The 234392-nt window shown below is 33.3% G+C and overlaps 16 protein-coding genes and 1 non-coding gene across 19 annotated transcripts; 7 read left to right on the top strand and 10 right to left on the bottom strand.

Annotated features, from left to right (window-relative positions):
- The first annotated feature begins 35518 nt into the window (after positions 1–35518).
- On the top strand, positions 35519–35591 carry Trnar-acg. Its single transcript has one exon. It is a non-coding gene; the product is annotated as a tRNA-Arg (tRNA).
- A 19528-nt stretch (positions 35592–55119) lies between these two features.
- LOC123700514 (required for meiotic nuclear division protein 1 homolog) lies at positions 55120–59849 on the bottom strand. The gene is made up of 7 exons (XM_045647747.1): positions 59428–59849; positions 58929–59081; positions 57891–57968; positions 57621–57698; positions 56853–56979; positions 56167–56322; positions 55120–55726 (listed from the first exon to the last, which is right to left on the bottom strand). The coding sequence occupies exons 1-7, from the start codon at positions 59796–59798 to the stop codon at positions 55541–55543; spliced, it is 1149 nt and encodes a 382-aa protein (XP_045503703.1). The 5' UTR covers positions 59799–59849; the 3' UTR covers positions 55120–55540.
- A 764-nt stretch (positions 59850–60613) lies between these two features.
- On the bottom strand, positions 60614–68118 carry LOC123700538 (crossover junction endonuclease EME1). Its single transcript, XM_045647784.1, has 10 exons — positions 67925–68118; positions 67421–67483; positions 66835–66938; positions 66423–66596; positions 65622–65794; positions 63473–63546; positions 62766–62871; positions 62256–62338; positions 61497–61609; positions 60614–60880 (listed from the first exon to the last, which is right to left on the bottom strand). Exons 1-10 carry the CDS (start codon positions 68001–68003, stop codon positions 60725–60727), a joined length of 1125 nt encoding a protein of 374 aa, XP_045503740.1. The 5' UTR covers positions 68004–68118; the 3' UTR covers positions 60614–60724.
- A 2204-nt stretch (positions 68119–70322) lies between these two features.
- LOC123700322 (nucleoredoxin-like) lies at positions 70323–108950 on the top strand. The gene is made up of 6 exons (XM_045647504.1): positions 70323–70938; positions 88879–89109; positions 89577–89686; positions 107186–107390; positions 107906–107996; positions 108488–108950. Exons 1-6 carry the CDS (start codon positions 70576–70578, stop codon positions 108904–108906), a joined length of 1419 nt encoding a protein of 472 aa, XP_045503460.1. The 5' UTR covers positions 70323–70575; the 3' UTR covers positions 108907–108950.
- A 2867-nt stretch (positions 108951–111817) lies between these two features.
- On the top strand, positions 111818–113408 carry LOC123700337 (ATP-dependent RNA helicase WM6). Its single transcript, XM_045647521.1, has one exon. The coding sequence runs from the start codon at positions 111947–111949 to the stop codon at positions 113222–113224; it is 1278 nt and encodes a 425-aa protein (XP_045503477.1). The 5' UTR covers positions 111818–111946; the 3' UTR covers positions 113225–113408.
- Positions 113409–113779: 371 nt separating this feature from the next.
- On the bottom strand, positions 113780–115389 carry LOC123700568 (venom serine carboxypeptidase). The gene has a single exon (XM_045647823.1). The coding sequence runs from the start codon at positions 115222–115224 to the stop codon at positions 113806–113808; it is 1419 nt and encodes a 472-aa protein (XP_045503779.1). The 5' UTR covers positions 115225–115389; the 3' UTR covers positions 113780–113805.
- A 468-nt stretch (positions 115390–115857) lies between these two features.
- On the top strand, positions 115858–117467 carry LOC123700569 (venom serine carboxypeptidase-like). Its single transcript, XM_045647824.1, has one exon. It carries the CDS (start codon positions 115963–115965, stop codon positions 117361–117363), a length of 1401 nt encoding a protein of 466 aa, XP_045503780.1. The 5' UTR covers positions 115858–115962; the 3' UTR covers positions 117364–117467.
- Positions 117468–117516: 49 nt separating this feature from the next.
- Positions 117517–125790, bottom strand: LOC123700567 (cell division control protein 45 homolog). The gene is made up of 10 exons (XM_045647822.1): positions 125551–125790; positions 125187–125477; positions 124920–124997; positions 124387–124521; positions 123745–123912; positions 122701–122858; positions 122047–122248; positions 120129–120323; positions 119324–119493; positions 117517–118302 (listed from the first exon to the last, which is right to left on the bottom strand). Exons 1-10 carry the CDS (start codon positions 125599–125601, stop codon positions 118161–118163), a joined length of 1590 nt encoding a protein of 529 aa, XP_045503778.1. The 5' UTR covers positions 125602–125790; the 3' UTR covers positions 117517–118160.
- Positions 125791–126620: 830 nt separating this feature from the next.
- Positions 126621–130510, bottom strand: LOC123700566 (RNA polymerase II-associated protein 1). Its single transcript, XM_045647821.1, has one exon. It carries the CDS (start codon positions 130262–130264, stop codon positions 126632–126634), a length of 3633 nt encoding a protein of 1210 aa, XP_045503777.1. The 5' UTR covers positions 130265–130510; the 3' UTR covers positions 126621–126631.
- Positions 130511–130648: 138 nt separating this feature from the next.
- Positions 130649–131280, top strand: LOC123700282 (translation machinery-associated protein 16 homolog). Its single transcript, XM_045647455.1, has one exon. It carries the CDS (start codon positions 130759–130761, stop codon positions 131242–131244), a length of 486 nt encoding a protein of 161 aa, XP_045503411.1. The 5' UTR covers positions 130649–130758; the 3' UTR covers positions 131245–131280.
- A 417-nt stretch (positions 131281–131697) lies between these two features.
- Positions 131698–135434, bottom strand: LOC123700281 (transmembrane protein 134). 2 transcript variants are annotated; one of them, XM_045647454.1, is made up of 3 exons: positions 135417–135434; positions 135140–135383; positions 131698–133891 (listed from the first exon to the last, which is right to left on the bottom strand). In XM_045647454.1, exons 2-3 carry the CDS (start codon positions 135292–135294, stop codon positions 133552–133554), a joined length of 495 nt encoding a protein of 164 aa, XP_045503410.1. In that variant the 5' UTR covers positions 135295–135383; positions 135417–135434; the 3' UTR covers positions 131698–133551. The 2 variants fall into 2 exon arrangements, with proteins under 2 accessions (XP_045503410.1, XP_045503409.1); XM_045647453.1 differs by having other exon boundaries at positions 131698–133894; positions 135417–135433.
- A 314-nt stretch (positions 135435–135748) lies between these two features.
- LOC123700506 (probable ATP-dependent RNA helicase DDX55 homolog) lies at positions 135749–140072 on the top strand. Its single transcript, XM_045647739.1, has 6 exons — positions 135749–136080; positions 136277–136471; positions 137142–137620; positions 137879–138119; positions 138532–138879; positions 139817–140072. Exons 1-6 carry the CDS (start codon positions 135784–135786, stop codon positions 140054–140056), a joined length of 1800 nt encoding a protein of 599 aa, XP_045503695.1. The 5' UTR covers positions 135749–135783; the 3' UTR covers positions 140057–140072.
- A 4673-nt stretch (positions 140073–144745) lies between these two features.
- On the bottom strand, positions 144746–168800 carry LOC123700094 (coronin-6). Of its 2 annotated transcripts, none has more exons than XM_045647216.1 (12): positions 168777–168800; positions 168477–168623; positions 167640–167837; positions 151618–151740; positions 150965–151239; positions 150424–150531; positions 149676–149850; positions 148749–148812; positions 148109–148197; positions 147515–147655; positions 145836–146039; positions 144746–145348 (listed from the first exon to the last, which is right to left on the bottom strand). In XM_045647216.1, exons 1-12 carry the CDS (start codon positions 168798–168800, stop codon positions 145124–145126), a joined length of 1773 nt encoding a protein of 590 aa, XP_045503172.1. In that variant the 3' UTR covers positions 144746–145123. The 2 variants fall into 2 exon arrangements, with proteins under 2 accessions (XP_045503172.1, XP_045503173.1); XM_045647217.1 differs by having other exon boundaries at positions 145836–146018; positions 168777–168799.
- A 588-nt stretch (positions 168801–169388) lies between these two features.
- On the top strand, positions 169389–196204 carry LOC123700060 (TLC domain-containing protein 3A). Its single transcript, XM_045647172.1, has 7 exons — positions 169389–169529; positions 170723–170823; positions 184506–184667; positions 185355–185517; positions 186534–186707; positions 188038–188268; positions 189268–196204. The coding sequence occupies exons 1-7, from the start codon at positions 169509–169511 to the stop codon at positions 189394–189396; spliced, it is 981 nt and encodes a 326-aa protein (XP_045503128.1). The 5' UTR covers positions 169389–169508; the 3' UTR covers positions 189397–196204.
- A 3989-nt stretch (positions 196205–200193) lies between these two features.
- Positions 200194–211314, bottom strand: LOC123700447 (collagenase-like). Its single transcript, XM_045647657.1, has 9 exons — positions 211153–211314; positions 206206–206343; positions 205768–205816; positions 203764–203923; positions 202180–202346; positions 201732–201833; positions 201185–201324; positions 200913–201018; positions 200194–200570 (listed from the first exon to the last, which is right to left on the bottom strand). Exons 1-9 carry the CDS (start codon positions 211312–211314, stop codon positions 200194–200196), a joined length of 1401 nt encoding a protein of 466 aa, XP_045503613.1.
- A 529-nt stretch (positions 211315–211843) lies between these two features.
- Positions 211844–220223, bottom strand: LOC123700357 (collagenase-like). Its single transcript, XM_045647551.1, has 8 exons — positions 220172–220223; positions 219453–219507; positions 217747–217909; positions 215245–215414; positions 214594–214695; positions 213737–213876; positions 212988–213105; positions 211844–212463 (listed from the first exon to the last, which is right to left on the bottom strand). The coding sequence occupies exons 1-8, from the start codon at positions 220211–220213 to the stop codon at positions 211892–211894; spliced, it is 1362 nt and encodes a 453-aa protein (XP_045503507.1). The 5' UTR covers positions 220214–220223; the 3' UTR covers positions 211844–211891.
- A 920-nt stretch (positions 220224–221143) lies between these two features.
- LOC123700446 (integumentary mucin A.1-like) lies at positions 221144–228147 on the bottom strand. The gene is made up of 3 exons (XM_045647656.1): positions 227981–228147; positions 224019–224073; positions 221144–221901 (listed from the first exon to the last, which is right to left on the bottom strand). Exons 1-3 carry the CDS (start codon positions 228020–228022, stop codon positions 221144–221146), a joined length of 855 nt encoding a protein of 284 aa, XP_045503612.1. The 5' UTR covers positions 228023–228147.
- Positions 228148–234392: the final 6245 nt, after the last annotated feature.

Below are 234392 nucleotides of genomic sequence, written 5' to 3'. Positions count from 1 at the left end.
TCTGGGATTTGTTATTTCGATTTATCATCATAGTTACCTCTATAACTGAGACAGCAAGTAAATTTTATATGCATAAACCTCTGTAACTGAGATAACATTGTTTGTTTACTCATTCTTATTCTACCCACAAATATCACACGTAATTTCAAGTACGTAAGTACAAATTTTGAGCATCAATTACCTTCAGTTTTAATTTCGCTTTACTATCATACAGGTGTTTTTTAAATGACCACACCTGTATAACTGAAATAACCTGTACCTATAGTGTATTCTCACCTCTATTAATGGAACCTAATGGAACCACCTCTGTAAATGAGACAGATATTTATTTATACCTGTATATCTGAGACACTGGGTAAGTGGAATACCTCTATAAGTGAAACGAAATTGCAGGTCCCTTAATGTCTCACTTAACCAGGTTTCACTGTATTTTGATAAGTTTAACGAATTGTTTTCATAGTCACGTGTGACCTTCAAATATCCCATGCAATTACATCATCTTCACAGAAAAATCAATTTAACACCATAACTTATACATTTGATTAGGTCATATTGTTAAATTAGTGTGACCAATACAATGATGTCAGGTTAAAAAAGGTGATAAAAAATAACATAAAAAACTTGTAATAAAAACTGTATTCAACTTAGTTTGATGTTGATTGATATTGACCTTTGTCCTTGGGAATTTTCTTTTAACTTTTAACCCATTGAGCCCCGAGCGGCCCGATCGGACCACGACACAATAAATTTTCTATTGTGTCTGTGATTCCGGGGGCTGAGTTATGTTAATATTGCACAGATATATAAACATTACTGTGTAATATTGCTACCATAATATTATTGCACAGTATTACAATATTTCCTAATAATTGTAATACTGTGATTATTGTTTATTACTTATAATTTAATAATTTTGCAAGTTTATTTAGTTATCTACTAAAAGAACATAAAAATATAGTTAATAGGTACCTATGCGAAATAATAACCTAAATTGTTTCACTGTTTTGTTAAAATAAAGATTTGATTTTTCATTTTCAATAATGTAAAAGTAATAATGTCTGTCCATCTAGGTATGAGATTATGTTCCATTATAAATTTTCACGAGGTGGGATTCGAACCCTATAGCGCCCGGCAAACTTCTTGGCCAAAAAGTAGCGTGGTGGGGGAAGCTTGCGCATATAAAAATGTACTAAAACTTGATGCGCAAACTTCCCGCACCACGCTACTTTTTGGCCAAGAAGTTTGCCGGGCGCTACACCATTTAAACATTTGAATTTGTTTGACTTTGTATAGGTACCTACAGATAATTTAAAATGTTGTAAGAAATATAGGTTATTTTTTGTCTAATCAACACTTTAATCTTTCAAACAGATTATTAACCCTTAGCTGGTATCGGGGGTCAAAAATCACCCCAGTGCAACGAAATTTTGGTCATAACTCTTTAGTGTTATAACTTATACTCTTGTTCATCTAGCTAATCTCATAACATCTCGGGCGTGAGATGGACGACATACAAGTGTTACTTTTCTGTTACAAGGAGCCGAGGTACGTACACTGCTGGGGTCAAAAATCACCCCCGATACCATTTGTGTAAGTTTGTCTGAATTTATTCTAAAATTATTTTCTTTATTTTTTGAGTTATAAACGATCATTATGGAGAGTTTTTTGACTGACGATCAAATAGCTGAATTATTAGATGACGAAATAGAAGAAAATGAACCGGAAACCTTCAACAGACCAGCTGCTTCTGTAAGTGATGATGAACAAATAAGTGATTGTTAGGAAGAAGAGTATGTTAGAAGCTGACTCCTCAACTTCAAGTTCTGATAGTAGCAGCGAAGGAGATGATGATGAAGAAGAAGCAGCTAGTCATACCTCTGGCGAACAGCGATCATATGTTCTAAATGTTAGAAATTTTACTAAGAATTTTGTTACTGGTTCATATAAGTTGTCATTTTTTTTGTTTAGACTGTATAAGAAAACTAAAGTTAGAATATTTTTATGTTAATTTTTAGTTTTTGTAGAATTTATGGATCTCAAAGTGAACATCACTAAAATTAAACCAAAAATAAGATATAATTTGATTTGAAAAATTAGTATGGTTCATTACTTTATAGAGCACTATATTGTCGTTAAATGCTTACTTTAAGAGTTACTTTATTAATAAAAGAGGATTAAAAAGTAAAAAAACCTGTTTTTATAACAATTATTTTTAATTTTCTCGTGGGGTCTTTTTTTACCCCCGATACCAGTTATGTTGGCCAAGTTTAGCGATACCAGCTAAGGGTTAATCTTCATATTACAAGGCTCAAAGTATACATGATCTGAGTCTACAAAAACCTAGTCCTAAATATTTAAAGTGCTATCAAATATCGCTGATGTATCTTTTTATACCAGAGGGGATCACCCCACAAAGACTGTGTTGTTCAAATTTGGTGGTCGTTGACTCTTATCTGTGAGATTGTCCCTGTAACCTATTTGTGATTTAAAGTATAAGGGGTGCTTGTTTTTATATATTTCTGGAGAATTCATCATATTTTTAGGTCGACTTTTACACACAACTACAATGACCTACATGACACAAGACTTTGTCCTGTTTCCGCGCGAATTGCCGATCCCGTGAAGTTTAATAATAATTGTTCGTTAAGTTATCTCATTTTTTAAGCGTAACTTTTTCTTTTATAACATCCTTCTACTCAAGATAAGGAATAGACCAAAAAAAGTATTATCAAAATCGGTGCAGTTGCGTTCAGTTTCCCGCGTGATGCCTTGACCAAAGGAAATTGAGAATCCTTTTTATTTATGTAGGGATTTATATTATGTATTATCCATAATTATCTATCTTAACTTTTAATCTCTCTATGATTCAAATATGTAGATATATTAAAAATGCACCCAAATTTCGAACACCCTGTACACAATTCACGCCGGATGTCATCCAGATTGAACGAAACGGGATCTGTATGAGGATGTCGATACTCATTCAGTTTCAATTAAAAATAACTACGTCAGTAATTGGTGAACTGTGCCCACTTAGCAATTACTTACAAGGGAACTATGTTTAGATGAGCTTCGTTGATCTTATTCTTATAAATATTTTTTTTACTCGATAGTTTAAACGTTGCTTTATTATTTACTAGATTTCTGCCCGTGGCTTCGCCCGCGTTTTCAATATTTCTTATTCTGGGTCTTCGACTACCTACATACGATTTTTCATTGTAATCGGTTCAGTAGTATTTGCGTGAAAGACTATCGAACATCCATCCAACTGTCGCATTTATAATATTAGTAGAATAACCTAATAATATAATGTATGCGTTACAGTCAAACTAACAAAATAATTATTATCGGAGAAACGGTCCGAAAGAAAACAACACAATTTAATATAAGAAACACATTTTTGAAAAGTATAAAATTATTATAAACAACCACAATGAACTAAATAAATAGAACATGTGCATAGCAGCGAATCAACGAATGTAAGATGACCTACCTATTTAATGAAAAACATAGTTTAGTGTAACGTAAGTTTTATATTTATGTTTATAATTACGAACAAAATATGGATTAGCTTTATAATTGTCGAGTATCATCAAAATCTGTTCAGCAATTTTCGCGTCAAAAGTAAGCAACCAACATCCATATTATATTCTTGCAAGTTTTCACGTTTATAATATAAGAAGGATATCTGCGTCAAATTAAACTAAACCCTTTCAGCATCAGTTTATAAATCAAATATCCTCAATACCTTTTGTTTTTAACATACTAACGAAAATTTTACTATCCAAGAGACTAGTAAAACTAGCTAAACTTACCTACTAGTAAAAATAGCTTAAAAATAAGCACAGTAATGTTCACATGTGAAAACAAAAAGCTTTATCATTAGATCGGTTAACGAGAGTCGCAGACGGCTCCGGTCACTAAACTGCGCCTAACTAAGTAGGCCGGGAGCTAGCTGCCGAATTGTGTGAAACATTTGACAATATAAAGTTATGGTTTTAAACTATATTATCATCTTTATGTATATCTATATGTATTATGTAATATGAATTATAAGTCATGATTGTCAGTCATAAATTTAATTTATGATATCCTTGTATTTACACAGTTAATGTGAATGAAAATATCTACTTAAAATAATGATTATGACAGTAAATATAATAAACGTTTTAATACAGACTTTAAAAAAATACTAAGTACGTTCATTATGTTACTTAGAAATGTATGAATGATAAGAGAAGTATACGAAATTGATTAAGCTGAAAGAAATTGTGTTGTTATTCTAAGTATCTTATCAAATAAAACTATTTCCTGATTACCTAATCTATAAAACATTATGTTGTAGAAGTATACCTGAAACAAAAAAGAAACATTTATTTATTTTAACAAGAATTTGATAAACTTTCAGTATATAATTTTATTTAGGTTAATATGAATAACGTTTTATAAGCGATAATATGTTAAAATGAATCGCTATATTATATACAGTTCGTTTAAATACAGTTTTTTTATATCAGAGCAGGCAAAAAATATGCGTGAGACGTCTACTGGTAAGAGACCACCACCCATCGACGCCTACGCCCGAACGATTAAAGAAGTAATATCTCCGCAAAAGCACAAATAAAAATGACAAGAAATAGATTTTTTAAGCCCATATACATATGCATTCCGATCAAATTACAATTTTAGAAACCCTTTCAACCTCCTGTACTACAAATAAAATTAGTGACAAACACTGGGGGAGACTGCACACGTGTTTGTAACTTAAACATCAATTGTTCACTTGCATCTCAAAAATAGACCCTAATACATAAAACTAAAGCTTAATATTCATAAGCAAGATGAGGGTAGTTAAGTTTTAATCACATTTTACTAGTACAAAGGGAAGCTTAGTTACAGAGTAAGCAAGTATCCATATGCTGCGCATTTAGTACAAGAATAATATTCTTATTATGGCTTTCTCGTTTGTGTAGTCGTTAGTAAGTTCGACTACAGAATATAAAGTCTAAGAAAAAAATGATTTATTTAAAGTTAGATCTGCCGGTTTATCTGAAATTCAGTCAGCAGGTCTTTTATATTATTAAAGATGAAAGAACAAACGACCTTCACTTTTATTTGAATGTTATTAACATACAACAGAGTTGCTCAAATACCATTAAGTTAATATTTAATTAATATCAATTAAAATAAATAATATTACTTATTAAATGAAAACTTACAGCATTCACGAGTGGCTGAGTTGGTGAGGCATCCGCCCCGGAATGGCGCGAAAGGATGCGGGTTCGAGTCCCGCCTCGTGATCGAATTTTTTCTATTCTTTATTAATTTATAACTTACAGCATATTATGCACCAGACTCCAGAGCTAGGTTACCTTCCTAAGCTTCATTTATAACTTAGAATTTCAACAATTTTTGATAGACAAGACCACTTACAATTGAACAACGGTAGGTACAATGCTACGACCAAGGCTACGACCATCCAATATGTCATCCAAATAGGTAATATAAATAAGACGTCAAAAATAAATTATAAACTCTACCTGCAACGAGTAAATGTTTACTAAAAAGCACTTTCCAATAACATTCAAATATTATAACTTCATGCATTTCATATATTATTCATAACACAATCATTTCATTTTCAAATATATTTCAGAGCACAATGCATTATTTGTTTATTGACTAAATTTGGAGCGGACCGCATGGGTCGTGTTTGGTTGGAAATAAAGTTTTACGGCTCTCCCCAATCGGTTTGATGGGCCACACGGGATTACGAGCTCAATATAACACTATGTATTCATCTTTGTACTTATTCAAATTGAGGGATGTTGCATGTTGATAAAATCTTCGAAAGCTTTTACGTGCATTATTATTTTTATTGACTTCTCCAAAATAACCATACTTGTACATCAAGAATTTTTTAAAAATGAATTAACAAAATCTGTTCAGCTGTTCTCGAAATTTGCGCTTATTACATACAAATTACAAATTTAGCGTTTCATTTTTGCACTATAGAAGATTCAGGATGAACTAACTTCATATTATCTATGTATATATTACACTTTGACGGATAAATTACTGACCCGATATTAATAGAATTTAAGTATAGTGGAGATGGATACACCTTGAGAAAATGTTCGTACACAAATTTGTCGAAATAAATTATTTCTTTTTTACAGGAACCAAAACTGGAGACAGCACGCAACGCATCTAAAAATAGCATTCCTTATCCAACCAATACAGACATATTACACATTCCACCAGGTCAACAAAGACGGAATTCAATTTATCATCATATTTACACAACTCATCATTGAATAATCTATTTTAAAACATTCATTCACAAACGGAGACAATTGGCCACTGTTCGAACAACGATGGTTGTGTGTCTTGGCGCCGTTCTGACCCCATCGGAAGGTTACTGCATGGAATGCAAGGAGAAACATTTTTTGCATTTATCCTGTACGTAAATCAAAGTATTTTTACTGTATCCTGGTGACCTTTCAACTACAGAAGTTTATAATTGTACCACGGTGGATAAGAGATCTGTTTAGTTAATGTTTACAAATTAAAGACTTTGAGGCGATTAATTTATTTATATTACTATCCCGCGTCCCGACGTTTTAAATCCTTACTGAATGAATACTTGCGTAAAATCAAACATAAGATAATCCTGTGTAGGTAATGTCCCAAGAATTGCCCTTATTTTGTTTCCCTCTATTTCTATTCGGGAAAAAGATTCAGCAAAATAATGAATTAATCATAATTAACCAGAAATGGGTATAATGTATTATCCACATAATATTGTCATTATAACATTTATAATTAGACATTTTTCAAATACATACTTAATTTGAATTTAAAAAATTAGTCTAACCGTTCTTAAATTTTTTAACCTTTTCTTTTTAAGATTAAACATCTGTTTCATATAGCACATCTTAACCAGGTGCAATTTGCAAGCTTAACTGGACCAAACGCGCAGTTAGTTTAATCGTCGATTAGGATAACTAAGGGTCAAGGAGTGACCTCCCTGCACTCGTTATCTGACCTCCGTGCCGCATTCCTGCGTCAAATGTTATACAATTATAATGTATAATTGTAATATGCAATTACTGTAATTATGGTAGTTTCATATACTTATGACGTTTGAGAAAGTGATTTATTTATTTATTTATATTTATTTGGCACACCAACAATACATTTGACATTCATACAATAAACATTATAAATTCATTAATATTAAGCATTTATCAATAACAGGTGTACGCAGCATTCACAACAGTTCTCGAAATTATATAGAATTACTTACGTAAATCAACAAATTATTTATGAAGTGGAAATAGATTAAATATGTCTGCGCATTTAAATGAAGTGAGCAAGCAAGCGTATGCGCATATGCTGGATCAGCTTTCGCTTAGCGTTTTCAAAGAATAACCCGATTTCCGGGATAAAACCTATCCTATGTGTTAATCCAAGTTACCCTCTATATGTCTTAGCTCCTCTTAGCTCTTAACCTTTAGTCCCTGTATATCTTTAGTCCTATAAACGAAGAAGTAAACCAGTATATGTATAATGACATATTACAAACATAGTAGCGTACATACGCAAAACAACGAATAATAAACGTTCACCAGCCCGTAAAATGTCATAACACGATCCCATGGTAGGGTACATACACGCAAAACTACGCGCGAAATAAATGACCTCCGTATACCGTATCAGGGTCACAGAGTTTCTTAGAAAAAACTAACGCGTATTCAAATAGAAACGGTTAAGAGATCAAGATAACGTAACAGTTGTTTCCGGGAATCAAACCAGAGACCGAACGTTGACCGGTGACTCATTTTATTGTGGCTTTTTGATAAGCTCGCAGTTTGTAGCATCTCGTCTTTATTGTAGACTAGCTGTGTCCCGCGGTTTTACCTACATTGCTCCTCTCCTATTGATCATAGCGCGATGATACAGCCTCCTCGATAAATGGGCTACCTAACACAGAAATAATTATTCAAATCTGACCCGTAGTTCCTGAGATAAGCGTGTTCAATCAAACAAACAAACTCTACAGTTTTATCATATTCGTGTAGATAGATAACTAGCTACTTCGTGACTTTACCCGCATAGTCATAGGAAATTCCCATGGGAATGATGTGTTTCACGGCGGAAAAAATAACCTACATCAGTCTCAAGCCTAATTATGTATTTTTGCTTGCTTTCTCAAGGAAATTCCAATGGGAATGAGATGAAGTAGCCTGAATCCTCCTCTTAGCTCTTAACCAGACACAAAAATCATGTTATAAAATCACTCCATTGCTACGTGAAAGAAGCAAAAAGAAGTAGTAAGGGTAAAAATTACACGATAGGTAATTACAGGCTCTTTATCAGACTCTTTTATTATCGTATTAATCAAAGAAAGTAAAACATAAAATGTATTATTGTCCCTTAAATCTGTCTGGCTTAAACTTCAAAAGGCTGTAATAATATATTCGAGGTGCATTCGCCTCAAGTCTATATTAAAAGGAAACATTCAAACAACAAAATAAACTCTTTAATTCATTTAATGTGCCTTATCATGAAGGTCGGGCCTCTTAAATTAAAAGATATTTTCATATAAGGCAGCTATAACCGCCTACAGCAGCACCTACTTCGAACTTTGAGGTAAAATGCAATATGTCCAGATCTCTTTGAGATACTGTACGTGTCCAAATTTCTAGATAATCTTACTATAATATCCTGGTTTAGTTTCATTGAAGTTTTTCAAATTCAGAATATGTTTCAAGGATATTTTGATTTTTGATTGGATCTAAAGTTAATTTTTTCGTTTTATTGGCGTAAAATAGAATTTTTCGCCAATAAAACGTAGTAAAAAAGTGGTAGATTTAGTGCACTGTTTAGGTTATCCCTCAATTCAAACTTTAAAGGAATTAATTCCTTTAGAGGTGTGGTTAGATTGAAGTAAATCTTTATTTGTGGAGAATTCATATTATAACGGTGCATTTACTGTTTACATCAAACGAACATAGAGCTAGAGCATTCTTTTGTGATCTTTTAGTGCAAACGTAAACTCGTATTCAGTGATGTTCAGTATTAGAACATTGCATAGAATCTTTTCGAACGCACTTATAACAACGAAAGAATACTCTATGCTTGTTTACACTAAAATAATTTGTCATAGTGTGGTTAGAATTCGCTTGTATGATGTGAATGCACCGTAAGACTCGTCGTTACATTTTAATGATACACATTTACTTAGCAAGGGAAATTTAAACTAAATAACAACAAAAATCTTTATACAAATGCGCATGTCCTGATAAAAGGTAAAAATCTCAGCTCATAAAATAACATATTTAGCGTTGTCATCAACAATTTAACGGGGCCGAGTCTGAATATCTCGCAAATGTAATCATTTGACCTCAGGTTGTTCCGCCATCTTAGTATGGGCATACACCATAGAGTATAGACCATTATCCAGTTATTATGTTTTTCTGTGCTGATGTCTATTGTTTTAAGGAAGTGAAATTCAAGTGTCCTACGTATGTTGTTTTTTTATTAGATGTGGTATTAAGATAGATGTAGGTATGGTCTATGATGTGAGATATAGGTCCAATTATTATTTTAAACTAGCTCTGCTCCGCTTCTGTTGGTCTTAGCTAGATTATATAAATGGGCAAACATATAAAGTAATATAAAATAAAATTCCTCGATAAATTGGGTTATCTAACACCGAAATAATTATTCAAATCGGACCAGTAGTTCCCGAGATTAGCGCGTTCCAACAAACAAACAAACTCTTCAGCTGTGATATAGCTTTTCTAGATTTTCATTGTTTGTTAGTAAATATTCCACAATAATGTATTCCTACTAAAATTACCCGCAGCTTATAGAACAGTGACTTATTTTTTTTTGTAGAAATCATGTGAAGTTAGGTTTTGATTGAGATATTTTATTACCCTCTCGAATACAATTAAGAATCTAGACAGTTTTTAAATTAGGTACTAGCTGTAAAAGTAGTTCACAAAATTAAAATACTATTGCAATCAAAGATAAGAAGTCACGACAGCTCCACGTCGTCGTCACGATAAATTATCGTTCATGACTTCGATTCGTTGTGATCGAATATTATTTTAATTAACAAATATTTTGATTTTGATATGACCTTTCAATCTGTATTAGGAAAGGTAGATCCTTAGAGAGCAGCTAAAGACTTGTGAATATAATGTTGTAAAATATTGAGTCATGGCTGACCGCTGTTTTGACCTTCAGGCCAAAAAAATATGAAGACTAGCTCTGCCCGGTGGTTTCACACGCGTAGAAAAGCTTCCTTGATAAAACAAGGAAAATTATATTTCAATTGGATTCTCGCATTCATTTGTAGGTACCTTAGAGATAAAGTTGTTCGTGCTTTGTACCAAGTAATATGATGTACCTACCTGTTATTTCTTCGATTTGGGAAATTCAATGGACCTTTTAAACAGAGTTTCTTGGTAGCTCTTTTTTATAGTCTAGCTATTTTCTATAGAGGCAAGCTAAAGCTTGCTTATTAAAGTCCAGTATGTTTTTAAAACAGAAGAATACATATTTTAATCATTGTTAAAACTAAAACACTAAAATAACAAAACTGCATTTATTTTACTCTACTATGCTCCTCGGCTTCATTCTTCATTTAATTCAAAAGAAAAGACTGATTTCTTGTTGGAATTGTCTTTCTTTTCATCCATAGTAGCTTAAGAGCTTTTTCTAACAATTGCAAAAATGAAACAAGCTTTTATAAGAACTTTCCGCCTGCAGCTTCGCATGTATGCGTCTCTATTTCATATACATCTATATTTTATAAAGAAATAAACATTTATATTTTAAACTACGTTTTATTTCTATCTATGAATCCTACTAATATAATAAATGCGAAAGTTTGTGACGGTGTGTGTCTGTGTGTGTGTGTGTGTTTGTTACTCTTTCACGCAAATACTACTGAACCCATTACAATGAAATTTAGCACACATATAGAGAGGTTTTATCCCGGAAATCCCAAGTGAACGTGAACTATGCGGGTTTTTCTTTGAAAACGCGGGTGAAACCGCGGCGGGAAGCAAGTTTTAATATAAATGTTAAAATAATAATAGCAATGAAACCGAAATGTCAAATAATATGTTTTTATCACATTTTTTACTGGCCAAAAAAATATATAACGACTACCTAGTCTACTTACTTACTTTAATACAAATCTATAAAAATATCAAAATTTTATATTATCATCCACATTAAGTTTTCCAAAAGGATTTTAAGTATTACTTGAATGCTTATTTAAGTAACATAAAGCCATAATAATTAAGTACGTGTATCCTTTATACGAATACCAAATATGTGTTGTGGAAACGTAGGTGTCTGTTTGTACGTGCGTACGTCAGGACTTATCGAGCACCCATCTTACTGTTTGCTTATTAGGCAAGTTTTAGGATAGTCAACCGAGTTTAAAGCTATACTATATCGTACTATAGAGATTTAAATTAATAATTTCTAAAAGTTTAAAAAATTCCAATTTCACTCAATACTTATCAATTATCACATTGTAGACTCTATTAGTTAATTATTTACTTATTGCCTATTTTTTTATTTGAAACAAAATTTTTGAATTAATATACGTATAACAAATTATATTTATATAGTATTCTACAGTCTTTCAATAAAATAATTATCTCTGAATCTTATGCACCACATAGAAAGTTTTTTCTCAGCTTGCTAAATCGTATTTCTTCATACATTTTTTTATTTGATACACAATTTCGTTTCCATAGCATAATTTCCACCAAACACCATCACCCTTACGGTCAAAATGTGTCTAACAATTGAGTAAAAATAATGAACCGTAACATCAAAGGAAAACAACCGTTATATTCTTACATATACAATCTACAATGGTGTAACATTGTCTGTTTGTTTTGCTCTACACTCCAAAACTATGAATGGTTCGCAAAAGTTGCTAAATGTATTGCAAAACTTCGCAAATCTTGTCCTATGAAATCAGTACATGTATGTAAATTTTAATGATTGTATTGATACAAGCTGTATCGTGTGGCGTTGCTTGCTTTTAATTAAATATTATGAAAAGTCTTTTGCATACTAGTAAGTTCTCCAATAATGTCAAAATAGGAGTACCTAAGTATAAGTAATTCTCTCTCATTTCATAAAAAAAATGATTAAGTATCCTTAATTCACGTAAAAAATAACAAACTGTCAAAACTGAATTTATTATACAGATAGCTTATGTGTTACAAAAATTAAAAAGTTTTAATTTTTTACAATAACAATAAATGTGTATTCACTTGTAATGTGTTTTTTTTTTATTTAAATTTAAAACCATAATAATTATATACCACGTAAAAAATATCGAATGTATTCTGATGAAAGGTCTTTATGACTATGTCATACATGTATGTATGACCTTCCATCCTAAATATGCTATGCCTTTTGCATTGCACCTCAAGAGAAGACGGGGTGAAAATTCGTAAAACATATAGGGCGCGCATTTTAATCCGCACTCAAGTGTGGCTCTTAACTTGAGAGCAGCTTAAAACTTGATGGATAAACGTTTGAAGCAGAATTTACGGAACCCTTAAATTTGGGGTGAGACCCTGAGGCACCCTCAACTATTGCATACTTTATAGTTTAGACAGATTTTTATTCGAAATTTTTGCTCTATGTCTTGATGTATGCTTATGTAGGTATTTATTATTAACTTGATTATTAGTATTTTGTTATATTAGGTGTTATGCGAGTACATTTAGAATTTTGATTTCTTAATTTGAACTCTATAATATATATATACTATATAGGCTACTTTAATTTCAAGATATTTTTTCATTTCAGGACATTTTTCACACAGGGCACGATCTTATCCCATAGGTACTTAGCTTTTCGCTAATGGAAACCAAATGGCTGATTTGATGAACAAAAATGTGATTGCGATGAAACATATAATTTCTATGGAAATTTACTTTTGATTACGTGGGTCACAGACGGAAAGCTCCATAATCCACGCTGGTCAAGTGCAGTTTGTAAAATGCCACATGCCATCAATCTCTTTAGTTCCATAACATATTGTGTTTACATTTCCATTTTTGCTGAGATAATCGTACAACGTTCAATTAAACAACTAATAGCTTAATTACATCAGGAAGATATACAAGCAATTTATTACCACCTACGCGTCACGCTGAAGCGGTCTGTTGTTGTTTTTTGCGTCTCTGGATAATATAGTATTAAATGGATATAGTACACTAGATATGGATATAAGAATCATGCATGACAAAATAATCTAATCAATACTTAATTTTCAATCAGTACCTCTCCACCATACACATGGCTAGAAAATCTATACTAATATTATAAAGCTGAAGAGTTTGTTTGTTTGTTTGAACGCGCTAATCTCAGGAACTACTAAATTTGAAAAATTATTTCGATGTCAGATAGTCCATTCATCTAGGAAGGCTATAGGCTATAATATTATATCATCACGCTAAGACCAACAGGAGCGGATGCCAGGAGCCACGCTGATACGAACAAACACGAAGCGCAGCTAGTGGCTAGTGAGTATATACTCAATAATAAGTATAAGTAAATTAAATAATAAGTATAAGTAAATTAAATAAAATTAAGTATAAGTAAATTTTGAGACGTCGTACGTGTTTTTATTATCTTTTAAAAAAGCTTGATACTTTTGTACTTTTGATTACTTTTATGAATTTAATCCAGAAAATAACTACTTTTACTAACGTATATATTTTATAATACATAAAATCAATTATAGTCTCATCCAGTAAACTTTACATCAGTACAGCAACCGTTTAGTCGTGAGTCTGTTATATTGACGACCATTAAAATAATTAGATTTAACTAAATTTAGATTACAATGACGAATATTTTATTTATTTATTACCTAAGCAAAATATTGAAAAAATATATTTACTACTTTTTATAAATATATTCACAGAGGATACTTCATAAATAAAAGAAACGTGTAGTACCTAAAACTTGTTTTTAGAATAGGTAAGTACCTAAACCAAAATAATACTTGGAATTAATTTAATGGCCAACATTTGGCGCCAAATTATATTATTATATATTTAAGTAACTATAATTACAAAATAATTCTCATCAGTTAGTTTCTTAAATATTTTCACGCTTTTTCTAAACATTTTATATACACTTTATGCAATTCTGACAATTTAATCAAGTCCGTGGAAATTTCCTCTGCATTAAAAGCTCGCTCAATAAAAGTAAATGAATTTATTCTCTCAATAATTCACCTTCGTTGATATTCATTCGTTAAAAGTTAATAAACTTGCAATTTGTCCGCCATTTTAATATCCGAGATAAATATGTATCAGTGTGACATATTAGTTTGGATAATCGATATATATTTACTTTTAAGTTTATTTTATATATTTTAAGTAAGCTTTTGCACTAAATTTTTTGAAGTGAAACTTTGTAAGGCGTATTGAGAGTAAAATTTGGAAAGTTCGCGTCATGGCAATACTGTCACGTCATGGAGAAACGCGACGATCTTGGTATCTTTGAATCTTGCCAAAAAAGTTTCACTTCTGACACGTAAATAATTTATAACAAACGCAACAATATGTTTAACAATATTCTTAACACGAGCAGTATCAAGATACCAAGCCAATATAAATTGAATGATTTCGTATTCAGGTAAATTGGCAACAATTTAGGGTCAGTTGACACATTAATTAGGAACAATCATATGCTTATAAATCCTAATTGCAACCAGTTGAATGCAATCCAACACTGCGATGATATAGATCAACGAATTCTGGAATGTTCTACGCATTTATATCCTACTAGCGGTCCGCCCCGGCTTCGCCCGTGGTATATATTTCGCAATAAAAGGTAGCCTAAAGCTACGGTGTAAAGATTGTCTGTGCCAAATTTCATCAAAATCGGTTGAGAAGTTTATACGTGAAAACCATACATATACGTATGTATGTTTTCCTTTTTATAATATTATAGTATAGACTAACTGTTACCTGTGACTTCTTCCGCGTAGTCTAAGAAAAACCCGCGTTCCTGCTCCCGTGGGATTTTCGGGATAAAAACTATCATATGTGTTAATCCAAGTTACCATCTATGTGTGTGCTAAATGCCTATGTTCCTATTAACTGGGTAGTTTTCACTTTCCTATTGAAAAAAGAATGTTTAAAATCGATAAAGTAGTTTTTGAGTAAAGTGTTAAAAATCTTTTAAAATAAAGTTTTTGAGTAAAATGTTAAAAATCTTTTAAAATAAAGTTCGCTTTAAACAAAAGATAAAAACATTTACTAACAGAGATGAAAAAGGACAAAACTGTACGACCCATAAACGTTTTGGTTTACCATATGTGTCCCAGATTCATGTTATAGTTATTTCATGTTGGTATCTGCTTACAAATAAAACATTTAATGGATATTTCCATACAACTTACTTAATAGATAGATCCTACTTGGTACAATGGGAAATCTAAAATCTATTGAAAATTTGACATTTAATTATCCCTGATTATGCAATATGCATATATCCATGCCACAGATCCATGCAGTCATATCCATACTTGTAATTGTTATGAAAATATGCGTTAAAAATAATTCACAGATTGCTAAACCATCCCATCCCAACATACGTCGATAGTCGTTATATCTCAAAAAAATAAGAGTGGGTGCCGAGCACACGTGTCAGAAGTGAAACTTCTTTGGAAAGATACCAAAATCGTAGCCTTACGTCGTGACGGTATTGCCATGACTTGCTCGTGATGAATTGCTCAACGCGCCTTAAGAAATTTCACTTCAAAAATATTGAGCAATTCTTGATAAAACTTTAAAGTTGAATAAACGAAAGCGGGAATGATAATTTCTTATCTGTGTGCTCTACATTTCTATAAATATGCGGTATTTAATGCATCTTGGTTATATTATGTTTGTTTAAGCCGGTTACTCACGTACCTGTAGCAGGGGCAATATTGGTATTGCATCCTTAATTGTGATGTGTATACGCAAGCAGGGGCAATTTAGAGAACAGCTGCAATTGCTCCAACCGCCGTACATCCGAGATTGTTCCAATATTGCCCCTGCGGAAGGCACGTGAGTAGCCGGCTTAAATATGTATGTATGTTTGTCAACATTGCTGTTGTTTTCTCATTCTCATTATTGTTATTTAAATATTTGCATTCTAGCGTTTCATAATAAATTTGTCTTATGTTTTAAATGAAAGAAATATTTTAATGAAATGCCGTGATATTAATAAGAATAACGGATTTAATAAATTAAATCCTTGACATTACTACATTAACAACATAGCAATGACTGTCAAATTAAAAAAAAACCGCCATCAGTTTGACGGAATTAAACCAGATATAAATGGGGCCACTTTCAAATAGAAAAGCATTATCAAAATCGATTCACCCAGTCAACAATTCTGAAGTAACAAAGCCAAAAAATACAGTCGAATTGGGAACATTGGGAGAAATTTGTAAAGAATAGAAAAAATTTAATTACGAGGCCAAAATTTATTAAGAGGTTGTTCCAAAGGTTACGAAATTGAATGAATTTTTCTCGATCAGTAGCATTTTCTTTTTACCAGGTATTTAGTATCAACTCAATTGCATCATACTTACTTGGATGCAATAATTTTAATCTGTGCATTATTATATTTTTAATCTAATTCGATAATGCACCAAGTATTTAGGGGCGTGGCGTGATAACTGTTATCTCAGGTGACCCCACTTCTGATTATTATTATGAAGAAATATTGTATGATATAGTACTTTACAAAGATCACACACACAAACATACACACAATGTAATTTTACTTCCTACTAAACACACGTGAAAGTTTGTATGTCTGCATGGTTAGGTATGTTTTTACTCTTTAACGAAAATACGACTGCTTGGATTTTTATAGTTTGGTAGAGAGATATAAGTACATTATCCTTGTTTCATTTCACATTTTCATACTGAAATATGTTTAAATTTTTCCTGATCCGATATGAGAGAAAATTACATGTACCGTCTCTATTTCTTTTTATTTCGCTGATATTTCTACATAAAATTTACACATTATGAATATTTCAGGTAAGTATGTGTAAAATTCTCTGATTTCGTTTGTATTTCGATGCATTTCTTAAACTTTATATCTACCTACGTTTAATTTTCCACGAGTTTGATGGGTTTTGGGCAGGAAAAAGCAAAGATTGTTAAATAAACTTAAGATTCTTTATTAGACGATGCGCGTAGTACGAAGGGTAAAGACGGAAGAGAGAAATTATAAGATGACACATAGGTATTTGACATACACATTTGTTTATACAAACTCTTTTCACCAACACTGGCCCTTAAACAAATGTGTAGGTACATAATTATTGTACAACATTAAACAAGTTTAGTTTTTGCAATTTAAGAATTTAACAAATTTATTGTAAACCTAAACACGTTACAAACTTATAATGCTTTTCTTTAGTAAGTGGTTTTGTTAAAATATCGGCAGTCATTTCAGAAGTACACAAATAATTCAAATTAACAATATTATCTTTTACAACTTCTCTTATAAAATGATGCCGCACATCTATATGTTTCGTACGAGCATGATACATAGGATTCTTACACAATTTTTGTGCTGATTGGTTATCATTAAAAATCGTAACAGAACAATGCCTACCTAACAATTCATACAACAGAGTTCTTATGAATAACGCTTCTTTACAAGAATCTGATAGAGCCATATATTCTGCTTCTGTGCTAGAAAGAGCGACTGTTCGCTGTTTTCTACTTTCCCACGATACAGAACAGTTCCCAATTTGAAACACAAACCCAGTGTACGACCTACGATCGACCTCACACGAAGCCCAGTCAGCATCAATATACCCATTGATGTCTAGACCACTTCTACTAAAAACAAGTTTGTAGTTTACAGTACCCTTTAAATACCGTAGTACGCGTTTCGCGGCCTTCCAATGACGCTGATCATAACAATCATTATACTGGCTCAGCATGCTTACCGCGTGCGCGATATCTGGCCTGGAGCTAACTGAAATATAATTTAAACAACCAATTAAATTTCTATATTCCAAATTCTCCTCCTTTTTATCAGCCTTTACAAGTTTCAATCCCGATTCCATTGGAGTTTGAGCTGGCTTACAGTCAGTCATATGAAAACGGTCTAAAACATTCTTTATGTAACTAGACTGATCAAGATAGATATTATCTTGGTTTCTTGTGATGCGCATACCAAGTATATGGCTGGCTGGCCCTAAATCCTTCATTTCGAATTCTTGCATGAGTTTCTTCTTTATTTCAACTTTCATTTGTGAATTTCTGGTTGAAAATAATAATATATCGTCCACATACAACCCAATGATGACTAATTCTTCACCATTTGATTTAAAATACACGCAGGGCTCTGAGGACAGTCTTCTGAAACAAAGTTTTGTAACCAACACATGGTTTATCTTTTCATACCAAGACTTCGAAGCTTGCTTTAGGCCATAAATTGCTTTATGCAATTTATATACTTTATGCTCACAGCCTTTTACTTTATAACCTTCCGGTTGTTCCATGAAAACTTTTTCTTGCAAATCTCCATTTAGAAAAGCAGTTCTTACATCCAAATGATCGATATCCATCTGCTTTTCAGCTGCTAAAGCCAATAATATGCGAATAGTGGAATATCGAACCACTGGAGAAAAAGTTTCCTCGTAATCAATTCCATAGCGCTGTGTAAAACCTTTAGCTACCAATCTGGCTTTATACTGCTTTAGATTTCCATCAAGATCTTTCTTTTTCTTAAAAACCCACTTGCACTTAATCGGTTTTTGATCTTTAGGTGGATCAGTTAATGTCCAACATTTATTTTTAATAAATGATTGATACTCATCAGCCATTGCTTTCTTCCAGTGAACAGCTTCAGCCCCTCCTAGAGCTTCTTGAACTGTCTCTGGTTCATCTCCAATGCAGGTCAGCATTGCAGTACACGCACTGTCATATTCCGATGTATCCATCGCATCTTCAAGTGTCGATTCACCTGGAATGTAAGTGACATCGGAAGGATCAACAGAACTACTGCTGTCAGAGTCATCTAACTCAAAAATACACTGTCTTCTGGGATTAGTTACAATCTCATTTTCTTCCCCTTTTTCTGGTGATAGTGAATTTTCAGACTGTGCCACTTCAACATGAGAATCATTTGAGTTTAAATTCTCAGTCTGTAAATTATTTATCATCATGAAAAAATCACCATTTTCACATTTTTCAGTGTTTTTTGTATAGAATTTGTTTTCAAAGAAAGCAACATCCCTTGATTTAATAATTTTGCTGAGATTCTCTGGATCAATCAATCTATAACCCTTACTATTTTCACAATATCCTACAAAAATGTAAGGTTTACATTTTGAATCTAATTTCTTACGATTCTGTGTCAAGGCATAAACCACACAACCAAATATACGTAAATGGCTAAGATTCACCTTCTCATTAGTCCATTTTTCCTCTGGCGTGCTACCGTAGACTGCTTTTGTAGGGGACCGGTTCTTCAAATAAACAGCGGTATTGACCGCTTCTGCCCAGAACTGCCCATCTAAGCCTGCGTCTCGTAACATGCTACGAGCCTTCTCGACGATTGTCCTGTTGGCCCGCTCAGCAACGCCGTTCTGCTGAGGCGAGTGCGGTATGGTAGTCTGGTGAATGATGCCGTTATCCTTCAAATATTCCTGGAATATAGAATTGACATATTCGCCTCCATTATCCGTCCTCAACAATTTTATTTTTCTATTGGTTTGGTTCTCCACCATTGCCTTGAAATGTTTGAAGTTATCGAAAACTTCACTCTTATTTTTCAGAAAATAAATCCATGTTTTCCTACTACAATCATCAATAAACGTGAGGAAGTAACTAGCACCACCGAAAGATTTCACTGGCATAGGCCCGCATAAATCACTGTGTACAACACCTAACAGTTCATTTGACCTACTTTGTGCCTTCTTAGGAAAAGGTAATTTGCTAAGCTTCCCCTTAACACAAGCTTCACATTGACTGAACTGTGATTTATCATAAGTAATACCACTAGCCATACCTTTCATTAACAAATGCATACTCCTCATATTGAGATGTCCTAGTCTCCTGTGCCATGTCTCCTGCGTAACAGAGTTAGCAGCCGCCTGGAAACTCAGCTCAGTTTCTTTCTTACAGCTCTCAGATGCTTTCTTCTGCACTAAATCTTGAGCTTCTGTATTTACCTTGGTAGTTGCAGATTCTACACTATTCCCTGAAAACATAGAACAGCCACCACATCCTACCACACACAGATCACGCTCTCTAACAGATTCTGCAGTTTCTAATTGATAAACACCATTTTTATGTACAGCTGTAGCTGCTAGCTTTTTACCATAGAATATATTACAACATTTTTCATTAAAAATAACTCTAAAACCCTTCCTAGTTAACGCACTGACTGACAACAAGTTTGTAGCTAAATTCGGTACATGATAAACTTCACTGATTGTTTTGATGCCTAATTTCAAATTTACTTTTACATCACCACGACCAGCAGTAAATAGTTTTTCACCATTAGCCACCTTGACTTCAGACACATAACCAGGAACAAAGTTATTTAGTATATTCCTGTCATGACACATATGACTACTCGCACCAGAGTCTATTAACCATATATCATTCTGCACACAAGCTGATAATGCTGTCAATAGTAACTGCCTTACTTACGTGCCGCCACCAACGCTGTTGAACTCGTGTCACCTTTTTCATCACGTCGCGGTCGATGCTTCTCCTGCATGAGCTTCGCTTTGACCACTTCACTCGACAGCTTGATATTAGAATTTTCAAGTGCCATTATGAGTGGATCAAAGTCTTGAGACAAGCCACTCAGTAAGAGAACTGCAACGAAATCGTCTTCCAGAGGTGAACCAATATCGTTCAGCTGTTGACTTAGGTCGCTAATCTTCGCAACGTAAGCTTCCATGCTTTCACATTCGCATAATTTTGTTGCAAACAAAAGACGAAGCAAACTCAGTCTCCTTGACAACCCCTTGTCTTCGTACGCCTTTTGCAAATTAATCCATGCATCCCGCGCCGTCTCTGCGTTCCTTACATGCGTAAAAACCGAGGGCTTTACTGACAAACAGATCTTAGCAAGAGCTTTCTGAGATCTCTTCATATGAGCCGCATCTTTGACATCTTCAGTTTTATCTTCCGAAACGACGTCCCATAAGTCCTCGTGAATGAGTAGCATTTTCAGTTGGAACTTCCAATTACTGTAGTTTTCTATGCCGCTCAACTTCTCCACAGGAGTTAAAGTCGAAACCGATGTTGATGTCGCCATTTTTACATGTATGGACGGGCGTTTTAGTTTATTTATAAAATTACTTTTATTCTGCCAAAACTCAAAAATAATTATATACAGAGCAAAGATAACGTCCTGGTCCCATAACCTGATGGGTTTTGGGCAGGAAAAAGCAAAGATTGTTAAATAAACTTAAGATTCTTTATTAGACGATGCGCGTAGTACGAAGGGTAAAGACGGAAGAGAGAAATTATAAGATGACACATAGGTATTTGACATACACATTTGTTTATACAAACTCTTTTCACCAACAGAGTTAACCTATAAATCTAGTACTTTACTGTTTAGACTATACTCTTATATGTCTAGGAATGCTAATGGCTAATCATATCTTGTTTATGTACCTTATCAGACCTGTCCAGTGACCCTAAAGATAGCATTATCTAATTTATCTAGACAAACACCTTGGTTAAGCAATGTTAAATAGGACACAAGCATTAATGAGACGAATAAGTTATAGTAAATAATAAACAAAATGTTATTTTGTTGTTTTGATAGCCAATTTCTACGTATTTTATATATAAAATATATGCTATGATTAAAAGTCGCCCAACACGGTAATGTATGCTAATTTTAACATTTTAATAGTATTATTTTTCGTATTTTTCACAATAAAAGCTATTTAGTTATTTATTCATTGTGTTGTAAAATTTAAAGAATTAAGTAGTATTTGTCATATAATTCTTGGATTTCAACAATGTAGATAAAATATTATAGTTTTAGAGGAAAGAAGACATAATATGTATGTCAATATAACATAAATAGATATCCTAACTTCTTTTAAATGCGAAAGTAGCTATGTCTATCTGGTCTGTCTGTCTTTTCTTCACGCCTCAACCACAGAACCGATTTGAATGAAATTTGGTAGTTTTGAAAATCTGATAGGAGCTCTTTCATTTCCTCTCATACTTACGCTAGCTCTTATGAGATAACATGGTTCTATGTGTGGACCTTTACCATTCATCAGAATATTCATGATTCATGGAGAACTTATTTATTAGTCGATAATCAATCGTGTTACAATTAAAATTGCACTTAATATTATCTCTATCAATTACTTTGAACGTAAGGTTAAATGTTAATTACATAAAATATACCAATGCCAATTGATAATCGTACTAAGTATTTATTATAAAATAAAATAAACATTTTTCAATCCGTCAAAAAGGGTATAACTTTTCTTAATGTAAGTTGATACCTACTCGTGTTAAATCCAATTACACCATATATTTTATATGTATTATGGTAGTCAAAATAAATTCATTATTCAATTTGCACATGTTATAACATCACCACTGCTCTAAACGGTGAAGGAAAACATCGTGAGGAAACCTACATATCGAAGAATCAAATAGGTGACATGCGCCAACCCGCACTGGGCCAGCGTGGTGGATTATGGTCATTGGTCAGTACCCTCATACGAGGCCCAGCAGTGGGAATGTAAATTGGCTGGTGATGATGATGAATTTCAGATACATGCACATATGAAAAAACAGGAAACATAAATCCTGCTAGTTTTATCTTACTTATAATTATTATAGTTTGTGCAGATAGATGTAATTATGTATGTTTATTTGCTTCTCTTTCATGCGAAAACCACTGAACGGATTATGATTGTACTTAGCAGTGATGTAACTTATCTACAAGATTACACAATGACTATAGAAATCCTTGTTTTTGCCTTACTTATATTGTAGTTCATTCACAGGTGAAACCGGGCAGCCCAGCTAGTAATTCTAAATAGGTATTAAAGCAATGCTAACCTACTACTTAGCTTTATATTATTATTTGTAGGTACTTATCTAGATACATAAATCTTTATAATTATATATACAGTACACAACCCTAGTAATTTTATTACAAAATATTAATAAAAAGCGACCCTTAGAGTAAACACTATAAAGATTACAATAAGGGTCCATTGTATAAGTTCATTGGCCATATGATTATCACAAGCTTGCCTCCCGGTTCCATCTATATTGGTGTACATCTGTTGCGTATATAGCGTAATTTGATATATGGATAGGGTTGTCACTTTTTATAATGGGAAGAGAAAATAACTGTTAAAGCATCGACGTGAAATAAAAAATAAAAATAAATAAGAGAGTCCTAGAATTTTTGAACATGTAGAGTATAGTGTGTGCACAAAATTTGACTAGATGGTTGCAAAACGTATAAATTTGTTGATAATTGAAAGACATATTTATAACCAAATTTAATAAAACTGAACTTCTGATAAAGGTAAGGCAGAAGAGAGTATATAGTTACAATAAATAATTTTGAATTTGACTTTGAGAGACAATTATTCATCGGGTAGAGCCGCTTACTACCTGTAAGCGGCTCTACCCGATGAATAAGGAAAGACATAGAAAAATACCTATGTAACGCAAAAAATGAGTTATTAAAAGGTGGTAAATGTTAAAATATGTAATGACGATTCAAAAATGCTTCTAAAAGAAGTCTAATTGAATAAATAAATGTTTGAGTTTGAATATTTTGTTTATTCCTCATCCTAAATAATATTATGTGACAACCCTGCGACCCACATCTGTCGGAACTGAGATGCCGAAAATGGCTCAAATAATGTTAATTAGTTATTTTTTTATTATTATCGCATTGAGACTGCTGCATTGTCCCAGAGTTAAAACCATGTTAAAAACATTTATCTTATATATTTTATAGATGGATAAATAGTTGTACCAAATATAGGCAAACACAGAATAAGTTTATTTTCAGAAATAAAGTTACGGGAGGCATCCGATTTTGGAATATATGCATTTAATATATTTCACTGTATTCAGATTTCATTTACGGATTATCTGCAAAGTTTTCACCAAAGAAATGAAAACATGAATTCCAAATATGTTCCTTTAATACACTTCAGTCCGCAGCTTTACCCGCGTCACCAATGTAACACCCGCTTTATTTCAGTTCCCGTGGGATTTTCAGTATAATATATACCTATTCTATGTGTTAATCCAAGTTATCCAAATTTCATAAAAATCGGTTCAGCAGTTTTTGCGTGAAGGAGTAACAAACAAACATACAAACTTTCGCATTTATAATATTAGTAGGATATTCTTGTATGCATTTTAAATTCCCTATATAAATCTCCGGGAACAAGGCGTACACCAAAAAAGTTCCGTCACATTTTATGCCTTTTAAACACACGCAAACAAGGAAGTTAAGCCCAAAATGGGATTACATAGGAAATGGGTTACGGACGTTAAAGTTTTATCGTAGTTTGGTTGCTACATGCAGACGTTAATAGTTTCTTCGTAATACGGACACATCTCTTTAGTTTTTATCTCAAAACTAGCTGTTACCAGCGTTGCTCCGCTCCTGTTGGTCTTAGCATGATGATATATTATAGCCTTCCTCGATAAGTGGGCTATCTAACACTGAAAGATTTTTTCAAATCGGCGCAGTACTTCCTGAGATTAGCGCGTTCAAACAAAACAAACAAATTCTTCAGCTTTATAATACCTACTATAAGTATAGATTTCCTTCCTGATATCTTATTGATAAAAACAAAATCAAAAAAAAAAGTTTTGTACATATTATTTTCATTAATAATAATTGATAGGAGTGGACATGTAAACCCTTTGAATTAAGGTATTGTTTTATCTGCCTAATCATAATGTTTGGATTTAATTCTTAGTTTTAAGAGATTTTCATACATTGTAGAGTTTGTAGAGCTACAAACATGACGTTTTAATCTACAATTATTTCAAATTTCTTTAAAATGTAAGAAAAGTCGCGGGAAAACTAGTATATAATTGGGACGGAAAGTGGAATATCAACGATACTATTCACGCAATCTACAGCTAATTCAAAATCATCAGGCTAAGATCTATTGGCTAGTCTTTGGGATGACACAAGCATTCAAATTATTCGTATGCATAATACATTATTACAAAGTATCCTTATTGATTCGTAATTTGTTAACCTGAATATCGATCCTTGATCAGTGTACAAAGTTAGAATTAAATCTGTCCGTTTAAGGGTGCTTTTCCACCAATTATATGCGAGGATGAGTAGCGAGGAATGTGTTTGTAAATAACCAATAGTATCGCTTCAAACGCTAAACGCTTCGAACTTTAAACGAAATGAAGCGATATGATTGGTTCTTATCTTGGTTCTTACAAACACATTCCTCGCTATACATCTTCGTACATTATTGGTGTAAAAGCAACCTAAAGTGGGTCAAAGTTGAGTTTAAAAAAGTCGGTTACAGACAAACATGCAAACACACAGGCGAAGCTAATAAAAGCGTGTTAAAAAGGACTTGTTACAAAATTGTTAATTTCACAGTCTTATTGTACATGTACAATCTGTGTCCATCATATTTGTGCAAGATACATTCGCAATATTGTGAGAGGTAACGAGTGGAGTGCTCTCATCCCTCATTGACATTCATTCAATAACAAGTAATTCAATTGTGTGTAATGTAATTGTGTTGACTTTAAGAAATCTTTAAATAAACACTCAGAAAAATGTTCTGAATAGGTATAAAGTTAAATAAAAATACGAAATTGTGGAGAGGTCGCCATTTTGTATTTAGTGTGACGTGACATAGGTGAATAAGAATTATGTGAACGACTGATATACATATTTAAGTTATTTAGGAGTATTTTTTCAGCTTTAAATAAAAGCATAAAGCAGCAAAAACATTAAAAGTACTTCTTAGATTCAGATAATCTATACTAATATAATAATATTATACAGCTGAAGAGTTTGTTTATAGGCTATAGGCTATAAAATATAAATCATTACCTACGCTAAGACTAACAGGAGCGGAGCCACACGGGTGAAACCGCGAAGCGCAGATAGTAAATAATAAGATTATATTTTAAACATGTGACCTAAGCATGGACTTTAAAAAGCTTCCACTGAGATTTGGGAAGAACTCGTGTATTTACTCATTTAAAACCATACATAAAATTAATAATTATTAACTAATAAGTAATTAACTTCCAACACTTTCACGTTTATATTTCCCCAGAAACACATCCCGCTTCACAATTCGTAAAAACTCACGAACTAGGAACTCCGCGATACGTCATGTATCTAAAATGGTGTCAACCGTTCCCACGCGTTTCCGTGTTTCTCACATTATTTAACACGGCACTTCAATTATCTTATGTACTGTTTATCATGAAGACATTGCATTAACAAAGCATTAACATACGGGTGATGTATTGTGGGAAATATCGACTTGAGGTGTGAAGGAAATCCATGTTATGTAACAAGTGTAGCAAGGAAGTAGGCTGAAAGTAATCTCGACGATTTTTCAATCGTAAAAAGTTTGCTGAAATTCACATAATATTGTTCTTAAACTTGCAATAAATGGCTACGATATTGGCTGAGATGCTCAGTCTAGTTGAAATAAGACCACAATTATAAGACATTCAAAAAGATATCGCCTGCTCAAGGTTAGCAAGGAGGCAATAAAATAAAATTATTAATGTTTTCAACTTCTGCAATATCTGTATTATGCTTATCCTCTGTCCCGATATATGAAGGACAACCAGCATTTCACATAAAATAACAATTTGTGCTAAATATACTGCTACCAATTCGCACTAGTGATGGATGACCTGAACTCTCATAGGAATAAACCCTGCAATAGGAAAAAATACGCTCAAGTTTTTAGTAAAATAATTTCAAAATAATGTTCTGTAAAATAAATAAGAACTGACCACACTTCATTTTATTTATCCCTTGCAAATCAATCAAAACATTCTTTATTTACCATATATATAAAATTACTTAACCTTCTTAAAATATGTCGACACTTGAGTGAAACAGAATATAATTTACATCAATTAAAGTTGATTAAAGCCGACTATGTGTCGACTTCCGATTTCCGGACGACCTTAAAGGCCGTAAGTTATCATATGCATTCCGGTGCATTGAACTATGTGTCACTCGATTTCTATAACGGGTTTAAAGTTTATTTTCGTAAAAATTAAGATTTGTTCGAAAATTAAAAGGATTACAAAGTTTACAATGTAACTACTACCTAAGCATAGTTGCTTCAAAGTTTTAGATTTATATAATAAGGACATACCATTATAAAATACTAGCATAGTCTAAAGCGTGGGCTTATGGCCTAAAGATTTTTTTTTAATCGGAACAGTTCCTAATATTAGCGCGTTCTAACAAACAAACTCTTCAGCTTAATATTAGTATAGATATAGAAAACTAATTTTTAGTTTCTGACGATTTTCACTTTTAACCGATATTTTGAGACATTTTCGCTCACTATAAATATTTACAGGCCGCCCGCGCCATTTTTAATTTAGCTAGACGTTGGTAAACTATAAAGTGTTTAAATCATAACCCTCCCCAATGCAGTCGGATAATAAAATGTGCCCTCTAGACCAGTAATATTAAAAATATATTTCTGAAGGTCTTTCTCAAGTAATAAAGAAGTAACATTATTTTTTGCGTCTAAATACCACCGCCAAGTATGGTGTTGCCCTTTATTTCCGCTACAACGATTTTATTTCTTCATTAGTCACATTTTAAATGTTCTTTAATTATTGTGTGGTTAAAAATAATAATGTCTGTTATTAATTAGGTACCTACAATATGTAGCATTACTTGACTGCCTACGTTGTAAAATATTTAAGGAAGAAATAACAAGTGATAACTGCGTTAAAAACAACCGACCTCAAACTTGCACTTGCAAAAATGCCCATAAAATAAAAACTATCCGAATAAAATTTTTATGGGACCAATTCGACACCATCCCGCATCAAACAAAAAAAGAATCACGTAAATCGGTTCAGAAGAGTAATCGGTGTAGGTACATACATAAAAAAAAATACCGCCGAATTGATAACCTCCACCTTTTTTTGAAGTCGGTTAATAATAGGTATCTATTTATAATTCTTATATTATGTAAATAACTTAAATTATCTCAATATGGCAATTTTTTTAACATTCGAAATCGCAAAAAAATGTTAAAAAACTAAAAAAAAAACGCGGTTTAAAATTTTGAAATTATTGTACAGATCCGTGATCTATAAAAAAAATGTGAGCGTGTACTAGTGTACACACGTAAGAAGTGAAACTTCTTTATGACTTTATTTTTCAAAAAATAATATACTATATATGCAACTTTACAGAAATACGTCGAATCACGCGTGGTAGGGATAAGAAAAAGATGGCGCGTAACGGAAAATGTCACGCGTAACGAAAAAATGTTACACTAAATTTTTTTCCAACCCCGATAAAGAAGTTTCACTTCAAAAATGATCCTTAAAAAGTGTAGCGTTTAAATTAAATCTCACCGTTTAAAGTGGGTCAAAATCTAAAGGAGTCGAATACAAATATACAGGTGAAGCTAATAAAAGCGTGTTATAAATAGCAACGGAATAACAGCAAATTATAGTATTGCTTGCGACAGATCCGCAAGAATTCGTCCGGTTTCAGCAGCCGTGTTGGGAGGCTGCATTAATTAGTTGAGACGGTCTCCAGTGGAAGCTAAGCTAAACATATATTGCTTTCTTCTTTTAAAGTTTGTGTTATTGGTTCTTGCGTGCTACAAAGAAAAGATTCCATAAGATAAAATATAGTCATGGACTATAATCATCAAATTCTAATATTACTTTAAATTTGATAATAATTGTTTCACTGTAGGCACCGCATAATTGTATTTGATACATTTATAAACTTTTCAGACAATTTCCGTTTTCTTTTGCAATTTTCACGTTGACGATTTCGTTTAATGAATCTATTTAAATGTTTTGTATCTTCATATTTTGAATTATTTACGTTTTATTATTTAACTTTATGTTTTTGAAATCAATTGTTAGATAATACTTTCACGATGGACAACAACCCTAACTATCCTTACAATAGAAATACCTGCGTTTCGAGTTGCAAAATTGCGTTACAAACAGACAGAAACATATTTTAACATTTGTTTATTATACAATAAGGAATGCTACATGAATGTCACCTTGGATTAGCTGGTTTGTCCCTTTGGTACAGTGCTTAGAGAGTAACTAACTAGGTATAACAATTCATTGAAAAAAGAGCACTCGAGATAGCAAATTTTGCTAGAAGGAAAGATTCCTTTATTTTTAAAGCGAAATATAACGGCATTCAAAGATTTTCGAAAATTCACTTGCTTTTGTCGATTTGAAGAATGAAATAACATTTTTTTTTTAATTTTTAATTAGTTCCAAGTTCCCGGTCGAAGCAAGTGAATTTTCGAAAATCTTTGAATGCAGTTTTATTTCGCATTAAAAATAAAGGAAATAGGAATGTTTCCTTCCAGCTATTTTTGCTATCTCGAGTATTTCGAGTAGGTGGGCCCATCGAAAATTTCCACAGTATATACCAGACAGAAGCAAAGGTAAGTACATTATAGTATTTTTCTTAATCCCAGCGAAGTAACTCTACTCTATAGAACTCTACGTACCTACAACTCTCTGTACAACTCTACAGAACTCTGTACAACTCTACAGAACTCTGTACAACTCTACAGAATCTGTAAGAAACTCTTTTAGTTGCGTAAGCTTTATTATATTTAACTGAATGAAAAAAATATACTCATATCTATTATATTATATTTAATCTTGAAAAAAATGATTTGGGGAGAGAGCAAAAAATTTTATCATCTGTTGAACCATTTGCTTCATTCAGAATATATTTAACTACATTATGTTTAACATTTACTTGTATCGATATCTATCAAACCCCATCAAAACCGTTCCATCAATTTAACTGTCAAAAAGCTGCGCTCGCGCATGGCGCAACGAAATTCTACGTTTAGAGGTGTCATACATTACTCTTGTTGCCTAATTGTATTCGAACCTGCTACCCACGGCTCATTGGGTAATTCGTGATGAATTAGTACTAGCTGAATTGATTAACATTTGCTATAAATAACTTTGTAGTGAAAGTATAGAACCGACTTCAAAAATAGGGTGCGATTTAAGTGTTTTGTTAAATGTAAGTGCTAAATATGAGTAACACAATATTTGATTACAGGATGATAATCGTAAAACGTTATCTTTAGGATTATCGCTTATATCTGTACCCGAAATAGTCTTTCTATTTTTAGACTAACGTAAAAATATATGATCCAATGTCATTAATGTAATAATATAATACAATCATCTTCAAATTAGCTGTCCCGGTAAATGTTGACCAACCGTACTCTATGGGTGAGAATTATAGTTCACCGATTCTCTGATCTTGCCAATAGGCATACAAAGTACAAACTTTGAAAAATCTCATGACAATCGGTCCAGCAGTTTCGCAGGAGTAGGTACCTATGGTAAGTAACATTGTAACCATCATAAAAAAAAAAATTATACTCTGTAGGCTGTAGTTTAACTATATCGTTGGTATAAACCGCATAGCAAACCATAATGCTATGTGACAATAAGCACGTAGACCAAAATGATAAAAAATCGTAAAAATATCAATTACACATAATATTGTTATCAACGACCGATAAGAGCAAATATTTCGCGACAGGAACTATAGATTAGCAGATAAGATTGCTTTAATTGGCGGTTTTGGCGCCAAAATGCTTAGCTTTTGTGCTAAATGCGAAAGTTTGTGTTTGTTACTCTTTCACGCGAATACTACTGAACCGATTACAATGAAATTTAGCACACATATAGAGGGTAACTTGGATTAACACATAGGGTAGGTTTTATCCCGTAAATCCAACGGGAAGGGGAACTATGTGGGTTTCTCTTTGAAAACGCGGGCGAAGCTGCGGGCGGAAATCTAGTTAGTCAATAATGAACTTTCGTGCTTCTGTGTTGTTGCTAATGTCATATCAATATTCATTTCATATAGATCAAGCTATTTTTGCTAATTATTGGGTTTTACAATTTCACATGTTACAAATTATGATAATACTTATGGCAGCAATAAATTTATTACTCAATTGCCATAAATAGCAAATTATCTTTTTATACGAATCCATTAAAGACGAAAGTGTTAACAAATGGGAAATTCTGTTTGTTCTGTGTTGCCATAGACGATAGACTTCATCAATTATTTTTTACGCGTGTGAACTGTCACTGATGTGAATTTTCCCGCCTTTGTGTGATTATTGATTATTTTCTTTTAAAATAATTGTATTCGCGTTTATAATGAGTATTGTTTTAATTGTATTTTTTGTATTACTGTGACACTAAAATATAAAATATATTTTTTACTGGTAAAAAAATTCACAAAATAACGAACCATACTAATAAAAATTTCATTCATTTTCACCCTTCCGAAAATAAAAAGAGTAGAATAGCATACAATGCAATACTCTTATATTTAGTACAATTGTGTTTCCCCTAAGCCTTATGTAGTTATGTGTATAGTCGTAAATTATATTTTATATGCCAACAACAAATAAACTTATTTTTTTTAATTTAAAGTATGTACATTGTACAATCTGGTTCCGTTTCTAATTCTTTATTCTGATGTATTACTTATATTATTGCTAGCTTTCCGCCCACAGCTTCGCCCGCTTTGTTTAAAACCTAATAAATTATAATATACACTAAAACCTTCCTCTTCAATCACTCTATCTAAAAAAACCGCATCTAAATCGGTTGCGTAGTTTTAAAGATTTAAGCATACAAAGGGACATAGGGACAGTTTAAGCGACTTTATTTATACTATGTGGTGATAAGGTTTCAGTTCAGTACTTTTTGAACCGATTCATTTCAAACATACTTCTTTCCTCTTTATTATGTTAATTTAGTATACATAATACATATAGTCGTAGTATCACCCAGGCTTTCAAAATAATTAATAGGTACCAATCTGTACCTTTCTTGTAACCTTTCTTTTCCAGTACCTACGTATCAGCTTTTAGGCGAAAATTTCTGCTTCAGTAAAAATCGAAGCGTAAATATTAGTTCATATTATTCTTCTCTACCAATTGTACAGAACCCTAATTGTTTTAGCCCTAACCAATAAAACCACTTGAAAGCAAGTACGCTTGACTCAATGGGTTGTTTATTGAAAAGTTATTGGTTAAATCGTCGATATCCCGACAATGACAGCTGACCCCAGCACTAATTCTGGTGCTCAATGGCCTGTTTCCGATAGTGATGTGCTGCAAATCGCAATTATCGATAGCTTATGATTGATCTTGTATGGATCTCCGTTTGCTCAATTATTGCGAAAATGACATTTCAATTTTCAGTAATATATTTGTAAATGTTTATATAGTTCATAGACGGCTCACGGCTATGTAGAATAATTAAAGATATGTTATTTGTTAAGTTAAAACAAAAAAAAAATATATAATTATTAACTAAGTCACCACAACCATGCTTATTAAATAATTTTGGTTATAAAACAAACAGTTACGGTAAACACAGATTTAATGACCAATGCGTTGCTTACAAACATAATCAAATACCCATTAATAAAATATGCAAGATTAACTAGGTACGTAAATACAAAAACCTGAGCATCTATTTACAATGCATCAAACATTAAATGCAACGAAAATAAAGTTATTTAACGTTATATATTCCGTTAAATATACAAATTGATGTAAATTGAAGCAGGCAGAAGGCGCTAGTGCGAAACTAAATAATCTCATTATTGAGCTTTTGCGTCACGCCAATGCCAAGGTCGGAAACGGCTAAACATAATTAGATCCTGCATCTAGACTCAGAATTTTACGATGCATAATTTCCTATTTTCAGGACACGGCGTTCAATTGTGAAAAAAATAATGCCATATAACACAGATAATTAAATCGATTTCGGATTTGAAAAATAAATTATTTAATGTGTGTAAATATTTATCTTATTGACAATAGAAATTATAGGATACATTATCGTCTTAAGGATGTAATACAATTTTTTGTCTGCAGTGGAAACGATCATGTTTGTGATAGTGACATATTGTTATTAAAACATCATTACAATTCTTATCGACTCTGGTACGTCACTAATAACTATAGCAAGGCGCAGCGGAAACGAATTTACGAGTGCAGGGCGTCTTGCAGTCACGGATGTTATTCACGCAAGTTTAAGATGTCGTATGTTTGTTTTAACCGACTGCGAAAATAGTGATGTCAAATTTAGCTTTTTGTTGTTCTTAAAAAATTCGAACCGACTCTAACAATAAATTTTACGAAATCTGTAATCAATAGTGTTATAAGAAATAATATTACATATTAAAACCAATTCAATCATTATCCATTCCATCTCTAAATGAAGAAAATATGTCATAGTAAATATTAAATACTTAGGTACCTACTGGTTTTAATATACTTGTAAAAAAACTTGATGCGTTTTTTTTAATACTTCTGTAACTATCAAAATAAAAAAAATTAGGTACGCTATTTTTCATACATGATAGACTGGTATTTTTTATGACAGGAACATTAAATGCCAATTAATTCAATGTTAGTTATAAGGTTAGTTATTATAGGTCTACCAGAATCTGATGGCATATTTATAATTAAGAAATAAAAGATTTTCATATGGCAATGTTATTTGACAACTATCAAATTGGTTGTCAAATAATTTGTCTTCTTTGGAATTGATGAATAATTTTTAGGATTTTGTCTAAAAAATCTTCGAAAATGTCGAAAAAGCCGCTGCAATCACAACAAGAGATGTTGTTTATAACGTGTATGGAAAAACATTCGATGAAGAAGGGTCAAACACATCACAATTTTCAATGTTGAATATTTTATTGGTAAATTGGACTTACCCGTTTTGATACTTAAAATTAAAAATACATATTATAAGTAGGTAACTATAATATTGTTTGTTGATTACAATATAATTTTATGAAAACTTATTACAAGAGTTTCCAATACGGCTATTCGTCAAGTCCAAGCTGTCCAAGTCAATTTGATATTGTGTGTATCTGTTAATACTTACGAAAATAAACATAGTTTTTATTTATTTTATAAAAAAATTATTAGCATTATCTAGTTTTGATCTGCATTATCATTACATCCATATTTTTACATGGCATAATGATAATGAATAATATACAAATATAGGTATGTGTAAATAATAATATGTATATCATAGATAAAAGCTTAGATAAAAGTTATATGTATAATACACATGTAAGTATGTACCTACATAATATTAAGTGGATATCTCATTATTAAGTACATTATTGTTCACTTATGTAATGTGACTAATGATGTTGAGGACAAAATAAAAAATAAGCCGTATCAAGATCGTTCAGTCCATTTTCCCTAGGGTTGCACACTCAAAATTTTGATTTCCCTAATTGCCATCAGATTCTGGTTTACCTATATAAGTATTGGCCACACAATATTTTAATAAACAATATATTTTGAAGTAATATAAAATACAAACTTACAACATGGAACTAAGCATGGAACTATATAGTTCCATGCTTTGCACACATTTTGACAAAAATAATGTTATGTCCACACGATCAATTTATGTGCTTTACCTACACCGTCTAGACGATTTATAACCTGTGTGCTATTAAAATGACAAGTAGCCATGCGTCATACGTAGCTAAAGCAATTTGCTAGAAAAGCTTGCGTGACCCCCACCCCCACCCCTATGTGAAAACCCCTGTGTGCATAACCACCCTGCTACCAGCTCATTTAAATACCTACAATATAGAATTTGATTAAAGGTTTATTTATTAATTAAAGAATAAAATGTAATGCAATTATTATACTAATTATATTTTAATATTGACAAAAGAATATTAATAAAAGAAAATATTTTTTTTTTGTTTCATTAATGTCCATCTGTATGACTCTTTGTTCTGTTTCAATTTTAAAAATGCTATCAAATGGTTTGAAAATTCAGTGGCAAATAGGTGACGTTCTATAATATAAAGTATAAACCATAGAGCTAACAAAATTGACGAGGAACTTGTTTGAAACCATTTTTTTTTTTAAACAAACATACCTAATAATATTCAATGTGTTTGTATAAAACCCCGTTTTCAAGGTAATTGCAACGAAGTTGGATGAATGTCAAAAGTAAAAAAAACTTATTTACATAATACTATGTAAATAAAAAATAAAGAAAATAAATTGAGTGTATACCGAGAAGAAAATAAAAGGATCAAGTCAAGTTTTGTATTTTAGAATACTACTGTTAAATTCGACATGAAGCATATCGGCCCTGTGGCGCAACGGATAACGCGTCTGACTACGGATCAGAAGATTCCAGGTTCGAATCCTGGCAGGGTCGTGGAAAAACTCTTTTTATTTTTTTTTAAAGAAAATCTTAATTATTTAATACTTTTTACAATACACAAAAACTTATATAATTTCTTTTTTGGTTGTTTACTGTAAAATTGTACAATCTGCAAGTTTTCAGTTAGATAAGCTTTTCTTAAATCTACACTAGATGTCGCTGATAACACTGATAACAAAAATTTATGTAATCAGATAACTCAATTTCAATAGTCCTACTGACATTGTAAATGCGAAAGTTTGTGAGGATGGATGTTTGTTTATTACTCTTTCACGCAAATACTACTAAACCGATTACAAAGAAATTTGGTATGTATGTAGATTGTAGCTGAAGACCTAGAATAAGACAGAGGCTACTTTTTATCCCGGAAATCTTACAGGGACGGGAAATATGCCGGTTTTTCTTTGAAACACGGGTGAAGCCGCGGATGGAAATCTAGTAATTTATAAACACTGGATTCTGGAATTAGAAGGAATAAAAAACATTTTTGCCACTAAATCATTATTACATAATATTATATTATAATATTATATAAATAGTACACAATAATATCCAACAATATAAATAGAAAATCGATCTTTCTATCTAGGCACGAACCTTGGTTTCAGCCTAACCCTAAAAATAGATTTTATCAAAACAAACTTAGTAGGTAGTTATTTAAAGAAATATCAAAAGGTATTAGGTAATGTGGTACCTATTTTTATATACCTACCTAATAAATAAATATATAACCCCATAAGTACCACATATTAATCAAAGTAATTTAAATGGAATAATATATGTAGCTAAAGAGTTTGTTTGAACGCGAAACAATTCAGGAACTGTTGGTCCGATTTGAAAAAATTTTTTCGGTGTTAGATAGCCCATTTATCTAGGCTATATATCATCACGTTACGACCTATAGGGGTGGAGCCACGGGGGTGAAACCGCGCGGAGCAGCTAGTCTATAATATAAAAATTAATCGCAAAATAGGTATGTTGGTAAGCGCATAACTAGAGAACGGCTGAACGGATTTCGTTCATTAATTTTTTATAATATTCCTTGATGTTCGAGGATAGTTCTTATGGAGAGTTAACGTAAACACGTACCACGGGCGAAGCCGGGGCGGACCGCTAGTATTACATAAAATAAGCATGCGAGGTTTGTCGTGTTTCTGCGTACTTAAACCCTGCCTCAACCCTGTCTCAAAGTTAAATAGAGCGTAAAGGATTAACCATTAATTCTACTTTATGGCCGGCGGTTTGCGGACATTAAACTTATAGCATTAACTATTGCCCCTATTTCTCTCGTCTATTTAATACTCAATGATTTATACTAGCTGTTTGCCCTGGCTTCACACGACTTGTGCCGAGATTGCTTACAAAAAATATAGAGCGCTTAGAAATAGCTTTTAGGTAATATTAATAAAAATAGGTTAAATTATCAGATAGATAATATTAGATTCTTATTAGAATTCAGATGGAATTTTATCAAGAAGAGTATTATATTTTACGAACAACTTACCATCATATATTTTTGTCAATATTATGCCAAAAAATGCTTAGTCAACTTAAAAATAAATCGAATCATTTTGCAATTATTATCAATTACAATTTATGTTTTGTAGAAATAAACCTAACGGACTCGTAAATTTATTCAGTAAAAATGCTACATTACAGATAGATGACATAGACACATGTAAAGCCTAGTAAAGTGGCTAGTATTACTGAAAAATAGAGTAAGATCCGAGAACCGTAAGACACAACTTATTTTCTAAAGCATATAAGTTTTGGTTCACAGTAGTCTCTAGTGTACTTTTTAATATCTGAATATTTGTGGAGCTCTACCGGTGACACCTTCGCCACCTGAGCCAAAACTTTTATCAGACGTTTTAAAGCTCTAATAATAATAAATGAACTTAATTTATTTTTAAAGGTCTGATTTTTGGATATGTTATTAAGATAACCATTACAATGTTATATTTAATCAGTCAGACAAATTGCAATCTTGGACTAAAAGATATTCTTAAAAAAATAAAACTATTAGCTATGAAATATCTTATCACAGTTTAACCCGATTTATCGAACGCTAAAAAACCCATTGTTTTCACACAAAGACGTTTTTCACGCGATGTGGGGTGACTACCTGGTGATGTTAAATGGCGTTTAAATATCTTAGGGTTCCGTATAAAATTTATTTAATTTTCATACACATATGCAAATGTGACTCAGAGTTCAAAGCATCCGACTGCAATCGAAATCAGTGGTTGGAAGATGGTCCAGACCTCAGAAAATACCTAATTTTCAAACCATTTTTCATATTCCCTACTAACATTGCTATACTGGAGAACTAAACTCTACGAGAGAAAAACTCTTGTGTATGCAGTATAATATAATCCTTATATGTATTAATTATTATATTTTATATATTAATATCTATATTACTTAGTCTCAGTTGAAATTAGCTTCTTCGTAAATTCGTTAAACTTTTGTAGCTTTTATTATAATAGTATATTATTTTTAATACGGAACCCAGAGTAAGCGAAAACTCGCACTTGACCGGATTTTTTATTTATAAACGTGCCTTTGTGGCAAAGATTCAGCTTAAAATGTAATAAAAACAAACCTTTAAACGATTCCTTTATAAATTAAAGATTTTTGTATCCTGCTTCTATCAAAGCATCTTAATTCGATACGATTGATTTAAATTAGGAAATATATACATTTATATTTATTTAGGTATACCCATTTATGAATTTATGATAAAGGTACCCTTTTACATTTAGCCTTTAGGTACTAGGAATCGAACCCAAGAACTGACTGTGCCTGTTTATAACCAAACTCATCTGAAACGGCTCTACCGATTTTTATGAAATTTTGTGAATATGCTGAGATGGTCGTGAACTGTTTTTATAAATCATAGAGGTGTCCTGTTGGCAAAACGTTCGCAGATACAGCTGAAAGACTATATCAAAGTAGGTATTATTTGTTAGTTAGCTCTTATCTATTACGTAGATATTAAAGATAAACCTAATAGCTTACGGAATTTTAATCGCATCGAATTAGATTTAGATACGTATCAATATTATGTAAACAAACTTTATTAAAAATAATATTCCAACATTCTTTAATGAACAAAAAAAGCTCTTTTAAAATGTGCCTTTTATTACACAATTATAATAAAAATTTTAACTATTTTTTATCTCTATATCTCTATAGTAATATTATATAGATGATAAATAAAAACAAGAAACAATAGGTACAATCTATTTCATACTTTTAATTCCTCAAAACTTTATTGTAGGAAATCAACTCTACCATGAAAGCTAAGAAGCTATTCACGTAGGTACAATAAGCATCAAACGTTATGGATCCGCTAAACCTACCTTCAAGGAACTTATAAATCACAACAGTCTACACAACGTGTTCAGACACTTCACTCACTTACACTTAAAACTAAACAACTCTGTATAATCTGTATTATTAATCTATAATTATTTATAATCTATGGCATTTTGTATCTATAGCTTTTATAAATGTTTCGATTATTTTTTTTAAATGAAACGCGAAATGCCGTCTATGTCGGACAGCTGACTGGCAGGAGGCGAGTCTAGGAGCGATTGGCGCATGCGGACAAAGCCTTTGGTATAGGGATGACAACCCTCCGAATTTTGTTGGAATTTATTGTAGGTATCGTGAAGAATTCAAGAAAATACGTAATCGCTGCAACACTATGTGCAGAGACGCTCAAAAACGCTACATACACGAATCTGTGCAGAATGGAGATTCGGCTAGAGTCTGGAAATTTTTGAAGACCCTTGGAGTTGGTAAATCTTCCTGTAAAACCGAAATTCCCAATAGCATTTCCATTAACGACCTTAATAAACACTTTTCCTCACCCTCCTTTGTATTCGATCCTCTTTGTAAACACAAGACACTTGATTCTCTTTCATCTAAACCTACTCCACCCTTTCCGCCTTTCCATATTAGCCAATTCTCTGTCGCCGACGTTAAAAAGAACATTTTGTCCATCACTTCTAAGGCTGTAGGCGTTGATTGCATTGGTCGTAATATGATCATCCCCATCCTTGATCTGATCGCTCCTGTTATAACCGATATCCTCAATTTTTCCATCTCTTCAAGTACTTTTCCTCATTCGTGGAAAAGCGCTAATATAATCCCTCTCCCCAAATCTAAAAATCCTTCTACCCTCTCCGATTTTCGTCCTATATCTATATTACCTTTCCTTTCGAAAGTCTTAGAGCGGTTAGTACAGCAGCAACTCTCAAGATTCCTTAACAAAAACAACCTTCTCAATCCTTTCCAGTCCGGTTTCCGTCCGGGTCATAGTACGGCCACTGCGTTAGTCAAGATCACAGACGATATTAGACTGAGTATGGACAAAAGGCAGCTCACAATACTTACACTACTTGACTTTAGTAACGCGTTTAACACAGTTGATCACGATGTTTTGTTGAGCTTGCTACGCGTTTCTTTTAACATGTCACCGGCAGTGATTAATTGGTTTAGCAGCTATCTCGGGGGCCGCCGGCAGCGCATTCTACTGGACGAGTGTTACTCATCCTGGTCTGATATTACTTCTGGCGTTCCTCAGGGTAGTGTGCTGTCTCCCCTTCTTTTTTCCTTATTTATCAACTCCATTGCTTCGAATATTTCCGGTCTCTACCATATGTACGCGGACGATTTGCAAATTTATTGTCATTCATCACTTGAAGACCTAAGTGGGAAAGTAGCACTCATGAATGATGATTTACGTACCATTAGTAATTGGAGCCGCGACCATGGTCTATGCATTAATCCGAAAAAATCGCAGGTGATTATTATTGGGAGTCAGTCGCTTATATCTAAAATTGATTGGTCCTCTATGCCTAAAGTTTGCATAAATAACACTGACATTCCATACAGCTCCACCGTTAAGAGTCTTGGTGTTTTTATTGACGAAACTCTTTCGTGGACAAATCAAATTAAAGAACTGAGGAAAAAAGTATTTGCAGCAGCTGGCTCTCTCAGACGACTCCGAAACTTTCTACCTATTCCCACTAAAATTGCTCTTGCTCAGTCCCTTCTCCTATCCCTGTTTGACTACGCAGATGTCTCCTATCCTGATCTCCTCCAATTCCAACTTGATAGTCTTGAGCGTCTCCAGAACTTCTGTGTGAGATTTATTTTTGGTCTACGTAAATATGATCACATTAGTGAATACCGCACAAGACTCAAGTGGCTCCCTGTCAGACTCCGCCGGGACTCTCATATCCTTAACCTTTTGTACTGCATCCTTTTCTGTCCAAACACGCCTTCCTACCTAAAAAGTAATTTCCAATTCTTGAGCTCCTCCACCCGTTCCCCACGATCCTTTAATAAACTCCTGTTGTATGTTCCTGTTCATAGATCTAATTTCTATGATAGCTCCTTTACGGTTCGTGCTATCAAGCTGTGGAACAGTCTGCCCGACAGTATCAGAAGAGCTGAGACACTGAATGAGTTCAAAAAGCAAGTATATAATTACTATTTATCTTTATGAAATGTATATTTGTGTGTATATGTATATTATTTTAATATGTAGTATACTCATTTATTTAACTATGTATAGTATATTCTTATGTGTATATATGTATAATTTTATTATAAATTGTGTTGTGCACCATCGACCTCAATATATTACGTAATTCTCATGATCCTTGACCTAAGGTTGCCTGGAAGAGATCGCTGTATTAGCGATAAGGCCGCCTTTTTGTACTTTTTTTCTATTTTCTGTGTTTTTTTGTTATTATTTTGTTACTGGTGCAAATAAAGTATTCATTCATTCATTCATTCATTCAGGTATTGTCTAGCGGTTCGGAATTGCTAAATGCTGTCGTGGCCCGTGGGTCCAATTTTAATTTAAAAACTTAATTTGGAGTTGAGAAACTTATAGAAAGTTATAATTTACTAGATTTCCGCCCGCGGCTTCGCCCGCGTTTGCAAAGGAAAACCGGCATAGTTCCCGTTCCCGTGGGAATTCCTGGATAAAAACTATGCTATGTGTTAATCCAAGTTACCCTCTATATGTGTGCTAAATTTCATTGTAATCGGTTCAGTAGTTTTTACGTGAAAGAGTAACAAACATCCATACATCCATACATCCATACTTACAAACTTTCGCCTTTATAATATATAGATAGATTGGCGATGAAGAAGTCAGATAAAGACGAAGAAAGTTACATACTTTGAAATTATGTAGTTTTAATTTAATGGATGCAATCATTTCTTATATATAGTTATAAAAAAATCGAAGTTATTCTTTCTCTTCCAGTTTTAAACAACTCTACATAAACAAATTCTGAAACAGTTTCATTTTTTATTCTTTCCAAACATTTGCTATAATATATATATACATAACTTTAGGATATAAATCTTTAAAATATAAACTAATATCTTCCGACAACCCTATAACAGATATTATTAATGGTCTTAAATGCTTAGATAATAAGCGATTAAAAATTTATTGAGACTTCCACAAGAAATATTTCAAGAATTTTTATAATTTCAACACGAACCAAAAACCTATTTAAAATTTTGTTTTATTCAAAATTATTCCCTGAAGTCATTCTTTAAATAAAATACACATTTATTTTAAAAAAAATTTCTCCCAAGAGCACTCTCATATCAAAAGTGTCGTGTGAAAAAATGTTTTTTCATAAAAATTCTTTACCCGATAGTGAAACGAATCCTGACAAATTAAAAATGTTCATTTGCACCGTTTCAACCGCAATGCGGCAGAGTTGAAATCAGTATATAAGTTTTATAGATTGCACTATTAATAACATACCATTTTAGATATTATAAACTAAAAAAAAATCCTACTAATATTATAAATGTGAAAGTTTGTGAGGATGTGTGTGTGTGTGTTTGTTACTCTTTCACGCAAATACTACTGAACCGATTACAATAAAATTTAGCACACATATAGAGGGTAACTTGGATTAACACATAGGGTATGTTTTATCCCGGAAATCCCACGGGAACGGGAACTATGCGGGTTTTTCTTTGAAAACGCGGACGAAGCCGCGGGCGGAAGGCTAGTCTTATTTTACATAAGGTTAAAAAAATCAAACATTTATTTATTCAATTAGACTTCTGAAGCACTTTTGAATCGTCATTACCTATTATTAACATTTACCACCTACCTACTTACATAAAACTCACATAATAAATAGCACCCAAATGTTTTATTTATTCAAAGCCAAACCTTTTTCGTGGCCTTTTTCTTACAAATAAATGATCAACCGGCTCTTAGAGCCTAACCGAGTTGTTATTTTTATTCGTCTTCAAGGGTAATATTAATAAGTACCTACTCTACATTTTAAAAAGAAAAGATTTTCAAGACTTTCGAAGCGACGGCAGATAATAAATACTATAGAACAATAGAAATAATGAAAAATCTACAATCATTTATAATAAATAAAATAGAGTAGAGTATAGAGACACCATTTATTACTCGAGAACGGCTGAACTGATTGTAATGTAACTCTGCCTGGATTAACCTAATAAATATTATAATAAAATAAATGAAAGCATGTGGCTAATACCTACCTAAGTTTTAAATATACTATACTACTATAATAATCCTAACTAATATTATAAATGCGAAAGTTAATGTGAGGATGTATGTGCATGTATGTTTGTTACTCTTTCACGTATATACTACTGAACCGATTACAATAAAATACACATTAGATAGATTTTGTCTCAGTACTCCCACGGGAACGGGAACTATGTGGGTTTTTCCATGAAAACGCGGGCGATGCCGCGGGCGGAAAGCTAGTAATAAATAAATTACTTATACGTATAAAAATACAATTTATCTTAAAATATACTGTGATTCACTTATCGGCCTAGGATTTTAATAATTACATTAACTGCTCTTATATGAATACTTAGAAATTCGCTACAAAATTCTATACATGTTTTAATGATCTATTAAGCTACTTAGAGCAAAAATAAATACTTTATTCAAACTATTAGGACACGAATATGAAAAAAAAAATATTTTTTTTTTTTAAAACAATACAATGGCTGTAGAACTATAGAAACACTGTTCTTATTCACACAAAAGTCACATGAGAAACAAAGTTAATTGCATTAATATTTCTTATTAAATTACACATTATCACCTGTTACATAATTTAAATTAAAGAAAATGAAACCAAAAAACGACACCATTTAAAAAAACACACAGTCAATGTATACGTAAAATTAAAAACTGTTGCTTTTTATATTTGACTGTGAAAACAGAGTCGATTTTCAGTATATAACATACATACGTAAAAGGATAAAGGTTCAATGATGCTTGTAAATAAAGTCAAACTCAAACGCTCTTCAGCGTAAAATAAATATTTCCTCTCTTTAAAATTGAGGCGTTTGTAAAATAAAATCATCGAGTTTTTGAGGTTCTTTATTACGGTCAAGTAGTCTGCCGCTTTATGTAATAATCTGTCGTTAGAAAATGTTTTATAATCCTACTAATATTATAAGTGCGAAAGTTTGTGAGGATGGATGGACGTATGTTACTGTTTCACGCAAACACTACTGAACTGTTTCCAATGAAATTTAGTGTGTAAGTAGCTGAAGACACAGAATAAAACATAGGCTACTTTTTATCCAGGAAATCCCACAGAAACTGGAACTATGCGGGTTTTTCTTTGATGACGCGTGCGAAGCCGCGGGTGGAAATCTAGTTCTGTTATAAGCCACTTAAAATAATGTTATGTACTAGGTTTTAGGCCCAGTTTCACCAAGCTCTGTTAGTTAGTTTAACACGTTGTTAACTCTTTTAACGGGACATCAATGTAAGAGAGTGTCCCACCATGACCTAATCGAGGTTTAGTTTCCTTAACACGGCATCATATTTAATTACTGGCATAGAGGCTCTTTAAATTTTTAACAAGCGATTACAAAAAATGATTTGATGTTTTCTTGCTGTCAAGATGGACTCTGCATACTATTTTATTTTTGAAAAAAAATAACATAATAATTAATATTTGTAACTGAGGTTAAAACTTGACATTCAATTAAGTCACGCGTGAATAATGGTGATGAAAAACATCGTGATGACAATAAGATAAGATGAAATGAAATAACTTTATTTTGTATTATAATTTATTAGTATCTAAAGACAGGACCTACACTAGGTACATTTTCTAAATAACTTAAAAGTAAGTAAAAATGTTTTGTGGTTTTATGAAACAACGGTAAAAGTGAAACTTTTTTTTCACACTACTTATAGACATTTAACTAAAAATTATCGTATTTGTACAATAATTATCGTACGTTTCGTGCGTCACGCGACATGCGCTACACAGACCAAAAAGTTTGAGACGATGTACCTAATAAAAGTTTCACTTTACAAAGCAAGATGATGAGCCTTTGTGTAAATTTGTAGCACTTATGTTTAAGTTAAAAATTGTTTATAACAAAATATTATATAGTTAGAGCAATATATTTTATTATTTTTATTTAAAATCACATAGAAATAACATCGCTATAACATCTAGGTAATAAATGTCAGATAACAGATTTATTAGGTCTGAAAATCGGCTTGACAATGGCTTCTCAGCCTTGGAGGGAATTAAGGCAATAACTGAATTAATAGCTTATATTCTTGTGTCTTGATTCTTCGAAAACTAAATTATATAATTTTTTAACGAAGCTTACGTATTGAAGTAAAGAAGACATAATGTTTAAAAAAAATACTTTACATTTTATACACAATGTTGCTTGGGAACATTAAGAGCATAATATTATAATAAGATTGTTCATAATAAGATTGCTTTGAAAAATGTGATATTAACATAGTACCTACATAATATTCGCCTTGTTTCGCGAATTTAAGGTACAAAAGTAGTATAAATTCCACCTCCAAAATTATTATTAAAAATGATGCATGACTTTCGGTATTTTTGTTAATTTCAGGCAACAGATAATAAATTTTACAGGCCCATATAATAATTTATTACATACCTTATAGATAGTAAACTAACATACGTATTTTATTATTATTTATAAGCCTACGCATAATAAATAGGCTTACAATTAGCATAAGCTGTTTAACACATTAGCAAAAGACCTTTTTATGTCTAGGTAAGAAGGCATTTAAACTGTTCTCTGTAGGTTACGTGCCTACACAACTGAAAAAAAATCAAAACATGGCCTAATATTTTCATATCTTTAACTAAGCCCCAATACATTTCCATGCATGAATTAATTTACAAATGAGTACAAGTGAAGCAATGGCGTGTAGAGTTAGCATACAATGGGACTTTCATAGGAACACACACGACTGACGACACGATACGTTTCCGGTCCCTGCGCTGACAATAGCGCGCTGTTACTGTCAGTAAAAGATCGTGTAGACCCGCCAGATTTTTTTCTATTTTAATTTTCATAAGCAAAGGAAAGGAGGCAACTTTCTAAATTGGATATTAAAGCTTGATAGATAATAAAAGTAAGATAGAAACGGGATGAAATAAATTATCTAATATTTGTGCTGGAAATACGTATGTTCCTGACTATGAAGTCCACAGAATGAGATTAGGTACTGTGCGAAGCTTTACCATACCATATTAAAAAATACATAGATAGATATAGAACATGGTTATTTGTGACGACAAAGATATTATATATTACGAATTAACCGTTAATTGACGTTATACGCTTTGGATACTGAATATTTGCAATCAAAAATACATGTATCATTCCAATTTCCAGCCGCAAGGAAACTTACGAAAAAGGACACTAAACAACAACAATACACTGTGTCACAGTTCGTGAGATGACGTCATGTTGTCGTGACGTCACGATGTGGGCACAGGCGTGTGCTAAATATAGCATAGGTTAGCTTATGAACCTGGCATCATTTTCTTAGCCTTTTTGGTCAACAGCATTGCATTGTAGTGGCTACGTAGAGGTATATGCACTCTATAAACTTAGCTTTATTATTAAGTACCGAACACAAATTTTAAGAATATATTACTTATGCACAAATTTTAAGAGTATATTGTGATAATAAGAGTAGGTATATTGTTATAAAATCTGCCTAAGACATCCCTTGTGGCCATGATAAGAAAAAGTGTAGATATGAGTTCGAATCCCGATCATGATCGCATTTTTGTATTAAAATGTTTCAAATATTGACTCATGATTGAAGCGATCTCTTATACTATATAACTCTTCGAAGCAACCCCTTATATAAGCAAATAATCGTCATCATTACAAGTATATTTTAATTTTTAATAACCAAATCAAAATACTTCGTAGCTCTACATTTTTTTTATCTGTAACGTGTCCTACGTGGAAACAGCTGAAACGGGGTTTTTCCCGCGTGAATTCCAATGACACATTAAATCAGGAATATAAGACGTGTAGTCTTTATTAAATCCTCTACGATCTTCATCTATGTAATAGTCATTGTTCGATTGCATTTAGTGTAGGTATTTGTTTACTAGCTGTGCCGCGCGGTTTCACCTGCAATTGAATAATTGGGTTAATCCAAGTATTTCTGTACTTAGCTCATGTGTCACCTCTATTACTGTAAAGTTTCATCAATATCCGTCCAGAAGCTTTTTTTGTGAATTAGAGATCCTCAAAAACTTCAAACGAACTTCATACATACTATACCAGGTTGCCTGGTAGAGATTACTGTTCAGCAATAAGACCGCCGATTGAACGCGCTAATATCAATTACTAGAAAAATAATGTCCGTGATTCAAGTATTCTATGCTACGAATAACAGTAGCATCCTTAACAACGGCCTTTTTCTATCCTTTTCATAAATCATTCATAATAAAACCTTTTTTCTCTTTTGCCAGTGTTTGTATTATCTATTCAGCCAATGAAAAGCTCTGCCGACATTTGTGACGTCTCTTTGACCCATTTTAACAGGGAAAAACTGTGTTGGGACTTTCAACGCTACTTTGTAGTGATTACGAAGTGTGGTTTTATGAACTGTAGTTATATTAAGGTTATATTATACTTGAATTGGTTTTGGTTACTTTTATTTTAATGTTTATTATATTATAATGCCACTTCATAATGCTAAAAATATGTTTCTCTGGTTATATTTATTTGTATTTCTTATTTATTTACTAATGAAATATCATTATTGTACTTAATTCTTATGTGTTTTTATGAAACAGCTTTTTATGGATTGCCTTAATGTATGTTTTTAATTTAGGCAATCATTTAGCCACTCGATTCTATTTTTTAATAAAAAAGTACGGACTAGTTAGCTACAATAAAAATCATACAAAATAAAATTATATTTATTGTTTTTCTATGCATGGATGCAATTTAGAAACCTGAAAAAAAGTGTATGAACCCAAAATTATATTTATAAAACAACAAAAATCCTTACAGATTTACACCCTCATAAATCGAACATACTTTACATTCAAAAGCAAATTAACTTGCATTTTCATTTGACATTTCACTTTCAGAACTTGCAATGACACCTCCATTCCCGTTATGGTCGGCACATCTGCGCTAAATTGTCTCAATAAAGTTTTTTACGAAACGCTCTTAGCCCTGAGCGACCATTGTTGACTCATTAACGGAAAGAGCGCGAATTAATTAAAAGTTATGACCCGTAATGAACGATTGTCCATCGCGATCGATATCTGTAAGAATGCCGCGAAATTTAACGTGTGGCCACACTTGCGGTTTCGTTATGTTCGCAAATTTATGCTTAGGAAAGAGAACTAAAATGTAAAATCAGAGGCAAAGCTTTTCAAAGAACTTTTAAGACTCTACAATGAATCATTTTGTAGGATATAAAACAATATATACTATCATGATTGGTACTAACGATTTTGCGACTGTTATTGACTGCATATAAAACTAATTTTCCGTTCCCGTTCCTGTGGGATTTCCGGGATAAAAAGTAACCTAATGTCTTATTCTGGGTCTTCAGCTACCTACGTACCAAATGTCAATGTAATCGGTTCAGTAGTATTTGCGTGTAAGAGTAACAAACATCCACCCATCCATCCTCACAAACTTTCGCAATATTAGTAGGATTTTATTCCGTCTTACAATCATTATTTTTAATCTGAGCTAGAAACAACCCTATACTTTTAATAACATCAATGCAAAATACCTTAGGGCGTATTCACAAAGAAAGCTGGAAAGTTATAAGCGCTTATCGGCGCTTGTCAGCGCTGGTTTGTTCTACACAAGTCACAAAGGAAGCAGGTTGAAGCAGACCAAAACAAATTTTATATGGCAGCGCCCAGCGCTGACCAGCGCTTGTTGAAGCTTGTCGGAACTTGCCGGCGCCGATCAGCGCTTATAGGCACGTGTTCATATATTTTCCTGCGCGGGTTACTAGCGCTGAAAGCGCCGGTAAGTTTCCAGCTTTCTTTCTGAAAACGTAGTGTAATATTGTAAATAATTTAATCAATTTAATTACATCAAGTGTGGCCATACACTAACCAATTTCATTTCACGCAACGATGCTATCACCAACGCGCATAAATAGCAGTGTTTACAGCTCAAAAAATCTCTGAATATTTATATGGAGAATTTAATTATTAAATCACTTACAAATAATGGTGACGGATGTATTGTTTATATTTTAGGTGTGGCTTTTCAACAGTTAATTGAAATAATGAGGGCGTTCATGCAATTAAACTGCGTGTTTAAAAATATCTTGGATTCTTTGTGTGTGTTGGATTATGGCAAGTTGCTTATTTAATTAGCTTATTACATGTGTTGAAGATTATTTTATTTATGGAAAGTGGTATTACACGCTGTACTATTACGTGATCAAGAATAAAAAATATTTTATTTGTATGTAATATCTAAGTAAGTAGTTAATAGTCCAAAATAACTCGGGGATTTTAATATAGATTTACTTACCACAGACACAAGTTCCACAAAATATGTACACGAAATCAAAGAAAATGGATACGAGATTTTAAATAAAATTAACAAATTATATTGCACGCGAGAAACCATCACTTCTAAAACCATTCTGGACCATATATGCACAAACATAAACAATCACTCATTTAACATATCCATAATAGAATCGAGTTTATCAGATCATAAACAAATCTACATCGAAATTGGATCCCTAACGCCATCCAAACCCAAGAAGATACAGTATAAGGCCCTTGACTATGAAAATTTATGCAAGAGTGCGTCATTAGCGACCTATAGTAATGAAGACAATGACTATTGCTACCTCGAGAATTTTATAAAAGAACAAATAAAAGATAACAAAATAGACAAAACAAAAATTTTGAATTTACCACAAAAAGATTGGATTAGCCGAGAAATAATAGAATCAATTAATTTACGGAATCAATTATGGCAACAAACTAAATCTCAACCAACTGATTATAACTTAAATGGAAAATTTTTAAAGCAACGTGAAAAAACTAAGGACCTTATTAAGACGAAAAAAGAGACCTATTATCTAAATTTATTTCAAAAGACCTCCAATCAACCAAAGAAAATGTGGGAATTAATAAACAACTTAGCTTTAAATAAAATTAAAGAATCGAGTGCTCCTCCAAAGCTGTTATCGGGTTCCAATTTAATAACGGATGGCGATTCTATATGTGAGTTATTTAATTCTTATTTTTCCGCAATAGGCACAGAATTAGCAAACAAAATACCAAGCAGATATCATACGAATGCTGACACTACACTTTATTGTACACAAATTTCACGTGAGGACAATCTAGAAGTACTAAAACCATGCACAACACTTGAAATAATTAAAATAATCGATAGCTTAAATAATAACACTAGCACTGGACTGGACGGTATAAGCACAAAAGCCATCAAATGCTTAAAGACCTCTATTGCTGATCGCTTAACTCATTGTATTAATAAATGTTTTACCATTGGTGTATTTCCCGATTCTCTAAAAGTGGCTAGAGTCAGTCCAATTTTCAAATCTGGAAGTAGAACTGACCCAAGTAACTATAGGCCGGTGTCAGTTCTACCCGTTATTTCAAAAATATTTGAAAAAATATTGCATAATCGACTCAATCAATACTTAACCGAGAAAAATATATTAATCAATCAACAGTACGGCTTTCGTCCAAAATCTAGTACTCTAACTGCCACCATAGATTTAGTAACAAAAATCAAAACTCAAATAGACCAAAAGAATTTCGGATTGGGCATTTTCATTGACTTAAAAAAAGCTTTTGACACCGTCAGCCACGAAAAGCTCCTTAAAAAATTAGAAAACCTAGGGGTGACTGGCAACGCCCACAAAATGTTTACATCATTTTTAGATAACAGAAGACAAGTCGTCAAAATTGATAAGTACACAAGCTCAGTTCAAAACATAACATATGGCTGTCCTCAAGGCTCGATTTTGAGCCCCTTGCTTTTTTTGATTTACATAAATGATATCGATAAAATTGGCCTTAAAGGATACTTGACACTATATGCAGACGACACGTGTCTCTTTTACTTCGATAAATCCCTAAATAACATTACATCGTTAGCGCAACAAGATTTAGACTTACTTTCTACATGGCTTAAATACAATCTTCTCACAATCAATACAAAAAAAACTTCATTCATGATATTTGCTGCAAAGAATAAACCCCTTCCAAACACTACCCCAATTCTTACTATAGATAAGGAAATCATCCAATACTCAAACTGTGAAAAATACCTAGGGCTGTGGTTAGATGATAAACTCACTTGGACGGTACCTACATATTAACCATATCAAAAGTAAACTAACATCACTACTAAGATCACTCCATAGAGTAACACAGTGTATTCCAAAAAAAGAACGTTTAATGATCTATAATTCTTTAGTAAAGCCTCATCTAGATTATTTAATTGAGATATGGGGATCAGCCTCCAAAACAAATTTAATTTCACTACAAAGAACTCAGAACAAAATTATAAAAACTCTTTTTAACTATCATTACCTTACTTCTACAAAAACACTATACTCAACAACTAAATTATTTACACTCTCACAAATTTACGCATATTCCACATGTATCCTTATCAAGAAAATAACAACAAATACAACAAAATCAAATCTACAAATACCTAAAAAATCAACAAAATATAACTTGAGAAATCAAAATGATTTGCAACCTATCTCGACTCGAACTAACTATGGAAAAAAAACTATACTCTTTGAAGGAGCACAGATGTTCAATAGACTGCCAAAAAAATTAAAAAATTGTAAGAGTCTTAATGTATTCAAAAAATTACTTAAAAATCATATACACTGTAATTTAGAATAGAAAAGTAGAATACAACTTAAGCTTGTTCTGTATAAAGTATAAAAATATGTAAAATTTGTACTGTATGAGTATTACCTTAAACTAGAGATAAGATTAATTTATATATAAGATAGCATGTAACTCATTTTAAGTGAACTATTGTTTTTATGAGTAATAAAGTCTTTAAACCTAAATAAATTAAAAAACGTACCCTTGAAAAAAGCAAGTATGTAGATACAGCTTATGTTAATCTGGTACATAAGCTATGCAACTGCAAGATATCATCAAAAACCGTTCAGTAGTTTTCAGTAACAAAAATAAAACAAAATAACCAACTTTCGCGTTTAGAGTTGAAAGTAAGCTACATTTTCTAATACTACTTATGGAAATAAAATAAACCATAGACAATTTATTATTTTATTCATGAAATAAACGCGGCTTGCGCATTTTCATGGACTTCGGTCTGAATGTTCCAATCGAAGGATCGATTCCAACCGCTTCGGAGACTGCTGTGAATTAAAAATATCTTAATTAAAATTGTAAATGTAGAAATTAAACATAAATATATAGAATTTCATACGGCTTGTTTGATACGCTATAGAAAAGTTTGGAAAACATTCAGAACATGTGGAAATGCTTTCTCTGTACATACTATCAAATTATTGGTATACAGGGTAACGTGTAAACCACCAGCAACCTCGCAGGACAAGATAGCTAACATCATACCTAAGTACTTAATAACATTTGTTAACGACTTTTGATAATTATTAATTTGTTCGATTTTATTTTCAAACAAAAATATTCATTTAATTTTCCGTTTGAATATTATAAACTCTACGCCTCCCAAAAATTGCGTAAACAAGAAGCGACCGACAGGGGGAAGGGGGCGTCGCGTCGTCCATCCGATAATGAATAGAACATAGACTTACAAATGTTAAGAGAGTACAATAAAAGTTTAAAAAATCATTTAAAAATAATTTATTGCGTTATGCTAATAGTCGTAGAACAAATGTTGTTACTTATGATGTTAGCTATCTTGTCCTGCGAGGTTGCTGGTGTTTTACAAGTAACCCTGTATAGATAGTATTACAAAACAAAATTTCATTCGTTTCTATAACTTTGGCGTTTTTTCTTAACGATAATTATTTCTGCACAAATTATTTAACTGTACATAATTAAATGAATGAATTATGAAACACTTGAAATTTTATATTGCAAAATATCATACAGAATCCTCAATTAAAATTCTAGAAAAAAAACTTAGAAGAGCGAACTTATTGCTCGCTAACAATCTCTATCAAGCAAGCCAGCAGAATACCAATAAACTATGAACAAAATTCTACATTTACAAGTTACTACTACAATATAAGGAATAAATAAATAAAACAACTATGTATTACCATAAAATATTTATTAACTAAACATTTGCATATATAGTATAAACTTCATTAATATATATATTTGTATTTACAATTTAACGGATTTAAATCATGATTTATTATTTACTATACGACTTAGAAAAATATGTTTTATGGAAATAAATCAAGTTATAAATCCGTTATTAAATGCAGAATAAAATAAATATAATAAAATAAAAATATATTACCTAAATATATATTTTTGTAACATGATTTCAATATGTATATGGAAAAAGCACAGTGTATACTTAACTGATAGATAAATACATAAAGAATCTGATTGACATTCGATACAAAATATCATAGAAATTATTGATCAAAAAACTAAACAAAGAATAAGACCAAATCACTACATAGTATACAACAAAGTCGCTTTCTCTGTCCCTATGTCCCTTTGTATGCTTAAATCTTTCAAACTACGCAACGGATTCTGATGCGGTTTTTTTTAATAGATAGTGATTAAAGAGGAAGGTTTTAGTATATAATTTATTAGGTTTTAGACAAAGCGGGCGAAGCCGCGGGCGGTAAGCTAATATTAAAAAAAAACTTGTGCGATGTCAAAGGACATCCGGATGGAACGAAGTGAGTTAGAGAGAGACAGACAGAGAACCACGCGCACGCCGCACAACTCTAGCAAAAAGTGTCGTGACAACTTTTCGTAAGAATTTTTTCCATCTAGCCCTTTCACAACGCGCGATAAGGAACTTCGTTCCAAAAATACTACCTACTTGATCAATCTAAGAGCAACTTTTGTCTCCGCAACTATTGAGTCTCTCCCATCAACTCTATGGGGAGTTGCGTCGCTTCGTGCGCGCACTTTCTTACTAGCCCATAGAGTTGATGGGAGAGACAAAATAGTTGCGGAGACAAAAGTTGCTCTTGCGCGCTAGCTCTTAAAACTAGGTTTTGTTTCGAACAAATCAATGAATAGTCATACAATAAAAAAATACACTATTTTATATTTTGTGGTTAAAAGCCAAGTTTTAACATAAATAACCAATATTACCAAACTTACGACTTATACATTTTCTAATATCATAACAACAACAAGACTTGATTTAGACATTTATGTACACAACCACTCTCATCTTGATATCTTTAATATTTGTGTCATAACTTATAACGAATCAAATTCGCCAATTATTTACAATAATAAATCACCTTTGGTCGATAAGTCTTTCAGTAAACAACACTAAAATGAACTACAAAATACGAAATAAAATCTACATACTAAAAACTAATCTAATTAACAAATACAATGATGCTTTCTCCCTCACACACTGTTTCATCTCACTCGCACTTATGATAAATATAATATTGTGGTCTATTGTGCCCAACCTTAAAATATAATCCTAAATAGCTAAAAAAAACAAAAACTGAAAAATATATAAATAATCACGATTTATACAGGATTGAATTAAGTAATACCACTTGTAGGAAAACTACTCTTAATACTGTAGATAGAAAATTTCTAAATAAATAAAAAAGTAAATTCCTATCTACAGTACCTATTAGGAGTATTTTTCGTTAACAAAATTCCATCCTGTATTCACTATTAGGCATATTTACAAAACTCTTTTTATTTATAGTCATTCCAATTGACTCATACTAACCACCTTCACAAGTAACTTATCAAATCATATAATTATCAAATGTAAATGCTATACAACACTTGAAGCTAACATGGCACCGCTATATTGTCTATCTATCGCATCAAATCCTAACTACCCACATTTATACCCCCTCTTAAATAACTGAATAATTTTTAGTTGTATCTGTGATTGCATGTATTTTCGCTGTCTTTAATTCTTTCCATGTTTCCGTCTTTTTGTCTGTCCGTCTGTCTATCTGTCTATCTCTATCTGTCTAACGGGACAGGAGGCCGGCTCACACTTGACCGTTTACCCTACCCCTCTAAAACCTCCCGCTCCCTAACAACATACCGCTCGAAGCAGTGCAGCAGCTCAAAGCACATTTCAGCCAGGATCAGCGCTATGACCATCCACTCGAGAAGAACGTGGTTTATCCATGAAGAAGAGGTAGACAGACAGAGTAATTTTTGCATTTATAATATTAGTAGGGATTCCCCCCCCCCCCCCCCCACTTGTTATATTATTCCTCGCATCTGTAGATTATTAGGGGTAAAAACCTTTTTTTTGTATAATATCCCCCATTTTTATAAGATAAGTTGGGATTAACCTCATTTTTTTTCTATTGTACCCCTCCAATATTAATCCTACACCTATTTTTTCGTTTTTTTTTGTTAATTTTATCCCTCCTACCCCTCCAAAGCCTCCCGCTCCCTAACAACATACCGCTCGAAGCAGTGCAGCAGCTCAAAGCACACTTCAGCCAGGATCAGCGCTATGACCATCCACTCTAGACGTACATGATGTCTGTCCGCTGCCCACGAGGACAGGAGCTCTAGTAGTTCCACACAGTGGGATAGACGATCGTTTAGTACCTGGGAAGATAAAAAAGAGTGTGTGTACTTATGTACACGCGTTAGAAGTTATACTTCTTTGGCGTATGGAAAAAAAAATACTAGAATATACTACTTGAGAATAATTATCAATTTTCATACCACCTAGAACTAACTTCATGCTGTTAAATTTAAGTGTCGGTGTGCGCGCGCATCGTAAAAATTCACTCTCATCATTTTTCTCCATCGCGCCAAAAGAAGTATAACTTCAAATTACGTTTAATAAATAAAACGATCAATCTATTAAAAGATGTAGAAAATGAACAATCTATCGATCCATGAAACAATCGGTCAATCAAACAAACAATCGGTTGATGAAATCATCAGTCAGATTGCTGACCAAGAGGAAAGAAGTTTCAGAAATTCGACAGTGAAAGTTATCCCCAAAACGAATTGAAAATAAAACCAAAGTTATAACATACCCTAGTCCGTCGGGGAATAGTAAAATACGCCACTGTGTTGGAATACAGCCGTTCCAACGTTTCTTCCTCCCAGTAGAAGTCCGGAGTGTCGAGTAGATCTGATTCTACAGTGAGACGATGCCTGAGAGAAAATAACTCGCCTAGTTTACGGACTACCTGCAAAATTAAAGTAAATAAGATGTTAATTAACATATTATTTTCTTGTGTTTTACGCAAGTATTGTACACTAACTGTGATCCGCGGTTTTACACGCCTGTTGATCTCCGCGAGATGATATATAGCCTATAACCTTCCTTGATAAATGGGCTATCTAACACCGAAAGAATTTTTCAAATCGGAACAGTAGTTCCCGATATTAGCGCGTTCAAACAAACTCTTCCGCTTTATAATATTAGTATAGATTTATAAATTAAAAAAAAGACTTTAATGGATAAAACAGCTTATCATTGCATATAATAAAATAAAGTCGTCCGCTGAACTCGAAAACTACTGAATCTGATATTCTCTTTTCACCAACGGATAGTTTTGTTATTGATGAAGAATTACATAAGAACTAATTATTTAAGTTTTAGGCAATGCAGCAGTTTTCTGTAAAATTAATGTCGATTTTCCTACTTATAACGGTGAACAGTAAAACATTTTCATTAATTCCCTATAATCTACACATGTAAGGGCGAAGCACCCACCTCCTTCTTGTCAACTCGGGCTGCGCCCTCTGTCTCCATGAGCACGGTGTGCGATCGGATAGACGCGGCTAGTGTTTCAAGTCGGGCTTCCCAAGCTCCTAGACGAGCTGATTGTGCCATTGCATGACTGGGAAATAACATGTTAATACAAAGTGATGTCCCATGTCCCCTAGTGGGGTAAGGGGCAGATGCATTATACATCTGTTTCACTGATCGCTTTTCTTTAGGGACAAGTGGGTGATCAGCCTTCTGCGTCCTGCCAGACCTAGACATTTTTTTTTCTTCGTCTCCACCGGGAATCGAACCCAGGACCCTTCGGTTCTACGCTCACGCGTTAACCACTGTACCGAGGAGGCGGTTAGATGTTAATATAAATAAGATAATATAGATTTATATTACAGATGTGCACTTTGATACATGCTATGCGGTTTCACCCACGTGGCTCCACTCCTGTTAGTCTTAGCGTAATGATATATAGCCTATAGCCTTCTTCGATAAATGGGCTATCTCACATCTAAAGAATTTTTCAAATCGGACCAGCCCCCCTAGCCAAGTGGTTTTCTGTTAGCGTAGCGTTCAATAGAATAGACTACGAATGTATGAGATTGACGTAAGCTGTAGATAATTATCTAGCTGTAGATAGATAATTATCAGAAGTTCTTGAGATTAACGCATTCAAACTAACAAACAAACTCCTGGAGAGTTTATAATATTAGAATAGATTAACTCTTATATGGTTATATAGTATGTTTAAAATTATTTTATTACCTGAATGTGTATATTTCCAATGAATTCTCTCCATTTGGCACTAGAGCGAAGCATGATTCTTGCAGGTGACACTTCTTTCTGAAATAAATTTAAATTAAGGGTCAAATAACAAGTAATAACATGTTCAGAGGTTGGTCTTATTGCTATAAGCGATTTCTACCAGAAAACACGAAATATTTTAGATTTCGGATTTTCGGATTTTATCAATATTTGTTATCATTATTTTTATATATTAACAATCCTAATATTTAAGAAAAAACAACAACTTACAAATTTGGCTGATAGAAATATGTCATGACTTCCCTTTCCTTATTCACCACCTCTCTGGGGTAACTTTCTGTTTCAAATCTGTAAATATAAAATAAAATTCTATAAAAATTTGTATTTTAAAAAAGCACTTAAAAATTTTATTTCAACCTTGAACCATCTTCACTACATAGTATAAAACAAAGTCGCTTTCTCGTCCCTATGTCCCTTTGTATCTTTAAAACTACACGATTAATACGGATTTTGATGCCGTTTTTTTTAAATAGATAGAGTGATTCAAGAGGAAGGTTAATAATAATATATAATTTATTAGGTTTTAGACAAAGCGGGCGAAGCCGCGGGCGGTAAGCTAGTGTTATAATAATTAGTAAATAATGTTTAAGATGATTTTTAGCTGCAATTGCTAGACTGCAGTGGCTGTAGGGCTGTATAGGTATGTAAGGTTTTTATACTATGTCTATTTTTATTTTTTTTATTGCAACCCCGGCAATGGAGCAGGCGACCCACTTGATGGTAGGTGCTGGTCGCCGCCCATATCAGTTCACAACATTAGGGAACGTATTGCCGGTTTTTAGGTGGAAGAAGGCTTTTGAGGTGGGTGTAGGCTTTTTTCTTGAAGGTTCCCATGTCATATTGGTTGGGGAACACGGAAGGTGGTAGTTTGTTCCACAAGAGTGTGGTTCTAGGCAAGAAATGCCGTGCAAAACGCACAGTTGTCGAACGCCATGCATCGAGATGGTGACAATGATATTTTTGTTTGTGCCGAGCAGTGCGGTGATGGAATTTAATGAATTGAATGTCGTGGCCATATCGTAGATTTTCTCATTTCATGAAATGATTGATCATATCACAAAACAGTCGCATTGATGGCCATGACATCTATATTTTCTAAAGAATCAATCTTTTTTATCTATAAATATTTTTTCAAGTTTAACATGATGATAAATAAAATTAACTTGTAATGCTATTTAAACAGCAATTAAGATACATTGTACTAAATACCAGAATATATTAACAACAAATCTTTAAACAAAAACTTACGGCCTAATAAAATCCAACACATTCTTCGCCTCAAGTTCAGTACAGTTCCAGAATACAACGGCTCCTTCTTTGAAGAATATAATCTGTCTCGGTTCATCTCCTATTGTATATACCGCATTTGCTACCATCACATCTCCTACTTCCGTTTTTAACCTGAAAACAGACATTATTTTATAAGTAAAAGTATAATATAGTTTTTTATAGGCCAACTTACTTCTGTTACAAAGATAGATGCTAAATACCTACCAATTTCAAAAAAATCTGTCCATGTGGGACAGTCATTACATTATTATTATGTACATTTTACTAGTAAATACTTTCTATACCTGTAATATTGTGTTAATGTTATTAGAATAAATTCAACTGAATCTATAAATTCAGTTACAACAAAAAATTCCAAAATTCTTGATATTTAATCCAAGAGTACCATAGTTAGAAATTGCAGAATATTACATCATCATTTTAATATTGATAATAAACAAAATAATGAAAACCTTACGTTCCAGGTTCGTACAGCTTCTGTTGTATGAGGGCCTCTTTAAGACCCTTTAAATCATAGGAATCAGCGGTCGCGTAGGCTAAAGTCAAGAAATGTCCCTCTTTTTGACTCACTTCTTCGAGCACGGCTTTCTTGTAAACAGTCTTCTTTTTTAACGGTATACTCGCATTATCTAACGCTAAAGGCGGTTGTATCGCATCCACTGAATAATTTCTCACAGTAAATCTTGGTAACGTACGAAATAAATCATTATTCTTAGAAAATAACTTATTTATAGTTGGCAAAAGTTCCGGCACCGAACGACACGTATAACTTTTATGCGCAGTACTCCGAATTACGTTTATAGCAATTCTTGATAAAAACGATGTCATATTTAATATTTAAAATAGTAATGTTATGTAAAAATCAAAAAGTTATTTCAGTTTTACTCATGTTTTACTGGACCAAAACATTTGAGGTTATTTTGCGTAAGTGGATTTGACATTGACATTCAACATTGACTTGAATATCAAAAATTGTTAAGATACGAGTCTTATTGACATTATTAACCGACTTTAAAAAAAGCATGAAGTTTTTAATTCGGCCAGTACATATACTTTTTTTTTTAGTTTTATATTCTTCAGCTACGGCGCGAGAGAATATTTACTTTTGTATTTACATCCATACACCTTCCAATACATTATTATTTTTTTATTACAAACAATAGTATAACGTCAAAATAAAACTCCTGGTAGAAAAAAAAAACATTTATTATAATTTAAGAACATTATGCGATATGCTTTTTTAGTCTAAATCTTACATAAATAATCACAAAAATTAATATCAGTCTTAGAAATACTTTAACAATACTATTATTACCAATAAGCTTCATAGCACGCTCCAAATGGTAATAAGACATTCGGGCAAATACCCGCCTTTCTTACTACCATTTTAAAGCCAACTTGAAAACATCTTAGTGCGGCCGCACACGGACCACTTCAAGCAGTTGAGACCGACGGCTTGAAGCCGCGACCGCGCGGTGAACTATACACATTCATTCACTGCCGTACACGGACTGCTCGAGTCGTCGCGACCGCTTCAAGCCGTCAACTGCACGGTTTGTAGCGACAGCTCGAGCAGTCAACGACCGACTGCTCGAGCAGTCCGTGTACGTCGCTCAGCCGTTAACTGCTCGAGCAGTCCGTGTAGGGCAGTGAATGAATGTCTTTAGTTCACCGCGCGGTCGCGGCTTCAAGTCATCGGCCTAAACTGCTTGAAGCGGTCCGTGTACGGCCGCCCTTAGTCTATAATGTTGCCATCACTCAACCAACACATTCCCGTCGTCAGCTGTGAACAAAATTTGTAATTTCCTCGCAAACTCATTGCCAACTCGTCTTGCTTTAGACCCGGGGACAGCTGATCTAGACACACCCAAATCCGCTAGCGTGTTTATACTGTTTGCTTGTTTTTGAGCCTGGAAGTAAATTTATTATGTTATTATAGAACTAATAGATAAAATATTGAACATAGTGTCAATATGTAAGCAGTATCAATATAAAAAAAAGACGTGTGGCACTCGGGGACTGCCGCGGTAAAGCTATTGCATGCTATGCCTTCAAGCCACACCTCCGCCCGTCGGAGTGGGGAGCGTGAGGTTTTTTCGTTACGGAATTTCTCGATTCGGTCCCCGCGCTCAAGGCCCGCGATAGAAGCTATACAATAGCTTAAAAAATTTAATACAGACAAATAGTAACTTCACACGGTCTGTCGCTATGTACCTATGCTTAGATCTTTAAAACTACACAACAGATCTCGTAGCAGTTTTTTTTTTAGTTCAAGATTGTTTCAGTATATAATTTATTAAGTTCTAATCATCATGGGCGAAGCCGCGAGTGCCGCTAGTGTCGATTTAAATTAAAAAACGCTTTATTCACAACAAGGCATATTCGTTCATAACGTTGGGAAAATAATATAATGAATAAATCGCGTTTAAAATCCGTTAAAAAGTCTTTAATTTGTAAAGGCATATTTTTTATGCTTTTTATCAAATACAGGTTATTTGGATACTAGCAAAAGATAATTAAACTGACCTCATACAAAGCCTTTGGCGTTTTGTATTTCCCGCAGATCGCTCTCGCAGTTTCTAGACTAGACATTGGCAACACTGCTAACATTTGTTGCCATAACGCGCCTACACCGTCACCTGGAAATAAATAATAATACATATATTGATAAAATTTATTCAATAATTATTTATTATTTTAAACATATTTGAAAAAGATCATGATTTAGAGCTAGCGCGCAAGAGCAACTTTTGTCTCCGCAACTATTTTGTCTCTCCCATCAACTGTATGGGGAGTTGCATCGCTACGTGCACGCACTTTCTTACTAGCCCATAGAGTTGATGGGAGAGACAAAATAGTTGCGGAGACAAAAGTTGCTCTTGTGCGCTAGCTCTTATCGTAATTTATATTTTGAATAAACATATATATAATAAACAGGAAACTTTCTCAAAAAATAAAAACTTACATAAGTCTAAGTATAAACATTATTTAAAATATAACATGCAGCTTTAATCTATATTCCATACTAATATTATAGAGCTGAAGAATTCGTTTATTGTTTGTTTGTTTGAACGTGCTAATCTCAGGAACTACTGGTCCGATTTGAAAAATTCTTTCGGTGTTAGATAGCCCATATATCGAGGATATCATAACGCTATGCTGGCCAACAGGAGCTGAGCCACGCGGGTGAAACCGCGGAGCCAACTAGTTAACAATAAAATTAATTCCTTCTAAATGAGATTCTACTTTAGCAATCAAATTTTGTATGTTGGTTTGGAAATTTACCTTGTTTAGAAACGGCCACGCATTTCTTATTATCTCCTCTCATGTAGAAATCTGCTTGTTCATCATATGCTCGTTTTGCTTTCCTGACAAATAAATATAAATATTTGTCAAATACTTAACGTAATATTGATATAAATTAATTTTAATCTATACTTCTATTATACTAATATTATAAAGAGGAAAGGTTTGTAATTATGTATGTATGGTTTTCACGCATAAACTACTGGACCGATTTCAAAAATTCTTTCACTATTAGAAAGCTGCATCTTCACTGAGCAACATAGACTAGGTTTTATCCTAGAAATGTGAACTATGTGGGTTTTTATTTGACAACGCGGCCGAGGCCGCAGGCGGAAAGTTATTTTTTTAATATTTACTGCAAGCTGCAGGTATCTCGCGATTGGTCTAAATTTAGTTTATTTGAAACTTAAATAATGTTGAAAATTATGGTTTTGTTAATTGGTTAACAAAAGTCACATACTGACAATAAGAAACATCATAAATACTTACTTATAAGGTGCTTCCGCTATAGCCTTAGTGAATTGTACCAATGTTAGAGCAAGTTCGTTTGGAGTGTTCACAGTTATTGTGTCACAGTTAGCTGTTACTAGTAGATCTGTAAAATTGTTAATTATTAATAAATAATCGTTCAATTTTATATAATTATAATCATAACTATTTTTTTATCTTTTTATTATTTTGTTTTATGAAATTAATGTGAAAAGAAAATAAATGACTATTTCGAAAATAATAAGTGTTTTATTTCTCCCATTTTTCAAACTACATAGCAACAAAAGTAACATTTGCAACTTTTTTGCAACAGTATCAAAGAAAGACTTATTTTTTGTGTGTATTGTTAAATATAATGTATAGTAATATTATAAAACTGAAGAGTTTGTTTGCTTGAATGCGCTAATCTCAGGAACTTCTGGTCCGAATTGAAAAATTATTTAGGTGTTAGATAGTCCATTTATCGAGGAAGGCTAAACCGCGGGGCACAGCTAGTAATTAATAAGTCTACATTTAGCTATACAATTTATACCTTACTAGCTATGCAGCACGGTTTCACCCGCACTCCTCCGCTCTTGTTGGTCCTCCTCCCTCGATAAATGGGCTATATAACACCGAAAGAATTTTTCAAATCGAACCAGTAGTCCGAGTTCCTGAGATGAGCGCGTTCGAACAAACAAACAAACTATATTTCATCTTACACTTACCAGTAAGAGCCATTTCTAAATGAATAGGTTCTATAATTTTCTTGTTACTGTTGTTCGTTTTACGTCCTTTGTTTCTGAAAATGGAATTGTTTCATTACATTGAGGTACTTTTGCATGTAGTAAACTACAAAATTTAATACATCTATATATATAAAAATGAAACCCGTTTTCCTTGGTCACGGCATCACGCGTGAACGGGTGGACCGATTTCGATAATTCTTTTCTTATTATATTCCTTGAAGTACGAGGATGATTCTTATGTAGAGAAAACGTAAATATGTCTCACGGGCGAAGCCGGGGCGGACCGCTAGTAGCTAAATAAATTTTGCATTAGAATGATGGCGTGTCTTTTGATAAGATCAATTGTAAACACAAACTTATAATACGAGTTCTTGATATTTTTTCTAATAAATTTATGATTGCTCAGAAAGCCATAAGACTTATTAACATCTACAAAACAAAAGTAAATGCTCTAAATATAAAAAAAACTACTTAAAATAATCCTTAACATTGAACAGCACAAGAGTCAGCTTGCAGCCAGCGAACCCAGCGGCAGACAGCATATGCTGAGAAAGCGTTTTTCCTATTATTTTAATATAGATTGATGATGCCAAATGATTTTAATAATGCTATAAGTTGCTTGAACGACGACCTTTCACGTATTGCAGACTGGGCTGACTCAAATGCTTTGGTCTTAAATCCTGATAAGACAAAGTATATGTTATTCGGTGCAAAAAAGCATATCACATCTATGCCACCTTTTGATGTTAAAATCGTAGGTAAGACAATCCAGAGAGTTTATGAGGCGCGCAATCTAGGTCTTTATGTAGATAGCTCACTAAGGTATGAGAAACATATTACTGATACGGTTAGTAATTGCTTTTTCCGTTTAAAAACTTTGTACAGAGTGCGTCCATACCTGTCAGAGGACCTTCGAGTGCGTTTGATAGAATCTTTGGTTCTATCTAAACTTAATTACGGTGATACTGTCTATGGTCCACGTCTCCTGGCCAGAACCGAACGGCTCATACAAAGAGTGCAGAATGCGTGTGCGCGCTACTGTTACACAATTCCGCCGCGTAGTCACGTTACGCCGTTTTTAAATAAGCATGGAATCCTCAAGCTTAAAGCAAGGCGCCAATTGCATCTGGCTTCTCTTATGTTTGGGATTATCAAGACTCGTACGCCCATATACCTTTACGAAAAGCTCAACTGGACAACGAGCAGTCGAGATGTTGCATGCAGAAGTTGCGCTCAGCCACTTATTATTCCTCAACATAGAACGACTACTTTTAGAGGCAGCTTCCGCTATGCAGCATCAAAAATATGGAACGACTTGCCCCCACCGATTAGGTTATTGGTTAATGTTAATACGTTTAAGAAACAACTTAGAAACTACTTAATCGATGAGCAGCGTAGAATAAGCTAGTGTCTAGTCTGTTTATTATGTGGTTTATTATTATATTTGACATTTATGGCATAGATAATTTTTTATTTTTTATTTATTTTTTTTTTTATTTAAGCCTGCGTGTAGTTATTATCAAGATGTATATTATAATATATATTATACGTATGTACTATTTTATTGTATTATTTTATAATTATTTATATATATAATTTTCACACACACTCATATGCATTTCATAATATAAACACTATTTTACCTATTACATACTATCACTGCGTCGTCTCACATCCGTGAGTCGGGTCTTATAGGGATCTTGTCGAAAACCAGCGCCAGGCATATGCCTGGCACATGCTGAACTCGATCCTTTTTGGCGATACGGGGGCACTTTTATCTAACATTGTTTTATTTTTTGTTTTTGTATTGTTCATTCATTTCTTTTTTGTAATTCTATTTTTAAGCTTTTACTGTATTGTGTCTCAATATTTTGCCAAATAAACATTTTTTCTTCTTTCTTCTTCTTCTTCTATTATATGGTCTTCTTTTTCTTGCTATTATATAAGTTCAATATACATATTATAGAAAACTAACTGAAAATAATCATTAACAGCGAATAACACAAGAGTCAGTTTGCAGCCAGCGAACCCAGCGGCAGACAGCATATGCTGAGAAAGCGTTTTTCCTATTATATGGTCTTCTATTTCCTGCTATTATATAAGTTCAATAAACATATAGAAAACTTACTTAAAATAATCTTTAACATTAAACAGCACAAGAGTCAGCTTGCAGCCAGCGAACCCAGCAGCGGACAGCATATGCTGAGAAAGCGTTTTTCCTATTATATGGTCTTCTATTTCTTGTAGAGGAGTTACGTAAAGACCATGGTTACAAGGCTCTTTTGTTGTTGTTAGACCCACCTGGAAAATAGATATTAAAATTAAAATAAAGTTTATATAAAATAAAATATGTAGTTTTTCTTCTTTTGTGAAAGCTTTTGTGTACTTTTGTGTGTTTTTACTTTCTGATTAAAACTACGTCTATTAATCTTTTGTAAAAAGAAAATGTTTGGCTATGATCTCACAACATATTCAGGTACATTATCTATCATATCACTGCCGAATATCATCAAAATTTTATCAATGGTTTTTCGCATGAGTAGCAAACATCCATCCATATTTAAAAAACTTTCACGTTTATAATATAAGTAGGCTAATGTGCTATGCAGCAAAATCATGTGACGTTGACATACTAACTTATGTAAAAGCTTTGTTTTTAGTAACAATTTCAAATTAAATAATAATTAATAGTGAAACTAATGTATAATATGTATATATGCGCTCTGCGGTTACCCGCGTGGGTCCGATCCTGTTGGTTTTAGCATGATAATATAAAGCGTATAGCCTTCCTCTATGAATGGGCTACCTGGCTATCTAACACTGAAAGAATTTTAAAAAATCAGACCAATAGTTCCTAAGATTAGCCTGTTCAAACAAACAAACAAACTCTTCAGCTTTATAATATTAGTGTAGATTAGTATGTTCTTACCACTCCCTCCGTACTAGCTAGCTTAGCTTCCCCGACTCTACTCCACAACACAAGTCTAACATCACACAGTGCAGCGTTGGTACGAACTTTCGCCCCCGTGGCGGATATCTCGCGAGATACATCTGCACAGTACCAAGCTTCTAGAAGGTTCGGGTGCATTTCTAGGAGCATGTGCTGAAATTAAATGTTTGTGAATGTATTAATAAAGATAATAACATAAATAATAGCAGGAAATATATAACCTAATAAATTATATACTAAAACCTTCATCTTGAATCACTCTATTTATTAGAAAAAACCTCATCAAAATCCATTGCATAGTTTTAAAGATTTAAGCATACAAAGGGACATAGGGACAGAGAAAGCGACTTTGTTTTATACTATGCAGTGATACCAAAAATATATGTTATACCTTCATACATTCTCCAGGTCTATATATTTTCTGTGCTTGTTTTGCTGATTGGCCATCTGTCGCTTTTCTCTTAACACCTTTTCTTTTTTGTGATGTTGGTTTATCTATAACAAATATAATTTTAGAATAATTAAAAAAGAAATGGACTTAGTGCCCTTACGCACTAGCGGTTAACAGCGCTTTCCCATTTTAATATGCAACCGCTTATGATTGTACGCACTAATCATAAAAGCGGTTGCATATTATAATGGTAAAGCGGCTAACCGCGCGGTTAGCCGCCCCCGCGGTTAACCGCTAGTGCGTAAGGGCACTAAACTGTACTAGGATAAGTTTGTTGGTTTATAATATTATCATTTCAATATAGTATTATTAACGATTGTTTAGTTTGTATGATAATATTCATTACATTATAACTGAATAATCAAAATCATATCACAATCTTTAAGACTTTGTTTCACATTTATTTTATTAAATGTTAATCTTGAAAGAAATCTACATAAAGTGTATTTTATTTTTAATTGAACAATCTACATAAATACAGTAGTTATGTATTTGATTTTATAATTGTAATAAATGCATTCAATACCTGATTTTGTTGAGCTCTGTGATGCAGAAGTAGTAGATTGAGATGGCCCTGATTGACTCTGTCCTAAAACAAAATAACCCATTGAGCCCTGAGCGGCCCGATCGGTCCACGGCACAATAGATTTTCTATTGTGCCTGTGATTCCGGGGCCTGAGTTAATAATAAAAACTGTATAGGAATGAAGTAAACAACAACTTATTACTTTACCAACTAAAACTTAGTGATTATCACCACTATTTTCAGTACTTGCTAATTGAACTTGATATAAGAGCATCATCTTTTAAAAAAATTATTACTATTTCTGTTCGATATCTTATATATAAAAATGAATCGCAAAATGTGTTGGTAAGCGCATAACTCGAGAACGGCTGAACCGATTTCGATAATTCTTTTTTTATGATATTTCTTGAAGTACGAGGATGGATCTTATGTAGAGAAAACGTAAACATGTACCACGGGCGAAGCCGGGGCGGACCGCTAGTTTTAAATGAAATTATAATCATACTTTTCGTAACAAGATTTAATTCTGGTAGTTCGTCTAAATCATCACTTTCATAGGACAAGTCTATCGTAAGAGCACTCATATTGTCATAAAAGGTCTATAAAGATATAAAATAATATTTTTAATCATTTAAAACTTGACTATTCAATTAAAATCACCAAAATTCAAATTATTTAAAAACCAAACCGGCTGCCGCGGCCGGCATGAAATGTCAAGTGTCAATTGTCAAAACCTCGAAACGCACGATGTTCACTTTATTGATAAACAGCGCGTTCACACTGCAATGAAGTAAAATAATTCTTACAATAACAACTTTAAAAAAACTTGAATTTTCAGTGCAAAAACCTTGCAAAACATTGAATAAAATGTGGTGTGGGCGATAAATAATAAAATAATCATAAATATCTATGAGCGCCCATATAAAGGCCTATTCAGACTAGAGGTCTGCGGTATCCGCTACGGTACCGATCCGATTAGAGCTTGATTAGAGTCTCTCTAAAATACTATGTAAGAGATTTAATCGCACATCCATCTGGATACTGCTACCCACGGTGGTAGTGGATACCGCTCTAGTTTGAATAGTCCTTAAAATTAATCAATGCTAATCAATGCTATTAGAGGCTATTAAACTGTTACTATAATTACGACATATTTTTAGAATAAGATGATTCCATTACGCATATTCTATTTTGTTACTACTAGTCTAGTATTATAATTTTTTATCTCCGATTTAAACCAAAAGAGAAGCTAAAATAATATTTACCTTTTAAAACTACAACACGGAAATCAATCCATTTACTGAAATTTTTTCCTATCGAGAAGGTCGAGGACACACATTTCGCACATCATCTTTCGAGTCTCAAAATGAGTACCTTTGTCACCAAATACCTAGTTTAAAAAAATTCACTTTTTCTATATTAGTATATTTAAAGTAAACCTTTACACGCAACGGATTTGGATGTGGTTTATTTGACTTTGCCAATCACTCGTCATTACTTTACCTCTCTGACTACAGCTATTGATACTAAAACAAATCAATCAATATAAAAGGTCTTTCACCAGCTTCAAACTGAACAAACACGTTTGATTCAAACCGTTTAGGGATACCCATGAGACCTATGCTAGTATGGTGTTAGTTTCCTCTGTGAATTCTGAGGTTCCAATCACGTAACTATGTAGTTATATGTACCAATATTATATTATGCTTATTATTGTTTATTATTTCATTCCTAATATAGCCCCGCAAATACTGTTATTTTAACAATAAGTTTCAATTTACATTACTTACAACCTTAGATCATTACTTATTGATCTAAGCTTACAACATTCACAATTTACATTATTTACAACATTCACAATAGTATTTTGATTGTAGCATGAAGTAAAAATATATCGTCTTTATAATCCATTTTCCCAGATTAAATTATTAAATAATCAAACTTACTTTCAATAGGATTGAGTGAAAAACGCTATATTTATAATTATTAAATCACTACATAAGTACATAGTAAAGCAAATTCGCTTCCCGCGCCTATCTGTATGCCACTTGCTCTGTGCTGTATGCTTAGATCTTTAAAAATACACAATGGATATTGATGCAGTTTTTTTTATAGACATTGTGATTCAAAAAATAGGTTTTATTATACAATTTATTTGGTTTTAGACAAAGCAGGCGTAACCGCGGGCGGAAAGTAACATAAATGTAAGCTACATTTAAAATATAAAAAATTGTCAGAAAAAATCCTTGCGATCTCTATCAATCTACCCACGCAGTACAAATGATATTATAATATATGCAAGTTTATTGCCCACATAACCGTCTACAAGACAAATTTAAAGGCTCGTACACAAAGAGCTTTATATCAGGCTGTATCGCTAGCAAGCGCGTGCCGAAGGTGAGAAAAAAAAAAGGAAATTTGCCCTTGTGTTGCCCGCACTAAGCGATTGTTTCGAAGCTTGCTGAATTCATTGAAACATTTGCAAGTTGAACTCTATACGTGTGATATGAGAAGGCGGCAAAGATTATTCATAATGCAGAACCTCTACGATTGAATTACTTATTTTGAAAATTAACAATTTTTGATGTTTTATAAAATAGTTATATTTGTATATCGTAGTTAAAGGTAAATAGATATAATTTGGAATGGTCTAGAAACCACTAAACCAGGGTCTTATAATATACTAATAAGGGAAGTATCTAATTTTATCACCCTAATTCGAATGAAGTATAAAAAATTTACTTTAGGTAAAGGTATAAATGTTTCAATAAACGCTTTTTTAAAAAGTGATTAAAAGTACTTACACAATATATGAAAAACCAAAAACTTTTTATCACATCTACGAAATTATTCTATGACGGAGGGTCGCTCATTTTCCCTCCTCCTCCAGTCTGTCTGTGTTTACGAGGGCGTTCGGCCGTTGCTCCGTACACTGGTCACGCACATTTTCGTTTATAAATAAAACTTATTTGATGCGCTCGATTATTTACGACTTGTTAAAATATTTACATTCGTAGGTGTATTTTTGATTAAAGTTTGCAAGGATTTATCGCAATTAAAAAAAGCAAATAAACAATATCCGAACATAGGTAAACAAAATGAGCGCATCCAATAAAAGTTGCCTTCGTCCAAAAAATTAAAAAAGTAAACAGAACTATGGATTGGCGCGAAAAACTTTTCGGGCGCGTGCTTGTGAAATGCGATTCGCCGGGCACTCAGAACGGTAAATTCGAAAACATACCAACTTTGGAAGCTTTATCCGACTGCGTTGAGGACGGGGAGGGTGCTGTTTGTGGGATATATTTTTCATTTGCGAACATAAGTGATGCAAGTGACGACTTCGGTGTGCGTTTGGAAGAAGTCTACAAAGTGGTTTTTCCCAAATTGAAAGTTGTTGAAGTAGTCTTGTGGGCTCATGTCGGTACCCCTGAAGGTCCAGTAGAGAGAGAAGCTGGATTCCGACGCACTTTGACGGGAAAACCGTGGTTTGCAGTACCATTTCACGATGTGGATACTAAGGTAAGAATTTTAACTTCTTTATCTATACTTACTTAATATTATAAAGCTGAAGAGTTTGTTTGTTTGTTTGTTTGAACGCGCTAATCTCAGGAGTTACTGGTCCGATTTGAAAAATTATTTCGGTGTAAGATAGCCCATTTATCGAGGAAGGCTATATCATTACGCTAAGACCAACAGGAGCGGAGCTACGTGAAACCGCGAAGCGGAGCTAGTATGTTATAAAAGTTATTATAAAATACGACAACCGTATTTAAATTGAATTTAATGAAAGCTGTCAAGTGTCACGCGCTTTCACGTATAATAAAGAAGTTTGGAATTTAAATTGGTTCATTCTTTCGGAACAATACAATTGTTTGCCAAATGGCCAATGGGGGAAGTTTTGGGGAGGTTTTCAATTCTATTGCGCAAAGCTTATGCCACCTGCGTAAAATCACTTTGAACCACAGAACTATATCGATAGTTCTGTGCTTTGAACCGTATTAATTTTTAAAGCTGCGTAGAGCTGTGTTAGTGTACATTGAAACTTAAAAGTAATGTGTCATAATTACATTTTATTTTTTATCTTATTTACGACTATGTTAGTCTACTATTATCTACCTTCAAATATAACTATATCAGCCCCACTCATACATTGAAATCGTCAATTGAATAAAATATTTAAAAAAAATATACCAAACCCAATTTTCACGTTAAAATACACTCAATTTAATTATGGAAACACACGCTTTTCAACAGAAACGGAATGAAATGGCGTACATAAACCTAAGAATTATTATCCACGCAATATAAAGCACCTTTTCCCCTCTATAATTATTCCTAAGAGGTAGGAGAGGAGGGTGTGCACCCTCCTTAGAGCCACAATCAACGCAACACTGTAAAACGAGTACCTAAACAACGATACGTGTTTCTTTACCTAGGGTTTTTTATCTGAAAATACACGATAAAAACTGTAATAAAAGAAGTTAAAATCTTAGCTGTAAAGTACCCGCCAATATCCGTAAGATATTTCTAGCAAATTCAATTGTTAATGTTAGACGCTTGTTAGACGAAACTATAAAATATGACATGTTTTAATTTTCAAATCTAATAAACATTTACGCGAACATATTTCTTCTCCATTCAAAAAAGCATCGCGCTAAACCCTCAGTATAAAATAAAAAAAAATTCACCACGCTAATTTAAAAGGCAATATTAAAATATCCGGGGAAATTCATAAAATGTGACGCGTTGTTCCTCAAGGGATATTTTACCCGGCTACTTTGAAAGACATGGAAGAGCCACTCGGAATTATTCCCGGGGAAGCCGGTAAATATAACATGTTTATTCTGGCTGGTGTAACAAATATTGGGTAATCTTACCCTTTTTACCCTTGTGTCGTTATTTGCTAATATTGCGTGCATGTTTATGGACAGAGTTTAATTAAAATATAATGTGTAACAATAATGTTTATGTAGACCGTACTACTTATTGACGTTAAATTTTCTATTCTTTGGTTTATTAAATCTTGGCCAATTTAAAAAATTTTCAACCAAATCTTGCTTTACTACTTTATCGATTCCAGCAATACTGCCATAAATTAAAATATTGAATGGAATTTATTCCGGCAATAATTAATTTTGTAGATAGACGTTTTTTAATTCAATAAATAGAGTCTTAATTATTTGTCGTAATAAATAAAAGTACCTATAATACTTAAATAGGAACTAGTATAATATTAATAGTAGGTACTTAGGTACTATATATTATTTTAGTTGCTTCAATTGTAATAAATCTGAGCTAGACAGTAGACTGTACAAATATCGAAACTAAACTAAATTTCAATGCAATAAAATATTAATGTTCTTCTCAATTGCTTGTTAGTTTGTACACAAAGCAATGTTTACATTACATTTTAAAATCGACACAGAATTGTAAATATTTTTTATGAAAGCTACGATTCTCATTGAAATGTAGCTAAGAATAATTATTATTAAACATATTTTTAACCGACTGCCAAAGAGGAGATGGCGCTATGATGCAGTGCATTTTTTTTTCTAACGAATGTTTTAAAAGTCTTACTGCTTCATTACTATTATTGTATTTCATATTAGAGTAAGTTCTGTCGCTAGTCAATTAAGTTTGAGTTTAAGTATGAATAGATAACATTCAAAAATTAATATCTAATTTACAATAGGCGGAATACAGCTACAAAACATAAAATTATCTCCTTTTTGAAATCAGTTAAAATGAAAACAACTGCAAATGATATCATTCTATTAGCTTTTATATCAATACGTTCTAATACAAAGCATCTAATTCAAACAAATGCATCAAACAAAGCGCTTATACAATGCATTCTACCTGACTCTACTCGACAAATACTTGACTTTATACGGTATATTTTTTAACGTAATTTTTAATAGATAATACGCGTTTTTAATTGAAAAGGATGAGCTCGACTGTAACAAACAATGTTATTATTTTTCAAATGTTCCATTATCATATATGTAATAACAGCTATGTTCTAAAATAATAAATAAGCAAAAATTTATAAGTATCTTTCAAGTTTAATGCAGGCTAACATGCATTTTAAACTATTCTCAATCTTCAAATCATAACTAATAATAATTGGGTATCATTTAAGCTATCACCAATTTAATTAGTTTTGTGTTTCTTAAATAATAGGGTTTGTCCTCAAAATAGTAGATCTGTCACCAAAATGTAGTCAGCAAACAATGCAAAATCAGTTCCACAATAAATCACCTAAAATCCTGAGATATAAGGTCTAGTACCATATAAATGTTTTTGTATGTATTATAATAGGTGTGTCCTAATAAGTATTTAAGCAAAATAATTTAAAGAGATCACCAATAAATCATATTATGTTACTAAAAGTTAAAATAATCAATATTTATTCTTAAAAATAATAACCACTGAATAATCAGCTCTGGTTTAATAGCTGACAAATGGTTAGCATAATTGTATATAAAACACTTAATTAAAGTTAAAATAATCAATATTTATTGTTAAAAAAACAATAATCACTGAATAATCAGCGCTGGTTTGGATTTCGAAGGGCGCCCCCTTTTTCTTTTCTAGCCGATAAGCACATTTTTTGCTTCTGGTGGGGGGTTGGCCAGCTTTAAGCGTATGGCTAATCCGTTAATATGTTTGCACATGTCAATTTTTAAAGCGCGCCAATTTGTCTCCGCCTCTTTGATCATTTTTTCATTAAAATTATAAATTGATGTATTAAATTGATAACGAACACTATTAATTTATTATCTGAACGAAATAAAATGTTACTACTGTATAGGTGACAAAATATCAAATAAAAAGGAATCGCAGTTAGGGATCGATAATCGATTGATTTGGTGACAGATCTACCATTCTGAGCACAGAGCTATTATTTAAGTAACAAAACTGTTATTATAAGAACGAAGTTTATATTCATGTAATGCAATATAATTTTATTGGTTATCGATCTCTTATTTTACACATATATTAACATTAATTTGATAATTCATACCTGGGAACAATTTTTGTTTATCTGAGAACGAAAATATTTCGTGGTGATAGATCTATTTATTAGGTGATACAACTTGATGACAAAAATAAATTTTGGTGATAGAAAATATAGTTCCATAATAATTGTGAGAGCATTTATTGACTTAAAACGCTTAAAAATAAAAAAAAACCTTCACTAATACTATCTACAAACACCATTTATGGATCTCTGTTCAGGCAAAAAATGATAAAATGTACAGATTACAGACAGACTGTAATTATATTAGGGTAGGTATCGATTTAACCAGCCGAGCGCTAACTGCTCAAAATAGAACGCAGCTTGGTAGACACGCAAGCATGGATCTCGTATTGCAACAATATGCGATAAAAGATCATCGTTTTAGTATTTTTGAACACTTAATTATTTCTTTTCCATTAATTAGCCCTTTAGGGTAGAGCAAAAAAATCAAATGAAATGTTTAGAAATTTTCAGAACAGCTAATAAGTAACATATCTTATACCTATAAGTAACTAAATAAGTAATCACTATTTTAAAAAAATGCGAATAGTTTACAGATTTTTGAACGTGATTTAACTCTGTTAAAACTTTAACTTTTAAATATAATACCCACGTAAAATCAAGCTCTACTAACACGAACTTTTTATTGTTAAAAAAGCTTAATTCGCAACACCATGTTACAGAGTATAGACCGTAGCAGGTACCTAGTAACTATTTAGTAACATATTCCATAGCTACTAGTACTAGCCTATTGAAAACATGCCACAAAGTACAAGCCATGCAGTAGCAAGGTGTAGAGCATTATATTCATGCCGCATATGCCGTTCCTTTGGCTGTAGCGACACTAGAAGTTATGCTTTATGGGAACTCATTAGCGGTGTGCCGCAGTCGGTCATGGTTTAAAAGTTTGTGCATCCTACATCCGATCGGGTGACCAAGTGTTAGACGTTTTGTGGCCTTTATTATGAAACTAGCTGTGCCCGCGACTTCGTCCGCGTGGAATAGCGACTGCATAGTAGGTAGTTACTACTTTACATACAATTATTTAGTAAACACGTACTACCATAAACAATTCATAGAATTGTCAATAGAATTTATTACTAATCTAAGCTAAAAAACTTACGTACTTTCCGGAATTGATTGCTGGATACTTGCCGGATTGGATTGCTGGATTGAAAATGCCCCCTGTAAAATATCTGGAAAATCCCCCGGAAAATGTGTGAAAATGTCCGGGAAATACCCGGAAAATATCCGGAAAATGCGTGAAAATGTTCGGGAAAAGCGTGGAAAATGCCTGAAAAATCTCCGGAAAATGCCAGGGAAATGTCTGGGAAATATCCGGAAAAAGCGTGGAAAATGCCTGGAAAATCCCCGGAAAATGCCTGAGAGATGCCCAGAAAATGCCCGGAAAATATTCAAGAAATGCGTGAAAATGTCCGGAAAAGGCGTGGAAAATGCCTGGAAATTTCCCGGAAAATGTCAGGAAATGTCTGGAAAATGCCTGGAAAATCCCCGGAAAATGCGTGAAAATGTCCGGAAAAAGCGTGGAAAATGCCTGGAAAATCTCCGGAAAATGTCAGGGAAATGTTCAGAAAATGCCTGGAAAATGCCTGGAATATATCTAGAAAATATCCGGAAAATGCGTGAAAATGTCCGGAAAAAGCGTGGAAAATGCCTGGAAATCCCCGGAAAAATGTCAGGGAATGTCCGGAAAATGCTTGGGAAATGCCTGGAAAATGCCTGGGAAATATCTGGAAAATATCCGGAAAAAGCGTGAAAAATGCCTGGAAAATCCCCGGAAATTTCCTGGGAATTACCCAGAAAATTCCCGGAAAAAATCTGGAAAACGCGTGAAAATGTCCGGAAAAGCGTGGAAAATGCCTGGATAATCTCCGGAAAATGTCAGGGAAATGTCAGGAAAATGCCTGGGAAATGCCTGGAAAATATCTGGAAAATATCCGCAAAATGCGTGAAATGGTCCGGAAAAGGCGTGGAAAATGCCTGGAAAATCCCCGGAAAATGCGTGAGGAATTGCCCGGAAAATGCGTGAAAATGTCCGGAAAAAGCGTGGAAAATGCCACTTCAAATTTGCGAAGTAATTAAAGCAGACAACCAAAAAAAGAAAAAGAAAGCTAAAATCTTTCATATTAAATGTATATGGGATATTCATATTTCATATTATGTACTTAATGTATGGGAGGGTTTAAAGATATTTTTTTTATATTTCTCGATTTATTTAAAAAAAATGATTACGGCCATTATTAGGTTTAGTACTTTCGATATCAGTTTAAAGTTTTTTGTTATCTGTAATACTTACAAAAAAAAATCGCCTGTGCATACTGAACGATTACACCTTGTACATGAATGCCTTAGCAAATGTTCGCCGTGATTATTTAAATGATCATATTTTTTTTTATTAATGAACCAATTGACATGAATTAAACACTAAATGACAAAAAAAATTAACTACAGTTTTGGGTTCGGGATCAATTTAATAATTACACCTGCTAATATTTTTTTACATATTTTCATTGTATAAAATCGTAACATAATTTCCTTTATGTATTGTTCTATTAACACATAGATAATATCTTCCCAAGGTACTAAATTTTAATAAAAAAGTTGTTTTTGTTATTTATATCTAAAAAAGAGTATTTATATTAGACAGAAATAAACATAAAATTTTTATAAGTTTTATGGAAGCTGAATGTAATGCAAATGGGCAAATATAAAAGTAAAATTAGGTATTTAAAATAAATAAATGAAACAACTACCAATTACAGAAAAACTTCTTTTTCGGTTGAAAATTGCTGGATCATGAGTATAATTCTTTATCTCTTACCTTGGGCAGTCTGGAAGAGATCGCTAGTAAGCGATAAGACCGCCTTATGTACATACCGTGTTAATCCATTTGGTATGATTGTAAATATTTTACTTGGTGTGGTACGTATATTACCACACCAATTGATAAATAATATGTACTCTGATCCCAGTACGATTTGTACCGCGATAGCCATAACGATAATAAAACAATCAGATGACAGTAAAGCACGATTAAAAATCATACTTGTACAGTAGTTGTGAGTGCAATATTTACGTTTCAAAATAACATTTTTTTTGGTACTAAAACGTAGGTAGATTCTCACGCACGCACGCTGATACGTAGTTGGCTGCCCCTTTTCTCATTCCCGAAAAATATCCTCTAAAATTACCCAAGATTCTTCCAATGATTGTACCATATGTTGCAAATTAACTTCAGTCAACAATTGACCACGCGCCAGGATACTTATTTCTACTACATCCTCATGCAAATCGTTAATTTTTATGAACATTGAATCTGTAAATAAAATAAAAGAAAAGATTACTTTACCTAATTTTATTAAAAAGCTACTAACAAATAAAATTCTATCAAGAACTAAAGTGACCTTCTTTGGGCGTTTAATATAGTCTTGTAAAAGTTATACATAAAAATAAAATTTCATCATTTTCTTATTTTGTCGTAACTTCAATTCTAATTAAAAACATGAGTCTAACTATATAATTAATTAATAAAGAATAAATATAAAAGCTACAACTTACCTTTTGTGGGGACGCAAGAAGGATTTTTTAAAATGTCACAATTAACTGTTAATAGTGTCTTGTTTGACATCAAATAATAAACATCTACCCTCACTTGTAAAATTTTATTTAGTATATTCACATAAAATATAAGCACCTGAAGTGGACTCTGGGAAGACATGGGTTAAAAAGTTAAATAAATAAGTACAATTAAAAACCCCACCAACATCATATTATTTAATTTTTAATTATAAATTTGCAAGAAGCGTTAAACATGTAAATTGATTTGATTTTAATGAAGTCTCATAGATGGCGCTGTTTCAAATTTGTCTTTATACTACTAAGATTCATTAAACTGTTTCTCTGCCAAAATTACGTAAATGACGTAGTTTTTATAGTGTAAAGCTAGATAATAGCGTGGCTTACCAAAAAACAACATTTAAACATGAGTCTTTAGATTGTACGCTGTGTAATACACGGAATACGTTAGAAAAATAAAGGTTCACAGCTCCTCCCCCGGAGGTGATAGCATGATAATGTGTATATAAAAGCCTCACCCGACCTGTTAGTAATATTCATGCAAATTTTGAAGTCAATCTATGCGGTACTTTTCGAGATTAGCTCGGACAAATATACAGACAAACAGACAAACAGACAAACCGACAAACAGACAAACAGACAAAAATTCTAAAAAATATGTTTTTGGCTTCTATATCGATTATAGATCATGGATTATGTATTCTTTTAAAAAAATATTCAATGTACAGTTTTGACTTTCCTACGATTTTATTATATGTATAGATTATTATGTATTCTTTTAAAAAAATATTCAATGTACAGTTTTGACTTTCCTACGATTTTATTATATGTATAGATACTAGATGGCTATCCGCCCGCTATGATATGTAAGGGTAATAGATTGGCCCGCTTTGTAGAAAACTTAACAAATTATTAACTTAAACCTTCCACTTGTATCACTCTATATCTATAAAAAACCATTTCAAAATCCGTTGCGTACTTTTAAAGATTAAAGCATACAAAGGGACGGACAGACAGCGACAGCGATTTTGTTTATTATGTAGTAATAGCGGCTAAAATATATGTAACTTCATCGGTCTGAGTATAATATGCAGTCGAATTATAGCTATACTAGATAGCAGTCTGCTTTAAGAATTGTATAAAATGGTAGTTGAGACTAATAACTTGAGTTAGTATCGAATTAAGAAATAAATTAATTAACTTAGTTTCGATAGAAATTAATAAAATTACTTTGTAGCAGTTTTATTCGTAAGTGTCCACGTAATAGATCTCTATTAGAATCGGAAAGGACCATAGACAAAAAAAGAAGAATATAAGTATCGTATACAACGTTTCGAAAACATACCAACAATAGTACACCGTTGAGCGATGCGGATAGAAGCATACTGCGGAACAATAACTTCCTGTGCTGTTCTGTGTACACTTTTTTACACACACACGCATGCACACAGTCACATGGTTGGGTGTCCATGTTTGCGTGCTTACCGGGATATTATATTGTATTCGTGTACCTACATGGATTTTGCCTGGGGTAGAATTTTGTAAGCTGTTAATAAATTTTAACAGAACTATGTTTCTCTTTTTTACGGTGTCGAGTTTTTTTTATTATTTTTAATCTCTATTGGTTCACATAAAAAAGGAAAAAATATTTTTATATTTGTATGTTTGTAATGAAACAACAAAAATTCACATTGAATATTATTTGATTTGTCTTGTAGGCAAAAGTTCTAATTTAAATCGTAATTGTAACGTATTTAACAGGCTTAAATTCTAGATCTTTCTATATTTATTCGGTATAAATAAAGGTTCTGTATAAAATTTAATAAAAAGCAAAGTACTGTACACATTCTTATTAAACTTAGCTTCACAGTAAACGGAATGTTCAATGAAGACTTTCAAAGAAACGACAATGCAATACAATATTGTTAGAAGCCAACGGTTTTTCTTTGTAAACGGAATATTTCTTCAAGTAATAGAGACGGGAAAATAATATTACTTTTGCTCTCGTTAAAAATATTTTCTTCAGCGGTCACGATTTTATACTGTCTGTCTCCTTAATGCTAGATGGGACAAACGTTATGTATTTCGCGGAACCATTGGAATTGATAAGCTATATGTTGTGGTATACGAATACATTTATATTTTAATCTTTCAATTCAATAAGCACATCTTTCATATAAAAATGGAGTACCTTAAAAAATGTGTAAAATAAAGTACCTTATTCATATATTACGGCACTTTCTTTGAAGCACTCTAATAAATAGACAAGAAGGCGATTAAACACAAAGCTTGAAGCTCATATTTAAAATTATTTTTCCATTTTTACATTATATTGAGGGTAGTATAATTTTATCCGAATATAAACGGAGATATAGTCACTTCGAGACGACCTTACCCTCAGCATTGTATTATCTCATTGAATTTGATTTCGTCCTCTATAAATAAACATAATAATTGTCAGACAAAATCTCTCGGGACCCTAGCTCTTTTATTTACACGATTTATCTTTACTAATATTATAAAGCTGAAGAGTTTGTTCGTTTGTTTGAACGCGCTAATCACAGGAACTACTGGTCTGATTAGAAAAATTATATCGGTGTTAGATAGCCCATTTATCGAGGAAGGCTATAATTATATATCTTCACGCTAAGACCAACAGGAGTGGAGCACTGCAGGTAAAACCGCTGGGCACAGCTAGTCATTAATAATTAATTTATGGGTAATATGATTGAACGAATATGATTCTTTGTTATTCGTATTTCAAAAATGCTAACAGTATCAAACGTTGACTTTAATTAATTTAATTACAATTTTAATTAGTCAAAGTCATATGTGACTTTCTCTAAATCTCCCACTAAAATGATCCAATTTTACTTGACTTTACGACTCTCTTATTATACACGTCGCATCTCAACTTTATAAGCCTTTTCGTATGCTCAGCACGTTTATGGAAGGATAAAGATTGCGAAGGTAATATGATAGAAAGGTGTTATGGTAGGATATAGGATACATTGTGTGGAATATAAACTCAGTGCATTTTGTAGAATATAGGTGGGTATGTTATCGAAATGTAATTTAGTATAAGGGCGCTTGCACACACTCTTTTTGTAACTAAATAATTTAGCTGATAAACATTTTATAAGAGAGAAGAGGGAGGGTCAGGTAACAGGTTTATAATGTAACCTGATCTGTATTAGTGTGATTCTTAGAAAAGCGTTATTGGCTTTTTTTGTCATTTTTTTAATTACATCTCTTGGAATTATTAATTACGCTTATCTTGGTAGTCCCTAGACTACCTCTAATAATTCTTGTAGCAATGTGATATTTTCAGAAATACCTAGACAGTTTTCGATTTATAAATCAATATTATACCCATTTGCGAAGTCCATCACATGCACTTACTTGTATGTTTATATAAATCAATAACCACAAATAAAATACAACGACAAAATTCTTCCCAGAATTTTGCAACCAAACTGGACTTATAGGTATATCTCAAACTTAGTCAGATCAGCATTCCTTAGTCCTGCGTGTTGTGACGTCATACCATTGTATAGGTTACCTCATTTTTGTTTAAAGCTTACGTCACAAGTACTTACTTGCTATTTTTGGCATGGAACTTGAGGTAAAGTGATTTAGTATCTGTCTGTTTTATCAGAATGATACAGCGAATTTATGGTCCTTTGAATTGGCAGATTGAATGATCCTGGGTTTAATTTATGGTCACAATATTGAGACATGAACAATCTGGTATAAACGGAAAGAAATATTTAACATTTCTGTACCTATTATCATTTCTTATTTATTTTTTGTATGTAATCATGGACCATTATAAGAGTTTATTGGTCCATGATGTAATGCATGCATCTATTTTTACTTCCTGCATACAAATATCCTGCATGAATTGGAATTAACCTTTGTAGATCCGAATATCAGGATATTTGTTCCTTTAAATAATGACTCAAGGACACTGTATCTATCTATTAAATATATCAAAATAAAAGATAAATCCTACCATCATTTTGAATACACGGTACACCTAAGGCATTTCTTTTTCACCAGAACTAAACTACAGCACATACATCTATCTATATACATATGTACTATGTAGGTAGTTTCTTATTGTCACTTTAAAACAAACCATACAAAATAAATAGGCTATAACTAACGTCTATACAAGAAAACCCGCGGGCCCGAGTCATTCATAAAATTACCCAGCAAGCTCCTTTTGTGGTGCACCAAGGGTTGACGTCTTGACAAGAGCCCTCGTCTTTCATACAGCCTGCGACACTTTCATACTTGAGGGACTTAACCGTATGGTAAGAAATATATACTGTAATTAAGACGTTGAGAATATCTCATTTACAGGTGCATAATTTGTATCCTGTAGGATAACAGAGAAAAAGTTACTTACAAGGAAATCTCGATTAATTTTATGAATTAATAATTTTAGAGCTTTCACACTATTTTATCGGTTGAAATTTTCAGACCTAGACCGGCTCGTTAAACTGGTATTGGTCCCATAGATACAAAATTCACCTATAAAAAACTTCATTTAAAATGGTTATGTCTTTAATCTATATAATTTCAACTGTCTATAATCTATATGATTTCAACATATTACTCAAAACCTTATAATAAATCGATCGTGTCGAATCGTCTGTGTTCTACGATAATTTTTCAACTTGAAGAAAATATAAAATTCTTGTGAATTATGCAGAAGTAATCCTTCTAAGAATATTTAATCAATATCGTGTAACTTGAGACATCCAATGCGGTTCTGTAGCACGTGTAATAGTCATCTTTTTATATTCATACTTCTTATACCTTCATAATGAAATAAAACAACTTATTTAACGTTTATGTATACTTTCTTGGAAATCAGTGTCTGCTGGTAGCAAATGACAATTCATAAATTATTGTTGAGTTTAAAATTCATATAAAGTTAAATAAAAACCAAGTTTAATAAAAACTTATAATAAATACCTATCCTACCTACTACAATAACAGGCATCTACAAGACGAGTATCTACTGCTTTCCTCCAACCATTTGTCCCATCTTATACTATCTCCTAGGCTAAAAGGACCCCAAACAGACAACAGTTTACAGACAACAGTTTACAAACAATTGACTCAATGAAATACAATCAGATACAGGTCTATAGATAGGGTTGAAGTAATCACAGTTATGTAGTGGGGACTAGGGTGAGCAGGGACCCGTTATAATTATATTGCTAGTGATGTTATATAACATGGGGTAATTAAGGCTTATAATTGATCGGTAGATAAAATCTAATCGTTAAAAATAAGTGGCGTAATTATTCCCAATTTCTGTCTGAGAAGCATATTTCTAATCTATTGTTTTATATATAAAAGTGACTTTAGATAAAATCGTTACTAATTTTATTTATATCCCAGATAATAAAAGTAAGTCGGAACTAAAAATTATAATCGTTTGCCTTAGAACACTTATGCATTTAAAAGCAACTTTCCTTCTTTATATTGTAGTCCAAAACTGAGAAATGTTAAAAATTCGAGCATAATAATATTATGTCCAAGCGAATATGAAAATTTCAACATTCCATGCTATCCAAAAATTCGATGATAACAAAACAATTTCAAATACGCGTCTTTATCACAGAAATTAATATATTTTAATCACCACTAAATTCAATTAAAATTAACAACCACTTTACATCCTACATAGCTATATTACACGTGTGTATAGCCTTCTAAATTGAATGACGTTCCCTCCACCCTAAAGGTAACACAAATGGGTAGCTCAGCCGTGCTAACTATCATAAATACAATAAAAATAAAACAATTAGAAATATGCAACTTTATTACATACGAAGAATACCGAAAATTGCCATAAAATTTAAAGAATACCAGAAATAGCAACGAACAACAATTAAATTCAATTAAAATTTACAACCTACATATAGTTATATTACTCATGTATGTATTTATAGCCTCCTAAATTCAATGACGTTCCCTCTTCCCTAAAGGTACTACACAAATGGGCACTCGGCCGTGCTAACTACCGGCTAGGGGACTCTTAATCTTGCTCGTTTTGTTCTAATTCTCTATTGTGCTCCCAATTGATTTCCTGGAGTCCTATTGTTAACTGGCTGAATGCCTAGAGATGCTTTATGTGTGTAAAATTGTGAGATTAATTCTTTGCTATTCAAAGTTACTATAGAAGTGGTTTTAAAAGAATACAAGACAGATTCCCAGTTTATCCACAATTGTTTTATTCGTCAAGTATTCACAATTAAATTTTTGGTCACAGAATTTTTTTTTTATTATTATCATTTACGTCTATTTAAACATATTTCTATGCCCTATTAATATAGGTATCAGTCGATTTTAACTATTAAAGTAAACAATGTCGTTCCAAAATCGATTGCTTTTTGTATTTCTTTTATAATAGTCGAATACTAGAAATAGCAACCAACGACCCTTAAATTCAATTAAAATTTACAACCTACATATAGTTATATTACTCATGTATGTATGTATATGTTTTTGTTCTTACTTTTTTTCTGTTTCTGTGCGGCTTGTATACTTTGTTGTCAATAAATGTTTCATTCATTCATTCATTCAATAGTCATATAAACGTTTCAAAAAATCTATATTATCATTACCCTATATTCCCAATCGATACCAGTTAATTTTCTCTTTAAATTCAAGTTACATAAGCTCGGCAATTTTTCATGCCCCTGAGAGGGTGAACCCCTCTCGTCTGAAGCTCATTTCCCTCATAATGAGCCTGGCTAGCTTCGCACAGATGGGGCACCGTAATACAATACAAAATATTGGTATAAACTGGGTAGTTTAGCTCATTTGTCCTTGGGAAACTTTAAGTTGAATATATTGATTAGAAAGTTCTAGAATGCAGGCTGTTTGACTTCGACTCTATGTCTGCAATTTCAATTTAAACTTTGGACAATATCCTAACATAGCAATACTATTATCGATCTACTTTTATATGTCCTCGGTTAATCTGATATTCACTCAACAAAAAAAAGGAATACCTACTATAGCCTATGAAAATGATGTTTAATTTTAGGAACTACGTATAAACGTGTGGTAAAAATAACAAATACTAAAGCAATGCCATAAACGGTATTCATTTCAACCTCACAAAGCCATATACATTTCAAGAAGAGCACTGAAACATGATCTATTTGAGCCTTGCCTTCACAACGCAACAAAGGCCTTTGCAGGAAATACCACAATAACAATCGTCAATCCCCTTGATGAGTAACTATGCGAGTACTAAGGAATGTAGGTCACACGACCTCTTGCTCCTGCAAGCTTTCAGATCACTCTGGAGATTAAAATGATGAGAGGTTCCTGGTAGTGGCTTGTTCTATTGTAGTTGCAATATAAACCCGTATACATAGCAAAACTCGTACATGATGAAGGAAAACAAAAAACGGTCAGGAGGTCGTAGAAAAATTTGCTAATACCCGTAATTAAACATGTTCTTTTTTTTGCAATTTGCGCTACCATTCTGTTTTTTATTAGTTTCTTTAGTTTCTAGATTCACACGTTTCGATAGCGTTAGTTAATTCTGCGGTATCGAGTAAGGGCTACATAGTACACATTTCATATTTTTCCTTCATGTTATGCTCTTTCTTCGTATACTCTTTGACTGCATATATTAAAACTAGCTGCTCCGCGCGGTTCCACCCGCGTGGCTCCACTCCTATTGGTCGTAGCGTGATGATATAAAGCCTTCCTTGATATCATCACGCATAACCTTCCTTCCTTGATAAATGGGCTATCTAACACTGAAAGAATTTTTCAAATCGGACCAGTAGGTCCCGAGATTAGCGCGTTCAAACAAACAAACTCTTAGGCTTTATAATATTACTATAGATTATTACTATAATAGCCTACATACATTTTTCTTTAACTTTATATACAATCCTATTCCCAATACATATTATTTCAACTTTCAGCTAACATAAATCGAATTTTCATCTATTATACAAAACCGGACCGCATTATATACTCATACATTATTTATATTTCAATTACGAGTTCAAATAAAATGTATTCCAATATATAGGTAATCCTGTCCGTTAGCAGTTATATTTGGAGTTCAAATAAATGCGGTTTCCGGTGGCTCCCTATTTATACACGGTAATGATGAACAAACACGACGCTCGTCTGTATTTGTAATTTCCTTTATGTCTTCATTAGGAATTGAATTTTATAATTTGTTAAATCAACATAACACTTTGTTTAATATGGACTTAAAGAATAGTGGTAAAAAGGTCAACAAAGAGACTGATTTCTCGCATTGTTATAGGTTAACGATCGCTGATATCAATTATTTAATCAGATGTTATTTACTTATTTTCAGTCTAATTTCACACCTTTTATAAGTACATTTTTTTGTATATAGTTTTAAGTATCTGTTCTTCACACTTAAATTAGTCATCCAAAAAGTTTTCATAACTTACCGGATACTTCGCAAACAATCCACGAAGATATAATACCTCACACATTGTCTGACCAAACAAATCAGTAATAAATATTCATGTAACATCGCATTTGCAAATCACACGTACATACACCAAACATATAAAAATAAACACCCGCAAAGAATCGTCTAATTTACACCATGTAAAAGGAATTAAAAACTTGCGTCATACAGATTTCAGAGCCTCGTCTTTTGAGTTCCATTTGGAATAGACTCGTGAAACAAAACATTTCCAATCGACTGAAACGCACTGTTGAAGCCTTGTTCTACCCTTGAGAGCGTCGGCTTTTAGTTGATTACATCACGGGAAAAAATCCACGAATAATGAACGAATAATGCAAATAATAGTGATCTTTTTCGCTGAAACCCCGTGATGGATCGCGATTTTTAATCCCAGATATTGGTTTCTATTTTCGAGTAGGAAATGAAACAAAGAGCCATTTTAATTTTGCTTCTTCTGCGTGTTTAATTACGTTCATGTTCAATTATTATATTTTCGCAAATAGAGTCAGAGCTTAATCGAATAAAGTACCCGTTGCATGTTCATTATCAGTGTTATTATTTACTGGACAACGAAATTGCTATCGTGCAAACACGGCAGCTGCATTGTTTGCAATGTAAAACATTATATTATATGTTATCTGTTATTACTATTACTTTTTATATCCTGTGTTATTGCTGATACTCTTAATTTTAAGATTGGAAATTACTAATGAGAAAGTTAAATAATATCGGATCACACAATGTCTTAAAACACCATGTGCTGTCTTACGTAAATATTAGATTCATTAAAAATGAAAATGTAGGTAATGCTTGTATTCAAATCATAACTACATGCTCATTAATTAATATGCGTGCAACATTGTAAAATCCACATACCGAAGGAAGTTAAAATAAATGTTATGTATTTAATTTTATTTTAAAGAATATAATGTGATTTGGACTCTATATAAAATCCGAGTATATAATAACTTCACAAAAACCTCATATCTATGACTACTCTAGCTTCACATAACGTAAACACTCATTTGTACTGAATGACGTACAAAGGGACATGGCTAAACCATTTCATAAAAGACCATCTCACGTCTCCCGGATTGCCATCGACAGGCGGATTACCTGCATTGCCTTTGATTGCTTTCGAGGTAATTGGCGTTGCATGGATGATGGAATTAATATGACATTTTAAAATGATTATTACCTATTTTGTAACTACATAAATTAGGTAATCAATCTCTGCGACATCCAACATTCGTGTTCAATGTCCACATATTGCACCCATAAACATTCGATGGACAAGTACCTACTATAGCTAGCTACTAGTTATTATTCTGTGCTACTATTCAAATAGTTAGCTCTAGAAGAATATCATTTCTTCTTTCACAATCATGCTGAGACTGTTAATCCTACCTAATTCAGGAATAAAGACTTCTGCAAGTGTAAAACATACTTAATAACGACCACAACCTGACTGTAGTAAGGTGGATTTTATAATGCTTTTCCCACCGAACTAAACAATGACATGGCATATTTCCCATAAATTCACGCTTCAGTAATAACTGAAGAAAATTATAGAGACATTATCAAAACTAACGATCGGACATCCAGTATCCATGCAATTGAAATGGTCACACGGTCACGGTTTGTGGTCGAGCTACCCGAATAAACGAAATGTATCCTACCGTGACTCCTCTTCTCTTTCGAGCCATGTCTCGTTCACAAAATTACAGCATGAACTTCAAATAAATTACATGATGTTATGTATCGTATCGGAACTTTTACGTTTTCTTTACAACGATGTATAACAAAATTATGGTACTGCCTATGTAAAATGTATGAACATTATTGAATAAAGTCTCATACAGGGAGAATACGTGTAATTTTCTTCTGTTTGATTATTTTAGGGCTGATTTTTCAATCCTTAGTCACAACTTATTCGTCGTCAATACGTTATTACGTATTAAACTACCATTTCAAAAATGTATTCTAATTGTCGGTATAATATGAAAGTTTACAGGTGACATTTTAAAATGTTCATGTAATACTTTATTGGACGGATAAATTTTAACCAAGGATAGAAAAATCGGCCCTTACATTTATTACAATATTATATTATATTACATAATTATATGGTGCTAACCATATAAACATACAACCTGCGGAATAATTGGTGGACGACCTCACAAAAATGTTTGTATTACCGTACAAGCGTTCAAAATTTCAAATCGTTGGGATCAATAGTATAATGAATAAATCGTTTTTTTAATCCGCTAATAATTGGAAAAAGTCTTTAATTTCTATACAATATGTACTTTAACAATTCCATAACCTCTCTTTACAGCGTCGCCTCACCCAAAAATACAGTATCGCAGTGGGCATACCCACCCTAGTCATCCGCGGCAGAGCAGTCCGGGATGCCCTCCTCAGTGACCCGAAAGGGGAACGGTTCCCCTGGCCAGCTCCACCGCTGAACGAAGTGCTGCGAGGTGTGGATCTGATAGGGGATGAGAACAAGCGCTATGAAGATCTGCCTGCTGATGCTGTGAGGGTGTTTTATTTTGCTGCTCATTGGGTATGTGCATTTGTTTTGATATAGAGTTAATTAATTTTATTTAAAACCTTATATAACTAAGCTGAACATAATAATACTTATGATATTTAAATTTATGTATGTATATTAAGTTCAAGACAATTTCTTAAATAAGTATATCAATTTCACGTACGTAATTTTAAAGTGAAACTTCTTTAGGCGCGTTGAGAGTAAAATTTCAAGGTCGCGTCATGGCAATACCGAAACGTCATGCAGTATGGCGACGATTTCGGTATCTTTGATTCTTCTTGATTCTTGCCAAAGAAATTTCATTTTTCAATTTCCAAAAAGTTGTTTATTTTTGTATTTTTCGTGATTCTCCTTCTAATATCAACCAAATTAAATTAACTAAACTTCAACAATATTTTTCATACGTTCAATATTCTACTGTACTAAAATAAAAATATTCCAGTAATTTCAGTGAAATTTGACATAAGTTCATATTCTAGTGTCCGCCATGTCGTTCCTTCGCGCCAAGTCTCTGCACAACACTCAACGCGGTGCGCAAACGCAGAGCCAAGTACGCGAACACGCAGCTAATACTCGTATCTAGTGATAGGTAAGTGTTGTTTAAATAAATTCTAATAAAATTGTTGGTTTAACGTTGAACAAATTTAGGTAAGTATATCTGAAAAAAACAGGTAAATGTCATCGCGTCTTAAGAATAACAAATGAATTGGTAATTTTGGTTAAGCATATATGCTATTTTTTGTTAGTATAAACTTGAATAAACTTCGTGTGCGGTTCAAGTATATCTGTAGCGAAAAGTTATTACTTTTACGAAATGAAACAGATTGAAATAACCAATCTTAAAAGAATATACCGAAAATCATTACATGCGTATTTCAATTATTGTGTCAAAAATCAAAACAAATGCAAACAAAGCCGCGGTACGAACTGAGTTATGGAATTAAAACAATTAAATTAGGTACAGTCTGCGGGAGTGGCTCAAACAATATTAACAGACTCAATTCAGCGTTGAAAGCCAAATTAATTAAATTCTTCACTTGGAAACTTCTAGGTAATTTGCTTTTAACGTTCGTTTACTTGTTACGAAAATATGGACAAATAAACGTAGGAAAGTTATTACGTTTCGAAATTTTCTTCGTTATATCAATTTCGTAGAAGCCAAGTTCATTGGGAATTATTGAAAACGTCTGTTAAGCTAGAAAGGTCAAGTCAGCAGAATCACTCGTATTATATCTCAAAATTTAGTGCTCATTTAGTGCTAATTTAGTGCTGATAACAGATATTTGGTGCTGTGATAGGAGGACTAAAAATGAGAACACTGCTAACTTTTCATTAAGCTAGCAGTGCACCATTCGTGACTGCGCTATGATACAGTTGGAGCGAGGGGCACATCTGCTAATAATTTAGTGCTCAATTAGTGCTGCCTGTACAAGCAAACAGATATTTCAAAAAAAAATTACCAGTTTTTAAAATGAGAACACTGCTAACTTTTCATTAAGCTAGCAGTGCACCATTCGTGACCGCGCTATGATACGGTTGGAGCGAGGGGCACATCTGCTAATAATTTAGTGCTCAATTAGTGCTGCCTGTACAAGCAAACAGATTTAAAAAAAAAAATTTCAGTTTTTTTAGTATACATAACTGCGAACATAACGATACGAGCAATCATAGAGCTGAAAGATCACTTTAGAATCGGTAGTGGTGAAATTGATTAGGGTTACTAATTAGTGCTCAATTAATGCTACCGGTAAACCCAGAAAAATTACAAAAAAAAAATCATTTTTTAACTGCTCGCTAAAAAAATCGAAGATTTTCAAAAATCGGCAGCAAACAGATTTTTCAAAAAAAAAATGAAAAATCTGTTTGCTGTACAGGCAGCACTACTTGAGCACTAAATTATTAGCAGATGTGCCCCTCGCTCCAACTGTATCATAGCGCGGTCACAAATGGTACACTGCTAGCTTAATGAAAAGTTAGCAGTGTTCTCATTTTTAGTCCCTCTATCACAGCACCAAATAACTGTTATCAGCGTTAAATTTTGAGATATCTGCAACCCAGAATAATAACCTATAACTTTTCGACTTTTGAAAATCTTCGATTTTCTTAGCGGGCAGATGAAAAATGATTTTTTTGTTTTTTGTAATTTTTCTGGGTTTACCGGTAGCATTAATTGAGCACTAATTAGTAACTCTAATCAATTTCACCACTACCGATTCTAAAGTGATCTTTCAGCTCTATGATTGCTCGTATCGTTATGTCCGCAGTTATGTATACTTAAAAACTGTTTTTTTTTAATCTGTTTGCTTGTACAGGCAGCACTAATTGAGCACTAAATTATTAGCAGATGTGCCCCTCGCTCCAACCGTATCATAGCGGGGTCACAAATGGTACACTGCTAGCTTAATGAAAAGTTAGCAGTGTTCTCATTTTTAGTCCTGCTATCACAGCACCAAATATCTGTTATCAGCACTTAATTAGCACTAAATGAGCACTAAATTTTGAGATATAATACGAGTGATTCTGCTGACTTGACCTTTCTAGCTTAACAGACGTTTATTGAAAATGTTTATAATTATTTTTCTACCTAATAAAAGATCTTACATTTATTGCTTCGAAATTAAAATCTGGATTCTAAAAGTAATTAAATAATAATGCGTCAATGTTTTGTTTTGGTTTTGTATTTCCATTTATTCTCTCAAATTAGATATGAATAATCAAAGCACAATAATCAACAACATTATGTCGTCTAAGTAAAAAAAATCGTACATTAATCGAAATTCGAGAATATTCAAGGGCATCGTTTATTAAGAAACAATACATAAATTCAAAACAATTTGGACATGACGATCGCCTCAATTAGGATAAAGGATTATACCTGCTAGCACAGCTGCTAGTGACAATAACTAGGTAGATGTTTAGTAAAAAATCGTGTCTACCCCCAAACTATTATCACCACAAGACCTGTAAGCACATGAATATAAACAACCTACCTATACCCACTTCATATCATTCAGCAAGCGCGTCCATTTCAAAAATAATTACAAGCTACCCTCACGTAGATGTAATCTAAAACATGGGGGACGGAACGCACTTGAAAACCATCCCTATTCCAATAGAACAAGATATATTATCCCCTGAATGTTTCAAGAGGTGGTGTCAAGTGATAGGAACCACTCAAGGATTGCCTGGAATGGCTGGAAAAGATAACCTGTCGAATATGTCTTTCAGTTTTGAAAGCGTTCATATTTTTGTGCATTCGAATATTTCTAAAGTTTGTATGGAGCTATGAAATTTTCTGAAATAGATTGAAGGATTGGAATATTTTGCACGTATTTCAGTGCTAACAAACAATGCTGATAATGCGTCATTTTTTTATTATACTTGATAGAATAAACGAATGCAACTAGGGCGACTTTAAGGTTTTTTATGGCCACCATACATTTGGATAAATTAAATTTGTATTGTTAAACTCATTTATACAAAAGCATAAAAATCACCGTTAATAATTATAATATCTTATGTGAATTAATTTAATTTAGACTGTAAAATATAGCTGATGATAGGTAAACGTTGTAGAAACTCATTATTGTAATAAATTCCCTTAATGCTTCCATTGCTTTAATTAAGCTTTACAAAGTCCTTTCAATTCTTTTGAATATAAATTACATAACTAATAAACTCTTTGGCAGTAACGTAATATATTAATCCATACTAATCCATACTAATATTATATAAATGCGAATGTAACTCTGTCTGTCTGTCTGTTACTCAATCACGCCTCAACTACTGAACCAATTGGTATAGAGATATTTTGATACCCGAGAAAGGACATAGGATAGGTTTTATCCCGGAAATCCTACGGGAACGGGTTTTCTTTGAAAACGTGGGCAAAGCCGAGGGCGGAAAGCTAGTTTTGTTATAAATTGAATTTCTAAAATATAAATACCTCACACAAGCTATAGTCCGTTGGTTGTGAATCCACGTCTAACATATTTTTAATCTCCATTAAAACTTCAGGCTATTCATGTTTTTTTAAACTTGACTAACTCAATAAGATCCATTCAAAGATCCTTACAAAGTCCTGGATGTCTACAACTTATTTAATTAATTAAATTTGTAAAGTTTTGACATTTTATGTAAAAGCTTTTAAAACAAAATTGATGCTATGCTTTCATATTAATAACGTTAATAACCTCATTTGTCTAAAAAGGGCTCTTTTATTAACAGTATCATTCATATTTAAAAAATTAGAATTAATGTTGCCAGCTTGTTCAAAAATAATAGGTTGTTACAACCTTTCAACTAACACATACTTAAATAATAATCTTGAAGAAATCCTCAAGAAAATTATAACCACATTAAAAAACAGTTTAAATTGCAAAGCACATGCATGTGATTTTATTTGAGACGGCAGTATAATCGCAAAGCATAAAACACGAAATTATGCAACGTTTAAAACGTACTACAGAACGCACCCATTAAGAAATGGCGGGTGAAATGCGCGCGAAACACCGACGGAAAAACATGGCTGCTTGGCGGTCACGGGTAGGGTTACCATCGTACTTATGTGAACATCGTGATAAGACTGGAAATTTTAATACCCATGAGAGCCATGTGCGTGCGTATTTTTATAGGTACAAGATGAAATTGGCATGAATATTATATGTTCCGAATTCCGTTAAAATCCGAATTGCCTTATCGGATCTTGACCGTTCTGAGAACAAAATATATAATATGAAGTAAGTTTTAGGAATATAATTCACAATTGTATTTGTTACTATTTTATCTTCGAGTTTTTATACACAATAATAATACGACGACACGATAACAACAAAGTCCTAAATATATTTTTGTATCCGCCTTGATCACTGAGAAGAATATTAATGAATGAAATAAATTGAAATATTTTAGTGCAGTGCAACAAGAAAATATTATACCTAATCGTTTTATGGGTGTAATTTGGTACATAAATCTGCGAAAGCTTAAAACAAAACCAAGTAACTATGAAGACAAGATGAACTTGAAAAAAATAAAAAATTGGTATACATTTTCTATTAATGTAGGTACACATAAGTGATCAATTAATGATAATCGTGATAAAATTAATTAAGAAAAAATAATATGCGATATCTACGAACCTTCACTTGGCCATTGCGCTAATATTTACCAGCAATAAGAGGTCGAATCTCTTAAGAAAATCTTTAGTAATGGACATATAAGTATAGTTATCACACATCATTTCTAGCAAATTTTTCCACACCTGAAATTGTGTCACAAAGACGTCCCTATCTTCACGTTTACCCTTACCAGCGTTTTACCACCAAAATACTGTACTGTTTTACTATCAACCGCCAAGTCACGTTGTCACATGTCCATCTCAATTAAAACTGCTCGTAACCCTACTCAGAGCCTTTTCATTGCTACATCGTTATCGCCTTAATTTCATTGCTACAACCCCTAGCGATATAAATGCATCTCTGACGCTTTTCTTTGGTAATTTGTAAGCACGTTACGTTTTTACGCTTAATTTTGTTCTACTAAATCCCGAAAAGATTTCGAAATTAGATTGTCTGGGTATGTTTCTTCGTAAAGATTTAAAATGCTTAAATTACTTAGAATGACTGTAATTTCTTACTATAATTTTCTTGTTAGCTTGTAGTCATTCTAATTCTGTGATCATTTTGTTATAAGTATAACTGGATTTTCTAAAATTTAAAGAGAATATAGCAGTTTTAAACATAGGCAATTTATCCGGGTATCACAAACAAAACTGCTGACTGCAGTATTCCATAGAATAGCGACACCTCTATCTAGGCACATATCAAGTTTCGCAAACTCAAAGCAGTATGAGCCCTCGGCATTTCAAAACAACGAATGCAGGTACTAAACAGACCATCGTTCATGTAGTTTTATAGGTAGACATGTTTCAAACTGCCTTTTCATGATACTTACCTAGAATAGTAGTAGGTTAAACTCTACCCCATGTGGAGGAAAATAATAAGCACTAGGTATATTGTAATAAATTAATTAGCCACTTGTTTTTGCAAATACAAATCGTCAAATCTTTCCTCCTTGCAATATTTGTGGAAAAGTATTTGCCTGGCAAAGATGGCTGCTAAGCGATAAGGTCGCCTAACACGGTGAAAGTTTATTTCCCTTTTATTTTGTATTCTGTATGTATGCGCGTGTTAAATAAAGTGTATTTTAGTATGTTGATACTTATAGAACGCCATCTATAACCTATACAAAGCCGATTCACTAATTAAGCGGATATCACTAACAATATTATGCAATGTGTAATCGGGTATTGTCCCCACATAAATAGGATAACAATCACGATCCCTGATTGGATTAAGAGTTCTTTAGTAATGCTCAGACATGACTACTGGTCACTAACCTTGCTCTACGTAGAGTACAGTGGAAGTTGGAACATAATATAATATCTAGGCATATAAATACATCTACGTATTATAATAAAATTAAGCTATGTACAGGAAGTGGTATTTTTTCGATAACATACTTAACTACAAATACTCTTATATAGAATGGTTAATAACTTGTGCCTTTCTTCCTTCTTATAAAGCTATTACTTAAAAATTTATTAAAATGTCTTAATTATGTACCTAGTCTTTGAGCCTTATAAGGTTTTTTGTCGTGTAAATTTCAATTATACTTTTGTATGAACTTTGTAAAATTTTGCTCTACTATTTTCTAACAAATAAGAATTCGCAATACGAGAGTGTAAACCTATCAGACTGATATACAAAAAGGAAGCACAAAAATGAATGAAACCGGAATAAAAGTCCCCGGTTGAAAAATGTATTTTGTGAACAAATACATTTTTTATGGTGTCCTTTTTTAGACTCTGTATACGTCCGTCAAAATAAATATGGTCTATATAAGCATTATATTTCAAATAGTAGTCTTTTGAGTTTTTTACAATACTTTAATTGAGAAAACCAACAACAGATATTTCTTCCTATAATTCCATCTTCTCTTTGCGCTTGTGGGAAAATCATGAATCTCCCATAAACATAAGGTACCTCAAAACTTTATACTTTTACAGTCACCTATAATAAAGGATAGCTTTATAATTTTTCTGTCTGAAGATAGGAGGCTAGGAATCTTATACCCATGACAATTTCCTTTTGACCACGTGAAAAGTCACAGATAATAAACTAGTATACTAAAAACCTTGCTAAAACACACCACAGTACATTCAAATACAGCGGTAAATACGGATCGATTGTCTGCTGAATTTTAACTAAGCACAAATTGTGTTCGCAAAGCCATAATGAATATTACATATTATATAGCAATGAGTAGGTAGATTTTTTGTGGCAAAATAAACATGAATCAAGTACTCTCAAGAGATAATATTATGTCATTGTTTATGTAGTAGTATGATGCGTGTTGTCGTATGTATGTATTTTAGGTGCTGGATAATCGTACAAAAACTTATTGAATCGAATATTTGGAATAGAATCACGTTCTTGAATTAGAGATGATCGTTGTCAGAATATAAAGTACCTTTAACATTATTCGAAGTAAATCTTTACAAAAGTGTGGTATTTATTTATATTTACTAGCTGCAGTGCATCGCGGTTTCACCCGCGTGGCTCCACTCCTGTTGGTCTTAGCATAATGATGTACAGCCTTCCTCGATAAATGGGCTATCTAATACTGAAAGAATTTTTCAAATCGGAAGTAGTTAATATAAAGTATAGATTTATTTTATTTCATAACGAATGTATTAAAAACTAGAATAAACAAATATGAGATTAATAATACTTTAAAATATTTTAACTTATAAAAATTACTAACCTACCGTACCTACCTTTTCAAAACAACCAAAGCATAACATATAAAGAATTGCATGCCTGCATCTTTTCATAGTAAAATTAATTTTGTTTAAATTAATCTAAATATAAAATTTCCAAGCGCATAAAATACGCAAATAAAAATAAGTGCATCGTTAAAATGACAAACGGGTAATACTTAAAATGTCTGAAGCATAATTAATTTGACGTTGATATAAAATATTTTAATCGTGAGCACTATTCATAGCTCCATGCTTTTCCTGCTTGAGGTAACTGTTTAATTGGGATTTTAACAAATTGCCACTTGTAAATCTTTCTTTGTGTATGTCACTTGTAATGTTTGGTATTGATTATTATTTTTAATAGTTAATTGGTGGTTACACTTTTTACATTGCAGAAACTTATCTAAAATAGTATCTAGTTTCATTTTTCAAAAAGCTGCAGAAAATAAAGTTTAAATTAAACTTTTGGATTTCACAGTTTTAATTATAGTTCAACAACAATTAACTCAAACTATAGGTATCTATCATACCCAAGATCATACCTATTAATCATCCAATAACATCAGATAAAAATTATGCAAAAAGAACTGCTTTCATTTTTCGTATTTCTTAATGATGATCGCAAAATGTATCAAGTCAAAAGACACATTCTTAGCTTAAGACGGAGGACCACAATAACTTAAAACTCCGTTTCCAGCACGAAATCCAAGAGATATAAAATCACAAGCATTTCAAACGTCACATTAATCACAGGACGTTGAAGCATAGCTCCTATCTTGTATATTTATACAAACAAAACAATCCTTGGCTTATAGAGCATATTTTTGAAAATTAAAACCTTTTTCCGTGAATAAATTGTGGTCGCAAACAATGCGGACTGTATGTGCTTTCAGTATTATAATAATGAAAGTCAGAATGGAAGTTAGTTTCTGCTTTAGATGATAAAGGCTATTGAAATGGCTGTATGGTAATCTTCCTCTGTATTTTCAAAGTCATTTTTATATAAAACGTCTAGTTTTTCTACTTTATAGGGATACGGGTTTCTATTCTAAGTGGAGCTTCATAGGACCTTTCCTATTTCTCATTTATTATTTCCTATTGTTCCCCTTGAGTGTTTCCTTCCTATTGTGTCTCTAACAATCTATAAACAAGGACTATAGAAAAAGTCTTTTGCAACAATATAAACTGCTCGACTCTAGACAGATAGTCGATCTGTCCACCTAACTTTGTCATTCTGTATGTCTTGTAGCAAATCATACATCGTACTAATTTTATAAATGCGAAAGTTTGGGAGGATGGATGATTGTTACTCTTTTACGCAAATATTGCTGAACCGATTACAATGAAATTTGGTATGAAGGTAGCTGAACATCCAGAATAAGACATAGGTTACTTTTTATCGCGGCAATCTCACAGGAACGGGAACTATCTAGGTTGTTCCTTGAAAACGCTGGCAGAAATCTAGTTTTGAATAAATCACAACTAGCTGGAATCGAAGCTATCAGTACAAAAGTATTTTTGTGTGCATCAGCGCAATTTGCCCCTCTCCATTAACCCTACCTACCTGTCGGCTGTCGGGCGGCGCGACAGTGACGTCACCGGTCTATGTTTGCGTTTGTGGCTATAGTTACCGCGTTTGTTTTTATTATATTAACTTAAAACAATTTGGTAATAGCAAAAATTCTCCTTTAAATGAATGTATGAGATTTTTCTTCTTTGTATGTTGGCAGGAGGAATGATTTAGTTATGCTGCCAATAGCAATAAATTATACTTATTAATTTTGAAAAAAGATAAGTAATAAGTAGTTATGCTTTTTAAATTTTAATTTCTGTATTATTTCTATATGACAATAAAGATTTTGTTTCATAAAATCCAGAAACAACTTCTATATTATTTACCTATAAACTTATTGAAAACAGAAATAAAAGACAAAATTTCGCATCCCGCGCTATGTACACAACCACATCAGAATTCAGAAACTGTTTTCTTTGTAAGCCATACAATTTAAGTACCTGGCTGATAGCCTAGTCGTAGCCATTCATACGTCTGAGATTAAAACCTTTGTGCTATTCTGATTGAAATACTCCATGCCGAAACAATTTGTGTAAAGACGTTAACTTCGTGCAATGTTTTATACGTTTTACGAATGAGAAAACTTCAGCAGTATTCCAAAGTCTAAATTATGTTCTGTATGTTTTCCTTGTTAAAACAATTATATGGTCCCGTTTTTAGTATTAATTATTCTTATATGGTGTTATACCTATATGATATCTAAGTCACATTTGATGCTGTATCGTATATTATTTCTGTAGAGAATAGAGATCTAAGGAAGCATCTGGTTGATTTATTATTTACTAGCTTTCCGCTGGCGGCTTCGTCCACTTTGTCTAAAACCTATTAAATTATAGACTAAAACTTTCCTCTTGAATCACCACTATTTTAAAACATTGCATCAAAATCCGTTGAGTAATTTTAAAAATTTAAGCATACATGGACTTAGGGACAGATACAACGACTGTTTTATACTATGTAGTGATAAAAAATTAGTCACCAACGCAAGTTTTCAGATGGTTAATTTTCAAATGTTTATATAAATTATATGAAAATGATATCAGGTTCACATCACCATTCCCCTTTCTCCATTCTATCCCGTTTGGGGTTAGCCACGTACCCGTATTTGGACGTTTGTCGCTTATCATGTGATATTATGTGAGCACGTCTGGACAATACCCACATAAAGATAGCTAGAAATTATATTTCATGGCTGTACATTATACAGTCTAATATTTCATTGTAATTTAATATTTTAGATGTAATAATACGTGCAGACGATAGATCTGCATCAAGATTCCTTATGAATTCCAAATTATCTTTTTGAAAGTTTATCTGTATAAATCATTATTTTTAACGAAAATAACACGTTTAACAACAATAAATGGGTAAGGTAGATCATGTAAACAGACAATTTAAATTTTAAATAGTAAACAGACAGTAATTTTTCTGTTAAGTATACCTCAATTCATAGAGAAGGTATCTCTACCCATCTCTACATCTCTACCCGCAATATTTTAAAATAAATCCAATTCTACCTTTTCACTTTATTTTATGCAGATAAAGTTAAGCACTGATTAACGACTGTAGGCCTCTGAACTGTCAAGCGTCTGATTAAACCCGTTGATTGCAGTACCTTTACCCAAAAAAGGTTTTACGAACTGAATCCCCGGATTTCGTGTTTTTGCTTCAAACATTACCTACTCAGTTTATTGCTTTTAAAAAGTAAGCTATGCTCTTGTATCAGTTTACGACCTTACTTAAGCCACACCCCGGACACTCCATACAAAATTATAGTTTTGACAGTCACACTGTAGAGACTGCAAATGTGTGTGTAAACTCTTTATGGTTGGCACATTTGTGACTAGCGTAAAAAAAAATTCGCGTTTTTCTGATGAAATACATCCGTAAACAGCACAATATCTAACCATTTTCTACGAAAAACGATAATCACAAATCCAAAATAATAAAATTGCTTTAAGTCAATTTGATTAATGTTGTCAATCTTCGTTGCGTTTCGTCTAAAGACGTCGTTGGTATCGTCCTTGCGGGGAAATGGGTACCATAACATGTCTGAACGTGCGGGGTGAGGTAAGTGTTTAATTTTGGCGGGAGGCGGAGAGTGTCCGTTCTGTAGCGTTTAGCTACTATTATGTATTCTGTGCTTAAGCTTTCTAGATGTCGCAATTCTTTTTGAGAAAATAAATACGCCTTTTATCCGTATAAATTTAAGATTATAAGATAGATCGAATGTAATTTGGTAAAAAGTATAAAAATATTAAAATTAGTCCCCATAGTTTTGAATAAGGCAAATTTTCCATTTCTATGAAGCATAAAGTACCTTATATAATTAATGTAACAAATGAGCATGTTTGAAATATGAAGTTTTATAAGTAAACCTTGTTATAGTAGGTAAGCTATAGTCAATGTTGTTCCGACGTCATGTAATTTCTTCATAACCTAACTTTCAATGCCCATTGCCTCACACCAATGATAATAAATAATACAAAAAGAGATAGAAGTAATGAACATATAAAAAAGACAATAATCTTGCATCGTTAAAGCTGTCTAGAGTGCTATAACTTTGACCGTAAAATTATCCTGCAGTATCCACATAAAACTTTCGTTGCTTGAAAATTTTAATGGTTTTCTAGCTATTGTAGATATGAAAGATTATTAGAAAGATTCCTACAATTTCACACTAACTCACTCAAAAATAAAAGCTAATTTGATTTAAAAAACAACGACGAAGTGACAATTATGAGAAAAAGGATAAAGGAACAAAACATAATATATCTACATATATCCCAATTTCCATATCTTATAAATATTTTATGAAGGAATCTTTTCTGAAGGTAAGTTTTATAATAAACTGTACAAGAAAATTACAACAAAAGCTCTTGTATTCGTCATAACATCTAGTAACTTTTCAAACTCAAACTCAAACTCAAACATTCATTTATTCAATTAGACTACTATTTAGTAGCACTTTCGAATCGTCATTACATAATTATTTTAACATTTACCACCGATTCGGAAAGCAGTGATCTATGGAGAAGAATCGGTAAGAAACTCCATAGTTGCTCTTTTAAAATCATGTCGATATTACATAATATGTAAATTATATCTAAATACATAATATATCATAATATACAAAGAACTGTCCTGTGGTTTTTACGCGACAACCCTCCATGGGTTTTTATCGTCCATATATTCCTGAATACTGTAGTACGCTCTCTGAACTAGTACATTTTTTATATAAGTTTTAAATTTAGAACTACTAAACTCTCTAATATTATGAGGAATTCTATTGTAAAAGCGTATACCTTGACCCATAAATGAATTTTTAACTTTAGCTAATCGGAAAAATGGCATTTCAATTCTATTTCTGTTCCTTGTGCCATAACAGTGTCTATCTCCTACTCTTGTGTGTAAGTCGGCGTTTTTGTGTACATGCAAAATATTATTAAATATATACTGTGATGGTAGAGTAAGTATACCAGTATTCTTAAAGAGATCTCTTAGTGAGTCCCGAGCACGTAAATTATATATAGAGCGAATGGCTCTTTTCTGTAAGATAAATATAGTTTCTATATCTGCTGCCCTGCCCCATAGTAGAATTCCATAGGACATAATACTATGAAAGTAGCTGAAATATACCAATCTAGCTGTATCTTCATCGGTGAGATGCCTTACCTTTCGGACTGCATATGCTGCTGAACTGAGCTTACCTGCAGCGGTGTTGACATGGGCTCCCCACTGTAGTTTCTCGTCCAATGTTAACCCAAGAAATACAGTCGATTCTGTAGGGTGTAATACCTCCCCGTTCAAGGTAATATTTCTGCTCAACTTTTTAACGTTAGGTAGTAAAAATTCAACACAAGTTGTTTTTTTGGCATTTAATAATAAATTATTAGCAGTAAACCAGTCGGATATGTGTAAAAGAGTACTGTTCACTTCGTCAACATTTGGGTCATGCCTATCCACATTGAATATTAATGAGGTATCATCTGCAAACAGAACTATTTCACACCTATCCTGTAAATAATAAGGTAGATCATTGATATATACCAAGAACAAGAAGGGTCCTAAAATAGATCCTTGTGGAACACCAATGTTAATTGACGCACCGCTAGAACGTTCTCCATTAACAACTACAGTTTGTATCCTATCATGAAGGTATGAGGCTATGAGGTTCTGAGTTTGTCCTTTAATCCCATAGTGATTAAGTTTGCGCAATAAAGTACAATGTTCAACGCAGTCAAATGCCTTGGAGAGGTCACAAAATATCCCCAAAGCATTTTTTGAGTTTTCCCATGCCTTATATATATGTGTTAGTAGTGCAACTCCAGCATCTGTGGTTGAGCGCCCCTTTGTGAAACCAAACTGTTTGGTGTGCAGCAAATTATTAGAAGCAAAGTGACTAGTCAATTGGTTTAATATTAACTTTTCGAAAACTTTACTTAATGTTGGTAAAATCGAGATAGGTCTATAGTTGTTACAGTCTTCTTGATCACCTTTTTTAAATAGAGGTATAACTTTACTAAGCTTTAGTAAATTAGGAAATGTACCATAGTCACAACACCTATTAAATATGAAAGCTAAATTGTTTGCAATATTTTCTATTATATTATTAACTAAATTTACGGACATTCCCCAAAGATCACAAGTATTTTTTAAATTAAGTGTCTTAAATGCTGTAACAATATCATTAGCAGTTACGTGACGCAATTCAAATAATGTACTGCACCCCGCAACATGGTCCCTCAAAAAGGTCTCTGCAAGTATTGAAGACGAATTTAAATTATTAGTAATGCTAGCAGGGACACTACTAAAGAAATCTTCAAAAGCAAGCGCAACATCAGCATTTTTGTCAATAACCATGCCATTATTTACAAGTTTTATGGTATTACTTGATTTGCTTTTACCCATTTCACCATTAATAATAGACCAAACTGTTTTAACTTTATTATCCGAGTCGCGTATTTTATCCCTGATATACAAACGCTTCGCAGTAAAACAAACAATTTTAAAAGTTTTTGAGTAATTTCTAACATAACTAAGAAAAGATGGATCTTTATTATATTGCTTCATACCATATAACTCATAAAGAACAATCCTACACCTATGTATGCTAGGTGTCGCCCATTTACTAAATGGTAAATCCTTGGTAATATTTAAAGATTTAACTTTAAATATTTTTTCAAATTCACTATGAATTAAATTAAAAAGATTTTTAAACATTTCACAAGGATTATTATGACAGGATTGATCATTCAGTACGGGCAGGTTTTTATTAATATTATCTCTAAATTTATTAATGCCTTTTTTAGTTATAGGCCTAACATTAGTTCTTTTAAATTCAGGTAAGCAATCCCATTCAAAAACTAATTTTATTCAGAAACAACAGACAGAATGCTTTCAGAAATCCATAAGCCCACGTACACAATATCTTACTGATCTAAATAGAACCTACTGACCATTAATATATATATTTTTTTTTTTTTTTTTTTTCTATTCTTTATAAATTTATATTTATAAAGCATTTGAATGCCTTAAAAACCAAAAAATATAAATTCAAGAAAAGGTCGTGTTCCATCGTTACAATATTGTATTCACTGAAAAGTGCTTCATATTGGTTGAGATGGTTGTTAAATCATCTCAATAGATGGCGCGCGGTGTGTCCCTTAAGACACATAAAACTGAAAGGATAGAATAAATTCGATTGCTCAGGCGGGTCACGAGTGGCTGAGTTGGTTAGGCATCCGCCCCGGAATGGCGCGAAGGATGCGGGTTCAAGTCCCGCCTCGTGATCGAATTTTTTCTATTCTTTATAAATTTATATTTATAAAGCATTTGAATGCCTTAAAAACCAAAAAATATAAATTCAAGAAAAGGTCGTGTTCCATCGTTACAATATTGTATTCACTGAAAAGTGCTTCATATTGGTTGAGATGGTTGTTAAATCATCTCAATAGATGGCGCGCGGTGTGTCCCTTAAGACACATAAAACTGAAAGGATAGAATAAATTCGATTGCTCAGGCGGGTCACGAGTGGCTGAGTTGGTTAGGCATCCGCCCCGGAATGGCGCGAAGGATGCGGGTTCAAGTCCCGCCTCGTGATCGAATTTTTTCTATTCTTTATAAATTTATATTTATAAAGCATTTGAATGCCTTAAAAACCAAAAAATATAAATTCATATATTTTTCCTTCTAGATACTTAATCATCTGTAATTTACGAAACGAATAAAAGCATTTTTACAAATTACACCAACCCTTAATGGATTAATAAGGAAAAATAGCGCAGAAATTCTTAAACTCAGCCATTCTTTACAATTTGCAAAGTTTCAGTCTTTCATAAAAGGGGTCGTACATTACCAGGGCAAGGTCCCAATAACCCCGGCTATATCTTCTTTATAGCCTTATTTACTCGATAGCTCGATTGTGCCGGATTGAGCCACTTTCCTGAAAACACGAACCCTACGATCAAGATTTAACTTGATTTATCGTGCACTATATGCTGGAATTTCTCAAAGTTTAAGAGAACTGAGAAGAAAATCTTTTCAGATAGTTTTCTATAGGTATTATTTTGTACGTAAATCGAATATGAACTCATTACCTAATTAGGTATAGTAGTTTATTGAAAGAAATATATATACCACATTCGTAAGAAAAACAACATAGAGTAATGAAAATGAAAATATTTATTTAAAAGGTAAATATTTAGGTAAAAGGGTAGGAACCGAAAAGAAAATCGAATATATCCAATTTCATTTTTTGTCACAGAAAAATATATTGAAAAAGTTTCCTAACAAAACTTATATCTTTATGATTTTCTTGTTATAAGCTTATCAGTCGTTCACAGCACCCTCGCTTCAGAGTGTAATGGCGCGGGATTTATGGCGGGAAACGTGTCCGCCATGACACATACCGAAGATTTGCCGCGTAAATTATATGATGCTATGAAATGCTGAATCTTTTGTTCTCTTTATTTGGAAGGAAAGATTGGTTATTTTATTTATTTATACGAAATACTTATATATACCGCTGTGAATTATCGTATGAATTCTTAATACCTTCATACTTACATAAAAGTATTAGGGAAGATGACAGAAAAATTACACTGTTAATGTTTATTAACCCAATAAGTTGTAAACTACAACTGTAAACTGAGCTCTACCTGTAGTTAAAGTGAGCACTCCTCGCAGCATTTCACACAAAATGTTATTGTATTTACTCTATATTTTACGATACTTCGATAATTCACTCCAAAGGCATAAAACAATACGCATTATTTACATCGACTGTCAAACCTCAACAAACAGCTCTCAATCTCGCAAGCTAATTACGTAGGCCCGAAACAAACTACTTATATAGCGATTATAAAGTTTTCATTACAAATCACAAACGAGCCAAACTTCAGCCATTATAACTTAAATAGAAGAATTATGTTCAAGAGCCTCGACGTTTTCTACGATAAAAGAAATTAAACGGCAATTTACTTGCTTACGCATAAAACGAATACCAAAGCAATAGTATATTTTCGCCGATTTGGATAAAAGTTTGCTGTTTGCAGAATATATCTATGAGATTGATAGATTCGTAAACAACTTTAAGAGAAAAACAACAAATTTTAATGTCATTACCCAAATCACCCCAAATTCATTTTTTTTTTATCGTCGCAGATTCCTAGATAATAGTCGATAAAATAAAATTCCATTATAAAAGAATACCTAAATATTGTGGCTGAACCAAAACTAAAAATCAAATTGGACTGATACATCTAAATCAAGCAAGGCATACATTATCGAAAGTTGAAATAACTTATTTATATTCTAGTTGTTTGAAAACATAAAATCAGTTGAATCTACTTCCGACATCATGTCTACACAGTCAAGTTGTATTCAGATACTGGCGTCTACTCAAATGAATGGAAAAATAGTTTTTACTCAACTTTTCCCATTACGTCCTATCATCTCAATGCTTTAGTTCACAAACTAAGCAGACAGAGAGGGGACGAATTATACACAATTAGACTTGTTTCCTACTTTCCCGTAATGCGTTTTTATAATTGCGCGGGAACCCATTGAATAAACTATCTTTTAACTTTTAAGCTATTGCATAGCTTCTATCGCGGGCCTTGAGCGCGGGGACCGAATCGAGAAATTCCGTAACGAAAAAATCTCACGCTCCCCACTCCGACGGGCGGAGGTGTACCGCGGCAGTCCCCGAGTGCCACACGTCGTTCTCTAATTAAACTTTCGAACACATCAGTGTGGTCATAAACAGATTTTTCGTTCCTTACTTACGATATATTCAATTTTTGTTTGGTGTTGTGAAAGTAGCAACTTTGGTTTTAATGCAGAAATCTGTGTTACGTATGATAGGTATAATTTGCAAAAATTATAACTTTTATACACCTTTCGTACATAATATTAATTCCATAACATTAATTGCTACAGCATTATCAGTACTGTATGTGGTCAGCAAGTGAACTTACTGCGCTTTGGAATGACCATTTTCAACCACATACAGTTAGAACCCTCCCTAGAACTGACTTCCATATTTTAAGGCTGTCTATGTTATTCTCTATTACTTATATTAATTACAGACCCCTGGTCAACCCACTGCGCTGACTGACCTCTATACAAACTACGTCGTACATAACATGGTTCCTATTATCATTTTCAACTATAATTTTATTTGCACACAGATCAGAACAATCCTACAAACGGACAGTTGCCTCCGTATCTTCCGCGGGCGCGCTATCAGTCCCCTGGTCAGCGAGTGAGGTCCGTACAGCTTTACCCACTGCGCTTGGAGTCGCGGGTATACCAGCGCTCGTGATCACCAATGGGGAGGGGAAAGTGCTAACTTCGAATGGACGACAGCATCTCGCTGCTGATCCTGTTGGCTTGGTGAGTGTTTATGAAACTGTTCAAGAAATAAATGTTGTCTGTCTACAAGATTTAATCTATACTTATAACTTAATATTATAAAGCTGAAGAGTTTGTTTGAACGCGCTAATTTCAGGAACTACTGGTACGATTTGAAAAATTCTTAGCCCTTCTCTTCTTTAACCCATTTATCGAGGCTACAGGCTATTATGTCATCACGCTAAGACCAACAGGAGCGGAGCAATGCGGGTAAAATCGCAGGGCACAGCTAGTGTCAAATAAACGGTTTTTCTTTATTTCTTTCTATTGGTTTGATGAATGATGATAATAACACAATACGAAACTGTTATCCTTTCATTATGTTCCAACGTGGTTATTTGTTAAAGGCATCGTTACAAACAATATTTCAAATCCCGATCCATATAAAAAATCCATTTTTCATTTTAAAAATTGTATCTTTATTTATCAAGTTCAAAAACAACAGCAATAGACAGCATGTTGCCTTATAAAAATAAAATATTAATTGTTATTCGCAGAACTTCCCGTGGGGTCAGCGGCCCGTTTCTGTGTTGACTGAACAAGCTCTCTTGAAGATGGCCCGTCATCCCGCTGTTGTACTGTTTATTGGTGAGAACTAATAAATGCATTAGAACAAATAAAATATTATTCAATGTATTAAAAGCAATTTTTCATTTAAGCAAATTTCATAATTTATAGTAGCAATACATTGGATAAGCTCTTATGTGACAATCACATCACGTCTAATCGAAATCGCTTTTTACAAAAAAAGCGATTTCGATTAGACGATCTAAGCGTTTTTAACTGAGATGACAAGTAAGTCAAAATTGTACCATCGTGCTATGCTATTAACTAAGACTGAGATTCTTAAGATTATTAAATTCGTTTAAATTAACACTATGATGTCACAAAATGGCGGTCAATCAATCCTATTCTTAGTTGAATCACATAGCCTTCACATAGCAATTTCAAGCACTACTAAATCGATTTTTAAATCCTTCACAAATAGAAAGAGACTTAAAAATAAAAACATCTCACAAAAAAACTAAATAAGCGTCTAACAAATAAAACACTCATTAATAATTTTCTAATAATTCCAGATGACGAAGACGCGGAAATGGAATTCGCGGAATCAGTCCTAACACCTTCCGCGGAATCATACTACGAGGAATGCAGTATACAATACCCCGGTTTCTGCCCCTACCAAAACTCATCAGACGACGAAACTATGGACTTCGATTATTCCACAACAAAAACTTCGCGAATAAAAAAGAAATTCAAACACGTCATGTTTTTCATTGGAATAGACGGAACGGATAGCGCTGATATGATTCGTGAACATATTGGTTTAGATGACGCTGTACCGTTATTAACCGCCATTGATTTTCCAAAACAGAAATTAGTTACAATGAAATATGGCGACGAAATTACCACAGACTCTGTGCAGAATTTTGTGGATGCGTTCTTGAGCGGAAACGCTGACTTCAAACCGTTGAAGCCGTACAGTGACAAGTGTTAGTGGCCGGCTTTATAAAGCGCGCCATTCAAAATGTGTATGTGTAAGGCCCCGTTTCCACCTGCAAGTAAACTTCTGCGAGAACTGTCCGACAGTCTGTCTGACAGCAACTTGCACGTCTACTTGCAGGTGGAAACGCGGAATTAGACTTGCAAGTTGCTGTCAGACAGACTGTCGAACATTTCTCGCGGAAGTTTTCTTGCAGGTGGAAACGGGGCCTTAATGTATAATTTACCAGGCACGTATTAATATTTATTGTTATTCAATGTAAACATTACCTGTCTTACCACATAAAACTTTAGACAGGGTTTATCTTTAAGCGCGGGTTCTCTTTAATCTGGTTTTGTCGTATTTCACATAAAAAACTATTAAAGTGACAGATCCCTGGTTTATTGTTTAAAGTTAGACTGTGTTTAAATTGTTTTGTGGTAAATATCATACATTTTTGAACATAAATTGAATTGTTTCAACTAATTAGTTGTAAAGTAAAAGTGTAACATATAGACTGAAAGATTTTTGCATTTATAACGATGATACTGTAAACTTTTGCAACTGTTGTAAACCGCCGCCTTGGTATAGTAGAACCAAATCCGAGTCCTGGGATCGATTCCCGGTGGAGTCGATGAAAAAATGCCTCTTTCTAACAGAACACAGTAGTTTTACTTCTCCCTAAAGAAAATCGATCAGCAAATGCATCTGCGACACACTTTCGTGAACTACATAATAAGATACCTATTGCGTTTATTAAATCAGAAGTTTTCAATAAACGCAAGCAATATCTTATTTTTAAATTAAAGGCGAAATCAATATTCGTGTTGTAAAAACTGAAAAAGTCTCTAAAATGTTATGTTAATAATATTATGACCTTTTTCATATTCTATTTTGAACTAGTCATTAGTCACCTTTTAAGGCGAAAAATGAAAATAAACTGAAAATGTATGTTAAGGATTATCTTTTAAGGTTTTCTATTATGATATAAATAATGATGCCTTAGATTAATTTAGTTTTGTCAATTTATTACAGTAATTTATTCATAAGCATAGCATTTCTGTCTAGATCCTAGATTCAATAAGTATTCTCAAATAAGTCAGGTCTGATGCTTTTTTTTGTTATTATATATTTATTTTTAAATAATTAACGGTTTTTGAAAATACCTTCGAATTTTCGTTTTTTTTTTCAAAATAAATACATAGTTAAGTATTTCTGTTAAAAATATCTTATTTTATTCATGTTAAAAATCAATAAATATTTTGTTTTAAGAGCAACAGACCCGACTTATTTCCAGTTTTTAATGTTTGAATTTTTTCTATGTACGGACAATGAACATGTAGTGTTTTTTACAGTTTAGAGTTTGTAGTCTGTGTAGCGATTTAGATTTATAATTTTATATCTGTGATCAGTTCATGTATTAATAATAATTAAAATATTCAAATAGTGTTTTTTAAGAGATTAATACTATAATGTTGTTTTATTTTACACTTCCATTATCCCCACAACCCCTTCAAATATATAAAATTACTAGTGGTCCGACCCGGCTTCGCCCGTGCTCCGTGGTACATATTTCGCAATAAAAAGTATCCTATGTCCTTTCTCGGGTATCAAAATATCTCCCTACCAAATTTCATGCAAATTGGTTCAGTAGTTTAGGCGTGATTGAGTAACAGACAGACAGACAGAGTTACTTTCGCATTTATAAAATTAGTATGGATTTTATACATCAAGTACCGCAGACAAAATATTAAAAAAAAATATATTTGAAACATTTTTTATCCAAGAAAGCTGTTATGACAATAAATGTAGTGAACGAACCTTCGAACCCTTACAGGGTGGGAAATAGAAATTATACCTTTATAACATCTTTCTAATTGATAATTGGATAATCTACCATCTATTACCACTATCAATATATTAAAACTAAAATTTTAGTCTTGTTATAGACCTAAATATAATATATTATAAATATAATATATTTAGGTCCAAAAGAATAGGCTATCCGTTCATAATATGGAGTGGCATACTGTATTTTCACAAATACAGGTTTAAAAGGAAATATGCATGTAGTTAATGAATGTAGAAATATTTTTTAAAATTTTGTAGAAATTAAAGAGAAATTAGAAAAATAAGAAGTAATACATAACTACCTACCTGTTTTCTTTTTTTTTATTTCGATAAATTTAACTTTTAATTATTCAGCATAAGTTTAAAACACAAAATTTACAACGTAGTATAATCTGTGCTAAAGCACGAACAGACTTGCTGTATTCTATAAACTAGCTAATGAATTTTTTTAATTAACTATATCATTATAAATTTATAAATCTATAAAGGATAGAAAAAATTCAATCACGAGGCGGGACTCAAACCCACATCCTTTCACGCCAATCCGGGGCGGATGCTTGACCAATGCGCTCTATAAATTTATATATTTTAAGCTTTTGAAATTTTGAATGCCATAAAACCAAAAATATCAAATTCAACTATAGCATTAGACCGCTAATATTAACTTAAATTTTTATGTTCAGCGTTCTATACTAGTTATTAGATAATTAATAGGTAAATACACGTGCGTATTGCTTACTAAATTTAAACTACTAAGCAAAGAGTAAAGTAATATGCTACTAAGTAAATGCTTAAGTTGTGCAGAGGCAAAAAATTATCATTCAATTTTTTTAGATCGCAAATCGTGCATGAGAAAAACTTTTTAAAAATCTGACAATTTATTTAATTAATGTTTTAAATAAAAAAATAAGCATTTTATATTATATAATATATCAAATTGAAATGAATATTATTCATTTCAATTTGAAATGAATATTATTCATTTCAATTTGATTGTGTGTGCAAAACCTAATGGCAATATATACTCTGTGGAAGACGCTTCAATATCTTTGTTTTTAATTATTAATCTGTGGAATACCGCTTTTGGCTTTCTTGACTCAACCGACGCCATTATTGTGAAACAAAATTTTTATTCGTTAATTCACGTGCTAAAAGCTAGTCCTGAATTCTGTTGATTTTGATTTACATCATAAAAACAACAAACATGGCAGACAATGACGATCTTCTCGACTACGAAGACGAAGAGCAGGCAGATCAGCAGACCGCTGACGGAGCAACCGAAGCGGCGCCAAAAAAAGAGGTTAAGGGATCCTATGTATCTATTCACAGTTCCGGCTTCAGAGATTTTCTGCTCAAACCCGAGATTTTACGAGCTATAGTCGATTGTGGTTTCGAGCATCCGTCTGAAGTACAACACGAATGTATACCACAAGCGGTACTGGGTATGGATATCTTGTGCCAAGCTAAGTCGGGTATGGGAAAAACAGCTGTGTTTGTATTAGCGACGTTGCAACAGCTCGAGCCTTCTGAGAACCACGTCTACGTTCTAGTCATGTGTCATACCAGAGAGTTGGCCTTCCAAATCAGCAAGGAGTACGAGCGGTTCTCGAAGTACATGGCCGGAGTTAAAGTGTCAGTATTCTTTGGAGGTATGCCGATTCAAAAGGATGAAGAGGTTCTCAAGACTTCGTGTCCACACATCGTCGTCGGTACCCCGGGACGTATTCTAGCTCTAGTTAATAGCAAGAAGCTGAATCTGAAGCACTTGAAACATTTCATTCTTGATGAATGTGATAAAATGTTAGAATCTCTGGACATGAGACGAGATGTACAGGAAATATTTAGAAATACACCCCATGGAAAGCAAGTAATGATGTTCTCGGCCACACTGAGCAAGGAAATTCGACCGGTATGCAAGAAGTTCATGCAGGACCCTATGGAAGTGTATGTAGACGATGAAGCCAAGCTGACATTGCACGGATTGCAACAACATTATCTTAAGTTGAAGGAAAATGAGAAGAATAAGAAACTGTTTGAATTACTAGATATACTAGAGTTTAATCAAGTTGTAATATTTGTGAAGTCAGTACAAAGATGCATTGCATTAGCTCAATTGCTCACAGACCAGAACTTCCCGGCCATTGGAATTCACCGCAACATGTCTCAAGATGAACGTCTGTCCCGCTACCAGCAGTTCAAAGATTTCCAGAAGAGAATATTAGTTGCCACAAACTTGTTTGGAAGAGGAATGGATATTGAACGAGTCAACATTGTCTTCAATTATGATATGCCAGAAGATTCCGACACCTACCTGCACAGAGTGGCCCGTGCAGGTCGTTTTGGTACCAAAGGGTTAGCCATCACCATGGTATCTGATGAAGGTGATGCCAAGATCCTCAACGAAGTCCAAGATCGTTTCGACGTCAACATAACTGAGTTACCGGAGGTTGTAGAGTTGTCTACTTACATTGAAGGGCGATAGATATCCATTCCGTTTGACCTGGTTACTTACTAAGCTGTTCAATTAATTTTGTTACTAAGTAATTGTAAGATTAGTTTATAAAAACATTAAATTGTGTAATTTAATGTATAACCGTATGAAAGGCACAGTCCGATTGAAAGTAAATTAGAATTAAGTAATGATTAAAGTGACATTTGGTATTGTATTTCATGGTTTTCTTTATCAGCCCTCTATTGAGTTTATAAATATTAAAGTCTACTATGAAAAATATACATAGTATCCAAAATTGAAAAAAAAAATCTTTAAATTATTATCAATATGTAAACAAGAGTATCAGAACATGATTACTTAATTTAGTTTTATTTAATTTCAATAAAAATTAATGATAAACAGAATTTAAAATGATAAGGCTTAACTAAAGATACTAGTCACACTATACTGGTTTTTCATTATCTGTAAAATAATAATTATTTCTGGAAATATTCAATATTCATATTTTTACTTGAAAGCTCAAAACACAGCAAAGTCGAAAAGAACACAAATAAAAGACACATTTAAAATATCCTCCTTTATTAAACAAAAACATACAAAATGCTTATTACTTAAAATCTCCTGTATTTCTTATGAGTAAAAGTTTTTTCATGTGTAAGTCTAGTGATCATATCAAGAGCCCACTTAGGCTGGTCTCCAGGCACCATGTGACCTGCATCTCGAACCATAATTTCTACCAACTTGCCTCCTTGCTTCACATAACCAGCCAATTCATTATCTACTAACCAGTGATACCTTTTAGCAGACCTATATTCATCTGCTCCAGTAAAATTGAGATTTCTCAAGTAATTAAGGGTTAACGGATAGGCAACGATAATATCAATCTGCCCATTATAAACAAGAACATAGTAGTGATCCAGAAGTTCAGATATCCATGGAGCCACCGATTGCATTACATCTTGTTTGAGATGATTCTCAACTTCTTTACCATCATTGAATTTAAGATTACCAACATGTATTGCCTTTCTGACTGCAGATTTCTGAATCATGGGACCAAAATCTTCCTTTACAAAGTAATCTTTTGTGTGCAGGAAGTTGAAATAAAATTCGAATCCTGTCATGTTGTAAAATATGCTTTTGCCTTCAATTAGATCACCATTTAATAATGTGTCAAAGGCTTCAAAAGCAGGAATCCATTGTTTCTGCTTAATTAAATCGGTTACTTTATTTTCATATTCTTCAAACACCTTTACCTGATTCCAATCTATCAATCCAATTTGGTACAAATATTGACTGTACAGCACCTGATGTTCAGGGTCACTCAAGCCATTGCCAATAGCTAAAGCTTTTAAATTAATCTTTATTTTAGCTGAAGGATTTTTCTTATGGATAGTGTAAGCCAATGCTGGTACATATTTTCCAGCATAAGACTCGCCGGTTATGAAGAACTTATTCTTCTGAAGTTCAGGAAATAGTTGGAAAAATTGAATAAGCGTCGAATATAAATCTTCACCGACTTGTGTTTGATTTGTGCAGTAGCCTTTGGGATTCTTCACGAAACTAAAACCTGTGCCGACAGGATTATCGATATAAATAACATGGTGGCCCAGCGCCCAGTTATATTTACGCTTTTCGAATTTACCGTCTCTCACTCTAATAGGACCATTTTCTGTGAAGAGACCGAAAAGAGACGTTGCCCCGGGACCACCTTGTAACCACACAATAACAGGTGCGTCTTGGTTCTTTGGTACCATTGCTGGGAAGTACCAGAAAAATTGATTTGAGCCATATTCTTTATTGACCGTAAAAAATCCAGAATAACTTTTCACACCTAAGGTTTCAGTAAAAGATACTCTAGCAAGTCGCCGGCCTTCAGTAATATTACCGCTTTCTACGTATGGCGTTAGAAATAAAGGAGTTCCGGCATCTCCACCATCTGGTTCACCAATATTTAGTTTAGGATATCGATGAATAAAACACTGAACTGTTACTAATATTTGCAAAAGAAATAAAATCCACAAAGAAGACATGATACCCGTGCGTGATGTGGCACGCACCGTAACTCATTAAAAACAACTGCCCACAATTATCATTTAACGGCAGCAAATAGCCGGCTTCAGTAATCAATATTATCACCTACATTCCGCGACCGCATAGCAAAGGTTAGGAATTTATGTAAACAATGTTAGATATTGTGAATACTGAATACAAAAATCAATAACCATATTGGAGTTTAAAAATTTAAACATAAAAAACATTTTGCATCGACCTCATTGTATAAAAAATTATTGTATCCATGTAGCCCACATGCAGCCGTATATGTATTTTAATTAATTTATTCAGATTTCATAATTCATGCATTCAAAATAGTGAATAGAAACGAGAATTGCGCGCGCTTAAAATTCTTGGAAATTGCAGGTGTTATCACCTGCAATTTAAGTCATATATATGCTAATGTTTAGGAAGAATAATATTATATTTTATATATACCTAGGGCTAGATAATATTTTATCGATTTCATAAATTCACTCAGACGTAAGGTCATTCAACTTCCTATTATTATTCTATTTTCCAATTTTTCCGTATGACTGAAATAAAAATACTAGGCGCTGATTGGACAATAGTCTTTTACAGCTGTTTCTTGATGTTTTGACGTTTTTACGTAGTTAATTCGTACATTTGTAAATACAGTTTAATTGCTCTTTCTTGAAAAAATGCATTGAAGATTTCTCATATAAACAATTCGAAAGAAAATTTACCTATTGAAAATGATAACGAATATTAAGATAATCCTTGTGACTTGTATATCTGTTTTATCTGCAGTAAAAGGTTCATTGTTTCCTTTTGTTTATCCACGTATCAATCTTGAAGCAAAATATAATGAAATTTCAGGTGATCCATTAATACTTACACCATACCTTGAGAAACGCGAAATAAATTTAGCACGGAATCTCTCTCGTGTCAGTTTTACTGAGAAAATTGGGTTTTCTAGTTATGCCGGTTTCTTCACAGTAGATAAAAAATATGATTCAAACCTATATTTTTGGTATTTTCCTGCATTCAATAAGAATAAGGCCGCACCTGTTGTGTTGTGGCTCCAAGGAGGACCAGGTGGGAGCTCACTGTTCGGTTTATTCACTGAAAATGGACCATTGATAGCAAAGAAAAATGGATTCGCAGTAAGAAAATATCACTGGGCTATCGAAAACAATCTCATCTTTATTGATAATCCAGTGGGGACTGGATTTAGTTTCACAAAGGATAAGGATGGATACTGCAAAGATGAAACATGCGTAGGGAAAGGACTGTACTCATGTTTGCATCAATTTTTCACATTGTTTCCTAACTTGCGAAACAATGATTTTTACATCACTGGCGAATCATACGCTGGCAAGTACATACCAGCCTTGGGAATGCAAATTCACAATCAGAATATGATTTCTAAAAACAAAATTAATTTAAAAGCCATGGCGTTAGGTAATGCTTATTGTGATCCAATAAATCAACTAGATTATGGAAATTATTTATACCAGCATGGTTTAATAGATTTCAACCAACAGAAATTGTTTTTGAAAATGCAAGCAGAGATCACAAATGAATTGAAACAACAAAATTGGGTAGAAGCTGGTATACTTATGGACAGACTAATGGATGGTGATCTCACAAACTTCTCATATTTTAAAAACTACACAGGTTTTAGTAATTACTACAATTTTTTGGAGGATAAAGATCTGACGGATACATCTGTGTTTATAAAACTTTTGAATAATGATAAAATAAGGAACAGTGTGCATGTTGGTGGGTTACCATTTAATGATGGTAGAGACGTTCAAATAAACTTAAGTGCAGATATACTACAGTCAGTGGCCCCTTATGTGTCAGAATTGTTATCTCATTATCGATTAATGTTTTATAATGGACAGTTGGATATAATCGTAGCATATCCATTAACAGAGAACTTTCTCCGTAACTTAAATTTTTCGTCTTCTGAAGAATATAAAGTTGCACAACGTAAAATATGGAGGCTCGGTGATAATATTGCAGGATATTATAAGAAAGCTGGTAATTTAACTGAGGTTTTGGTGCGGAATGCTGGCCACATGGTACCGCATGATCAGCCTAAGTGGGCTTTTGATCTCATTCACAGATTTATATTGAATAAACTATAAATATTTCGTTGGTATTTACTTAAGTAACTGATCGATCAATATTCTGAAATATTTTTTTTTCTATTATTATTTTTGGGTTGCGGGAAATAAAACCTTTAATAAGCGATTTGTTTATCTATTATAGTTTTTTCCCTATTAAATAAAACACACAAAATCAGTAAATTCCTTTATTTCACTTAAATCGTAATCATTTAAAAATAAATAACATTTAATTGTACTCGCTTATATTTAATCAACAAACATTCAGACATTAAGATCGCACACATATTTACAATTCACTGGAATTACATTAAATTTTAACGATTAAAATTATAAAATTAAATTTAAGATTAAAAATCATAAATCAATTACATAAAATGAAGATCTAACTAAATTCTATAGATGAGCTTTAATTTTATTGTCAACAAATTGGTTAAGATATTAATAATTATTGTTTATAGAAGAATGTGATGTTATTTGTCTATTTCATAATGTTTCTAGCAAAAATAGTACATATCAAATAGTATTATAGTAATAGTTTATTGTAATTACGAAAAAAATCAATTTCGATTCGAATTTTTAATTTTTTACAAGAATTTTCGTCATATTTTCACTGTTTAGTCTGTACATTTTCATTTTTCACCATTTCAAAAAATAAAAAATTAATTTAAAAAAAAAACCTGTATTTTTATTTTACCCGATTTTACCTAAGTGATACACAAAACCTAACACATGCTTTTTTTCCTGCTTTTCCTATACTTTTTCTATTAATTTGATATGTACCGTCATTATTTACTTATTTTACATAAGAGGTGGGTTTAAGCCAATAGAGCTGTTAATGCATCAAGAAATTGCGTTCTCTGTGAAGTCGGTAGAACTATAACTGAAGTATCCACATAGTCTAGTATCACACTCGCTCCACTTTTCTGTGCGGCTTGCTCGAAGGCTGCTCCGAATAAACTGGAAAAACATATTTTAAATTGTTAATATAAATTTTTAATGAAAAAAAAAAATTCGATCACGAAGCGGGATTCGAACCCGCGTCTTTCTACCAATCCGAGGCGGACGCCTGACCAATTCGGCCACCCGTGAGCAATCTACTTTTTCAGTTTTTTTTTTTTAAACGAAATGAATTTTTATGAGTCTAAGGGCCGATTTTTCAATCCTTGGTTAAAATTTATTCGTTGTGTGCGCGATGACAGCGCCCCTAGTGGCCGCAACTATTCAGGACTTGTCATCTGTAAAATCATTTCAACTGATGTCAACTAGATGATAAGATATTTTTGTGATATTGATTTTCGACTAGTTTTTCAACGAAATTAAAAAAAAATGGTGTAAAAAGTGAGCGTGTATATTATACCAAGCAATCTTCTTCCTGGTGAAATATAATTTTTTCTCTTCACAGCAGCTATCCATTTTTGTCTTTGCTGTAATATCCACTTTGATGTTGGAAACGAATTAAACTTGCAGGAGCTGTTTTTCCCATTGTTTTTACAATTTACGACACAGCATGTACTATGACCCATATCGCTAATTTTTATGTTTTTACTAAAATTATAAAGGAAGTTATGAAAATAAAGCAATTTGACACATGACAGCCCAGAATTAATTCACATTTCTGCCACGTCGTGCGCTACGGTCGATTTGCCGTTCCTTACCACCCACTTCGCACATAGCCAATAGTCCAATAAAGTTTTACATGAACATTTTAAAAAGTCACCCGTAATATGTCAAATACGGACAATTAGAATACATTTTTGAAATGGTAGTTTAATACGTTATTCGATGAATAAGTTTTAATCAACGTTTGAAAAATCAGCCCTAAGGGACTCACTGAAATGGCGGAAACACGCGGGTTCGAATCCCGCTTCAAGATCGTTTTAAAAAAAGAGCTTGTGTGCTGAGCACACGTGTCAGAAGTGATACTTCTTTGGCAAGCTTGATTGATTGATATATTGATTGATATAAAAAAAAAACGTACTTGCGCGGCTCCTGATCATATCTAGGTGGTACTCCGAGCAGCAAGCACTGTCCGTTGGGCAGCGGGGAGCTGGCCAGAAGCGGCCTGGAGCCCCCGGTAGCGGAGGCCACCCAGCGGGCTGCTTCTGCGAGCCACAGGGGACCTCGCACTGATGCGGATTCCGTTGTGCCCTGGAATTATTATAAGAATGATGATTACTTGGTAAATAGGTTAATATATATTAATAGTTTACATTTTTAAAGAAACACAATCTATACTAATATTATAAATGCGAAAGTAACTCTGTCTGTCTGTCTGTTACTCAATCACGCCTAAACTAAACCAATTTTCATGAAATTTGGTATGGAGATATTTTGATAGCCGAGAAAGGACATAGGCTACTTTTTATCCCGGGAAAATGACGCATTCCCGGAAATCCCACGGGAACGGGAACGATGCGGGTTTTTCTGTGACTGCGCGGGCGAAGCCGCGGGCGGAAACCTAGTACACTATAAATAAGAAAAATCGAAACAAACTAAATAGGAGTCGAATTAGTGAATTGTGTGTTTCTTTAAAATCAAAACAATTAATTGATATTAACTAAACTGTATTTTGTGTATGCATGCACTTACAAATATTTTAATGAACAAATTCATTGTGTATGTCTATGTGTTATTTACCTCATTCATGAAATTCCTGTAAGCTTGTAAAAGTAGCAAAATTTGGATAAGAACTTGAAAAACATTTTGATAATAATTTTCAGAATAGTTTAGTAGCTTAAAATTTATATCGTAACAAACAGAAAAACAATCAAATACTTATTTACCTCTTGAACTATAAAATAATTAAACGGTCCGGCCAGCAACAGTCCCCTGGAAGCCAATATACCCTGGGCCAATCGTGCCACGGCTTCCAAACTTCTGCGAGCTGATGTGACTCCAAGTTTCAGGGCTTCATTCTCTCCGCACACTTCTAACGCTGCTAGGGCCTTTTGGAAGCCTTCCGCTTTTGGTATTGTGTCCTGGAATGTAGTAATTTGTTTATTTATTTCTTACTAGCTTCCGTCCGCGCGGATGTCGGTCTTCGCGTGGATGGTTTATTTCTCCATTTTGAACTGGGTATACGTTTCTCACTAAATTAATATTAGACAATCAGTCTCGCTCGCCACACTGGACACGTCCGCTGGCATCACAAGTGATAACTGCGTTAAAAACAACCGACTTCAAACTTGCACTTGCAACATTTAAAAATACAAACAAAAATGCTCATAAAATAAAAACTACTGGGCCTATTAGAATAAAATTTTTATGGGACCAATTCGACACCATCCCGCATCGAACAAAAGAATCACGTAAATCGGTTCAGAAACCTCGGAGTAATCGGTGTACATACATAAAAAAAACATACCGGCCGAATTGATAACCTCCTTTTTTTTTGGAATTCGGTTAAAAATTCATAAATTATATCGCGCGGAACGCCGTCGTTATATAGGAGTGGGGGAGGCGTGACGTGCGGACCGCGTGTGCCGCAAACGGTTCAAGCCAAATCCGACTTAGGATAAAAAGTATCCTATATTATGCCCAGGATAATAAGGTATAATTATACCAAGTTTCATTGAAATCGAACCGTTAGTTTTCATGTGATGTCTGCATATACAGACAGACAGACAAAAATTATTTTAATCACATATTTGGGTTTGCTTTTTATTTTTTCAATATTTTCAATGTACAGAATTGACCCTTCTACAGATTTATTATATGTAGTATAGATATGGGTTTTCAAAAAAATAAACTAAACACTAGTCAGAATTTAATAACATGCACCACCTATGACTTATGCCAGAGGACTGACTTTTTTGCAATTTGTCTTACGAGGACCATCAGGGCAAACTACAGATATTTATGAGTTTTAGCCTCTTTTAAAGCTACATACATGTTCAATAAGCGCCATAACTGCATAAACTGTACCTTACGCAGCTAACGGGTGTAAAGGTGGTGTTTGCAACAAAATTGCTGCTCGAGTAGGTGCAGTTAGTTAGATTGTGTTTTGGACCTGCTGTCTCTATATACTTACTCAAAGTTTCGGACCAACTATATCTGTTTATAGTTAGTTATAATATCCCACGCATACGCTGAAAAAAGTACAAATTATGACTCATGCCAGGGGAATGACATATTTTTTTCTATCGAGATTTGTCTTACGACGTTTTTAGAGGGATAACCATACTTTTTCTACAATTTAAGTATGATTACAGACATACTTACATGTTCAATAAGCGCCATAACCGCATATACAGTATCTAAAGCAGCCAAAGGATGTGAATGTGGTCTTTGCAACAAAAACGCGGCTCGAGTAGGCGCGGTTAACTTGTGTCTTGCCGCTGACTCTATTTACTTACTGCTTAACGTTTTAGAACTACTATACTTGTTTATAGCTGACTAGCTGCTCCGCGCGGTATCACCCCCGTGGCTCCACCCCTGTTGGTCCTAGCGTAATGACACATAGCCTATAACCTTCCTCGATAAATGGGCTATATAACAGCGAAAGAATTTTTCAAATCGGACAAACAAACAAACATACTCTTCAGCTTTATAATATTAGTATAGATAACTACCGATTGTATCGTACTATAAATACTTTATTTGACTTCTTCCAGGGGACTGACATTTTTTGGTCGAAATTTGTCTTATAGTCGTCATTTTATTAAGGAAAATGCACTTATTTTACAATTTAAGCATACTCACATGTTCAATAAGCGCCATAACCGCATATACAGTATCTAAAGCAGCCAAAGGATGTGAATGTGGCCTTTGCAACAGAAACGCAGCTCTAGTAGGAGCAGTTAACTTATGTTTTGGGGCCGCTGTCTCTAGCGCTGTGAGGAGACTTCTGCGGAGTTCCACGTCCATGGAGCGGTAGGACTGACGAGCTTGTTGCAGGGGAAATCTGTGGAAAATTGTACATACACATATAAATACATTGTTTGGGAAATATAGGTATGTACATATAAGAATATAGCTGCATATACCTAAATGTGTCTACGAAGGAGTTTATATTATATTATGTAGGGCGTAGGCACATGTTTTAGCACAAACTCGTGATAAAAAATGTGCCTATCCTATCTCGCTAGAGTAAAGAAACTAATTAATACAAAATTTACAGTTATCCTTAAAACTAGCAAATAGCAAAGAACAAAAATATAACAATGACTAGAATTTAAATTAAAGATTTTTGTATTCTTCAAAAGTTTACTATTAAATAAAGTAAATATGTATATCACAATCGCCCCAACAACTAAACTTATTTTAGAGACACAAAGGTACATTACATTTTTTTACTAAATTTTAATTTTTTTATACATTTTTCATTACTTGATGAAAAAATATATTTCCACTTACCCCATATCAGCAAGCAACTGCCTCAATCTCGTAGCCCCAGAACTATTGTGCAAGCGAAGCCGCGGGGCAAGGCCTGCTGCGTGACGTAATGCACCTTCTACAGACCACCATCGGTAGAGAGGCAGCCATGCGTCTTTTGCTACTATCACGTGGGCTGACTGGGAATTAATATTATTAAAAGAAATTAAATTATTTTTGAAGTAAAACTTCTTTAGGCGCGTTGGGAGTAAAACTTCATGCTCCCGTCATGGCAATTCCGTCACGTCATGGTAAGGCGACAGTTTTGGTATCTTTGAATATTGCCAAACAAGTTTCACTTCTGACACGTGTGCTCAGCAGACAGGTTCTTTAATATCATAATTATTATGTTACCAATTGCAAATTAATTGTGCAAGGAAAGACCCTGCTGCATGACGTAATGCATCTTCTACTGACCACCAGCACGGCGGTCTTTCGATACTATCATGTGAACTGACTGGTAATTATTATAGATTAATCTTACTAAGTTTGAATGGTTGTTTGTTACTCCTTCACGCAAAAAAAACTGAATTGAAGCCCTGATCTTCTGAGTTGCAGACCCAGATAGGACATAGGCTACTTTTTATCACGGAAATTCCGAGGGCGGGCGAGGGAATTGATAAAAAATTTACAAGAAATAAAACAAGATCAAATCACAATCCAGTGAGAGTCAAAATTGTGATACTAAGTTTAGCATTTTTATTATTTGTCGTTATAGTAGCAACATTCATTTCTACGGTCTATCTATCACGGTTCATATCTATTTTCTAATATTGTAAAGCTGAAGAGTTTGTTTGTTTGAACGCGCTAATCTCGGGAACTACTGGTCCGATTTGAAAAATTCTTTCGGTGTTGGATAGCCTATTTATTGAGAAAGGCTATAGGCTATAAATCATCACGGTAAGACCAACAGAAGCGGAGCCACGCAGGTGAAACCGCGGGGAGCAGCTAGTCGCTAATAATTTCTACTATCTACCTAACACAGTTCATAAGATACAGCGTGGTGACAAACGAATAGACACTCACTGTACTATGCGCAAGGCAGCGCTGCAGTGGCTCTGCGTCCAGCAGGCAGCGAGCTGGTGGTCGAAGGTAAAGCGCTGCATGTGCTGTACAGCCCACAGCCCCGCACCAGAGCACTGCAGCACTGCAGCGGGACACTCGCACTGCTAGCTCTAGCGCTACACATGCACTCTGAAAGAGATAGTATTTGTTGTAGGGCGCCCAATTGAGCATGTGTTATAGTTATTTATTTATAATATTTTTATGTAGTTGTATTTGTTACAGTATGATTCAAACTTAATGGCGGCTCGGAACATAGAATTATCTGATGCGCAGAAACAATTATAGATATTACTGGAACGTTACGGGTCGAATATCTGCGCGCTCATGCATTCGCAGCTAACATCCGAATCGTCATTAAGTTTGAATCGAACTGTAATTTTTGTGTAACAATTCACAAACTGTTTTCAGGTCTGTGATATTAGGGATTTTAATTACTATTACAATAAATGTTAAAATTTGTATATTTACAGTATTTAATGTAAAATAAAAAAAAGATTCTAAATTATCGAAATAAAACTGTAGTAAATTATCAAATTAGATTTGCCAAATACTATTATCTCCATATGTATAGTGAATCTGTTATGTAATTTTAGTAATACTTACTGGCTTCCCATAATAGGAGAACTGTGTATAATTAAACATGAGTGTGTGCCGTCGCTCCTCCCATGCCTTCCGAGCCCTACGACGTTCCACCACAGCCTCCAGCCTGTCTGCACCTTGTAATTCATCGTCATTCTCCTGGAATATTATAATGAATGGTACATAAGTCTATGTATCTGGACAACTTTTTACAAAATATACATAACAAAGGATCGGCCTTTTATGCTTTGTGTAGTTTGGGTTTGAAAATTAATAAGTTCCTAGTTAAAAGATGGGATTTTAGAATAACAGGGATTATAATAATCTCAGATCACATAAACGGAATCTGATCTATGAATATTATAAGGACCTTGTTTTATATATAGATATTAAATTTGATTCCTTTTTATTTTCAAATAAGTGATTATAATTACTATCAGTTATCAATCCATGACGATTCTAATATAGTAGTGTTAGAAAAAGCTTTATAAATCTACTAAAATCTACAAATTGTAGTTAATGCTATATTTTATTTACAAAACCAAATAAAAGCTTACCTCTTCTTCTTCATCATCTCTAAATATATCATCAAAGTTTGGAATGTTCTCCTCATCATCCTTATACACTAAGCGAACCTGAAATTTTAATAGAACATATTGTAGTGTGTAATGTATGTTATGTATGTGTGCGTCATACTATACAGTCCTGTGGTTGTGCAGTTCAATACAAGCTTACAGTCGAGTCAAGTGTTTCTTTACCACCAATCATTGCAATATTTCCTTACCACAAAGAATAATCCAAATTTTACGATAGATATTACCAACCTGCCCATCACTATACACATTGCAAATGTCTGTGGGCTTGTGTGAATCCAAAACAAAGAAAACTACATCCTCCTCAGGCTGCAATATATCGACTAGATCTATGGTCCCGCCACAGTTCACAAGTACAACGTATTTTATCTCTTCATTATTCTCTTCGTAAGCCGTTTTCAACTCGGATACACCCCCCACAGGCACCAAAGTATACGATATGTTGTCGCATTTAAACAAATCCTGAAGTATTTTACACGCACACACTGCATCCACATCATAATGAACGATCAAGAGGACCCTCTGTAATAAATTCAAAGTATTTACTTAACACATGATAGGAAAAAGAATGTAAACAACTCGTTGCAACACTAACATTGCCTAGAAGAACGTTGTAGAAATCATTTTTAATGTCCTCCACGAACATTTTCTATCCTCCTCAAATGTGGATGCTGCGAAATATCATGAAACCATTTTTCATCCTAACGTGCACTAAGAAAAACTTCGAAACACCTGCTGATTTTTGTGAACAATTGACAAATGCAACTGACAAAGGGACAATGACATTGAATGAAACTTTTCGCGCCAAAACAAACTTGTTACCCAGATGCACCGTTTAACGTTTAACGGAACATCTGATTATGTGATTATTTATCTAGATAAAATCTGAAGGGATATTAATTTTTTTAACAGTTAATAATAACTAACTTACGTTCTGTATTTTTATGTTAATACTTGTTAATATGATAAACAATACATTGCCGTGTAATTTGAGGGTAATGCCTTTCTGCCTTTAGCCCTATCTGATTCTAGTCCACTAAAAAAAGTTACTTTTTATACTTTCTTCACCATTATTATTCTATTTACAAACATTATTTGTAAAATATAGAATAAAAAAGTGGAATATGTGATTTATAATATTTTATTTTATTTATTTATTTGACTATAATTGATATTCATATTATTTAATAGCAAGTGCTACTAATATGAAAAGTTATTTGTAAAAATTAATTGGAATATTCAGCGTGTTTTATTTTCGAGTTTTTTATATAATACATTTTTGAAGGTAGGAAGAAATGACGTAATAAAATATATTTCTAGTGACTCTGTCCCCAACCATGGACAGCTCCGGATATAGAGTTAAAGCGGTAAATTTGAAAATGGAAGAACTCTGAAAAAGTGTGAAAAGTTTTTATCAACGGTTAAAATGAACTTTGCATCATTTATTAGTTTTGTTAGTGAAACATTCATTACATATCATGAAAAGCGTCATATAAAAAGCAATTAATTTATCATGTCAGTGTTACAGAACAGTTCAAGCCTTACCTTCTTTTACATAAAAGTTACGTGCATGGATGCTTTATGAGAAACGCGTTTGCTTGTGATGAAGAGAGCCTTCAATTTTATAAGAACGATACCAAATAAATGAGAAATAAAACTAACAGGTATGTAGCAAATCATTTATTTATCTCTTTTCTTTTCTTATAACATTCTACATGATGATGTGCAATTTTATACGCGATCGTACCGGTTCGTAACAAGCTGCTAGATAAAGCTCTAAAGTACGACTTAATCACTGATTCATCAGTTTCTTCAGGGTAAAGATAGGCATCTATACCATAACAAAGCATTTTGTCGGGGCAGTCGAGTGCCCTCAAACAACCAGCATATTCTGACCATAAAAGTTTTCTCCATTTCACATTATGCTGCTGCGCTAGTGGGACTAGCACACAAGCAGCAAATGTGTGATCACCATAGCTCACAGACTGAAACTGTTCCAAGAATTGGGTATAAAAATCTTGAAAATTATTCAACCCCATCAGTTCCTTATCAAAATTAAACTTTGAACCCTTTTTGAACAGTATCTGTGTACATTTTGTTAGCAATAATTTGATTTTCGCGTCTAAAAATAATGAATTATCGCATAAAAATACACACATTAGACGGCAGAATCTGTCGGTCAGATCTATGTCATTTAATAGATCAGGGAAGCACAATTCATTGAAGAGTATCCATTCTAGACTGCTTCTGATGATAATCTCTTTTTCTGTGGCTATTTTTTGTGCAACCTTCTTCGCATGTTCACCAACAACTGTAGGCTCAGGCTTTTCTTGACTCTTACTATACAGAGAAAGTATGGGCAGATATATCCAATCACGCGGGAGTATAGGTTCTTGCCACTTTCTAAACACAACAAATGGACCTGTGTCTACATAGTTTATATTACACACTTTACTATAACAAGATTTAATATCTTCTATATTTGTTAACGCTTTTGAAAATCCATCTGCTTCAGATAATGATACAAGATTAAACAAGCGCTCAGCAGTAAACCATTTCTCATTAAAAATAATATTGTTAAACAGAAATTCTAATTCATATCTCTTATCTATTCTTAATATGTAGCACAATTTGCTAGCTACAGAATAGACCAAGTCCTTAAGAGATTCAGGAATGTCTGTCTGTATTGCAAGAGTAACCAAACTAAACACAAAATCTGTTTCCATCCTTGTGAACCAATTGTTTATTAAACTTGGTGCTTTTTCTGACAGTTTTCTTAAATAAGGTAGAGTATGCTCCAAAAATAATATAGATACTTGCTTATCATTTATCACAACTAATAATTTAAATAATGATGATAAACAAGGTATTGGAGATGCCACATTCAATATGGGAAGTACTTTTTGATGCGAATCAATCACAGATGTGCCCAAAGATGTTAAATTCTTAGTCAAATGTATATCTTTATCTTCAATTCCAGATAATAAGTTAGAACTTGTGATCAAATTGTTTATCATAATCTTAAAGCCTTCAGATTTGCTTAATTTTAAAAGTGTATCATTCAATATTTGAATGGTAATATTTTCATGAATGATAACAGTCTCAAAACAGTTCAAAATGGAGCATATTAATCTCAAATGGCCACAAGTATAGTTGTCTAAATGAGACATTTGGGAGAGCCATTTTTGCATTCCTTCTTTCAGTAGGGGATATATCTGTGCCTTATAATCCAAATTTACACCACACCTTATTAAGCCATCAATAAACTGTAAAACTACAGCAGCATGTGAAGCTGATAAAACTGAAGAATTCATATAGATACTAGTGCCTTGAACATGTTTGTACAATGTTGTGATTATAACAGGAAATAATGATATAGCATTTTCTATGCCCAGTTTAAATTTAAGTAAATTGGACAGTATACAATAAGCTTCTATTTGAACTTTGAGTCCATATGTCCCATCTACTCCTGAACTGACATATTCAGACATAAATGAACATATATCATACTTTGATACAAGTCTGTCTCCAACATCTCTTGATGTTAATGAAAGAACCCTTAATAATTTTAGTGCAGCAAGTATAGGTTTTCCATGATACACTATAGATGGATCAAACATAAAGTTTATACTTGTTCTTGGTACAAAATATTTAAATATTGCATCCATTAAATGATCCATATTCACAATTTTTCTTGCTGTGTCCACAGAATCTCTGGCTAATCTTGTCAAAATTTGCAATGAATATTGTACACAACTAAATGATGGTTTAATATGCTCCAATATGTAGTATATTCTCTGTAAAATTTCTGTTCTTAACACAGCAGCAATTATATCTATTTCAGCCAGATGAAAATCTTTTAATTCTGATTCTTTTGATTCAATTTCTTCTATTTCTGACCGATCATGTTCTAGACATGGTTGGTAGGTTCCTTCTCTGAAGCCGATCAAAGCATCCAAGGATGCCTCATCTATTCTGTTGAAAAGTAAATTCCTCATTGCTTTTAAAGCTGGCTCCAAGATGATAACTTTGTTTTCATCCATGGCTATTCTTATGACAAAGAACAATTTGCTTAGGGGTAATTCAATTACATTTTTATAGATTCCTGCATTATAATATTCTAGAATACCAGCAATGGTATTGAGGGCTACCACTCTTTGTTGTGTTATACTAGACCGTGATAGTTCAAGCAATTCAGTTATAGAATATCCTGGTCTATGTGGCTCTTCACCATGATGAAATAATGTTTTTGTTTTCTCAGTATATTCTATTGTGTAGGGCAACAAATAGCCTCTAAAATCAAACCTTGCTTCATATGGTTCATCTGTTTTTAACTTACTTTCTTCTATGCCTTTAATCCATTCTAATTTGTCTTTTTCCAAGCTATCAAAGTGTAACCATTTTTCTACATGTGGGTGAGAGAGTACATCATTTTCCCACAAACTATCATTGTCAACTTTGGGTTCTGTCATTTCCATACATTCCATTGTCTCTTCTTTCTTTACTTCTGTAGCTGGTGTTTCAGACATTTTATTATCATTTAAAGGTTCCTTATTCCTTTTCTTCCTTATAAATTCAATAATTTTGGGATCCAAACTGGCCATTAATTTCTCCCTTTCTTCTAAAATTTCCTTTTCAGACATTTTGTTTAGAATATTTACATTCTCACTATGAATACTATCTGCATCTTGATTATTTAGTATATAGCTTTGATTTGGAAGATTTAATCCTTGATTACTAAGTGCACTTGAAGAACAACTCAAATCTGTTTCCATTTCTTCAATTTTATTCTGTTTACTTTTTTCAATACTGAGTGTGTGTATGCTCTTTTTATTAGGTTTAATAGAAGGATCACGTTTAGTAACGACAGGAAAACCTTGTGATGGCATGGGCCTGAAATCTAAATCAACAGGCACATCAATATTTTTCTCTAGAATATCACCTAACACTGAAGGTATGAGTTTGGGATAGTATACTTTATCATCGTCATATTCTGACTCTTTATTGGGTGTTGCATCAGTAACATTCTTTTCTAGAATATCACCAAGCACACTTGCACCGGTATCTTCGATGCGTGCACGTTTTTCTGTATTATTCGTAAGGCCTTTCGATTGTGCGTATTTCGACGGCTTCCTAACCCCAAATGGACCTGCATTACTCCGTTTTGTGGTCTGGTGTTCAGTACGACGCAAATTAACAAACTGTGCTGAAGGTTGAAGGCTTTGATTCTTACTTTTCTCCTTTAGAAATTCCTCTTGCATTCGGAGAATGTCTTCTTCGTCGTCACCTCGTTTGGATCGCCGTATCATCTTCGAAAATTTATATATAACTTAATACTTATCGGAACACAATTATCAGAATCTAGATATTCATTAAAATTTAAAACACAATGTTTTAGTTTTTTTACTTTTGAGAATTGAGATTTGACGGATGACAAAATATGACAACGCGGCTTTGACAAAAGAATAATTTTATTTGGTAACATGCGTTCATATTCTTCTAATCTTGGGTACGAGCGAACCAAAATAAAATTCAATTAAAAATCACCATTATAGTACCTAGCAAAAATGGTGCCTAAACTCAAGTTAGTTTTTTATCATCAGATATATCCAATTTGATTCTCATTTATAACGTTTAATTATTTTTCATAGTTTGTTTTGTCAATGTCAAGCTGAGCATAGGGTCAGCCCGCAGCCGTCAACTTCAGTTGTCATTTTTGATAACGTCAATAACACGTGTTTTGCTATTTTATTTATTTTAAAAATAAATCTTAAATATTCAAAAGCAAATATATTCAACAAAAATGCCGAAAGTTAAGAATTTGGAGAAACTCAAGCATCCTAACAGCAGAAAAATGATGTCTCTAGCAAAGAAAATGAGTAAAGAAGAGAAGAAAAATAACAACAAACTTGGAACTCATATAAAACAGAATTTGATCGGAGAAAAGATCCTTTGGTTTAAAGAGAGGATTCCAGAAGGCTGTGTAATATTGAGCAAGGAGCAAACACTAGAACTGATCGAAACTTATTTAGCGCGGTTCGACGAAGAATTGGAGCAAATAGCTTTAAAAAATTCGGTTGGTCAACGAAAAAACCGTCAACATGCGAGCAGAGAAGACGTTATTAACATAACGAAGAAACGGGAAAACGATGAATTCGAGACCTGTGGTCTGGAAATGCCGGATCTAATGGATGCGAATCAGATGGAAGTTTTACGTAATTGGAATGGGGAGCTGAGGTTTTTGCAGCATTTCAAGTTAAAAAGAATAGCAAGGAAGCACTTGACATAGATTTTAACATGTAATATAAATATTGTAAATAATCAACATTTTTTTTTTTTTTGTAAACTTTCTCCTCTAAACTAATTTGATATAATCTTTCATATACGAAGTTAAAATAATAATAATAGTTGCATGATATTATACAAATAACCACATAAATTTTTTACACCATATAGCAAAGCAATATTAAAATTTAAATATATGATATGGCATATCAAGACACATAGGTATTTCAGATAAATAATGTAGCTGCTAGTTTATGCAAAATTTCTAAATAATTATTCATTAGCATATTATCTATATTCAAAAATTTCCTGTTTGAACATCTAATATATTAACGGGAAAAGAGCAATATTTAAATTCAAGCTAGATATTATATAATATGTACTATAATTAATATAATGTATACTTATTTCTAGCCCAAATTATTTTAAAAGGATATTTATTAATAAAACACAATAATTTGAACATATTTATATATATTTACAATTTAACCTAGCTCAATACAAAGAATTACATGAAAAACCGAGCATAAAATCAACTATACATTTGAAGATGTGGTTTATACTCAATTTAGGATATGTTACAATAATTAAAAATTTCATTAGTCAATATCACAATATATTCACACAGGTAACTGGGATACTACATTGATATTGTTATTATTGCTTAAAACATATTTTAATGATGATTAGGTATAAATATAGATGTTTGAAAAAATTGATGTAGATTGAAGTATAAAAAGGGAGAAACCATTTATATATTGTATATATCCACTTAGTCACATATTTTTCTGTATGAAAAATTGCAGTTTTAATTTGATCTAAATTATTTGTAGTAAAAAACTTCATAATAGTTTCTTCTATACTTAAGTAACAAAGGAAAGTAAGAAGAATCTCGGTAATTAATTTTTGAGATACAGTACAAAAAATTAACACTTCCTGCAATTATCGGTCAAATCTCGTATTATTAATATGTCAGATGATTCATAATTGTTTAGAAAAACTAATAATAGCTACAAACAAGTCTTAATCTATCTACCTACATTCCCTTTAAAGAAATTATTCACAATATGTAATGAAAAACAATATTTTTATAATTATACTGTTTAATACTATAATAAATAATAATGCCATATTTTCAACATTATAATAAATTAATTATTATTGCTGCCATTCATATACAATTTCCAATAAGTCTGATATAATGTCATAAATAAGTTCAAAATATTTAATTAATATTCAACAAAACATATTCCAATAAATTCATTACATTAAATCTGATTTCTGTAAGTATAAAAACAAAATTTTGTTTATTTTAACATTAAAATAATACAATTACATTACAAACTGCGACTAACAATATTAGCTACACTACAAGGCTTCTTTTATATACAATGCTGACGTCAATAATGTTACATTAAGTTTACATGTATTTATAAAGTCCTTATATAATCGAAAATTTCATCATAAACTACATGTGAAAAAATACAACTTTTTGCATTATGCATTCTTTATCATTTCATCTGTTATTATATTAGAAAAAAAATACAAGTAAATATATAAAGGAACACAAAATTACGACTAGCGTAGCAAAAGGGATCAAAGCGATTTTTCTTGTGAATACAACTTTCAAGTTACTTCAAACTACATAATATAAAATCTTTTAAAATATAATCAAAATCACACAAATGATAAAGGATATGGCCAAATTGATTAATCATACATAATAGATACATAAAAAAAATTGCCTTCCTTATCAGCAGTATAAACAATTAATGCAGTTTTATTTCAAATCACATTTTAGTTTCAGAATACAAACTGCTGATGGTCTGAGATTCATTCACGGCCATCAAATACCATTGAAACATAGATAATGTACTAAATATTGGAGATCAATTAATTTAGGACTACAATAATGCATTTGCAATATTTTTGAGATGTCTCTTATATTAAATATGAAAGAAAGGGTACAAAAAATCACAACACATTTAGATAAAAAGCAGTTCAGCTATTTACAATAAATTATAACACTAACTAGGCACTTTTAGTAAGTGTAAAGTGTATAAATATTCCCTTTTTTACACAAATATAGAATTTTTTATTCAATTAATCATGCTCTTTAGGTGTCGTATTTTCAATAAATGCAATATACATCTTAATTCATTTTTTTTCATATTTTTGCAATAGAAAACCTGTATATTCCATTAAAAGAAACATGCTAGTCATGCTATAGGCAAAGAGTAGAGAGCAAATCACATACATCAGTCATTCTTCTCATTCGAAATTTAAGATTTTACATCTTCATAAATTTTATTCAAGTAAATAATGGTAAGTGGTAGAAATCGTAGCCCCTTTGTCCTCGAGCTGCTAGCCATATGTAGACTACGTGATACGCACCAGGTACAAAGCAAATCATTCCGGCTACGAAGAATACCGCACCTTGGAGACCATTTTCGGGTTCTGCTACGGCAAATGCACCCATGCCGAGAAGGCCTACTCCCACTACAAGGAGTATGACAGCAGCGAACACTGTTTTCCAGTTCTCTCTGACTTTGGGGTGGTTCCAGCAATAGACGGATTGAGAAGCTTCCACATATTCGTGTATGAGTGAGTCTGAGTCACGGGATGTGGTGTCGTCCGCACATTTGTAGGTCCTGCTGTGGAAAAATCGTTAATTTAGTTGTTTGGTAGGTAAAGGTAAAATGTAAATATTAACAATATTTTTTAGTTTGTTGATTCTATGATCTATACATGTATTAACGTAATAAATAAGATTAGTTTTATATTAATTTAGATTGTGTAGATATATATAAATAAGTGAATGTTTAACTTTTTTACACTATTTTCAATAAAGGTTATACTTGTAAAATTAACCCTGTCAGATTATGTAAAAACGTACCTTAAATATGATACAAAACTAGTAAGCTTTTGTACATTTGTATATATCATTTTCCACAGAGCAAACATAAAATTGTAACCTATACAATACTTCTTCTCAGCAAATAGAAATTAACAATGTGGCCGGTTTGGAATGAAAAAGGTTTTTAAACTATTATAGTGTTGACTATGATAATCGTTTTATAATCTTTTAATCAATATTAGCTCTATATCTTACTTTGATAAGTAATTTTCATCAGACAAAATTGCAATATGATGTAAGCACTAAGCATACCATGTTTGAATCAGTTGTATAATTTATACAAGCTTAATCATGCATTCCATATAAAGAACCATGTTTATTATTCATTGCCATACATTTTCATTGAATGAATGTTCTAAAGGAAGTAGTAAATATAGACTATTTTATACTACATGTTATAAAAAATGTTTGACTTGTGTTAAATAATATAATTATAACTAGCTTACCGCCCGCGGCTTCGCCCGCTTTGTCTAAAACCTTCCTCTTGAATCACTATCTATTAAAAAAACCGCATCAAAATCCGTTGCGTAGTTTTAAAAATTTAAGCATGCAAAGGGACATAGGGACCAGAAAGCGACTTTGTTTTTTTTATACTATGTAGGTAGTGATAGTGATTTTAAAGGTGTTGCAATATAAATTAAAATTTTTTGGGTTTCAAGGTTAATGTTTATTTACATTCACTGATAAGATACCAGGCTAATTATTGTCCTGTAAACTGTACAGTTATAGGTTTACAACCTCATAGTCATTAGCAAATCCTGAACGTAATTAGAGCAATAGTGACGTGTAAATTAGTTAAACGGAACTCGAATAACGGCTAATGTATTCTAGTTCATACGCCTTTGCCCCACTATAGGAAAATGACTCACAAAAGGTCATGATCACAAAGATTCAAAATGAAAAATAAAAGTTGATGTCCACTTTTATGTATTAAAATTGTTTTAATGATGCGAGAAAATTAATTTTATGGGATTGACGTTACCTGGATATGCCTGAATCGCCTCCATTCTTAAATTTGTTTTGTATGGGAGATCTATCAACCGTCGAACCGTACACTTTAATGGCTTCATCAGTCTCTTCTTCGAACGCGTCGTCGATTGAAAAACGCTTTTCACTGTTACCGAATGGTCTCGTCATGTTTGCTTATTTCTAATTTATTGGAGATGTAAAATAAACATCATACAATTTTGCGTTACGTTTCGCTTCAGACAAAACGAAAACACAGCAGACTGCAGACAGCTGCAAAAAATATACACAGCTGTCAGATTGTCATATCAACATGCGCCATATTGATTAGTGATTTATATCGATGCACATTCCGATGTACGTAATAAATTACAACTACAACTTCAAATGCTTTAATATTTTAGATACATAATGGCTAAACTGTGTGGATAAATGTTCAAATAGAGATACATAATACTATTATATACATATTCAAGATAGTCGTTACCATTGAATTATTCGTGAGTTCGATTTGTCACAGATAATATTCTTACACGATTATCCGAACATTTATAATCATGACATATTATGTCAAAAGCACATGGGGTATGTGATAAACTTGTCAGTGTCAAATGAAGAGATGGTGTATTGTTTACAAAAAAAGTAATAGTATAATACAAAATGGTTAATAAAGATTGGGAAAAGGTTTCACCGCCATTGTCGGTGCCTGTTCTAAACTGTATTAAAAAGCAGGGCTTCAAATGTATGACTCCGATACAAGCTGCTGTAATTCCTTTACTTTTGTCTTGCAAAGATGTAGTCGCGGAGGCAGTCACTGGATCAGGAAAAACTTTAGCTTTTGTAGTACCCATGTTGGAAATGTTGATAAAGAAAGAGAAAGAAAGCCCGCTCAGGAAAGATTTCGTTTATGCCATTATAATATCTCCGACGCGAGAATTAGCAACTCAAATCTTCGAGGTAAGGTTATGATGATGAAATACAACTGTGTAAAATACAAACTATTTAAGTTAATTTCATTACTATTAATTTTAAGCTTCTTGACGCTCCATGGCCACGCTTGAAGTTTCGACGAGATTTGTTTATAAATTCGAAAGCAAAATTTCTCAATATTTGGTTAACATTTTATTAAATTCCATTAAAAAAATTATTACAGGTTATCAAACAATTTCTCCAAGAGCCTGAACTATCGCATATAATTCCATGCTGTCTAGTCGGCGGCAGGCCGGTAGAAACAGACATAGACAGTGTACAAAAGGGGGCGCAGATAGTAGTGTGCACTCCGGGAAGGTTGCAGGATTTATTGGCGGAGAGAAAGAACCTTAATCTGCCTGGAAGGGTTAGGGATTTGGTAAGTTTTATGTAAAATATGTAGAAAATTGGTTAAAATCAATATTTATTAATTATTACTGTTTAACCGACTTCAAAAAAAGGAGGAGGTTATCAATTCGGCCGGTATATTTTTAATTTTTATTACCTACTAGCTTCCGCCCGCGACTCCGTCCGCGCGGAAAAATTAAGATTTGTTTTTCTACGTATTTTTCCGGGATAAAAAGTATCCTATTTCATGCCCAGGATAATAAGGTATAATTATACCAAGTTTCATCGAAATCAAACCGTTAGTTTTCACGTGATGCCTTCACATACAGACAGACAGACAGAAAGACAGACAGACAGACAAAAATTTTTTTAATCACATATTTGGGTTTGGTATCGATCCAGTAACACCCCCTGCTATTTATTTTTTCAATATTTTCAATGTACAGAATTGACCCTTCTACAGATTTATTATATGTATAGATTCATTTTGACGATCCTAAGAATAAGTGTTTGTTATGTATAGCTTCGTCGTAGGTTTAATTATTATTAGCCTAGTAATATTTAGCCATACAATCAAATGTTTAAAAAAATATGAACAGCATTTTTCCTGATTTGTGAACTGCATTTTTCTGCATTTTTATCCCTTACTCAACAGCCAGAATGTTTTTTTCTATTGTTCTTAAACTATATTTTCATTTCAGGAGTTATTAGTATTGGATGAGGCAGATCGTCTCTTAGACCTTGGTTTCCATGCAACCCTTACCACAATACTGCAATATATGCCACGTCAACGTCGCACCGGTTTATTCTCCGCGACACAAACAAAAGAACTGCAGGATTTAGTTAGAGCTGGTCTCAGAAACCCAGTACTTATAAGTGTCAAAGAAAAATCGACTATCAGCACACCTATTTTGTTAGAAAATTACTATGTTATAGTTGAACCGCAGGATAAATTTCTGTTCTTGTTAAATTTTATTAGGAATAGGAAATTTATGAAGGGTTTATTCTTTTTGCCGACGTGTGCATGTGTGGACTACTGGGCGAGTGTGTTGCCAGTTTTTTTGCCCGACTTAAAGGTATTAGCTATACACGGCAAAATGAAACTGAAGAGGGCTAAAATTCTGGATAAGTTTCGACAGGCTGAGAGCACTATTTTGCTGTGCACGGATTTAATGGCTAGGTATGTAACTGGTTGCTTGCAAGTTGCAGTATTCTATGCTAGTCATATTATACAGTAGAAAGATTTTTCTGATTGTTTGTTTATTTATATTGAACTGGCTTCTAAATTACTGGACAAATATTAATCACCTCAAATAATCTAAAACTCAGTTCTATATATTATGTTTACCTTGGTCGTGTTGATTCATTTGGCTTACAATGTTCTTCCATTTATCCAAGCCAAGTGGTAAAATAATAAGTTATAAATCTCCAATTCTAGGGGTTTAGACATCCCCGAGGTAGAATGGGTGCTCCAATGGGAGCCTCCCACACACCCAGCGGCCATCGTCCACAGGGCCGGTAGGGCTGCTAGAGGAGGGGCCTCCGGGTGCTCCCTATTACCTTTATTGGCTACGGAGGATGCTTATGTAGGCTTTATAAAGGCTAATCAGAAAGTTGAGATGAAAGATTGGAGACAGTCGGGCGATGAAATCAAGATCGGTGATAAGTTACGGGAAAAGGTAGGTGTTTATGGTAGATTTTTTAACATGCTCATGTTAGCTTAACCCGTATGTTTGTATGTAACAATTAGAGTAGATTTTGGTCCACTTTATACAGACAGATTTATGTTAAAGTTCAAACTTTGTACAATTATCTATCAAGTTTTTCTTAACTGTATTTATTTAATCGTAAGAATGAAAATGGATGTTTTGTGTATTAGTGCGTGAGATATGAAATTTAATTATTTTGTAAAATGTACGTAAGTTTTTACGAGTATTTCTTAATGTTGTAAAACGTCACAATTAAAAAAAATTCGTTAAAAATATTGGAGAATATTACGTATTCCTATGTATTATGTACTTTCATAACTGTTAAACTTTCATAACTTTCATAACTTTAAAAGTTATAAAAATTTATAATTACAAATTTCAGGTGCTCACAATTCTTCACGAACAACAAAGAAAAGATCGCGCCATTTTAGACAAGGGGCAGAGAGCTTTCGTCTCTCATATAAGAGCGTATTCAAAACACGAGTGCAATATATTATTACAATTAAAAGAATTGCCCCTAGGGCACATAGCAACTAGCTATGGTCTTCTAAAACTGCCCCTAATGCCTGAAATAAAGGAAGAACATAAGAAACAGTTTGTAGGCCCCAAGGAGAAGATAGATTTTAATAGCATCCCATATAGGGATAAACAGAAGGAAACCAGCAGGCTGCAGAAGTTAGAAGAATTTAAGAAGACTGGGATTTGGCCGTCGAAGAAGAAAAAGAAGATGGTAATAATTTTGTTAGAATAATTGTATGTTTGATTCGCTTTCCGTCCGCGGCTTCGCCCGCGTGGAATTCGATTATATCGCGCAACATGGTTGCACGGTGCACCAACTCATCTCTTATTATTTATTCGATACATGATCATTGATCAATCTTACATGATTTTATGATTGACAACTTCCATACAAACGTTCATCCCATATTTCAACCCCGTCTACCCTTTTTTTCGCCATAACATGTAACCTATGTCATTCCAAAGTTCAGTCCTATCTTCATACCAAATTTTATCAAGATCGGTTCAGTGGTTTAGTCGTGAAAGCGTAACAGACAGACAGACAGAGATTCACATTTATAATATTAACTAGGTTTCCGCCCGCGGCATAGCCCGGATTTTCAAAGAAAATGCCCGCGTAGTTCCCGTTCCTGCGGGATTTTCAGCATAGAAAGTATCTTATTTCTTATTCTGGATCTTCAGCTACCTACATACTAAATTTCATTATAATCGGTTCAGTAGTATTTGCGTGAAAGAGTAACATATCCATACATCCATCCTCACAAACTTTCGCATTTATAATATTAGTAGTAGGCTGTAGGATATACACAAAGTACGCATATATATACGCAAGTAAGGATAAAAGTCTTTTTCAAAAGTTAACGATCATCGATTATGTAAACGAAGTCGTTTTGTAACGACTGCAATTTCATAAAACATTTACATTTTGTTACTGTTTCAGAACAGACATAAATTTAAAGATGTCAAACTTTATAAATAAACAAATTTATAAATATAAATTTATAAAGATTAGAAAAAAAAACGATCACGAGGCGGGACTCGAACCCGCATCCTTTCACGCCAATCCAGGGCGGACGCTTGACCAACTCAGCCAACCCGCAAATAATAATTAGGTACGATAATGTCTAAAACTTTTTATTATTTGGCAGACGAAAACACAGCCTTGGGAGCAAGCAAAACAGAACAAAGAAGAGAAGAAAGAAAAGCGCAAAAAGAGAAAAGAAACCAAACAGAAGATGATCGCAGAAGGAAAGAAGACTAAAAAGAGGAAAACAGTGACTCAAGAAGAGTTGGACGAATTAGCTGCTGACGTGGCGTTAATAAAGAAGCTAAAAAAACGGAAAATTTCTAACGACCAGTTTGATAAAGCGTTTGAAGTTGATAAATAAATATATAATTACATAATTTTGTGTTTTATTCGTTCCTTACCATCCTTTAATTGTTGTTAGAACTCATACTTACTGAAATCAATCATAGGGTGACTTCACCATATTATGGTATAATCAATTATCATGCTGTAGTTCTTTATTGCGTAGATTAATGTGATACGATTTTAATTTAGTTTTGATGAAAGTATTAGGAGCAATTTCCTTAGATCCTTTAAAACGTCTTGTAGATCTCAAGCATAAATTCTGTAATAACAAAGTGTTGTTTTGCATCACCTCTTAACCCATGTCTTGGTTCTACCATTGTTACGATTAATGTCAAATTTAACAGTAACTGCAAACTGGTTTGCATCAACGTATTTTTTACCATAGTTAGTTATCAAAGTTTCAAGTCAAATGGTCCGGGAGCCAGAAGCAGATTTTATGACCAAGTTCCTCTCAAGCCGTAATTAGTAAAATGCATCAAAATATAGTTTTATGAAGCCTCGTGAACGTCAGCTGGAGCTCGGTTGGGGGGGTGAGCGGTTGTAGCCTCCCACGCACGTAAGACAAAAAAGTATATTCATTCATTTCCTCTCAGCTAAAAATTTGTCAAATTGTAGCTAACCCAATATCTCAACGAAAAATAATAATCAGCTGGTTACAGCATGGTGTATTATACGTCAGCTGGTGTCTCGAACATGAAAAAAATAAAATTATTTTCCGTGATTTCCTCTCAAACAAAAATTTACCTGATGATAGCTTAAATATATAACTGTGGATATATATATAGGTCAGCTGGTCATAATACACCATGTTGTAACCAGCTGATTATTTTTTTTCGTTGAGATATTGGGTTAGCTACAATTTGACAAATTTTTAGCTGAGAGGAAATGAATGAATGTATTTTTTTTTCCTACGTGCGTGGGAGGCTACAACCGCTCACCCCCCCAACCGAGCGCCAGCTGACGTTCACGAGGCTTTATAATACTATACTCTGATGCGTCTGACGAATTATCTCTTGAGAGGAAATAATTAACCAAATTTGCACCTGGCTCCCTAACCAAAATGGCATCTCATTTTGTATTTGACGCTTCCGAGTTATTTAAGGTTAACGTTAACAATAACCTTAACCATATGAGCGAGCGGTTATAGTAAGTGTTAAATTATCGCTATAATATTTTCAAATGGTCAAAATATTTTCCCTAACCGTTACTTTAACATGTTTGTTATTGCTAAAGTAACATGGTGCAACACAGACTTAAAAATTACATTCTATGTCGACAAAAAGGTATTCAAGTCTATTTTTAAAGTATAACCAACTAGTCAGTATCTGGTTAAGTATGTTGCCATTCAAAAAGCATTAAATTTTTACGTTAAGCGTTCTTCTAGTAGGCTACGGCGATTTAGAGGTAGTACCTATGTACCTTTCCTTTATGCTATAGCCTATAGCAAATTCAGCCCGAATTGATTACCACAGCCACAGTCAGAAATATTAATAGGAATCTTGTGTAATTCTTTTCTATTATGATTTTTTAGGATTACGTTGGTGGTAAAGTGTGCGTAGTTTAATCGATACATAATTATATAGCAAAATTGTGACAAAACATGCTCAAAAGATATAAATTGCAGTCGTATATGGTTTGTCGAGTAAAAAAAATTCGATCATGAGGCGGGATTCGAACCAGCCGACCTGACTTTCGCCACGTCTAGGCGACGACTTTCTTTTTTTGATTTCTCATTTATTACATTTGAATGCTATAAAACTAAACATCAAAAAGAGATTATGTTTATAAGGTTATAAGGAAACAGGAGGGTTAGAAAATAATACCACCAGTGAAAATAGTAAAATAGACATTTATTTCAGCTCAACTTTCATAATTGCAACATTTTGAGTATTTATCTAACACAACAAGGCACTTAATTCCAACTACTCTTGATAATTTCCAACATTTGTAAATTTATTTTTAACGTCATTGGCAAATCACATTTATATACTGGCAACACGACTGTTAAAATTACGATAGAAAATCTCAGAAATAGAATAATAATTAATTAAAATCAGGGAAACCAATGACATTAAAAAATACTGGTTTGTCAATAAGCACCAATGTGTTGCCATTTAACAAACTTAACATTCTGTACAATTTTAACTGTCAACGATTTTACCGCCAAAATGTGTCAGAGGAACAAACCTTATTTTTCATTTTACAATCGTTAATTTATTTTGGAGCGTGGTGAAACTTGATAATAGTTACTCCTTTTTCGAGGAATTACACCTTTCTTCCTTCATAGTAATAAAATATCTAACTTTACGCATAATAAGCTTTACAAACACACACTTATCTTGATTAAGCGAATGTTAACAATGTTTAAAGCGAATATAACTGTTAGTGGTCCACATTTTAGCACAATACATAACAAATACTATAAAAGAAAAAAAGTATTGAGAATACCTAGGTTATACCTATTTGTTTGACATTTCATCTACTTATATTAACGAGGAAATATATAAAAAAAAAACTATTGCATCTTAATTATAAATAACATTTAGTATAAAGAGAATCAAAATGAGCATAGGGTTTATTTACATACATTAAAATTCAATAAGAAATCACGTTGGGGAAGACGTCATTACAAACAGGGTATTTTTATTAATTGCAACATTAGAACCATATTGGCACCTTACAGGATATAACATACAGAATAAACTTATTGTGCGTTGTATTTTACTATTTTCATTTTAAAACTTATTATTTTCTAAAAATTGGAGCGCTATATACACTTTTTCCGTCAGCACAAACAGACAGTCAAATAATTTATATTTATAAAGAGAAAGCAGCAAGCCCCGTTAATATTTATAATAAGCATTTAATCATTTGGCACGATTCAATTATACGGAATATTCTTTAATTAAAATTATTATAGAGTAAAAAACGCGCGTGAATATTAAAAGGAAGCTTTAAAATATATCCGTCTCGCTCTAACGCAAGGATAACAGCTAAGTGCGAGTGTTTCTGTCCCGCATCCACACGCGTGCGGTAATATATAGCATTAAAAAGAAATCTATACATTCAACTTGCAACTAATACCGCAAATATAAACTTTACAATAAGTACAAATAGCTCGATATTTCCTGCGTTTACACGATAAATGTTAGCTACCAAAACAAAATAATACAAAAAAAAAAAAAAAAATAATAATAACTGAAGCTTCACATACGATGTACGACAAATAATTTACACAAATATCCTTAAAATTATACAAGCATTTCATACAATCTACACCATACATTGCCTTGTCATGATCTTAAAAAAACATCTAAAATTACGCCATCTTAAAATTACAAAAAAATAATAATAATCATCATCATCGTAATAATACTATTTAATTTAGACTATAATACTATGCTGTCAAATAGTGACAACACATGCCAGGGCGACATTATACCACTTGCGTATTATATTGATAAAATTAATAAAATAACATTGATAAAAATTTGCTTATGACTTCATAAAAATTGTATTTGAAATAGATTTTACCGAAATCGAGAAAGTCAAAGTTACACAAACGGTCTATAAAATTGACATTAATATGAAACTTCATATGTCAAGTTTCCTTTCCCCGCGATAAAAAAAAAGTAAAAAAAAGTGGCAAATGTCACCCCTTATCTGTCAGATGTCAAAATGACATGACTAGCTGTCAAACCACCGTGTTACGGTCAAATGGCCAAAATATAGTCAATACACACGCTACCGTGCCGCGTCTGTTACAATAGCACTAAAGCTGAGATACAAAATCGAAATAAATTACTTATGTTAATAATTGAGACTTCATACAATTTCTTGGCAACACTAACTATAATATGTTAATCGGCTTTTAAATTAGTATTGCTTGCTCGTCGCCAATTCAATAATTTTAATACTAGATAAAATATATTAATTATTGATGATCGTGTCGATTTAATTAATACAATTTTCTATGGTTCTAAAGTATACCATTTTTAAATTAAATTTGCTAACACATTGGCAACACTGACTTTTATATTTAAAAATAGTATTTGTCAATAAAAAATCTCATTGGCCCATTTGAAGTTTGACATTTTCAAACGTACGCTAAATGCAATGATATTAATCACCAATTGTATTTATTGAAATTTTTGTGACTAATGAAAATTGAAGGCACATTTCTCAATCTGTATTTTAGCTTATTATCTAGAATATAAATAAATACATACATTTTATTTAATATAAAGCCGTTTATATTTCTATAATAGCATCATTAAGGATGAATTTTTCAATGTCCAAATATTTTTTTTTGTCTATGTCCTTCTCTATGTTTCTTATAGCACATTAAAAATTCCATCCTATATATAAATAATAATAATTATATTGTAGTAGCTAGTCGCTGTTAGAGCAACTACTAAGGGAGGGGGTATAGTCAAGTGCGATCTTTTATTTTTACAAAATAAAAATATATTGTACCACCCCCTCTAAATCCGAACTATAGAGTCGGTTAATTTCATAGTTACTATATGAGATAAAGACCAATGGAACTGTCAATAATAGTTAAAAATGAAAAAGAGTTTTATTTAAGATTCAGAAACTTTACATCAAATCTTTAACATGCAATGAAAAGAAACACTCAGTATTTTTACGTGTATTTTATAGTATTTCAGAAGTGAGAAACATTAAAAAAGGTTTTTACTTTTTTTGTTTATCCGTCAGTTCCATCGGTATAGAATATAGATAATACAGAAAAGAATTAAAATATCAAAGCTATACGAATTCCTTACACTATTTAAAAAAATCAGGTCGATATAGTCGTCTTGTATAGATTTTGTCTGTATAAAGAATCTAATGGTAAAAAAGGCACACAATTATTATTTTACATATATTTTTAGGCACTTTTTAATCTAGTACCCTGCTTAGATCGTTACAAATCTTACTTTTTTTTTTCGATTCATCAACTGTATCTATAATTCAAAATTGACACTGACATTAAAAACACATTAATACATAAAAAAAATGATTTTACAAAATTCCAATTACGCAGCCGTCACTTCTATCTATACAAGACTCACTTGCGCGTTCAAACTTCATCGGGGGCCATGGCATCATCGTCGTGGTCGTGGTCATTGTCGGGCGTGGGCGCGGGCGTGGTCGCGGCCGTGGTCACGGGCGTCACGGGCGTGGGCGTGGGCGGTGGGAGTACCGCTTTCACGGTCGCTTCTAGCGCTCGGATTCGGTTCTCTTGTTTCACTATGACGGACTTCAGTTTGCGTATCTCGTCCACGAGATCGGACATTTGTTTCTCCTGTAATTTTAGTGTGGTTTTCTTAGAAAATAGTTACGGTGTATTATCAGGTTATGTATATTCACAAAATGTGAAATATTCGAGCTATTTTAAAGAATTTGGGTTTTCAAACGGTGAAAAAATAACTGAATAATGGTAATGCTAACTGGAAGTTTTTAAAATAATTACCCATTGCTGTTAAAAGTTAGCAAATACTGCGTCGCACTACTTATAAATCCCATAAACTAATGACTTATGACGCTGGTGTACCCAGCAATAAAAAATTACGTCACACCTCCCCCCATTTAAATTACCTATATATTAGTAAGATTCGCTTTATCTACATGCCTCACTAAGCGTGACGTCACACGCTACATTGCGAGACGTCACATCACCACCCCTTTTACTCACCAATAGTGCGTTAACAGCGTCACAGGCGACCTAGCCTCACTATATCTGCATGCCACACTAAGCGTGACGTCACATCTCCCCCCCTCCCCCTACTTACCAACAAAGCACTGACAGCTGGCGGCGGAGTAGCGGACGCTGGAGTCCCAGCCTGACTATCCCTCGGCGTGGGAGATCTCTCCGGCTTCTCTTCGTCATCTCTCTTTCTCTCCTTTCCCGTGGCAAGGGCGTTGGTCTTCTTGGTGACGGTGAGTGTCTGCGCGCGGCCGCTCACGTAGCCGCCCTGCACCACGAGCGCGCGCTCCTGCATTTGGTTCCGTGTGGCGTGTGCTTTAGTGTCCTATCGGCTTTTTTCCACTTTTCGAGGATAGTTTTGGAACTTTCGATTGAATTTTTCAACATTTTGAGGGTATTTTTGCGCTTGAAAACACGCGTTCTTGTGTATGTTTTGGTGGATTGGGTGAACTTTTTAACTGGGCTATGAAATCTACAGTATACAGGGTTATCTTTTGATTGAATTTAAATATAAAATCGTTATTTTAAGTTAAATAGCATTCATTTGCTTTATAAACGATAATAAATTGACAATCCTTAATAAAATATCATAAAAAGTGAACTATTTGACTATAATAAAACCACTTTCAAATAATTGAAAAAAAAAAATTGACACAAAAACTACGAGAAAGGATATAAAAAGTCTCTGTTTAGTTCGATAAGAACATATTTTTAATGAAAAGAATAAGAGATAAACCCAAAAAAGGCAAAAAGATGGATAATTTCACGATAAAGCATTTTTCAAAACAGTAGTTATTGTAAAGCCCATTAGTTAGTAACACAACATATTATAATTAGTCCACACAACACACTTGACGGTTACAAGCCGAGAGGATAGTCGCCACACGCTCAGTCAACCAAATGCAGGACGCTTGAATGGTGACCATTTTAGGTTATGTTTTGTTATTTATTAAAAGCAAAAACTATCTTCTATAAATTAAAAATTGTCTATTTTTTAATGTTATATTCAGGCATGAATACTTTTAAAAACGATTCAAAACAAGGTCTATTCATAAAACTGGTGAAATGTAAAATGATTGAATCAGCTTGTAATATTTTTATTTTGCCAAAAAATTCCCAAAAAATAAATTGTTCAATTTAGAATTTATAAGCAGAAATGATGATATTAATTTGATGATGTTTAAAGTAGTAAATATATTTTAGTTATGTATGTTAATGTTTAAAAGTTTTAAATTCATAAAATGGTCACCGTAAATAGTTAGGAAAATAATTGCGATAGAAAAACGCAACAATTATTATAAACAATATTATTCATAAAACTTAATACACAAATAACAGTTCTCAATAACACCAATGAAATACACAAGTTTTTATCAATAACGAAAATCTGTTAAAAATTACTTTATAAGATGTATGATTTCTAAATTTTATTGGTGTATTTGATAACATAAAACAACAACAAGCAAGTAAAATGTACCCGATATTCTCGGTCACGGGTATATTACAGTCAAAGGTCTGAAAACCCGACAGAAATCAATACAATATATAAAAAATCCTTTTACTTTTTACTTTTGAATTTTTCAACATCCCCGTCACGTCATCATCCCCAGCCATCTCTAGTCATCCCCGTCACGTCCCCAGTCATCCTCGTCACGCCCCCAGTCATCCTCATCATATCCCCAGTCATCCCCGTCACGTTCCCAGTCATCCCCACAACATCCCCGTCACGTCCCCAGTCATCCTCAACACATCCCCGTCACTAACCTTGAGCGACATAGTGCAAGGCTCCGCGTCTTCGCCCGCGAGCCACTCGTCCGCGGTGAGGCTCGCTTCATCAGACAGCGTGTCCGGGTACAGATCCTCTTGGAACAGCTCCGATTTCCGGGGTACTGTCATGGATACCACCTGGAGAAATTAAGTGTAAGATTCGATTAAATCGTCACAAATGGTTTTTTGGTCATTTGAAGTAAAAAAAAAAAATAAAATTCTATGTAGTTATAATGATTGCAAAAATATATCTATACTAATATTATAAAGCAAAAAAGTTTGTTTGTTTGTTTGAACGCGCTAATCTCAAGAACTACTGGTCCGATTTGAAAAATTATTTCAAAACAGATCTTTGTTTTGACCTAAATTATGTTTTTGCAATTAGTAGAATGCACGAACGAACGAAAAATGTTGTGTGTAAGTACGTGTTGAAACTCGAAATGAATCTATTAGAATTTAGAACACTCATGAATTGGGCGGGAAAAAATTGATCATAAGTGTAAATCTTAAATTTTTAGGCGTATCAAAAATAATAAAATATAATTTTTTATTGCTTCATATGACAATCCTTAGCACGAAATAACAATTTACCTGACACAATCCAGAGTTGTTGAGTCGGTAGAATTTGGCAATTTCACATGTGGCCACGTCGCAACCGCGCTTCGGCATCATACCGATACCTGTTGTCAAAATGGAAAAACTATATTGTATAAATAAATAAATAAATATTTCAGTACAATTTTCACACACGGCACGATCTGATCCCATACTAAGCTTTCGCTTGTGTTATGGAAACCAGATGGCTGATAAACATACATATATAATTTTAAATAAATACTTATATAGATAATCAACACCCAGACACAGAGCAAACATCTATGTTCATCACACAAACATTTGCCCCGGGTGGGAATCGAACCCACGACCTCTGGCTTGGAAGGCAGGGTCACTACCAACCAAGCCATCCGGTCAGTCGAATATGTCATCATCATCATTATCATCATCAGCCCACATATGTTCCCACTGCTGGGACAAGGGCCTCCTATGAGGGTACAGGCCATATTGTATGTAAATTTTGTTAAAACTGGGTTTGGTGTAACTTAGGCTTACAAATTTATTTTTTCCTTATCATTTTCAAATTGTTGTGGGTACATTATTATCTTGTCTTGTCATTATGAGCCTGTTATGAACGGGAGAGGAACAAAAAATGCTTTCATAAAAATATTGTTACCTCTCTGTGGATCGGGCGTCTGGAAGGTGTTGATGTAGTGCACGAACGGTGGCTCTGGTGTCACCTGGAAAATAATTATTTTACAATATTTTATGATTCTTGTTTAGGAGTTGTTAGAGGAATATTCAGTCAGTAAAGTATCAATGAATTTTTCTTATGTTCATTGAATTACTTGGGGAGGTGCGGATTATAATCACCTGTGTAATGTGAATTATATTAAAGCTTTCACGTGACATGTCAAATAACTGCCTCTCGCGACTAGTAGTTCGAGATCCCACCGCAGGATTAGTGCGTTCATAGTTTTTAACTAACAAAAACATTTTAATAACAAGTGAAGGAAATGTTTTCCGCAAAATCGATTAGAAAAAAATTTAATTAAAAATGCTTGCGGCCAAATTTTTACTGGCAACCTAGTCGATATATATTCTCCTAATTATATGTAAATATATATAAAATTTTGGTTTTAGCAAAAAAACTATGAACGCACTATTCCTGCTGTGGGATCTTAGACTATAGCATCATGTCAAAAGTAACTGGTGCTATGCCAAATCACCTCTGTCATGCCAAGTCACTTCTGCCATGTCAAGTCACTTCTGTCATGCCATGTCACTTCTGTCATTCTAACTAGTAGATATAAGGTATAACTTACATAATAATATTATGTATTTAATTGTAATATTGACATGATTTTAAAAGAGCAACTATGGAGTTTCTTGCCTGTTCTTCGCCATAGATACTGCCTTCCGAATCGGTGGTTAATGTTAAAAATATATAATGACGATTCGAAACTGCTTTTAAAAGAAGTCTTATTGAATAAATAAATGTTTGAGTTTGAATTTAAGTCACTTCTGTCACGCCAAGTCACTTCTGTCATGCCAAGTCATTTCTGTCATGCCAAGTCACTTCTGTCACGTCATTCCAACTCACCTCGAAGTATCGTATCACCGAGTCGCCCTTGCCGCACAGGTATATCATGTTCGTGTCCGGGTCGTACAGCGGGAACATGACGCCGTTGCTCGTGTCTATCTCCACCGTGACTATCGGTTCCCCGAGCGCGTCCGGGGTGCGGAGCGAGTATTGCCGCTCAGACATTCGGCTGAAACTGTAGCATACAATTTATAATTTATATGAACTTTCAACGAAAAGACACACGGAGAAAGAAAGAGAGACATAAGACGAAAACGAAAACACAAGTCATACGGGCGTCTGCGGTGCGGCAACGTCGCGTAAGCTGCTATTCATGCGTTGTTCGCGCTTGGACAATGTTTTGATTCTTTCAAATCGTTGTTGCTATCATCAAGTGGCGATAGCGTGCTTATTACGTGAACAATAAGCCTACGACTTGAGCATGACAAAAAGGGTTCTGAACAAATAAGTTATTTTTTTTAAATGACCCCTTTTCATCGCAAAATTATGGTATTTATTATATTTTAATTTTTTTTTTGTGTTCGTTAAGAAGTTTGTATTTTTATATAAACACGAATATTAAATTAAATATATTATCATCATTCAAAAATAGATGTCGCTGTTGCAATATCGCAGAGATATAATAATGTCGCTAGTATAGTACTTAGTTAATTATAAAGAATATTTTTTTATTAGATTATGAGTATAAAAAAAGCACATACTACACTATAAACTGTGATACTTATAAAATAGATATAATATCACTTACCCGGTAGTAAAAACGAGTCCATGCTTCAAGAATATTGCTCTGGAAGCCTTGCTGCCCTCGTGCGCGATCGCTTCTGACTCTACTTCGCCCTTGCGCGGGTCTATTATTCTGAAAAAGGAAAAATTTATAAAAAAAAATATTAAGGCAAGGTAATGAGATTATGAATTCTTAATCCTACTGATGATATAAATTTTTATTTACTTTGTTGCTTGTCTTTCACGAAAAAAGTACAGAACGGATTTTTTTTAATACAGGTTTAGAAATACTAGATTTTGTCCGCGGGAGAAAGGCCAATAATTATATAAAAAAAACTATGCAACTATCTTTCATGCAACGAATATTTAAAAATCTTAATATTGACACAAAATATTCAGTTCAAAATAAAATTATATAAATATTCATCTTGCTGTTGATGCTTATTAAACAACCTTTGACAGTTCAAGACGCATTTTTTAACGTATTGAAAGTTCTCTAAAGGAAAAAAAAATACAAATCAGAAAAAAAAATTAATTAGCCCCTCTTAATTACGACTACAACCCACCTGATCTTCTTATCCCGGCACGTGGTCAACAATTTAGTTCCTGTCCAGTTCCAACACGCCGAGTATATCAGATCCGGGTGACAGTCCAGACTGATCAACACTTCTCCCGTGCCCACGTTCCATATCGCGATCTGGTTGTCAGACCCGGCGGTCAGCAGAACGTTCTGGGCGGTCGGGTGCCAGAGCACCAGACCGACGCGGCGCTGGTGGTACACGAGGTCCACTACGGGTTCGGTCAGCGTGCGGGACAGACCGCCGTCTGGTATCTGCCAGACCTGTTGCGTGGGAAAGAAATGCGGTGGAAAAATTGTAAAAATAATTGGTTTAGAGCTATTTCGGCTATAACTATTTAAATTTAAATATTCTAGTAGTAAATGAGCTATTACAAGGTAGAAGGACAAATTCGCTTGATTTCCTGCGAAGAATTATTCAAAAATATAATATTTACAGTGTGTATTTTGATGTTTTATTGATACATAAATACGGACATATAAATTAAATTAAAAACGATCCCGTAACATTTCAGTCTTCAGCTAACTACGAGTAGCTTCTATGATAATCGTGCTGGGAAATTCTATAAGATCTTATTCAAAGGGAATATCCGGATGAATTATAACAAACTTACTAGGAATACATAAGAATTTCCAGGTTACCTTAACAACACAGTCCTCCGAGCCACTGGCTATAACATTGTCATTATGCGGACACCACGCGATGTCGAGCACCGGCCCCTTGTGGCCGCCGACCAGCGGGTGATCGGCCGGGATTCTGCCCACCTGCAAATTGGAATCTTACATAAATTCCCTGGATATTTTATGTAGTATAACTGAAAAGAGTAAGTAACGAAACCAACTGAAGAGTTTAATGATTGTAATGGTGTAGATTGTAGAGTGTAGACAATAAAAAAAGTGCGTGGGTGCCGAGCACACGTGACAGAAGTGAAAGTTCTTTGGCAAGATTCAAAGATACCAAAATCGTCGCATAACTCCATGACGTGACGGTATTGCCATGACGCAACCTTGAAACTTTACTCTCAATGCGCCTAAAGAAGTTTCACTCAAAAAACTGACTATAATATTCGATAGAGACGCACTTATGCATCTGTGCACTTAGTTGATAGCGAAAACTTAAAAAATTGACGGAGTTATTATGCCTAGTGTAATATGCCTAATGTATTTAATAAGATGTTTACTTTTGCCTAATCTCTATTAGTGACAAAACAGTATTGCACCTGCACTTTACTAAATATATTGTCACTCCGAGAAATATGTAAGCATGGTCATTTATCAAAGACTCGCAAGATTGATCTATGTGACAGGGCTAGCTCATGAACGGAAGTTTTACTAGTCTTCTACTATAATATGCCCTTTCATTCCAAATTTTTATACATAATTACATTTAAAATAATCTTCAAAAGCTTTTTATAATATTGTGTCATATAAAAATTTCAAATGCCGGAATATAAAATAATTTGACCGAATCAATAAAAAGGAGCATTCTACATGAAATGAATGTTTGTGGTTTCTGTCTTTGTGATAAAGAAAAGTCACAACGAAAATACTTTGTATATTTATAAACTTTCGCACACAACGCTCGTGCAATACATGAAAACAAACAGAATATAAAAAAAACTATTTTTGCAAAGTTCAGTAAACACACAGCATAAATTTAAATTGGCGTCGTAAAAAATATCCAAATTAATAAAAAAAAAATATGTGCGTGTACTTGTATACAATGTACATACGTAAGAAGTGAAACTTCTTTATGACCTTATTTAAAAAAAAATTACTATACATATATGCAATTTACAGAAATACGTCGAATCACGCGTGGAAAAAGATGGCAGGTAACGGAAAAATGTCACGCGTAACGAAAAAATGTTACACAAAATTTTTTTCTAACCCCGATAAAGAAGTTTCACTTCAAAAATTGCACCGAACGCAATGAGCGTTCTATACAGAATCAAAATAGCAAACTGAATTTACCGCTATGCGTCTAATTTATATGTGAATTATGTTTATTATTGTTCCAGAAATAGCACTCGAAACGTACACGGCATCTCGTTGAGAATAGAGACTAAAATTACCGAAGGTGTCTAAAATTATCCCGCGTAATCGTATCTTAATAATAGCGATATGACAGCATCTACGAATCGTATATCGATTTCGTTTTGAATGACAGGTGGTTTGATAAGCAGTATTAATCCAGTGTGGAAAAAGGATAGAGCTATATAATAGATCGTCTAGCGCCATCACTTTCACACATCATGGTAACAGAAATTGACAGGATTTGATTGACGCTTGCACCTGAATATTGTCTAGTACGAACTAAAGAAGTAGTAAGTACCAGTAGCCTTAGTTCCAGTAGGGTAGGGATATTATCTAATGCAGGTGCGGTCTGCGGAACCAATTCATTCTTGAAGAAACACTCTATTCAAAGATTAACATGACATAGGCAAATTTTTTGAAAAATAAAGCTTCAAATATTGGAACAAAATGTATTAAAATTGCGTAGTTAAGAAGTTAGCAGAGAAACATCACGACGACACACACGACTTTGTTTTAGACTATTTACAGATTCTGTATGACCTATTTTAAATACTCTTTCTCTTCTTGCCCTAAATTTCATTCGGATATTATATCCGTCAACTGCGAAATGTTACGTTGAAACGTAGTCGGTGTGAATCATATATTATTATAAGTGGGCATTGAAAATTGAATCTAAAATCTGGACGTATAAGATTTTATATTTGATACTACATTTTTTAGTTTCGTAGCGATGATTTGGAGAAGATCCAAACGTAATTAACGAATATTAAATTAATGCTAGCTGTTATAATATGTTGTTTTTTCTTTTCTAACAAGATTTGTAAGTACCTAAATCATTATTTTTTGGTGCTAGTTGGAATAAAATAAGTGCTCTCGTCAAAATAAAATTATATTTTAATAGCACGTTACAAATTTAACTATACTTTACTTAGCAATAAAATATATATTACCTTTATATTTTTTTTGGTTTTTATGGCATTCAAATAATAAATATAAATTTATAAAGAATAGAAAAAATTCGATCACGAGTCCCGCCTCGTGATCGAATTTTTTCTATTCTTTATAAATTTATATATATTACCTTTTCAATAATAAGGCTTATTCTATACTATCTTATATTGAGGTACAATCACGGTACAATATACTGAATGAATACGATAAAGATCTACTCATATCCCAATGTCAATGATCGTAGCAAACCGCTTCACAAAAACGTGCAAATTAAAACGAACAAAAAACCAAACAATTCAACAGACAAACATACCATTCAGTACATTTTTTCATTAGCGAACGCAGACGAACAATAGACAATGTTCCTACCCACAATGCTATAGTTAAAGCCTCGTATTCATGGTATTAGATTAGCAACAATATTGACAACATGTTGTAATTGTTGTCAATACGTTGCTGATAACGCTACGTGATAATTGCAGAGTTGATAGTGACGTCCCGTGTCCACTTGTTAGGCATGGGGTCACAATTGGTTCACTGGTCGATTTTTTTACCGACAAGTAGGTGATCAGATGTCTTTGTCCGCTTTGCAGAGTTAGTATTGAAGTCCCACGTCCCCACGTAGGAGATTCATTATACATCTGTTTCACTGATCGATTTTGTTTTCGGACAAATAGGTGATTATCTGTGTCCTACCTGACCGAGACATTTTTTCGCGAGACTTCACCGGGATTATAACTTAGGACAACTTCGATTCTATGCTGTACGAATGAGGCGGACGCAGAGTTGAAAATGCATGTTAATGCAATAAAGTTTGCAGCATCATTATCGATGAACTGTTGCTCTTTCAAATGCACTTATTGTGAAGGTATATTCAATAGCAGGTATGATTCAAAAGGACCTTTTACCAAAACATTCCTTGATCTTTTATTCTGGTCTTTAGTTAAGTAGATTTTAAGTTTCATCTATCTCAAAATTACTTAGGCAAAACATTATTTATTTCTTTCTTTAAAACTAATTGGCAGTTACAAAACAAACGTTTACTAATGGTAACAAATACATGAATACAAGGCTTAACCAGCGGTCGCCAGGCAGTCTGATCATACCACTGCAGTATCGAATGATGCCTTTGTACCCCCGCCCACGGCGTTATGAAATGACACAGCTAAATACAAACTGGGCCGGCATAAATAAAGCACTCGAGCGGTTTGATCATACTGCTCCAGATATGTGGATGATGCGATTCTGATTCGCTTTGTTTGGCGATTTTTATTTCGTAATGAGCGCTATTTCGAGATACCTGATAATCTTGGTTTAGTTCAGGGGCGTAGTTACCGCCGTATCTGCCGTATCGATTATACGGGACCCACCCAACGTGCGCTTTTGTGAGAAATCTTTACCCTTCCTAAGGCCCCCCAAACAAATTTTTATACGGGGCCCCACCAAGGCACGCTACGCTTCTGGTTTACTTATTGAAAATTGCGAATGCATTTTTTTTTCTTTTTCATCCTTACTATCATCGATATATTTTTATATTACCACTGCATGGACAGCCTCTTTAGTTCCTTATGAATTGTCCTTCATGGATTAAATGATATCCACTGTGCTAGGGTTCATTAACTTGACCTCTAACAAAGTATTGTCCAATAAGATTGTGCCTTATGAATTATAGATAAAAAAAATATGGATCTACTTCAATAAGCTAAAGTAGAAGTCTTTCTGCCTTTTTATTCGAACCTTTAACGTAGTTTAGGTAACTGCGTCTTCATCCACGTGGCCCGAAATATAAATTCAACAAATTGTAATGCAAACATAGCGCTATACTAATATTATAGAGATTAAAGCTGGAGAGTTTGTTTGTTTGTTTGAACGCGCTAATCTCAGGAACTACTGTTGAACTGTTCCGATTTAAAAAATTCTTTCGGTGTTAAATAGCCCATTTATCGAGGAAGGCTATAGGCTATATTATATCATCACACTAAGACCAACAGGAGCGGAGCAATGCGGGTAACAACCTAGGGTACAGCTAGTACCATATAAATACCAAAATACCAACAATCGTAGAGAGAATATTCTAAGGCAACCCTACAATATATGAAATCAATCACAAGCAATACGTTTAAACAGACACCTTGACGGTCCATTACACGTATCAACTGTCAGATCATCTAACCGTGATGTTTGTATACATGTCCGTAACCGCAACCGATGGTCGCGGTCATGGTTATAGGTACGAAGTATAAGTTCTAGATGATTATATAGCTTAAATAGGAATGTAATTAGCTGATGAAAAGTATTATTTAAGACATGTATAATATAGAATTTTTGTCTGTCTTTTCGAGGTAAAATCGGGCATTAGCCTCTTTTATCTCGGAAATAAATTAACATCAAAGAAACATATTGTGTGTTTGATTGCGTATCTTATTCCGTAAATCCGATTTTAATAAAATCTTCATGCCGTTATATACCTACCACAATTCTTACGGTGCATAAAACGACCATACAGCTAGAGCTAGCTGCTAGAGCAAGAGCACTCTTTGGGATCTTTTAGTGTAAATGAAAACTCGTATTCAGTGTTGTTCAGTATTAGAACATTGCATAGAATCTTTCGGAACGCACTAAGAACAACGACAGAATGTTCTACGCCTGTTTACACTAAAATAATTTGACATGGAAGGGTTAGAATGAGCATTCGCTCGTTTGATGTTAATGCACCGTTATCAAATTTAACGAGGTACAATGTCTTAAATAATGTTAAATTCGAAATTCAAATATTTACGAGTAGCCAGCTGTAAAAAAGATTTATACTTTTTTCTTTGTAAAATTCGTGACGTCACTAGTTCACTACGGTCAAACGAAGGACATGAATGTGACCGTTAAACAATTTTCTTCGTGTTTTTATTTAAATATTTGGAGCTTTCATTCAATATTATTGCTGTTGCCAGCTATTTCGGCCACGTGGATATAATGTTTTTATTGTAGACTAATTCGAATGATATAAAAACTACATTTTATGTGAATATTACAACAAAACATGCTTGTAAACACACCGCGCAAACATATAATAATCTATATATTATATGAAAATGAAAACCGTTTTCTGTGGTCCGACCGATTTCGATAATTCTTTTTTTATTATATTCCTTGAAGTACGAGGATGGCTCTTATGTAGAGAAAACGTAAATAATTACCAGGCGAAGCCGGAGGGACTGCTAGTGAGTAGTGATAGAAAAAAATGTGTGCGTGTATAACTGTACACACGTAAGAATCACTAAGAAGTGAAATTTCTTTATGACTTTATTTTTCAAAAAATAATTTACTATATGCAACTTTACAGAAATACGTCGAATCACGCGTGGTAGGGATAAGAAAAAGATGGCGCGTAACGGAAAAATGTCACGCGTAACGGAAAAATGTTACACAAAATTTTTTTCCAACCCCGATAAAGAAGTTTCACTTCAATAAATTCGGAATATTGTGTATGTGTAGAGGACAAATTTGTTTGTTTGTTTGTAACGATTTATCTGAAAAGTGTCATGGGATCTATTAAAAAAAAATTATCTTTGGAAAGTTTATGCTACATTTTATTCGGTTTAGTTGTTGTTTGATTATTTACTAGCTTTCCGCCCGCGGCTTCGCCCGCTTTGTCTAAAACCTAATAAATTATATACTAAAACCTTCCTCTTGAATCACTCTATCTATAAAAAAACCGCATCAAAATCCGTTGCGTAGTTTTATAGTATAGATTTAAGCATACATAGGGACAGAGAAAGCGACATTGTTTTATACTATGTAGTTAGTGATATTGTCATATATTTTAATTAAACTTAGGGCTGATTTTTCAATCCTTGGTTAAAAGTTATTCGTTGAATAAATAATTAAATGTATTTGACAGTTTATAGGCGACATTTTAATATTATCGTGTAATACTTTATTGGACGGATAAGTTTTAACAAAGGATTAAAACTTATCCGTCCATTAAAGGAAAAATCAGCCCTTATAGATAAAAATACTGTACACAAACAAAGTAACATACACCACACTATATTGGCAGGCGATAATGTATGAATCATACTCGGTTTTGGCGTAATGACACGTACTTGACGTGCGTGACTCTACTTGCAACTCCTGCGCATGATAACTGTATTTAAATAACTAATAGTGTTTGTTACAAATTGGTGACCAATGTATTGAACTGGACTTTGTAGTTTATTACATACTAGCTGTGCCCCGCGGTTTTACCTGCATTGCTCCGCTCCTGTTGGTCTCAGCGAGATGATATATTTTACCCTTTTGATAAATGGGCTATCTAACACCGAAACAATTTTTCAAACCGGACCAGTAGTTCCCGAGATAAGCGCGTTCAAACAAACTCTTCAGCTTAATAATAACTATTAAGTAGGTATAGATATTAGTATAAATTACTTTATTCCAGTTCATTCTTTATTTAATTAGTTTTCGATTAGCTTGTATGTCTAATACAAGATATATCGAAAACTGGGAGATACTTTTGACGAGAGAAGTGATCGATCTCCCTATTTTTAATTACCATAGTCCATGGTTCAGGGTAGCTTTTAGATTTATAATTAAAGTCAATATATCGTTAATTACCTACATGTTATTTTCCATAATGCCTTCCGTCGACTGTAGAGTGTAGACGCGCAAATCTCGGGAACTACAGGTCCGGTTTGAAAAATTGTTTCGGTGTTAGGCTCATATATCCAGAAAGACTATATTCAAAGTATAGGCAGATAAAAAAATATTGACATAAGCAGCGTCTAGTTAAATTTTTGTCACTTTCACACTATTTACGTACGAAAAACAAAAAAACGTTGGCCCAAAATATTTCGTATTGCTATTAAAAACTTTTGATTGCTTGAACAAATCGTGGTTTTCCTTCCACTCGTGTAGGCAGAGCATTAGACGATTATCTAGGTGATGGAATCATAACAGTAGGTAATAGTATTAGCTATAAATAACTGCTAATGACTTACTTTCAGTTTCTTACAATCTTATTCTCATATTATAAAGCTGAATAGTTTGTTTGTTTGAACGCGGTAAGCTCAGGAACAGTGGTCTGATATGAAAAATTCTTTCGGTGTTAGATAGTACCTACATTTATCGAGGAAGGCTATAAGCTATATATACCTATATCATCACGCTAAGACCAACAGGAGCGGAGTACTGCGGATAAAACCGTGGGGTACAGCTAGTTATGAAAAATTGTTCCTATTGATGCGCGCGAAGCTAAATTTTTTATATATAATAGTTACTTATTATTTTCGAAATGAATGTTATATATGTTTGATATAAATATTATAGTGATAATAATTCGCATTCTTCTGTTTCAATTTCAGTGTATTATTGTTTATTTTGTAAGTTTAGTGCAAAATAGTTTTTATTTTATACTAAACTTTCAATATGCTTATAAACTTTTTTTTTTTTTTGAGTGGGGAAATCTTGCATAGATACCCACGGCCTCCGGGGGAAAGGGCCGCAGGTTATGTCGGATTCCTACCGACCAAAACCCCACTGTGTTCCGTCAAGCCACATAAACGACGGGGCCACGGGTATAGGCAGTGCCGGATTAAGCCAGTGCGGGGCCTGTAGCAAATTCTGTCAAGAGGCCCTTCATTTGCTATAGTTTCTCAAGTTAAAGGGTATTAAAAAAAACAAAACTATTACAAATAAACTTTTCTGCATTTAATATGGGCAAATTTAGAGATAACACTTTCACTTTCACATTAGAATAGCATTGTAAATTATGAATAATAGGTAATAGAAAACATAAATTTATGTATGGTTGCTTGCGCTAAAAAAGGAAGCCACTCAGGATACCTGAGGCATAATACCTTAACACTGATTTTCAGTGACACCTTACGACATCCACATTGTCAGCTCCTTTACTGGATAATAAATAAATATAATTCCTGAATAATAATAATTTTGTCATATCCATCACGGAGTTCAAATGAATTGAATCGCGGGCGAAAACGACTCTGACGTTTTTAAGCTATATAAAAGTATTATGCTTATTAAAATTATCTTATAATGATCATGAACCTTTATTGCACTATACAAATAATCACATTCACGATCGAAAAATCCAACAGCACTACCTCGAAGATCTTTTAATCATTTTACCGTTTTACCCACAGAACAGTAAGAACATTTTTACCCATAAAAATGGCAAATTCATTTTCAAAATACTGGCAGCATACGTTGAAGTTTTGTATTCCTTCGTTATTCGTATATGTAAAATTATTATTTGTATACAAAATTAAGTAAGCCAAATAATCTACAGAGAACCTGTAAAACGATGTTTTATCTTTTTGTTTGTTTTCGGGAACAAATTTTACAGCGTTTTAATATCACAAGACAGCATTTTTTTACTAAAATAGCAAACCCCTTTTGACGTATTGCATGACACTATAATCGCTATAGCACTGGCGGAGGTTCGTATTCGTTTTTGATTTCCTATTTCTTTGACAAGGGCGATGGATGATTGTCATGCTCCATCTGCCTTTTATTTTGTAATCTAAGGTTTGATAGTCGATAGAATCCTATTTTATTTGATCGGGTTGTTACGACTAGCTCGTTCGATGACAATATCAGGGGATTCCCCTGTTTGCCGTGCTAACAACTTGCGTGTAGCGCAGTGCAAGCAGTACAACACAACTTTTGGTGTAGCCAGCACTCAATTGTAGAAACGTGGTAAAATTTTAAATTATTGTTGTAGATTTTGATACCAACGTTTCTCGTGGTAGGTATGTGTATTTTTTTTTACGGTACGTGTATTATAAATTGATATTTTTTTACGGTCAGACAGGTATTAGACCGCGGGGCCCCCCGAGTCGCGGGGCCCGTAGCATTTGCTACTCTTGCTACGTGGCTAATCCGGCACTGGGTATAGGTAGAATTCGTCCGTGACATGCTTATAAACTTATCTTTTTACAACGTTAGTTACTAAATAATTAAACATTAAAAACATGTAAAGACTAAAGTTGACTGCACACTATCTACACACATAGTAAAGACACACATACCTACGCAACACTATAATCTGCAACAATCCGTATCACGAGCATTAATAATGCCGTGACATTTTCAGGAATTCCACCTGACCCGTTTACAGTTTTCACACCGGCCAAATAGCGGAATCCATAATTTAGAGTTAGTGCACACGCCCCGCGCGTGGGCGGACCGTCTACGTATTGCCTAATAGCATTAAAATAAGACTGGGCGATTTTTGTTTTTGAGATATTATTTGCAAAAAGAGAAATTAAAAATACAGGGTCAGGGTCTGATCTAAACTAATATTATAAATGGGAAACATTTGTGTTTTATATGTATGTTTGCAATGTTTTCACCGTTTTCGCAATTAGATCTGCGTTTTCAAGAGGCGTTTTCATATAGCTAGGCAAAATTTTTTATTTTGTTTTTGAAGTGAAACTTCTTTAGATGTGTTGAGAGTGATATTTCAAGGCCATGGCAATACCATCACGTCATGGAGTAAGGCGACGATTTTGCTGTTTCTATTTGTTGTTTTCGCGAACTAACTAACTTCAATATGGGGGTCTTCAAGCGTAGAGTGAACAGGTACCTTCTAGGGAAGCGCGCTCCATCTTAGACCACATCTCAGCTTAACATCAGGCGAGATTGTGGTCAAGCGCTTCCCTATAACCAATAAAAAAAAAAAAAAACTAACCACTACCAAGCAAGAAATCCACCTAAAATCCAACATAGTAAGAGTAGAGTACTACCAATACTATTCTAATACTTTCATTGAAAGTTCAACACATCAACATGAATGATTACAACATAAGATATTAGATAACGATACATTGATATCATTGAACAAGAAACAAGCGTAAGGTATCTCGAGCGAATCCATTATCACGCAACAGAATCCGTGTTGTATGAATGAATGATAAACAAACAGAAGCGAACGTATCTAAAGCTTACGTCAATCTCATACATTCGTAGTCTATTCTATTGAACGCTACGCTAACAGAAAGCCACTTGGCTAGGGGGGCAGGTGTTTTGTACACGCAATACTTGTACAGTTTACAAATCGCGTATAATACGATGGGCCTTCTTCACGATCGAGAGCGTTGGCCACACATGTTGGCCCAACAAGTGTTCGTCGATGTTTGCCGCCATTACGGGGGTTAAGAATGATGAATTAAGAAGAAGGGGTAATGAATAAATGCCGCCATTACGGGGGTTAAGAATGATGAATTAAGAAGAAGGGATAATGAATAAATGCCGCCATTACGGGGGTTAAGAATGATGAATTAAGAAGAAGGGGTAATGAATAAACATCAGCAATGACGGCCCATCACAGATATTTAGGCCTATTGTGATTGCCTCTACTCGCCCAATACAATGCTAACTACATAATCCCTACTAATATTATAAATGCGAAAGTAACTCTGTCTGTCTGTTACGCTTTCCCGCTTAAACCTCTCAACCGATTTTGATCAAATTTGGCACAGACAATCTTTAGACCCTGAGAAACAACATAGGCTACCTATGTACCACGGGCGAAAATATACATACATACAATATCATACCACCACATTCATGGAGATTTTTACAAAGAATATTTTATTCAGTTTTAACATTTACGCACCCTCTTTAATAATTTTATGAGTTGCTTATATACTCATCACCGTAAACACGTATCAAATAATTATTTCTGTCTCATGATACCTACATTCTCTAAAGTCTAAACACATTCGTAGGCGAGCCATCCGCGGTTATTATGATATATTGAACTGCAAATGAACTTGACACACTTGATATAGCTTCCTCTGCGACTCATCACTCAAGGTCGTCTCGGATTACGCCGGAGGGATACATGTAACATATTTGTATATATTTTTTGATACATATAGCATTTTAAGTCTTTGTATGTAATTTTGGTAAGTATAAAGTGAAATGTCCCTTAACAAGGTATGAGGTAGATGCAGTGTGCATCTGATTCACTGATCGATGTACGAAAACTAAGTGAAGATACTCTTCTGAATTTTTTGACAATAGTGTGAATATTGATATAATTGTGGACGTTTTAAAACTTTTACTTTCAATGTTACTTTCTGTATAGTTTGTAATGGGGAAAGACTGTAATTAGTTTTTAAAGTAGATATTAAGAAGACATACTCTGTTACTAAAAGATGTAATATAGAAATAATTTAATGCGCACATCATTATTAATGTGTTTATTTGCATATTGATATCCGGTTGAAACTTAATACAAAAAACTGCTGAATTTCAAACTATTCCATATACTTAATTAAACATGTTTGGTTTAAATAAATAGTGTTTTAACTTTTTGATGCCTAAACTAATAGTTATTAGTTATATTATTAGTTTTTAATGTGTAGAAATTGATAATTAAGACCTTATAAGTCAATTCACTTTTGTATCTCTATATTATTTTACAAGTTATGAATTTTTTTCCAAAAAAAATACTTTTAATTGGCTCTCCTGGGGGGTTAGACAAGTAGATAAATGTATCGACAGCTTACGTCAATCTCATACATTCATAATCTATTCTATCAAACGTTACGCTAATAGAAAGCCACTTGTCTAGGGGGGCTGTAAAGTTAAAAAAATGTCGCTTAAACCACTAAGCCTTTCACCCATCGATATAGAGGAAAGATTTGAATATCTATTCAATAAAACAATAAATTATTGATATCCTAAACAATTATATGAAAACTAGTCCTTGTAGTGAAAAAGTAATAATGTTTTAATTCTGACAAAGTAATATGGCGATTTTAAATCTATAATCATTTTTGCGAGGCGAGATACTTGCCCGCAAAATTAATAATGTCAATGAATTGCACAGATTATGCATAAATAAAATTTGACACAAATCCCACACAAACCGCATATACTCTGTAAAACATAAAAAAAACGCATAATTCTCTCACATTTACAAGCATTGTGTCATCTATTGTCCCATAACAGTTGCACAATACAGGAACAATGAGCATTCAAAAATTCCATTAGATATGTGAAAGGTGCACGGGAATTTGACCTTTATTCCAAAGGATGATAGATCATATTTGTTTTTATTTATATTGCCATGATAAGACATGTAGGTCCTTCCTATGTAGATATGGGACTGACCTCTGTATTTTGTATAGATATCCTTAATAATTTTTCCAGATTAATTCTCCTTATTATAATTTGTTTTTTATTATTCCATTGAGTGCTACATCCAATGTAATGTAATATATTGTATACTTGTAGGAAGAAATTTTGGGATGTTTTTACTACCTAACGGTACATTCACACAGTCTCGATATAGTTCTGTGCACACAGTGTCGAGTGTTTCTCTACCATATCGGTTTCTGCAGATTTGTTTTAGTGGTTGCTGAAGTTGACATCTGATTTCGCGACTACAAACCGATACGGGCTACGGCATTGCGCATTCAATACATGAGTTTACACACACGCGCTCTTGCTAAAAAAGAGCCGGACGGTGTTTACAGACGAGATCCCGATACGAGGATACGACAATAACTACAAGATTTGCTGCGTGAATACAACATTCGGTTTTTCTAGATCCGATGAAAATAAGATTTGGCAAATTATGGCTCCGTGTGAACGTAACATAAAAACAATCCATACTAATATTATAAATGCAAAAGTAACTCTGTCTGTCTGTCTGTTACTCAATCATGCCTAAACTCCTGAACCAATTTGCATGAAATTTGGTATGGAGATATTTTGATACCCGAGAAAGGACATAGGCTACCTTTTATTGCGAAATATGTACCACGGGCGAAGCCGGGGCGGACCTCTAGTAATCTATAAATTGGACATCTTCAACAATTTACAAAATTAAGTTAATTAATAGTAGTTAACCATTTACAAATTATAAGTGAATTTAGTCAGTACTCAATAAGATTTTACGAAATTCCAGAATTATCACTTCATCAAAAACTGATTACAAAATGACAATCGTAATAAAAATAAAGCTGAGTATTACATGTTATAATGATTAATGAGTAATCAATGACGTTAGATGCAATAATAAATTGAGAACATTATTAAAATATGCCGAGTTTGGGAAATGTGCCAACATTTGTTTTTACACCTGCATATTGTAATACTTTCACTACCTATCTATTGTCATATTTACAAGCACTTTATCAACATAACTAGCGGTCCGCCCCGGCTTCGCCCGTGGTACATATTTCGCAATAAAAAGTAGCCTATGTCCTTTCTCGGGTATCAAAATATCTCCATACCAAATTTCATGCAAATTGGTTCAGTAGTTTAGGCGTGATTTAGTAACAGACAGACAGACAGACAGAGTTACTTTCGCATTTATAATATTAGTATGGATGTACAATATATCTCAGTTACATGTATATTTTGTCCCTTTTTAGAGGATTTCCCTAATTTAATAAGATTTTAAAGCTTTTGTAAAGTATGTAATTCATACTTCTATAATTCACAACAATAATTGGTTGACACACAAAAAAAAATCATCAAATTCCCTTACTGTAGTAATTGATAGTTGATACATTCTTTTACAATTAGAGAAGTCATTTCTTAACAATACAATATATAGTTTTTACTATTAGAGGAGTCATTGCTTGACAACACATTAAAAATATGCTTTAGCTTATGAAATGATCATGAATGATCATTTAGTTACCAATTCTTGATAAGTGAAGGAAGTTTGAATTAAACCTGTCTGTATAAAAAGTATTTGACTGTTTAAAGTGGCTCAAAATTGAGTCTAAAAGAGTCAGTAACATACAAACATACAGGTGAAGCTAATATAAGCATTAAAAATGAAAACCTGTAAACTAACATGTAGGACTGCCAATATGACGCATAATTATTAATCAATATATGCACCTAGATAACATTTATCACTAACAATTTTTCCATATCTTTGTTATATACAAATAAATAAGGATTATATCACAATTGTGAATATTCCACGTAACACAGTAGCTATATACTTGATTATGATTATATCTCTCTATCTGATTTGGTTATTTTCCATATTCTTTTTTGTATATCTACACTCATTATAAAGAGAAAAACTTTGTTTGTTTGATTGTAATGAATAGGCTCATAAACAACTGGACCGATTTTAAAAATTCTTTCACCATTCGAAAGCTACATTATCCACGAGTAACATAGGCTAGGTTTTATCCCGGAAATCCCACGGGAACGGGAACTATGCGGGTTTTTCTTTGAAAACGTAGGCGAAGCCGCAGGCGGAAAGCTAGTAAAGTAATATAGGGTAAACTTGGATTACTAAAATGCTTGAAATTAAGGTTTCTCTATTTCAGGAGAATAAATTCTAAAAATCTTTAAACTAAATTTAAATTTATATCTTTAAACTAGTCTAGTTATAATAAGAAATGAATTACCTATTAATATAAATGATTAATAAGAGCTACATAAGAAAGGAAATGTGATGATGTTATTGTTCATCATCATGTCATATTTTTATTTATTCATCCTACAAATCATTTCAACATTTAACCCATTGAGCCCCAAGCGGCCCGATCGGTCCCTGACACAATAGATTTTCTATTGTGTCTGTGGTTCTGGGGCCTGAGTTATTAATTTCTACTAAGAATAAAATACATTGATTATCATAGTTTTCCTATGATTTTTTATTTGCATTTTTTGAATATCTGTAAGACTACAGGAATATATCGATTAGGTATTAAAAATATGTATTTTAACTTATATACATACATAACTAAATAGACATCAATATTGTGAAATTAAATAAATTTAGCATTAATTAAATAAGTCAAATCCATACATAAAATACCGTGTGTAAAATGACACACACACTCCAAAACCATTCCGTTCTTCAAAATAAATGTTACCCGAAATGAGATAAGACAATGTCTCCTATGGTGTTTAGATAAATAGAGTGTAATATAATTGGTAAGATTATCGCTATATCAACTATGTAAATATAAATTGTAAACAACTTGAAGTATTTAAACTAGCTAATAAGGAAATTTGGTACTATTGTTGTTGTTTAAAGATTTACGTCATTTAGGCCGATTTTTCAATCCTTGGTTAAAATTTATCCATCCAATTAAGTGTTACATGAACATATTAAAATGTCACCTATGAACTATCAAATACAGACAATTAGAATACATTTTTGAAATGGTAGTTTAATATGTTATTCAACGAATAAGTTTTAATCAAGAATTGAAAAATTAGCCCTTAATCTGCAAATAGTAATGATACATAATGGCAAAATCTATACAAATTATCCTTATAGAATACAAAGATAAAGAGAAGATGATGTATCCAAAAGATTTGTTGAAATGCTTCAAATGTTAAGCTATTAAGCAGAGCCGGACATTAGACATTTTTTTACATAAATATAAATATTATCTGAAATGTTTGTAATCTTGAATGAATCATTCATTACTATGAGTTTTTAGATAAGTTTATTCTATAAGATATCTTCTGAAAAAGAATATAATATAAGAGGATAGTCTTAAATATAAAAATTATATTGAATCAATAATTTAAGTATTGTATGAGGCATGCATTATACTAATTAGTGGAAAATATTGAAACAATCACAAAAAATCGCAGTGATAAACTGTGCTCATTATCGCGGGAAGTTATTTTCCGTATATTAACTGCATTAATCTTACCTTATTGTGAGGCAGGACTATGAAAGCACCGCCGCCGGCGGATTCTACGATGATAGCCAGAAACTTTGGGTTCACAGCACAAAACGTAGAGTCCCATGAACTCTTCGAAACTCTTATGTTATCATAACACTGTTCCCTTTTTAGTGCCTGGCCATAAACGTGGCGGAATTTTGAACTACGTACCACCCTAAACGACATCTGCAAACCAAAATACGCACCTTACCACGATATTCACACAATTATTAAATTATTTCAATAATTTCACGTAAAACATAACCTATATGCCACTGCTATGACCTATTTTGACATTACTTATTTTTAATATTGAATCACACTCACGTTTAAGAAATTTTATTTTATACACTAGATAACACTATGAATTCATTTGAATAATTCCTGAATGTTTTATAGAAATTAAAATTGAGAGCTGCTAAGGTTCGAAGGGAGGACGGTTGGGAAAACGAGCGAACTCCATATTTGGTAATGCTTACAGCCACTACAAATAATGTTTTTAAAATGGAAATAAACAAAACGTAGAGGCTTAATTAAGAATCTGAGTAAAGAGATAGACTTTTTAATAATATTATTACATAAACACAATTATTATAAGTTAAATATAGTATTTTGAATTTAAAATTAGTTGAAGTATATGTTGATTTCTGAACGTATATTGTATATGTCAAAACGTTTATCTATATATTTTTCGCTTGCGTTCATAAAAATTGGTTCTGAATCGTTTTTTGAGTGCTGGTATTTTGTTTTAATTTTTTAATTTCTATCAAAATTTCTATTTTTAAGTTCGGGAAAATGGTAGGTACTTAGCTAAAATATACTTACTTTTGGTGGATCAATAGGAGTAGGTAATACTTTATTACTTTTAGAGCTCTCAGCGTGAAAACTATGACAACGTTCCCTTCCAACATTTTTGAGTAGTTGAGCTCGTCTTGAATTTCGATTTGATAAACTGTTATGCCTCTTTATTTCCTATTGGAGAAAGTAAATTAAATAAAAATTAACAAACGTAAGAATTGAATAACTTCCGTTTATAATATTAACAATTTCAAAGAATAAGAACTGAAAGCATAATTTTTGCTTGATGAAACTTGTTTCTAAAATCTTGTCTTGAATCTTACATACCTTTACTTCAACATCGATATCCATGGACATTCTTGTTTTTTCTCGTTTTTTTATAAATATGTTACTGATACTGAAATAGGTAAATAAGAATAAAAAATACGTTGTATAGATTTTTAATTCTTTCGCGTAGTTCTTTCGGGTTGAATAATAAATTGTGAGGGTAGAGCGAGAATATATTTATAGATAAACAATTCAAAATTTATGGATAACGAATACCGATACAAAGCTATAATATTATGTAACATTCATTAAATATCGTGATAATTTTTAAATAAATGCATATTTGAATACATGGTAAAAGTTAATAAAGAAAAATGAAACTTATCTATAATGTATACTTAATATATTATTAATTATACCAAACATTTTATTTTGTGAAGACGACTCTCATCTACATAATATACTACATAGCGGTTTTTACTAACGGTCTAAATCACAGTTTTATATAGGTAATAATTTATTACTCTCAATTTAAAAGAATCAGGAACAAAAATTAGGAAGGCTGTTTTGCGACGCTCTTTTCATAACTGGCAATTTATAAGTTGACAGTTGTATGCAGTTTGACAGTTGACACTTGATACTTGTCAGTTTCAAATTGACATTAGGTATCCATTGGCTGTACTGCGGATTTTCTATTGCCGAAAAATTACTAAATATTTTTTTACAAATGCATTTAAAAATGTTTTGATCGTATCTTATTTAGTAGTAGTGGCTAAAGGATTATAAATAATAATGGAAGTTGCAACGTCTAAGGTAAAAAGTACATTTATTTTTATAATTATTAAAACTTAATTTGTTTTCAATTAATTGAGAAGAGATCTTAATTATTAACAATACTATTTCTTCTTCTATTGAAAACTTTTTAAATATTCAGAATAATGTACTTCCTAAAAATATTATTATAAATTATTTGCATGATGAAATAATCACTTTGGTTGTTTATATTTTGTTTATTGCCTATTTAAAAAAAGTGGGTGAAGTTTTTGCGCAATATTTTAAATGTAATAATTTTTTTAGCGAAAGTTAAAAAAGATAAATATGAATAAAGTAAAATGTGTACTTAAAATAATGAGTAATAAAACAAATCCTTTTTCTATGATTTGAAGCATATTATATATTATATAGATAAGTATGTGTTTGTTGTTTATTGAAAAATAGTATTTTAACTGTGACATCATCACTAAGATGTCATAATATGTACCAGAAACTAGTTAGAGACAAGTATTGTCTGTAATTATTGTTAATTGCTATGGATTAAGGCAAAATACATATTTTATTTATACCTTAATCTATGGACTGATTTTAATTATTTTATTGGTTGCTTATATAATACATCAGTATTCATAAGCTTTAACTTTCCTTATATTATTAGAAGGCTTTATTTTTTGTGGCTTTATTTTTGTACTTACAATGCCCATATGATTTCCTGCTTACTTACTTACTTACTCCTGTGGCGCAACCCCGAAGTGAGTCTTGGCCTCCGAGACGAGAACTCTCCACCTTCCCCGGTCCTGAGCGGTCACTTGCCAATTGTCATTGTATTTCCTGCTACTTTCGGAAAATACCAGTGATATAATGTACTTTATGAGGGCTCCATATTAATTTTGTTGGGACCCCATTAGGTCCATATTTATTATTTACTAGCTGCGCTCCGCCGTTTCACCCACGTGGCTCTGTTCCTATTGGTCTTAGCGTGATGATATATAGCCTTCCTGGATGAATGCGCTATTTAATACCGAAAGAATTTTTCAAATCAGACTAGTAGTTCCTGAGATTAGCGCGTTCAAACCAACAAACAAACTATAGATTAATATCCAAAATATTCTAATAATGAGAGTACTATCTAATTGATTCTAAATAAAAAAAAATCTAAATAAAACATTATTACCAACATTTAACTTCACAAATTATTAATATTTTTTATTCATATTTCTTATTTGCTGCAGGCTCAACACCATGGAGTGGTGTTGGGATTCCTTGGTGCATGCAACGCAGCTTCTTTATTTGCAGCTCTGCAGCTCGTCTGCCATCTTGATCCAGAAGACAGGTATGTTAAATTAGTAGCTATATTAATCCTACTAATATTATAAATGCGAAAGTTTGTGAGGATGTGTGTGTATTTGTTACTCTTTCACGCAAATACTACTGAACCGATTATAATGAAATTTAGCACACATATAGAGGGTAACTTGGATTAACACATAGGATAGTTTTTATCCCGGAAATCCCACGGGAACGGGAACTATGCGGGTTTTCCTTTGCAAACAAGGGCGAAGCCGCGGGCGGAAATCTAGTATTATAAATGCGAAAGTTTGTGAGGATGTGTGTGTGTTTGTTACTCTTTCACGCAAATACTTCTGAACCGATTATAGGGGATACAGCTTGAAATAATAATAATAGTTTAAAAAAACTAAAAAACACGCTTTTTATAGAAAACCGAACTAAAAAATAGAAAATTTTATCAAATTAGTGTATTGTCATCGGTCCTCAATAAATCTACAAAGTTTGAACGAAATCTGGCCGTTTAAAGTGGGTCAAAATCGCGCCCAAAGAAGTCGGTTACAAACATACAGGTGAAGCTAATATAAAGCGTGTAAAAATTATGGCTTAGAAAGGATTTTCGAGTAAGGTTATATCATTATGCTAAGACCAATATTATCGGAGCAATGCGGGTAAAACCGCAGGGCTGTTCTTTAGAGCTAGCGCGCAAGAGCAACTTTTGTCTCCGCAACTATTTTGTCTCTCCCATCAACTCTATGGGCTAGTAAGAAAGTGCGCGCACGTAGCGACGCAACTTGATACATGTCTGTGCAACTCCCCATAGGTAGAGTTGATGAAGAGACAAAATAGTTGCGGAGACAAAAGTTGCTCTTGCGCGCTACCTCTTACTGACTACTGTAACATAATAATATAATATTATCAATATTATAAATACGGAAGAGTATTTGTTTGTCTGTCCTCCTCTCACAACGCAATAGAGATACTTTAATCTATGTTGGCGAAGCCATGGGCAAAAAGCTAGTTGCCTATACATACTATATCTATATTTTTCCCTTTTGGCATCGGTAAATCCTATTATAATAATATTTTTCCTGTCATATAATATGGTAAATCAAACAAAAAAATTTAAGGTAAACATTTGAATTTGTATGAATAATGTCTGAATAATACTTTATGCTAATGTTATTTTTTGTGATACTATTTGAATAATAATTTATTTCTTTGTTAATAGGTATTACTTTGTTTATTAATTGCCTTTGCTTAACATTTTCTTTTCAAGTATTCTTCTCGATGATACATAATTTATCTTAATGTCTACAATGATGTTGCGTTTTATATTATATTTTATTGTCGAAGTTATTATCGACGTAATTTTTTCAATATCTTCTGTACAAGCTAACCTTCTATTGTATTTAGATTAATTTTAGTCGGTAGGAATCCGTCGGTAGGCTCCCGGGGAAGCCGTGTTTATCTGATGTAAAATTTCCCCACTTAAAAAAAAGGAATTCAATATATTATGACGATTCAAAAGTGCTACAAGAAGAAGTATCTATACATATAATAAAATCGTAGGAAAGTCAAAACTGTACATTGAATATTTTTTTAAAAGAATACCTGGGCCGTGATCTATAATCGATATAGAAGCCAAAAACATAGTTTTTAGAATTTTTGTCTGTTTGTCTGTTTGTCTGTTTGTCTGTTTGTCTGTTTGTCTGTATGTTTGTCCGAGCTAATCTCGAAAAGTACTGCATAGATTGACTTCAAATTTTGCATGAATATTACTAACAGGTCGGGTGAGGCTATAGGCTACATATTATCAAGCTATCACCTACGGGGGAGGAGCTGTGAACCTTTATTTTTCTTACGTATTCCGTGTATTACGACAGCGTACAATCTAAAGACTCATGTTTAAATGTTGGTTTCGAGTAAGCCATGCTATTATCTAGCTTTACAAAATAAAAAACTATGTCATTTACGTAATTTGGGCAGAGAAACAGTTTAATGAATTTAGTAGTATAAAGACAAATTAGAAACAGCGCCATCTATTAAATGTTATAAAAATCAAATCAATTTACACGTTAACTATTGGAAATTAATAATCAAATGACGCATATATAAATGTTGTTTGACAATATCTATATTGACACTATAAAAATTATGCCATTTAAGTAACTTGGGAAGAGAAACATAGCTTAAAGAATGTAAGTTGTATAATGTTAATTTTGTAACAGCGCCATCTATGAGATTTCGTAAAAATCAAATCAATTTACATGTTAACACTACTGAACACAATGTTAAAAATTAATAATTTAAATATAATTATGTTATTTATTTATTTAACTCTTTAACCCATATCTTCCGTTCCCTATAAGATATATTTCGTGTAAATAATAAACTACATTTTTTTAAAGTGAGGGTAGATGTTTATTATTTTAAGTAAAAATAGACACCATTATCTACAGTTAATCTAATGATTGTGTTCCAAAGAGTATAATAATATATTGTTGTGTTCATTAGTTACAATTTTAAAAATCTTCGTGTTTTATAAATTTACTAGCTTACCGCCCGCGGCTTCGTCCGCTTTGTCTAAAACCTAATAAATTATGTACTAAAACCTTCCTCTTGAATCAGTCTATCTATTAAAAAAACCGCATCAAAATCTGTTGCGAAGTTTTAAAGATTTAAGCATACAAAGGGACATAGGGACATAGGGACACAGAAAGCGACTTTTTTCATACTATGTAGTGATATTTATAAAGCAATTGAATGCCATAAAACCAAAAATATCAAATGCAATCTTCGTGTTTTGTGAATTTTCACCATCATGCGTTCCCACAAAAGGTAAGTTGTTACTTACAGGTATTAATTATTGAAATGAAATGAAATGAAATGAAATGAAATGAAATGAATGATTCTTTTATTATTTTGAGGTGCATTGGGAACAGAAGTTTTTGATAAAATTTTATTTGTAAGTAGTTTTTTTATAGATTTACAGTTAACTTTTGATTTTTTTATTTACAGATTCAATGCTAATAAAATTATATCGCCTTTGGAAGACGATTTCTGCTGATATTTTTACTACACCACTTGAAAATTGATGATTTGATGATAAAGACAGTAGCAGCGAGGATTAAGTGGAAATTAGTAATCATCCGCTTCGTCAATTTTTGACTGAAGTTAATGTCCAACGTCCAATGGTTCAATCATTGGAAGTATCTCGGGAAATTTTGGAGGATATTTTTCAGGAAGGAGAGGAGGGGCAGCCAACCACATATCAAACTACTACGTTTTAGTACCGAAAAAATTTTTATTGCCAAATGAAACGTAAATTTTGCACTCACAACTTTACAAGTAATGTTTTTATTTTGACTTTGCGTTTATCTGATTATAATATTTATCGTTATGGCTATCGACGTACCGACCGTACTGGGATCAGAGTAGGTACATGATATACAGTTCATCATCCAGGATTGCTTAGAGCATTTTCACACTGAAAAAGATGTTTTCTTTGAATCGTAGTTGCTTCATTTATTTATTTTTAATCATTTTACATAATATGTTTTATATTTTATAAATATATCATTTTCATTATTTAAGTAGATAAAATAAATTATGTAACGGTTTTATAAGAAAACACATTATAGTTAGGCGACGGTGATTTCTTCCAGGCAAAAGATATTCATCAGCTCAATAAAATTGAACAGTATGTTAGTTATTCTTTAGATTCACAATTGTAATGAGCATTTCCGCATGCAAGTTGTATCGTAGTTTAGATATATCATAGTTTTTACGTATTAAAGTTCCAACAAAACCCTCAAATTTTTTAGTAGAGTTGAGCAAGATAATTTGAAAAATGTGCCGTGTTAAGTATTATAGAAAAGGTTAGTTCGTTGGTAATTATTATTTCTTCTTCATTTACATGTTGTTAGTAAAAATAAACTTTAACTAACAGTCAAAGTAGTCAAAGTATATTGTAACATTCATTCATCATTTTTTGTATAGGCGATATTAACGTAGTATGTTCTTTTTGTAATGCTTTATAGTGTAGTAAGGCGAGTCGGCTTTCGTTTTAAGATACACCGGAACCTTTCACAAAATCACTACTTTTAGAGGAACATACTGTGCAATTAGCGTTTAGCTACTATTATGTATTCTGTGGTGCAATGTAAACTGTTATTAGACAATATTCGCTCTTATAGTAGTGCGTTTCAAATGATCCTTTGGTGCTCAATAATTATCAGAAGATCCGTTCATGCTTACTTTTAAGATACAAGGTCAAGTTTACCATTTGATAGGATCCCTTTTGCCTGAAGGCCAAGCTAAGTTTGTTTAAATATATTTTGTATTCGACTACAACGAATAGTGGAATACAAGAAATCAATATTTCTCAAATTTAAAACTGAACTCATTTCACAATTTTAAAACAGGTTAATTCGTATGTATGCAGTTTTAAATCGACATTAGAAGCTTTTCCTCAAGATGGTGATATCGGCACTCAGGAACTCCCTGGACGTGTTATAACGCCCAGGCCACAGTATTACAATTTTTCCTACAGTAGGGCGACGAATGTATTTTCGCATAGCAACGGAGGGGAACTCGCGGGGGGTCAAGTGACGCGGGCCACGTACCACAAACATGCTTAGTTTGTGGTATCGAGCGCGAAAGATAGTCATCGTGTTTTTAGTAAAGTTACTATGTAAACTAACGTAATTTAATACTTAGGTACATATTCTATAATGGTTTGCTCAAACTGTTAATCTACATTTAATTTAGATTATTATTTGATACTAAGTAATGTAGAATTTAAACCACATTCATGTTTTCTTCAGATTTTAAGATTTTCTTATCAGAGTGTTCAATTTTAATGTAGTTAAATTTTATAAGAGACAATAATTAAGAAAATTTTAAAATAAAGTGTCACGTATTTTTTTTAAACGACGAATGACGAAATACGACCTAATCGCGGACGAAGTCGCGGGCAACAGCTAGTAATTGAATAAATAAATTTGTTGAGTAAATTAACAATAAACGTGTTGGGTTAAACAATAACAAAAAGATTATGGATATATGCGACTACGCTCATTGCCATATGTTTCATAATTTAACGTAATACGTAACATAAGTATTGTGTAAAGTAAATAAAAACGTGAAATAATTAATGCGCTGTGAGCTCGCGCGGCCTTGTGCCGTATTAGGGAAATTAAAATGCCGTTAACTTTAGAGAAATTTGGCAAATCATACTACATATAACAACTGCTAAATTTTGTGAGCATGTATGTATGGATGTTTGTTACTCATTCACGAAAATACTGTTGAGCCGATTATAATGAAAGGCACACACATACACATAGAGGGTAGTTTGGATCAACACGTAGGATAGATTTTTCACGGAACACAGAAATTCCACAGGAACGGGTAGTATACGGGTTTTTCTTCGATACGCGGGTGAAGCCGCGGGCGGAAAGCTAGTCATTTTTTATGTCTATAAAGATAATCTGCTGTTACGTCGTTAGTTTGGAGCTCTATTATGTAATGTGTTTAGGGATATGTTAAGTATGAGTTTGAGCAACTAATGAGGAAACTAATTGTTATATTTTGTAAAGCTGAAGATTAACTGATTAATTCCTGAGATTATCTCGTTTAGACAAACATATGCATACAAGAATAGAGGAATAGATATCTCCCAGAGATAAGCATACAAGCTATTGCCGTATACTTTCGATACTATAAAGTTTATGCGCTAATTATCATAAAATTTCTTATTCTTCGCTCAACCGACATTACCAAATCCATTTGTTATTTTTTCGTTCCACTAGCAAATGTTACCTCCTTTTATTGAATTGCACTTTATAAAATTTTTCGAGCGTCCGTAGCCTTTAATATATTCTGATCTGCAAAAATCATTTTAAGCTGCAATAAGTATTCTGCTTGCCAATTTTTACGGCTCGATTAAAAATTCTAAGATTTTCATCTCATCTTATGAGTTTTTTCATACCCTCTTATTGCGGCCTGCTTCAAAATCTTCTGCTGACGTTAGCGTATAAACTTTCCCCTTCAAATTTGTAAGTAATAATTTCAGTATCAAATTTGATGTAAAGTAAACTTGTTTACAACATTTTTTGTTTACTCAGCGAAAATCCTATGGATTTCTTTATACATATTTCTATACTCAAATATCTTCTCGGTTCAGTGTGGATGTGGATCTCGGAAAACCTCTAAAGTATAATGTCGTTTTTTTGAAGTTATACTTCTTTTGGCGCGATGGAGAAAAATGATGAGAGAGAATTTTTACGATGCGCGCGCACACCGACACCTAAATTTAACAGCATGAAGTTAGTTCTAGGTGGTATGAAAGTTGATAACTATGTTCAAGTTGTATATTCTAGTATTTTTTCCATACGCCAAAGAAGTATAACTTCTAACGCGTGTACATAAGTACACACACTTTTTTTTTCGTTCTAAATCAATCTAAAAGTGTGAGGTTGTCCGTAGGAGAGAATGAAAACCCAAACAAAAAAAGAATAGTTTCACAATCTTTTAAAAAATCCCTACTTACATATATCTTTAGCAATCTATAAGTACGTACATATTCAGATGTGTTAACGTTCACCCTCTACAAATAATATAAAAAACAACAAATAAAACGATATTTTTAACTCTAATCTTGCGAATAACAGAGTATGATGCGCCTCTCTCAACTCTCAAGGTTGGTGATAAAAATTGACACTGTTACGTTTTTTGTAAATTAATCGATATCTGTAAACTCATTTGTTTTTATAGTGTTATATTTTTTTAGCGTAAAACGGCTTAGGCCGGGAGATACTGACACAACATTTTGGGTCATTTGTTAAAGGATGGCGGTTCTACAGGGTTCTTAGTACGCAATGACAAATAGAAAAATGATGGTCAGACCCCTGTAGAACCGCCATCCTGTTACAAATGACACAAAATTTTGTGTCAGTATCTCCCGGGCTATCTATACACATTACACATCTAGTATTGGTAGCTTAGTATTAAGAATGGAAAAGTTTATAATATGTACGTTTCGTTATTATGGCCTAAGTTGAAGCAATTTTTTTTAAATTAGGTGTTCATATAATCGGTATCTTATGTACATATTTCTGAAAAAATATTTTCAAGTTAGTCGTCGAATGAAAAAAAAACAATGATAAAAATAATTTTATTTGCGCCATAAAACAAAACAGATAATTATTGGATAGGTCAATATAATATAACGATAAAAACAAATTATCTGCATAAAAAAAATCATTCGCAGATATAATATAAGTAACCTCATGTTCAATATCTAAAAACATTTTTATAATCATGTTTACTTAGTAGTTATTTAAACAGATTGGTAGTTTTTATTTAAATGTAAACAAAAATTGTAACTTATCACTAGATATACATAGTATAAAACAAAGTCGCTTTCTCTGCCCCTATGTCCCTATGTCCTTTTGTGTGCTTAAATCTTTAAAACTACGTAACGGATTTTGATGTGGTTTTTTTAATAGATAGAGTGATTCAAGACGAAGGTTTTAGTATATAATTGACTAGCTGCTCCGCGCGGTTTCACCCCCGTGGCTCCACTCCTGTTGGCCGTAGCGTGATGATATATAGCCAGCCTTCCTCGATAAATGAGCTATCTAACACCGAAAGAATTTTTCAAATCGGACCAGTAGTTCCCGAGATTAGCGCGTTCAAACAAACAAACAAATTCTTCAGCTTTATAATATTAGTATAGATTAGGTTTTAGACAAAGCGGGCGAAGCCGCGGGTGGTAAGCTAGTCTAATAGTATAATTAAAATTTTAATTACATTTTAGCCCACGGAATTAAAACAAATGTAGGTAAAAATAGAAAGTAGGTAACTGCGTAGTACATTTTGTGAAATGAATTTAGGTCAAAATTACTCGCGTACTCATATTGTGAACAAGAGAGTTTATGTGGAAGGATGGAAATAGCTGGTCAGAATTGCGTGCAGTTTTGCGCAGAGATAGATTCGAATCTGGATTAGCAGTAGATGTTTCTTTTCTATTTTTAATTGTGTCTTGTAATTTAACTCCTCCTATATGATATATTTATAGTCGCCTGGAAGAGATTGCTAAAGCAATAAGGCCGCTGACCACTTGTCATGTGTACATTTTAATTGTGTTATTTTATCTATTCTTATTTCTGGTATTGTATAATAAAATGTCCTATAAATATTTACGTTTGTAATTTAGGATTCTATCTACTACAGTAATAATTCCCGAGCGAAGCCAGGATGGATGTCTAGTATGCGTAGCTCGTAGGCGGCTGAACTCAAGTCCTCAATTACAAACAAGTCCTCAATCTATACATATTATAATAAATCTGTAGAAGGGTCAATTCTGTACATTGAAAATATTGAAAAAATAAATAGCAGGGGGTGTTACTGGATCGATACCAAACCCAAATATGTAATTAAAAAAATTTTTGTCTGTCTGTCTGTCTGTCTGTATGTGAAGGCATCACGTGAAAACTAGCAGTTCGATTTCGATGAAACTTGGTATAATTATACCTTATTATCCTGGGCGTAAAATAGGATACTTTTTATCCTGGAAAAATACGTAGAAAAAAATTAATCTTAATTTTTCAGTTTTATCCATAGACGTTGTTCCGTAGAACCGCGAAACACATGTTGCGTATTATTATAGGCCTAGCCGTATTTGGGAATTGGGTCCAATATATAAGATTTTATTGTCAGAGGTACCTACTCAAAATGGAGAAATAAACCATCCACGCGAAGACCGACATCCGCGCGGACGGAGTCGCGGGCGGAAGCTAGTTACAAATAAATGTTGATAGTATAAAATAACAAGTGTTGATAATTATTAAAAAAACAAAATACCCGACTGCACACTAAAAAAAGAGTAAAAATCCTATATTAATTACTCCCGTGATTGAAATGAATCTAATGATACCGCATACATATTTTTTTAAAGGGAAATTTAGAAAAAATATTATTATGTCTTTATCCCGTGGGACTTTTAGGATAAAATGTATCCTATGACACTCCCGTAATCAAGACAAATCTAACGATACCTCATACATCAAAATCCATCAAGCCGTTTAGGCTACAGGTGGTCACAAAGGAAAAGACATACATACATACTTACATACACTCGAAAAACATTACCCTCCTTCTTTGGCAGTCGGGTAAAAATTCAGTATAATTATTGGGTTATTAAATAGCCATCAAGAGTTCTGATAGCCACTGTGGTATTGAAAAACAATTTAGTTTAATATCCATTTTCATGTTTTCAGAGTTTTAGTTGTGTTTGTTATAATTTTATTTTATTTTGTATGTGTGCCTTACACTTATTATATAATAAAATTTTACAATATAACTGATACAATTGAATTTTATGAGTTTCTCTATATATTCTGCTTGTGTTGTTGCACATTTATTGCATGAAATTGTCAAATAAGAAAGAAGAAAACTGTTAAATAAACCCACGTAAAAGCATTAATATGTTAGGTAAGGTCATCTCAGGCATATAATATTGAAGAGTAGAAATCTTAATATGTATATGTATATAAATCTCGTGTCACAATGTTTGTCCTGAATGGACTCCTAAACCACTTAACCGATTATAATAAAATTCGCACACTATGTGCAGTTCGATCCAACTTGAGAGATAGGATAGATTTTATCCCGGAAATCTCTCGGGAACGGGAACTATGCGGGTTTTTCTTTGAAAACGCGGGCGAAGCCGCGGGCGGAAAGCTAGTATTAATATAAAAACGTTATCACTTACTTAGTGATATATCTTATATGCAACCAGGGCAAAAGGTTACCGAAATAAAATCAAAATGATAGGCCGAAAAAGTAAACAAAAGCAAGATAATATTTTAATAACAATGATAAAAAAGATCGTGTCTGCCGAGCACATGTGTCCGAAGTGAAACTTCTTTGGCAAGATTCAAAGATACCAAAATCGTCGCCTTACTCCATGACGTCCCTTACGCCATGACGCGACCTTACTCTCAACTCGCCTAAAGAAGTTTCACTTTAAAAGTGCAAGTGGCATTCATTTAAACATTCAGGGACCGTATTAGGATCTCTTATTTCCAGACAGTTTACGCCGTGAATTGAACTGACTAGGACTGGTAAATTCATATTATAAACGTAATAACCAGTCATGGATAATTATGATTATTTATGAAATAAATCGGATTATTCATAATATACATCGTACATACATCTTTACTAATATTATAAAGATGAAGAGTTTATTTGTTTTTTTGAACGCACTAATCTCGGGAAATACTGGTCCGATTTGAAAAATTCTTGGTTGTCAGATAGCCCATTTATCGAGGAAGGCTACAGGCTATAATATCATCACGCTAAGACCAACAGGAGCGGAGCACTACTGGTAAAACCGCGGAATTCAGCTAGTAGTTGAATGTCTCATTCGGTATGCAAATTGATATTTGTAAACAAAATGATGAAGTAAAGATGGTATCGCAGACAAGTTGTGAAAATGCCTTACATCGGACTGTATTTAAATAGAAAATAGACAGCGTGCATCAAATTTTGAATAAACATATAATTTAAGAATTATTTAAAGACAATCGATGTGTGCAAAAACTTTATAAACGTGAAAATATACTATATATCTTCTTTTGCGTGCACAATAATTATATTCATAATCTTTTCCTCAAAATAATGCGGGTGAACAGTGAAACCGCGACGCATAACTAGTATACTTATGTGAAATCATTATTCAATCACAGGAAAACAAAGACAGAAAATCAAGAAGTAATGTTATGGTTTTCCTCTAATGCCTCTAAAACTGATTTAAATATAATAATTTAACCAATAAGTAGCAAATTTCAGAATAAGGATAAAGAAATAGCTACGCTATCATGTTATTTAATGGACTAAGAAATTATTTTTAAAAACATAGGCCGGGAGATGCGGACACAAAATTTCGGGTCATTTGTAACAGGATGGCGGTTCTACAGGGGTCTTAGTACGCAATAAAAAAATGATAAATGATGGTCAGAACCCTGGTACCGGGGGACTTTTCAATTACTCCATTGATTTTTGCCTTGAAGTGTCAAATAGGTAGTTAGAGATAGATATTTCCCTTTAAAATAATATTGTTACTTCCAGTTTCATAATACCTGATATTGTGGATTATAGATTACAGTACAAGTGTCAGATGATCATACGTTTACTTGAATAACATTATGCAACATAGGGAAACAGTTTCACTTAGTATCCATAAATTCAGTACCGAATTAACAAGTTCGAAGCTGGGTGTATTAAGATGAGCACGCTCGACTTTTCCGAGCTTCAAGTGTCCTCTAGTTGACGTTACCGTGATAGGTTATTACACGGAGTTTGTTACAATATCTCTGTTAAAATTCTGGGTTATTTTGACGTAAATGGTAACTTTAAATTGTTACCTTTAAGGCTTATTTAAGAGATGATGGAACGTTCTATGGGGTAGAATTAAGAAAATGGAATCTAGAAGTAGTAGACATTTAAAATTTCTAACTTAAACATTAATTTATTCACATAGACCTCTTCTAGTTACACTTTTGAATCGTCATAACAGATTACCACCGGTTTGGAAATCATTTTTTACAGAGAAGAGCCGGTAATTAGAATAAGGCTTATGATAAGCCATATATTGGGGTATTCCCTTTTGAGATATCTAATCTACAATACTTGTTATTACCTAATCGTAGAATGAGATGTTATTGCCGTGTATATATTTGTTTACAATTATGTTTTTAGATGCTTAACAAAAGAGAAGGAAGAATGAACATTACTACATAGTATAAAACAAAGTCGCTTTCTCTGTCCCTATGTCCCTTTGTATGCTTAAATCTTTAAAACTACTTAACGGATGTTGATGCGGTTTTTTTAATAGATAGAGTGATTCAATAGGAAGGTTTTAGTATATAATTTATTAGGTTTTAGACAAAGCGGTCGAAGCCGCGTGCGGTAAGCTAGTTTTATATAAATGATCTACTTATTTTCTTGGTAGACAATATTCAACAGCATATTTATTGCAACTATTTTCCAGCGTTTTTATTCAAAATTTCGATTGCCAAATAAAATAGCGATGTATGAAGACTTTGTTGTTTAGAAAAGGTAAAAATAAGACTATTATCATTGACCCTGACGTGGCATCTGGCGTTAATCTGCAAACAGTCTACGATGTTTACGGTGATAAGTGTCTGATAAGTTGCTATGTTGAAGCTTGAGATATACTTAGATCTGGGTTTGCGTTTTTGGGAGGCTCCGTTTTTGCGAAGTGCTCACAGTCTCACGGACAAGGACTCACAGTCCTTTTTAAGAGGAGAGTAGTGGTGGTTGACGTAACTTTATATTCCTTAATGTAAAAATAAATTTATTAAAATAGGAATCTTTTATCCAAAAATTTTTTAGAAATCAAAATAAAAAAATCCATTTTTTTTCCCACTATCACATGGCGGGTTTTGTGTGTTGGAACACTAAAAATAACGCTAATATCAATCAACTTCCGGTTCTAATAGAAAAGATATTCCATTTAGCGCTGAAGATTTTAGGCTATAATACAGACATCATGCTATGATCAATAGGAGCGGAGCATCCATGAAAAATAGAGCAAACGACGTGCGTGGGTTAGCCAGATCTTGAATACAACTAATAGATCAATTAGGTATTAAAAAAAGAGCGTGTTTGCCAAGCACACGTGTCACCATAATCGTCGCCTTACTCCATGACGTGATGTTATTTCCATGACGGGACCTTGAAATTTTACTCTCAACGCGCCTAAGAAGTTTCACTTCAAAATATGGCTTCTTGGCTCAGCATAGATTTATAATTTTTTGATAGTTCTATACAAAATATAAAATAAATCTCTTGTAAGAATCGAGAGGAAATCTTATTGTATAAGATTTATGGTTTGAGATTAACATAATATATTCCCTTCATTTTAAATATAGTTTCTCCTGCCAAGTCGTTTTGTGCCGTCGATTCGCAAGAAAAAGCAAAATTTACGTAATAATTAGACGTACTGCGGACTTCTTACGATGCTTTGACCAAGAGCAGACAAAAGATAATGTACTTTATAGCCATATTTGCATCTTTCAATGCAGTGGAAATAATGCAGATCTTTTGGGTAAAGAAATTGTATTGAAGGAATGCTAGTACAGTTATGATTGTATTGTATTTGTATATGGATTGGCTGGATTTTACAATTTAACCTATTTTTATTTTAATGATGTAGGTATAGAATATAGAAATAAATATGATTCGACAAATGTGCTAAACGCAAAGCTCGAGCATGCTTTGTTTAGTCACAAGGAAGACTTATTAGGGTAAAACGTAAAAATTTACGAGGAAAATAATCTAAATAAATATCCCTACGACCTACGTCAATCAAAGCAAAACATATGCGCGGTTGGATAATCTTGAATTAGAAAACGAAAATAAATTTAATTTTAATTAATATTTTAATTGCATTTCATTAATTTTAATTTTATTTATTTGTTTTTTTATTAAATTTTGACTCCATCTTTCTAATTATTAACACGCTTTTATTAGCTTCACATGTATGTTTGAAAGTAACGGACTCCTTTCGATCTTGACCCACTTTAAACGGATGGATTTAATTCACATTATTTTTCAATGTCTTGGTACCCAGAATATCACACTGTTTAATTATTTTTTAAACCTTTAATCATTGCTTCATTTTCTTTACAGTATATCAAAGACGCGCGGTGGTGCACTTACCCTCTTGGGCTTCGTGTATTTCATGACGCTGTTCGAGCTGTTCAACGTGGCGGCTCTGTTCACGGGACTAGGGGAACGGTTCCGGAACAAGTATAGATTGAGTTCAGGAGACGTACTAGATATTACTAATAAGTGAGTATGCTTTTCTGTGCTGTGCATTGGGTTGGATTATGTGCAAGTTCTGTGGGTAGTGGAAGGATGTGGGTAGGATCATGGAGATTTGTGGGTAGTAGTAGGATGTGGCCAGGATGAGTAGAATCAATTTCTGCTTCTCTGTTTCGTCATGACGCTCTTCGAGTTTTCGGAACAAGTATAGATTGAGCTCGGGAGATGTTATCGATATTACAAATAAGTGAGTGTTTTTGCTTTAGATTGGGCTCGGTAATTAGGTGTGGGTAGTAGTGGGCAGTATGAGTAGAATTAGTTTCTACTTCTCCGTATTTCTTTTTATCTTCTATAGTTTTAATAAAAATTGATTTTTTGGCTTAGCAATAAGAAACGCCAGAGATTGAATTCAACCATTACTGTGATAATATACAATGTATGATGAACATTATGTTTGAGTTGTATTCAGTTTTGGTTTTGTTCGTTGTGTGTTTCTATATGATAAACAGTAATTGATGTTCTAGTAACATTTCCAAAAGATTATGCTTAATTTATCTTTATTTTTATTTATTTATTCATGCCTTATTGCTCTAGATAAATTACAATTTGAGACTTATCCTAGGATACATTGTAACAAACGGCGGTCTTATCGCTAAATGGCGATTTCTTTCAGACAACCGGTCATGGAATAAATGGTCAATTTTCTAATTCCAGGCTAGTCTCAGCAGTGCAAGCAGCATTCTGTTGCGCTGCGGGTGCAGTGGTGTGCCTCTGGTCGTGTACACGGGACCTGGTTCGAACCTCGCACTATATATCCGAGGCGTACGCCTGGTTCGGGGCAGCTTACTTCTTTTATGACATATGGTCTATGTATATGGTGAGTTGGGGAGTTTTGGATGGATGTTTGAGGAGGCTTGGTTGTGGTTGAATTTTTTTTTGGGTTAGATCAGTTCCAAGTCACAAGATTATGACTTAATTAGTCACTAAGGAGCAGCAAATTTTATTTTATTTATTTATTTACTCTTCAATCTTCAAATTTTGTTTTTTTTTTTCTGTGTCGATTTCACCTTGCTACTTCATCATGAGCTTTGCACTACTCCATCTGTAACTCAAGTTTTATTTATATCCGTGCAAATTAAATTTAAAATCGGTTCAATAGTTTTGGAGTCCATCGCGGACAAAGTGACACGTACTTTTTATACACATAAAGACTAGCTGTTGCCCGCAACTTCGCCTGCGTGAAAAAGATAAATTTTCATGGTACAAACTTTCATCCCCGATTTTATACCCTAGGGGGTAGAATTAATCAAAATCCTTTCTTAGCGGATGTCTACGTCTACGTCTACGCTACTGCATGCCAAATTTTAGCCCGATCCGTCCAATGGTTCGGGTTGTGCGTTGATAGATCACTGTGTCAGACAGCCAGTCACCTTTGAGTTTTTTTTTATTATTCTAGATAGGGAAGCGCTTGACCACAATCTCGTCTTATTGAAAGCTAAGATGCGGTCTAAGATGGTACGCGCTTCCCTAGTAGGTACCGGTTTGCTCTTCGCTTGAAGGCCCCCATATTGTACTCGTCGGGGAACACAGATACAGGAAGCGCGTTCGGATGAAGAATGTGGAATCGAACCGCTTAGTCCGTGTACATGGAATGTCCACCATATGAGTTTATTACAAACTTTCATCCCCGAGTTTATACCCTAGGCCCTAGGGGGTAGAATTAATCAAAATCCTTTCTTAGCGGATGTCTACGTCTACGTCTACGCTACTGCATGCCAAATTTCAGCCCGATCCGTCCAGCGGTTTGGGTTGTGCGTTGATAGATCACTATGTCAGACCTTTGAGTTTATTTAGATTAGGTACTTTTACTTATTTACACCCTTATTTCCTTAGGTATACGTGCACATGACGACCAACATAGGCTACCACTGGCGTCTGACCAAGGACCGGTCCCTTGCAGCGGGCGACTCGCCCTCCAAGCCCTCCTTCCTCACGTACTGCAGACACGAGCCCGTTATATTGATGCACCATCTGTTTATTGGCAGCTTCGGCTTTTTGGTTATTGTGGTGAGTATTTATTTTTATATTTAAAAACCATAATATGTTTGTACGCAGTTACATTTTTGGATTTATGTTGCACGTTTTACACATATTTGGCTTGATAGATGGATAGAAGAATAAGTTTGGCTCAAAACATGTATAAAATTTTCAATTTATCAAGTGCAAAGTTAGAAGAAATAATTACCTCAAGACAATTTTAAAGTGAAACTTCTTGAGGCGCGTTGAGAGAATAATTTCAATGTCGCGTCGAGGTAATACCGTCACGTCATGAAGTAAGGCGACGATTTTAGTATCTTTGAATCTTCCCAAAGAAGTTCCACTTCTGACACGGGTGTTCGGCACACACGCTCTTTTTTATTTATTATTTTACTTTCAATTCTTGAAATGCCATTTTTATCTGACTACGAAAGTGTGATGTGATGTTTGAGAAATAAATGGTAGAATTATATTCATAAAACAAAAGTGCTAGAAGAATTCTAATGGCATAAATAAATGCCAATGTTGAGTTTGAGTTTGAAAAAAAACGATTGCGGCTTCTTCTGCTCCCGCTTATGACTAAAAATGATCTTTTATATTGGTTCACTAGATTCAGAGATTATCTCCTACAACGTTACAATCTCACGAATTCGTAGAGATATTGGTATAGGTAGATAGTAAGGTGCCTATCTATATAACCTAACTAGGTATTTACCTATCTAGGAAGGTTGATAGGAATCATCATAGGGCTGGGTTTTTGTGAATTGAATCAGTAGATCAAGAGATTGACCCCTACAACATTACAAACTTACAAAATTGTATAAATAGATGAAAACGAGTGTGTGTACTTATGAACACGCGTCAGAAGTTATACTTCTTTGGCGTATGGTAAAAATAAAAGAATATACAACTTGAACATAGTTATCAATTTTCATACCACCTAGAACTAACTTCATGATGTTAAATTTATGTGTCGGTGTGCGCGCGCATCGTAAAAATTCATTCTCATCATTTTTCTCCATCGCGCCAAAAGTAGATAGGTCTTTCTAACATATTTAGGTAACTACCTATTTATCTACCTATTTATGTAAGTAAGTAAGTGAAGTCCCATGTCCCCGTAGTCGGGTAAGGGGCAGATGCATTATGCATACATCTGTTTCACTGATCGATTTTTCTTTAGGGACAAGTAGGTGATCAGCCTTCTGTGTCCTACCAGACCGAGACATTTTTTTTTTTCTTCGTCTCCACCGCTCACGCGTCAACCACTGTACCGAGGAGGCGGTCCTATTTATGTAGGCAGATTTATATTTAAATTGATTTAATATACTTCACAAAAATAACTTTTATTGCCCTTTCGCAGTACTTCCGCGGAGGTCTAGGTGACTGCATATTCGGTTTCGTATACCTCATGGAGCTATCCACCCCGTTCGTGTCTCTGCGGGGCATTTTGTCCCGACTTCGACTGAAGAAAACAAGGCTATACGTGTTCAACGGCCTGGCGATGCTTGCGTCGTTCTTGCTGTGCAGAGTTCTGAGTCTTCCCTACGTGTTCCTTTTGTATAGCCGCGCGAAGGGTGTCACGTATTTGGAGGTTAGTATAAAATGATTTTTACTGCAGAAAAAAAGGCATAAAACTAGCAAAAGACTAGGTAGCAATCTCTACCAAACAGTAAAAGAAAAGGGAAAGAAAGGGTTGAGCGAAAACAAGGCACTAAAAAACAAGGAATATTAAATAAACTATTCAATAATATAGTGTATAATGTTTATTTAGATATACAAAACAAATGCCAAAAAAAATAGTGCTCTCTTTTGACACATACAACGTTTATTTCAGCATGGAAATCATATCATGAACTAGCTTCCGCCCACGACTTTGTACGTGCATCCCCGTTTTTCCCCGTTCCCGCAAGAATTTCGGGAAATCCTTTCTTAGGGGACGCCTACGTTATGACATCTACCTGCATGCCAAATTTCAGCCCGATACCTCCAGTGGTTTGGGCTGTGCGTTGATAGATCACTATATCAGTCACCTTTGAGTTTTATATATATAGATGAAAATGTTTCATGTATGAAAGACAAATGTGCATTTGAAACATTTCACCTCTTTAAAATCTGATAGATGTCGCTATATCAAAAACGTCACGTAAAACAATTTTATTTGACCACGCGAACGAGACAACGGGCAAAAGCTAGTTAGTAAAGATTCAAAAGAATAGATAAAAATTTATGCATATAATATATATAAAAAAGAGCAGTGGTGGCTCAGTGGTGAGACCTCGGACTTCGAATCGATAAGTCCGGGGTTCGAGACCAGGCGAGCGCGCAGGAAATAAATTGATTTTTCAATTTATCTGCGCATGTTGTTACATCACCACTGCTCGAACGGTGAAGGAAAACATCGTGAGGAAACCGACATGTCGAAGAATTAAAAAAGTTCGACGACATGTGTCATCCGCCAACCCGCACTTGGCCAGCGTGGTGGATTATGGCCTGTACCCTCATAGGAGGCCCGTGTCCCAGCAGTGGGAACGTATATGGGCTGATGATGATGATGATGATGATGATGCATATAATTACTATCTTTCCACAGGCAATAAGCTCTCTACCAACAGGTTGCAAGGTGTCCATATGCATCCTGCTCCTACCTCAACTATACTGGTTCTGCCTCATGGCGTCGGGCGCTTTGAAACTGTTCACCGGCAAAGCTAAGCAGAGTTGATGGATGTATGTTTGTATGTGTGGTCCTTCGAGTCTTGTGTGTGGCTATGATTTTGTTACATTGACGTACAACTAATATCTAAACCAAAATGTCGTTAAATATTGACGTAATAGACTCAATCAAAAGGTCATAAATGTTCGAGTGGCTTGGTAATTGAGACCTTATTTCATGCTAGTAAAGTTCAAAGTATGTTTATTTCCTTTGCTTTCTTTAATAAGTAATTAACCTTATTTCCTATCGGTAAAGTTCAAATTGTACTGTATTAATCGCGGCGTTGTTTGAAACATAAATTGTAATTTAGACCTTATGCGATGACAGTAAAGTTCAAATTCTATTGTATGCATCGTCCGTGGTGTTGTATGAAACATTCATTGTGATATACTTTATTTCATGGCAGTAAAGTTGAAAGTCTATTTATTTACTCTTCTTTCTGTCTCTAATGTATCGCCCTTTGAGTCGTATAAAACTGTTATTGTAATTTACGCCTTATTTCGTAGAAATAAGGTTGAAAATTCTATAATCTATCCCGCGGTGTTGTATAAAACATTCATTGTAATTGATACCTTATTTCATGGCAGTAAAGTTCATAGTCTATATATTTTTTCTTTTCTTTCTTTATTGTATCGCCCACCGCGTTGTATAAAAGGTATTGTAATTTACACCTTATTTCCCAGGAAATAAAGTTCAAATTCTTTTGTACAGCCTGCGATGTTGTTTTAAAATATGCATTGTAATTTACACCTTATTTCGTTGCAGTAATGTTCAAAGTATATTGTATCGCTATTGAGTTTAGTTGTTTTTTGTACGTCAATGTTATGGTTTTTGACAGCTGTATTGGTGTATGTAATAATTATTTTTTATCTGTTACAATCTATATTGTGTTTTTTTTATTGAAAACTTATGGCTAATCTTGTGACTATCTTCAATATTTGTGCGGTTTTCTTGTATAATTTAGAGACTTTGAAATGTTTAATTTCTTTGCACTTTATTAGAAAAAGTACTGTTTATTTTGTTATTTTTTTTCATCGACAAATATTTGTTTATAGAAATTGTTCTTAAATGGTTGAATGACATTGTCAAATTGATATCCATGATATTTGGAAATATTCTTCTGTTAAGGTTTTCAAACTTCTTACATATTATATTATCTTTATTCATGACCTAAGATTATCCTCATTAATATGTATAGACAACAGAGTAATCAGTTTTTTTGTGACCTTAAAGAGAAAAACATAATGTTAAAAAAAATTTTTTTTCACCAACGATTGACCATCGTCCACATTATGACATTTATGTGTTTTATTTTATTTAAAAGCACAAATCTATATTATCAAAATAGATACATCTGAAAATTATATACCAGTTGGTTATTCTAGTGTTCAATTTAAGGCCTGTTCCAACTACAGCGATTTACGGCACGCGATTAAATCTCTTACGTAGTATATTATAGAGACTATAATGGCGTACCGAGTTTGAACAGGTCTATAGTGGACATACATTTAGGACACATCACGAGTTATAGATCTATTTAATATGTTAAGGGTCCGTTCACACAGACCGGCTCGGAGAGCATCGGCGCGCATTTTTATTTTCACACTTAATGTCAAAAGCAGTGCACACGCAAAAATAAACCTTACTAAAAACTCTGTTTTCATCATGATAAGAATCTGCTCTCCTCTCCGAGCCGGTCGGTGTAAACGGACCCTAAAGCTCCGTTTAAAGGCGGTTTTTTATATTGCTAGTTTATAGAAGTAAAATACTTATTTGGGTTACCATATGCATCTTTCCTCCCTCAAATAAAGTTCTCATTTGATGTATTAATAATATATTTTAATCGAGCTTGAATATAATCCCGAAAAGTTAGACTATTTATGAATATGTGTTTCTATTTCTATACACCTTCAAGAGATTTCTTTACGATGTAATGTCCTTACATTGTCTTTACTAATATTTCCTAGGTTTGCAACTATAATATAAACTGGCAATGTAAAAATGTGATTCTAAACGGAGCTACATAACCCATGTTCGAATGTTAACGGCCTTAAAATGTGTGAGAGAGATAGTAGATATAATTAAGCAATATGTAACTATATTCCAGATTCAAAATAACTACTAAAAAGGGGAAGAATTATACCGAAATTTTTAGGCCTATTTCCATAATCCAGGATAATTGAGGAAAAGTATGCATAATCTTTCGAAATTCAAAATTTCTTCAATTTAATGGTTTAAACAAGGTCTACTATCTCGCTCGCACATTTTGAGTGCCACCTAGCATAGTTTATTTTATATTTTAGTGTTTAATATTTATTGTTGTTACATGATGAGCTTACGTATCACTCGTTTGAGCTTATGCGAAGTCATTAAATTATCCTAGTATTTTAAGTTCATAGAACAGTTAGGGTAGCTATTCAATGTACCACAGACTAAAGATTGATTGAAACTAGCTATCTACCATAGATATCAATGTACCATAGACTAAAGATGGATTGAAACTAACTATGTAGCATAGATATCAATGTACCATAGACTTGTAAATAATAGAAACAGTAGGTGTGGGGGAGGGAGAGGGATATACAGTAAAGAGGGAACGAGACAAGACAACACAACATAGTAAGATTTTCTATAGACTAAAGATTGATTGAAACTATTGATGAAGGGAGGGAGAGGGATATATTATAACAGTAAAGATGGAAAGAGACAGGACAACTCGATACAGTCAGGCATATGACAACATAGTATGAATAAAATAAATATAACTAAAAAACTAAACGGAGTATATAATATTGAACTATGATACGGATGAAAAAGTAGTTACAGGATTTTTGGATCTATGGTACGTTGTTGATCAACAAGTCCTGATAGAGAAGTTGTTAGGAATCTGATCCTTCTATAGTACGATTAAGGTTCAGTTTCGTGTGACGTTTAAAATTTGCTTGTGCTATACATCGCTTCGTATAAGTTTATTCTTTTCTACTGCGTTGGGATAACCATTTTTTAGAATAAGGAATATAATAACAGACGAAAGTTATCCCTCTCGCTCTAGTAAATGGCTATTTTCAGTGGCAGAAAGAGATAAATAATCGAGCTGTGACATAATATTATGATTAAACAAAATTGAATCTTAATAATCTAAGCAGATGGATCAGATTCCTAAAATCGATAGCGATATCCAGTGAAATTTTTATATAAACAGAGTGAATTTAAACTCACAGCAGAGAATTTTGTGTGTTTAACATGCATTATTATATGTATATAGTGCAAAACTATCCAGAATTAACCAATAAGATGAAAGGATTATGACGTCAAAGATGAATAAACCAATAGGAATGCTTATCTCATTGACGAATATTATTGAATTTACCAGTCTTATAAAAGGCCTATATTTACAACGCTCTTATTATAAGTAGTACAAAGTTGAAATTTGTGTCATATTGTGAGGATCGCGTACACTAGTCAAATATAAAAAATACCTAATTTTTTGAGCTAATAATGATTTTTAAAGGGTAGTAATTTTCAATAAATTAATACCTTAAAGTTTTGGACTAAATGATTTTTAAAGGCAAAATGTAGTAGAAAGCTAAATACATAATATTAATCGAACCTGTGTCCTTAGCTTTAAGTTGTTTCTGTTATTTTGCGATTTTTTGAGAGTAGATACAAAATAGTGATGTTTTCTCTATATATTTGGCTAGTGTGCGAATCTCATATTATATTATCAAGTATTATATAAATATATCGAATATTATAATATATTTCGTATTATAGATAAACAATATAGAATGCCATAATTATGCTTTGATGTTATAATTATTTATTAATTAGTATTGAAAGCGTCTTTTTCATTCTTTTCGCTATTTCATCCCACTTTTCTTTTACACTTTTAAAAAAGTATGTGATTTAATTTGGACGTATAATATCTTTTGTCCTCTTTTACGGTAATAGAGACAGAGATAGCAATAGCATTGCTACTCTACTCATTTAAATTGGCATAAACAAGGACATAGAATATTGAACCTTATTATGTATCAGTAATAAGGCTTATATTAAATTAGGAGCTTTATGTTATTTTTCGAACCTCATATTAACCGTTGCATTTCTTCTGGTATTTTTTTACTGAATGACTGAAAATTTGACCTCTTTATTATTTAATTTCTATCACGCATTTGTATGTTTTTAATTTTAATGGAAAAAAGGAACATGCTGTATACTGAAGTAAAATCGTATAAAAAACATTAAGGTCGAGGGAAAGGTTTTTGGATGAGGGTAGTTCGATACGGTTGCTGATTTGACCACGATAATATTATTTACCTTAATATATGGTTCACGGTATGTTTGGTGTTAAAATAAGTGACGTAAGCAATGTTTGCTGTTTTGACTTTCGAATTTTTATTGCTAAATGTTCAGTCTTGCTCCAGACGTCGGAGAGACAAGACGTATGCAAGCTTCCGTTTGTAAACATTCTTTAAGTATTATTTTCTTAGTACTGATCTAACGATTATCTTGAATATGTATAGAAATCTCAATAATTTACCATATGATGTGATATTATTTTAATGAATGCTTCCAACGCACAACCATTTTAAATTAAATTGTATGTATATTATAGATTCAGTATTGTTATTAATAAATATGTCTTCATAATTAATAAGTAACCCTTCCGACCACCAAATTCTATAGATGTCATATTTCAAATTGTTATTATAGGCCGTGGGTCAAAATTTATTAGAAACGTATAGCGTATAAGTTTGGATTTTAATGAATGTAAAGGCGTTTACACACTATCGAATAAAATGCACTTTACTGAGTAACCAAATTGCTTTAAAATTTCACTAATTCTTGTTGTATTTTAAATTCTTAGGTGATAGTGTGTGATCCGCTTAAGGACCGGCACCAAAATATTACGTTTTTTGTGTTTTTTAAACCATATTTGTGATACACACTGAATACGTTTAACGTTATTTGTATTTCTCCTATATTTTAATTTCTACTTTTTATGTTATCGAAATATTTTATTTTAATAAATTATATAATTTCTCAAAGACATTTTATTTTTCTTTTGAATTTCACATCACCAATTTAATTTAGTTTTTGTTTCATAAGGTGCCGGCTTTTAGTGAATTTAGTGAATGTCTAGAATGGTGCTTTTTTCGGTGTTGTAGTTGTAATGTTGGATTGAATATTGACATGGGTGACGGCTCAGAATACATGTTATAAACTGACTAGCTTTCCGCCCGCCGCTTCGCCCGCGTTTTCAAAGAAAAACCCGCATAGTTCCTGTTCCCGTAGGTTTTCCGGGACGAAACCTATCCTTTGTGTTAATCCTAATTATTCTCTATATGTGTGCTAAATTTCATTATAATCGGTTGAGTAGTAATTGCGTGAAAGAACAAAACGTACACTTATAATATTAGTAGAACGTAGAAGCGGTCTATGCGAACAAACTAGAAGTTCCAGCCGTACCGCATTATCTATATGAACATTATACACACACAAACATAGTAACGTATACATTCACGTATTCCGTAGTGAGACAAAGTTAGAATATACATTTAAACCATTAGCCGAAAAGAGAGCAACGTGACAGACTAAATGCAACCAAGCTAAATTAGCCGACTTCAAAACATGTTTTTACGCGTATGCCGCAGTTCAGTTTATATATGTATTCTAAGGGTGAAGGTAGTTGACGAAAATGTATCGTACATTATAAAGTACACTGTACACGGTTTAAAAATGATCTTATTGTACAATATTTTGAGCTTGGAAGTTTTTTGTTTCATTTATTTTTATGTAGGTATTTAGATTGCAAGATAACTCATGTCAATAGAAGTAGCAAGATTTAAAATAGAGTTTTGTCTAATAGATTACGTAATTAGAAATATATTTTTAGGAAGAAAAATGTAGGATCGAAAATTGGTCAACTGTATTTGTCTGTAAAGACTGAAGATATTGAAATATCAAATAATAATATGTTATTGACTATAACATTGTGCGCAGGAATAAGGTCTTATGATATTGATGTCAATTATTTTCATTAATTAGCTTATTAAGTCCATTTGGTTATTTGTTATGCTTACGACAACCTTAATAGGGGATTGTTTCTCTAGTAGAAATTGGAAAAACGAATTGTTGTATGACGATACTAACGATTTATACGTAGTAACTCCATCCGATTTTATAATTCAAAGTGTACATTCAAATGTACACGTGATGATAATTATTTTATTGCATCAAATACATCTGACATTAACGTGAAAATCTATTAGACAAGCTCTATTTGAAAATGTTTGATCTGTTGCCGTTTTAGTCAGAACACGATTCTTCCGTTTTTAACCGACTTCCAAAAAACGAGGAGCTATGTTCCACTGTATTTTTTCTTGTATTTTCTTTTTTGATACTTTTTATCTGTTTACGCATTCCGTTCTGTATTTTTATTTATTATTGTTTCAAATATTGCAGCTTTTTTGCCTGAACGAAGTCCATTTTGTTAATAATTATGGTAAATATTAGTTAAAATATTCACAATAAAGGAATATTTTGTTGTAAATTTTACTTTTTTCAGGCAAGATTAATTCGTGTAATTTAAAAATGTTAAAGAAACTCATAAATATGTTTTATTTTTCATATATTCGTTGTAAAATTGGCCTAATCTATGATAAGCTACGCATATGCAATTCGTGGAATTGTATAAAAAGAAGTATTGTTTTCTTTTAATCCGTTAATATTTACCTCTTTCATGTTAATAATATAGATAAATGCAATGCTTTATTATTTATTTTTGTGGATGTTTTAATAAATACTATTATAATAATACTGGAGTTTTATTTTTTGTTCACAATCCGAAACACTGACTGGATTTTTTATTTGTCACAAATTCTATGAATGTTATTGGTGTGCCCCAAGGTAACATTTTAGGTCCAAATATTTACCTATTATATGTTAATGGCTTTGTAAGATAAAACGCGTTCTTAGCGCGTTTTGTTTACATTTCTTGGTCTTAATAATATGCGAAGTAACATAGGTTAATAGAAATTTATATCTAAACTTAAAAACAATTCATTTTTTAAAGGCAATTTCAAGGCACGTGTCTTTTAGATAACATGTTATCGTAATAAATTCAAATTGATTAATAAACTAGACATTCTTGGAAAGTTTCAGACTTTTTAACAAACAATAATATTTGCACACGTGTCAGAAGTGAAACATCTTTGGCAAGATTTAAATATACGAAAATCGTCGACATACTTCATCACATGATGGTATTGTATGACGTGACCTTGAAATTTTACTCTCAACGCGCCTAAATAAATTTCACTTCAATATACTGAAAAGGAGAAGAGTTTTTTAACAATGGCTCTTCAAATTTCATTCAAATTAGAGCTGTAATAAGCAGTTAAAGCCAATTTAGACAAACAGATTTGTATATTTTATGATGTTAGTACTTATTACACTTAAGTATGAATGATCAGAAACATTATCTATACTTATATTATAAAGAGGAAAGGTTTGTAATTATGTACCTATGTATGTATGGTTTTCACGCATAAACTACTGGACCGATTTCAAAAATTCTTTCACCATTAAAAAGCTGCATCTTCGCTGAGCAACATAGGCTAAGTTTTATCATGGAAATCCCACGGGAACGGGAACTATGCGGGCTTTTCTTTGAAAACGCGGGCGACGACGCAGGCGGAAAGCTAGTATTTGATAAGAAAAATATTGCTGTCATCCGGTAAGCCGTAAATCGTAATAGCCGTAATAGTTATAGGTACATATATTCATTTGTAATCCTGTTTATTACAATATATCATTTTTGCTTTTAATATAATCCACTAAATAATAAAACGTCATAAGAATGGTTATTAAAGCCTATCCGATTAATCCTTATCTCTATGAAATAAATAACATGTGATGGGATTAGATGATAATATTATATTGACGTAAATTGATTGAAATCGATGTTTCCAGCGATTATCGTTTATCGTTTATTTTTAATTCAAGTAGCATTACATACAAATCAGCGATGGTTTTGTGCAGCATTTTGCCATTTGTCCATTAGTCTCAATTAATTTTTAGATAAATTTTGTATTACATAACTACCTAAGTATGTATTTACATATTTTTAATTAAATTTTTAATGTTTTTATCTTAGGTTTTTATAATTTATTTTCTTTCGTACTTTCTTTTCTTAACATGCCACTGTAGCCTGTAGGTTGAACTGAATAGTTCGCTTCGTTGAAATGAAATTGAAATGAATTTATTCTCAAGAAAAGTGGTTAAATATTGGTCGACTAATCTTCTACTATATAAAAATAAGTCGGGTTTTCCTTCCTGACGCTATAACTCCAGAATGCACGAACCGATTTCCACGGTTTTGCATTAATTGGAAAGGTCTCGGGCTCCGTGAGGTTTATAGCAAAGAAAAGGTGTCTCCGGTGTCGAAACGGAGTTCGCCCGGTTTGCTAGTTGTTTATAGTTTTTGTTTAGGCACAACCGCACAAGGAAGATTTATTTATTTATTTATTATTTTATTTATTAATTCTTTATTGCACTTAAAGAGAATAAAAAAGAAATACAGACACTTAAATATAGCTTAAACTAAGTACAAATGGCGGTCTTATCGCTTTAGAGCGATTTCTTCCAGACAACCTTCGGTACAGTAGAGGAAAATGTATAAAATAAAATAAATGGGTAGTGCAATAATTAATAATAATAGTAGGGAAAACATACACATACATATTTATATTGTTATTGATAATAAATAGTGAAAGGGAAAGAGAAATACAAAATACCATAATATGACATAATACATAATAATTAATAATAAGTATATAATATAAGTAAATATTATGTTTGGCTATGACTAAGGAAATGAGCTTTAACCATAGTTTTAAAACTTTTTAAGGATTGAGCATTTTTAATAGAATCTGGCAGGGAATTCCATAGTTTAGTAGCGTGCACAGTGAAAGATTCATCATAAAAATGAGTGCAATGTGGAGGCATTATTATCCTCAACCTTTCAGTTGAACGAACCTCGCTACAATGGCCTCTAAACTCAAATCTTTCCTTGAGGTACGTTGGTGTTTTAGGATCGAATAAAATTCGATACAGTAGTTGAAGAGCATGTGCATCCCTCCGCAAACGAATCGGCAACCATTTGAGCTTACTTCGGAACTCCGAAACGTGATCATATTTACGGAGCCCAAATATAAAGCGTATGCAGAAGTTCTGCAGGCGTTCGAGAATATTTAACTGTTCCATTGTTAAGTTGACATAGCTTACATCGGCATAGTCTAGTATAGGGAGAAGGAGATTATTAGGTATGAATATGAGTCGGGGTAAAACCTGACGGATTTTAGACGAATTGAAATAATCTAGCAAAAGCCCGATTTTCTCAGCACTAGTTCAAGATTTACTACTTAAAACTGCTATAAATGACAATTCATTTATCATCGCTTTGCTCTACAATAAGTTTATTCTTATAAACTCAACAGTTTCTGATTTTAAGGCGTTTAAAAACAACACTTACTTTTTTTATGACTATGGTAAAAAAGTACTCTTCAGGGTAAGTTCGGACATGCTTTTAAATGCACTTCTATTGAATATAGCATAAGGTCGATAAAAAAAATATATCCGATCTTTTACGCTCTAAAATGATTTTTTGACGATTTTTTTTGAAACCCACTTTACAGGCGCGCGGCTCGTCGGAGCCACGCCCAGAACCTGAAGGTCTATGCAAAACAAAATGAAGTCGTACAGAATTTTGCCCCCGTAAATAAATATGCTCATATTCGCCGAATTTTTTATGTTTACGTTCTTACCCCATGTCCGGACTTACCCGTACTCACTATATTTAAGTGTTTAATGGTATTCAAATAGTTCAAATGCTTTATAAATACTTATAAATTTTTAAAGAATAGAAAAAATTCGATCACCAGGTGGGATTCGAAATTGAATAGATGTTTGGCTTGGTGGCCGAGAGGCCGAGGAATCGTGATCGCATTTTTTATTTATTTTTATTTATTTATAAAGTTATTATGGAAAGAAAACGCAAAAGGGGGCAATAGGGCAGAACAACGCCGGGCGGAGCAGCAGTTATGTAGGTAATAAATAATCAAGCTGACATTGCATGACGGCCAGTTATTAGCTGAAGATGTTTGAATAAGTTTTTAATGTTCTTTCTTTCGTGGAAGGCATAGTTCTGAGCCTAGCTAGTTTAGAGGTTTATCTTTTAATTAGGGCTTATATCTAGATAGAATTCTGATTTGGGCGGTAAGTTTGGGTAATCTAACTAGTTATTGATAACTAACTCATCAGCGAAACAGTAGGTAATATGCGTAAGTTGTAGTATACTGTACTTATACAGTAACTGTCGACTTATTTGCCGAAGGTATTATTATTTTGAAAGTAAAGCTATCAACATAATATATTTGTTAAAATTGGTATCTTCACATTACTTATATCAATTCAATTATAAATGACCGTCATCTGTAACGATTAGAATTTAGATTGTATAGAACAAACAGGTTTCTAATCTTCTTATATATAAAAATGAATCGCAAAATGTGTTGGTAAGCGCATAACTCGAGAACGGCTGAACCGATTTCGATAATTCTTTTTTTATTATATTTCTTGAAGTACGAGGATGGATCTTATGTAGAGAAAACGTAAACATGTACCACGGGCGAAGCCGGGGCGGACCGCTAGTTGATTCATAAATAAGTAAAAAGTTCGAATTCAGTTTTTTAGGTTTTTATTAAAAATACATTTCTTTGGTCGAATAAGAATTTGTACTTAAAATTATTCCTCTTCTTCGGGATTCTCGGGCTCTTCGGGTTCTTCAGGGTTCTCTGGTTCTTCGGGCTCTTCAGGGTTTTCAGGTTCTTCAGGCTCTTCAGGGTTTTCAGGCTCTTCGGGGCTCTCAGGCTCTTCTGGGTTCTCGGGTTCTTCAGGGCTTTCTTCTTCAGAATCTTCTTCATCTGACTCGCTGGACTCTTCGCTGGATTCCTCGCTGGATTCCTCGCTGGACTCCTCGCTGGATTCCTCACTGGATTCCTCGCTCTCTTCCTCTTCGCTTTCTGGCTCTGGTGTTACCTCAGGCACTTCTTCATCTGAATCGAATTCGATGCCTGTGACTTCAGTGAACCAGGCGTGGAAAGCTGCCACACGGATGAAACCTGAAGGAATAATATGAATTACATTAATTAATATAAGATACTAAAAGGTTTGCTTTGTTGTTGGAATGAATTGTTTGTTTTCTTTTCTTATAGACTGTATTTTTTTTAAATCATGCAATTCAATCATTTTTGTTTCAAATATGTATAATACTAAGGATTTTTATGGCACAGCAAGCAAAGGTGCAGGTAGACCACATATTATATTGTACATTGACTACAATTACGACATAATATTGAGATTCATTTCTGATGAATTTCCTTGTCCTAATTCAAGTAAAGTATCCGTACGTAGCTGATAGAAATTTAAATTAGGCATATGTATGTGTAGTTTCTAGAACTTACCAGTGGGCAAGCCGTTGTGGCAACCAGCAGCAGCAACGAAGGAACCAATACCAGCAAGAACTTCTTCATCTTCGTTCTTTTCAACGAGAGGACCACCGGTGTCACCCTGTATATAAACAAGTTTAACTTTAGATACTATCATGTAAAGAAAAAAAAAATCTTTATTGCTTAAAGATAAGGTCAGTCTTTAAATTTTTAAACTTTGTCTAAGAAGTACCCAAATATATTGTATTTTAGTAATAGAACAATGCATAAACGTTATTGAAACTTACCTGGCAGATGGACTGAGTAACTTCGTCGTAGTACTGCGCGCAGAGGGTGGCGTCAGTGACAATCCATGAGTACAATCTACGGCACTCCTGGTTGCTGATACCGCGGAGGTTTACCCATTTAAGTGTGTCAGACATAGATCCTAAGGGAAGAAAAAATTTAAGCACTTATTAGAAATTTTCTTCTGTTATGTTAAGGCGATCATCACGAATCTTAGTACCAACACAATCTAAATCTATTTGTTACGGAATTTACTATTTGAAGCTTAGTCGTATAATACCGATAATACCGTTCCGAATATCTACAAAAAAGCATTTATTGTAACTTAGACAGCTACAGGTCAATTTCCACTAGTTTAAAAGTTCAAACTTGAATAGTTATGTTAAAATCTTGCCGGTTCTTCTCTGTAGAAACAGATTTCCGAACCAATGCTAAATTATTATTTTTCTATACTTTGATTCAATATCGCTTCTAAACGAATTCTATTTGAATAAATAAATGTTTGAGTTTGAATAATGCCGTCAGGATGGTCTGATATTTCAAATTTACCATCAGTCCAAAGTCTTCCGAAGCCGCTGGCGTACAGTTTGACACCATCGTAGTTCTTTTCGGCGTTAGCAGATGATTCCAGTTGGATCTTGTTCACGTTGTCTGTAACATAATAATTAAGATAGTTTCGTAAGGTTTTCTGGTAGTAACAAGTTATTTTTTTTTATTTCAAATCACTGACAACTATGACTATCTAACAAAACAAGTAAGTTCTAGAAGAAGTTGTAATTGTTTATTTCACATCTATTTTCTTGAATCTGTGTATGAAATTAAACACCAATTCAGGACGTTTCTTGAGAGCATACATAGTCAGTAGAGACGAAAGCTTCTGTTATGAACCATTTGTTACTGTATAAGATACTGCTGCTAAGATAATGTTTATGTTGATGAACCAAAAAAACAATAAATAGATAAACAATCCGTTGTGATATTTCTTCATATATCTTACCTGAAAAAGTGAGGGGTGACGGCAACTTGATCAAAGCGATGTCGTTGACCTGTGGCGCGTTGGGTGCCTCAGGGTTGTAGGTTGGGTGGTTGTACCACTCGCTGCTCTCGACGGCAACTTCGGGGTCGTTAATGTTGACGCCAGCAATGATCACGACGGACGCGTAGCTGAAAATTTTATAAATACCGATTAGTTTGCTGTACTAGTATTATAAAAACTGAAGAGCGCTAATCTCAGGAACGACTGGTTTGATTTGAAAAATTATTTCGGTGTTAGATAGCCCAATTATCGAGAAAGGCTATAATATATCATCACGCTAAAACCGCAGCTAACGCTCCGCAAGGTGCGGAGCAACGCGGGTGAAACCGCGGGGCGCAGCTAGTTATTATATCATGTATTGATGTTTATGCAAATGAGCTTCTATCTACTTTACTCAAAAAGACGATATATAAGACCTTAATATTTATTTCAATCAAATAATTATATCTTACATAACAAAATTATAAGAACTTTATTGTAGGCATATGGTAGTGGTGAGTATATGGATTATTTTATACTAGCTTTCCGCCCGCGGCTTCACCCGCGTTTTCAAAGAAAAAACCTATGTCCTTTCTCGGGTATCAAAATATCTCTTTAGCAAATTTCATGCAAATTGGTTCAGTAGTTAAGGCGTGATTGAGTAACAGACCGACAGACAGACAGAGTTACTTTCGCATTTATATTAGTATGGATTAATCCAATAAAAAGATTCCAGAGCTTATCAGTATATTATTAATATTAAAGAACGTCACAAGAATCATGTGGTTTTAATCCGAAATTAAATGCTTTATATTTAAAAATGTCTTATCAGATTGTGTATATGTGTTAATGGTATTGAATTTTTATCGTATGTTCTGGAATATCATTATCAGTGTAATTATTAAATAAAATGTTTATCTTGGAGGCAAGAGTATTGAAATATATTGTGTCATCTTATAAGCTTTTTACAAAATAGAAAATGTACTGTTTATTTTTTTTTGGTTTTATGGCATTCAAATGCTTTATGCGTTACGAGGCATGCGCCCCGGAATGGCGCGAAAGGATGCGGGTTCGAGTCCCGCCTCGTGATCGAATTTTTTCTATTCTTTATAAATTTATAAATATACTGTTTGTTGATTCTTACGGTGCATTTACTTCAAATGAACATAGAGCAAGAGCATTCTTTCGTGATCTTTTAGTGTTTACAAAAATCGTATTCAGTGTTGTTTAGAATCTTAGAATCTTTTCGCACGCACTAAGAACAACGAAAGAATGCTCTACGCCTGTTTACACTAAAATAATTTGACATAGTGGGGTTAGAATTAGCATTCGCTCGTTTGATCTGCTTTTTTTATTGAAAGTAGGAAAGCGCTTGTCCATAATCTCGCCTGATGACTGATGTTAAACTGAGATGTGGTCTAAGATGGACTGCGCTTCCCTAGAAGGTACCAGTTTACTCTACGCTTGAAGAAAAAAGCATTTACATCAAACAATATTAATATGTATGACTTTCCGATTCCTTTGATTGATGTATCCTGTATAATAATTATTATCGCATATACTCACGTAGCAGTGCAGTGGGCAGCTGTCACCACCCATTCCGCATCAATGATCACACCACCGCAGGCCAGCAACCTGCCTTGTTGGTCGATGGCTCTCACAGCGACTTGGTAAGGGAACTGGCCAGGGCTTGCATCGGCTCCCGACACGATACGGCCTTGAGGCCCTGTTACACAAATAATGGGTTTATTTTATTTAAATTTAATATATTTTAAAAATAAATAATGGACTTAGAAATTAAAGACTTCAACTGTTCACGGAGAGTCTATCGTGACCACGCTGCAAAGTGTGCATAAACGTGGGGATAGTAATATCGCACCTTCGGTAGAACAAGGGCACAATTACAGTTTTTGCAATTTTACAGGAGAGCCATTTTAAGATATTTGTAGTACTTAATGTGGTCTAGCTATGATAATAATTTTTTTATGGTTGTTCTGCTTTGTATAACATAAACTATATACTATATTCTTTTAGGTGTATCGTTTACAAATATTAAAAACTGCTAGTTTTTTTTTAATAATATTTTTTTCTTAAGTAGGTGTACATTTGTGCCCTTGTTCCACCAACAAGAAAATTAATTTGTAAATATGGCCATATCTAAAGCTTTAAGTTAATAATTTTGGAATGATAATAACGTGTTTTTTTGTATAAATGTTTTATTTTCTTAAACACTTTAGAAAGCCGCAGTACTTTATCACAAAAATAGAGATCAAAACTTACTAATCAGCCATTACACATCTTCAACAATCTGAAACTATTATGTTTCCTAGCAAAATTCTTTGGAATCGCTTTAAAAATTGGAATAATATTATATTAAGATAACAGAACAAGAAAGAATCATAATTCAATTCCTTGACATTAAATAATTCCTCCTTTTTCGTGGCATTTTTATAAGGCTTATGTATTCTGCCGGAGTGCATATTGATATTGGGCCAGCTTTTTTTGCACGTTTTACATTCCAGAATGGACGGCATCGGCTTTATGCTGGGTCCCCTAATTTATGTATGATCGATTTTATAGGCAATGTGTTCACAGCAAAATAATACATTCCAAAAACAAATTTGAAAAAGAAAAATAATTATTTACGAATAAATATCTTAACTACTAATATTATTATTTATTATGTAAACTCGAAAGTTTTTGAGGATAGATTTGTGGGTGTGAGGGTATGTTTGTTGTATTTTGATTGGCAGTCCTATCGTTTAAATTTCTAAAAAAATAACTTGTTTTTTTGCTCTCTACAGCAATTATCGGAATAAAATGTTACTTTTAAGACCATGGAGTATAACAAATCTTGGACAGACAAGGGCACAATTGTCTGAACGACTTTGTCCTCCCAATTTTTAAATCGTAAACTAGGCATAAGTGTGACAGATATGGCCTTGTCGTTCCAGAAATCAAAAACATTATAGGGCATATTTACATAAACGACGTTAGCGCTCCAAGTGACAGCTAGCTCAGTCCCCGCCGATGGCACAACTAACCAATGAGACTTTGTCTCGCCAAGAGAGAAACAAAATAGCGCCAAAATGACAACGCCACTATTTCAATCTGGCTGTTTTTTGTAGGAATTAAACGAATGTCTTTGTCCCTCCAGTTGAAAGGGCCTTTTTAAGGCATTTCTGCATATTTAAGTCATTTTGGCAATTTATGACAATTATGCCCTTGTTCTACCGAAGGTGCGATATGTACAATGAATCGCGTTTAAAATCCGTTAAATTCTTAATTTCTATCGGTATAATCGCGTAAAATCAGAAGATACTAGGTATTATCGACCACGGACACCTTGGAACTTTCGAAAAGTTTGTATATTACATATTGGAGTTCCACAAGGTTCATATTTAGCGCCGTTGCAATAAATAATCTTTGAAATTAGCAATGCTACAATGATCTATGTGTAAGATTACTTTTATGTTTTAGATTCTTTAAAAAATAAGAAAATAGTTATTTTATTTATAAGTTTTGAATTATATATTAATTAAAAGAGACCGATAAAATCAAAAGACTTACCTTGTTTGATGTTTTCCACATAATCAACGGGAATGATTTTACCGAAAGCCTGAAATTAATTTCAAATTAAGTAAAAAGTCATATTTTAATTTTATTGGCTTTACTATATAAGTGACCTACCTTTCTGAAAAAATGAGTCACCTATGACTCACGAACTTATTCAAAAAATGACTTACTCCATAAGTCATATATGCCTCTTTGACAGTTAAGTTGTTAAGTGCATTTTCTTAATAAGTAAGTATTTGTTAAATTATATTCGTTAAAAACAGATTAGAGATGTAGAAGAATCATTAAAATTTCAAATGTCGAAACTGTAAAATGTAGTATAAAATATCATCAAGTCAAAGACCAAAAGAAAGTAAGGCAATTCATAGAAACTTTAGAAAGAACTAAGCATATTAAATATGAAGGGGTACACATTCACTGAAAATCCCTTACCTGTTGGCTGACGAGAGCTACAAGACACAGTAGTTTGAACATGTTTGCCTGGTTATCACTGCCGATAGAAGCCTGCAAGTCTCTTAAATAGTCGTTTTCACAACCAAATCTGTTAATGCAAATGATAATGGTAATCCCCTGATAATCATTGATGTATTGATTGTAAATTATGTCTACAATTCGTTTACGGTTGCTGTAACGGAAGTCCCTAATTATATAGATAATTGTTTCAATTCTTGTCTTCCTTTACCGGATTTTTACGAAATTAGGCTACTGGTAATCTATCTATGATATTCCGTTGTGTATTTGTCCTGGAATAATACTTTATATTTCAGTGATATCTATTACTTTATATTTCAGTGATCAACTTAATATTTCAACAAACATAAGTAGATGTTTTTTAACCGACTTCAAAAAAAAGGAGGAGGTTATCAATTCGGCCGGTATATTTTTTTTTATGTATGTACACCGATTTCTCCGAGGTTTCTGAACCGATTTACGTGATTCTTTTTTTGTTCGATGCGGGATGGTGTCGAATTGGTCCCATAAAAATTTTATTCGGATAGGCCCAGTAGTTTTTATTTTATGAGCATTTTTGTCTGTAGGTATTTGTAAATTTTGCAAGTGCAACTTTGAAGTCGGTTGTTTTTAACGCAGTTATTACTTGTATTCTAAAAGTTCTATTCTGAACCTTGAGTCATGTGTGCATTAATTAATACTTACTATTTAGAAAAGATAAACTTTAAATCACCGGGCTCTTCTCTTCGCTATAATGATGCCAAAAATATATATTTTAACCTTAGATTTTAACGTAAACTGTAAGTTCGAAGTGGTTGGTAAAATGTTCTCACTCATCTCTGTTCTAGTAATTCGTGTCATTTTCATTTTTTGTCTATTATGGGACGCCATAAAACGAACCTTCACATGAATTCTTATATTTAAAAAAGCTTGTTATTGAATGTAATTTTCAGCTTTAGCTTTTATTCTTAGTTATAAATTCTGTTATTTCTGAATCCCAGGGTTCATCGATATAAAAACATTTCTAAGTTTATATGACATATTGATAATTTTAATGTAAAAATACATACATAAACTCTTCATGAACTTCTTAATTAACGTATGCTTGGACTTGATCTGCCACATGAAGGAAACATGGTACAGAAACCGATTTTTACAATATTTCCTTCATGTGGCAGGTTTTCTTTAAGGACAAGTTGGAGATCGCCTATTTTGATATATTGATTGTAATTTCTTGTGTTGAAAAAACCCTGTATCCGTTTGTGCTCACGTGTTAATCACTGTGCTAAAAAGGTGGTCATAGAATTTGACATTTTTGTGTTTCTATGCGATTCCCGTAGTTCCCGTTCCCGTGGGATTTCCGGGATAAAACATACTATTTCCCGGGGTAAAGAGTAGCCTATGTCCTTTCTCGGGTATCAAAATATCTCTATAGCAAATTTCATGCAAATTGGTTCAGTAGTTTAGGCGTGATTGAGTAACAGACAGACAGACAGAGTTACTTTCGCATTTATATTAGATATTGTAATACTGTGATATTAGTATGGATGTATGCTAAATATGTAATCCGTTTAAAGACAAACTTGGCTAATATTGGCTAATGATGATAATCATGTTTTTTAAGTATTACATTTTTTGCCCGCGGCTTCCCCCGCGTTTTCAAAGAAAAATTCAAATAGCTCCTGCTCCTGTGAAATTTCCGGGATAAAGTAGCCTATGTTTTATTCTGTGTCTTCAGCTCTCTACATACCAAATTTCATTGTAATCGGTTCAGTAGTATTTGCGTGAAAGAGTAACAAACATTTCCATTTTCGCATTTATAATATTATTAGAATATACTAGATTATTGAAGGATTATTTTTCGTTAATGTTTATATAATTCAACAGACATATTGTCCTACAAATTGCGTAATAAATATTTGAGAACCATCAAATCAAAAATTTTTATCCTTGTTATCTCTGTTAGCTACCACAATCGAGACTTTCGTACACGAAATTATTGGGCGTCTCATCAAAATAAAGCTACAAACGGAAAATTAGCTTGATAGTAGTCACTTGCAAAATTGGGCGATGTATCCTGAACTATTACGTTTTGAACATGATAGCTATTGTAAGACAAGTGTCAAAACAATGTATTCGCTGTTTTTTTTATCTATAATTAACAATCGCTGATATGATACATTATAGGAAATTTCTGGAAAATTCCCAATTACTTTCCAAATCTTCCACGCCCTTACTCCAATTTTATAAACAAAAATGATTAGTACCAGCTGCTTGCTCGTCTTTTGAGGCCTGTGTAAGGAAACATAAAAGTAATATATTACAGTTATAGCACATTCTCGTTAACTACTAACCAACTACTTATTATGTAGAACTATATTATATACCTACTATATGACTCATTTTTCCTCTGCTGTAAAATATTCTGCTTATTCATAGATACCAATCTAGACATCGAGAGGCTGATAAATTTATAAATATATACACAATTATAGATATTCCTATTTATAAAGTTAATCATTGGAATTTAAAATAGAACAAACATGATATATAAATTATTATCAGCCTTACGCACACTTTGACACTTATTATCATAATCTGGTATTATGTTTTAAGCGATTGGAACTTTACATACTTCTTAAAATTAAAAATACAGGGGGTCCCACTGTTGGTATAATAAGCTCAAAGGGGGTTATAGTTTTGCATACGCTGAGTTCGTAAAAAATACTTATAATATTCCAGACGCATTTTTTTTTTCAAATAGATAAATTCTTAAAACTCTATGTGTACACCCATAACAAGCAACCCGCCCACTTTGCCACCGTTAGCTATCGTTTAATTTCATAGAAAAAATGCTCATATTACCGAAGCGGTATATGCCGGCTGCGCGAAGCTAGAGAAGAAAACATGGATATTCAGGAAAATTTAGCAAAAAATTTTTTACGTAATATTGTTGTTTAAGTACTTTTTTCGTGATCAGTGTATGCCAAACTACAAGTTCCTTCGCGCTTAGTATACTTATAGTGGGACACCCTGTATACAAACTTTTTATATATGTGATGAATTTTATTGTTGCTAATCTTGCAGCAGGTGTTCCCTCAAATAAATGATTATTACTGTAACCATAGATAATATAATACTATACTAGTATTGTCACGTTTCTTCTTGTGTTTGATTTTACGTGAGTATTATACATTTAGAAATGAGACTGTCTCCCACGTAGTATTTGTAGGTACCTATTCTCTTTGCCCGTGACCACGATAATAATATATAACGAATAAATCGCGTTTAAAATCCGTTAAATCCTTTAATTTCTAACTGTAACGTTTCAATAAGCCGATTTTATAAAACTCAAACTCAAACTCAAACATTCATTTATTCAATTAGACTACTATTTAGTAGCACTTTCGAATCGTCATTACATAAGTATTTTTAACATTTACCACCGATTCGGAAAGCAGTATCTATGGAGAAGAATCGGCAAGAAACTCCATAGTTGCTCTTTTAAAATCATGTCAATATTACATAATATGTAACTTATATCTAACTTATACATAATATATCATAATATGCAAAGAACTGTCCTGTGGTTTTTACGCGACAACCCTCCATGGGTCTTTATCTTTATCTTTATAAAAGTCACTTACTTAAAATTTATATCTACGTACTATAATATTATTTACTTACTAAATATGTAGTAATTATAATCTAGGTAGGTATATGACAATATTGATGGAAGACATATTATATGCTTTATGCGGATTAACAAATTTCTCCCTAATAGATAGGTATTACTCATTTTGATAATAATAATTATTATTTTGATAATGACTAGATATTATTAAACGTAGAGCCTAGATATAGAAGAGTATGTAAACATATTCAGACTGAAATAAAAAGAAGTAACACTTTTATTTTTTTCGAAAATCATCCTGATTTTGCAACCAACATAATATATTGAGAAATCACAGGCATAGCAACACCGATTTAAAAAAAAACTTTCTGGCTGTTGATAATAGCGATCGAATAATCCAATTTATCGTATATTTTATTTAGTTTTAATTAGGTAATTTAGGGGCTTGATAATGCATTATTGCAGTTCAATAAAATGTTGTAAAAGTCTTATCAAAGAGACACAGTTAATGAAAATGTAGGTAATGTTATGAAATTGCCCAGAATAATTTTCAATTTCATCATTTAAATATAATTCTCATAATATGACTGAAGAAGTGATTCAATTCGTGATATATATATAATGATCCTATTATATAGTACAATGAAGCGTTCTCAGTCTTTTGTGGATAAAAATCCACAAAAGATGCAGATTTTATTAAAAAAAAATTAAAAATTTGACAAATTAGGATCTTCCAATCCATGAAAAACGTATGGCACCGTAGACAGGATTTGAAATGAGATCTGTCGAATAGTTGCCGTCACAAAAGTTGGTACCGCTTACGATACAATTATTATGTGAAAGCCTCGTGTGCAAAGAAGCTAATTCGCAAGCAGTAGAACAGGGTTCTGTTTTAGGTCCCTTTTTGTTTTTGGTGTATATCATTGACTTAAAATTTACACGAACATTTTATAAAAAAAAAACTTTGGTGCTGGCTCAGGGCTCTCTAGTAGCGTAATGGAACAATGCGCAACAAAAGTTCGCCAATTTTTGCCGCTATTACGGCGGTACAACAACAACACAAGTTTGAACAATATCGGTATAGGTTCTTCATTTATCACATTTTTGTAACAAATGCATTCCATATAGGTAATCATATATATTGTATATTTTGCTGTCAAATTGAACCTTTTTTCAGATAGGGATTGCGCTGTCAAATAGAAACTTTTTGTTCATGCGATTCGCGTCATGTCATTCATGTAAAAATTCTTTAGGTGCGTTGAGAGTAAAATTTCACGCCCGCGTCATGGATTTACCGACACGTCACGGAGTAAGGCGACGATTTTGATATCGCTAAATCTTGCCAAACACGGCAAACCGGCACGGCGGTGCGGCGTCGGCGCGGGGGCGGTGCGGTCGCGAACGTATACACAGCATAGTGGCGCGGTGGCGGCGCGGTGTCGGCGCGGCGGAGGCATCGTGTACAGGAGCCCTCAGCCACCCGTGATCCCGCCAGAGCGATCGAATTGATTCGATGTGAATCGATTATGTTCGTAACCTATCTACACCTTTTTGCTTATAACATCATTGGGATAGGTATTATTTATAAGTATATGACGAACAGGGTCGAGGGACAAGGGAGGATACAGGGTTGAGGGAAGGAGCCGTGGAAATCCGACATAACCCACGGCTCCTTCGGTCCTTCCCCGGGGCCGTGGGTATCTTTGGAAGATTTCCCCACTTAAAAAAAAGTCGAGGGATTAAAAACGTATGATTAAACAATTTCGTTCACAGAAGACGACTAAATTTAATTGATCTGTGATAAAATATGTATAAAGGCCAATTATTCAAAGCATGTAAATTGTACCTCGTAATACTTGTCGTTTTTTTTATAAAATGGCATACTTATAATTTTAAACTATTCACTATCATAAAGTGATGTGTGTGTTTCTGCATATGCCCTTACTCAAGAAATAAAACACAAAATGATCTTAAGCGTTTAATTTAAAAAAATAAATAACATTTTTCAATGAACATTTACCGTAAATTGTAATATTACTGAATTTGGTCCACGACCTCTCTGATTTGACCGTTCTTGCTCTTATACTTCTTCATATCGACCATAACTTTGACGCGGATTTTGAGTTTCTTCAGAATTTTGTTGACAGTTTCATCTTCATCACTTTCATCACTTTCTTCACTTTCCTCACTTTCATCAGGTTGGCCAGTCACATCTGGGGATGCTGTTGTTGTCGGAATGGGAGTTGTTGCATTTGTTGGAGGGAATGCTGTTGTTGGAATGGGAGTTGTTGTATTTTCTGGACGGGAGGTTGTTGTAATATTTGTTGGAGGGAATGCTGTTGTCGGAATGGGAGTTGTTGTATTTTCTGGACGGGAGGTTGTTGTAATATTTTCTGGTGGGGAGGTTGTTGTTGGAATGGGAGTTGTTGTATTTTCTGGACGGGAGGTTGTTGTAATATTTTCTGGCGGGGAGGTTGTTGTTGGAATGGGAGTTGTTGTATTTGCTGGCGGGGATGTTGTTGTTATTGGTTCATCGTCCAAAGTCTCGAAGTTGATGCCAGTGACTTGTTGGTACCAGTTGTGGAAAGGTCCCGGGCGGATGAAACCTGGACATTATTTATTGTTAAGCTTATGGTCCATTAGATACTTATATTGTGTCTTATTTGACTTATTTTTTTAAATATCTGATTTTTCTTGCAATCTGCCTGAGAATTAGGCATTTAGCTAGAGGTTATGAGGGTAAAGTAAATTACTTGAATGGAATTAGTCCAATGACCAATCCATTTTATTATTCCAAGTCCTCATATTATGAGGTCGTGTGACCATAAAAATTGATACTGTGAAAATAAAGCTTGTTTTTTTATAATTTCGATTACATCGATAATCACGAAAGTGTGAAAATTACAAAAAAAATAATAATAGGAAAGACGAATGAACATAGAAGAATGATATGCCTATACGCCTTCCTCGATAAATGGGCTATGCAGCACCGAAATAATTTTTCAAATCGGTCCAGTAGTTCTTGAGATTAGCGCGTTCAAACAAACAAACTCTTCAGCTTTATAATATTAGTATAGATATATAAAAATTTATAATCATTTTGGGAAGGTTAGGTAACAATTTTACTTACCAGCAGGATGACCGGAATGGCATCCTCCACTCGCAGAACCAGCTACAAAGCTGCTGATACCAATGAGTACGGGAACTCCATCATAGTCCCTGTATACAAGAGGACCACCACTGTCTCCCTGAAAATAAAGAACGAAATTAATAAAAATACCATCATTATCATACATTCATTCAGTCAGTCATCATCATCATCGTTCATTCATTCATTCATTCATTCATAGATCATCATCATCGAAGAATGTGCTTGTAAATAACCAATAGTATCGCTTCAAACTAAATGAAGCAATATGATTGGTTTTTCAAACATATTCCTCGCACAATATTGGTGGATAAGCACCCTAATATGGATAGACAGGGTAGAAAAGAAGGAAGAATAGCGATCATAAAATATATTTCAAACACGAGGACAATGAAAATTATGATATTGTTCGTCAAGAATCATGATAACACTCGATAAAAAGTAAATACGCCTTTTATTGTAACAAAGCAAAAATGTATATAAACGGTAATAATTTGTTTTCTTCTAGGAGGAGAACGGAATATGCGAACATAAAAAACAAGAAAGAAAACCGTGTATAGTACTTCGCAAAGGATAAAAGTAAAAATAAATATTAATACAAATTCAAAATCTTCACTCGTTTTTGGAATAGTTAGTTATCAAAGTTTTCAAATTCGACTTATTAATTCGTAACTTTTTACTGTATTTACCATTATTAATGCGTGTTTTTTTAATTGTATTTAGAAACAAACCTGGCAGATAGACTGTGACGTCACGTTGTAATGGCGGGCGCAAATGGAGTTCTCATTCACAACACTACCGAAGGTCCTGCTGCAAGTGAACTGGGCCACACCCACTAGGTATACCCATTGGAGCGTGTCGGTTGTGAAACCTGTGGAAATAATATTGCAACACTTTAAAATGCAAATTATAATGTACTTAACACTTTAAAAGTGCAAATTATAATGCAACACTTTAAAAGTGCAAATTATAATGCAACACTTTAAAAGTGCAAATTATGATACAACACTTCAAAAATGCAAATTATATGCATCACTTTCAAAATGCAAATTATAATGCAACACTTTAAAAGTGTCAATTATATGCAACACTTAAAAAGTGCAAATTATAATGAAACACTTCAAAGTGCAAATTATAATGCAACACTTAAAAGTGCAAATTATAATGCAACACTTTTAAAATGCAAATTATATGCAACACTTTAAAAATGCAAATTATAATGCAACAAATTTTATTACTAGGGTTCCGAACCCCAAATAGAACCCACTACCACCACTACCCCCATATAGGATCACTTTTTTGTCCGTCTGTCTGTTTGTCTGTCAAGACCCTTTTTCTAAGGAACGCGTGGAGTATCAAGCTGAAATTTATGTTGAATACTCAAGTCTACGATCCTTTGAAGAAATCTAAGTTGCAAGCCAACGCAATCAAAAGATTTTGCAAATTTCGACATTCGCAAGGGAATCAAACCTACAGGGTGTGAGACGTCTTCGCTCTAATTGTATGCTGAAGTTTATTTTTTATAACTGTGATTTGAAAATAAATGTATTTTCTATATTTTTTCATTCTTTTATTTATCTATCCTTACCATCGGTCCATGTCCTTCCCCAGCCACTAGCGATCAGTCTGTCACCGTCGTATTCCCTGTGAGCATCGGCGGACGATTGTAGTTTAACCCTTTGCAGATTTGCTGCGAAATTATAATGATTATTATTTATAAATATTTGTATTAAGAACTATACTAGAATCATTCAACATCACAGGCATTCTATTCTCTCTGATTTCTGTTTCACAAATGCGGAAAATTATTGGGGTGAATTTCTTTAATGTTATAATGTGTCTCCTAAGTGTGTCTCATTTTAATATTTTATATTAGAAAATATTAAAATGTTCAAAACCCGTAATAATAAACGCGCGGAAAGCGAAACAATAATAATATTTCAAATAATTGTTAACCGGTTAACTGGTAACCCGGTTAGAGAAGTCAAAACGTTGGATTAATTGATTTTATGTCTACATTATTGGAATAGCTATTTTTTTCTTCTCTAAAGTTTTTTGTCAATCTAACATCTAAATATCTTAACATATAGGTAGGTAATAATAAAATCGTAGGAAAGTCAAAACTGAATGTTGATTTTTTTTTTTTATAATGCTTGAACTATGCAGGTATTTCTTTGACTACGCAGGCGAAGCTGTTAGCGGAAAGTTAGTAACTGTTAAAGTAATAAATTTTACTTACCAGAGAACACCATAGGATGCTGCAGTCTCACAAGAGCCACGTCATTTGGCTGAACAGCACCAGGGGAGTTGGAATTGAAAGTCGGGTAGTTGTACCATTCGAATGATTCGGACACGTATTCAGCGTTCTGCATGTGAACGAGTCCACCGAGGACGGTGACTGATCTGTAGCTGTAAAGATGTAATACGTGGATATTAAATAAATTATGATAATAATGTTACATATTAGTGCTGATTTACACAGGGTCAGTAACTGACTACAAATTCCAGGCAAATCAGTGCTGACGCGAAAAAAACCCTGTGTAAACAGATTTGAAGTCAGTACAGAGGCTTGAACTCAGCGCTGAGTTGAATATTCGGACACGAATATTTTAAAGTCAGTGGCGCCCCCCGCCACCCGCGCACCCCTGCGTCAGCCAAATAAACCCCGTGTAAACAGACAAGTCAGTGCGTGGTTAGTCACTGCCGCTGCGCTGTAGAGTGACCACGTTTTTTTCGCTTGCGATAAAAATGACCCGTAAGCGAAGACGAAACCTTAAAATTAGTGCAATTATATGGCAAAAACCTAACCTTTGGGATATTAAATCCCTAAATCCATTTTCTTACCCATTGTCGTTTATTTTTAGTTATCTCATTTTCTACAATTTCTATTAACTTATTCAACAGCAAAATTGAAAAATTTTTAATTAAAAAAAAAACAAATAATGAAATCGTCGTTTCAGTTGTTTTCGTGAATTCATTTTCCCACTGACTTCACAAACCTGTGGTCACCGTGAGAAACGCACCACTACTACTTACTTCATGTAAACAGTTAAAGTCAGTCGCGGCGCCGAAATTGGCGCCGCGACTGACTTGTCTACTGACCCTGTGTAAATCAGCACTTATGTATTTTGTAAAATTAAACATGATTAAAAAGAGCAACTATGGAGTTTCTTGACGGTTCTTCTCCGTAGATACTGCTTTCCAAATCGGTAGTAAATGTTAAAAATATGTAATGACGATTCAAAAGTGCTTCTAGAAGAAGTCTAATTGAATAAATAAATGTTTGAGTTTGGGTTTGTCTTAAAGGTTTAATAACTAGATGATCCTACCAACATTATAAATGCGAGAGTTTATACGTTTTTAATTTTGCTTCCCGCAAAAACTGCCGAAACGATTTTCATGACAATTGACACACGCATGAGGGGGTAACTTGGATTAGCACATAGTATAGTTTTTATACCCAATATCCGAAAGGAAGGGGAATTATGCGGGTTTTCCTTTGAATACGCGTGCGAAGCTGCTGGCGAATTAGTTAAAAGAGCAATACTAGTAATAATTAAGTAAATATTTGAGAACCATCAAATCAAAAAAATTTATCCTTGTTACATCTGTTAGCTACCGCAATCGAGAGTTTTGTACAGGAAATTATTGGTCGTCTCATCAAAATAAAGCTACTCAAAGAAAATTAGCTTGATAGCAGGGATGTAACGGAGGTAGTTTTATCGGAACCGAAATCGGAATCGGAGTTTTCTAATTTGGTTTATCGGAATCGGAATCGAAATCGGAATCGAAATCGGAGGCAGGGTCAGTTTGTTTAAGGACAAATAAAACATGATTTATAGTCAATTCTTTTCATTTTTATTATTTATTATAAAATAAAAAACAACTGTGAAAAAAAATTGGCATAATTCCAAATGAACAAAAGATAAAATTAATGAATTCAAAGTTTAATTAAAATTAAAACCCAAAGTAGCGTGTTACATTTGGTGACATTACAATAAATGAACAATAGCTAAAGCAAATTCAATCAAAATGGACTCCAAAAGTAATGTATTGTACTTTATGAACAAAAGCTTTGATGCTTTGTCCCCATCCAATCTATTTCTTAAAGAGTCGTAAATTAGGCCAGCACCACTAAAAAGTTGTTCGCTAGCTACCGAGCCCGGTGGACATGACAAATATTGCCGGGCAATTGATTGTAGGGGCTGGAATTTTGTACAACTGGACTTAGGTTTCATTATCCCACACAAAAACAGATCACTTTCATTGATAATAAGCCGCAAAAATCAAAACAATTATCTATAACCTATAAACGTGTCTTGGGCGTAACAAATAATAACAAGTGAAAAAATAATTGATGATAGAGTGCACGTAGTGGGGGTCGGGGGATTCCCCGCGCGACATGTATGAACCTGTTCGGCACAGGCCGTCGCGCGCCGCCCGCTTTGTTTCGTTCGACCTCCGATTAACATCCGATACAAAAGTATCGGAACCGAAGTCGGAACCGAAAGTGTAATAATAATCGGAAGTTCCGACTTAACGGAACCGGAATCGAAGCTCCGTTACATCTCTGCTTGATAGTAATCACTTGCAAAAATGGGCGATGGATCCTGAACTATAACGTGTAATTCATTAGTTAAGTTTATATTAATCATAAATCATTAATTAATGTATTAAAGACCTATAGACTACCTTTTTACTTATAATATCTTTGGGTAAAGGTTACATAAATAGTTCTTACTTGGCAGTACAATGAGCAGCAGTGATAACCCATTGCTCGTGGATAGCGGAACCTCCACAGCCGAGGATCCTGAAGTGCTGGTCAAGGATCCTCAACGCAACCTGGTAGGGGATTTGGCCGGGAAGGGCATCCCATCCTGATACGATACGGCTGTTGGGCCCATCTGAAATTGATTGTATATTTTGTTTAATTTTGAGTTCGTGCGCATCTATTTAAAATATTATATAATTATGTTTGAATTTGGCCGTGGCTAAAATATTATACTACCCAATTAATTCTTGTACGTATATATTTACCTACTTCAAACATCGTAACAGTTTTTCAATATTTAGAAATTAAAGATTTTAACGCGATTTTTCATGATATTATTTCACAGACGCGACGTTTCGCACATTTGCAGCGAACGTGGTCACTGTTCCGCTAAAATCTTGAATCTATAATATAAAAATGAATCCCGAAATGTGAAAGGGTAAGCGCATAACTTGAGAACGGCCGATTTCGTTAATTCTTTTTTTATAATATTCCTTGAAGTTCGAGGATGGTTCTTATGTAGAGAAAACGTGAATATGTACCACGGGCGAAGCTGGGGCGGACCGCTAGTTTTAAATAATTTAGGTAATACTCGCGTAAAATCAAACTCAAGAAAATAAAAGTTTTTTAAGATATTAAATTTGATGATAATGATTATTAAAGATATTTAATAATGGCATAGCGTGTAAAACATATGTGTAAAAATTAAAAATCTTTTACCGCTGCCATTTTAAAATGTTATTGGGCTTGTGGTAGACTTATATCCTATCTCAGGCTATATCTAGGAGAAATATTTATTTACAACGCCATATCCATTTTGCGCAAAATCAAATGACGACAACAGATAATGAATAATCACAATTTAATCTTTTATCTTTTAATGAGTAATCATACCGTGCGACTATTTAATGGTTTATTATCTAAATAAATCAGTTTTGATAACACCTAATCCTAGGAATAGTTCTGATTGCTTTTCTGTGATTAAAGTTGGTTTGACGATTAAGGAAATTGATTCCATGATAAATAGGTATTTAAAATATAATTGATTAGGTCGATAAAATGTTTTTTGCTTTTGAAGTTTGCTGATGCCCTTTTATTATTGGTGACTTTATACCTATCTCTTGCGCAGTTGGCTAGTCTATTGCCATTTGCCGCCATGTCTGAAGTTTGGTCAGGAGAATCTCTTGGGAGAATCATGCATTATCATCATTAATCATTATCTTATTATTCAATGGAGATTCATTTGCAATTTCTTATTTATGAACTCTTTTTAAATTACTGTTTTACAAAATAAAATAGCAGAATGACTGATCGATATAAGTAATATTAGATACAAATGTATTTTGTCTTTCTTAGGTTATGTATGTTATGTTATTTTAACTTTTAATTGGGTCTTTTTTACACTGGTTGGCTAACTGCCTACTATGTCACTACATATATACTACTATAACCTAACTGCTACTAAGAAATAAATGTGAAATTTCAACTATGCAAGCAACATTGTCCTAGTCAAATACAGGAAGGAAGGAATAATTAAATTTAATAAATAAATAGTCTCATTAGAACTTTAAAGTACGTTTAAACTGTAAATGACATGGTTAAGGGAAAATATATCCGCAAAAAACAAGGGTTCATAACAGAAGAAATATATTATGTAATTATTTTATGGGGCTTACCTGCAGATCTCAAATTTTCAACATAAGTTGTTGATATAATCTGCTTTGATGATGCCTGAAATGAAGAAATAGTAAATTAGAACCTTCAATGAGCCTTTGCCTCAGAACTTTAAAATATGGAAACATTAATTTCAAATAGATATTAAAAATATAACAAACTTTACTGTCTAACATTAGGGTCGGATTACGCACCAATACAGGACTGAATTCAGGATTCAACAGAATCGATTTCAGCTGATTTTCATTCAGAGATGATCAGCACTTTTTGCGTGACAAACTAATAGAATTTATTCTCACCGACTTTCGAGTTCAAAAGGGACGTTGAAGTGCAAAAAGAGGTAATAATAATATTAACTCGTTTAATTTAATCTTAATAAGTCTACACTTTGCTCAATACACTGACTGTACTCACTTTATTTTTGAAACCAATTGAAACTAAAACCAATATTTTATGGCTGCGTCTATTAATACGGTTACCGTACACATAATTTATAATTATTAATACGGATACTTGACAATTTATTATTATTCGTACAGAAGTCGTACGAATAGTCACTTCTATATTTTATTTATGCGATATTGAGACTTCCGCAAACAAACTTTTGACGATAGTCTTAAAGCAAACATAAATTTTCAAGTGGGGATATTCCTAACCGTAAATTAGTAAATAACTCACGATTATTGTAATAAATGATACTCAAATGATTGTACAAACTTACCAAATGGCATAATAATGCTACAAACACTACTTTACTCCACATCTTGACTACTACTTCTCCCTTCCCGACTGGCAAACTTAAATACAAAGGATCGCATCAATTAGCAGATAAAATTACTAATTGACTGATTAGCTTTGATTTCATTGATAAGATATTGGGTAGCACTTGGCAGTGAGATTTCAAGGTACACTACATTTCTTAGAAGCTGTTTAATGTACAAAAGATATTGTTGTTTATTGACGTGAAAATATTCCAGGAGACAAAGATAAAGACTATGATAATTAAAACACCTACTTACTGCAAAAGAATGTGTTGATGCTGTCCTGACGCAGGATTTTCGGCAGCGTCGCACATTCACATATCGTCGTTGTCTCGTAACTCGCGCCACCGACCCACGTCTAGTAGTTTTTAAATTAGAGTAATATATTATATTTGTGTAACTTAGAGGAATATATTATAATTTCTATTGGCTGCAATCTTTATTTCATCTCCCTATACACCGCTACACTAAAAATGTACGCCGGTATAGAAATGAAAACTTAGTGAAAAGTATGAAGTAGTAATTTAATTATTAAATAATGTCATTTTACAGTAAACGTAATGGTGTCTAGTGAAACTATTGTAGATTTTAATTTGAACTTGTGTGTAGCTACCAATTTTACCACAACAATAGTGTACATGTGCATGAGTACATACTTACAAAAGTGCAGAATTCGGAATTTATACAAAAATGGCTTAAAAAAATGTGTTTCTAGTTATCGTATTCTACTTAGTATCTCGTTCGTATAGAAACAAAATTCTAAATCTGAATATGCAAAGCATGAAAAAAACCCAAACGTTGTACATAAGTTTCGGTATTTCGATGCAGGAAAGGCAGAAAGAAAAGGAAAAAGTACGATTAACAACACAAATTAATCTCATGCGTTTAATTTAGAAAACATTAATTATTTCAACTTCAACAATGAACTTTGTCTACTCAATTCGTTCAACGATCTCATTGATTTGGCCATTCTTGCTCTTATACTTCTTCATATCAACCGTAACTTTGACACGTATTTTCAGTTTCTTCAGAATTTTGTTGACAGTTTCATCCTCATCACTTTCGTCACTTTCTTCACTTTCCTCGCTTTCTTCAGGTTGGCCAGTCATATCTGGGTATGCTGTTGTTGTTGGAATGGAACTTTCATCATCTTCTGGTGATAGAGTGGTGACTTCTGGTGTTGGAGTGGTCAATTCTGGTGTTCGACTGGTCAATTCTGGTGTTCGAGTGGGCAATTCTGGTGATCGAGTCGTCAATTCTGGTGTCCGAGTGGTCAATTCTGGTATTCGAGTGGTCAATTCTGGTGTTCGAGTCGTCAATTCTGGTGTCCGAGTGGTCAATTCTGGTGTTCGAGTGGTCAATTCTGGTGTTCGAGTCGTCAATTCTGGTGTCCGAGTGGTCAATTCTGGTGTTCGAGTGGTCAATTCTGGTGTTCGAGTCGTCAATTCTGGTGTCCGAGTGGTCAATTCTGGTGTTCGAGTGGTCAATTCTGGTACAATTGTTGTCGAAGGCACTGTTATTGATGGCAGTTTTGTTGAAAGCACTGTTGTTTCTGGAGATGCTTCTGGTGTAGTTAGAGCGGGAGTTGTTGTTTTTTGAGCAACTGTTGTTTGTTCATCGTCCAATTCCTCGAAACCAGTGCTAGTGACTTCCTTGTACCAGGAATGGAACGGTCCTGGACGAATGAAACCTGAGAACAATTCAATTGTTGCAACTTTTTGCCGAAACACCCAAAATACACACATCATGTTTTATAATTTTGTATGCATGTAGATTTTATGTGATTGGGAATTGTGAGGAGAAATAAACAAATGATTTGATTTGATTTGATCAACAAAGTCTAGGGATATTATGTATCGTACGAATATATTTTAGATATTCATACGAATCTATGTAGAATTTTGTCATATTAGAATTATATAATAATTAGGTACTTATAGACAATTTTAAGGTCTTCAATACAAAATAAAAACATTTCACGATTTTCTTTTATTTTCATATATAATGTTAATTTTTCTCTCTATGGTGGAAACTTGAGTGATCTGGATCTTCATTTCTTGTTAGAATACTTTAAATTTTGACGAAAATATGCAATTTTTTCGATTTTTACCCACGGACATGTTTACCTAATTCAAACTTTGTACACTTATCAAGTCGAGGATCAGTGACAATACTAAGCGTTTTTTTAGCTATTGCATAGCTTCTATCGCGGGCCTTGAGCGCGGGGACCGAATATAAAAAGTATATTGATTTTTATTTTATCTAAATTATAATAGGTATGTATTTAATCTGACTTAGGGCCGATTTTTCAATGCTTGGATAAAACTTATTCGTCGAATAATGTATAAAACTACCATTTTAAAAACGTATTCAAATTGCCCGTATTTGACAGTTTACGTGACATTTTAATATTATCGTGTAATCTTGCGTGTAATACTTTATTGGACGGATAAGTTTTATCCAAGCATTGAAAAATCGGCCCTTATACTAATTATTTTCGGTTGTAACTTCAGCTACTTATAAATCGTATCTACATCTCCTGAAAGTTATAAGGTCTTGGTACAATGTCGTGAATTTCAAAACAATATATTGATCAAGTTTCGATAAAGCTCTTCCCATTCCTAGCAGCCTGGTACAATGTTTTGAGGTACGGGACACTTTTGTAAACAAGGGGCGTGGCTTATGTATGCTATCTCAGTCATTTTTATCTACATCGAAATAATTTGTAATGTCTGAGTTTAATTATACCTAATATTTTATATATTTTTATTTTTGAAATTCATGTAGTTCGTGTATTTTTCCCTAGTCCACAAAGAAGTATCTTTAATCTCAATAAATAATTTTTATTTTAAATAGCATTAGCAATTTGGAAACTAACTACTTATACATTATTATCACAATTAATTATTACATTAATTATCATTTGTAACCGTTGACAGCTTCGCCCTAATAGGCTACCCATATCATAGAACTATCCACGAATTTACAAAAAATACCTTCAGCATAATATCCATCGTCAAGAAACAATATGGAAAGCCGCGTGTAAAGCCTCCGTAACAAATTAACTTATATTGCATCTATGTAGGTACGTGTATACAATTGCACACATCTAGAGAGAAATGCAATCTCTTTGAAACGTCTGCTTTCCTGGTATCTGATGTTTTGATTTAAATCGTCACTACGCGGTAAACGAAACAAATTAATTTGTTTGAATTATTCGGGCGGAGGTCGGTAAAAAATATCAATTTAAAAAATAACTTAAACCGCCTCCATTTTCGAAATAAAACTTAAGATGCATCATCTAAAAAAAAATTTCATTAAAATCGGTTCACGTAGTCACAGAATAATAACTACTTAGTAGCTATCGAAAGTTCTGTTAGGTAAACTAAAAAAAATACAATCGAATTGAGAACCTCCCCCTTTTCTTAAACAGGCTTTCCTACCGCGTCTTCGACCGCTTTTTATAAAGAAAAATCCGCATAGTTCCCGTTCCCGTGGGATTTCCGGGATAAAACCTATCCTAGCTATCCTATAATCTAAGTTACCCTCTATATGTGTGCTAAATTTCATTGTAGTCGGTTCAATAGCTTTTACGTGAAAGAGTAACAAACATACACACCTACACATACACATTCATACCTACATCGATATAGCAGCTAGGATTCGACTGAAAATGATAATTGATATTTTGAATTGAAAAACTTTAACGACTGCATTGAGTTACTATGTACTACTGCGATTAAATTACCTATTTATCCCGACAACAAACAAATAAAGTAAATGTTTATTATTAATAAAGTGCCTTACCTGCTGGTTTCAAGTTTTCAATGTAGTCTGCAGACATAATCTGCTTTGCTGATGCCTAAAACAAAGAAAGCATTCAATTAAAACTTTTGTAATTTCATTCATCGCGAAAAATACGCAAAAATTATGCAGTAGTTCCAGGGCCGTCTTAGACTATGCCGGGGCCCTTGGGCACACAAGAATTGGGGGCCCTTTGAAATATAAAGAAATCAAACTAGGTACGCAAATTTTTTCGCACAATTATATATGTTTTTGCCCTAAATTGAAACTTAAAGAAGTAATAAGAAAACTTAAAGAAAATTTCTATGTAAAATTTTTGCTCCATTTTTTTATACATTTTACAAAAAAGTTACTTCTGACCAATCTTGTATTATAATATGGTCTTTTGAGGAAACTTTTTTTCCTTATTTTTTTTATATAATTCATTTGAAACGCTACTGTTGTTGTAGAGCATGTTGTAGAGCAGTGGTGGCTCAGTGGTGAGACCTCGGACTTCGAATCGATAAGTCCGGGGTTCGAGACCAGGCGAGCGTGCAAGAAATAAATTGATTTTTCAATTAATCTGCGCATGTTGTAACATCACCACTGCTCGAACGGTGAAGGAAAACATCGTGAGGAAACCGACATGTCGAAGAATTAAAAAGTTCGACGACATGTGTCATCCGCCAACACGCACTTGGCCAGCGTGGTGGATTATGGCCTGTAGGGTACAGGGTACATAGGAGGCCCGAGTCCCAGCAGTGGGAACGTATATGGGCTGATGATGATGATGATGATGATGCTGCTGTTGTAATGGCGCTCCAAAGTTGACTTTAATTAAATTTAATTAAGAAATATTTTAAGAATTACTTTTTCAAATTACCTTTCTCTTTGAATTTATATTTTAGGTTTTATGGCACTCAAATGCTTTATAAATAAAATATAAATTCAACAAAAAAGGTCGTGTTCCATCGTTACAATATTGTATTTACTGAAAAGTGCTTCATATTGGTTGAGATGGTTGTTAAATCATCTCAATAGATGGCGTGCGGTGTGTCCCTTAAGACACATAAAACTGAAGGAATAGAATAAATTCGATTGCTCCGGCGGGTCACGAGTGGCTGAGTTGGTCAAGCATCCGCCCCGGAATGGCGCGAAGGATGCGGGTTCGAGTCCCGCCTCGTGATCGAATTTTTTCTATTCTTTATAAATTTATACCTTTCTCTCATTCAAATTTATCTGTTTAATTTGCATCTGGATTTTTTCTTTCGTAGCCGTTTCATATTGATCAAAATTATTGCGTGCGTTATTAACATAATTTATTCAAAGCCTAGGCAAATGGCAAAAGTCAAAACGCTTGTCATCTATTCGTATAGAAATGGCCCGGTGTGAACAGAGTTCACTAAATTCTAGGACCTTTAAAACTACAAAATTTCATATCCAGCAGAAAATTAGTAAAATTGTTCAAAGGAATAAGGACTACTAAAAATAAAATTCAAAATTAACTGTCATTCCGGTACGTGAATTAAAAAACATATTCCAGGTTATAAATAAATAAAAAAATAGGTGATTTCGCGATTTATACTGAATCATAAAATCATTTAGGTGTGAAGTGATTTAAGAAACGTGTGCATATTATAAGGATGGGATGAGTTTATAAATCGTTATATCTTAGAAAATGGTAGGAAGCTACATCTTAGGAAAATAATGTATTGATTCTTTTGTATAGATAATTTTATGATCTACAATTTGGGTAAAAGTGGTTATATGATAAAACTTACCGTTTCGGTAAAAATCACGAAAAACCTATTTTGACTTTTAGGAAAAAATTTTTTCGTAGTAACAGAAGGTCGGGAAATTTTAATATAATATTTTTGAAGTGAAACTTCTTTAGGCGCGTTGAGAGTAAAATTTCAAGGTCGCATCATAACAATACCGTAACGTCATGGAGTAATTCAACGATTTTGGTATCTTATAATCTTGCCAAAGAAGTGGGCTATTTAGCACCGAAATAATTTTTCAAATCGGACCAGTAACAAAACAACAATAACATAGTATAGATTGTGTTTTTAATAATTTCACCAAATTTCGGCTGGATGGGAATTTTGGTCGTGGTCGTCGTTGTCCTTGGTAGTGTGACCGAAACATTAGCAAAACGTCATAAGCTTATATCAATTAGTATCAATAGTGGATTCTATTCTCTAGCGTTTCTGCCACTTGTCTAGAGGCCCAGAGATTAAAGTTTTGTCACAACGCCCTTGTATGCTATTCTGTAAACTTAGACTTGTTAGTAATTTTCATAAATCTCAAAATAATTCAAGTAAAAATATATTATATTACGTTAATAAGTAAATAAATAATTCGAGTAAATGTCTGATAAGTTAATTATAATGGTATTCGAATCACTCGAATTATTCCATGTAATAACATAGATGTTTTGATTCGAATAAATCTGAAAATGATCTGACGTTCTGGCATTAAAAAGCTGTATTGCTTTTTAATAAAATATTTTGAGATTTATGTGAGAAAAATTGTCAGTCCTATATCTCCTCCAGGGGGGCCCCCTGACGATGGGGGGCCCTGGGCACTGGCCCCCTGTGCCCCTATGGTAAAGACGGCACTGAGTAGTTCGCTTAGAAAGTTGATCATCTTTGTAGTCAATTTCATCAAGTTGTTTTTGTGTATTTGCATGCTTAGGTACATTCTCATAAACGTTCGCGTCTACACAGTACTTAGGTTATAACGCGTTGATATTTTATTTTACAAATAGAAACTTAAAACTGTATCTAATGTTGGTTTAATATAAAATGTATTTTTTTATCCACAAATACGAATATTAGGGACCTAAGTATATCTTTAACGTTTTAACAATTATTGTAGCTATCACTTCATTGTCGTAAAATATTTCAACTCAATATTTATTCCTGATCATTTGTTTGATTTTCTAAATTAAACCAAAAATAAATAATAGTTCAGGATACATCGCCCATTTTTGCAAGTGACTACTATCCAGCTGATTTTTCTGTTTGTAGCTTTATTTTGATGAGACACCGAATAATTTCGTGTACGAAACTCTCGATTGTGGTAGCTAACAGAGATAACAAGGATAAAAATTTTTGATTTGATGGTTCTCAAATATTTATTACGCAATTTGTAGGACAATATGTTTGTTGAATTATATAAACATTAACTAAGTGAAAACAAAAAAATCAGCTTGTTAGTAATCATTTATGATGACCTCGTTATCGATACACTTTGGAAAGGGGGACTCTTTGAACAAACCATAGATTTTGTAGGACAAATATTTTTTCGAATAATTTAGGTAATTATCTTGAGATTGAACAAAAAAAAATTTATTCAGTTAGTAATAAATATTTGAGAACGATCAAATCAAAAATTTTTATCCTTGTTATCTCTGTTTACTGTTAGCTACCACAATCGAGAGTTTTGTACACGAAATTATTGGGCGTCTCATCAAAATAAAGCTACAAACGGAAAATTAGCTTGATAGTAGTCACTTGCAAAAATGGGCGATGTATCCTGAACTATAATGTTGAAATGGCCAACTACTCGAACAACTTAAAAACTTTGTCAACGTATTTAAAAACATTTTGGCGGGTTCAATTTACGCGTGCAGAGATTGACGTGTTATTTAAAAATGTTTACTAAAATAACCGCCTATTTTTAAAAAGTTACCCGCTCTTGTTTATTTTATGTAATAGCTACATTAAACCTATAAGTTATTTTTTAATTAACAACACTCTGTTGTCTATGTTTTTTCGAAAATCGAAAAAAAAATCCTTTTAAAACTTGCTAATAAAATTTGTAAAATCTCAATAGGTACTAACCTAAGTACCTACTTAATATAATTACAATTTGACGGACAAATCCTCATTTTCCTAATTTAGGAATTCAGGGTATTGAAATTAACGAAAAATACCTACATTAATCGGTTTAATTTTACATAAATATTTAGACAAACTTACCAAATGGCATAATAAAGCTACGAAAACTAATTTACTCCACATCTTGACTTCCAATAATCCGGTATTCCCTACTGGCAAATTTAAATACACATTTTTGCAGTAATTAGCAGATAAAGTTATTATCCGACGGATTAGATAGATCTATTGATAAGATTTTAGGCAGAGAAGTCGGCTACATTTTCTTAGAAGCTCATTATGACCTGTGTGAAGTTGGCTGCGGAATTTGCAGTACAGCTTGGCAAAAATAGTAGGGAAGAAATGCTAAGATGAAGATGCTAAGTAGTAATCCGAAGTATACGCTATTTGATACTAATTGGATCTAATATAACTCACATTGGATTGTCGTACGATAGGAAAACTTGTAAGGGGGTAAAAATTATGAGAGTAAGTACCTAGTATGTTCCGTAAACACAGAAAAAAACGCTTTTTTTAATGAAAACTTATACTATATTTCTTAGGTATTCGATCTAAAATAATAGATTTACTAAAGCAGTAAAGCCTATACCACAGAATACATAATAGTAGCTAAACGCTATAGAACGGACACTCTCCGCCTCCCGCCAAAATTAAACACTTACCTCACCCCGCACGATCAGACATAAAATGGTCCATATTTTTCTACAGGGACGATACGCAACGAAGATTGACAACATTAATCAAATTGACTTAAAGTAATTTTATTATTTTGGATTTGTGATTATCGTTTTTCGTAGAAAATGGTTAGATATTGTGCTGTTTACGGATGTATTTCATCAGAAAAACGCGAATTTTTTTTTACGCTAGTCAAAAATGTGCCAACCATAAAGCGTTAACACACACATTTGCAGTCTCTACAGTGTGACTGTCAAAACTATAATTTTGTATGGAGTGTCCGGGGTGTGCCTATACCCTTGGCCTATACTCTAAAAATTCACAGATTAATAAATAAATAAATTATTTATTTATCCATACTAATATTATAAATGCGAAAGTAACTCTGTCTGTCTGTCTGTTACTCAATCACGCCTTAACTACGGATCCAATTTATATGAAATTTGGTATAGAGATATTTTGATACCCGAGAAAGGACATAGGATAGGTTTTATCCCGGAAATCCCACGGGAACGGAAACTATGCGGGTTTTCTCTGAAACGCGGGCGAAGCCGCGGGCGGGAAGCTCGTATATTTATAAATAACGAAAACTTCCTAAACTTCACACTAAAAAGGGTAAATATGTATATTAATTATTCTATTCTTTCGTCATTATCAAAAATCTTTGAAAAACTTTTACACAAACGTCTCGTCAACTATTTGAACAAATACAATATCATCTCTAACAATCAATACGGCTTTCGCAGAGGTCGATCGACGGAAGATGCTGTACTTGAGTTAACTAATGTTATCACAAGAAATATAGAAAACAGAGACAAAACTATAGCTATATTTCTTGATCTCGCCAAAGCGTTTGACACTGTGTCTATTCCCATACTTATTAACAAAATGGAATCTGTTGGAATTAGAGGAGGAGCATTGGAAGTATTTAAGGACTATCTACAGAATAGGACTCAATTGGTTAAAGTCGACGAGTATATTAGCACTGAAGAATCTCTTTCTTATGGCGTCCCACAGGGAAGTGTTCTAGGACCGACACTGTTTCAACTATATGTCAATGAATTATGTGAGTTGCCCATTACGAACGCTAAAATACTTTCTTATGCAGATGACACAGTCTTGATTGTTCACGGTAGTTCTTGGGATAGCTGCCACAAAAATGCAGAAGCCGCGCTACAATCAGTAATGTTGTGGTTGAAAAAAAACTTATTAACCCTTAATGTCAATAAAACTAAATTCGTTACTTTTGCAAGCAATCTGTCACAAATACCTGACGATGAATTTTCTATTACGGCTCATAACTGCTTGCAGCAATCAGATACCTGTGAGTGTAACTCAATTGAGAGAGTCTCTGAGATTAAATATCTAGGAGTAATAATAGATTCGACACTGCGTTGGAGTAGTCACATTCAGATGGTCTCAACTAGAATTAGAAAAGTCACATGTACCCTATTAGAAAACTCAGACTAGTGAGTGATACTAAATTATTAAAAATCGTATATTACTCTCTAGGTCAATCGCTACTCACGTATTGTATTACAGTATGGGGCAACACACACAAAACAAAACTACTTCCACTCGAAAGAACGCAAAGAGCCTTGTTGAAAGTTATGTTGTGTAAGCCTTACTATTACTCCACCTCTTCCTTGTATAATGATTGCCAACTCTTATCTGTGCGTAAACTTTTTATTTTCAATGCAATATTAAAAAAACACAAAACGATAACATATAATCCAAATATATTGATGCATCGGAGGAATTATATTGTCTGCATGACTGCATCAGTAAGAACGGATTTGGCCAAACGTCACTTTAATGTTGGTAGCTCATTTTTATATAACAAAATAAATAAGTCTCTCAATATTTACTCTCTAACCTGTAATAAAATAAAACCGATTTTAAAGGAATATCTATTAAAACTATCATATGAGGACTCTGAAGCTCTATTATTGTAAAGATCATAAAAAAACATACACACATTCTACACAAACGCATACACACATTCACACACCTCATACATACTCACACTTACACACTCATGTTTATTGTAATGTAATGTAATTTTAACTCCAATGCAAATGTAATGAAATAATACTAATATTCTGTAATTTTAATTTTAATCTTTAATTTTAAAAATAACATAGTCATTTCAAGTTTAATTTGAGGGGTGGGCGCAGGTATCTGTAGCACAGTTTATACTACCACAGATACCGGAGTTCCTCCTATTTTTATTGTATAATTTTTCAAATTAGTTTATGTTATTAACTATATTATGTGTAAAATTTTATAAAATGTGAATGTGAATGTAATAAATAATAATAATAATAATAATTTAGCAATATATTTTAGAAAATTAATTATTTATAAATAAACTAAAACCGCATCCAAATTGTCAAAACTAGAACAAATATAAACTGGACCACCATTTTTCAATAAAAACAGAATCATCCAGATCGCATTACTTAATTGAAAGTTTTGAGGTAATAGCCAAAAATTACAGTTCAAACACCTCCTTCTTTTTTGGAAGTCGGTTAAAATCTTTTCTTGTAAATTGAAGGATTAATTGTTTTGGCTACAGATAAGAGATCGTCAGAAAATTGTAATCTAAGCCTAGATAGCATCCGTAATTATTTTCTGGTGTAAGAAATAATATTAATTATAAAACAATTATTGGGTAAGTATTATGGATATCTTATTAAAATTATTATTATATTCTTAATTAGCACTAATTAGGTTTAGGTACCTAAGTACCTACCTACTCGTTGAGTCCTACTAATATTATAAATGCGAAAGTTTGTAAGGATGTGTGTGTGTTTGTTACCCTTTCACGCAAATACTACTAAACCGATTACAATTAAATTTAGCACACATATAGAGGGTAACTTGGATTAACAAATGGATAGGTTTTGTCCAGGAAATCCCAAGGGAACGGGAACTATGCGGGTTTTTCTCTGAAAACGCGGGCGAAGCCGGGATCGGAAAGCTAGTGGTAATATTGGTAGACCGTACAGTACGATTCAAACTTAATGACGGCTCTGAACAACGTACATTCCGATGCGCAGAAAACAACTGGGTAAGCATTGGATAAACAGCTTGACAGCTAACCCCCGAACCGCCTTTATGTTTGAACCACAGCTACAGGTTTGAACTTGAGTATATTGGTCCATGGTTTGAATCAAACTTAAGATCAAACTGTAGGTATATTAATTTACATGTCAAACATTTTGTTTTCTTGAATATTGCGGTTTCCTTATGACTTCATGTAGCCGTTAGTTAGGTAAGCTTATATAAATTAGATCTTTTTTTGTTCGAAAATGAACAGCATTTATCTATACGCGCTCATCTCGAGAACTACTGGTCTGATTTGAAAAATTCTTTCAGTGTTAGATAGCTCATTTACCGAGGAAGGTTATAGGCTATATAATATCATCACGCTAAGACCAACAGGAGTGGAGCCATGGGGGTGAAACCGCGCGGAGTAGCTATAGTTCCATAATAAATGGCGTAGGCATTTGCAAGATCTCATTAATTTAAGTATACCTACATATGTATAAGTTTTGTCTGTTTATCATAATGCAAAATCAAGTAATGATAAAAATTATTATGTACAATCAAACATTATCTCTATACAGGTTTTTCCGATTTATCCATAGATACATAATATTATCTCTATGGATTTATCATGGAATTTCCAATGTTTACATCTTAGGTTTACATAGGTAATTACATAATATTAAAACGATGCTCAACTTTTGGAAATTATAGCGTTTATAAATTAGAATTAGATTATATTTACTAGATACCTATATTTTTGTATAATTTTGTATGGGAATATAAATAAAAATATAATAAAAAAATGATGTGTGGTTTTATGAAACCACGGTAAAAGTGAAACTGTTTTCATACTATAGACATTCAACTAAAAATTATCGTATTTGTACGATAATTATCCTACATATCGTGGGTCACGCGACATGCGCTACACAGACCAAAAAGTTTGAGACGATGTAATAAAAGTTTCACGTTCACGTTAAAAAGTTCATTTATTTGCCTTACAACTTAAAACTATTACAAAGGAACTAAATATATTATGTAAACGTGTAGCATTTTCGTTGTGAATTACTAGTGTCTGAAATAGGTCTGTGTCCTGTGATAGACCTGTAGTACAAGATAACTATCCCCCCCTCACGGAAAATAATCGTATCTAAAAAAAAATTAGGTATATATTCCAGTATGGTGAAGACCCAACTTAGTTAGTATAACTTTGTCATAACTCTGTGAATTTCACCATACTGGTAGATAATAATAATACTTTAAGACCAAAGTTAAATAATTGCGAATATCAAGATTGCAAGAATGAATGAAGAAAGGCTTGCCTTTGCATTAGTTTGTTTTGTGCGGAAAATTTCAATACTGTAGGCATACTTATTGCAGGTATGTTTTTCATGGAAAACAATGAAGGCGTGAGTTGTGATAGCAGATAGACAATAATAAAGTTTATCGTCTGTCTAAGATCGTACAAATTAAAACGATTTATATCAGTAAACATGGAAAATAGAAAAATTAATTCCGCGAAAGACTGCATAAATCTTATATAATAATATATAAAACTCAAAGGTGACTGATATAGTGATCTATCAACGCACAGCCCAAACCACTGGACGTATCGGGCTGAAATTTGGCATGCAGGTAGATGCTAGGACGTAGGCATCCGCTAAGAAAGGATTTCCCGAAATTCTTGCGGGAACGAGGAAAAACGGGGATTCACGTACAAAGTCGTGGGCGGAAGCTAGTAGAAATATATTTTCTTTGGGTACCTACATGTAAATAACGAATATGTTTCCTTGAGAACTAGATGAAAAGAAAGAGTCTGATATTGGTCTGATAATTAAAAGAGCTCTTTGCGTTGATATTTCATCTATCCTAATACTAGTTATAAAGCTCAAGTTGTTTGTATGCTTGAACGCCCATATCTCAGGATCTGCTTGTCCGATTTGAATATATATTTCAGTGTTAGAACCGTTAGATAGGCCATTAATTATCGAGGAAAGCTATAGGCGATAATATATCATCACTAAGACGAGCAATGCGGGTACAACCACGGGGTGCGAATTTACAAAGCTATTTTAGTCCGGTAAGCGCTTATAACTTTTCCAGTTTTCTTTCTGAATACGCCCTAAGAAAAGAATAGATCTAACTAATTTGTTTTTGCTGTGCAGTGTACACAGTGCAGTGTCGTAGTGCCAATATTTTTGTGTTTTCATAAGTGTTTTCTAGATAATCATCATCATCATCATCATTCCAGCCTTTCAAGACGTCCACTGCAGGACATAGGCCTCCCCCAAAGATTTCCAAAACGACCGATCACCAGCGGCCTGAATCCAGCGGCTCCCCGCCACTTTGATCAGGTCGTCTGTCCACCTCGTTGAAGGCCGTCCCACACTGCGACGTCCTGTACGTGGTCGCCACTCTAGAACCTTTTTGCCCCAGCGGCCATCGGTTCTACGGGCTATATGCCCAGCCCAGCGCCACTTCAACTTACTAATACGGTGGGCTATGTCGGTGACTTTAGTTCTTTTGCGGATCTCCTCATTTCTGATTCGATCACGCAAAGAAACCCCGAGCATAGCCCGTTCCATAGCTCGTTGAGCAACGCGAAGCTTGTGCACCATGCCCGCGGTTAGCGACCACGTCTCAGATCCATAAGTCAACACCGGTAACACACACTGCTCGAAGACTTTCGTCTTCAGGCACTGAGGGATTTTGGACGAAAAGATGTTGCGTAGTTTCCCGAACGCTGCCCAGCCGAGTCGGATTCGAC

The sequence above is a fragment of the Colias croceus genome, chromosome 19 (genome assembly GCF_905220415.1).
Source record: "Colias croceus chromosome 19, ilColCroc2.1".
NCBI lineage: Eukaryota > Metazoa > Arthropoda > Insecta > Lepidoptera > Pieridae > Colias > Colias croceus.
Note: the sequence above shows the minus strand (reverse complement) of the source record. Positions and strands in the feature narration are given on the sequence as shown.

Bases quoted from the DNA above. Each gene is read 5' to 3' on its own strand.
- LOC123700357 (XM_045647551.1), bottom strand. From the start codon at position 220,213: ATGTGGAGTAAAGTAGTGTTTGTAGCATTATTATGCCATTTG. The intron at 219,508-220,171 runs GTAAGTTTGTAC...TCTTCATTTCAG, and splicing joins TAGCATTATTATGCCATTTG to GCATCATCAAAGCAGATTAT. The intron at 212,464-212,987 runs GTAAGTAAAATT...AATAATGTCCAG, and splicing joins CCATTCCGGTCATCCTGCTG to GTTTCATCCGCCCGGGACCT.
- LOC123700337 (XM_045647521.1), top strand. From the start codon at position 111,947: ATGGCAGACAATGACGATCTTCTCGACTACGAAGACGAAGAGCAGGCA.
- LOC123700566 (XM_045647821.1), bottom strand. From the start codon at position 130,264: ATGATACGGCGATCCAAACGAGGTGACGACGAAGAAGACATTCTCCGA.
- LOC123700568 (XM_045647823.1), bottom strand. From the start codon at position 115,224: ATGTCTTCTTTGTGGATTTTATTTCTTTTGCAAATATTAGTAACAGTT.
- LOC123700094 (XM_045647216.1), bottom strand. From the start codon at position 168,800: ATGGATATCGATGTTGAAGTAAAG. The intron at 148,198-148,748 runs GTAACAATATTT...TTTTGACAACAG, and splicing joins GACGCCCGATCCACAGAGAG to GTATCGGTATGATGCCGAAG. The intron at 146,040-147,514 runs GTTAGTGACGGG...AACCAAATGCAG, and splicing joins CTTGCACTATGTCGCTCAAG to GAGCGCGCGCTCGTGGTGCA.
- LOC123700569 (XM_045647824.1), top strand. From the start codon at position 115,963: ATGATAACGAATATTAAGATAATCCTTGTGACTTGTATATCTGTTTTA.
- LOC123700538 (XM_045647784.1), bottom strand. From the start codon at position 68,003: ATGAGTGCTCTTACGATAGACTTGTCCTATGAAAGTGATGATTTAGAC. The intron at 67,484-67,924 runs GTATGATTATAA...ATTTTGTTTTAG, and splicing joins ATTAAATCTTGTTACGAAAA to GACAGAGTCAATCAGGGCCA. The intron at 66,939-67,420 runs GTATTGAATGCA...TATTTGTTATAG, and splicing joins ACAGAGCTCAACAAAATCAG to ATAAACCAACATCACAAAAA.
- LOC123700506 (XM_045647739.1), top strand. From the start codon at position 135,784: ATGGTTAATAAAGATTGGGAAAAGGTTTCACCGCCATTGTCGGTGCCT. The intron at 136,472-137,141 runs GTAAGTTTTATG...TTTTCATTTCAG, and splicing joins CTGGAAGGGTTAGGGATTTG to GAGTTATTAGTATTGGATGA. The intron at 138,880-139,816 runs GTAATAATTTTG...ATTATTTGGCAG, and splicing joins CGAAGAAGAAAAAGAAGATG to ACGAAAACACAGCCTTGGGA.
- LOC123700282 (XM_045647455.1), top strand. From the start codon at position 130,759: ATGCCGAAAGTTAAGAATTTGGAGAAACTCAAGCATCCTAACAGCAGA.
- LOC123700514 (XM_045647747.1), bottom strand. From the start codon at position 59,798: ATGACATCGTTTTTATCAAGAATTGCTATAAACGTAATTCGGAGTACT. The intron at 56,323-56,852 runs GTGGGTGCTTCG...TTAATTTTGCAG, and splicing joins CCCGAGTTGACAAGAAGGAG to GTAGTCCGTAAACTAGGCGA. The intron at 55,727-56,166 runs GTATGTTATAAC...TTATCTTCCCAG, and splicing joins CTATTCCCCGACGGACTAGG to GTACTAAACGATCGTCTATC.
- LOC123700281 (XM_045647453.1), bottom strand. From the start codon at position 135,294: ATGACGAGACCATTCGGTAACAGTGAAAAGCGTTTTTCAATCGACGAC. The intron at 133,895-135,139 runs GTAACGTCAATC...ATTTTTCCACAG, and splicing joins GGCGATTCAGGCATATCCAG to CAGGACCTACAAATGTGCGG.
- LOC123700322 (XM_045647504.1), top strand. From the start codon at position 70,576: ATGGATTGGCGCGAAAAACTTTTCGGGCGCGTGCTTGTGAAATGCGAT. The intron at 70,939-88,878 runs GTAAGAATTTTA...CTCTCTTTACAG, and splicing joins TTCACGATGTGGATACTAAG to CGTCGCCTCACCCAAAAATA. The intron at 89,687-107,185 runs GTAAGTGTTGTT...ATTTGCACACAG, and splicing joins ATACTCGTATCTAGTGATAG to ATCAGAACAATCCTACAAAC.
- LOC123700060 (XM_045647172.1), top strand. From the start codon at position 169,509: ATGGAAGTTGCAACGTCTAAG. The intron at 170,824-184,505 runs GTATGTTAAATT...TTTTCTTTACAG, and splicing joins CATCTTGATCCAGAAGACAG to TATATCAAAGACGCGCGGTG. The intron at 188,269-189,267 runs GTTAGTATAAAA...ATCTTTCCACAG, and splicing joins AGGGTGTCACGTATTTGGAG to GCAATAAGCTCTCTACCAAC.
- LOC123700446 (XM_045647656.1), bottom strand. From the start codon at position 228,022: ATGTGGAGTAAATTAGTTTTCGTAGCTTTATTATGCCATTTG. The intron at 224,074-227,980 runs GTAAGTTTGTCT...TCTTTGTTTTAG, and splicing joins TAGCTTTATTATGCCATTTG to GCATCAGCAAAGCAGATTAT. The intron at 221,902-224,018 runs GTAAGGCACTTT...AATTGTTCTCAG, and splicing joins TGAAAACTTGAAACCAGCAG to GTTTCATTCGTCCAGGACCG.
- LOC123700447 (XM_045647657.1), bottom strand. From the start codon at position 211,314: ATGCCTCCGCCGCGCCGACACCGCGCCGCCACCGCGCCACTATGCTGT. The intron at 203,924-205,767 runs GTAAGTCTTTTG...TTTGTGTAACAG, and splicing joins TGTGGAAAACATCAAACAAG to GGCCTCAAGGCCGTATCGTG. The intron at 201,834-202,179 runs GTAAGATATATG...ATTATGTTACAG, and splicing joins GTCACCCCTCACTTTTTCAG to ACAACGTGAACAAGATCCAA.
- LOC123700567 (XM_045647822.1), bottom strand. From the start codon at position 125,601: ATGTTCGTGGAGGACATTAAAAATGATTTCTACAACGTTCTTCTAGGC. The intron at 124,998-125,186 runs GTTGGTAATATC...TTAAAATTTCAG, and splicing joins ATGTGTATAGTGATGGGCAG to GTTCGCTTAGTGTATAAGGA. The intron at 122,249-122,700 runs GTAAGTGGAAAT...AATTTTCCACAG, and splicing joins CAGTTGCTTGCTGATATGGG to ATTTCCCCTGCAACAAGCTC.